The following is a 230,800-nucleotide window of genomic DNA, read 5'->3' on the forward strand; positions in this document are numbered from 1 at the left end:
ACTTCCTCTTTGATTTTCCCTACCAAGTCAGAGAAAATACGTTGCTATTTGGAAAGTGTGATTAGTGATTGGCACGTGATAAACGACATACAATTGTCAGCTCTTATTGTTGTTGTTGTTATTGTTTTTATTGAACAAGAAACCAATTACAGATCCTTTGGAATTAGTACTCAATTGATTTGACCCACGGATTAACTAATGGAATTCTCTCTTCTGAAATCTTGAGAGCAAAAGGAAGATGAAACCTTACAAGGGGTGGAGATGGAGTATGGTTAGCATTAAGCTAGACCACGGCATTATTATCATAGGGGTTTATTTCTTGCTCACAAATGGATCCTAATTGAATGACCCTGTTCCATAGACAAACTAGCACCCAGAGGACACAACCTGTCCACTCCCTATTTTTGTAAATAAAGTTTTATTGAAGCACAACCTTAATCACCCATTCACTTATAGTTTATAGGGTTTTTGCATTACAGTTACAGGGTTGAGTCATTGCAAAAAAAGACTTATGACATACAATGCCTGAAATATTTACTTTCTTGCTGTTTATGGAGAAAGCTTCTTGAGCCCCAGGCTAAGAAGAAAGAAACTGGCCTAAAACAGCATCTGGCACACAGTAGTTCATCAGTAAGTATTTGTTTAAAAAAAAATTGAACAAATTGAATAAATGACTAGGCAGGAAACAGCTGATTTATCATTGGTCCTGACCTATCAAGGTCTTCATGAAGTCACGACCACTTCATATTGATGTGTCAGCTCTATTATTGTCCTAGGGAATTGTTTGAGTCATTGTTGGGAATGAATAGGGCATAAATATCACTTGTAAATCAGACACAATGGTACTGAGTTCCTGATAGTCCGCTGGAAGTGTTGCATGCTCTGCCCTATTCAAGCAGGAGAGGGAGAGAGGAAGCTAGTAATTGCAGAAAACACATTGAAGAGTAGAGAGCAAAGGAGACAGAGCATAGTCAAAGACTCTAAAATAGTACATTTGTCTCTAGTGGTAGCAAAGGAAACAGATACATCTGATCCCAAGCCTGCTTAACTCTCCAGAGTATAACAAAAAAAAAGTGGACCTCTATATTCAGAGAGGTCAATCAATGAACATAATCATTTTAAGAACAAAAACAAGATAAAAGCTGGGGTTCAAATTTGGTTAGGGTTTGGGTTGGACTACATTAATAAAAAAATTTCTGCCAAAGTTCCTAGTCCAAATGTGAATTCCTGGTCATCCCCCTTTGAAAGTGGGCTCTGAGCAGGCCCAGACTTATTTTTGATCTCTGTATCCACCCACAGAGCTTAGCACATTGCCAGTACACAGGCGGCCTTGAGCAAGACCAGATGAATGATCAACTGGAATAAGTCCTCAAAGATCTCAAAGAAGTGGTAGACCAGCTGTCCCAGATGACTACTGGGCAGTAAAGTTAACACTTGATGATGTCTTTGCTTAAGTCTTGAGTTAGACTCCTGGCTTCATGACTTGCCCTAATAATTTGTCATTGACTTGCTAGCAACTCTCTCACCATCTTGTATTAGTCACTTAAATTTTGCCTAAGAATCTGTCCATTTGTCATTCTCAGCTGTGTGGTTTGGCTAATGACTCCTTTCTAGACCCAGCGATGGATCCCAATTGGTTTTCATATATCCCGTCCCTCTAGTCACATTGGTAATCTATTTTATATGAAAAACACCAAAATCTTCATGGCTTTATTATCATAGGGGTTTATTTCTTGCTCATATGAATGGATCCTAATTGAATGACCCTGTCCCATGCAGTGATTCTGAGACCCAGGCTTTCTATTAGGTTGATCCACCCATCTTAAACATGTGGTTGTGGTTCCAAGGTTGCCCTGGGGGGTCATCTCCACTCCAGTCAGCCAGAAAGGAAAGAAAGCATCAGGATCATGTCACTTCTGCCCACATTTATTAACCAGAATTCTGTCACATGGCCAAACCTAACTGGAAGGGAGGTTGGGAAATGCCGTCTCACTTCTGCAGAAGGAAGAATAACTTGATTTAGTAAACAGTGAGTTAGTCTGTGCCACAGATGTGCATTAAACTTAATCAGAGCCAATGATGCATGAAGATAGGTTTGCTGGGGATTCTGGGGAAAAGAATCGCCACATGAAGATACGTTTACTAGGAATCATTTTCCCCAGAATTGCAAACTGTTTTTTCCCATTGATTTGGTGGAGGGAAGAAGTGTGCCTGGAATCCTGAGGGCTGTTGAGGAGCCTGAGCATGGAGCCAGCCTGGAAGAAGCAGAGCTGAGACACGATACTGAAGACATCATTCTAAGCCTGAGTCAAGCCACACCTGAAGCGAGATCTATCTCTGAATTTTTCATTTGTGTGAATCAATAGATTCCCTTTTGGTTTATGCCAGTGAGTTGGGTACAGGTATTGATCGACTTACCACCTATGCAACTTACGACCATTCGACTTTACGACCACAATCGCTAGCCACGACTGCTCCGCGTCTGGCAGCGCAAACCTTGCCCAGCTGGGCGTACTACAGTGCGGACCAGCTTCCGGCAGCACTACCATCTCTGCGTGCACCATTTCAACTTACTCAACTTATAGCCTACTCAACTTATGACCAAATTGTGTTATGACAGATCCGCGGTCCCGACCGTGGTCGTAAGTCGAGCGCTAGCTGTATTCTCTATCTTGCTGCTAAAATTGTCTGAGTTATATCATTATTGTCAGCCATCAGTGAACTCTACCTTCCTCTTTTCCCAATTCTGTTGATGGCAAAGAGGCCCTAAAAGGAAAGATGAAGCGTTCAGAATCTGCAGCCAAACAACCTAGATCTGAACCCCAGACTCCAGCTCTTGTCCTTAGGCATGTCATATCTTTGTGCCTCCATTTATCCAGAGATAAATGAGGAATAATAATAGTACCTATGTCATAGGATTGTTGAAGGTTGACGAAGCAGTTTATGTACGTGCTGAGACTATGCATGACACTTAATACAACTGTAGAAAGACTTACAGTTATTACTATGGTGATGAACCAGAGCCTCGTTGCTTCCTTTGCCATCACTTCAGCTGAAGAAGGCATCTCGCTTTTCAGCTCCCCCCACCTTCTCTTGCCTCCCAAACCCTCTTTTCCTCCACATTCGCTATTCCTCCTATCTTATTGGCATGGGCTTGTGGGGGCAAAATTATCATTTCACTGCCCAAAACAAATTGGCTGGCTCACCCTGCATGAAATAAACTTTCTGGACCCTAGAGATGCCATATATGAGCAACCAGAGAGGCACACAGCATAATCAAAGACCCAAAGTCACATTTCCCATGTGTGACCACGAAAACTCCCTCTTGGAAGGTGACAGGAGCGGAACCACGCGTAAAGACCAGAATGCCCCTTTTAAAATGTAACTGCACAAACCACTCCACAAACCAGAGGCAATTGTTTATGGTCTTAAATCACCTCTCCAGGCCCCATGAACCTTATTTGACAAGAAATTCAGTACCTCTTTCTCGATAAGTCCACCACACCCCACCTTTGGAGAGCTCACATACCCCAGGGGATTCTACAGTCTGAAAGGGGGTTCAATACAGCTCCCCAACTCAGGCTGGGAAAAAAACGGAGGGAAGTGCTGTCATTGCCCCTTGCCACCACACGGGGTCACTGTTAAGGACGGATGCAGCCACGGTGCCTGCAGGTCCCCGCTCCGGCCCTGGCGGTTTCCTGGTTCTCTGAGGGAAACCGGCCCTTGTGCCAAGGGTAACTTAGGGCGCCTGCTTTTCCAATGGGTTCTTTCAGTTCACACACAGCGTGGCCTTCCAGAACCTCAGCCAACCCCAGGCTCACCAAATCATGCTTTCATCTAAGTCCGCGAGAACAGAATCACCCTCCACGTTCTCCCTGAGAACTTTACCATTTTAAAAAGCGATCGCATTCTGGCCCCCTTCCCTCCTGAGGGAGACCTTCCTCAGCAGCCCCCAGGTGAAGCGCCCTTCGAAGGGACATTGCCCTCTGTGGTTCCAGGAGGCCCCTCTCCCGCTCCAGAGAAGGGAAAACATTTAAAATCAGGCAGCTGGTCCCACCACGCGGTAGTCAGCCTCCTGCTAACGCCCCCTGGGCAGGAAGGGAGGTGAGAGGACAGGGAATGGGGTATCTGCAGCTCGCCTTCTGCTCCCGCCTCGCACCTCAAGAGATCCCTGTGTCTGCTGATAGAATCCCTTGGCTTAATTTTACTAAAACTACAAGACAGGGAAGAAATTATAACTTTCGTGTTTATTTTTCCTGAAGTCTACTGACCCTCCTTTTCGGACTGCACAATCTCCTGGGGTGTGTGGACTATTAGGGGTGGCTCATGCACCTTCAAGAGCAAAATCAGCCATTACTCAAAGACACTTAATCTTTTTTTAACTTTTGTTTTCTGCCGAATCTGCTTCCCAAAGCACCAAGTGCTTTTTCCTATTATATTTGTTCAATAACCTCTATGCATACAAAATTTAAGTAATCATTAAAATATGCAATGTATTATAGTAAATGCTTGAAATTGGTGGGTTTTTTTGTTTGCTTGGTTGGTGGGTTTTTTTTTTGGTTTTTGTTTTTTGTTTTTTATCTCGGCTCACTGCAGCCTCCACCTCCCCATTCAAGCAATTCTCCTGCCTCAGCCTCCCAAGTAGCTGGGCTTCAGGCACATACCACCACACCCAACTAATTTTTGCATGTTTAGTAGAGATGAGATTTCACCATTTTGGCCAGGCTGGTCTCAAACTCCTGACCTCAGGGGATCCACCCACTTCGGCCTCCCAAAGTGCTGGGATTACAGGCATCAGCCACTGCGCCTGGCCCTTTAAGTAGGTGTATTCTTTAAGAGAAGGATTAATTAATCAGATTTTTGCTTTTTCAACTACCAAAGAGGGTTTTTTTTTCCCATTTTTCCTTTCCACAGTTTCTACTGTTCTGTCTTCCTCCCTCATTTTCTTACTCTTTTTACTTTCTTGATTCTTCCATTTTTTTGCTACTGTGATTACTAGCCATATTAAACTGAAATGTTTTAATCAATGTGTTTATTGAATAATGTGTAATATTCTCTATTCTTTAAGAAATCACTTTAGTGGAACTTTTTTCTACACTAAAGATGCAAAAAATACCAAAGTCATAAAATGTCTTAGCTAAAACTATAAAACTTAGAAAAAACATAGGAGAAAAGTCTTGTGACATTAGATTTGACAATGATTTCTTGACTACAATGCCAAAACCAGAGGCAACAAAAGTGAAAATAAATTGTACTTCATCAAAATTAAATACTTTCGTGCATCAAGGAACACTGTAACAGAGTGAAAAAGCAACTCACAAAATGGGAGAAAATATTTGTAAACCATATGCCTGATGAGGGATTAATTCACAGAATATGTGAAGAACTCCCACAACAAAAAACAAACAGATTAAAAGATGGGCAAAGGATTGTATTTGACACTTTGTTAAAGAAGATATACAATAAGCACATAAAAAGATGCTCAGTGTCATTGATTATTAGGGAAATGCAAATCAAAACCACAGTGAAATACCACTTCGGTTACTTTCAAAATAAGTAAACATCCAAATGGTTGTCAAGAATGTAGAGAAACTGGAACCTTGGTCACTGTTGGTGAGAATGTAAAATTGTGCAGCCACTCTGGAAAACAGCACAGTTGTTCCCCAAAAATAGAAACATAGCATTACCATGTGATGCAGCAATTCCATTTCTGGGAATTATACTCAAAATAATTGAAAACAGGAATGCAATGAGATATCTGTACACCAGTGTTCCTAGCATTATTCACAAAACTAAAAGGTAGAAATGACACAAGTGTTCATCAAGAAATGAATGGGTAAACAACGTGTAGGGCATCCATACAATGAAATATTATTCAGTCTTAAAAAGGAAGGAAATTCTGACACATACCACAACATAAATCAACCGTAAAGACATTCTACTAAGTGAAATAAAAGAACACAAAATAAAAAATATCATATGATTCCACTTATATGCGGTACTTTGAATAGTCAAATTCATAGACACAGAAAGTGGAATGGTGGTTACCAGCATCTGGAGGAAGGGGGAAGAAGGGCTTACTGTTTAATGAGTATAGAATTTCGGTTTGGAAAGGTGAAAAAAATCTGGAGATGGATGGTGGTGATGACTGCACAACAATGTGAATGTTTTTAATGCCACTCAACTGTACACTTACAAATAGTTAAAATGATAAAAATTTGTGTTGTATATATTTTACCATGATAGAAATAGAAAATGAATTGCCTTTTGACTTACATATCCTTAAATTATATTTTTCATAGGTTAATCATCCTCGAAGAGAGAAAGAAACAAAAAGAAAAATGAAAAAGGAAAGAAATTTTCTTCACTAAGGCTCCGAAAAGCTACAATCTTAAGAAGTCAAAGCTGTAACGAGCTGGAGTTGAACTCCAAGGATCTTAACAGTTATGTGACCTGTCCAAGGTTACACAGCTCACTAATGGGAGAGCCAAAACTAAAACTCGGGAGAATGTGTGATTTATTTGTGATTTTTTCACACCTCAGAGTAGAAAGTTGGGAAAGATCTCTCCAAATGATTTTTAGCTCTTGTCTGCCAGTCTATGACAGCTCCACAAATCCTCTGTCTCTAGCAAAGGTATTTGCTCCAACAAAAATCCCTGGGCAGGAAGTCCTGAAAAACTAAACGCCACCCAAACCACTGAAGGCTCCAACTCTCGAGGACTGACCCTAGCACTGGTACTCTCCAGTAGGGATCATGGGGAATGAAAATGTTACAGTGAGAAGTTGGGTAAAGTTGGGGTAGAAGTCACTGGTTTGCGGGATCACAATGTTTGTGATATACTCAAAATTACTACAATAGCCACTATGGCATCTATTTATGTATGTATGTATGTGTGTATAAGTTTTTATCTTTATCATAGAGGCCTGGTTAAAATTTCTCTCTCTTCCATCTGGAATACACACACTAGAAACAGTTAACATTTGAAAACTTCCAAACAGAAGCTCACAGGCCAGAAGTAACCACCACTTCAGGTCAACACCAGGTGGTGAATTACTTAGTGTTATGTAGATAGGGATGCTTTTTTAATATCAAAATTAATGGTAACTATCATCTACTTTTCCTTCTGTATTGGACCATTTCCATGAGCATATAAAAATGCTGTTATTTTTCTTTAAAACAATCTTCCTTTGACTCCTTTCTAATCCCCACCCTCCCCAATTATTACCTTACTTCTTTGCACCTACTTTGCTGCAGAACTCAGTGCAAAAGAGTTCTCTGTCTCCAATTTTTCTTCTCTAATTCTTCCTTAAATCTACTCCATTCAGGAGGGGTAGTCTTTCCCTGCCTCTCCACTGAAATTTCCCTTGTCAAGTTCATAAAAAGCCTCTAAAGGCAGAGCCTCAGCCCTCATCTTCCTCCACCTCTCATCAGTTGACACAGGTGAGCACAGCGTTATTCCCATCTCCTGACCCAGTTTTCCTACTTTCTCACGTCAGTGTCCCTGGAACTCAGTCCACTCCCTACCTACTCTCATTTCTTTGGCTCCAAGGCTTTACATATGACCTAAAGTTCTGATGTTTCTCAAATGTGTATATCCAGCCCAGGCCTCTCTCTAGAATCCCAGGCCCATTTATTCAACTCTTGCTTGCCTTCTCTTTTTAAATATCTAACAGACAGGTCAAACTAATTCTATTCAAGCCTGAATTCCTAAATCTCTGTGCAGAACCCTGCTTCACTCATACCTTCCTGTCTCAGTGGATGGCAACTGCATTCTTTGAGATACTCAGGAGGCCAAAAACCTTGGAGTCATTCCTGACTCCTCCCTTTCTTACACACCGAACATCCAAACTATCAACACATTTTTTGGCCCTCCGTGTGAAATATATCAAGAATCTGACCCCTTCTCGCCATCTCCCCTGCTCCCACCATCATCTTGCACCTGGTTCATTGCAGTAACCTGTTGAGAAGCTCTTCCACTTTCTCCTCCATGGTCTATTCTCAATACAGCAGTTGGAATGATAGCTTCCTAGTCAAAGCCAGATCATGACTTCCCTGTACTCAAAACCATACAATGTTTCCCAGAATCCTCACCAAGGCCCCTTACCCTCCATTTCCCATTACCACACTTCCACCTAAGGGCTTTCCTCTTTCTGTTCCCTCTACCCAGGATGTTCTTTTCCAGGAGATCCACATAGCAAACTTCCTCACCTCCTTTAATTCTCCCTCGCATTTCACCTTTCCATGAAGATTGCCCTGACCGCCCTGTCTAATACACATTTTCTAGCTCTCCAAAACTTCCTTACCCAGCCATTCTGTCTCTGTCTTGAAATTCTTAATACTTTTTCTTCCAAGGGGCCCTGCCTTTTCGTTTTGCACTGGGCCCAAGTTTCATAGCCAGGCTACTTAGAGATCTCTACTGCCCTCAGTTTTCTGATTTGTAAAACAAATATAATAACAGTATTGTTAAGTGGAGCCTAAAGCTTCCTCCTTACATATTTTTAATTTGGCCTAAAGGTTTCTTCGTACAGAGTGAACTATAACCTGACTAGACGTGTTATCTACTCTTGTGCCAACCACCAAGTTTTAACCAATCAAAGGCAGCCGGCTGTTTAAGCCATGTTTATATAAGGCAAATGCCCAGCTGTAACCACTTCGGCTGTTTCTGTGCCTCACTTCCATTTTCTGTACATCACTTTCCTTTTTCTATCCATAAACGTTATTTGATCATGCAGCAGCATGAAGCTATCTGAATCTACTTTGGGTTGGGAGACTGCCCAATTCATGAATCAATTACACAGTTATATTTAATTTGACTAAGGTTTGTTTTGTTTTGGTTTGGTTTTTGGGTTTTTTTAGCAGTAGGTTCCCCATAGGAGATCTGAGAAGATTAAATAATACAATAGGTGGAAGGCGAAGAGCACATGACAAATACTTGTAAATTCACCCAACAACAAGTTGTTGATTGCCTGCTACGGAGGAGCAGGCACCGTTCTGGGCACTAGAGAAATGCCGTGGAAAGTTGCTCTCATGGACCTTACACTTCCATGGGGGATATCAACAGTAAGAAGATACCATTACGTTCCATCACATGGAATAGATACTATGAGGAGAAGTAAAATGGAGGGGTGCAATGCAGCAGCTGAATGACCACATCAGCTTGAGTAATCAGGAGTCACCTGTCCATGAGGTGACACTTAAATGAGAACTGATGGCAAGGAAGGAAGACTCAACCATGCAACAATTAGAAGGAAGAGCATTCCAGGCACAGGCAAGAGCTAGTGAAGACACCCAAGATGAGGACTAACTCCACATGTTAGAGACACAGAATAAACGCAGGGTGGGTTTAGCAGAGTAGCTTATAAACTATTTCAGGATGAAGCCAGAGAGAAGATTCAGATTAGATAAGACACAAAACCACAGACAAGGGTTGGTGCTTGATTCCAAACCGTAGAAGAGTTTTAAGCTGGGAACACTTGGTCTCACATACATCTTCAAAGATAATTCTGATGACTGTTTGTAAAACGAATTTTAGGAGGCAAAGTAGAAGCAGGCATATTAAGTAGGATGTTACCACAATAACGTAAGCAACAGTTGATGGCTTAAACCAAGGAGGGAGTGGCGGAGAAGTAGAGAAGTGGTTGGATTTGTGATCAGATTCTACCTATTAAAGGTAAAATCCGTAGGAATTTCTGATATCAGTGGTGAGAAAAAGAGATCACTCACTCCTGGGCAATTGGGTGGATAAATGTTCATTCTGATTATGTAAATATCAATCATTAATCTCTGTCTGCCATGAAATAGCATCCTAATCAGAAAAGCGTCCTGGGTTTGGTGAGCTCCCAGTACATGTTGATTGATTGAACAACTGAATGAATGGGGGAGGAAGTTGCTTAAAGGGAAGTCAAGTGGGGAGCTGAGGAGAAACTTTGCCTACTTTACAATTTTGCTTACAGTGGGACTTGCTGACTGGTCTCCACAAAAAGGAAAAACAAAAAGCACTAGAAAAGAAAGTTTGCTGTGTGGAAAGATTTCAACTAACAAAGGAAAAGGAAAGGGCCATGAGGGCAGGGAGACACGTGTTTGGACACATCCCCTGCTTGGAAGGCTGACTCCTGAAAAGACCAGGATCTGATGAGTGTGCAGGAAACCCTATTGCCCTGTCAGTTCCTACTAACAACTGGGTGCATTTATTTATCCTCTCAAAGCATGAAGCAGAGGAACCAGAAAGGGTGCCAGGGCCAGGCGAAGGCATGGACATATATTCATTGGCTCATCTGGCCCTCTCTACAGGATGGGAAGCATTAAAGAGAGGCATCACCTTGGCCCCATCGACATCCTACCTAGAGACAGAAACATTTCAACTGAAACTGACAGTCTCTTGAGCCCCGGTGTCTGATTCTTACAATAATAACCCTCTTAAAAAAACTCAGTCCCTGAGAAATGGCAGTGGACTGAAAGAGTTCCTCTCTATGAAGATGAAAACTTTAGAATATTTTCTAAAAATGTTCTAAAACTTTAGAATAATTTTCTAATCATGAACAGTGCTAAACAGGTATATGTTAGGGTAAACCATATGAAGTTGCCAGGATTAGTCCACATTTTATCTAAGAGAGTAACTATTTCATGTGGTTCAAGCTGATATGTGTCTCTACAGGCTGATGAAATGCTTTGGGCAAAATACCACCATAACAATAAATCTTATCTTTGTTTCTGTCTCAGAATCCTAGAATGTTTCTATGTGTTCTTTGAGAAAATAATTCGGGGGAGGGAGGTTGAAGCAATTTCTGATTTCCTGGGGGAGAAAATAACAACTATATTCCTCAACAATGTACCCAGAATTCAAACCAACCATCAAATGCTCAAAGCTTACAGAAATTCGGAGACGTAGAAATCCCCTTAGCGTGGGAAGGATGAAAAGAGTATTTTACAATCCTGCAAATGTGAAAGGGCAGAGCGAAGTTTATGTTATCCAACTCACTTGTTTTATCACATAAGCTAAGGGGCTTGCTCAAGGTCAGGGTCAATAGTTTAAGGCAGAACTGGAGCCAGATCCATTGCGTGTATTAGACTAACTTTTCTGAACCAATACACGCTATGTATGGAAAGGTAAGAGGGACTTTATGGGTAAAAATAATTTCATTTCTAAGATGTAAAATAATGCTGAACAAGTTAAAAGAATTTGAGTTCCTAGATATCAAAATAATAACCCAATAGAATAAGACATTAAAAAAAAAACTTCACTAAGAAACAAGATTTTAGAATGGTGCATTTAGAAGAAAATGCTATGGAGGACTGAATGGCAGAAGCAGAAAGCACTGACTTTATAAGTGGCTTGGTGAATTGAAAGAAAAAAGCAGCATATGTTTTGATAAATGCTTTTTTGAGGTTGGTGGTATTTTACCAGAATTATATAATCTGCTTATTTATACAGCTGGGACATTTTCACTTCCATGAGTTATTCTTTGAATCATTTGTAGTGAGTGCCTACTGTATCTCTAGCAGTCTTCCAGGTATCTGGATATATCAGTTAATTTAACAGACAAAAATCCCTGCCCTTAATGAGCATATATTCTAATTGGGGAGACAGACAACAAACAATAAACATAAAGCACAAATGAATTGTATGGTCACTTAGAGAGTGAAATGTGCCAAGGGGGAAAAAAAAGATCAGGATACTGGGAAGCTGGAGCCGTGAGCAGGGAGGGGTGCATGCTGGGGCTTTCAGCAGCATAGTCTGGACAGGTGTCTTTGAGAGGGTGGGTTTGAATAAGGGCTGGAAGAAAATGAAGGCTGTTTAGGGGAACAGAGTTCCAGATGTTGGCAAGTCACTAAGGCAGAGACATGGCTGGCAGGTGTGAGCGTCAGCATCTGCTCTGTAGACCTGGTGTCATCCCAGTTTCTGGAGCATGGCCAAGTCTTTTACATAGAACAAGAAGCCTTGAGTGATCCAATGTGTCCATGTTATGGTACGCCAGAAATGACAAATCCATATAATGAAACTTTGAGAATTTGTTTGTGGTCCAAGTATCCCTGTGGTTGTGTGCATCTCAGCTGTGGCCTTTATATTCACTCTTCAAAGCTTCTGTGGCCATGGCCATGTCTCAGTGTGACAACAAAAGGCACCCAGCTCAGGTAAGTGTTTTAACACCCAAGCAAAATGAACCACAGATAATCCATTCCTTAGCTTAGGTATCAAGTATCAAAATGGTGCTGCCATAGCAGACAGAGAATATGACCAGAGTAAGAATACTCGCCATCTATCACTAGTTGGACCACATACTCACTTACTGATGCAGAATAAACTGCTCAATTTCTCTATGCCTCAATTTTTACATCTGCCAAATTAAGATAATACCTCTTTCTCAGTCTATTTCACAAAGGTGTAATAATATTTAGGTTCAATGATATAATAAGTATGAAAGTATGCTGGAAGCTATAATGTGCAAGGCTTAGCTATCTCTATGCCCTCAGAATATAACATAATGAATGGCATTCTATAAATGTTTTTGAGTAAATAAGCAGACAAGTAAAACTTACAGTGTGATGACAACCAAGAAAAAAGTCATCCCATTAGATATGACCTATATCTATATAATCAAAGTAAAGATGGTATTTAGCATAACTACCTTTATAAATCAAGCCAAATAATATATTATTCTACATCTTCACTTGAAACTTCTTTTAAACAAGGGTTATTTCAAAACATGAGAGAAAGCTATAGGCTACTTTCAGTTTAGCTTGTTAAGCCCTTTGATCTAGAAAAATATCTATATTCCTACCCAAACCAGGAAGGAGAAAGGACAAAGAAAAAATAATTGCAATATTGCTCAGATGATCAGTATAAAAAAGACATCAAAGAAGGAAGAGGAGGAGGAAGAGAATTCCTTTTTAAAAATTTCAATATTTGAAATATAAATAGCCATTGGATTGGTTGAATGTTACAATAAGATATAAAAGAGAGGTAAAAAGTGTTTTGACCTCTTTTCAGGTGCCAAGAATTCTGCCCAATGAGTAGACAAAAGGAATGCTTAGCTGAATCTAACACCAAGCTATTTGTAGAATAAAACTGGACTTCATTAGAAGTGCCTACTGAGTGAGAAATCCGCAGGCTGCAGCAGAACATCTCTTTTCCCATTGGGAGACTATTTTTTAAACTACTTGAAATCATAAACTGATAATTTGGAAGGTTGTTTTGTTAATTCTGTTTGCTCCACCTTGGCCATAATCAGTTTTATCGAGGGCCACATTAGTCATGGAGGGGTCCATGGAGGCATTTCCAAATCATTCTAATTTCTCCTACTGAAAGTTTTTAGGGACTTACTATTGCTATTTCTTTTCTACAACTATCACTTCCCAAAGCACCACTTTCTGCTGAAAAAAAAAAAACAAAACAAAAACCTAGGAGTTGTTGGATCTGTTGAAACTATGTGAAGCAACTTTTTCAATTATCTAGATAGATATTCAAGAAAGATCATCGGTCTCACAGAAAGCATAGGTCTCCGTGGCCACTGGCAGGCTAACCTCTACTTCTAGCAATTGAAAAATGAAATAGCCTACCTGCTAAAGTTTAATGTGGTATTTCCTTTAGAGACACTGATAGAACACAGAATCTGGAGGTTGCCAATACGAATTTGCAAAAAGAGAAGGCATTCCTTAGTGTCAAAAGTTTGGGAAATGCTGCCTTAAGCAAAGTTGTACCTAGTTGCTGTTCTGAGATCTTTTTCTTCTTCTGTTTGGCAAAAGCTGCCAAAACAATTTTTTTTTTAATTTTTAACCAGAAAATTGACCTCAGATTCCCAATTTCTAGTCTTTTTTCTCCTGCAAGTAAAAGATAAGATGTAAACAGTGAAGCTTGTTCTACTTCATAAGAATAAACTCTAACCTGTTGGCCATTGCACAGGGTTCAGGAAGAGCTTGTTCAAGGTTCATGAAAGACCAAAGCAAGTCAAGTGGATGCCTCAGCATCAGCCTCTGGATCCACATTGCCTGGATTCAAGTCCGTACCTACTATTTTGTAGTTTTTTGACCTTGGACGATTACTCATGGTCTTTCTGTCTCAGTCTTCTCATCTGAAAAATGGGAATAATAGTAATTAGCAATTATGTAACTAATTACTTATGTAATTAGTTATTCTTTTTTTCTCTGCCTCAGTCTTCTCATCTGCAAAATATAAATAATAGGCATACTTGTGCATTAGGCTTATGGTGAATATTTAATGTCTTAAAATTTAAATTTATTAAATCAACATGAAGATTCAGTGAAATTTATGTAAAAGGTTAAATAAGTTACGAGTTAAAGATCAGAAGAGTGCTGGGCACATGACGAAAGCTATGTGTTAGTCTGCCATGATGCGATGGTGATGATGGTGATGATGAAGGTGATGACTCCCCTTTCTTCAATCGTCTCAAAGTACGCATGAACCATGTTATTACCCAAAGTGATCAAGGACTAAAAACTCAGTGACAAGCATGACAAAGAGAAAGGATCAGGGAAACACTAACAACTAACAGAATCCCATAACCAAGAGGATATTCCACATTGTTACCCAGGAATTTTCCAACCTTTCCCCATTTTTTCCTTTTCCAATATGGGCAAAGTTTCTTCAGATTCCAATCAGAAAATTCCTACTCTCACCCAAGAGGAAACTATATTCTCTCACATTGTCGCCACTGAGGACAGATCACAGGGGCAAAGGAGGTGAGTGCTGATCAAGGAAGGGGCAAAGAACAGGCAGTGAGAGAGAAAACAGCAGTCCTGGGGAGAGGACAGCCGCACCCAGTCTTACGTGACTGTCCGCAGCACAGGGAGGAAACCAGAGGGAGCACACTGCCCATGGAATATTGTTGATTAAAAACCACTTGAAATGAGACAGAAATTAAACAATCTGCAAAAAGAATATAGACCATAGTAAAGAAAGTGACATTTCACCCAACACGGGACATATGAATCAGCAAAACTGAGACAACTCAGGACAGGGGAAATCCGACCTACTTCAGAGCTATGGTGGGCTCAGGGTAGAGCTCTGTGTAGCTACTGTCTGTTACATTTGCATATTTTAACTGTATAGTAAGTCAAGGGTGACGGAATACTCACTGTGTGCTAGGTACCATTCGAAGCACTTTGTTAATTGCAGGCACATTTTAGGGAGCAGGAATAAGGATTTGAAATAACTTGAAGAATTCCTATTTATAGCAATCAAAAGAGCCTAACAGAAACAAAATTAATTAACACACCTATTCAAACAATTTCTAAAGAATGACATGTGCATTATTGGCATTTTTTAATGCAACTATTTCATAAACTCTATGCATAGGTCTCTGTGGCCACTGGCAGGCTAACCTCTACTTCTAGCAATTGAAAAATAAAATAATTTACCTGCTAAAGCCTAACGTAGTATTTCCATTAGAGACACGGATAAAACACAGAATCTGGAGGTTGCTAATATGAATTTGCAAAAAGAGAAAGCATTCCTTAGTCTCAACAGTTTCGGAAATGCTGCTTTGAGCAAAATTAAACTGTTTTTTGTTTCATTTGGTTATATTGTTTTAAAAGACTTCTCAGAACTTTCAATGGAATAACAAGCATGGCCAATCCATGAGAAAAGGCTATCAGAGACAGGGTTTCCCAAAGTATCTGGTGAGAGAACTCTTCCCCACTACCCCTACAGCATTTCCCCTAACTAAATTGTATTCAGTAAAACACTGTTTAGGTAATGCTAGTATGGGCTCATTTTATTATTTCACCTGGAATCTGGCCCGTTCCAAGCCCCAGATTTTTATCTACATCCTTCAGAAAGAAAAGAATCAGAAAGAAGCATCCAATTTAAGTCCTGGGTGTATTTTTTAGGGTAACACAGCCACTGTAATGGATAAACATCAAAATCTTACTGGTTTCACACAGTTGTAATCCATTTCTCCCCAAGCAATGATCCAATGCAAGTGAAATCACCCAGGAAGCTTTGGAAAATTCTCCTGTGCCCCACTCCCAGGCATTCTGATTGAGTTATTCTCTAGTTGAGCTAAACGTGAGGCATTCTTTTTAAGCTCCTCACCCAGGTTTCTGGGCTGGCCTCTGAGGGGCCTATGTTGGAAAAGTTTCCTAGATTATTGGTCATTATAAATTGCTGTTTCAAAAGTTGAAAGCAGTTGGGGAGAGAGATAGAGAAACTTTGTAGAGGAAAAAAAATGATCAGTTAACCAAAATTAGTATCTGTAAGTGCATGAATCTCCCATTTAATTTAGTGTCATGAGATGTGCCCAGTGTGTTGATAAGCCCAGACTTTACCCTTCCTGGTGCTGGGTCTGACACTTTTCCCATCATGGTTTCCAGTAGGACTGGGAACACCATCTACTATTTATTTATTAAATATTGACTGTTTCAGCAGCAGAGAGCAGTGGATGACAGTACTGGCTCTTGAACCACACAATTTGAATACTAGATTTACCCCCATTGGCTGTGTGGCCTTGAATAAATTCCTTAACCTCTCTGCCTCAGTTTCCTCCTCTGTAAAATGAGGAGAATAACCCTGTTTCACCAAGTACCATGAGAATTAAACAATGAAATCCATAGAGGGGTCTAGAATAGTGACTAGCCTGCAGTAAGTTTTCAAAAAGTGATGGCTATCATTATTATTAACCATTTTTATTATTTTCAAGTGCAGGTCTCTGCTCTAGGCATCAAGGGGCACAGAGAAGATGAAGGCTATATTATTCTGTCCTCAAGGCAACCACAGTTGGGCAAGGGAGACAGACACACAGTTGTGACTAGGCTTTCATGGAATTATGTGCAAAATTCTGGGAGCATCTTCATGGTCCTGTGGAGGGGTAGGATAGGAAGGCTTCCTGGAAGGGGTGCCTTTAGATCTGGAACTTAAAGGGTAAGATTAAACCTATAGGCTCAGTCACTTGTTGCTGAAGTAACATGGAAAAGAAGAAAGAATGAGTCAAACCACCTGTCAGCATCTGCAAGGAGACTTTTTTTTTTTTTTTTTTTTTTTGCAGTAGAGTTTACCCAGGGCGAAGCCACCACCTCTTGCAAGGTCTCTGCAACATTCATTCCACACCTGGGACTGTGCCCACTTATGGGCACTCCCGCAACCCTGTTCAACAGCAAGCTTGAACCTTTGCATTGGGACTGAAACGCCTGCAGTGTTCCATGGTGTGGTTGTGGAAACGCTGGCAGGCCCGCAGGGCAGTAGTAGGCAGGACTAGAGGTGGGGGCAGAGTAGAGGAGAGGCAGGACTGTTCTGGGAGCTTGACAGGCACAAATCCCGGCCCAAGCCTCTGCCTCAGCCCCTGCAGGATATCCTGTCAGTCAGCCAGGATATATAGACCATTTACTGTGGCCAGTTTCACCAAGACTCCTGGATTTGCCATTTTTCCTTTCTAGAGGCGGGTCTCACCTATCTCTTGGTTCGATCTCGCAAAAAGGAAAGGAAAGGATTTAAAAGTAAACACTGAAATGAGAAAGAATTCACTGGGAGTTTATAAAACTAAGTTAAAATAACTAAGTCAGGCTGACAGGTGCTTGGCACGGAAAAGGAGCAAATATTTCCTCATCATGCTACAATATTTTGTAATTTTTTGTCTTGGATTTGTTGTACAAAATTTCTGCTTCTCAGCTGAAACCGCAGGGCAGGTAAGAAGAGACTTTCATATTCTTTTCATTTGTTAATTGCTATGATGTGTTCAAAAGCTTGTTGTTTTCCTCTATTGTCATGGGTAAAGGGTATAATCTGGACTTTATAAAATACAGAGAACACTTGTAGAGACTAAGGTTCTAATTGTGAGGCACCATCCTTCTGAAGGTGTTCCAACCCACTTGCTGCTCTTCCTGCGCTAAACCACCATTGTTGGGATCTCTAATTTTAGTGCTACTGTTCTTTTTTCCAGTGCAGATATTGGCATCCTGTTTTTTATTTGTTCTAATAGTCTCATTATCGTGACTATCTACCATCCCATCTTTCTGACTGTAGAAAATAACTATGGTTGTGGAGAGATGGTCTGGGGAATTCCAGGGTGGATATCTCACTAAGGAACACAAGGATCAGAAATATTTTACAAAATCATCAGGCCTTCATTCTTTCATCTCTTCTGCCTTCCATAGCGTTGTAGTAAAAGTCCCCAGGGAGGTCTTACCAGTAGCCTCCATGAAGTACATCAGCACTCTGAATCCTCAAGCAAGCTTACCAAGGTGTTGTCTCAGAGTGAGGCCAGCTGTCAATGAGACAGCATTGATTTCTGATCCATCAAGAATGAATCTGAAACGTGATTCTGCACCTGTCCCAGGAAAATTTTTTCAACACCAATTTTTATTCCAGTTGGCTACATGCTCTGATAATGTTTTCATGAAAATATGAGAAGACGGCCTAATAGCTCAGTGCTCCAGCTTTGAAATTAGGTAGGGGTGAGTTTGAACTGTGGATCTCATTTTTCTGTTTAACAAATAGGTCTAAGAAGCGGTCATGATCCTCCACAGCTGTTTGACCCTGAGCAAGTTATTTAACTCTTCAGGCTTCAGTCTCGCCCCTGACAGTGCACCACAAATGGTAGTAATTACCATCACCATCATCATCTTCTTAATCACCATCATCATCACCAAGTGTTTGCATTCGTGCAGAAATCAGACCTTAACTGATTTAAACAAGCTGAATTTACTTTTCAGAGAAGACAAGTTTGTGAATACTGTATGAGAAATAGAATGAGTCTTTTCATTTGAAAAGGGCAACTTGAAGGTCAAGAGGTTTCTTAAGGAGAGGGTTTTAAATCTAGCCCACTAAGAAAGAAAAGACAAAGTAATGTAACCCCACATATTTATCCAAATGTGAAACCCTCATGTAAAGAAAAGCCTGCTTAAAAAAGATGCAGAGGTGTCATGACAAAGAAGGTTAATTCAAACTATAGCTAAGTGTAGCTTTTATTATTACTCAATAAAGAAACTTCTAGTGCTATTTTGGTTCATGATGATCACCAAATGAAAGCTCCTGGTAAAAATAGAGATTTCAGTTTTCTATACTCCACTCAGGTGCAGGAAAGAGAAAGGGCTAATCAAGGAATCACAAGACCAGAAACTCACAGGGTGACCTTGGGCAAATCACTGCAACACCCCTCACCTCAGTTTTCTTCCCGCTAAAATGAGTATGATGATACCAGTCCTTCTTCAGAGCAGTGAAGATCAAATAAGATGATGCCTTTGAAAGGATGCATAACCAATAATTATTCTGAAGATGTAAAGTTTCTTTTTCTTTTCTTTTTTCTTTTTTTTTTTTTTTAAGGCAGAGTTTCGCTCTTGTTGCCCAGGCTGGAGTGCAATGGAACGATCTCGGCTCACCACAACCTCCACCTCACGGCCTCAAGCGATTCTCTTGCTTCAGCCTCCTGAGTAGCTGGGATTACAGGCATGCGCCACCACGGCCGGCTAATTTTGTATTTTTAGCAGAGACGGGGTTTCCCCATGTTGGTAAGACTAGTCTTGAATTCCCGACCTCAGGTGATCCTTCCGCCTCGGCCTCCCAAAGTGCTGGGATTATAGGTGTGAGCCACCGCGCATGGCGTAAACTTTCTTTTTATGCAGACGTTATATATTTCAATGAACTTGGAAGCAGTCGTAACATTTCCACCACGCCTCACCTAGTGCCAGGCCTGTGGATGAGCTGACGATAATATGAAACCATGAGACATGATCCTGCCCAAGAAGGGGTTTTTTTAACAGAGAGCAAAGACCAACAAAATGTGCTCCACTGGGCCAGCCCCAGGAAGAGCAGAAGTTGAGAAAGGGAAGAAAAATGAATGTGGTTTTGTGAAAGAGGTGGTGTTAAACCACCTTTCACTTGAAGGATTTGGTTTAGGGAGCCCAGTGAACGGGAGAGAACATACCAGTCAGGAGAGAAGACAGGGACAAAGGTGGGTGAAGAGTTACAGGAGTCAGCATTCACCACCTGTGATACTTCAGGCGTTCACCAGGAAATCCGCACCTGTTTAAATGACCGTCATCATTTAAAGGTCTCAGTAACCTCAAGAGTGGTTTTTAGTATCTTCCCTTTATAGGTGATGGCAAAGGGTAAAGAATTCATTTAAGATTGTACACTTAGGAAGATATAGAACTTGACTCAAACTTAGGTCTTTTGGTCCCCAAGTTTAGTCTCTCTTTGTTGCACAAAGCTGCTTCATCTTAAGCTTAATGGGGAAATGAAGAAAAGTTGAGGAAAGGGAGGTATCTCTCTGGGATGATCAGCCTCAGCATTATCAGCAACAGGGGATCCTAAAGACAGTGCCAAACTGAGTGTGGATCATTCAGTTTAGCAGTTACATCTCCACCGCCTTATGTTGCTAAACATTCTGCTTTCCCTAATTCATTCATTAAATCAACAAGTATTCACTGCACACTGGTATGTGTCAGACACTATTTTAGGGCTTAGGGTACAACCGTGGGCAAAACAGAGAAAGATCCCTGCTCTCCTGGAGCCTACTTTTCAGTTGGATTGTCATCTAAAGATTGCAAATATCTTTGAAACAGTAACTGTCTTCCAAGGCGCTGGCACTTCTTTCACCCACAGCCATGGCAGACATTGCTTATTGATCCCAATACTCTTTCCAGATACGATTTAAAGGAGCAAACCCGTCATTACCAATCAATCTTATCACCATCCCTGGCATTCCACTGAGATGATTGGAGACATTATTGGCCTTGCTAGATGTTTTACAAGACTCTGAAAATAGGAATTAATGTTCTTTTCTTATATTTACACAGACAAGAAGATGTGATCAAAAGTCTCTTCTTACAATTAGGACTCTGTGCCAACCCTGCTCTTTCAACTTTGCAGTTAATTGCCCGGATGGTTACACCAAGGCTACCAGTGGCACTGAAGGAATCCGAGATTGCAGGTACTCATGGAAAAATAAATGTGCTCAAACTGTGAATCCAACTTGAAACCACCTATCTCAAAAACTGCAAAGAGAAAACTATGGCTTTTCTCTTGCTTTAGGACAATAAGCCCAAACTTAGGTAACTCACAATTTATGCACTTAAGTCTAAAATACATATTGTTGGTGGGGCGCGGTAGCTCATACCTGTAATCCCAGCACTTTGGGAGGCTAAGGCAGGAGCATCACTTGAGATCAGGAGTTTGAGACCAGCCTGTCCAACATGGTGAAACCCCATCTCTACTAAAAATACAAAAATTAGCTAGGCATGGTGGCACCTGCCTGTAATCTCAGCTATTTGGGAGGTTGAGGCAAAAGAATCACTTAAACCCAGGAGGAGGAAGTTTCAGTGAGCTGAGATGGAGCCACTACACTCCGGCCTGGGAAACAAAGTGAAACTATGTCTCAAAAAAATTTAAAAACATAAAATGTATATTGTTATTCATTCACATTTTAATACAAAATTGACTTATTTGTATTGCACATAAACATTCTCTTTTCATCTTACCTGTATTTTGAAAATCTGGGTTTTATTTAATTTGGAAAGAATTCTAGTCTCAAACGTGATAAAAGCCTTGAGTCTGATAGTCATCTTTTTAACTAGCTACGGACCTTGATACTAATTAGAACTCGAAGAAGGGGGGGAAATGAATTACAGTATGGTTGTATTTTATGTGAACTTTGCATTTTTGAAGACCTCTTGGGATTCAAAACTCTAAATTCAAGGCTAATACTGCCAAAGAATGGCAAGTGGTTATGCTTGCTAGCTAATGGGTGTAGCCATGGGGTTCAACTGCAAATACAATTTTGTGTTTACTCAGCCTGTTTATTTAGTAATTAGATAGTACTCAATGAGTTTGCTTTTAATTCTGGGTTGAAGGATTATTTTTTATTTTGCTTGAAATGACACCTTAACACTATAGCACACTATTTTAAATTCACATTTGCTTAATGTGACCACACTGTATTTCTAAAATCAAAATCATCATTTTAAATAAAAGTTTCCCAGTATTAACTAACCTAGAATTAGCAAGCAGTGGGTATTATCAGGTGGGATAATCTTTACCTGTTCCTCCTTTTGGAGGGTAGATTCGAATATGATGATTGGAGTTGGTATTGTACGTGATTAATGTCTCTGCATAATCAGGACTTGCAACACCTTGATTCCTCCTATCTGATTCTTTCTGAAAACAAGAAAAAATAATTAGCAAGCATATGCAGCAGCTAACTCTCAATTACCAAAGTAGGCACACATTGGCAACCCATTTCAATTTCTATTAGAATTTTATTCAAGATAATTAGAGTTGAAGTTTAAAATTAAATGGCTACTTTACTGAAAACATTTTGGTACTGGCTACTGTTCTGTTCATTGCCAAAGTGGACAGTTGGTTATATCCCAACACACAAGCACACACACACATACACACGCACATAGGATAAAATTTTTGCATTCAGAAATGTTTTAGATATAAAAACTTTGATGTGTCATTCATCTATGCTGGAACAAACTCAAGATTGGTTCTTTTGTTTTACGTTATTTGGATTTTTTAAAAAACAACTTTATTGATATATTACTGACATACAAAAAAACTGGACATTCTTGATGTACCCAACCTGATGGATTTGAAGATAAGTATAATTCATGAAACCAACACCACAAGCAGTGTCATAAACACATCCATCATTTTCAAAAGTTTTCTCCCCGCTCTTTTTTGTGATAAGAACGCTTAACATAAGATCTTCTCTGTTTGCAACGTTTAAGCATATATTACATTGTTGTTTACTATATGAACTAAATCTATAGAATGGTTTCATCTTTTGTAATCAAAGTTTTATACCCTTTGAACAATACCTTCCCATTTTCTCATCCTTTCAACCCTTAACAACCACCATTCCATTCTATTTATATTCCTCCTCTCAGTGGGATCATATGGTATTTGTTCTTCTGTGTCTAGCTTATTTCACTTAGCATGATATCCTCTAGGTTAATCTATGTTGTTGCAAGTTACCAGATTTTCTTCTTGTTAAAGGCTGAATAATATTTCAGTGTATGTATATACCACATTTTCTGTATCCATTCATCCATAGATTGATGTTTATGTTGCTTCCACGTCTTGGCTCTTGTTACTTCCATGTCTTGGCTGCAGTGAACATGAGAGTGAAGAAATCTCTTTAAGATCCTAATTTCAATTTTTTTGGATATATAACCAGAGTAGAATTAATAAATCATATGGTAGCTTTATTTTTAATTTTTGAAGAACCTCCATATTTTTTTCTGTAGCAGTTATACCAATTTACAGTCTCACCAACTGTGTACAAGTGTTCCCATTTCTCCACACCCTTGCCAACCCTTGTTGCATTTTGTTTGTTTGCTTTTTACAATAGCCATCCTAATAACTGTGAGGATGTATCTCACTGTGGTTTTGCTTTGTGTTTCCTTGGTATTGAGTGATGTTGAGCACCTTTTTATGTACCTATTGGCCACTTGGATTCTTTCAAAATTAGTTCCTGAAGGGATATTTGGTTCTGCCCTTGAACTCTCCTGCCCACCTTTGTAAAGAGGTGTCCCTGCCAGTAATCTCAACCATTCAAAAAAAGTCAACTCCTTCCCCAATTTGACTGTCCATAAAGTATATGACTGTGCTGTTAATCAGCTACATATCAAGGACTGGTTTGGGAGGACAACCTTGAACTCACCATCACATTACTCTTAACAGCAGCCCAGCTGAAAGAAATGGAAAGAAACAATTATGAAGGATTGTCTCTAGATACTAAAGTCTAATCCTAAAATAAGCCATGCCTGCAGAGATCCCTTTAAATAGACAATGGTGTTTAACCTCCATAGAATTGTTATTCCAGAACTATGTCTCAGCCAGCACTAGAAACTCTTCTAAGGAAGTCATCATTTTATCTCCTGCTAGGATATTGTGGCAAATGTTCCTTGCTGCATTATACTGTCTCTGCCACAGGCATTTCTCCATCTACAGTATCTGTAGTCAATATGCTGAGCCTGAGCAGTGGATTTGCTTTAAATCCACACATCCTGTGCATTGTGTAACTCGTGCTCTCTCCCTTCCTGCAGTGACTGCTGGGACACTCAGTGATAAGTTTTAGGCACATCTCTTGTATGTGCCTAGGCCTTAATATTTATTTTATCTACTAACTTTACTTCTGATATCATTTAGATATTTCTCCACCATGTTCACCATTCTCTGATTTTTTTCATCCATTTCTCACAATTAAAAATAATCATAATTAAGTTTTATGCTACTTAGAAAGCCAAATATGTTCCATCTAGATTTTTTTAACCATAGATAAGTATTAAGACCTACGTTGAAAGCTAAGGCAGTTCTACCACCTAGAGTAGCTGCATTGCTCTAATCATGGGTTAATGTCCTCTCTTTACCTTCCAAGTTACACCGTTGAGGCCTACATACACACTGTGCATCTGTCCGGATGCCACCATATTTGTAGGAAGGACTATCTCCAACCTCGGTGTTGTCCCGGCCACTGGGGCCCAGACTGTACAGGTAGGTGGCACAATGCTTGAACTTTGAGACATGCTTCTGGGTGTATCATTTGATAGAAAATTGAGATGAAGGAAGTCAAATAAAAAGGACAATGTTAACATCCTTTTGTAGAAATTCCCATGTCTGTCTATATGTAGAAAAACTTTCTTGCCCTGTCAGCTTTCATAAATCAATTCTGCTTTACTGCTGATAGAGATCTCTCTTTAAGAGAATTCCTTTGTAAGTCAGAAAAAGGGACAATTGAAAGGATATCCATTTTTATTTTAAAAGATATTTGCCAAAGAAAGGAAGTTAAAAGCTGGGATATTATGACCCCCAAATACAATTTTCTTAAAGAAGAAATTTTGTTACAATTTCTCAAAGACTGTACTTATTGTTTGACAAACAAAATAATCATTAAATATTCTAAAAATTTGTCTTAGGATGGAATATCAAACTTTAAAATGGTGAACTTAAGACACATCAAGGTAAAAGAACTGTGTGAAGTTAACTATGTAGATATGCAAATACACATGTACATAAAAACTAATTCTGACCAGATTTTACTGTAAGCAAAACTACTAACAAAGTCTGAATCAACGGTATAGTTAGACTTTTGCAATCAAGCATAGCATTTGATAGCTGAAACTGAACTGTTACCCTTAGTATAGATACTAACACTCAAAGAGTGACTGAGCCCTTGCTACCTATGGAAATTATGTAATGTCCTATTTTTGGTAGGAACAAATCAGGTATTTTAATTTATGAATTTGCAATTCATTTCCCATCTTCCTAGATATAATGAAAACATCTCCTTAGGATCCACATAAAAGGAGAGATTAGTTCTCTTTTGCTTTGCTTTTTTTTCTGATAAAAGCAACACGAGCAAATTACATACAGCTCGTAAAGTTCAGAAAGACACAAAGAAAGAAAATATATCAACCTGTATTTTGTCACATATAGGAAACCTTAAATATTTTGGCATATTTCAGTGTTGGGGTTTTATTTTTTCCATATAACTTGTAAATAGTTGAACCCATACTGTATGTATAATGTCTTTTGGGTTTTTTGCTTGTTTGTATTTTTAACTAATGATTAAATTAATAAGCGCTCCTGTTTACTCAACGTTGCTGACATTAGGTACCAGAGAGGTACTAAGCGTATATTATCTGATGTCATTTTTAAAACAAATCTTTGAGTTAGACATCTTTATCCTCATTTTGCCTATGAGGAATCAGATTTTAAAATTATCTTTTGCCAATTTCCTTTGGACTGGTAAGTGACAATGCAAGTTCAAGTTTAAAGCTGCCTGGCACCAAAGCCTGCCTCTTTCTGCTCTGTCCTGCTGCCTAGAGCAAACCTGTTCAAAATGGAGAGCCTCGAAATGTGTTTGTAATGTCTTTTTTGACTGACAGGTCCTTTCAGCCTTCCCAGGAAATGCCTGGATTAGACTCCTTGCCCTGGAAAGGTCAAAGTTTGGGGTTCAAGAGATCCTGCCCCTTCTCTCTATTAACTGCCGTATGCTCAGTTTTACCCCAACATGTTGATACAGCATATTTCTAAGAGTTTAGCAAACAAAAATCAGGTACTCAAATGCAGTTTCTTTTAAAGCAATTAACTCAGACTTCCAGATTTTAAGAACATCTTTTGTGCCAAATGTGGTTATGATCATGCCTAGTTTTTATAGACATTTTGATATAATAGAAAGAACTTTTAGATGTGCTTTCCTCTTTCTAACCCATAAAAACAAATCTGATGCTACGTAATTAACCAGACACTTTGAAGACAAGGAACAGCTTTGTCCAAGATGCAGTACAAAAGTCAGCATGTCCAACATAATGAATGACAGAAAACAGCCAGGAAGGCAAAAGAACACTGGGCCAGCATTCTTTTAGTTTCACTACCTACTGGTTGGGGCAAGTGACATTCTGCCTACTCCTCATTCTCCTCATCTGTCAAATGGGGGCTAAAAGTCCTACTTTACAAAACTGTAGTTGAGATTTTAAAACATTAAGCGAAAAGACTTGGCAAGATCTATGACAAAAAGAAGGAACATTATAAATGTTTAATGAATAAATGAATGACTCACAGTCAAAATAGGCATCTGATAATGAAACGTAAATAAAATGACACTCCTTCTCTAAACTGTTTTTTAGCAGTGGGTAACTCTTAAAGCATGAGTAGGCAAAGAGGATTCCAGGTCTTTTAGGAGGTTTATCCCACCACAGTGTGCTATGTGCAGGCAAATGTGGCAAGGTTCAGACATCTACGATCAAAAGACTCCAAAAGAGTAGCTGGGCACGGTGGCATGCACCTGTAATTTCAGCTACTCGGAAGGCTGAGGCTGGAGAATCGCTTGAACCAAGGAGGCAGAGGTTGCAGTGAGCCAAGATCATGCCACTGCACTCCAGCCTGGGTGACAGAGAGAGACTCCATCTCAAAAAAAAAAAAAAAAAACGAGGAGATTCAAAAGGGTTCTTTGAATGTTCAAACATTTCCTTCAGACAGGTCTCAGAGCCAGGATAGCAAAACATGGGAACTGAGGCCTGGACATGATTTCTACTGTCCTTTCATTGGGGCAAAATTGTACTCTCCTTTATCTTCATCTTCCAAACACACTAGATGTCTCAAAAAGCTTCCTTCCTTTGGCCCGGGAAAAAGATAAATCCTCTACTTGGCAGCATATTTTACCTCTCACATTTTGTGGTATGAAAAGCAAGACCTTGACTATCACTTTACATTTCCGTAAGGATAAGCCCATTTCAGAGCTGCTGACATGGTCTGTCCTTCTTTCAGAGGAAGCACATCCCCAGGCTCCAGAATGGCCTTGTTTCCAAAGCAAATGGAACATCCACTTCCTTTTGAATGCTTTGACAAATACATTCAGACTCAACACTTCTGGGTTATTTCAAAAATTACTTTAATATATCTTACTCAAATTGGAAAATCACCCTATGGTCAATGCTGAAAAGTTGGAGAATGTAAAGAAGCACAATGAAAAAAAAAATCACTATCACCTTCTAAAATTAAGAACAAAGCATGAATTCTCACTTGGGGAAAAAATAATATTATCCTGACATAAGGAAGGTGTTTCTACCTGGATGTAACCTGCTTCTCCCTAATTAAACTTTACGTTACTTTATCAAGTATGCACATGGAGATATTTCCTCATTAGCACAAAAACATATTTTTACCTTGAAACTTAATCATGTCTGAACAGCTGATATTCTATTTGGGATGAAATCAATTTTTAATTTGAATGTCCTAGTTTTTTTAAGTTCTGCCATGAATGTTAATGGATTTGTGTAAAAAAGTTATGGAAAACAAATGTGTACAAAGGGTTATACCCAAATTCAATTGTGGACAAAACAATCTGATTATTTCAAAAAGAAATAGTCTTGATTTTTCTTTTTTAGGTCAATGTCATTGAATTATCCAAATTCATTTTTTTGGGCATTTCCAGACCTCTTTTGCTTTCTCACTGCGTATTCCTTGCCATTCACTGCTCAGGGTACATATAACAGACCACAGGGATTTGAAACCGTCCTTTTAGGCATGTCCTTTTTTGCTTTGAGTGACAAATAATGCTGAGTTCACTTAAAGAACATATTTCACTTCAGTTTCCCAGGCAGGCAAATCCGACAAGAGCAGTAAATGGAATTCTGGGACATATTTTCTGCCTAGCACTTGCACCAAGCTTTTAAACAAAGGTAGTGACATGGAATAGGCACCTCTAAAGTTTTTTAGGAGATAAAGTTACAGAGAAGTTCCTGGCCTCTTGTGGGGCAGGAAGTATATTATCTTCCTTTAAAGAAACAGACCAGCTGATGATTTGCTGACGACTTATAATGGGAAAGCCTCCTGCATTAGGAAAGTCAGGATACAAGAGACCACCAGAGTAGTGGTGACCCAAGGGAAGTGTGATAATGACCTAGAATAGTCTTATCAGCTGCTTGAGCCTCACAATGCATCGGAAACGTGCCCTTTTAGCAAATTCTATAATATCTCTTTCAAGCATCAGTGCCAAGAATGTCAATTTTACCGTAGTTTTCTCTAATGGGGGCCTGAGATGATAGAAAATAATTTGAAAAGCAAGAAATAAATTTATACTTTTATCTTAACAATTTTATTTAAAAACCAAACGGGCTGTTTTCATAAATTGTTAAAACAGTCTACTTAGTTCAGAAAATGAGGATTCCTCATACCCCCATATTCCTGCTACCTTTTCCCCCAAGTTCCTTCCAGAGTCGGCCAGCTCAAAAAATCAAGCATTTATTGAGCACTTATTATATGCTGCATATAATTGGATATATGGTAGGCCCTACCCCCAATCACATGTATGATATGTCCCTATCCCCAAGGAGCTCACAGGCTAATGAGGGGAATTGACACAAGAGCAGAGAGGTACAATTGTACCTGTGAGCCCAGGTGAGGACACTGGGACTTTGAGGAGTTTTGCAGTTTGCCCAAAGAGAACCAGCTAGTAAGTGTGGAGCCACACCAGGAAACAAGAACTGTCTCTCTGCGGACCCCAGCTCTAACTCATTACCCTCTCCTGCTTCCCAAAATACCTGGCTGTGTTGCAGGCTCAACTTCTGGGAAGGTAGCCTGCCCCTAACTAGCCCACCCCTGGAATTCTTGCTTCCACTGTTAGCTAGGTACCTGCTCTGCCTGGGGTTGATGCCATGACACCTGAACTCCTTTCTGAGAGGCAGCGTGGTTTTACAGTAAGATGGCAGACTCCAAAGTCAGATTGCCTGACTCCCATTACCAGCTTTATTTTCTTTCAGTTCTGAGACTTCCTCCCTCTGCAGGGTAGCCAGATTTAGCAAATAATAATACAGGGCACCCAGTTCTATTTGAACTTCAGGTTAACAATGAATCTGCAATATTTGGGACATACTTATGCTAAAACAATATTCATTGCCTATCTGAAATTTAAATCTAACTAGATATCCTTTTTTTTTAATTTTTTTGAGACGGAATCTCCCTCTGTGGCCCAGGCTAGAGTACAGTGGCGCGATCTCGACTCACTGCAACCTCTGCCTCCCAAGTTTAAGCAATTCTCCTGCCTCAGCTTCCTGAGTAGCTGGGATTACAGACACACACCACCATGCCTAGCTAATTTTTGTGTTTTTAGTAGAGACGGGGTTTCACCATGTTGCTCAGGCTGGTCTGGAACTCCTGACCTTGTGATCCACCCCACTCAGCCTCCCAAAGTGCTGAAATTACAGGCATGAGCCACCGCGCCTAGCAGGTATCCTGTATTTTACCTGGTAGCCTTATACTTTGGTACCATCTTCCTCATCTATAAAATAGAAATGATGATGGTAACACACCTTCCTTCCAAAGACTGCACTGAGGATTAGGTGAGCTAATGTCAAAAGTACTTAGGATGTGCCTGATAGATGGTAAGCCTCCAGAATATATTGCTTAGCATTTCTGTCTTTTGTGTTTCTCAGATCACCAGTGGGCCTCTTTATTTCAGGGATTGTTTAGTTGATTTTATATTCTAAAGTGCTGACCTGTCATACTCTGCCTTCAGGCTTAAGGACTCACATTCTTGAGTTAGGCCTGATCGCAATGTGCAATGCCAGTTCCAACTCTTAACAGCCATGTAATCATGGGCAAATTACCTCACTTAGCTTCAGTATTCTTACCTATAATCTGAATGATAATGGATGATGATACCCTCCTCATTTAGTTGTGAGAATGAGAACATACATGAAAAGTGGTTGGCAATAGCAAATGCTCAATAAATTCTCTAATTAAGCTGATAACTAACTCCCTACATAGTGTCAGCACTTCGGTAAGGACATTTCTGTATATCTGATTTCTTTGTGTAGCTTATGGTCCCATATATATATTTTTTTCTCATGATTGTCTGCCTTGCTATGGATGGACCCAATGGGTCATGCTGAGGTCTCAGGCCACAGCAAAGGCCAGTCCTGGAGGAATGTAAGGAAGGTGGTCTCTTCCTCAGCTACAGTTTGCTACAACAAAATACTATAGACTGAGTGGCTGAAACAACAGATGTTTATGGAGTGAGAGAGAGAAAAAGAGAGAGAGAGAGAGAGCACTCTAGTGCTCCAATTTTCCTTCTTTTTATGAGGACATGGATCCCATCACAGAGACTCCACCCTGATGGTTTCATCTGAACCTAAATACCTCCCAAAGTTCCCACCTGCAAATACTATCTGATTGAAGGTAGGGGCTTCAACATATGAATTTAGGGAGACACAAACATTCAGGCCATAACAATGAGTATTCACCTAAAAGGCCATTCACCCAATGGCCTTTTATCCATTGGGTTACAAACCACTATGCAAAAGGTCTGGGCCAGGGTGAAGCACCTCCTGTAGAGAAAACCTCACATCCCTTGCAGAATATTTGATGTTGTGGCTCAAGAAAGTCCCCAGGGGATAGCAATTTCCAGCCAGCATCTGTCTTGACCCTTTGCACAGCTACAGGCAGACACCTGATGAACTGTGGGTGGATGAGAGAACACTTATTTCAAAGAGGAGGATGCATTGGGGCACTTTTTCAGAAATAAGCACTAAAGTCCACCCCACCTCTTCCTGACCATAGCAAGAGACAGGCATACTCCTTCCTGTCCTGGCTAAATTTTATTTCACTTTCTTGTGAAAACACAAAGAGAAATTATTGCCAGCTTTAGAGATAACAGTAGGCATTCAACAAATGTGGAATGAATCAATTAAATGAATGTAAAAGTTATGCAAAATATTATAAGTAGTCCATACAGAGAAGCACAATTACAGGCCAAAACTGAGTAGAAACCATTATCTCTGATCCTAGTGGCTGTGACCTTGCTATCAAACCTTGCTAAGCTTCAGTTTCCTCTTAGATAAAATGGTGATAATAACAACTTCATAGGGCTGTTGTGAGGATTAAATACTGAGATAGTGCATGTAATGTGCTTGGCATGTTACTCGGGGTCTAGATTGCTAAAACAACAGCAACAACAATAAAACAAGGGCAGCACAAAAAGGAAAAAAAAAAGGAGTTGAGAAACCTTTAAAGGGACCAGGCCTCCCACCAGTAATCCCATTACTTTGGGAGGCTGAGGAGGATGGATCTCTTGAGGTTAGGAGTTGGCAATCAGCTTGGCCAATATGGTGAAATTCCATATCTACTAAAAATACAAAAATTAGCAGGGCATGGTGGTGGGTGCCTGTAATCCAAGCTACTCAGGAGGCTGAGGCACGAGAATTGCTTAAACTCCGGAGACTGAAGTTGCAGTGAGCCAATATCACGTCACTGCACTCCAGTCTGGGTGACAGAGCAAGACTCCATCTCAAAAAAAAAAAAAAGGAAGCTTTTAAAGACCAAGGTCTGGATTCTGGAAGGTGCTCAGAAGTGCTTTGCTAGATAGTTATTTGAACCTGAAGAAATACTTCCTGAACATTTATTTTCTTGCAACTACATTAAAACATTCTAATTAAAAGGTTTCTAGATTGAAGATAGGAAATTATATGACTTACCATGTGTTTAAAAATAGACTTTTATGAATCTGGTGTCTGAATTTGTTTTCCTTTCCAGTGAGAATAATCTATACAAAAGGATACTTCGAAGGTCTAAATAGAAGTGGAATTTAATCCTTTGTTTGGGCATTAATAGCCTTTTCCACACCGGTCTTTGAGGCACATGATCAGTGCTAATGGATTTTTTTAAATTTATTATCATAATTGACATAAAGTAAAACTCAATCTTTTAAGTATACAGATACTCAAGCTTTGACAAACCTGAAGAGTTGTGTGGCAACCACCACAATTAAGATAGGGAACAGTTTCATATCCCCCCAAATTCTCTGTTGTCAAGCTCTCCCTCAACTTCCAATCCGTGGCAAAAACTAACCTGCTTTCTGTGGCTAGAATTTTGTCTTTATGTCATCTAATTGGAATCATACAGTATGTACCCAGTACGTACCTTTTTAAGTGTTGTTTCTTTCACCTGGCGTAATGAATCTGAGATTCATCCATGTCATTACCTGTATCATAGTTTCATTCCTTTATAAGCCTTTACAGTACTCCATTTTGTGGCTGGACCCAGTTTGTTTAGCTATTCACTAACTGAAAGACATCTGGGTTTGTTTCCAGTTTGGGGCAATTAAGAATAAAGCCACTATGGACATTCACATACAGGTTTTGGAGTAAACATAAGTTTTCATTTCACTTCGGTAAATACCTGGGAGTTGGTGTCCTGAATTGTGTAGTAAAAATATGCTCAACTTTATAAGAAACTGCCAAACTATTTTCCTAAGTATCTGCATTGTTTTTAGTTTCTATCAACTTTGTATGAGGATTCCAGTTGTTTGGCATCCTTGCTAGCAATTGCCATAATCAGATTTTTTTAAGCCATTCTAATGGATGTGTAGTGGACTTTCATTGTAACCCATTTTAATTTGCATTTTTTCATGTGCTTATTTGCTATTCATATATTTTTCAAGTTGTTTGTTTTCTTATATTGAGTTTTGAGAGTTCTTTAAATATTTAAGATATGAGATATATGCTTTGTAAATACGTCTTCCCAATGTGTGTCTCGTCTTTTCAGTATTTTAACTTTGCCTTTGAAGAGAAAACATTCTTACTTTTGATGATATTCAAATGTATTATGCTTTTATAGATACTGCTTCTTGTATCATATCTAGAAATCTTTGATCAACCTTACATCACAAAGATTTTTTTCTATATTTTCTTCTCAAAGCTTTTATAGTTTTAGGCTTCACATTTAGGTCTATCATTCATTCCAGGTTAATTCTTATATATTGTTTGAAGTACAGATCAAGATTCATTTCTTTGCATGTAGATAGTTTCAAAACTCCAGCAACATTTCCTGAAAAGATGATCCTTTCCTCATCAAATTGCCTTTGTTCCTTCATAGAAAATTAATTGATCATCTATGTATGGGTCTATTTCTGGACTCTCTATTTTGTGCCACTGATCTATGTGTCTATCCTTTCGGGAATACCCCACTATCTTGATTGTTATTGTGTTACAGTAAGCCTTAAAATCAAGTAGTGTAAGTCCTCCAACTCTATCTTTTTCAAAATTATTTTGCTTATCCTAGTACCTTTACTTTTCCATTCAAGTTTAAGACCACTTAGTCCATTTCTGACAACAACAACAACAACAAATCCTCCTTAATTGGAATGCCATTAACTCTATAGATGCATTTAGGGAGAACTGACATCTAAAAACATTGATTCCTCTAATTCGTAATAACAGTGTAGCTCTCCATTACTTAGGACTTCTTTTATTTTGTTTATCACTGTTCTATAAATTTCAGCCTACAAATTTTGCAGAATTCTTATCAGATTCACACCTAAGTTCTTCATGGCTTTTGGTACTACTTCTAACAGCTTTTTGAAATTTCAATCCCTAATTGTTCATTGCTAGTCGATGGAACTTTGTTCCATGTCCACTTTGAGGAGTACCCTGTGTTAGAACATTGTTGCCATTGACAAAGGGCCTGAAGGCATAGAGTGGAGCTCTCGGAGAGTTTCAAGTAGAAATAATATGAATTTTAGTGCCTGGTAGATAAGTTTACAGAATTTTCTTTCATTGCAACATACCTGATGGTACAATTTAGGAGATAAGTTTCCTGTTGACCTCCAACCACCAGAGGCTATGCTTTTTTACTAAAATAGCCTAATTGCTGATTAGTCAAAGTGGCTTTAAGTCAGTGCACAAAATCTCCCTATGATCATGAACTCCCAAAAACACAGCACTAGCCTTCTACCAGCTGCCCAGTGTTAAAGGTTTCTCTGAAGCAAGCCTTGTTCCAGTTAAGTGTTCAGGGACTTTCTTCTTGCCAAGTTCATCCACATCAGAATCTTTCTGAAGCACCAGAAACATTGTCTACTGTCCAGCCGATGCACCACACAACCATCCCCCACAAAGGCCCATCAGGTCATAGGCCTTGCTTCCTAGCAACCTGGTAGACATAAAAATTGTCACCTCCTCTCTGTTTAGGACAATCTACAGAAATTTATCCAGCACATCCAGTGGTTCTCAAATATTAATGTGTAGTAGAATTACCTGCCATGTCTGTTAAAATGTGCTTTCCTGAGCCTTACACCAGAGAATCTCTATTTGGTAGGTGTTAAGTGTCAGATTTTGCATAAAATTGTAGCAGGTTCTTATTGCCCAAGGGGATAAAATTGGACTGAAATTCAGCTCATTCTCAGTTTGCCAAACCATACACTAGTGTGGGCCTGGCTTACCAAAAGGAAGGGACACCTTCAATTTATTTTAGTTTCACCTGCTTTCCAAGCATAGTGTCTGTGGGTATATATCCACAAGAGCAGTGAGGGTAGGGGAGAGTTTTTCTAATTTGCACAAAGGCTCTCTATGCCTTAGCATATTAGCCTAGGGCTTCCAAAAGGGAGATGACATACAGGGCTAGAGATACAGGAGATTACTTAGAGGAAACATGTGTGATGAAAAATATGAAGGAAGCCAAGAGAAGCAGAGGGAGACAGCAGTGTAGGTCTGACCCCTGTGAACAAGAGAGGAAGTCAAGGAAGGTTGGATGGAAATGCCTTAGACTATGTGTAGGTATAAGAAAATTTGGTAAAGCTGATAGGGAATCCTCTAGCCAAAGGCCTCCAGTAGAGGAGGCCTGCGTCTTACAGGACTGGGCCTGCCCTGACATCTCTACCATGCTCAGTCATGAGCTGGAAGGAGTTATGAGAAGTGTAGTCTCATGAAAAAATAGTAGATTTCAAGGTAATTATGCCTCTGAAGTTGGAAATCTACGAGATGCTTGTTCATGGCTTGCATACTGTAGTAGTGTCACACTGCTATGAAGAAATACCCAAGACTGGGTAATTTATAAAGGAAAAATGTTCACTTGTCTCACCGTTCTGCATTGCTGGGGAGGCCACAGGAATCTTACAATCATGGTAGAAGGCAAAGGAGAAGCAGGCCTTTGTAACAGTTCCCCACTTCCAAGGGATTCCAAACACCTGGTCCAGTAAATCACCCTTAGAGGAACACCTGCCTAAATTTTTTAAAAGAAAGATTTATTAACTATCCCTAAGGAAAAAGAAGGTCCAGACTCCTAAACACAAGGTCACACTCTTAGGAGCTGGTATTGGGGAATCTCCCCAATTCCTCGGTGATCAGCCTGTAGCCTAGAGCATGGTTATATTCTCAACAAATGACTCTGCCCTGTATTCTGCCACACGTGTTATAACAGGAATGAGCTGAGTAGAACAGGCACCCAGAGGATGGAAGTCAAATCTGCCTCAGGGACAGGGTCAAGGAAAGGGTCTCTGAAGGTGGGAAAAGCTTAGGTAAGGTATGGAGAGAAAGGTATGTCTAGGGGAATGGGGGGTAGTCTGCATGGCTGCATGGAAAGAATGTAAGATGGGGAGATAAGTTGGCTCCGTGCTTGGAGAAAACAGATTCAGTGGAATGTGAGTTTGGGAGACTGGAATTTAGGCATTATTGCCTGAAAATGTAAAAGTACCTGGGAGGACATTTCTGTAAGGTGGCACTGATTGCTGAGCCTCAGGCTGCAGGAGGCCGTGTGTTGTTCTGAGCAAGCCAGGTCAGAACAAAAAACGCAACCTTGGTGTCACCCAGAGAGCACCTTGTACACCCATTCCTGGGGAGAGGCACAGGGACCAAGAGAGGGAGGTAGTTGGAGAGCTGTCATTACCTTCCTAGCCCTGCCCAGGCTGGCCCTGGCTCCCAAAACACCATCTCAGCTCAAGAAGGGTCTCCTATAAAAAGCAAACAGGAGAACTATTTGATGGTGAACGATTTATGAAGATGCTCTCTTAGCACGCTTTGCTCAACAATGTCAATGAACCCGAATGGCTCAGTTGGTTTTCACATTGGCTCCCACGTGTTTACCTGGTCCCTGCTCAATTCAGCTCTCTCCCTTCCCCTACACCTCACCTCTTGCTGCTCATCCTTAGACAAAGACCAAAGTCTTTAACAAGACCCTTTCTTAACAGTCTAGCTTTTGCCATCTGTTGAGAGCAGATCTAAATAACTGGGTCATCCAGAATTAGGTTACATCCAGTATGTGAAGTGATGAGATCTCTAGGTCTCTTCCCCTGACAATCTTTATCCCTGTCCATGAATCAGTATTATCTGAGTTTCTGTTTAATCCATGACTCTCTCCTCACTAGACTGGTAGGACCATGGAAACAGGAACCAAGTCTGTATGCTCATTTGTAAATACCCAGGATCTTAGATGGTCTTATTCAAACAAGTGCCGGTAATTTGTTTCCTGAGTGTTTTAACTGTTACAGTACCAATCTGAAAAAAAAAAAAAAAACTAAAATGGATCTACTCTGAATAATAGCAACTATCATTCATTGAGCATCTAATATTCCCGATCCCTACAACAACCTGCCTAGAAGATAGTAGTATTGTCCCCACATATACCTCAACTGAATCTCAGAGCCAGGCACGGACGTTGCCAAAAGCAAAAGGTTATAAGCAAAGAGTTTAGCTGGGATTTGAACCCAGGCCATTCTGATTGCAATGTCCCAACACCTTCCATGATATCATCACATTTCATGCCACTTCTAGCCTAGTTGATGAGAGCAACCCAAACCAATGTCTTGCTTTTCAAAGACTTATAATTAGCTACCCATCAGTATGTCTTCCCCTTCCCTTGCCCCACAAACATGTATGTTCCCTCAGCTGTTGTCCTGGGCTGCATACCTGCCTGATAATGGTGGATGGTAGTGATAAACAGTGCAGTAGATTCTGGATCACCTCTCCAGGTTTTGAACCTGGATCTGCCACTGCTGTGGAAATACCACAAACTCAAAATGGGCAATTTAGACTATGTAGTTTACTAATATTCTGTATACAGGAAGGAAACAGAAGGAGCCAGAGAGAAAACCATCTATGGACGGATATGACTTCCACCTCCATAGTACCTGCACATTATGAATGTTGCTCTTAAGAACTAGCCTAGTAACTTCAGGGAGACCCCAGGGTCTTTTTCAGAGAGCTGCCTCTCTTAGTGCTTAGAAGTCTCTTTCTTCAAGAACTGTTTCTGTGGTCTGAATGTTTGTCTCCCTCCAAAATTCATATGTTCATACCTAATCCCCAGTGTGATAGTCTTTGGGAGGTGATTAGGTCATAAGACAGAGCTCTTATCAATGGGATTAGTTCCCTTATAAAGGAGACCCCAGAGAGCTCCCTCGCCCCTTTCACCATGTGAAGACACAGTGAGAAGCCACCATCTATGAACCAGGAAACAGGCCCTCACCAGACACAGAACCTGCCAGCACCTTGATAGTAGACTTCCCAGCCTCTGGAACTGTGAGAAATAAACTTCTGTTGTTTATAAGCCACCCAGTCTAAGCCATTTTGTTATAGAAGCCTGAATCGATGAAGACCACTGCTTTTTTATTTTCCATGGATGCTGATTTCACATGCCACAGGGAAGACATGTGGCAGAATAAGCTGTGGCCCAGGAGAGCTTATGGAAAAGGTCTTATGTGACAGGGGTGGGAGGGAAGGAAGGACGGGAAGGTGTAGGGGAAGGGTAAGTGTGTCTGTCATTACCTCTTGCCAGCTGGGTGACTTTGGGCAAGTCACTTAACCACTCTGTGCCTGTTTCCTCATCTAGAAAGCAGGGCTAAAACTAAAGATTTAACTTCAGGGGATTGCTATGTGTTGTAAACAAATGCATCCTTTATTATTATTGATATGGCTTGGCTCTGTGTCCCCACCCAAATCTCACCTTGAATTGTAACAATTCTCATCTGTTGAGGGAGGGACCCGATGGGAGGTAATTGAATTGTGGGGGTGGGTCTTTCCCATGCTGTTCTCATGATAGTGAATAAGTCCCATGAGATCTGATAGTTTTACAAAGGGGAGTTCCCCTGCACATGCCCTCTTGCCTGCTGCCATGTAAGACATGACTTTGCTCATCCTTCGCGTTCTGCTATAATCGTGAGGCCTCCCCAGAGATGTGGAGCTGTGAGTCCATTAAATCTTTTTCCTTTATAAATTACCCAGTTTCCGGCATGTCTTTATTAGCAGCATGAGAATGAACTAATACAATTATCTATAACGTTCTATCTTGTGGAAGTCACTTACCTTGCTAACTTAAATGTGGGATAATATTTTATCTTGCCTCATTCACACAGACACGTTTCATGGTCATCTGCATGGTTTCTGCAGGTCCAGCTTTCTTATTTAAACAGTCAGATCTCATCCAAATTGGCATTAAACCCATTTCAACTCAGCACTCAGAGTGTAGAACAACAGCAGTTCTAAAAAGAAACAGAATTTATTTTCATCCTCATCACAATAGTACCTCACACTTCTGTCACTTACCGTAATTTTTAATTCTCTATTTGATTCTGAGCTTTGGAATATCTGGCTTTCTAGCTAATTGTCCCCCTGCCCCAACATGAAATATAATGCTTGGCACATATTAGGGTATTCCCTGAATGTTTTGTGAATGTGAAATCCTCTAATAAATGTCCATAAAAGCTCCAATTCTTGTCTAGAATATCACACAAGTACAAAATTCTATGCATGTTAGGAATCAGCTTCTGAATAAAATCTGAATTCCTTTGCTTACCCTACTAGGCACTTCATTAATTGTCCCCAACTGTCCTATTTTACCTCATCAGCACCCTGACTCTCACACCCCAGCTCCCAAGTCCCAGCCCTGCCAAACTCTATCATTCCCAGAACAGGTCATGCCCTTTTACAATTCTAAGACGTTGTAGTTGCTATTGCCTCTTCCTGAAAACATCTTTTCAAGCATAACCAACTCCTACCGCACCTTCAAAAACCCCATTTAGACAACTCAGTCTCAGGGATGTCTCTCCACTCCCGAAGGCAGCATCAATAGCACCCTCCTCTGGACTCCCTCAATACCCTGTCTAGCACACCCATCAAGAGGCCCGGCTGCAGTCATGCCAAGGGCCGATTACAACTTATAAACTTATATTTGCAACTTGTAAACTGTGAGACCTTGGGTGAGTATATGCGACCTCTCTGAAATTGTCTTTCGTCTGCTAACCAGCACTAATAGCAACCACCTCTGAGGGTTGCCATTGGAATTGTAAAGCGAATAGCAAATGCTCAAGAAATGGTAGACAATGTGATGCTTTCTAATACAGCACATGACCACATTGCAATTCACCTGTGTATACTCCTGCCTCTTCTGTAAAACCCTAGATGACACCAACAGGTTCTGCAATTTCTTATCCCTGGCAACTAGTACACTAACTGGCTCATAGCAGGTGCTTAAGTGCATCCTTGCAGAGTGCTTCTGTTCAGTCATGAATGAATACATCTGAGCTGTTTGATTCCCTAGAGTGCCCAGGCGGAGCGGGGTCCCCCTGCAATGGCAGGGGCAGTTGTGCTGAAGGCATGGAAGGAAATGGAACCTGTTCCTGCCAAGTAAGTTCAAAAATGTGTTCTTCCTCTCCTGGATTCTGTTCCCCATCTTCTTGCCTGTTGATCCTCCTGAAACACACACATGCGCACACACACGCACATATGTACACACACACATGTGCACACACACACAGCAAAGTTCTTAAAAGGTAGAGCTATTCATTTCTTTAAACTGTGCAATTTGCAACAAAATGGCCATTTAGAGCCTGGGGACCTTTAGGATAGTCAATTAACTGCTCAGTTGTAAGCATACCCACTTGTAAAAATGGGTTTGAAACAATATCTATGTAATCACATTTGTTGAAAAAGTGAAATACTATATGTGAAAATACTTTATGACACTATACAAGACTGTAGAAATTGCTGTCATTGTTAATATTAATAATCACTGTTAGCAGACGACCCTTAGGTGCTATCCTCTGCATCCTCTGTGAACTGCTAGTTTTAGCAGTTCAAGATTTTCTTTTAGCAGTTGAAGATTTTCTTCCTTATCTCATGAAAGTGACTTTTTGCAAGTTTCAAGCCCAATGGGGTTTAAAATGCAAAAAAAAAAAAAACCCTTTGGAAAAGGATTGAGCTCAACTGTCTTCAGAAATGCAAAACTGAGACGAGGCAGGTGGCTCATGCCTATAATCCCAGCACTTTGGGAGGCTGAGACGGGCAGTTCACTTGAGGTCAGGAGTTCGAGGCCAGGCTAGCCAACATGGTAAAACCCTGTCTCTACTAAAAATACAAAAATTAGCTGGATGCAGTGGTGTGTGCCTGTAATCCCAGCTACTTGGGAGGCTAAGGCAGGAGAACCCAGGAGGCAGAGGTTGCAGTGAGCTGAGATCATGCCACTGCACTTCAGCCTGGTCAATAGAGACTCAGTCTCCAAATAAAAAAAATTTAAAAAAAAGCAAAACTGAAAGGATTTTCCTTTCACTCTTGGTTGAAGTCAGGATATGGCTGCTAGCACTTGCTATTATCTAATTATATCTTTGGACTGACAAAGCAGCTTTCTCCTACAGAGCTTTAGACCCTTAGTAAAAAATGACACAGGGATTAATGTATGCATGATAACACAAATAAACAGAAAGAAGGAAAGGCACAGAGGGAAGAGATATTTGAGAAACAAATGCTGAGTTGGAAATTCAAAGCCCTCCTGGGTCCCATGTGTCACCTTGGGTCTAATGTCAGCCACCTGGGGTGTTTTGCAGAAAGGGTTTGGTGGAACAGCCTGTGAAACCTGTGCTGATGACAACTTATTTGGACCCAACTGTTCAGCAGGTATGTCTGATTTTTGTTTAATACCACATTTGTAAGGGCTGACAGTCCTTGGGAAAGATTGCTCCTTGATGAATAGTTACGTGTGACAAAAGAAAAACTTCAGCAGAAGTAAATTTAAAAGAGTTTAATTGAGCAATAAACGATTTGTGAATCAGGCAGTTCCCAGGATCACAGCAGATTCACAGAGACTCCAGTGAAGCCATGTGGTGGAAGAAGATTTATAGACAAAAAAAAGGGAAATGACATAGAGAAATCGGAAGTGAGGTACAGAACGGCTAGGTTGGTTACAGCTTGGCATTTTCCTTAATTGAACACAGTGTGAACATTCAGCAGTATATGAATGATTGAAGTATGGCTGCTGGGACTGGCCAAGACTCAGCTATTGTTACAGGTGCATACTACTAAGTTAGGTTTTCAATCTTGTCTACCTATTAAGCTAGGTTGCAGTTCGTCCTCAAGGACTCAAATATGCAAGTACAGAGTCCTTATCAAGCTATGATTAGTTCACTTTAACATGTGTAACCAATTCTACACAGGGAAAACGAAAAGTTAAAAACAAAGCTGTTAAATGCGGTCATTGGAAACAGAGATGGTGTTTCCTGCGGTTCTCAGCCCTAGCATGTGCAGTCAGCTATTCCCCAGAAATACTTCCAGGGATCCTCATGATTCCCTCTCCCAGGCTCTAGGATTCCACCACTGCCTGTTCCTTGCCTGCCCAGCTTTTCTCTGGGATCTTTCTGGATCCTGGTCTCAGTATAGCTCTTCAGGCTTCCAATTCTACCATGAGCCCCACCGAATTCTAATGGCTCCCTTCCTTTTGTGAGTTCACAAATAATTCCCTAAAGGGGTCAGAGATTGTTGCTCCACATTAAAGAAACAAGCTTGAGACTGGCTTGTTCACCCTCTTATTTTTGGCTGCCCCTAGAAATAGACTCTGAGATAGGGATTTGCATAACGAGTAGTTACTTTGTGTGAATGGTGATCCCAGGAAACACTAGGATGTGAGGAAATAATATAGGTAATAAAGGGGAAATAAACAGCATCTTATTAAGCCAGGTGCCACTGTGGACTGCTGGAGCCTGATGCCCTGGGGAGCTCAGGGGGTCTGTGCAGAACACACAGCTCAGTCATCTTACCCAAGGGGAGAGGGAGCCACAGCGTGGTAGGCAGAATAATGGCTCCCTGAAGATGTCCATATTCATATCCTAGCACCTGGGAATACGTTACCTTACATGGCAAAGATAAATTAAGGTAGCAAATAGAATTAAGGTTGCTAATCAGCTGACATTAAGATAAGAGGTTACCCTGGGTTATCTGGGAAGGCCCAGTGTTCATCACAAGAGTCCTTAAGGACGGAGAAGGGAGGCAGAAGAGGAGTGTCAGAGTTACGCGATATGAGAAAAACTCGATCAGCTCATTTCTGGCTTTGAAGAAGGAAAAGCCACCAGCCAAGGAATATGGGTGGCCTCTCACGGCTGAAAAAAGCAAGGAAACATGTTCTCCCCAGTCTCCAAAAAAGAGCACAAGGCTGCCAACACCTTGATTTTAGCACAGTGATTTTGGATTTCTGATCTTCAGAAATGTAAGACAATAACTTTGTGTTGTTTTAAGACACTATGTTTGCAGCAATGTGTTACAGCAGTGACTGGGAGTTAATACACATAGCCAAGTGGGGAGAGTTTTTCACTCCCTGCCACTTAGAGTGCGTAGGGAGCACCCAGGCTGAGCGCCCATCCTAAGGTTCACGCAAAACCCTCAGGCAAAGAGCTGTGGATACTGGAAGTTAGCTGGAAGGCTCACATTCGCAGTCAGTAAGGTCTAAAGAACGTGAGTGTGGTAGAAACGGTGGCTGCTAGATCCACATCTCCCAAAAGGGGATATATTGGGTAGCTTTTTGCCAACACCACTTGGGCTCTGACTTTCTTGGAAAAATTAAACTCAGTAGACGCTGCTTCACTTCAAATATTTTTTGCAAGTAAACCTATGCACACACAACACATCCCACCCCCACAAGTTTGCATGCTCTGTAATAAATTTGATCTGCAATTGCAGAGGTATTGCCTTGTTCTAATCCATAAGGTCTTCTTAGGCAGGTGCTGTGCTATCTTTATCTCTAGTACCTCTACCTGCTGCCTGCCTGGTAGACACTCACTACGCTGTTGTTGGATGAATAAATGAGTGAATGAGTATATGAATAGACGAATCAATGAATGAATTATCTAGTTTGCTCCAGTGATGTTCTCCTGATCCAGAAGCATGGTTTTAGAACCCAGGCTTTGGACTCAGACAAGGTTTCTAGGACTGCTAATCATGGAAATATAGATAAGTTTATGAAGTATGCTATCTGTGCCTTCATCTGTAAAGATAGAAATAATATTGAGCCACTGCACTCCAGCCTGGTGACAGAGTAAGACTCCATCTCAAAAAAGAAAGAAAGAAATAATATTGCCTGCTTTAGAGAGGATTTCATGAGATAACAAGAGCATAATAAATGTTACTATTATTATTACCTATGACTCCCTAGCATCTCCTAATCATAAATGTCTCTTCACCCACCATTCCATAAGAGATTATTTCATAAGGCTGTTAGCAAAAGCAAATTTAAAACAGATACTGTGGCTGGGCTCAGTGGCTCACGCCTGTGATCCCAGCACTTTGGGAGGCTAAGGCTGGATCCGTTGAGGTCAGGAGTTTGAGACCTGCCTGGCCAACATGGTGAAACCTCATCTCTACTAAAAATACAAAAATTTGCTGTGTGCGGTGGCACACACCTGTAATCCCAACTACTCGGGAGGCTGAGGCATGAGAATTACTTGAACCTGGGAGGCGGAGGTTGCAGTGAGCTGAGATCATGCCACTGCATTCCAGCCTGGGCAACAGAACAAGACTCCATCTCAAAAAAAAAAAAAAAAAAAAAAAACAGATATTGGTATCATGTGTTTTTAAAGTTAAACATTACATTAAAGGACAGCAACTAAAATGTAATTAGTCAACTGCATAGAAACAGCATGTCTCCTCCCAAATTTACCCTTCCCTGCCATTTAAGAATTTAAATCACATATGTTAAACAAATATTGAAATGGGAAGGAGTGAAGAAAGCATCTAGCATTGCTTAGTTCCTGAGAAAGCCGAGTAATTGCCTGGAGATGGCAAATTAGGAAGAAAATGACCCATGTTATCTCCAAGATGCTGGTGTTGGTTACTCGTGAGCACAGATGCACAGGGAAATTCCCAACTTTTTCAAATAAAGGAAGTAGCCCCCCCTCACACTTAGTGTCATGAAAAAAGGGTAAGTGAAGGGAGAAAGATGATTTCAACACCTAAATTTTTAAAAAGGAAAACTGGAAACTTAAACAGAGACCCAAAAGAAAAACCTCCAAGCTCTGGATTCCAATAGAACTTTCTGTGATGATGGAAATATTGTCGATTTGCGCTGTTCCACACAGTAGCCGCTAGACACACGTGCCCAATGAGCACCTGAAATGGGGCTAGAGCAACTGAGGAGCTAAATTTAAATTTTAGTTGCTATCACTTAATTCAAATTTAAATAGCCACATGTGGCCTGTGACTACCAAATTACATATCATATTTCTAGGACATTACAATTGAGAGAACAGGCTTTAAACTCAGCCTGGCAGCAGTTTGAAACAGTCCCTAATTGCTGTGTGACCCAGGGCAAGCTATTTAAATCCCCTAAGCCTTTCTCATCTATAAAACAGGAATCATAACATCGATTTCATGGGATTGACAACATAGCAAAGCTCTTTAGTAGTATGTCACAGCATTCAATCAATGGAAGTAAGTATTGAGGACAAAATAATTCAACAGCAAGCAAATCACTGATGAATGAATGGATGAACGAATGACTCAGTGACGCCTGGTCATTTCCCGCTGACAAGAACTGTGGAGACTGCAAACCTTTTCAGCCAGGCGTCCACTGGGTGCCAGTGTTGTATCATCCAGTGAGCTGTTGGTCCGGGGAGGTGGCCATTCTGCCTGTAAGTAGGACAGCTCTATTAGGTGCAGTTTATTTTTAACACTGGCTATAGTCTACTGCGGGAGCACTCTCCTACCAGATTGCTTGTTGGTTTGGAGATGATTTCGAGCTGCACCAGCCAAAGGTTTTCATCTCTGCTGCCAGTGCCCCAGCCTGCTCAGTGCCTCCTTCCCAGTTAGGCAGATTGCAAAGCCCACTTTCTCTAACATGATCCCCAGATCAATCCCACAACCATGTACTGTTAAGAAGAGTCACTAGCATTTGTTCAGCACCTGCTGCATGTCAGACCATGTGCAGAGGGGTTTCTTTGGATCCTCAGTGCAATGCTCCATAGGAGGTGAGGATTCTCCTTTTATGGAGGAAGAAGCAGAGAGGTTGCTCAAGGCCATGCAGCTATTATGGGGTCAGAGGCAGGATTCGATCCCACATGTGTGACTCCAGAGCCTGGGCCCCCAAGCACTGCCCCAGTCTGCCTCTGGTGAGTGTCCATCATGCATGACACCCAGACAGGTGATGCAGGTCCTAAGAGTGATGAGATTAGGTCCCCAGCCCCTAGAATTTGGAAATGTGGGTGACAACTGTGATGATGCAGTGTGCAAAGCCCAGACAAGATCCTATGAGAGCACAGGAGAGGGAGCCACTCCCTACTCTGCTGTGGGACACATCACGGAGGCTGTGCATACTATCCCTCTGACCAGCACGGCCATGGCTTTGACCACTTTAAAGTCACACCACCCAAGTTTTGTGCATCTCTAGAGATTTGCTGCGGCTGGTTAACAAGTACCAAGCAAGGGCTCTTTCAGTGATCATCTGGGAAGCCCTCTACCACTCACTTCTCCTTTCCAAGGACATGTCCCTGGCAGCAGCTGGCAGCCCGCAATGCAGTGTCAGAGGCTTCCAAAAGCTGCCAGTGACAGGCAGTTAATCCAGTATAGAGGCTGTAGTGGAAAAGAGCATGCAACGAGAGGCTCATGCCAGGGCCTTGGGCCAATACCACACAGACGGTAGGGCAATCTTAGTGACAAGGACAACACTTGCAATTTGCATCTGAGTTGGGAGCAGGAGGCCTCTGTGGCCCTCACCTTCCTCCACTAACTGAATGACAGCACTTAGGAAAGGAATCGTCATTGTATCTCTTAGAGCCTGGCTTCCCACTGCACTGTGAGCTTCTGGAATTTAGATGTTATTAATTACTCATATGTTGTATACTTAGTGCCTAATACAGTACCGGCTACTAGGTAGGAGCTGGGTAAATATTTCTGAATTGAATTGAATCTTCTCCACTAAGCTCATAGTACCCTCCCTCCTCACCCCACTTATCTCCATCGCCACCTTGACTTCTCTCCAGAACTTGCTCATTCCAAAAATCCATAGTCATAGGTAGATAGCAAAGTGCTTTGCTAAAATAGAAACCATGTCAATTGAGTTTTGAAGGGAGGATGATACTGCAAACTCAATTTTATTCTTCAGTTATTTGAGGTACTACTTGAGCTAGTTATCTCCCATTTTTTTTCTGTGTGATCCACAGATAGTAGTGATACCTACCTCAGAAAATGTGGTAAACATTAGCTAAGGCAGGCAAAGCACTTGGCAAAATGCCTGATGGATAGTAAGTGCTCTATAAGGAGAAGTGTAGGGCCTCGGGTGCAAAATTTAAGGAGGCATCAAAAAACTCAGGAATCAAGACCAATAACTGCACTGATTTCCTAGGGCAGCTGCAACAAAGCACTGCACACTGGGTGGCTTCAAACAACTGCAACTTAGTGTCCCAGTTCTGGAAGCAACAAGTCAAATATCAAGGTGTTGGCTGGGCCTTGCTCCTTTTGAAGCTTCTAGAAGAAGATCCTTCCTTGCTTCTTTCAGCCTGTGGTAGCCTCAGCTGCTTTTGGCTGTGGCAGTATCACTCCAATCTCTGCCTCCCTCTTCACATGGCCTCTTCCCCTCATATCTGTGGCTTCTCCCCTTCTTATAAGGACACCAGTCATACTGGATTATGGGCTCACCTTACTCCAGTGTGACCTCATCTCAACTCATTTCATCTGCAACGACCTATTTCCAAATAGGGTCATTCTGAAGTACTGGGGATGAGGGCTCCACCATATTCTTTTGGGAGACAAAACTCAGCCCATGACAATAATACTTTAAAATTTATTGGCCAGGTGCAGTGGCTCATGCCTGTAAGCCCAGAACTTTGGGAGGCAAGGCAGGAGGATCATGAGGTCAGGAGTTCAAGACCAGACTGGCCAACATGGTGAAACCCCGTCTCTACTAAAAAAATACAAAAATTAGGGGCATGGTGGCTCATGCCTGAAATCTCAGCTACTTGGGAGGCTTGGGTAGGAAAATTGCTTGAACTAGGACCAGGGAGGTGGAGGTTGCAGTGAGCCGAGATCGCACCACTGCACTCCAGCCTGAGCTACAGAGCGATACTCCATCTCAAAAAAAAAAAAAAAAATTATTGAGTGAAACATCAAAATGCTAAATAAGGGTGGGATTCAGCTCTGCACTTGCACAACCCTGCCTCACTCTCAGCCTAACCCTGGCTCTGCCGGGCACTGTCTTTATCTAAAATTTAGTTGCATTGATGTTGGCATTGTTACAGGGCACCGTAAAAGACATTGTGGGGAAATACAGAGGTGGGGAGGTCATTCCAAGCAGTTCCAATCTAATAGGGGAGAAATATATACAGATTGAGAAAGAAAACACCAGCCCTGACAGTTGTCCACTGGCTACTGGCCTAGTTGCTACCAGAGAGGCTGTGCTGTTCCCCTGCTGGGGGTAAAGAATTTCACAGAACATCGCCATCAGACAAAAGACTCACTGTATCCATGGAGGAAAAGACAAAAACTGGGTCAGGGAATAATCATGTCTGAACAGAGACTCCACAACAATGGACAACCACGAGAAGAACCCAGCGGCTGCCTCTCCTGGCTGACATGAGAGCCCACTACTTCTCCCGGAATGGCTCACCCTTGCTGCCATTGGTTTGCCCCTTGGTGTGCTCCTGGTGGTCTTCAGCTGTCAGGCATTAACAAAACTGTAGTTGTAGGGTGCAATAGTGAACACAGAATGAAGAAAATGCTGCTGGAGCCAGAGAAGCACAGATCGTTTGGGGACCACTGAGATGGCAACACAGAAGTGGGGGCTTTGGCTGGTCTTGAAGGATGAGGAGGATTCCAGTTGGCACACAAAAAGGAGTGCAGCAGAGGAAAAGCCTGGAGGTGTCCACGTGCAAGATGCATCTCCTGCCGCTTTCACCTGGCACAGTCTTCCCTGGGCCAACCCCACTTTATCTTTTCCTGGCCAACTCCCATTGGTTGGTCATGTCATAGCATTTATCCCAGCACATTGTGATTGACTGTTTTCTTCTGCCATCAGATTGTGCTCTCTCTGATGGCAGAGACTTTGTCCTGTTTATTTTTGAGCATTAATCTCTAGCATGATACTCTCAACATGGCACTTATTCCATAAGTGTTTTGAAGGAAGGAAGATGAATAGTGAATGAGTCATCCCACGTGCTAAGAATCTAAGATGTATGAAATAAAGTGGTGAAAGATGAAAATGAAAAGTTATCAAAGTTAGAGTCAGATTGGAAAGGCCGTTGTTTGCCAAACTGAGAAATCTAAATTTTATTTGGTTGACAATTGAGAGTCATTGAGGTATTTTTGGGGAGGCCACCCTGATGCCATTGCTAATCAAATGAATGAAATGAAGAGGCAAGAAACTAGAAGTAGCAAGACCAGGTATCATGCTACCGCAATAGTCCAGGCAAAACATGATAAAGGCCTGAACAAGAATGACACCAGTGGTGATGAAGATCAAGGTAGGAAATAGACACAGAGAAAACTAAGGACCTGACGACTCGTTAAATGTTTGGAATACTTTAAACTTTATTGATCTTTGCTTTGCTGGTATTTCTGATTAAGTTTTTAAGCAGGTGCATCTTCTTAATTATGTTTCATTTGAGCTAATATTAAGTTGGCTTACATGTACTGAAGACACGTGTAGAAAAATGAGCCCCAAAATGTCCTAATCCCTGGAACCTATGAATATGTTAGGTTATATGGCAAAGGGGCATTAAGGTTGCAAATCAGCTGATTTAAGATAGGGAGAGTATCCTGGATTACCCAGGTGAGTCCAGTGTAATCACAAGGACTGTTATAAGTGGATGAAAAAGGCAGAAGAAAGAATAATAGAAATGGTAGCATGAGAAGGACTTGGCCTGCCATTGTTTGCTCTGAAGATGGAGAAAGGGTTTCATGAGCCCAGGAGTAAAAATGGGTCCTAGAAGCTAGAAAAGGCAAGATTCTCTACTAAAGTCTCCAGAGGAATAGCAGCCCAACTGAAATATTGATTTTAGCTTGACAAGTACATTCTGGACTTCTGACCTCCAGAATTATAAGACAAATTTGTATTGTTTTAAGCCACTAAATTTGTGGAACTTGTTATGGCAGCAATAGTAAATTAATACAACATACTGCACAGAGGGCTGGCTGTAGGATGCTAATGGCTTAGCCTGATAGTAAATCTTGCTACAAATCAACCGCAACTAAAGAGTTGATCATTCATTTCAAATGCCCTTCATTTATCATCTCTGAAATGGTCTGTCACTGGGCTAAAACATCAAGCTAGAATATATGACATGGTTATTCTAGCCGCTTTTGAATATTTTCCTTTTTTTATCTTTGCATTGCCCCATCAATACGTAGAACTTATTTGTATACATATCTGCTACCAACAGTGATTGGGTTAGTAGTGGCTTTTTTTTTTTAACATAATAGGTATATGTAAGACACTAAGTTGATTCTCTTTTGAGGTATCCAAAGATGAAGTAAATAGTTTGAGAGCAGGGAAAAGAACTACAATGCACATGATATACTCCATGCTTTATATACATTATCTTACTTGACTCTATAGAAATCCCAGGAAGTAGGCATCATTACCCATATGTTAAATTTAAAAACGTCATTTGGTTGGCAATTAAGAATCACTGAGATGTTTCTGGGAATGTCACCCTGATGCCATTGCTAATCAAATGAAATGGAGAGGCAAGAAACTAGAAATAGCAAGACCAGGTATCATGCTACTGCAATAGTCCAGGCAAAACATGATAAAGGCCTGCACAAGAATGACACCAGTGGAGATAAAGAGCGGAAGACCAAGGTGGGAGGTAGACACAGAGAAAACAAAGGACTTGATGGCTTATTAGATGTTTGGAATACTTTAAACTTTATTGATCCTTGCTTTGCTGGTGCAAATAAAAGAGAGAGATGCCAATGTTCAAATAAGGGTCTCTAGGGCTTCAAATCCAGCATCTTCTCTGCCTTACTATGCAGAGACTCAACAAAGATGATCTGAAAATACTAGCTTTCCAGAATGTTTAGCAGCAGTCTATATCAGGTAATAAAAACCCCCACTTTCTGTCTCCAGTGTGCAACTGTGTGCATGGGGTGTGCAACAGTGGACTAGATGGTGACGGAACCTGTGAGTGCCACTCTGCATACACCGGCCCCACCTGTGACAAGTGTAAGTACTACTACTTTCCTTAATGCCGAGCCAGATGAAATAGGCACAAATGTACGCATTTCAATTTTGTGTCTGTTACTGGTTCTCGACAGGGGCAACTCTAGGGAGGATGGAGCATAACAAAGGAAGGACAAATCTGGAAGGGGTGACCATCCCCAAGGCTGGATTTAAACCTTGTTGGAGGGAGTATGGTGGGTGGCCATCAAATATTTTCTGGAAAGAAACCAGAAATTAAAAAGAGAATGTAGAAGAGAAAAGGAAAGAAGAGGATGGGAAGGGAGGAGGAGGAAGAGAGAGAACAGTAGCAGTGTGGTGTCAAGGCTATAGCTGTGTTTTAGGAAGGCTGAGCTAGGGGCCATGCAAAGGACAGAGTAGAGAGAGGGACACTGGGGCTGGGAAGCCAACACAAGCTACTGCAACCAGTTAGTCACCTGGTAAAGGAGATACAGCATCTTCTCCATTATGAGCCTCAAAGGCAGAACACAGTAACAGCCCTAAGGAAGAGGAAAGGGTGCTTCACCAAGGCTAAGTCACTCACCAAATGTCACACAACTAGTAGATAGGGGATGTGGGACTCAAGTCATTTGAATTCATGGGAAATTCTGAAAGCAATCTATTATACTGGGTCCAATCAAGAGGTAGAAACCTAGAGGAGATTAAACAAGGGAAGTTTATGACACAAGAGCAGAAAATCAGTCACCGCATGTTCTCACTCACAGGCGGTTGTTGAGCAATGAGGACACATGGACACAGGGAAGGGAGCACTACACACTGGGGTCTGTTGGGGGGAAATAGGGGAGGGACAGCGGGGGATGGGGAGTTGGGGAGAGATAGCATGGGAGAAATGCCAGATATAGGTGAAGGGGAGGAAGGCAGCAGATCATACTGCCACATGTGTACCTATGCAACAATCTTGCATGTTCTTCACATGTACACCAAAACCCAAAATGCAATAAAAAAAAATGAAAAAGGTAAAAAAAAAAAAAAACAAGGGAAGTTCAATGGGAATAATTAGTAAACCATGATAGGAAAGAAGCTGTGAAATGCAAAGAGAACTCTAGGGAGGATGGAGCATAACAAAGGAAGGACACATTTGGAAGAGGGTGGCCATCCCCAAAGCAGGATTTAAATCTTGTTGGAGAGGGTGTGGTGGGTGGCAGACAAGTTTGCTGTTTTATCCAGGTCAGCACTTGACCGTAGTCACCCAGCAGGCACGGGGCAACCCTCCACGGCCTTGGGGAGCTGAGGCTGCTGGGTGAGGCCCAGGAAATCGGGACCTGGAATACACAATGTCTATGTGGGGAGGGCTGTCGGAAGGTGGTCACTAGGTCCAGGCAAAGGATTCAAGGTCAGTCACCGAGGGACTCTGGGTGCACACTGGGGCGGGGTATCCCTGAACAGACCCCCGCCCTCCCACCGTGTCCCCCCAGCGCCCTCTACGGCAAAGCTTAGCATCGCTATGTGAAGGAGAAACTCACATGATGGCAGAGCAGGCTCTGAGGGGTGAATTGGGAGCTGAGATGTTAAGAAATCAGCCATTCTGCCTGTGACATTAGCCTCACTTAACTTATCCTCGGGACTTTAGTCTCCTGTAAAATGAAGGGATTGAGTGAGATTGAAAGTCAGCAAATGCAAACTCATTTTATTGGAAGCTGTTGAGTTACCCGGAGCCGTGGTAGTGGCAGGATGAATAAACTCAGCCTCTGCCTTCTTCCTGTAGCAGGGACAGCCATGCAAGCCTCCAGCCCAAATGCAAAGGCAAGTGGGTGGGATGAGCCCTCTGTGGTCCTCAGTCAGCCCCCTTCCTTGGCAACTCCTGCCATTGTTCCATGGACTCCTGGGCAGAGGCCTTCTCAGTAAGGCAGGAGACCCAGTCCAGAAGCCAGCCTAATGGAAAACCCTGAAAGATCTGCTTCCAAATGAAAAAACAGTAACAATTTAGTCAAGCCAAAAGATAAACAAAAATATTTAAAATTCACATAGAAGATACATTTTTATAATTAAAAATTTGGATTCATATAAAGTCCATAAATTCAATTCTTAAAATGGGCCCAGGAGCAGCCAAATTTCAGAATAAGAAATGAAAACAGGCTGGGCACAGTGGCTCACACCTGTAATCCCAGCACTTTGGGAGGCTGAGGTGGGCAGATGACCTGAGGTCAGGATTTCAAGACCAGCCTGACCAACATGATGAAATCCTGTCTGTACAAAAATACAAAATTAGCTGGCATGATGGCTGGTACCTGTAATCCCAGCTAGTCAGGAGGCTGAGGCAGGAGAATCGCTTGAACCCAGGAGATGGAGGTTGCAGTGAGCCAAGATCACACCATTGCATTCCAGCCTGAGTAACAGGGCGAGATGCCATCTCAAAAAAAAAAAAAAAAATGAAAACCAGCAATAAACATGAAAAAGGTGCTAAGTCCACTGATCGTCACATACATGCTTATTAAAATGCAATCACATTTGGAGTCCTGGAGGTTTATTTTTGGTTTTTTGCCCACTATGTTACAAAGATTGAAAAGATAGATAATATCCATCTGTGGATATGAAAAAAAAATGACAGTGAGAACGTGGATTCCTACAGCCTATGTGGAAAATTTAATTACTAAAGCTTAGAGCATGCTTCTGTGGCCCCAATTCTAAGAACTTACCCTGGGAGAAGAGAGAAATTAGGCAAAGGTAAGCATATATAATCAAAGAAATTCATGGAAATACTCTTTGTGGTAAGCACTTGAACTCCCACCAGTAGGAAATTGGTTGAATAAGTTGTGGTACATCCTATACTAGATAGGATAGAGCTAGTTGCTATAAGAAATACACATAAAACTTCAATGGCTTAACACTGTGGTTTTAAAATTGTACACCAAGGTGCCCCAAGGTACTACATCAAATTCCCTGGCTACTATTAGATATTTTCAATTTTTGAGGAAACACGGAGATACATCTGTCAGATACCATAGGAACTGCTAGCTTGAGTTAGTTCACAATTTCAACATGAGGTCGCCCTACATTGCTTTCAGTGACATCATATCTTTGCAAAGGTACATATTCAGTGATTACTATGATAAAAGGCAAATACCATGTAAAAATCAATGTGACCAAAATGAGGGTGTCAGTCTCCAATCTGTATCAAACTCTAAAGTCTGAGAAGTTGTGCAGTGTCTAACACACTCACATGTCTCATACGTAGGTCAATGTAGTTACTTCAGAATAAACATTTTTTGATTAAGCATGTCACTTTTTTAAATGGCTGCTAAGTGAGTCTAACAACTAACTAAATTGACCTTTTCGGTATTTCTTTTGATGTCGGGGTACCATGAAAAAATTATTGAAACACGAAAGGCACTGTGACCTGAGATATTTGGGAACCTCTGGCTTAACATTGAAGAAGCATAGTTCTCATTCATGTAACAGTGCAATGTAGGTGTTCCTGGCTGGTGCCAGCTTCCCCTTACATGGTGATTAGGGATGCAGATCTTTCCATCTTGTGACTCTGTCATTCTCTAGTACCTCAGAGTGCTCTGCTTCTAGTCATCACAGTTGGGAAAAAGAAGATGGAGTAGCACCTACTTATGAAAGTTTAGGAAAAATATATAAAACCTCTACTCAATATTCCATCAGTGTGAGCTAGTCATGTGACCTTTCCTGGATATAAAGTCGGGTGGAAAACGTAATCCTGAAGCAGCAGCCACTTTCTGCTAAAACTTCTGGTTTATGGGAGGGGTGGGGGAATAGTCACTGTGAATTTTTTGACTCAAGTAGCCACTGTTGGGAGACAGTTCTCCATGCATCTCTCACTTGTGTGCACATCTTGAGAGCAAGACACTGACTGCTCTTTGTTCCAGATCATCTTGTTCAAGGATGTTTGTATATGGAACAGACTTGGAAAACATATTATTTCCCTCAGGAGCAAAGGGCAGGCATGCTCACTACCAGTGCCTCTCAGCTCCAAAGTCACCCTTTTTGCCAGCTCTGTGATAATGGAGCTGGACTTATAAATGATTCTCCTTTGCTAGCTAGCAAAACATAAAGCATTATCAATGAATAGTGCCAGAAAGACTGCAGAGGAGGAAGTGGCTTCTCTCCCTGTTTCTGGTTTGACTCACTCACCAGGCTCCTGAAGAACAGCTTGTCTCTGTTTCTTAGCCCTACACAGTTTCTCCAGTGCTGGGTTCCTGCAGAGCTCAGCTCCCTTCAGCATTTGGCCACTGCCCTCTGTCCAGTGCCTGACTCAAGAAGTGGCAGCACAGCCAGGAGCCCCAGACAGCACAGGCCCCTGTCCCAGCCCAGGAAAAAGCTGTTCTGTACTCCTCTCCTCAGCCCCATGCACACCAAGGCCCCTGAAGAGCTGGCCATCTGGGGAGCTGGACATACACCCCTGCATCTCACACAGCTGGTCTGTAGCTGCCCAGGCCTGAACCACACACAGAGGTGCACTGCATGGCAGAGAGGTGGCTTCTTAACTCCTGCTGCCAGCAGTGCCCACTGGCCAGCAGATCCCTTTGGCACCTAGTGAGTTCCAAGGCTTGTGACCTCCCCATGCATGCCCTTCCCAGCTACCCCAGAGAACAGATTTCAAGCAAATATCAAGGCATCTCTGCAAGTTTGCTATCTTGTGACTAACACCATGCTTTTTCCAGTGACATTCAGATCTCAACCTGGAGGGAGAAGGTTCTACCTTGGGTACTTGTCTCAGCCCTAGTATAGTGGTTGCTCTTTATAGATTATTATTATTTCTTTATTCTTTAGAATTTTTTTATTTTAAGCTCTCACTAGCTAATTTTTCATGATTTTAATTGTTCATAATCCTTTATATTACAACCTTCCCTGTTCAAATAATTAGGTGGTTTCTGTATCCTGCCTGTTCCTAAATAATACATTGACCATTATAAAAAAATTAGGTGCTGGCCCAGGTGCAGTGACTCATGCCTGTAATCCCTACGTTTTGGGAGGCCAAGGTGGGTGGATCACCTGAGGTCAGGAGTTCAAGACCAGCCTGGAGCCTGGTCAACATGGTGAAACCACGTCTATACTAAAAAATATATTGAAAAAATAGCCAGGCTTGGTGGTGCATGCCTGTAATCCCAGCTACTTGGGAGACTGAGACAGGAGAATTGCTCCGGAAGGCAGAGGTTGCAGTGAGCCAAGATCTCACCATTGCACTCCAGCCTGGGCAACAAGAGTGAGAAAAAAAACATGAAGTACCCCAAGATCAGGGCTCACCTCCTGTAAGGAAACTCACTGCATGTGCACATTTCAGTCTAGTCCTCTTTGAATTGCCCTGTGGGAATTGGGGCTTGGAAAAACTGGTGCTAAAATGCTGATACCCTGCTGTGAGTATTAAGTTGTCCTTCAACTCTGCCCAGGAGTTTTGTATCTTCTATCAGCATCTATGAAACTATATCAGCCCAACTTGTTCACTTTGCAAGTTGGAGTTTGCTGATATGTCAGACTCTTCATAGTTTTTGATAGTCATCTATATCACATCAATCTTTTGAAATACTATGCAGCTGTTAGAGATCAATATATTGTTAAATTAAAAATTAGATTGCTAAATTATACAAATAAATGTTATAAGTTAATATATTTTATTGATTGATGATGTTGATAACTTTGGGAGTAGGGTTGGAGACTAAGAAGAAGACAATTCTAACTTTATGTGTTCCGTATTTTTTTTAATTATTACAATGAGCTTGTATTGCTTTTTAATAAAAGGGAATACAGCATTTTGGGGTTTTTAAGAACTATTATTCTACTAATGCAAGTACTTCAACAATTTGCCTATGCAGTCATCCCTGAATGCTCAGCCTTGCTCTGCCCAGAAAATTCCAGATGTTCGCCTTCCAGTGAAGATGAAACCAAAGTAGAATGCAAATGCCTTCCCAATTACCAAGGCAAATCCTGCGAGCGTGAGTAGAATCTAGATTCTACTAGTTTATTCGCTGAGATGTTTAAGTTATTTAAGAGGAAAAAAAAAACTCACAACCTCCTTAACACAATGACCATTTCTATTTCTCTCTGTGTAGTTGAGGGAAATGTATATAAAAATTGCCAAGCAAAATGCTCAATTAATGGCAGCTTCTTCTCTTATGAAAGCACTTATATAGATTTTTACGTGTTTTTATATCACCTGAATCAATGTTAGAACAAAACTTAATGCTTGTTATTTTATCTTTCTAATTTTATTCACTTTATAAAAAGCAATATTATATATCAGTTAAAAACATGGACTCTCAAGCCAGATTGCCTGGGGTCAGTCCCAGATCTGCCTTCTACCAACTACATGACCTTTAACCTGCCTGTGTCTCAGTTTTTTGATCTATGAAATGGAGATAATAATGGTACCTACCTTCATGGATTACTGAAAAGATCAAATGAGTTAATAGATAGCAAGTTCTTAGAGCAGGGCTTAGTACATATTATAAATTCTGTAAGCATTAGTGTTTTCTTTCATGCTATTTTATATTTAACTACACACAAAATGGCCTACTAGTATATCAATACAATATCTGTACAATTTCTGATGGCCATACGTAAATCTGTCAGGGAGAGTAAGAGGAAATGTTTCTCTGAAAACCGTGAGTTGCCTTTGCTGCTTTAATGAGCTGTGATCCACTGTTGCTCACAGTTCGGTTCTCCTTCTCCATCCCTGTGCACTAATTGCCTCTCATTTTGCTCTTGCCCCTCAAGCCATCAATCCATGTTTACAAAAAATCTGCCACCCTCACGCTCATTGCACGTACTTGGGACCAAATCGGCACAGTTGTGCATGCCAAGACGGCTACCATGGGGATGGCCAAGTGTGTTTGCCAGTGGACCCCTGCCAAAGGAACTTTGGAAACTGCCCTACAAACTCCACAGTGTGCAAATATGATGGGCCTGGACAGGTGAGCAAATGATGCAGGGAGCTGATGCATCTAGAAGTTTGACAACCCACTGTGTATCATAGGTGTCATTTGTATTCTGTGCTGTCCCAATTCTCCTGTTCAGTGTTCCGCTTGGTCTTCCCCTCCAGACAATCCTCCATGTGCTCAGGGCCTGAAATCAGTGCCTGTTCACTCAGTCTATCCTTTAAACTCACACTTTCCCAGCTCCCCCATCCAAACTTAATTGTCTTACATTCTCTCCTGTCACAGCCCTATAAGGTGTTTGGCAAAATATATACTGAGTTCAAAATTAGAGTAACAGATTAACTGTTAACCAAGTCTTGGTTGAATGTATGATTGACTTTGACCAGCAGTCCTCCATTCTGTAATAGCTTTCTCATTTAAAAGATGCTCTTAGAACAGAAAATACCCTATCCCAAAGGGATGAAACAGATAAAACATCAGGCAGTACTGACAGATTATAGGGAGCAGTGAGAATATTCTGGGCAGAGATAGTGTCTGAATCACATCATGACGTGACTGATAAAAATCTGGTCAGGACACCATCACTGAGGAATCCAGTGGAAAGAGCCCTGGCCCTAACAGCACATTCATCCATCGAGTATTTAGCAAATAGCTTCTGTGTCCATAACTGCACATCAAGGCTTCAGCGAAGGAAATGTGTCCACATAGAAGGATATTGTTGCACAGGTAGAAGGAAGGGCTCAGTGCCCAACACAAACACAGCCATGCAGTCTCATTGCCTGGATCCTAGTTGATAGGAATGTTTCTAGAATTCCCTGCAGATAATCCACCCAATCCTTGCCTCCAAAGAGAATAGATATGTTAGGCAACATTTTTCTGCTATTGATTTCTGGGGCAGGATTCCAGAAAAATTCAAAGGGCTAAATTCCCATCTGTAAAATGAAGGTCTTTATGGGAAAATTGATGTTGTGCCATGAATGTCAAGACCTTGTATGTGACATTAAAAATATGCTTTGTCTCTGAAAATGGGTTCCAAGACAGATTTTCAAGTCTTAGAAATTTTCATTGTTCACACATTCTGCATGCATTATCCCAAAGCATGTGCATTATTCCAAAGCTGGGTTTATCTACGTCAGCATTTTTAACATTTTGGGCCGCATAATTCTTTTTCATGGGAGGGGGCTTTCTTGTGCATTGTGAGATGCTTAACAGCATTCTTGACCCCTAGTAGCACCACCTCCTCCCATTGTGGCAATCAAAAATGTTTCCAGACTGGGCATGGCGGCTCATTCCTGTAATCTAAACATTCTGGGAGGCTGTGGCAGGTGGGTTACTTAAGTTCAGGAGTTCAAGACCAGCCTGGGCAACATGACAAAACTCCATCTCTACTAAAAATACAAAAAAAAATTTATCCAGGCATGGTGGTGCATACCTGTAATCCCAGCTACTCAGGAGACTGAGGTGGGAGAATCACCGGAGCCTGGGGGGGTCAAGGCTGCAATGAGCCAAGATTGCACCACTGCACTCTAGCCTGGGCAACCAGAATGAGACCTTGTCTCAAAAAATATATATATGTTTCCAGATATTGTCTAGTGTGTCCTAAGTTGAGACTCCTCTTTGAAAACCATTATTCTAGAGCAATAATGCCACCCACTTGGACATCAATTTCTGTTCACCTATTGATAATCTAAAACCAAAATTATGGAGCTAGGGAGGTCAAGGGTTAGGAAACAAGAAAATTGAAGCTAAACTTTATAAGCAAGGAGTATAAGCTTTCCAGCAGGTGAGACGCGTAAACATGATTTCCACTTTTAGATACTTTGACAATTTTTTAGTTTAAGTCCATACTTCAGACATACTCTGAGTGAGTTTTTATGGAAGAGGAAAAATACAAATTAAAGAAGAATGTCAGCTGAAGTAACTAAGTAGGATTTTATTTGTTTTTCTCTCCCTGACTACTGAAGTCTCACTGCGAGTGTAAAGAATATTACCACAATTTCGTACCTGGAGTGGGGTGCAGTATGACCAATATCTGTGAATCAAATAACCCGTGTCATAAGAATGCAAACTGTATCACCATCGCACCAGGCCAAATCAAGTAAGTCTTTTTAGTTCCTCCACCAACCTTTCCAAGTGGTGAAAATGGGGTCCAGTCAATGCCATAAGTTTCTTGAAGGGGAGGAAATGTGTTTTATTCAGTCTTGTATCCACCTCCACCCTACATAGTTGGAGCAAGGATCATAGTAGGTACTCAATAAATCTTTAATTAAACACTCAACAATTATTTTCTTTATAATGACCAGTAGAATACTCTAGAATATTGATGTGGCCTGATAACTTGATATGAAGTGGTCAGAATGTGGGAGAAGGAAGCCACTGTGACTGGGGAAACAAATGGTTGTTGAGATTACAGGGGCATGACCTCTAATGTACATGCCTGTTTCCTCACTCATGAAATATTGCTGGTTGGTGCTGCAACGCAAGACTAGGGAAAGTGAATAAGCACTAGTGGTGTTTCCTGGACTCTAGGTTTCAAAAGAAAGGGTTTGCTGTGCATAAAAACATTTGTGTGTGAAAGTTTCTGCGGCAAAGGCAGCTCATATGATAGGAAGAAGATGGTATTTGAACTAAAGACTTAGGTTTAAATCTCAGCACTGGTGCCTACCAGATGCATCACCTGGGAAAGTGGCACCATCTCTCTGGTCTTGGTTACGCCATGTATAAAATGAGCACAGTGATTTTTACTCCATAAGGTTGTTGTGATGATTACATGAGAGAATGTTTCTGGAAGCTACACCGTTGTGATGTGTTTCCATTAGTGACTGAACTGAAGCTAGAAACCAAGCCTTTGACTCGCAGACTGAGGTTTCTATCTCTGTTCAATTTTCCATTCTCACGATCATCAGCATCTGCGAATGACTCAGTGCCATTGTGAGCTCAAATCCACAATCAGCATCGAACCACAGCATGATAAAGCAGTTTCTGTGATTTCAGAGCCCCCTTCCTCTCTTTGGAAGCTCTTTATTCAGTTGGGTGGTCAGTGTGTATTTTTGCCCCAACAGGTTGTGTAATCATCGTCTTCTATCTGGACAAGCAAATAGATCTGTACTTATTGTACACCAAGTGGAAAGAGCTGGGGTATCAGAACACTTAGGTTCCAATCCCAAGCCTGCAATTTACCTTAACCTCTCTGAACTGATGATTCTTCAACCATAAAAGGGAGAGAACTGTACCTCCCACCATGGCTGTGCTGAAGGTTAAACAAGATTATATTCATCAATCTCTGAGCAGAACCTGGCACCTAGAAATCCCTCAATACATGCGAATGCACACAAAAACACACCACAGCCATGCATATAAGCACATAGACACCCAACACACATATGCACCAGGCACACCCTCCCCTCAAACATATATTCTGGCAATACTGAGAAAAAAAACAAGCTGGTATAGGCATTGTTTTGTTTTGTTTGTTTGTTTTGAGACAGTCTTGTTCTGTCACCCAGGCTGGAGTGCAGTGGCACAATCTCAGCTCACTGCAACTTCCACCTTCTGGGTTCAAGCCATTCTCCTGCATCAACCTCACCAGTACCTGGGATTACAGGTATGCACCACCACACCCAGTTAGTTTTTGTATTTTTAGTAGAGATGTGGTTTTAGCTTGTTGGCCAGGCTGGCCTCGAATTCTGACCTCGATCTGCCCACCTCTGCCTCCCAAAGTGCTGGGATTACAGGCACGAGCCACTGCACCTGGCCTGTATACACTTTTTACCATACTCTGAGAAAGTCTGAGTAGAACACCTTAAGCAATTTCTTTCCTTTGTGTATGAGAAGATACAATATAAAATGAAACTGAAATATCAGACTAACATAAGCTGCATCCAAATTTGTGTTTAGAATGTCAGATAAACTAACATTGTGATGTTAGGAGTACATGCATCACCCACAAACCTTCCCACACCTCAAATTGACTATCTTCATCTGAAAAAGGGTCTAAGTAAAAAGGCTAGCTAAGTTATACTGATAAAATATGAAGCCATCAGTCCTCAGGTAATTTAGTTCATCTGGAATAAAAATTTATTTCATTTATGCCTTCTCAATAGGGCAAGTAGTTTATGCAGAATCTTCAAAATCATACTGCATTTATCACAGAAGACCACCTGATCAAGAAGAGTGAGTTCAAACATGGACTCTACCATTCCCCCTGGGGTGACCTTGGACAAGACTAAACTTTTCTAAACCACAGTTCCCTCACCTGCCAAGTAGGTCTAGAGACCAGGAATCTCTGCCTGTGGAGAACTAACAAGTTCATGTATCTAACATTTTTTTTAAACTCTAAGCTCCATTTTGATGATTACTGAGAACAAATAACTTTATGCTTTGCCTCTTTATTTTTACTTATTAATAGATGTAGGAAGTAAGGGACAATAGAAGAGAAGAGCATCTCTCTCTTATTTATCTAAACTCAGCTACAAAGTAGCCAGGACACAACTGAGAGGGCCTATTGGAAAAAGCACAGTTTACATTCCAGTTGCACAAAAGTACAAACAACAGTGAAATGTAGGGACTTTTGGAATGTTAGTGGCATTGATGATATTCAGTGTTTATATAAGATCTGTACAAGTTGGGATATACTCAATGTAAACAGTCTTCCCAAGAATCCTATCCAAGGCAACATGGTGCAGTGGCAAGAGATGTTCTTAGATGGATATAGGTTTAAATCCCAGCTCAGCCACTGCCAGATGTGTTTCCAGCAGTTTGACCTTTAGACCTGGGCAACAGGAGCCCCTCCTCTGGGCACTACATGTTAGAGGCTCCCATTCTGGCCGTCTGCTGGCTACACCAAGGCAAGGAATCTGAAAGTCCAAAGGCACATACTCCCTTAGAGTCTGGGCCCCCCACTAGACCACACTCAGGGTATTCAGAAACCTGTAATTTCCTGCCCAAACAGCTCCAGATCAGCTTCCAGGGCCTGGGACCATATCCAGGGTGTGAAGGGTATGGCCAAAAGAGGCTGTTCATAGCAGATGCAGACGAACCACCATTATCTCCACCACTCTCGTGAATATACCTTTGCCTCAGAGTCTGCTGACCTACTATTTTTCTTCAGCTGTTTGGGTTGCTATAATAAAGTGCCATACACTGAGTGGCTTATAAACAACAGGAATTTATTTCTCGCAGTTCTGGAGGCTGGGAAGTCCAAAATCAAGGCACCAGCCATTTCAGGGTCTGGTGAGGCCTGGTTCATGGGTGGTGACTTTTTACTGTGTCCTCCCAAGGTGGATGGGGGAGGGAGCTCTCTGGAATGTCTTTTATAAGGGCACTCATTCCATTGGCGAGGCCTTTACTTTCTTGATTTAATTATTATACCTCCCAAAGGCTGTACCTCCTAATACCATTCCCCCATGGATTAGGATTTCAACATATGAATTTTAAGGTGGATACAAACATTCAGCCCATTTTACTGTTCTTCAAACACTCCACAGTGCTCCCCACTCCTGGCCCTTGCATGTGCTCTTCCTTCCACTTGGGATGCCATCCCCACCCTCTACCCACCTCCTCCGAGTCAGACTAACACCCTGCTCCTTCAATGTCCAGCCTAAGTATCTCCACCTCTAGGATGCCTCCCCCATCCTCCCATTCCTCCCTGATGCCCCTCCCTCTGGACTCCCAGAACACCCTGGAATGCATCTACGAGAGAACTAGGCTGAGGATGTAGCACAGTGGTGGTGAGCACAGGCACTGCCAGTTACAGGCTGTGTGATCTTGAGTGAGATACTTAACTTCTCTGTGCTTCAGTTTCCTTATCTAAAGCTAATAATGTGGCTAATAACGGTACCTACCTTATAGGGTTGCTGTATTAGAAAAGATACCACACTGAAGCCTTCATAAGAATATGTAACATAAGAGCTATTAATAAATGCTGGCTATTATCATTACTTATCTCAATCCCCAACTAGAATATAAGGTCCATGTCTTATTCATCTTTGCTGCAACAACTCCTGTCAGTTTGACCCTTAGACCTGGGCAACAGGAGGGGTACAATTAACACAGTGAAATGATGGGTACAAAAAATACTATCAGATAGAATGAATAAGAACTAGTGTTTGATAACAGGGTGACTACAGTCAACAACAATTTATTGTACATTTTTAAATAACCGAAAGAGTATAATTGGATTGTGTGTAGCATAAAGGATAAATGCTTGAAGTGATAGCTATCCCATTTACCCTGATGTGATTGTTATGCATTGCATGTCTGTATCAAAATAGCTTATGTTTCCCATAAGTATATCCACATATTATATACCCACAAAAGTTAAAAATAAAAATAAGAAAAATAAGAAATAAAAAAAAAACAGTGAAATAAATGAGACTTAGAAGGAACATATGAAACAATGAAGGAATGAAATGAGCCGATGAAGAAATGAAGGAAGCAACTGTACTAAGACTTTGAGGAGACCCTATATACTAACTAAATCTCATCCAGCACTAAATGTGATTAATCACAACCCATAACTATAAAATGCAAATGGCTTCTGTGTGTTTTTAAAGCCTTAAGACACCAAGAGACATTTACTCCTAATAAAAAGAAAACAATTTCCTAAAGAGGTGATGTTGTGACTGTTCCATGGCTCAACTGAGAACACTTAAGTTAGAAACTGGTCTCATAAAATCTTGGACTTTGGACTGAGATTTGAAATAACAATTAAAAATAGTGCTGCATTCATGCATTCCATTCAGCGCTAAGGCCATTAAAGTATGATTCTCCTGCAATCCTTAGGAAAGAAAGGCCAGGTCACTTGACACAAAACAGACCATTGGCCACCTAACAACTTAAGAAACTTTTAGAGAGAAACATACTCAGTAGTTTGTAAAGGTTACATGTCTTGCTATTGACAGTTGTCTTCAAATGAAGGAATTTAACTTATAGCAGGATTAATTTTTAACTGTTTAAAACTTTAAAATCAATTAAAAACTGATTAATTTTTAAATGACTGTTGTATTATATCCCTTCCCAGAGTTACCAGTCTCCTCTTTTCCATCCTTAAATTAGCATATCACAGGGCTTGCAGAGGAGGTTGGCATTTAAGTAGGAAACTGTTATTTGATTGTATTGAATTGTTTCATGGTTAGATCAGCTTTAGTGATTCCTTATGAAGAGGGTTCCCAACCTCGGCTCTATTGATGTTTTTGGCCAGACAATTCTTTGTTGTGAAGGGCTGGCCTGTGTAAGTAGATCCCCATCTCAGTTGTGGCAACTAAAGGTGTCTCTAGACATTGCCAAATGGCTTCTGGAGGGGCAAAATTGCCCCTGGTTGAGAGCCACTCCTTCATAAAAACCCTGAAGTCTTCATCAGTAAATGATTCCCCAAGTGTTTGTCCAGCTAGAAAGCTCATATACAGCTGGGTGCGGTGGCTCATGCCTGTAATCCCAGCACTGTGGGAGGCCAAAGTAGGTAGATCACCTGAGGTCAGGAGTTTGAGACTAGCCTGGCCAACATGGTGAAACCTCATCTCTTACAAAAAAACATAAAAAATTAGCCAGAGGTTGTGGCACATGCCTGTAACCACAGCTACTCAGGAGGCTGAGGGAGGAGAATCGCTTGAACCTGGGAGGCAGAGGTTGCAGCAGTGAGCTGAGATCACGCCATTGCACTCCAGCCTGGGCAACAAGAGCGAAAACTCCATCTCAAAAAAAAAAAAAAAAAAGAAAGAAAGAAAGAAAGAAAAGAAAACTCACATGCATCCTTCTAGAATTAAATATTACTTTCTCCTAGAAGCTGTCCCCTATTTCTCCAGGTAAAATCAGTCACTTCCTCCTCTATGTCCCATAGCATCCTATTCAATCATCTAACATGGTGCTTACAATGGAACTTCAGTTATCTGTCTACGGTCTGTCCTCCTATGTCCCAGCACCTCTAGGTCACTGTTGTCATTATAGTCACCTTCTTCATCATGTCAGCCTTGCCCTTGCCATTATCACCTGCCAAGCATTGAGCTTTGTCTATATGTCTGTCATGGGGCTATGTCTTTCCTTATCTCTCAACCACCCTAAACATATTATTAAACCCACTTTATAAAAGAGGAAACTGGGACTCAAGGAGGTAAAGTGGCCTTCCCATGTTACTGTAATTATTTTGTGTTCTGGTCCATCCTCCGCATGTAAGACTCAAGAGGGGCAAAGAGTCTCTTATTATCATCTTTGTAGTTCTCTTACTTAGAAGGTTCCTAGAATTAAGAAGGTACTTAAATAATCAGTAAATAATCACTTAAACAATCAGGCACTGCCCTAAGTGCTAGGATATAATGAAGAATTATTATAGTTGGGATCCATCTTCTAGAAGAGTGTACCATCTAGCAGAAGAGACAGTGTCTCCAGAGGTAATTCTGGTGGATAGAGTTGTGATGGAGGTATGGATGGGATGTGCTGGAAGTTCTCAACACAGCTGGGGAGACGTCACACCGGAGTGATAAGATGAGGGTGAGAGAGCATTCCTGGCAGGACAAATAGCCTGAGAAAGGCATAACAGCCTTAAAAATGAAGCAGTTTGGTGCTGCTGGAATTTTCAGTGGACAGCAAAAAGAAGACCCAACAGGATCCTCTTGTGTACACTTTCTCATGTGGACACAAGGACTCAGTGAGGGTTTTAAGCACAAAGGTGCAAGAATTTTTAAGCACACTCAGGAGATTGTATGAAGGACAGATGTCAGGGCAGAACATAAGGGCAGAAAGACCAGGTAGCGGCTGTGCATCAATCCAGGCAGAGGGTGGTGGGACTCTGAAGGTCTGCAGCAAACTTGTTGAACACATAATCTATTTGCCATGGAAATATATTTAGAGACACAGGAGAATTAACAAGTGCACAGTCTTTCTTTAGAATGCTCTCCTCAGCATGAGTCGCAGCTGTGGTATGGTGTGAGCACTGCAAAACCGTGATGTAGTCAAAGCACGTCTTTGATTCCCTGCATCTCTCCTCTCTGGAATGTTCTTCCCTTACCTCGCTTTGGTTCCTGGCTCATCTCCAAGATCCTGGTGAAAGTCATCTTCCTCATCACCTTGTCAATTTCAGCCACTGTCAACTCCTCTGTGCCTCATAGTTGTGGCCTGCCAGAGCTTACAGACTCACAAGAGCTGAGTGTTAAATTTTCAGGAATTTCACAAGAGGGTTAGCATCATCTTATTAGTTTGAAATTGGCCAAGATGGGCATATGAGCCTTAGAAATTAGCAAATGATACAAATTAGGGCTTCCCCCTCCCCCAGAGAGTTGGTTGTTAAACATTTATCAGCATACCACTCCTAGTACATTTTTAACTCTACTTCTTTCTTATGAAACTATTGTACAAAATCTCTGTGACTTTCATTGTTTATATATTTATTTCATAGTTTCTATATTTATTTTCATTGTTTATATACCTCATTGTTTGCTATTTATTTAATTCAATTACTACTTTTTGTATAATATTCATTAAGCACCTATTATGGACCTACGCTGTGCTGGATTCTGGAGTTCACAAATACACATATAGCTCTTTTCTCTAATTTTATAAGGAAGCAGATATTAATCAAACAACCACCCAGATGAGGGTGAAATTACACTATGATTGCTGCTATGGAGAAGAGCTACGTGGTCCCATGAGAGTATATATAATGGAGACACAGTAAGGGAGTGGAGAAAAAGACAGGCAATCAAGGAAGCCTTCCTGAAGAAAGTGGCAATTGAGCAGAGATCTCAGCTAGGAAGGAGCAGGGGGTGGGAAAAGCATTCTAAGCAGATCAACAATGCTGAATCTTTACTGTCCTTCAAACTGAATTCAGTTGTTTATTCTGATTCAGTCATTCTGCAGTGGAGTCCTAGAGTCCACATTTATACATAGTAAGCCCTCCAAGTGATTCTGATGTGCATGGTTTCTTGATGCATGGTTAGTTAGGATCCATCTTCTAGGAGAGTGTACCATCTAGCAGAAGAGACAGTGTCTCCAGAGGTAATTCTGGTGGACAGGGTTGTGACAGAGGTATTGATGGAATGTGCTGCAAATGCTCAACACAGCTAGGGAGAGTTCACATCAGAGTGTAGTCACACTTTGAGAAATACTGAGACAAAGAGCATACAAAAATATTTAGTGTTGACAGTTACATTTATTAGGCATCCATTTCTTGAGGAGCTACTAGATGTCAGGTACCACACTAGGAATGCTCTCTTGTGTTTGTGCCTCACCTCTTTTGTCCCTATTCTACCTTGGGCATCCTTTGCTCCATCTGTTCGATGAGGGCATTGGACTGTATGATCAAAATACTCAGCGACTTTAAGACCCTGAGAATGTCTTTTCCCCCTCTCTACAGATGTACTTGCCAGAAAGGCTACGTGAGTGATGGCTTCAGATGTTACGGAAACATTATGGAACGACTCAGAGAATTAAATACTGAACCCAGGGGAAAATGGCAAGGAAAGCTGATCTCTTTCATCTCAATCCTAGGTACGCAGCTACAGATACAGATTTCCACATAAAAGGCAGTCTTCTTTCAGGAAAGGGCATCTGCAAGACACAATCATTCAGGAAAGGGACAGGCAAACCTTGTCTATTAGAACCAGCCTTTCTAGGGAGGGGCCATGCAGGTAAGAGGGAAAGGGCAGGCAGCTTGTTTCCAAGTAGACAAGCAAAGAGATAGTACCAAGAGGACTAGCAATGCAAGAATTGGTAGGCAGAAAGCTGAGGACAGGGTCTGGGGTCACCAGAGACCAACAGAGCTGCAGTAACAGGAAGACCAGGACAGTACTGACGTCAGGATACAAACTGTCCCCCTCACCCTTGACCTTTTAGATCCTTCAGGTATGAACAAAGCTTGGCAGGTAATACTAGGAATGGAGAGGCTGACTGAGACCCCAGGACAGCATCCATGTTCCTCAGTGGTGGGGCCATCTGAATTTCGGAATAGTCTTGGTTATATGCAACCATCTCAGCACCCTTGGTCCCCTAGTCACTAATTGCCTACAGTGACACATTCACCTCCAGCCCCTCAGGCTAGGTGAGAGCCTAAAACACCCTCATATATTTGCAAATGCCTTCTACGGGCCATTACTCCACACTCTTGAGAATGAAATATTATAACTGATCACAGCATTGGATACAACTTCCAATGAAACACAAATCTGGCCATTCTGCAAAACGTAAAACACAAGACATGGCCAATCAACGGAAACCTTAAAATATCAGCTTTTATACTGGAATTTACCAGTTGCCAAAAATGATTTCCTGGCAAGAACATAGATAAATGTCATCGATGGATCAATGCTGTGTTCTCTGCATAAATCTTAAGGTTAAATATCCCATTTAATGTCTCCTGCATAAACATCCCATTTTTTCCAAGGCATCCCATAGGGAGCCAACTATTACTGGCATCCCTTGGGCTCAGGGGCAATCTGCCAGGTTCCTCATAGCCTTATTCTAAGAACTCTTAGAATACCAAATGAGAGCAGACAGGGGTGAGGTATTGTTTTTTGCAGACCAGGCCCTCCAGCATTTCCCTAGACAGAGTCCTGTTGACCTTTCACCTTCCCTATGGCAAGTCCTTACACACTGCCTCCGGTGTGAGAACACAGAGCCCATCCTGGCATCCCAACTTCCCCAGGTGATGAAAACAGGACTACCACATACTTTGCTGGGACCACCGGAAAATAAAAATGCAGGATTCTTTGTTCAAAAATTATTAAGCATCTCAACGTGGCAACAGCAGAGCATTAAACCAACCATCGGGGCTCTTCCGAGCTGGCCCTGGTTAAAAACAAGGGCGGCATCTTTGCTCACTGAGATGGTGACGAGTCAGAAGGTCAAGCGCAGGATCAGGGACCCTGGGATTGTGGTTGGATACTGTCATGCCTGAACTGCTCAGCCTGGGTATCTTTGCAGCTAAGGCTGCGTCTACAGGAAAACTTCCATGGCATGATGTAGAATGTATTGAGGCCACGGCTTTAGGGCACCTTACATGCTTGGAGAGATTCCCAGTTGACACAGGGCCTGTACATACCCATTAGAATAGTGAAGGGCATAAATGGACCAGTTGTGACCCAAGACTTATGGCCTGATTTTACTCCTCATGTGCCACTGACTCATTTGGTGTTTTCTCTCTTTGTGTTATTTCGACTCCTAAGAAAAAGCTTATGCCTGGCCACTGAGCAACCTGGGACCCTTCACAGTGCTGTTACCCACAGACAACGGCCTGAAAGAATTCAGTGTGAGTATTTAAAATGACCGTACACCAAGGGGCTAATATGAAAAGCCTTATGGGCAGTATCTTCTTTTATTTAAAGTGGGAAACTCCCATTAAAATTAGCCTACTGATGATAAGGTTGGTGATTTTTTTGATAAACTTCTTTTAGTGATATATAACATCCTTACAGAAAGTATACAAATTGTAAGTGTACAACTCAATGAATTTTCCCAGTGTGAATGTACTTGTATAAACAGTAGATCCATTACCAGCACCCTAGAAGGCTGCCTGGTCCCCCTTTTTAATCATTACCCTCTACAGGTAACCACTGAGTGTTCTTAACATACAGCCAGGTGATAAAGAAGATTTGCATAATGCAAAACTGCTCACTTCCCACAGGAAGAATTAAACCAATGTATTAGCTAGGTATGTGGGTTTTTAAAATCATTGTAAATGGTACAAGTGATAGGAAAAATAAGAAGAAAATTTTAGTCTTCAATGCGAGCAGCTGTTGTTTGAGATAATGTCATCCAGTGGGAATGAAACTTGTAGTGCCTGGCGGAGGCATCCTGTCGAGATGGAATCACTAAAATATCAATATTTAGTTTAATGTAAATAATGGGTATATGGATTTGTATACAATTTTATTATCTTCACTGGCCTCCACTTTAATCATTGGATAGGAACTTGTATCCTATATATCATTCTAACTTCCCCCTCCCACCTTTACCATCTAACATGTGTTTTTATTTTTCCTGATCTTGATTTTTGTTTTTTCTTGAGACGGAGTCTTGCTCTGTCACCAGGCTGGAGTGCAGTGGCACAATCTTGGCTCATTGCAACCTCCACCTCCTGGATTCAAGCAATTCTCCTGCCCCAACCTCCTGAGTAGCTGGGACTACAGGTGCTTGCTACCATACCCAGCTAATTTTTGTATTTTTAGTAGAGATGGGGTTTCACTATGTTGACCAGGATGATCTCGATCTCCTGACCTCCTGATCCTCCCACCTCGACCTCCCAAAGTGCTGGGATTACAGGCATGAGCCACCATGCCTGACCCTGATCTTGATTCTTGTTGTGCATTCTTGTCATCTGTTTTAAAAGTTCTATGAAACAGATTAGGTAGGAATAAATAAACATATAAGTAAATGGATTAACAAATACACATAAAATAATGGAAGCCAATAAAAGATTGAAATCTAGGAAGTGGAAATAATAAAAATGAAAAAATAAAATTGAGTTATCTTAATCAAAGATATTTTGTGGTAATAATTTTTGTTGCCATGAATCAAAACCCAGTAAGTTCTGGGCTCTCTTACCCTCATATACTACCACCATTAACCTGTCTGATATTCATCTTTCTATTGTTAACCTTCAGAGGTATCCTCACACCACCCCTGTTGGAAAGAACCAGCAAACATTGTATGCCTCTAGGCTAGGCACTTTGCACAGAGTCTCTCATTTAACACATAGTTTACACAGAGTTAATATAAGTAATCCATTTATTGTTGACTACGTAATAATAACAAAATGTAGATTTGGTCCCATGGATTTCAAAACTCAACTTTTCAGTTTACTCACTTTACCTACTCTTTCCATGAAACTTCATAGTTCATTCCCATCTGCTTTCTGTGTTCAAGATAGATTTCTCGTTCCTTGCTCCTCCTGGGGCCACTGTGATGCTGGGCTTTCCCCATCTCAGTTTCAGTGCTAGAGCAAACTCCTCTGGTTTGAGAGTAGACTGTGCATTGCCTCCAACTCTCCAGATTTCTACTCCCTGGAAGAACCGGCCCAGGTTGATTGCACTGATGGAAATGTATAGCATGTACAGTTGTCAATGCTTTCATACATTTGTATTTGCAAAAGCCTAAACCCATTAGGGTGCCCTGACTTTGATGTCTTTGATACTAAGTAAAGCAAAGCATGTGTTGCAAAACTCTTCTTCTTCAAATAATAGTCAAACTGGCCCTTTTGTCGTAGGCAAATGAGCTACTGGTGGATAATAAAGCTGCCCGATACTTTGTGAAACTCCACATAATTGCTGGTCAGATGAGCACCAAATATATGAATAACACAGACACATTCTACACCTTGACTGGAAGGTCAGGGGAAATCTTCAACAGTGATAAGGTAACAGTTCCTCTGATTTTCACTCCCAGAACTAAACTGTCCACCGAGCCAATGCCCATAGCTTTTGGTCTCTTTATGTTTGGGGCTTGTGAAAGGTAACAAGGAAATTCTTTCCTTATGTATTGTTTGTCAAACACCTTCTTATACAGGAAGAAACAGATAGCAACACCGGGAAAGGTCATGGAGGAAGAGTGGAGTATTATGCAAAGGAGATTACAAAGTGTTTGACTTTGGTCTGGTCTGATTTAGTTTTCAAGGCAACTGTCATTTAACTGCCAGCAGGAAGGAGAAACTTTGCTATAAATCTGTTTCCTGAAAGCATCAGCACAAAGCCAGATCAGCATTCCTCTTACAAAGGAAATAGATTGTGTTTGTTTTAGATTGCTGGAGTTGATCCATCTTCCCCAACCTAACATTCATCTCTCCTAATGCCATTAGTTCTGTTTGTTTTTTATATAAACCCATCCTCCCCTACCCCACCCCCATTTCTTAACTCTTTCTGTGATCTTATTGAGCTGGGGAACAGGTGATTAGGCAACAAAAATGTGCATGTGTATAGGCACAGGACCTATACTGTTACATTTCACTGAACATCAATAGTTAATTGATTTTTGAGTGCTTGTTCTAAGCAAAGTATGGGCATAAATCTTTAGTTGTGTTATATAAGGCTCACAATAACCCTGTTAAAGGAGGGACTATCATAATCCCTGTTGCTCCAGTGGGAAAGTAGAGAGGCCACACAGTAAGTAACAGAGCCAGGATTCAAATGTGGCTCCAAAGTCCACATTCTTAACCAATCTGCTGTAGTACGTGTGTGAGGATGGACTATGCATGGATGGGTGGGTGGATGGATGGATGGATGGATATATGGATAGGTCACTGAATGGATGGATGGGTAGATACATGGACAGGTCACTGGATGGGTAGGTGGGTGGGTGGGTGGATGGATGGATGGATAGATAGATGGATGGCTGGAGAGATGGCTGGAGGATGCATGAATGCATGTATGTATGGATGAATGACAGATGAAGATGTGGCTTTCTTTCTTACAAGGATATACATTTATTTACTTGTTCATCCATTAAGCCAATATTACTAAGTCTGTAACGTATTGGGATTCCTATGGGAGGAAGAAGGAATTAGCTTCAGTTATTTATTCCACAAATATTTTTATTGTGTGCCTTCTCTGCGAAAACACTAAAGTGAGTGATGAATTTATAGTAAATTAAATAGTTTTGTCCTTATGAAGCTTGCAGTCTGCTGGAGGAGAGCTTCATAATACCTTTCCCAGATTTAGCATGTATAGTTGTCAGTAGGACTTTCATACATTATGTCTTTTGAGCTTAATGAAAACTCTGTGAGGTTAACCAAGTGGATACCTTTATCCCCACTTTAGATTAAGTGACTTACCCAAAATCACATTGCCAATAAATATCAAAGCCCAAGGACTCAAGGCTTCTAACTCTAGTCCGATGCTTGCTCCTTCCAGGACAACATAAGAATCTTATTTTGTTTTTCATTGGTGTTTTAGGACAATCAAATAAATCTTAAACTCTATGGAGGCAAAAAGAAGGTAAAAATTATACAGGGGGACTTAATTGCTTCCAATGGCCTTCTGCACATCCTTGACAGAGCCATGGACAACTTAGAACCCACATTTGAGAGCAACAATGAGGTGAGTATCCAGATAAAAGTCACATCAGCCCGGGTCCATCTTCCTTTGTTCCCTGGAGAGTCATATTCAGAGCCTTCCAGCACTCTGTGCTGTGCTTCATCTGTGCTAGAATCTCGAGCATAGAGGAGAAGGGATAGTTTGTCTGTTTCCAGTAGAATCCTGGGCATCTCTACAGAAAGAAAGCAATACATACAACACATATGTGGGAAAGGTCTGGATTTTTTTTTTTACCTTTTTTATGGCTGGATCAGACAACTCAGTCCAGTGACCAATTGTCATGAAAATGTGTCCCTCTTGATTTATGGAGGAGGGCATTTGTTGCTGCAATAAAACTTATTCCTTCTGACCTAGATGATGAGGGCCAAAGGATACTTCAGAACATGCAGATCTAAGCTACTGTTTCAACTACAGCAAACATTCATATGATGCATTGCAGTTGACCAGGTTCATTTCCATAAATCCATACTGACATGTAAACTCTGTCATCAGTCTTTTAATATTAATGTTAGGGTTTGTGTTTCCTAAACAACATTATTTTATTTCCTGATCTTTATGCAAAATGTCTCTTTTTAGCAAACCATAATGACAATGCTACAAACAAGATACAGCAAGTTCAGATCTTTGTTAGAGGTATGCACTTTTCATAATTTTCTGAAAAATATTTATGCCAAGACTTTTGTAAAATTAGCAGGGTTGTCAATTATAAATACTTTCTGGGGAATTACGTTAAATATTTGTCCAAGGTAGGCTGTAGATACAACATTTCATTTCTCAAATGCAGGAAACCAATGTGGGACATGCCTTAGATGAGGAAGGAGGTGGTGGACCCTACACCATTTTTGTTCCAAGTAATGAAGCATTGAATAACATGAAGGACGGCACTCTCGATTACCTCCGTTCTCCAGAGGTACTGTATTCTGCACGCTCTGATGGCATCGTGTCAGCAGCACTGCCTCAGTCTGTGTCTATACAGGTTTTTTCTAAACTAGGGATAGTAAATAAGTTGCACATTTATCACCACCTACCCTCCAACGACCAAGGCAGACATCATTAATCAATCACAACATTCTGGAACTAAGCCTGGATATCGCTTCAGTCTCTTCAATAGAATTTCAAGTAGCTGTGATCAATTAGATTTGACACAGGAAATAAAACATATTTGCAATCCCAGGCCTAAATCGTTGGTTTGATTTGCCCTGGCTCTTCTAATATTTCTTACTAGTAAAAGCAACACTTTAAGTTCCCTACAACTCTAAAACCACCTGGAGAATGAAGCCTACACTAGGTCATCCAGGGCCAGGACTAGGCCAAACTTTAAAAAGAATAAATGTTATTTTTAGATGTTCCAGCCTTTCCTTTCTATTGCTTTCATCTTTCTCCACTATGGGCTTTCCATTCTCTCACACTCCCCTCTAAAAGGGAGATTCTTGACTCCTTCATATCAGATGTCAAGACTGAAACCATTTAGTGTTTATTTTCCCAGAAATAATAGCTTTAACTTGAGGAGAATAGCCTCTTGTGGAATTTTGTTCATTATAACATCAAGTAGTCAAATTACATGAAAGGTCACATGCTTTCTTCCAGTGCCCAGAAACTATGCCACCATCTTGGCAATGGGGAGAGATGACCTATGACTTCATAAAGATCAGTGTTGATTGTATAGAATGTGGAGGGAAGGAAAAAAGGGTGTCCAATTATTTTAGGGTAGTGATTCCCAAAGTGTAGTGTAGTCAGAAATCATCCATGGAGCTTGGTAAGTAGGAAGATTCCAAAGCCCTACCTCCAGCATTCTAGTTTAGTGGTGCTGGGATGAGGCCCAGAAATAGACATGCTGGTAACCACCAACTTTCTAACTCAGATAGCTCCAGCCCATGCTGTTTTGGGAACGCTGAAAATTGTTGCCTATTAGGTTTAGGAATTCACATGGATATATCCCTTTTTAGAATGCTTTCAGGTTCTATAAGGATATCTTGCTGTCAAAAAACTTACGATTTTTTTTTAACTTAACAAGGAGATAAATCAAAATGTAATTTCTTATGTTGCAAACAGATGATCAACATATGAAAAGATTAGTTACAGGTTTCCATAGAAAAGGCCAGATTTCCCAAGGTCTTCCAAAATAGGATGATATTTCAAAATATGATTCACACTCAAATTTTATGAAACGTAGCTATTGCAGAAAAACTGCTAGACCTCTCTTTAGAACTCACATTCATACTTAAAGTAAACTTAAAAAAAAAGGTCATGCTGCTTCCGTGGGAAATTATTAAAATCCTGAGATTATATGGCCTCGCTGAGTACATAGCTTCTAATTTGATACACACTTTAAAAATAATAATAAAGGCATTCTCAGACCCACTTAAAATTAAAATAAAACCTTTTAACTAGAACCAGAAAAAATCAATCTCATTGCTTTCTGTCAGGCACCTTTGTTCAGAAAACTCTTCTCTTTCTCCTCCCTTGTCACTCCTTTCGGTGGTATCTGGAAATGGTTCATTCAGACTCTCAAGAGTAAATTGTGTACATCTCTTCCAAGCTCTGTTCAATGAGATGACATTCATAGCTTGAAATAAGCCTTTGGTAAGAAACTTGTACCACAAAAATGGCTAAGGCATGCCACTACTCCTGGCTTTCAATCTTCTTTCTCTCAAAGGCATATCTTTCTGCCTGCAAAGAATATGAAACTTCAGGTCTCTTTGTTCTGAGTTAAAAACTGCTTTTCTATTTCAATTTCTAGGTGAGAAGTATAATCATTTCTGCCTCTTTCCCAGGTACAGAGAGGTTAATTTTTCTCAACCTATAGGAAGCTCCTTCTGTCTTCATCCTTCTTCATAGCTTTAACTTCAGGGAAGAGTGCAGGAAATTCCCCCATCAGCTATACCAATGAAATGGAAGATAAACTGGCTTCCTTAGAAGAAGGACATCTAACGCTGTCTTTGGAATGCCATGTTTCCTTCCTAGAGTGTCTTTCTACTTCTCTCGAAGAAAATTTTAGTGTGCAAACCTTCCCATCCCTGCAGAGACCACAGCTTCTGATTACAAGCACCAGTATATGGCTTCATCACTGAACCAGACAGAAATAAAAGCAAAGAGAGCAAGACACCTGCCCTTGCCAATTCACAGACACCCTGCAAGTAAAGTGGGGAAAGGGAGGTGAATTTACAGAGTTCAAGGTCAAATTCTCTCTTTCTGCCTCTGGCACCAAAGAACTTGGGTTTGGTTTGGTTTGGTTTTTACCTAAAACAGCAGGGAGAAAGTGAGTATATTCACAAAAGAAAAAAAAAAGACTATATTGCACCAAAAGAGTTTTCAACATCAGCAGCACCTGCAAACTTACCCTGTCAATTCGAGCCATGCTAGAGTGAATTCTAACTGAACAATGGCTCCGAGAGACCCCAGCCGGATAAGACACAGGCACACATAGTAACGGCAGTGATGCGGATCAATTCCTTTGTCCCTGTCATTCTCCCCTTTCTTGTCAAAAGCATTCTACAATTAATTCCTGAGGCTTTAAAAGGGGGTTATCTCACTGATAAATGCCTTCCTATAGAAGCATCAGAGAGCTGGAAGGAATTCATACAAGTCCCTTTACTTTGCGGGTAAAACTGAGATGCAGGGATTAAGCGACTTGATCAAGCAGAACCAGAACTAGATCTCATGTTCCTGAGGGCCAGCTCAGTGCTCCTCCCAGGACTCCTAACCCATGCCCTTTAATTTACTGGCACAAATGTTTATGGAAAACTTACTGTATGCCCCACACTGCACTGGCTGGGGAAATGGTGATGGGTGGTAAACAAGCCAGACAGACCCAGCCCTGCCTTCCAGGAGTTTCCAGTCCAGTTAGGGGGCTGTTTCCCAAGAATCCCCACTTTGTCTCACTCTTCTACCACTGAGCATCAAAGCATATAATAACATGCTTCTCCCTGTAAGTCTCACTTCTGAATACCATGCAGCAATTGAGATGTAAGTTGAAGACTTAAGTTGAGAAGTAGAGACTAGGTGACTTACTCAAGGTCACATAGTAACAGAACCAGGGCTGCAGAAAGCGTCACTTCCAGGGCTGCTAACCAGTGGTCAACTTCAACATTCCTATTGATAACCCTGCCCTGCACATAATGCTATTGTCTTAAAGATATGGTGGCCATATAACTTATCACTTATGCCTGGTCACTTCTGAAAATGAATGGAATTGCCAGGACAATAGGCATACACCAGGGTTGTACCAGACAAGCCAGGATAGGTGGTCTCCCTACTGACAGGTAACTCCCTTGGCACAGTGACCAAGGCCAAATGCAGACATGAGGCTGGGTAAGGAACTCAGGTTCAGCAGGGTTTTCTTTCAGCCTGGGACTTCACCCCTTCATCCCATTGCAACCTGTTCTTAGAACATTCAACCTCTTGGCAGTTATTAGGATCTTGAGTTGTGATCCTTCACTTTTGCAAGCCAGAGTGACTGTGGCTATGCCACTTAAGTAGCAGAGCTCCGGGGCTGTAAAGCTTGTAACTCCCATCTCTGACTTAGCTGGGAGATTGCAGATAAACCACAGCAGACCACTGTGGCTGCTGCCTTCTTCCCGCAAAGAGCGTGGTCCCCGTGTTTCTCAACTCTGCAACCTCTCTCCAGGGCACCCTCTAGGGGCTGCTCATCCTATCTACAGTCTCCTTTGCTGGGTTAGGACCCTCTTTTCTCCCCTCCTGCTTCAGTTTTATGAAGCATGAGAAACCTTGGAAAGGACTTTGAAGGAGAGGGATGCGCTTCTCATGGAAGCAAAAGGTGATCACTCTCCTTATGACTGTATAATCCTAAATGGCCAGTATGTGGTCTGACAGACATTTATTGATGGAACAAGTGAAACAGAATCATAAATCAAGGTTGTCTTAGAAAATCTGGAATATGGCCTTAGACACTCAGAGAAGTGTTGGAGCAGAGTAACTGAGAGCGTGGGCTAATTCTTAGGCTCATATCCTGAGTTAGCTTTGTGACCTTGGACATGTCTTTGAATCTCAGTATTATCACACATAAAATGGGTCAACAGGAGTCCCCACCTCACACGGCTGTTGGGAGGATCAAATGAGATGTGCATATTATGCCTTCAGAACAGCCTCTTCCACAGAGTGGGAATTTGGCGAATGTTAGCTATTTGGAGGTGGGATTTCTGTCACCCTGGATTTCCCAGTAGATTATTTTTCTTAGTTGTTCAAAGTCATTTGAAGAGGCTTCCACAAGAGTGGGAGTGTTGCATTTTTTTCTTTGACTAAAAAAGTGTTTGGTTCCTTTGCAGGGATCTCGGAAGCTTCTGGAACTCATCAGATACCACATTGTCCCATTTACCCAGGTTGGCCCCACTTTTCCTGCTGCTACTTTCTCTCTGCTTCCAAGATATCTAACTTAGTCTTGAATTTCAATATTTTGGTGCTTGAAAATGTATGACATTTGTCCTTTATCTGTAGCTCTGAACAAACCCTCAAGCATGAATAATGGGTCCATTCTCAGATCTTCAAAGCCACGAAAACTCTTGAGATCAAAACTCCCTTTATTTATTGCACTTTGAAGCCTATTTTTTCCTGTGAGGATGTTAAGAACTCAGAGCCCTGTATGTGGCCCCAAACATCGCTGCCTTTCGTTCTCTTCTTATTGCAGCTTGAAGTGGCCACTCTCATCTCCACCCCACATGTCAGGAGCATGGCCAACCAGCTCATACAGTTCAACACCACTGACAACGTAAGTGCACACTCGCCCACCGCTAGCATCACTTGCACCCATCTTTATTCTGATAATGACTGTTCATCAGGTTATCCTGCCTCTCTGCTAACCCACAGGCTTAAAATCTTTATGATTATTTCATTCATTACTTCTCTCAGCAAATAGGTGCTGAGCAACTACATGTGTGAAAGTCTACACTAGATGCTGAGAATAAAGGAGTCAAAAAGACAGACTTCTATCCCAGCAGGGCAAACAGACTTTAAATAACTCACTAGGCAATCAGTTAATTATTTCATTACAATTCTAATGAGTGCTCCCAAGAGGAAGTTCAGAGGTCTGTGAGAGCACAGAACCAGAGGGGTCTGAGAGAGTCTTCAGGCCAGGAAGTCTTCAGTGAGGTGGCGATACTTTGGCCATGCTATGAATAAAGTGAATTAGACAGAAATCAGTAGAAGAGAGTTCTAGACAAAGGAGAGAGAGGGAGAGAGAGAGAGAGAGAATGCAAGAGAGAGCACGCATGTGCAAAGACCCTGAGATGGAAGGGAACACAACTTGTTTTTAAAATTCCAAAGAAGACTGCATTATATATCTAATTCCCTGGGGTTGCAATATGAACAAACATCCAGAGCACAGGGTTGATGTCTTCCATGGAGTCACTGTAGATGGTGATTATTATCTCATTCTTTCAACAAACAGCTACTGAGCTCCTACTGTGTGTCAGGCACTGTTCTAGGTCCTGCAGACAGACCAGTGAACAAACAGACGAAAGTCCCTGGTTGTATGGAAAATCATTCTAGTAAATAAATGATAGAAAATAAGTTAAATGCGTAAAATATGTCATCTATTAGACAGCAGCAAGTGCTAAGGAGAAAAACAGCAAAGCAAGGAAGGGGGTCAGAAGATGGGAATGGGGCCAACATCTTAGATAAATACCCAAGAAGCCCTCTTGGAGAAGAAATATCGGAACAAAACCTGAAGGAAATAGAGGAACAAACAGTGTCAATATCTGGAGGACATTCCAGAGGGAACAGCAAGGGCGAAAGCACAGAGCAGCAAGGAGCATGCTGGGCTGTGTGAGGAACAGCAAGGCCAGTGTGGCTAGAGCAGAGGGAGCCAAAGGGAGAAGGGCCGGAAAGGAGGCCGGGCAGGAGAGAGAGGAGGAGAACAGGGTCAGGTCATGCATGGCCTAGGAAGTCAGGGTGAGGATCCAGGCTCTTACTTGGAATGAGAGGAGAAGCAATTGGAGAATTTTGAACAGAGGAATGACATGATCAAGCATACATTTTGAGAGGCTACTTAGATTCTATTGCAATCATCTGGAGAAGACTGACGGTGACTCAGACCAGGGTGGTAGCAGGGACATGGTGAGAAGCGGTTGAATTCTGAATGTATTTGGTGGGTGCAAAAAATAATCGCAGTTTTTGCAATTTTTTTTTTAAATTGCAAGACTGCAGTTACTTTTGCACCAATCTAATATTTTGAAAGTAGATCCAGCAGAATTTGCTGATAGGTTAAATGGGGGGTGAAGACCGAGGAAGCCAGGATAACTCATGGGGTTTGACTTGAGCAACCAGAAGAATGAAGTAGCCATTAATACTGCAGGGGGAGCTGGTTTATGAGGAAAGTGGAGATCAGAAATCTTTGCTAATTGGTTCATTTTCTACTCCCTCCACTAAAACATAAGCAGGAACTCATCTATTTGTTCACAGATGTATCCCCAGCTCCAAAGGCAGAGCAGAAGTGAGGTCAATAAATGTATTCAAATGAATGGATCCCTATTTCAGCACAGAGAGGTCAAAGGATTTGCCCAAGGTCTTGTAATATTGGGATTCAGGGTGCCCTAAGCTCCCCTGAGAGGACGTTTCTCCAGGTTCTTGGTCTCCTGCCCTCTCAAGAATGAGAGACGGGACCACGGTGCAGTGCGCAGTAAATGCCAGACTCGAAAGTGTTTGTAGAAAGTGATTTATTTAAAGAGAGAAACAGGAGAAGGAGAGAGAAACAGGAGAAGGAGAGAGAAACAGCTAACTCTCACACTGAGTGAGAGAATCCAGACAGATGGAATCCAGGAGAGGAAAGCAGTTTCCACGAGAGTGTTAGGGAATAGAGAGAGATGGAGTTTAGGAGGAGAAGACAGGCTTCCACGAGAGAGTGTGGAAGGCGACTCCAGAGGGGAAATCCTGGAGACAGAAAGACAGCTTCCACGAAGGGAGTGTTCGTGGAAGGGGATCCAAACATGGAGTCTGAAGGGGTGTGGAAGAAGGGGACTTTTAACCTGGGAGGAACCCCCACCTTCTCTAAGACCCCTGACCAATGCAAGGAGTTCCTTAGAACTTCCGCTGGAGTGATTGACTCTTAGTTTCTTCCCATGCCCACGAAATTCAATCATAAACCGTTAAATCTCCCGGATGGAGAGAGATGGGAGGGGGCATGGCACTGGAAAATTCTTGCCCTTAAAACTACACCCCCTTGTGGACCCGAAAAGAGAACACATTCTCTCAGTCTCACAGCAAGTAAATTGCAGAGCTTGAATAATTCTAATTCTTACTTAGCCCTGCACCTACAAGAAACATCTCTACAAGGGCATCCTTGCCTGGTCATAGTCAAGAATTCACTGAACGATTCAATCTTTCCCTGTCAGCCAAACCCTTGTAATAGCAACTTACTCTCCAATGAAAAGTGATGTTGAGGATTTTTTAGCAAAGTTGCCACAGTCTGTCTGGGGATCACTGGTGTTTCTGCACTACAGAATTAGAGATGTCATTGCTTCTTTCCAGGGACAGATTCTGGCAAATAATGTGGCAATGGAAGAAATTGAGATCACTGCCAAAAATGGCCGAATTTACACACTAAATGGAGTTCTCATTCCTCCCTCCATCGTCCCGATTCTGCCCCATCGATGTGACGAAACAAAGACAGAGATAAAAGAGGTAAGAAAACTAGAAAAATAAGTAAGGGCCCCCAAACAGCGCCTCAGGGCAGACAATGTCCCACTCCTCACAATTCTGAGAGAGGTGTCAAAGAAAGTTTGACTTCAGGAAGCTCGTCTCCAAAGGGTTTCGGTCTTCATGAAGATGGAGGCGGTTCTGAAGTTCCACATCATAAACCATGAACCATCGTTCCTTGGAATTTCCACAACGATAGATGCTGCCCAGGAATATTGGCTCCTCAGAGCTGCCATAATGAATTACCACAAACTGGGAGGCTTACCACAACAGTAATTTATTCTATCACAATTCTGGAAGCCACAAGTCTGAACCAAGATGGGGGTTGGGGGGGATTTTTCTGCCCTTCTTCTGGATTCTGGGGGATCCCAACAATCCTTGGCGTTCTGTGGCATGTAGCTGCACGGGTCTCACTGTGTTGCCCAGTCTGGAAATGACAGATGCACACCACCACACCTGGCTAGTTTTTTTCTTTTTTCTTTTTTATTGTAGAGATGGGGTTTCACCATCTTGCACAAGCTGGTCTCAAACTCCTGGGCTTAAGGGCTCCTCTCACCTCGGCCTTCCAAAATGCTGGGATTACAGGCCTGAACCACTGCACCCACCCACTTCTTCTCTTTTTATAAGGACATCAATAATTATATTTAGGGCCCACCCTAATTCAGCAGGACCTCATGTTAGCTTAATTAATTACATCTGAAAAGACCTTATTTCCCAACAAGAATATTCTGAGGTTCCAGGGGACACAAGTTTGTAGAGAGATATTATTTACCCCACTACACGAGAGCTCTGGGATCCGACCAGGGTCTTCTAACTCCTGGGATTCAGGATCAGTCTCCTGCCTCTTCCTTCCCTGCCCCTGTCACCTGGGTCTATCTTGCTCCAGGCTTATAGCTTTACTCTAAGAGGGACTTAAAATAGATTTCTTCTCAGGTAGCAGCTCTGGCCGAGCCGATCAACCATCTCTCTGCAGTCCTTTTCAAAAAAACCAAACTTTCTGTTTCCCTATAAGCTTCTGTACCCTCTAGCCTTTCCTATTTCCATAGCAACTTTTTGGCTCACCCAGTTTTAATCAAAGCACCTGAAAGTCCAGTACTGCTGTACCTGCACTATTTCAGTTGCCATGGAAAACATAACCGCAAGTTTTAACAATAGTAGGTCTGGGCCTTTCTTTTGAGGATGCTTCAGTAATACAGCAGTGATTGCTCTCACAATATCCTTGGAACGTGAGCATTAAACTAGGAAAAATGGTCTTATTTCACTTATTTTTTGTTTTATTGTTTCCTCTTCTTGTTATGAAGGCTGGAAGTAGCTGGCCAAGCTTCTGGCATAGGATTGTGGCTGATTCTTTTAATCCTAGTTGTTTTAATTGATGCAATGACTCTAATATGATTTAGGCCGTAGAGGACAGAGCTGATCCTCTGTGCCAGTCAGATGCCATCTGGAGAGTTTGATTCCATCATCAGACCCCCTTTTTAAGAGAACAGAAACATGGTCACTTTCCTAGTCAGTTCCCCAGTATCGATATATGTTTGGTTCATTCTTTGGAAACAAGGATTGAGCAGGTGCATCACCTGTTCTAGTTCAAATTGTTCAAAAGCCTATTCGCCATCTCCCTAAAGACCAGAATCTAGATATGGGTTTGAGCTACAACCCAAAGAATTTTGGTTACATAAGGAAAAGAACTTTCAATAGCTGCCTTAGAGTGAACTCTTCCTTTACTATTTTCTCTATCTTTGAAGTTGAATCTATTTGCTCTACATAGTTTAGAATGGTTTGGAGAGGGTCCATCAAAAATCCACATGCATTCTCTGGAACGTATTTAGTAGACTAGCAAAGAGCAGAAGCAGCTGGTACCTTCTGGAAGTCTCAGTGTTTACCAGGCTGAATCCGTAGCTGCCTTTGGTCATGTATGTTTGGATTTTAGAGTTTTAATAAAAACACTGTACTAGTTAGGGTCCCTGCAAGAAAGAGAATCTATCTGAGATGGTCCAAATGAGAGACTCTAATGATGGAACTACTGCAGAGGTGTGGACAGGGATAAGGAAAGAAACAAGTTTTGCCGGAGCTTCGAGAGAGAAGCAGGAAGCCATTGCCACTAGGGACCAAAGAGCCCAGGGGCAGGGCATGGAGTTACCTGAACCCAGTGAAAGCGAGAAGCATGGAAGAGGTGACCTTCATCAGGAGCTGTAGGGATGGTGCCAAAGCAGGGAGGGAGCAGGGATTAAATCCTTGACCTTGTTGTCCACCTACCCACCAAAATCCTACTAGTGACTTACATTGGCCAACGCCAATCAGAAGCTGGCAAGGGAGCTTGAGAGACCATCCTTCACAGTCTACCTTCTGGGGCACAGAACCAGGTGGAGAAGGTCAGAGAGAATCTGGAGAGAGATTGGAGGCACACACCCAATTCCATCACCCTTGAACCTGTGGAGGAGAATCCAGGAGACTAAAAAAAAAGGCAGAGATTCAGTGTTTGGCCATATTGCTGCTAAGCTAATTGGAGGACATATCCTTAAGTCTGTAATCAAAGCTAATGCCTCATCCTTAGAACGGGTGAATAACTGCAATGCCTCCTCAGAGGCAGGTGCCTTCCTGCATGCAGAGAATTTATCAGAAATCTGGAGCCTGTGGACAGGCTGGCTCTGAAAGAAGTAAAGAAAGGAGCTGCTCTGTGCAGGCTCAGCTTTCTCTCCCAAACTCCCCCAAAGTCCCCAGCAAGGACTTAACTCCTTTTCTCCATGGTAGTCATCGGTGTGGGGGGTGGGGGAGTGGGGGGCATAGGATCATGGTTGAGGGGGTAGGGGAGAAAGAGGGCAGAATCATGGCTCAGTGGGGTTTCCTTCACAGGGAGGGAAGCATGAAACCAGAGACAGGACTGTCGCCACTGTTCCCTCTCACAGGGATACCTGCACTGACCTCCTGTCTTTCCCTCCAGGGCACTTGTGTAAGCTGTGCTCTGATGGACTGGAGCAGATGTCCTGCTAACTCTGAGCCCACGGTGAGTGTGACAGCTTCATAAAAGCACAGATCCAAGCAACTCTACTGGTGTGGTTTCTCAACCTATCTACCTTCCTTCTTTGGAAGATATTAATTGCAGCTGGGGTAATATAAGATGGGCTCTTAGCCTACTATATGGGGGATGGTGGGAAGAGATCCCACAAACCTGTGTTTGAATCCTTGTTTATTGACCCTAGAGATATTGTTTAACCTTTTTATTCTAATTTTCTCCATCTGTAAATTATAACAACGAAAAGATTCACATAGATAAAAACGCAAGCACAATACCTAAATCAAGTAGTCACTCAGTTCCTCTCCCTTTTTCCCTTTTGGGGCTGTGATACTACAGACGTCCACTTGTGAGTGGTACTGGCATATTGTGCAGAACCGTCTGTAAACAAGTCCTAATATTTGTTCTTCCCAAGCACTCTTCTGCAGAGACATGCAAAAATATCAAGAAAATAATAGTGGGACTATCAATAATGTCCAGGTTTAATTGAATTCTGTACACATTTATTGAGGATTGATCGTATATCAGACATAGTGCTTGGTTCCAGGGGCATGAGGATGAATAAGAAATAGTTTTGTTTTACTTTTACCTTGAGAAACTCCATCTAAAAAGGAAAACAGATAGTTGTGCAATAATCTATCATTCATATGCCAAGCACTCTATTGGTGGTAAAAAGCAAAGTATTCTAAGGCAAAAACGATGTTAGAAATTTTTGCCTATAAGTTTATCATAAGAAAGAACTTACCGACCAGAAGTGGCATTAAATGCTAGAATAGATCACTAAGGAAGGTTATGAGCTCTTTATTGTGATTCTAGTGTGAAGTGTTTAGTAAAGCAAAGCATTAAGATTAAATAGGTGCAGGTGTTCAGATATTTATTTTGTCTAACGAAGCCATTACCCCTGAGTCCTTCAGGATGCTGTCAGTCAGGGAATGTGAGAGGGGAGAGAAGAGGAAATTGTGTTGGCAGGTGTCACAGTGATTGCTGTGTGCCAGATATTGTTCTAAACGCTTTATGCAGCAGCCCACAAGGTAGGTATGTTATTACTATAACCAATGGATGATCGGGGCACGAAGGCAAGGAAATATAAACCACCTCGTACAAGGTCACACAGCTGACATGGCGGAACCATGATTTGTTCTGTGTGTTTAATCACCATTCTAGACTTGCCTGGGGGAGGGGGGGGGAATGAGACACATGGGTAGAAGCCAAAAGTAGCCCTCAAATTACCCCTCCTGGGATCCCACGACCCACACCTGGTTAATTATCCTGAGACACCCCCAAAAAAAGGACTGTAGTGCTCCTTTCTAGTGACCTCAGAGTTCCTTCATATACCTAATATTTTAGGATTTTATAGCCCAGGAAGATCTCATTGCTCTCTTCTTGACCAAGAGCCTAAGATGAAGGGGTAAGCTTGACATCAACAATTATCTAAAACAAAATTTGAGCCAGAGACTAAATTCGTGACAAAACTTGCAATCAGCATTATCATCAATATTTTCTTGATATTTCTTGATATTTTACAGATTAGGCAGCTGAGGCCCACAGAGACTACATGACTGTGATCCTAAAGTCAGTACGTGATAAGACCCATTCCCTAGACCTTAAGCTTACTAGCAGCGTTTCATGGAAAAAAATGATTTAACCTGTCTGGACCTCAGTTTCTTTATCTATAAAAAATGGCATGAAAAACATCCATATAGAACTGAAGATTGATGAACTCCTCTGTGCAATGTGTCTGGCCCATAAACGGTTCTCAGTAAATGTCAGTTCTAGATAATTATGAGTGGGCATCGTTGTTTAGAGAATGGAAGGATGCATATAAGCCTGCCCCACTCCTAAGAGGAAAACTCAGACTATCGCTATTTTGTTTGGAAAATCTTTCAACGAAATGTAGATAGACTCTTTGCTGGCTCCACCATATCTCTATGGGAGGATCTTAGGGATGGCTGAAGATTGAAAGGGGAGACTAGACCACATCCAGAATGAACAGAAAATATTTTCTGCTTAGAGACATCTGCCGTGGCATGGAAGAGGGAGCAAAGATCCATGGCCATGGATGGTGCAAACCCTGGCCTGTATTCCACCAACAAGGGAACAGGCCTAAAAGAGGGTGCCCACGCTTTGATGTAGACCCAGTTCTGCTGGTGTGGTCCAGCACTCTCTCCTGATATCAGTGGTGAAATAGAAGTAGAACGGGAAGTGTCTGCAGAGGGTGTGTGGTGCCTAAAACATGCTGACCGCCATGCTTTCCCTCCTTGTCTTTCTCCCAGAGATTCCTCACACACAGATGTGTCTACAGTGGGAAGTTTGGGAACCTGAAGTATGGCTGTGCCCGGTACTGCAATGGCACCGTGAAGGTGAGGAGAGCATGGCCAAGGCCCCATCTAGACCAGTAGGGCCAGGCAGCTCCAGGGCCACATTCTTGGGTCCTAGGATCTGTGTGGTCGCAGGTGGCTGGTGCTTGGTGTTGTCTTCCTGCAGAGGAAGCAAAGGTAGATTCTTCAGATGGTGACCTGACCATCCCCTTCCCTGCATCACAGAACAGCCTCCCATGGTTCCCTACCCTCTTAACAGTGACACTTGAGGCTTCCCCACATGGCCCACCCTCTGCCTGTGGCTCTGACCTGCCTCTCACCCCCATTCCTACCTCAGAGCATGCACACTTGCCATTCCCTCCCTCTGAATGCTCTTCCAGATTTCCCTGAGGCTAACTCATCTTCTGAGTCTCCATCAACCAGCCCTGTCACCACCAATCCACAGTGGCCTCCCTAGTGCCCACCTGACTTCTGGCCCTACCTGCCACCGCTGGATGATATTTTGTTTTCTCAGCACTCACCGTTCTCTGAAATGGTTTTGTTTTGTTTTGAGATGGAGTTTTGCTCTTGTTGCCCAGGCTGGAGTGCAATGGTGTGATCTTGGCTCAATGCAACCTCCGCCTCCTGGTGTCAAACGATTCTCCTGCCTCAGCCTCCTGAGTAGCTGAGATTACAGGCATGCGGCACCTCACCCGGCTAATTTTGTGTTTTTAGTAAAGATGGGGTTTCTCCATTTTGGTCAGGCTGGCCTCAAACTCCTGGCCTCAGGTGATCCATGCAGCAGCCTCCCAAAGTCCTGGGATTACAGACATGAGCCACCACACCCAGCCACGTCTTGTTTTACTATTTTTTAAAATTCATGCATTGACTCTTCCCTGACTTAGAACATTGGCTCCATAAGCGTGAACCTCCCTCTGTCCGTTCGCACAGTGTTAGAGCCAGGCCAGCACCCAGGGAGGGGCTCAGTAGAGTCGTGGTGACCAGATGACTGAGTACTAGCCATGCCATCAACCACCAAAGAAAAGGGCGAGCTCCTAAGGAGAGGCGAATATAGTATAATCATGGGAACTAAAACGCATCCCCTTTGAGGAAGTGGTGCTCGGCCTGGGGTTTCAAAGGGCAACACTCATTTTGTTTCTCAGATTCCAAAGTGCTGCAAAGGCTTCTATGGTCCTGACTGCAACCAGTGTCCAGGAGGCTTCTCAAATCCATGCTCAGGAAATGGACAGGTGAATACCGAAGACCGGCCTTCCTTAAGTCAAAGCAAACAATGATTTTTAAAACTTCTAAACCAAAATATGACACAGTGCTGGCTACTCTTCCCAGGAAGCAAAAGAAATGATCCCTTACTAAAAGAATAGCAGGGGTTTGTAGAAGAAGGAATCCGGGTCTGGGATGAGGGGGATGGGAGAGAGAGATTCCTGTGATGTTATTGCGGGCTGCAGGACCTTGAGCAACTCATCAAAGATCTCTGGGCCTCACTTTCCTCCTGTGGGAGATATCAGGGTTGACCTGCATTGATCTTCAAGACTCCTTCCAGAACTAAGGTTTTATGACAGCTAAAAAATAGCTCTGTCTAGTGATTGCTTTTTTGAACTTAGAAGCAAAACCTAGTGAAATGTGACAGCCAAAACTTAACTCATCTAGCTTGGAGGCAAAAGTAGCTATGGTTTATACAGGGAAATTTTAGATCTGTGCATTTAATAAACCCACATTTAAAACATGGCTTTTTCAAGGGGAGAGTCCAGCCATGAGTGGGGACACCATGCGGACAGGAGAATAGGGAGAGGCCAGTACTAATGACTGTGGCCAGGGGTTAGAAAGGCCCCACGCCCAACGCTGCCCATGCTGTCAGTCAGCATGGACATGACCTTGCCAGGGTTAGGGAGGTGGGAGGCAGATGTGCTTACTACTGAAGAGAGAACACACTGCAGTTTGGAGTCACAGAGATGAGCAAGTGAGAATGTAAAGAGAGAAAGGCCAGTTACTCATTCTGGAGGCGCCTGTCTTATCACTTATCCCTTAAGCGTTGTTGAAAGGTTCCCAGTTCCGAATTGTGACACCCCCTTGAGTGACTTCCCTTAAAGTTCTAAATCCTGGCTCGGGATTCCCAAGCTGGGCACTGCTTTAGCATCCTCCCTGGTATCACATGACTTCACTTTCCATGAGGAGTCCCAAAGGGTCATGTCAAGTGAGATTTAATCTGAATTCAAAGAATTCAGGCCGTGAAATGAAAACACCCGAGAAGTATGTGTCCTAACGGCCCACGGGGCCTGCCTTTGCTCCCAGTGCTCAGATGGCCTCGGCGGCAGTGGGATGTGCATTTGCCAGGAGGGCTTCCAGGGCTCCCAGTGTCAGTTCTGCTCTGATCCCAATAAATACGGACCTCGGTGTAGCAAAAGTAAGTGGCCCTTCCAGAGCTTCCTTCCACTCCTAAGCAAGGCTCCCCCTGGCACTGCAGCAAGCTACCGGTGCAGGGCTGGTGTCTCGGGACCCCTTTTCCAGGGGTACGCCATCATCACAGAGCGTTCCTTAAGCTTTGGTTCTCAAACTGGAGCATGTGTCAGAGGGCTGAGCCCTGAGCCCCGCCTGCCGAGTTTCTGATTCAGTAGGGCCCCAGTGGGTCTTCAGAATTTGCATTTCTAGCAAGTTCCCAGGGGGCGCCAACACTGCTGGGCTGGGAGCACACTTTGAAGACCACTGTCCAAAGGGTTCTCTACATTCTTGGAGTGATGGTGCGCTCTGCATCAAGAAACAGATTCAGGCCAGACACAGCGGCTCATGCCTATAATCCCAGCACTTTGGGAGGCTGAGGCAGGTGGATCACTTGAGGTCAGGAGTTTGAGACCAGCCTGGGCAACATAGCAAAACCACATCTCTACTAAAAACACAAAAATTAGCCAGATGTGGTGGCGGGTACCTGTAATTCCAGCTATTTCAGAGGCTGAGGCAGGAGAATCACTTGAACCCAGGAGGCGGAGGTTGCAGTGAGCCAAGATCAAGCCACTGCACTCCAGCCTGGGTAACAGTGAGACTTCATCTCAGAAAAAAAAAAAAAAAAAGAATCAGATTCACTCTCTACCGTTTAGGCAAACCACCTCCATCAGCTCCTTTATTTGCCAGGTATGTGACCTTGGGCAAGTTACTATACTTCCCTAGGCCTCAGTTTCTTCATCTGTAAAATGGGATGGTAATAATATCAAGTGCCTTCTAAGGTTAGTACAAACTATAAATAAAAATCACTTGCCTTAGAACCATACCTAGTACAAAACATGTGCCACAAATATTATCTCCCTATTGTTGTTGCTGTTAGTCTAAGCACAGTAACATAAATATCAAGAAGCTTGTAAAACATGTAGAAAGTTCCACCACAATAGGCAGTGAAAAACATGAAGTTATATAATCTCAGGAAATGCATTCTGTTCTTTAAAATGACATCCTGTGTATATTTAAATAAATATATGTATATTTTTGACATATATTTCTAAGCTAACAGCTCGTTGTGGAGTCAGACCAACCTGAAGTCCCCACACTCCAGCCTACCAACCGTGTGATCTTAGAAAACAGCTCTCAATTTCTTGACCTATAAAATGATAATAGTGGTACCTACATTATAGGTTTCTGGCAGGATTAAGTTAGACCGTAATTTGGGGCTTTTAGCACAGAGCTTGTACCAAGCAAGTCATCAATAAGCAAAACTGCGTCTGTTACTATCGCTACTAACTCATTTGTTATGAAACACACAACCCTTCTGCTCTCCTACCTTATTTGAGCTTCACAAATAACTCTCAGGACGGATGGGAAAGCAGAGCATGAGGCTGCTGAATCCACTCCAACGTTCTTTTTGCCAAATTAGATTTCCATATTAGAGGAAGAAAAAAATCAGGGTTCATCCCAATGCCTGAAGGTATCGGCATTTGTCTGAGGCTAGCCCGGCAGGACACCAAGGCTGGGATGGGGCAGTGGGCTTCTAGCTGTCACACCTCTCATTCCAGGGCTGCAGCTGCACACAGTCTCACACAGGGTTCTCGTTCCTTGCACATAAGGCACTGACTTAACTAAAATTGTGTAAAAACTATTGTTTGCTTTAAATCCGGCCGTGGTTTTCCAGCCCTGCTCACTAGTGTCTGTCTTCTCTTTCCTGGATGTTGGCTCCAAGCACCCACACTAATTCCTCTCCCATGGGTCCTTTCTGGGGCTAAACTCCAGATTTCTTTATTTCTGATCCTTTTCCAAGCCCCCTCAATCCTTGTCATGTGCCTTTGAAAGTCTCCATGTCCTTCTTTTCACTCCCACACGTATAGGAACCTGAGTCGGATGAGGTGGCTTGTGTTGTCATTTTTAAAAATACCTGTAATTGAAAGCAAATGCAGCAACTAAGGTTGAAGGGGATAACAGTGACATAGAAAAGTGGTTCACAGAACGGTCTACGGTGTTTACACAGCCACAAACAGAAATGGACTTTGAACTCCGATTCAAGTTTCTCCCTGGGAATTTAGCAGCAAGTTGGGCAGTTGGCTTCCTCTCTTCGAGCCTCAGCTTCCTGATCTGAAAAATGGGGGTTATAAAAGTACCTACCTGCTGGGACTGGTGACTATTAATGAGATGGTGTGTGTGGAAGGCTGACCCAGTGCCTTGAATCAAGTCAGTGCCCAGATATCAACCATTGATTATCATTGGTTTCCTGTGATAGAGTGAAAAACAAACGCATTAGCTATACATCAGGAGCACTGCCAGCATGGGAGACCACTTTTAATTATTCCAGAATATCTTCATGAAAGGTGAGAAATTTCCAGGCTAAACTCACCAACCAGGAAGTAGTTGAAAATGGAGTTCTTTGGCCTCTTTCAAAGTGTAACACCCTCTTCTTCCCCACACCCCCCACACAGTAGATAAAAAGGAGTTATTTTTTCTTTCCTTCTTTTTTTTTTTCGGAAACAGGGTCTCACACTGTTGACCAGGCCGGAGTACAGTGGTGCAGTCATAGCTCACTGCAGCCTTGACCTCACAGGCTCAAGTGATCTTCCCACCTCTCAGCCTCTCCAGTAACTGGGACCACAAGCGCACACCATCATGCCCAGCTAATTTTTATATTTTTTGTAGAGACAGGGTTTCATCATTTTACCCAAGCTGGTCTCAAACTCCCAAGCTCAAGTAAACCTCCCGCATCAGCCTCCTTGAGTACTGGGATTACAGGCATGAGCCACCATGCTCAGCCCTAAAGGAGTTCTGAGACCGAGTTCTTCCCCTCCTGGATGGGACAAGTAAGCTCTCCAGGGGCTGTCCCAGGTACTCTGAGAACACTTGAAACTCCAAGAAATAGCAGCCCGAGTCTTCCTCCAGCTCAGCTCCCAGACTCTGCTTTGACAAGAGTGAGTGGGGGGTGAGAGGAGGTGGTCCCTGTCCTCCACCAGGGTGCTCTGCCTCAGTGCTCAGCTTGTCCCCAAGTCCTGGACGGATGTCCCTCCTCCTCCTCTTTCAGAATGCCTGTGCGTTCATGGAACATGCGATAACAGGATAGACAGCGACGGGGCCTGCCTCACTGGCACATGCAGAGACGGCTCTGCTGGGAGACTCTGCGATAAGCAGTCCTCGGCCTGTGGGCCCTACGTCCAGTTCTGTCACCTCCATGCCACCTGTGAATACAGCAATGGGACAGCCAGGTAAGTCTGTGAGGGGATGGCCCTTAATGATGCAAAGCCACTGTGTTACCTGTAGACGGAGCCAGCCCATATCTAAACTCTGAACTGAGGCCTGTTATCTCCAGCTGATAGTGTGGCATTTGTGAAAACAACCTCAGTCTGAGTTGGGTTTCAATTGCAGCACTCCCTGCTTTAAAACTTACCAGCTGTGTGACTGTGGGCAGGTTACTTAACCTCTCTGAACCTCACTTTCCTCAAGAGTACAGTGAGGATGATGATACCTACCAAGCAAGGCAGTTGTGGAGATTAGCAGAACTGAATGCAAAATCACCTAGCACCAAGGCTAGCACATCAAAGATATTCTGTCATAGAAATGACCATTATTATCACTACATATGTGAAAGAAATGAAGATTTGCCTACCAACTTTCCAACCTTTGAAAACACCTTTGCTTTTTAAGGCTGTTAACAATTGCTCCCTGTTAAAGGCATCTTGCAGGAAACTGGGTCTTTAATCAATAGATGGCCATTTGTTTCCTTAATACTGTCTAGCATTCTGCGGTGCGTTTGGGGAGAAAATGCCAGAGGAAATTGACCTCTCTGGAAACATCTAGCTCCAAGGCAGTAACCACCTAAAATATCCTGAGAAATGAAGAGGATGTCTGGAATTCTTGGCCCTATTCTAACATCGCTTTTCTTAATTTTTATTTACATAGTTATTTATTTTGGTCTGCCCCTCCCACTATAGGGTATAGGAGACGAGAGATTATCTCTTTTCCACAGTTGTACAATAAAAATGCCTTTTCCTAAGGAGTTAGAATCTATATCAGTGCATAAGGCAAAACCACATGTAATAAAAATTACCCTGGTAACCTATGAAATCATCCACAGAGGACTGTCAGCATGGGTCTCTATGAACTATATTGCCTTAGGTAAATCAAACATTATTGGAACAGATGACCCTATTTCTTCATCTGGTCACTAGATAATGTATTTTGTTCCTCTAGGAAACTTGATACATGAAAAAGATATTTTTTACATTTTTGTAAGGCACATATGACTGGGTTTGCAGGACACGGGGGTGCAGTGTCCCCAACATCTGTCATAGAGCACTCAATAAATATTGAACAGATGAATGAATGAATGAATGAATGAGCCACTAGTGAAAGTATCATCACGATACATTTTGAGAGAAGCATCTGGAAAGGTAATGGATCAAGAAACCAAGTAAGCTCACAGAAGAGGCACTTGGGAATGTGGTGTTGGGGGTAAATGAAACCTCTGAGGGGCCAGAGAAGGGGAGAGGAGAAGTCTCACCGATTGTCATTTTCAAATATTTTAAGAGTTGTTGCATAGAAGATAAAGCAGAGCTCTTCTTTGCTGAACCAAAGATAATAACTAGTATTGAGCAGGGAGAGTTCTAAAGAGGCAGGTTCTGGTAAAATAAGAGCAGAGAAGCTGCCAGGTGTTGAGCCTTATGATCTGCAGGCGCCCTGCCAAACACTCCGTGTGCATTTGCTCATTTAACCTTCAACCTCATGTGGGAGGTGTTAGGCCCATCTTCCTGAAGAGAAATAAGGTCTCAGTTGTTAAGAGACTCGTGCAGGGTCACACAACTGCTAAAAAGTGGGTGGGCTTTATTTCCACCCAGGCATATCTGATTGCAGACCCCGGGAGTACCCCGGCCACATTTGAGCACTGACTTCCTCCACAAGAGCAAACCATGGAGCCATTTGGCCAGGAACTGTCTTATCTCTAGTGGCTGGCTCTCTTCTGGGTCACTGGCGCTTATTCTGGGGCTGATTTTGCACATTCTCCTTTGCAGCTGCATTTGCAAAGCAGGATATGAAGGAGATGGAACTGTGTGTTCTGAAACGGACCCTTGCACAGGACCGACTCCAGGAGGCTGTAGCCGCAATGTGAGTACTGGTCTTTATTTCCAACTTGCCTGGTTTCTTGTTGGCTTTTTTCAGTTGGTTGGTTGGTTTTTTTAGGAAATCCTGACGAAAGATGTTCCACAGGTCAGTGTCTGATCACTTTCCATATGCATGAAGCATTTGTGTTTAAACCTTGAATTTTTATTTTATTTTGAGACAGGGTCTCACTCTGTCACCCAAGATGGAGTGCAGTGGTGCAGTCATAGCTCACCGCAGCCTCAAACTCCTGGGCTCAAGTGATCATTTTACTGATTAGGAAACTGGGGTCTGGGGGAGTTCAGTGACTAAGTTCTGTTGTTGGTAGGGGTATAGCCAGAACCTACCATTGTTTTCAAGTATCACCACCCCTACCTGACCCTAGTCACCTTCATTCCTTACCTATCGTTTAGTAACTGGTTTCTTTGCTTCCTCTCTTCCCTACCCACAGTGTATTCCCTGCCCACAGCCAGAGTGGCTTGAAGTGAATCAGATCATGTTTCTCCCAGGTTTAAACCCCTTCAGTAATTTCCTCTGGCTCTGAGGATAAAATCTAGATAAAACCACCTGACCCCAGTCTACCAGATTCCCTTTGAATGAGCCTCATCTCAACATCGTATCTTGTACCTCTCTCCTTCTAATTTTATCCTCCAGCCTCCTGGCAAAGCTCCTCCTGAGAGTCCTGGGAGCTGGTATCGTGGAGTTGGGTTCTCACATTATACAGAGTGGGCTCAAGCCTTTTTATAGCTATATGACCTTGGGCAACACCTGTTTCCTTTGCTGTAAAATATAATAATGCTTTTCTCAAGATGATGATTTACACCTGCAAAACAATATAAATAGTCCCTGGCTTAATAACTGTCACAGCGATGTTTAGTGGCCATGAACTGGCCAGCTCCCAGCAATTTTATTCTTTAAATGATCTAATATTTTCATGAATCTCAATTCAAATCAAGCATTTCCACCTTTCTCAATGCAAATATGTGTTTCTGGAACGTATGTCTGGAAATCCTCTCTTTCGGAATCATACGACTGGACTGAGGCTTCAGAGGTTTTGTTTTTTCTCTTCCTCCTGCAGGCAGAATGCATCAGAACTGGCACAGGCACCCACACCTGTGTGTGTCAGCCGGGCTGGACAGGGAATGGGAAAGACTGCATGGAGATCAACAACTGCCTGCTGCCCAGTGCAGGCGGCTGCCACCACAACGCAACATGTTTGTACGTGGGTCCCGGGCAGGTAGGTTGGACATGGCAGCAGCAAACAGAAAGCAGGAATCCTGCAGTGACTTTCTTTCCCCTCAGGACACAGAGACACTTTGGCCGGAACTTACTGCAGCTTTTTTCAATCATTTGTGGCAGTGAAAATGGGTTCATTACCATAATGAACCTATGACGGGGTATTATCCCTTCTTATAGAAAAGGAAATTGAGGCAACATGAAGCTAAGCTATTTGCATAAATCACATTGAAAATAGATAGTGCAAGATTTGCACCCAGACAGTCTGACTCCAGGGCTGCCCTCTTAGTCACCACCCTAGACCAACCTTATATTTCTATAGCTTTGTAGCATATTGATCACTTTCACTCACTGTCATTTAATGGAGAACAAGACAGAGAAGGCTACTACTTGGAAATTAATCAGCTCCAGGAGAGGGGCTACCAACTACACTAGGATTGTGGCCATGGGGAAAAAAAAAAAAAAGGGCAACTGATAAAGCTCCCTCCCCCCATCTAGCCCCACCTGCTTCCACCTCTTCCCACAGGTAGGACCAACAGGTGTGTTTATAATATAAGGCTAAGAAGGTCAGAACACATGGAAGATGGGAACCAGGATTTGAAATTGACTCCCTTATCTTTTGAATCTTGATACAGTTTCTCACTTTTATGTTTTAGGCTGAACTGTATTTTTTTTTTTTTTTTTTTTTTTGAGACAGAGTTTTGCTCTTGTTACCCAGGCTGGAGTGCAATGGCGTGATCTCGGCTCACCGCAACCTCCGCCTCCTGGGTTCAGGCAATTCTCCTGCCTCAGCCTCTTGAGTAGCTGGGATTACAGGCACACGCCACCATGCCCAGCTGAATTTTTGTATTTTTAGTAGAGATGGGGTTTCACCATGTTGACCAGGATGGTCTCGATCTCTTGACCTCGTGATCCACCCGCCTCGGCCTCCCAAAGTGCTGGGATTACAGGCGTGAGCCACCGCACCCGGCCTAGGCTGAACTTTTTTAAGGACCTATAAATTATTTTCAGCTCTTTGAGAAATGTATTTCTTCCCATGATGAGGGCACTGTTTGAAGAAAGCCTAACCTTGCTCACCATGATATCTCTCACTTGACCCTGAACATTTTGGTTCTCACACCTCTCATTTCTGCGCACAAGTTAATGATCAGAGAAACACAGAGCTTGAGGGGAACTTGATGAGATATTAAAGTCCACCTCCTACCTTCCCTTTTCTTCAGGGAGGAATTTACCCAGACAAATGGAGGTCTGCCCTATTTAAAGATATCCAAGAAGGAAGTTTCTAGGGCCTCCCTCTGTGGCTGTAGGCATCATTCCCACTCCCTTCTCCTCCATCCTGCTGGGAATGAGAGATGGAACATCTGTCCCGTGGGCCAGTGCAGGGCTGGACACTTATGCAGAGACAGTCAGAAATGTCGGAGCTCCTCTGGGAGCTCATAACTACCAAAGATAGTGATCTATACAGAACTCTTTTCGAAGAGACCCCCACAGTGGGTTAAAAGGTGGTTAACATGATTAGGAGCAAGGGTTAAAAAAATGGAACTGCTTGGCTAAGAGCATAGCATGATCCCACCCTAGCCCACCTCCCACTCTTGAAAACTGATGGGAGGTGGAAGCACTAGAGCCAGGCAAAGCCCCAACATTGACATATGTCTGTATACAGCTAGGGTGAACTATTTCATTAGACCACAGAAGGTGCTTCTCAGGGAGTGGCAGTTGGCAGTGGGACAGGGGTAGAAGGGGGACCTGTATCAGGGAGAAGTCTTTTGGTTATAATGGAAAACTCAATTACTTGTGCACTATTTGTGGAAATGTAAAATGGTACAGCTACTAGGGAAAACAGTACTGTAAGTCCCCCAAAAAATTAAAAATAGAATGACCATATGTACCAGCAATTCCACTTCTGGGTCTACCCCCAAAAGAATCAAAAGCAGAGACTAAGCAGATATTTAAACACCCGTATTCAGAGAAGCATTATTCACAGTAGTCAAAAGATGAGCATAACCAGTGGCCACTGGCATATTAATGGGTAATCAAAACATGGGATATGTGTACAACGGAATAGCAATCAGCCTTAGAAATGAAGAAAATGCTGACGCATGCTGCAACATGGGTCAACCTTGAAGATGTGTTGCTAAGTGAAATAAGCCAGAGACAGAAGGGCAGATACTATGTGATTCCACTGACCTGAGGTTCCTAGAGTAGTCAGATTCATAGGGACAGAAAGTAGAATGGTGGCTGCCAGGAGCTAGAGTTGGGAGAGGAATGGGGAGTTATTGTTTAACACGTATGGAGTTTCAGTTGGGGAAGATGAAAAGAAGTTTGGAGACAGATGATGATGATGGTTGTACAAGAATGTGAATGTGTTTAATGCCACTTAACTATATATTTTTAAATGGTTAAAATGATACATTTTCTCATATATGTATATTTACTTCAATTCTTAAGAAAAACAAAGCTGGTTTAAAAACAAAAGGGAATGTTTTGGCCCATGTGTTATAAAGTCCATATACGGATCTAGCTGCAGGTACAACATGATTCAGGGCTCAGAAGGCAGCATAAAGGGTCTGTTTCTTGGCTCAGCTTCTTCCCAGGTGCCTGGGGTGAGGGATGACCTCACCCTCACCATTGCAATACTTAGTTAACCGGAATGGAGTATGTTTTCTGGTAACTTCCTCCAAAAACCCAGGATTCCTTCTTTCATTGACTCAGATTGAGTGCATCCACACCCATCCTCATTTCCTGCCACTCCCATCAGCCCTTTGCACAATTACAGAAATCAGGCCACAGGAGGCCCAGGGTGTAAGATACAGCGATAAACACAGGCCAAGGCTCTGCACCCCACCCTGGGGTGGAGGAATCGGCCACATTTTATCATATGGACTAGGAGAGGGGGAATGAATGATGGTGTCCCCAGAGCCACATGGTGTGCAGTTTCCAGGAGGAGAGATAACAGATGCTAGGCAGACAAAATGAAACAGATGTTCACATATCTATTCATTTGCACATTCATCTAACACCTCTCAAGTGCCTACGCCCACTCAGCCACTAAGCTCTGTGGTAAGGATAAGAGATTACCATGGTCAGGGCCCTCCGCCAGACGTGAAGAAATGCGATCTTGTGCAAGGCGACAGACATATATATATATATATATATATATATATATATATATATATATATATAAAATGCTAAAGTGATAAATGTTGTAAAAGCCACATAGGGTCTGGTTATTCCGCAGTGTCTGAGGGCTGCTTTCCTATTTATCCACCTGATTTCTCTGACAGCAGAGTCTGCTCATGGATCTGAAGGAAATTAGTTTTCAAATGTGGCCCTAGGAGTCCTAATTATGAAAAAGATCGCTGCAGTCTTATGTCTTGCCAAGCACTCAGGAAATGATTGCATTTATTTTTGACGCACTTGAGTTGGCAGGTTGCACTTGAGAAAAGGAAAAAAGTGTCTTGGTGTCTCCATTAGCTTTCTGGGGCTGCCATGCAAAGTGCCACAAACTGGGTGGCATAGAACAACAAAAATGTATTGTTTCACAGCTGTAGAGGCTGGAGGTCTGAGATCGAGGTGTCATCAGGGCTGGTCCCGTCTGAGAGCTGTGAAGGAGAAGCTGTTCCATGGCGCTCTCTTAGTTTCGGGTGCTTTGCTGAAACTCCTTTATATTGTTTGGCTTGTGGACACATCACCCTGATCTCTGCCTTCGTGTTCGATGCCTTTCTCCCTGTGTGTGTATCTGTCTCCAGATTCCCCGCCCCCCTTTTTTTTTTTTTTTTTTTGAGACGGAGTTTCGCTCTTGTTGCCCAGGCAGGAGTGCAATGGCACGATCTCGGCTCACCGCAACCTCCGCCTCCTGGGTTCAGGCAATTCTTCTGCCTCAGCCTCCTGAGTAGCTGGGACTACAGACACGCGTCACCATGCCCAGCTAATTTTTTGTAGTTTTAGTAGAGACAGGGTTTCACCATGTTGACCAGGATGGTCTCGATCTCTTGACCTTGTGATCCACCCGCCTCGGCCTCCCAAAGTGCTGGGATTACAGGCTTGAGCCACCGCGCCCGGCCCGAGATTCCCCCTTTTTATTAATATAAGGATATGGGTCTTATTGGATTCAGCCCACCCTACTCCAGCATGACCTCATCTTAACTAATTACATCATAACCCTATTTCCAAATAAGTCGCATTCTGAGGACTGCAACCAATGAATTTGGGAGTGAGGAGACGCAGTTGAACCTATAACAATATCTGCCTCCTCTCTGCTCTGTCCTCCTTTCTGCAGACAAACTTGAAAAACATCCTGATGGGGAGATGGGAAAAGAGGGGGTCTCTCTGTGGTGTTCTATCCGAAACAGAATGGACCAAAAACCCAGGATTCATTCTCTCTCATTGACTCAGATTGAGTGTGTCCACATCCATCCTCATTTCCTGATGCCCCCATCAGCCCTTGTGCACAATTACAGAAATCAGGCCAGGGGGAGATCGGGACTGCCCTCGTATCTAGGATTGCCCTCAGCTGGGATTAGTTGGCTTGGAAACTTTTAGACTTTCCAAATAGGCACACACCTTAATTACCAGGAATGCTGCTTTAAAAAGACAAGCTGTGCTGGAGCCAAATGTTTCTAAATTGAACACAGTGCCTTACAGGCTAGCAATGGCCTCATGCATGCATCTCCACCAAGTAGACACCCCGTACGTAGCTTGCTTAACCTTTCTCATTTAGGTAGGAGAGCCACCCAATGTGATGCTTTTTAGGGCCCAAATCCTCTCTGAGACTCTCTGCATAGGTCTCTCTGGAGTAAAGAATTCAGGAAGAGAGTACCAATAAACTGTCAGATGGGAAAATGTAATGTAGAATCTGGAGACTAATAACTCTAGAATCTGAAGTGTATCAAGCAAAAGACATTAATGCTGTTCTCTGGGAAAACCAGACAGCTTCAGTTTCCATAGTATATTTCTCAGTGCCTTGTATGGGCAAGACATGGAAGGTGCTTGCTTTCAGTAATTCCCTTGACTGTTCTTAAAATTATAGAATGAGTGTGAGTGCAAGAAAGGATTTCGAGGAAATGGGATTGACTGTGAACCAATAGCTTCATGCTTGGAACAAACCGGGACATGTCATCCATTGGTGAGTTATTTAACTTTGGTTTTCATTACTTTTAAAAAAAAATGCTTGAGAAAAAAAGATTATTTCCTGTCTGGTCTAGTAATGAACAAAATCTCTTACCCCTAAAAGGGAATCTCTAAGCAGAATGTGAGTAGTTATTGCAACTCCCACTTCATTCCAAAGCTTGGAAGAACCAACATATGACTGCCAGGTAAAATACAGAAGTCCTGGTTAAATTTACATGTAAGAAACAAATCATCTTTAAGCACAAATAAGTCCCAAATATGGCATGGGACAAACTTATACTAAAAATTATTCATTTTTCACCTAAAATTGAAATTTCACTAGTCATTCAATATTTTTATTTGCTAAATCTGGCACCTGTAAACCAACAGTTTAAAGGATCGTTTAAGAGGTAACTGGGCTTCCACCCTGAATGTCACAACAGAGTTTTAAGCTCTTGGCGAAAATGCCCATTCAGAGGTACATGGTGCCTTGTTTCTCAACTTCGAAAAATCAGGCAAAGGTATCAGGGCTGGGGGTGGTCATGCTTTCAAAAGAACATCGCTAAGCACCAAACATCGGAACCAGTGAAATCTGATGCCTTAGTCACATTGCGTGGAGTTAAGTAACAGAATCCATGCGGAAATTTGTTGGGAGTATCCCCCAGGTAGCTCTGGGAATCTAGAGGCAGGAAGTTCGACTAGACTTCCCAAGGATTGAAGACAGCAGGATTACCAGAATCTAGGCAGCTTCTTTCCCCAGGCCTCTGAGATGATGGAAACTCTCATTTCACTTCCCTCTGTGCATTTCTTTCTCTCTGCCTCTGTCTCTCTCCCCCAGCTTGTAGTGCTTCTGTGTTCATCTTGAGGTAAATGGTTCCCCCACCGTTAGTGATGCCCTCTAATTTATCAGCTCCCCATATCCCAATTCAAAATCATAGAGGAAAGGATCTAAGTGGCGCAACTGGGCCCAGGTATGCACATAAGAGTCAGTCAATTATGGCCAAGAAGTAGGGTTGTTATGAACACAGCTGCCATAGCCCACCCCTAGTACATGCGCAGGGCGGGGCCTGGGGGACTAATTCTCATAGAAGAAAAATGAGGAGGGAGATGCCCCCAAGGTGTCTGTTACCCAAGAATCTCAAGAGCATTTTACAAAGCTGAAGGAGCTCTAACACTCCTGCTTGATTTAAGTGCAACCAAGCCCTGGCGTTCTAAATGTGTAGCTGTTGCAAGTTTCACTCCATTCCAAAGCTTGGAAGAACCAACGTAGGGTTGCCAGATACAGGGTACCCAATGGAATGTGAATTTCAGATACACAAGTATGTGTCAAAAAATCTTTCAGTACAAGTATGCCCTAAATATTGCATGGGACAAATGTATACTCAAACTTACTCATCATTTATCTGAAACTGTCATTTGACTGTACATCCTGTATTTTTTTTAACTTGCTAAATCTGGCAGGGATGAGAATAATTTCATTGTGATTAAATAATAGCTGTATCAAACATGCAGACAGGAGACTTTCACTGCATCACTAAAGGGTCTGTGGGTTACTTATACCATCTCTCAGCCCCAAATTTGCAGTTCTTACCCTAGATGGAGCCAGTTGTCTCATGGATGGAACTTGGGTCTAACGTATTTGCTAGGGTAACAAACCATTTCTTTTATCCTGGTTTTCTCAGGCAAACTGCCAGGTTACTACTTCTGGTGTCTGGAGCTGTGTTTGTCAAGAGGGCTATGAAGGAGATGGCTTTCTGTGCTATGGAGATGCAGCAGTGGTAAGCCATCTATAATGAACTCAGGTATACAATAATAAAGACAAAACCCTTTTTAAAAAACCTCTTGGCTAAGATGCCTTTAAAGTGATCTATTGACATACCTTTTGCTGCAGGAGATTTTACATGAAACAAGCTGCTTCTCGCAGATGACGTACAAGCTCTGGGTCACACGTTTTCCACAGGCTGAAGGCAGCTGGCTTTTATTTGGCAGCTTCTGTGCACCAAGCAGTCCTTACTTCTCTTTCTTGATACTCTACCTCTTTCCATTCTCAGACTTCCCAAAGGAGCAACCAACTGGCCTTTGCTAGATTCACCAGGCTCTCCTGTCTGAGCTTACCCCTGCTGTGTGTGTGCACGCCTGCACATATGCCAGGCATCTTGCTAAACTTTTACCGTACAGCAACACCCCATTTAAATTTCACAACAACCTTCTGGCGTTATGCTACTATTATGCCCATTTTACAGATGGGTAAACTGAGAGGCTTAGCAAACATGCCCATCACCCTTTAGCTCCAGAGTGAGGAATCCAGCTGATAGCTCTGACAGCTGTCAAGTGCAGAGCACAAATACTTAACCACCAGTGCAGAACATTCTACCTGTACAGCATGGGCCACACTAACTCAGCATTGCTCCTACATTTTTCTATTTTGACCATAAACTTTTTAATTTATTGAGGTAAAATATACATCCACACATCTTTACCATTTTTATATGTATAGTTCAGTGGTAATAAATACATACATATTCTTTTCCTTTCATCCTCTCCCCCTCCTTCCCTTCCTGCTCTCTGGTAGCCACCAATCCCCTCTCTGTCTTCATGAGATCTACATTTTTAGCTCTTGTGTATGAGTGAGAACTTGTGATGTTTGTCTGTCAACAACCATAAACTCTTAAGAGATTATCTCTGTCTTGTTTCCTACATTGGTCCCATTGGTTATAAATATTTGTCAAAATGAGAAACAAAGTCAATTGACAAATTTCCTCATCACTTTTTATTCAACTTCCTGGCTGTTGGGTTTCTGCCTCTCCTCTCTGCTGAAATCACAAACCTAACAATCCCCAGGACCCACAGCCTGCACTAAGAGCGTTACCTAAGAGCCTCACCCTTGGGAGGCCCCTTCCTCCCTTCCCCTCTCACTGTCCACCGTGTTTTCAACTCACCGAGCCAGGAACTGTCTCCTGACACCTGAACCATGACATGTAAATCACATTTTCTCTGCGCTGGCCACGAATCCTGTTTCCTAAAACCCTAAAATCCTGCTTTCACAATTTCCCTCTCCTCCCACGAAAAGCAAAATTAAGTCCTCAGCTTGGCTCTCCAGACATCTTCATACAGACTCCACTCATGTTTTTATTTCTGTTTTTTTTTCTTGAAACAGGATCTCACTCTGTTGCCCAGGCTGGAGTACAGTGGCATGATCATGGCTCACTGCAGCCTTGACCTCCCAAGGTTCAGGTGATCCTCCCTGGGACTATAAGAATGTGCCACCACACTCAGCTAATTTTTTATTTTTTGTGGAGACAAGGTCTCACCATGTTGCCCAGGCTTGGTCTCAAACTCCAAGTGATTCACATACCTCAGTCTCTGAAAGTGCTGGGATTTCAGGCCTGAGCCGCCATGCCCAGCCCACTCGTTTTTCTTCTAAACAGCCATCCCCTCCAGTTTAGCTGCTGCCTCCCCAGCTCCAGGCCTGCCACATTCATCTCTCTCCTCCCCAGCTCCAGGCCTGCCACATTCATCTCTCTCCTCCCCAGCTCTGGCCTTCCCACCAGCACCTCAGCCCTCCTCTCCCTTAAAGTGTCCCCTCTAAGGGATTACTCAGGCATCTCTGCCCTTGTATTTATTCACTTTCTTACTAACTTACTTTTTAATGTGTTTATTAATAACCTCAACTACCAGATGGAATTGAGACGGCACTAAGACTTTTTGTCTTTATGTAAATTCACATAGGATCATTGATATTGCCATTTTTGTGGTATTTAGTAGTTTTAAAAATATTTTCACATACATTAATGTACTTAATTTTCATAATTCCTGGAGGAAGTCTTCATCATATTCATTTTTCAGATAAGGCCCTTGAGTTCTCAGAGTCTAAGTGACTTGCACAAGAGCACATAGCCAGTAAATGACAGATCCAAGAAGTGAACCCAGTCTTTTTTAGTAACTCCGTGTTTAGAAACTTAAAAAAAAAAAACACAATGAGAACACGTGGACTCAGGGAGCATCACACACTGAGGTCAGTTGAGAGGGGCTAGGTGAGGGACAGCAGGGGATGGGAAGGGTGAGTAGGGATAACATGGGGAGAAATGCTGGGTATAGATGAAGGGGGAATGGAGGCAGCAAACCACCTGGTTATGTATGCGCCTATGCAACAACCCTGCATGATCTGCACATGTACCCCAGAACCTACAGTACAATTAAAAAAAAAAAACAAAAACTCTATAACACCTTTAAATGTCACTGCTCTGCCAGCAATGTTGGTTGTCTTTTCAAGGCTGAACTTCCCCCAAACAAGTGTAAATCATAGAGGAGCAGGGAGGGCCATCTTTTCCCTTGTATCTTACATCCCCTTTTATATCTTAGAGCTTCCCTTCACTCCACCCCAGTATTCCAGAGTGGATAAATTAAAGATAATAGGGGCCAAAACTTACTGAAATTACTGCATACCAGCCTCTACTCTAATCACTTTAAAAACAACTGTTTCTCATATCAAACTGTGAATTGGAGCTTTTACTATTCCCATTTCACAGATGAGAAAATTGAGGTCCTTTAGGTAACTGGCCTAGGAACTAGAAAATGGCAGAGCCAACATGAAAACCCACATGGTTTGCTTTCATTGTTCTGAGCCACTACTCAACAATGTCTCTGAAAGGGGACTATTTGCTGAGCTCTGTGACCCCCCACTTAGGGTCTAGGTAGCCATGTTCTTACAGCCTAATTCTGATTTGGAAGAACCTTGAGTTGTTGCTTCATTCGAAGTTTCTGGAATTACTTCTCTAGAGAATAATCAAGCCACTCTCAGTGTGGAAGAAATGTGCAGTTCTGGCAACATGTAAATACAGCTAGCTGGAGCACCCATTCATGTTAGCATCAGGGAGGCAGGCCAGGAAAACGAGCCCAGCCCCAGGAAGGCTGAGCACAAGTGACCCAGAAATGCACTGTGATTACACTTCTCATTGCTTTTTCTCTGTGCTCTCTCCCATCTCTCCCTCCCTCCCTTGCACGGTATGAATAAGGAATTGTCATTCCTCTCCGAAGCAGCTATATTTAACCAGTGGATAAATGTGAGTACCTTCGTTGGGACTTAGGATTGGGAATGTATATAATAGAAAACTGATAATGCAGCTGGCAAGGAGGGTAGGTGATTGTGCTGAGCAGCGTTTCTCAACCCTGGCTGCACTGTGGAACCACATGAACACATTTTTTAAAAAATATACCTGCATAGGCCGCACCTCTAAAGACTCTGATATGATTGATCAGAAGTTTGCTCTGAGCATCAGTGTGTGGGGGGCAGAAGGGAGCTTCAGTCATCACAGGGATCTTTTTTGTAAGTTAACATGATTCATCATTGTAATTCACCAAGTTCGATTTGGGGAATTATAGCTGTAATCTGACATAACTCGTATGTGCTTAGCTCTCAGCTCAATATGCCAAGAAAAGCTTTTCCCTCACCCCTGAAAAGTATAATAATAAAGAATCCAATCCCTACCCTACACCCTTAACTCAATCTCTGTCCTCTGTGGCTGAATGGACCAAGGTGGCCAGACCAGCCAGCCTTTGCAACAAGTGGTTTATCCCCTTAAAATAGACACATGCTAAAATAATAGTCTTTGCCTAGTCTGCACCCACTCCAGGACGGCTTCCTGTTGCTTCTGTATGGAGCCTCTCTGAACCCCTGATCCCAGCACAGGGGAGAGAAGAGACCGAGCATGCTCTTGAATATGCTGACTTCCACATAGACTTGTCATTCTTGGTCTCACCCCACAGGCATAAGCTGGCCTAGTGGACCCCGTACATTCACTCATGGGAGCTGATGGTGCACATTCTTCCTGCCTCCACTTTCAGTGCAGTCATTTTGGTACCTGGAAATCAGCCCTGGTGGAAGTATTTACGCCATAAAAATCAGTAAATACTGCAAACCAGAGCTTTGGGTTGTTTTTTGTTTGTTTGTTTGTTTGTTTGTTTGTTAAGCATGCCACTGCTTCTACCAAGAACTGGCTCTCTAGGCAAGAATGAAATTTACTTCAGGTTTTATTTCAGCCCTCTAGTTCCTTCCATGCCGAAACTACTCCTGCAGTCTCCCCACCATCCTTACTCCAAAGACGTCCAAGAATGCTTAAGGTTTCCTGCATGTACACATACCCACAAGAGCCTAACAAGGCTATTTCTTGGCTCTTCATTTAGACTAAAGTGTAAAGGACTTAAAATGACTGAATGTGTGATCTGATTGGACAGATTTGCTTTAATAAGACTCATAGATTGAATTAAAAGAAATGAGTCCCACAAGGGAAAATGAGGCATCAGACAGTGGGTTGGGTAGGTTTGGGAAAGGAGACCCTAGGACCTTTCCAGTATCATATGGGAAATTGTCATCTCTTCCAAGCATTTGAGTCAGCCCTGTTTGTCCCCTAACATGAGCAGGTCACTTTATTTTCTTTCTGTGGTTCAGAATGCTTCTCTACAACCCACACTGTCAGCCACTTCAAACCTCACTGTCCTTGTGCCTTCCCAACAAGCTACTGAGGACATGGACCAGGATGAGAAAAGCTTCTGGTTGTCACAGAGCAATATTCCATCCCTAATAAAGTAGGTGTTACTTATTTTATTTTACACCGTATCTGAATGGCATCTGTGTGAACATGTCTTTGAAGTTCAATGTAGGGAAACCACATGGTCCTTCAAATTCATGGAGCTGAACATGTTCTAGGATTCCCCTTTCCTCTCGCCCCCAGGATAGTAATAGTCAACGATTTCTGACAGCCAATTCTGCCAAGCACTGTTTTGCTGCTTTACATATAACCCAGTTAATTCTCTCAACAACCCTATGATAGATATTGTAATGATTCCCATTTTACAGATGTGGAGACCAAGGCACAACATGGTTAAGTAATTAACTCAAGCCAAGGCTGATAACTGAATCAGGAGCTTGAATTTTGAATATGGCAATCTGGCTTCAGAGCCTGTTCTCTCAACTACTCAATGATACTACAGCCCCATGCATTGATACTGAACTATAGCCCTTGTGGACTGTTGTTTCAGATACCATATACTACTAGGCACATACAGAGTGGCAGATTTGCAGACCCTGTCTTCTTCTGACATGTTGGCAACATCTTTGCCGGGCAACTTCCTTCACCTGGCGAAGATGGATGGGGTAAGAGAGCTCTGGAATTTGTCTGTTTACTTGAAACATAACATCTTGGTTTATATTGTACTTCTTAAATTTCCATAGTATGGGAACTTCTAAACATGTGCAAAACTACAGAGAGCAGAATCCCTCACGTGGACATCACCCAGCTGCAATAATTATCACATGTCGATACGCACACACACACACACACACACACACACACTCATACACACACATGTACACACACACACACGTTACCCTGTAGCAGTGATCCTCTAAAATGTGGCCTTCCGCCCACTGATTGGCCACAAATCTCACATCAGACCACAGACTGATCCAGAAAGGGTAAAAGATGTGCAGTTCCACAACTTTTCTTTTGATGTACAGTTGATTAAGACCTGGTTATTAGTCACTGAATCTTTATACAGAAATTAAATTGAATCTTTATAGAGTTGAATCTATACATATTCAGTCTTTACAGAATTGAATCTTTATAGAGAAATGAAATTTTAGATGAAGTTAGAGTCAGTCAGTCAGCCGCTATTAAGCACCTGCTGCTGTGTACCAGCACAGATCTAGGTGCTGGAGATAGGGCAATGCCCAAGGAAGAGCCCAGCTCCAGGGACGCTTATCATCTGGCACTTCCTGCGGTGTGTCAAAGACTCTGATTCAGAATTCTGTGAGGGAGTCTGGCTGCCTGGCTGCACGGGCAGTGGTTCAGAGCTCTTTCTGTGAATTGCACAAGGTGAGAATGAAGATTCCACTGCAAAGTGAGAACTGCTACATTCATGAACCATGGGCCACGGTCAAAAATGTTTGAGAATTACTGCTCTAGAACATTTCTACCCTCCCACTCATTGGTATGAGCACTATGAAAAAGATCTACGCCTAGGAATACCTAAATATATGTGGCTCATCAGATATTTTCTTTTAGAAAGCAGAAAACAGTGGTCTTACGGCTTTTTAATACTTATTCTGATAATTCTAGTGACATTGGAGTTATTTTCCATCAGGTTTTTAATTAAAATTGTATATTTTAAAGTGTATAGTATGATGTTTTGATGTACATTGTAAGGTGATTCCTACAATCATGCTAATTTATTGATGTTTTAAATCATTGATTCTCTTAGCAAGCATTAACTAAATACCCATCTGGTCAGGCATATCCCAGGCCCTACAGATTCAGAGTTAAATCAGTCAAGGCCCCTGACCTAGAGGAGCTAACCATTAATGATATATTTTTAGTGAGTTCATTCCTATGTCCTATATCACTATCTCCTACCAGGAGGGTTTTCTTCAGGGCCTCTGCAGATGTGACTTGGGAGTTGCTCAGGGTGAGACAAGACCAGGGTTCCTAGCAGGGATTTCAACTGGGGAGAAGAGGAGAGGAAACCAGAAAGAGTAGAGCCCAGTTAGTGTTGATTGGTGGCTGGGTGGGCGAGTGGGTTGGGTTTTACTTACCCCCATTCCTTATGCAATTCATAGTCTTAAAAAGTAGTTGTATTCTGATCAGGAAAGTCAATTGCCATCTGTATTAGTTTGCCAGCACTACCATAACAAAGTACCACAGACTGGGAGGCTTAAACAACAGGCATTTATTTTCTCACAGTTCTGGAGGCTGGAAGTCCAAGATCAAGGTGTGAGCAGAGTTGCTTCCTTCTAAGGCTGTGAGGAAAGGGGCTGTCTTGGGCCCCTCTCCTTGGGTTGAAGATGGTATCTTCATGTTCACATGGCAGTATCTGAGTGTAGCTGTCTCTGTGCAAATTCCTGCTGCTTGTGAGGACACCAGTCAAATTGGATTAGGGTCCACCCTAAGGACTTCACTTTAACTTGATCACCTCTGTAAAGATCCTGTCTGTAAATAAGGTCACCACCTGAGGTACTAGAGGTTAGGACTTCAGCATACAAATTGTGGGGGTGGGGGGGACACAGCTCAACCCACAATGCTGTCTCCAGGGTCAAACCACAGGGCCACTTTAATAAGCCTCAAACAGCACTTTTATAAATGAAATTGCATAGAATACAATAGAATAGATGATCAGAGTGCCTCCCACATAGGGGAAAGTACTATTTCCTCTGTGTGTGTGTGTGTGAGAGTGTGTGTGTGTGTGTGTGTGTGTGTGAGAGAGAGAGAGAGAGAGAGAGAGGGAGGTGTCTGGGGGACAAGAAGTTAAAGGTATTTCTTACTGTGGCTCATGGCCTGAAAGTATGAAGATCACTGTTGCTCAAAAAGCAGAAATTCCAGAGATCATCTCAACCCCAAGGTGTGTTCTATAGACTCACCTTCCCACTGTGGTTTGCATTTACAGAATATCACAATTGAAGGGGCCTCCATTGTCAATGGGGACAATGCAGCCACAAATGGAGTGATACACATCATCAACAAGGTACAAGATTCTACCCTCCTGTGCATGTGGCATCTCTTTTCCCTTTGTTATTTATCCTCCTGTACAGCAATTTTTTTAGCCTTATGTGGAAGGTAACTGGTACTGTACCTTATGACTTTTATTTTAAAACCATCTACAGACTCTATTGATTCAGTGAGACTCAGTTCCCATTTACCCAGCCCATATTCAGCAGTAGGCCCTTTATCAAGTGTGGTCACACCTATTATCTTTCTTGTTTATGGAAACATCTCAAAAGACACTTCAGGCCAAGTGCTGTGGCTCACGCCTATAATTCTAGCACTTTGGGAGACTGAAGCAGGAGGATTGCTTGAGCCAAGGAATTCAAGACCAGTCTGGCTAACATAGTGAGATCCTGTCTCTAACAAAAAAAAAAAAAAAAATTCATGCACCTGTGTGCTCTCAGCTATTCAGGAGGCTAAGGCAGGAGGATCAGTTGAGCCCAGGAGGTCGAGACTACAATGAGCTGTGTTCCAGCCACTGCACTCTAGCCTGGGCAACAGAGTGAGACCCTGTCTCAAAAAATAAAAAGTCATGTGAGCTTAAGCACCCTGGCACTGGGAAGTCCATACAACCAAAGGGGATATAATCAAGAGCTGGAGGAGAGGCACGTGATTCTGTGTCACCTTTCCACTCTCCTATCTGCATTGTTGCACCCTGAAAAATGAGGTAGGAAAGGCCCTTCGGAAAAAAGTGGAAAAGAATATAAAAAGCACTGTGACATTTTTATTTTCTTCTGATACCCAGTTTAACAACGGTATGACATAGGAAAAAAAAGAACAATGAGAAATGGCGTTATAAGCTACCCTGCAATTTTCAGTTACCATGTTAGGATCTTTATTTAAAATGAAAGTTACAAGTTGGAATTTCGGGTACATTGGGAATTCTTGTAAGGTGGAAGATCAGAAAAAAAAATTGTATTTTAATTAAAATTGTTCTCACTTGGCCCTTATATAGCCACTTACTGATTTTAAGTTACAGAAAAGGTTTCTATTTGGAAAGGAGCCTGCTTGTAAGATTTCTGGTCTCATTGTTGCAAAGATTTTGCGGTTCTCCCATATCATTAAGGGGCACTTAGAAACAAGAATTTTGTGCAAGTGATTTGTCACTTACAGGGAATATAGCTTCATCTAATGCAAAGTAATGTTATTTATCGAGGATCTTTTTATTTTCCAATCCTGGCTTTCCAAAGTACTAAAAAACATTTTAAGAACATAAAGTTGGCCGAATGGTGGCTCACACCTGTAATCCCAGCACTTGGGAGGCCAAAGATGATGGATCACCTTAGGTCAGGAGTTCAAAACCAGCCTGACCAACATGGTGAAACCCCATCTTTACTAAGTACAAAAAAATTAGTTGGGTGTTGTGGTGCATGCCTGTAATTCCAACTGCTCAAGAGGCTGAGGCAAGAGAATTGCTTTAACCTGGGAGGCAGAGGTTGCAGTGAGCCAAGATTGTGCCATTGCACTCTAGCCTGGGCAACAGAGTGAGACTCCATCTCAAAAAAAAAAAAAAAAATACTGGGTGCGGTGGTTTATGCCCGTAATCCCAGAACTTTAGGAGGCTGAGACAGGAGGATCATGAGGTCAGGAGATGGAGACTATCCTGGCTAACATGGTAAAACACTGTCTCTACTAAAAATACAAAAACTTAGCTGGGCATGGTGGCACGTATCTGTAGTCCCAACTACTTGGGAGGCTGAGGCAGGAGAATTGCTTGAACCCAGGAGGTGGAGTGAGCTGAGATCACACTACTGCACTTCAGCCCAAGCGACAGTGCAAGACTCCATCAAATAAATAAATAAGTTACCTCCACTCTGCTTTTTTTGATGCACACAACCTCATTAGTAGAGTGGCATCTCAACCCATCTCCTAAGTGCTGTATTATTCTTACGTACAAACGAGACAACAGAGACTCCTCATGGTTAAGTAACTGGATTGATGAAGCAGTTCTGGGTATGACAGTTAATTGATTCGGTTATCTATATAGCCTCTGGGCTGCAGGCACTCCCTAAGGAGCTCCTTCTATGTCTGTCCAGTGGCATCAAGGGCATCGCAGTCAGGGCCGCCGTTGTGCCCTGCATAAAGGTGCCTGGCCAGAGTGGCTGGTAGCCTAATCTCAGCCCACTTCACTCCCCATGCTGTTGCACCCCTATTTGGGATTGCAAACTCCTAGAGAAAGGAGGGCCTTTTTCTTGATTTTCAGTGGCCCTCCTCATTGCCTACTGTTATGTGACATGGACACAGAACCATCAGGCTCTATCAGGCCTTCTCCTCATAGCTCTCGAATCTGCCAAATCTCATCTCATTATCTATCACCTTAAGCCCCTCCTCCCCCTTCAGTTCCAGCAACTCAGAAATGTATCTGTCTTCCTCTAACACAATGTTTTCATACAGTGTTTCTGGGAAAAGCCAGATGGCAATTATTAGGCTTTGCAGGTCACATGGTCCCATCACAGCTCTTCAGCTCTGCCATTGTAGTGCAAAGATGTGTAAACAAATCTACATGGCTGTATTCCAATAAAATTTTATTTTTAAGTACAGGCAGCAGACTGGATTAGGCTTTCTACTGTAATATGCTGTGAGCTCATTGAGGGCAGAACCCAGGCCTCAGTCACACTTATATACCCACCGCCCGGCCTATAGAAGGCATGCAATAAATGTTGGAAAAAGGCCGATCGGATTAGAAAAACACTCCGGTGTTTAATTCTTCAGTCTGACAAGGTTCTAGGTAGAATGCAAAGGTGAAAATAGTGATTTTGGCCAGAAGGTTAATTATGCAGGACTTGCAAACCCAAATGTCCAGATGGATAGCAGAATGAGTAAGGGGAATGTCCCAGGTAGAAGACATTAGGGAGTGGTGGAGACGATAATGGAAGTGGCCGCTGCTAGTCTCCGCTGCTGTGTGTCTGCAGAAATCCAGACCGATGTTTTTAAACAGAAGTCAGCAATCTGAATTTTTATGTAAAAATGCCCTATTATTACACAGCATGAGCTAAACAGTTTTACAAGCCAGTTTCGGGCTACTCAGTTGCAGTAGGTTTGAAACTTCAGGGAAAAGAAATGAAGAACCTAAAAAATAAACAAAAGAACAACAACCAAAGAAGAATGAATTAGATATTAGCGGCAACCTGCCGCATTTCAGTTAGACTTGGTCTAAGGTCGTCTCTGACAAGGTAGAGTAATGCAAGTTGAAATTGATTACTTAGGGAAAGCTGAAAGTCTTTTGTGCAAGATGAAATTTTCTCTAATCAAGGAGGTTTAAGGGTAAGGCATGAAATTGAATAACATCTCCAAGTCTCCTCCAGCCTTGTCACACTGTATCCTGGAATATTTTTATTCTGTGAGTAATCTTCAAAAGGTTGTTAATGTCAATCCATTTAACTGCCTGAAGAAGTTAATGGCATTAGACTCTCATATGTATACACAAGCAGTAGGTCCTACCAAAACATGCTAACAGGGGGCTGGGGTTTCTTTTTTCAGGTGCTGGTCCCGAAAAGAGCTCTGTCGGGCTCCTTACCAAACCTGCTCACCCGACTGGAACAGATGCCTGACTATTCCATCTTCCGGGGCTACATCATTGCAAGTACCACATTCTCTGCCTGACCGCCATGCTCAGGTTACCCAAGAACAGGAATCCCTCACGTGCTCTTGTCTCTTTCCATCACAGCACTATAACCTGACGAATGCAATTGAGGCTGCCAATGCCTACACAGTGTTTGCTCCGAACAACAATGCCATTGAGAATTACATCAGGGAGAAGAAGGCCCTGTCTCTAGTAGGTATCAAGGACTAGAACTAGGGAAGTTATTTTGTGAAAATTCAAACACTCAATGTTTACAATTCATTAGTTGTGTGCCATTTCACTCCTCCTTCCTTGCCCATAGCCATATACTTGATATGGACTCGTGCAGAGATTCTCCCATACACAGACTTCCCCCAGGTCAGAGGCGCTGGATGTTACACATATGCCCCTGGAACTGCACATTTGAGCCTGTATACACAAGGATGCAGGCATGGTGCATTGAGGGTGTAGTGTTGGTGTGTGTATGTAAATACGAGCAAAGGCAGCCCAAGCCCACAGGTGCTGGCCTGTGTAGGATCTATCTATACAACCATCACTCTGGTTCTAGCCAGAGTCATGAAACCACATAAAGAAATTACATGGTTTCTCCAGAGCAGTGGTGGGAAACAAGAGTGGGCTCAGGGGTGGCTTCTCAGGGTGTTTCAGTACCACCCCCATCTTTTTTAACATCATCATCTCAGCCACTCAATATAAAGATGAAAATGAAAACAGTGTGCTTGCCATGCATACCCAGCTATAAACATGTCCCATCGTGTGGGGCTGGGGGTGGAGTGGTCCTGGGCCCCTCCTATATAAAACTTCTGGAGCCACCGCTGAATATCAGATAAATTGCAGCCAGCCTATGGAAGTCTTAGATACCTGGAGGGGTAATTTGGACTTAGTTCTGTAAGAAACAGGACCCACCGAAGAGTTTTAAGTCAGATACTGGCACAATTGAAGCTTTTGAATTAATTCACAAAATCCTTTGACAAACTTTGACTGTTTGCCCCTGGATGTTAGGAATCAGGGAAGATAGAGAAGGGGATAAGAGGAAAAAGAAAGAGATAATCCACCCTCTAGGTCCCTGAAGCTGACATCTCAGCTATTGGGACCAGGGACAGGTCAGGGAGTGGGGGAGGAGGGGTGGTCATGAGGATTCTTCCAGTTTCCTGGGACACCTGCATGCTTGTACCTATGAGCTCAAGTGCCTAATTCCAGGGATATGCACAAAACACACAATGGCTCTGCTATAGGGGAGGATTATATGTGGGAGAGTCTCCACCTGAGGCTGTGTTAAGTATGTGGCTATGGACGGGACAGTTTTAATGGAAAAGTGAAATGACACATTATTGGACTAAAAAGAATGTTTGAATTTTGAGAAAATGGGGATTTTTCTTATTTAATGAGGAAATAAGAAAGGCTGCTTTTCTTCCTCACCACCTCCCAAATTCTCCCTACCCACTCATCGTGTACAGTCCCACCTCCTCAGGGAAGATGGCTCTGGCCACCCGAGGCGTAGGTGCTCTCTCCTGCCTCTGAAGTCACACCATGTGTACGCCCTTGCAGCGTTTATCATGTATCCCCAGTAGGATGGACTGTCCTCTCAAGGAAGCAGGTCTTAGCTCTCCAACTAGATTATAAACTCTGAAGGAAGGCAGAATGCCGTAAATTCCTGTAACCGGCACTTTGAACTCCTGGGATGGAACTGGAAATCATCTGCCTTGTCTTTCCCCTGCCCTCTAGCACACCCTATTTCCTTATAACTCTTCAGCGAGAAATATTCTTTTTGAGCCCCAGAATGAAACTTCAGGCAGTCCTGTAGCCTCTCTGCCTTCCCAAAAAGTCCTGTAATCACTCTGGTGGCAAATACACTTTAAGTCACAAAGTCACTCTCAGCTAAGTAAAAATAAAGAATCCAACTCCTTACAATAATTAACACTTTGAATTGAATTTAAAATTAGTTCTTCCCTCCCTGCTCCACAACAGAGCTTTGTGCAGAAATGGTCTTGGTCCTTGAATCGGTCAGAGTCCACAGGAGATGAAAAACATACCAGTTACATAAACAGAATTTGATAGAATGAATTGTTTATTGGCTATAAAGCTGTATAAATATAATTGAAAGGTTAAAAAAGCAAGAGAGCAATATCACAATGATAGCAATTGCAGGATTCACTTATGACCCCTAAGGCTAGGAGTACAGTGGGAATAGGTTGGAATTACTAAAACGTATAAACCTAGAGACCGCTGAGAAGGGGTCACTTTTCAGCTGGTGCTGGTGTCTTTGAGCCTGAATGAGTGGCGAAGGTCTCTGTGGGTCCAAGACCCAGACCTCCAGGAGCAGGCATTGTTTGGCTGGTGTCTTATGAGTGGAGAGGGCGGGATTAAGCTGGCTTTGTGACAGGAAACTGCCATGCAGATTCAGGTGCCACTGCAGGGAAGAGAAGTGAGGCTGGGTGACGCCAATAGGAACAGGGAGAGAACAGGAAGGAGCGAGGCCTCCAGCCCTCCAACTGTCTCTAGTACTGCTCATTGGCAGACCCTAATAGGGAGCCCCTTGCAAAGGAGAAATGTGGGGGACAGCCTCAGCCCCAGCATCATCAAACAGAATATAGGAGGTGGGTCTGGAGCTGAGAGGCAATCACCTAGGAGCCTTCTCCTCACCTTCCCCACAGAATGCTTCCCTTTCTGATCTCATTAAATTCCATTTTGGTTTCACTAGCTTTGAAGTAGAGGGGAAATAAGGGTTGGTGTTTGGGAAGACACGTCAAGAAGGTTAAGAAGGATGGAGGAGGGTAGGAAGGACCCTAAAACCACAGAGTCCACCCCTAGCTTTGCCCCTGGGGAGCCTGCCCATCCAGGCTGCCATCAGCTCTCTCAGATACTCCTCATGTCTGAGCCACAGCAAACACCCACATTCTTGTCCCAAGCCAACTATGCAAGTGCAGATCTGTCCCACACAGCAACAGCCCTCCTCAGTGCACCACAGGGCAGCTCATCAGCAGTCCCTGCCTGGGTCAGACCCCATCCAACATGCCACCCTATCTCCAGGAGACACAGATTGAGGTCCTTGAAGCATCCTAATGAAGCTCCTCTCGTGCCCCAGAGGTGAAAGGTGGACTGGGGTGTGGGGACTGTGTCTTCTCAGCAGTTCTGTCCAAAGAATTATCACCTTTAAAATCTACCCCCAGCTGTCGTATCTTTAGTCTGGGTTTTAGAATCCTCTAATGAGTTATTAACTGTTCCATCTGGAAAATTTGCAAGTTCTCTGAAGCCATCTGTTTCACAACTCACTTTCATATTGAATCCCTATTGTGTCTTGATGCTTCTGTCAAAACTTCCTCTCGGACAAGCTCTTGTTCCTCTTTGTAATCTCCACAGTGACAGTACATGGAAGAATCTGGGTAACTGTCAGGCTGATCTCTTGACTGACTTTCAATTCTGTGTGTGATCCAGGAGAAGGACGTCCTCCGGTATCACGTGGTCCTGGAGGAGAAACTCCTGAAGAATGACCTGCACAATGGCATGCATCGCGAGACCATGCTGGGTGTCTCCTACCTCCTCGGCTTCTTTCTCCGCAATGACCAGGTGTGATTCTTTTATGTAAAACCCAGGAATGAGTGTCTTGGCTCCTATCATCCTTCATCACTTCTATATTAGCCTGTTTTCTCACTTTTAATAAGGACATACCCAAGTCTGGAAAGAAAAAGAGGTTTAACGGACTCACAGTTCCCACGTGGCTGGGGAGGCCTCATAATCATGGTGGAAGGTAGGGAGGTGCAAGTGATATTTTACATGGATGGCAGCAGGCAAAAAGAGAGCTTGTGCAGGAAACTCCCCCCGTGGAAAACCATCAGATCTCCGGAGAGTTATCACTATCAAACGAGCAGCATGAGAAAGACCTCCCCCCATGACTAAATTACCTCCCACCAGGTCCTTCCCACAACATGTGGGAATTCAAGATGAGATTTGGGTGTGGACACAGCCAAACCATATCAACGTCCATACTGGAATAATCTCACCAGTGCTTCCGAAGCCTTACAAACACAAGACAGTTGTCTGTGTTTCACTGTAAAGTAAAGCCTAAACCAGGCTGTCTAGCTCCCACTCTCCTGCCCAGCTGCCAGCCTTCAGGTGATCAGGGTAGCCAAACAAATTGTGGCATTGAATCTCTCCAGTCATAGGCATCCTTCAGTGCTGGTACAACAAACACAACAGATGGCTCCCAAGCGGTACCCAGGATGGAAGGGAACCTAGGAGATCAACCTATCCAGGCCCAACCAGGAAGTGATGTGGCCTCCAGGGTATAAGGAGCCCCATGACATACATAGGAGCCAGCAGCCAAGCGTATTAACATTATTATCATTGTATAACCACAGAGACTGCAGTCTAGGACTAACCAGCCACCACAGTGGTATTCCAGCGTTGATCTCACATGATCTCACCCAAATATTTAAATGTCTTTACAATTTATAGGAAAGAATACATGAGGCTATTTAACATATTTCAATTATAAAATTATAAAAATACGTATTTCAAATATCAAGTAAAAAGATCAGTTTGAAAATTCCATAAGAAAAACTCATAATTCTAATGTAAATTCTCACAAGAAAAATTAAAACAATTTAAGAGACACTAAACACTATATTGAAATGAAGGCTTAATGACAGAACTTTATAAGCAATAATATTTGAACCTTTCTAAAAAGTGTAATCTTAAAAAATTTATTCAGTGGTGTCATTACTGAATAACAAGTAAATTTTTATGTAAAATGTTTTTTATCTGCTTAGGGGGAAAAGTCTTTCTCACTTTTCATTGATTCGAGAATAACCTCAAATATTTTTCTCAGACTCCCACAGATAAGTCTACCTATTGTGTAATAATTTGAAGGAGACCCTTTTAAATATACTGTATTGTTTTACCAGGATTGGCAACTATTTTATTGTCAGATAACTTTTTTGCTTCTGTATCTGTCATCTTTTATTTCATCATGTAAGGATTACTGTCCAATGCAGTTAGCCGAGTCAATTTTAGAGCTGCAATGTTCATTTTTCCATGTGTGCAGAAATTCTTTTATCTGGAGAAAGAATTATTAATACAATAGAGGCTTTTATTGATACTAATTTACTTTCTCTTGTGACAATGGAAGTGTAGAGAAATGCTTTCTAAATGAGTAGACACATTCAAGTCAAAATTTTAATGTGATCCATAATTCTCTGGATAGATCTCAGAATGGAAATAATTTAGGCTTTTTAAAATGCCAAATCAACAGTATTACTACGTCAAATGTTCTTCTGTTTTTGGTATTTAAAAATGGCTCTGCATCTTAGAATTCTGGAAATTTATTACAATCACCATTTGAGACTAAGTCAGGTTTTCCATTAATTTTCCAAATGTACACAGACCTTGGAACTCCTCTGTTCAGTCGGATTTATCCCAGCATCCACATAGAAACTCATTTCACTGCAAGTAAATCGTAAGGGACTTTAATATTCAGTGGAAGTTCAAATTAAGCACTTAGTAGGGTCATTCTAATATTGCTGCAGAGATGATTTCTGGGATAATAATATATGACTCATTTTATGAATTTTAAACCATTATTGGATCTTAACTTGAGTTTTCCCCTCTCCCAAAATCAGCCCTGCTAAACACACACACACACGCCACCCCAATTTTTCAAAGAACAATTTTGCTTCCAGTTATAGGTGTTATATTAATGAATGAATCCATGGCTTCAATTATTTTTCATTGATTACTCATTAAAGTATTCTCCCCTAAAAATCAAAACAAATTACAACTCCAAGTCGAATTTGACTTGGCAGCATTTAGATACAGACTTTATTCCCATGCCTTGGATGCTTATGGACTCACTAAACAAGGACAGATATAAACATACCATTTTTTTTAAAAAATTATTTAGTTCTTTTTATTCTTGTTATCATTAGTCTTTCTGAGGGTTGTTTACACATTAACCATGAAGTGGAGGCATACCGAAAGAACAGTTGCATTCTTCAGTTTTTGGTTATGGGAAGCATTACCACCTCCAGAACCACTAGTCTGCAGCACAACTGAGCATGCCCATGGAGCCATCTTGCCAGTGAGCACTAACATAATGATCATGGGTGGTATTTTTCAAACAAACACAAGGCAGTTAATTTGTATGATGGAGGATACCTTAGACATTATCTAGAATAGCTTTTTCCTTATACAAAAGACAAAAAGTTCAGAGAGGGAAAGCAATTGGCCTAAGGTCACACAACTAGACAGTGCCAGGACTACTATTCAGACTTCCCCTCCTAGGTCAGAGGTCTTTCCAGTGCAGGTGAATATTGTAATATCTCCAGGTGAATATTGTAATACATCCTAGGCAATTGTCTTACTGATAGCCTCCAGTTCCCATCTTCCTCATATCTCTTTAAATATCATAAAAAGTGACATTTAATCCTGTTGTTCACAGATCTATGTAAATGAGGCTCCAATAAACTACACCAATGTAGCCACTGATAAGGGAGTGATCCATGGCTTGGGAAAAGTTCTGGAAATTCAGAAGAACAGATGTGATAATAATGACACTACTATTGTACGAGTAAGTTCTATGGGCCAGGGCCAATGATGAGACTAAAAAATATTGGTTTATTTTTTATAAATTTTTAGGCATAAGGCTTTTCTATTAAGGTATCTTAATAGAAAATCCATGAACCAGAGTGAGCATCTTTGATCCAAGGAAGAACTACCAGGTTGTGGTTCTACAAAGATACATAAGACATGACCCCTGCCCTCAATGGGCTTGTGATCTAGTGTGAGAGGTGGTACCTTGCATGTCTGGGAAAGGCTACGAGGTATGGGGGGAGGGGGGATGGTGGGGAGGTGGAGTGCTGTATCGGGCAGGATTCTGGACCATGGCTTTCTTCAAAGGGAAAATGTGCCGTACCTCGCACAGACAAAGGATAGGAACTATGGTGCACCTGTGGCAGTTATGGGCCACGCCTGCTCTACTAGAAGAGAAAATAAGGAATTATTTCAGTGCATTATGGAATGTGATAATAGAGGCTTTTCACGCCAGTCTATGGGGCCATGTAGGACCTTTCTACAATAATTGCAACCACTGGCATTAATTAGGCATTCGTTATATGCCAGGCACTGCTCTTAACATTGTACACGTGTTACACCTGTCTAATGCTCTCAATACCCTACCAAGTAGTACTATTGCTATCCCCATTTTGGAAAAATGAGCCAAAGAGGTTAACTAATACACGCAGGTTCATGCACTAGCAAGTGGCAGAAAAGGGGTTTACATGTAGGCAGCCTGGCCCAGAGCTGGAACTCTGAACAACCACACTAGCCTGTCTGGTAGGCATCAGGTTCAGAACTAGACATGTGGGCCACCTCCTGTTTTAGGAATAGGTCGAGGTTCAGGGTTTCTGTCTTTTGCTCTTTGTTTTGAAATAACATATATTATTACAATAAAAAGTTTGGAATAGGTTGTGAACTTTTGCTGTTTGTTTTATAATAGCACGTATTATTGCTGTGGAGCACCTCCACGCTGAGCCTCTCAGCTGAGCAGTGTGCGCCGAAGCTGGGCACTGGGTATGGTAACTTGTTAGTTTCTGAATCTGGCCCAATTCACTTAATAGTTGGGTTTTAATTTAAAAAGTTTAAAAGAATTGGGATGTAAATGAGATGAGGTCACACTTTAAAGAGTTAGCGGAGTAGGAAGAGTATTGTGGAGAAATGTGATACAAATGTGCAAGACCTGAAGGAGTCGACATGTTTGTCTCAAAGAACGTGAAAGAGGCTGATCAGATGATCTTGCTTGATTTTAAATTCCGTATTCAAAAACCTTCAGTTCCAAGTTCTGGAAAATGCTAGCAGCTTCATTTTGCACTAAAGTTAATTGCATTGATTGTTTCTGTGTTTTACCAAGGGAAAGTGTACAACATGCTCCGCGAAGCAGCTCTGCCCATTCGGAGCTAAACATCTAGTAAGTATTTTGTCTGTTTTGATAAAATAGTTTCCAGATCCGAGGAGTCCCAGTTAAAATGAACCTCATGATTACCTGTTTTGCACTCCCCTCATTCCTTCACTTAGTTTGAATTAAATTTTACCTCATTATGTCATATGCATCTTTGTAAAATCTCACATCTATTTTTTTTTTGGACCAAGGCAAAATTTAATAAACAGAAATGGGTTCATATGAATCAAAAGACAGGACAGAATGTCTTTTTTTTGAGACGGAGTCTTGCTCCGTCGCCAGGCTGGAGTGCAGAGGCACGATCTCGGCTCACTGCAACCTCCGCCTCCCAGGTTCAAGCAATTCTCCTTCCTCAGCCTCCCAAGTAGCTGGGACTACATGCGCACGCCACCATGCCCAGCTAATTTTTGTATTTTTTAGTAGAGATGGTGTTTCACCATGTTGGCCAGGATGGGCTCGATCTCTTGACCTCGTGAGCTGCCCGCCTCGACCTCCCAAAGTGCTGGGATTACAGGCGTGAGCCACCGTGCCCGGCCCAGAATGTCATTTTTTATGTTCCACAGCTTTCATATCCCAGTAGCCAGTTGCAAACAGCAGTGAGAAACCTGATCAGAGAAGACAGATTCCGTATCCAAAATCATATCCAGCCTTGGATATATTCCACCTGCCTGATTTCCTTTTATAGTTGAAGTTGCAACTAACTTTCTCAAAGAAACAGATGGCAGATATGGGGAAGACAGATGATCCATATTTCTTGTAGCTATTTATTGTAAAAGCTATTTCTGATTACATTAAAAAGAATAAATATTCATGCACCTTCAACAGCATGATAATGGTTTTTAATAAATGTATGATAATAAATTTTAAATATATTTATGATAAATTTTAATCTCTAACAACCATACAGATGTTCTCATTTGAGGTTTAATTTAATCTTGTATAAGATGATCTTTGTACACCACCTTAATCCTTTCTTGAACCAAGGCAGAATATAGATCAATAAATCAACAGAAACCAAAGTTCAGTTTAATCGATGTACGGTGCTGGAAGGACATTTTTGTCTGGTTTACTCTACAATTCTTGCAAACTTGAGTTTATATTCTAAAGAAAAGTTCTTTCCATGGAGTACTACTTTAAAGTATAGTTATTGGATTTTGCCACCTGGCATTCCAGCAGCCAACATTGTGCTTTTGTGTTTTCTTGCTTATGAAGCATTGCCAACAAGTCACCACCTTCCCTTCCCACAACATTCTAGTCAGAGAGACAGCAACGCATCACCCACCTACTTGCTTTCAGAGATTGGAAAACTTCTTCCTTAGGAGTTGATGTAATCATTAATATTTCACAGGCTAATGAGATAAAGAGATGTATCTATACCATCTATTTCATGAGAAAACGAGCCCTGTTTATTGGGTGCCAGCCAGTATGTGTGAAAACCGTCATTGTGAGTACAGTAATTGAATCACCCTAACTACTGTGGCACCCCTGGGAAAATCCATCCTATGATATCCTTTTCGCAATGCCTGTGCATGTCTGCTTTCTGCCATCTCCTCTTCCTTGTCACCTGCATTATCATTGTTATCCAGTGTAGTAGTGGTAGCAGTAAAACTCAGAACAGCCCTGTAATCTAGAAAATGGGTAAAAGCTGCCACATTCAATTGCATGATGAAAAAACCTGAGAGTCTGAGAGGCTACCCTGTTGTCACAAGAGGGTAGCTCTGTCAGTGTGCCTGTAAGCAAAAGAGACAAAGTGGCCACTCACAAAATAAACATAAGGTGTACCTGGTCATTTGGAAAACAGGACCCCAAAGCTAAGTAACTCTAGGGGTTCCTGTAGAATTTGCAGGAAAAGTCATAACTTCCTGTCCTGCTCCTTTCCCAGAGGACTAGACATCACCTCTGCCTATCTGGGCAGAGGTGGGGTGATCCGGCCCTTAGGCTGCAGAGCATAGAGGTGGGTGAGATTTTGTGTTTTAATGCATTCAAGAATAAAGGCAAGGCAAACCCAAACGGATATTCTACAGGGCTTCCCTGAACAGCAACAGATTTGTTTGTAAAATGCCAAAAGCCTCAGCTGCAGAGTCCTCCTCATCGTCAGTAGTAGACGAAATAACATCAGTGTGAAGGGGCGGGGCCCAGGTCTGGATGGAGAAGCCCCTTGATCCTCCACCCTCCAGCATCACGGATATTATTCTTTAGTTTCTTCTGCTGCCCCACCTCCTTTCTCGTTTTTTTTCCCACCTCTTCTCTGACATTCCATTTTCCTTTCCCTTTTTCCTACTTCCTCAGTGGAGCCCTTGGTCCTGTTCCTAGAACCCCTGGAAATTGCCAAGCCTCACCCAGTCCCCAGAGGGTCCTGCCCCCATCCCTCTCACCCACTCCATGTAAGGTCAAGGTACACATGAAGTCCCCCACAGCAAGATTTCTACACCGAGGCTGGACAATAGCAGAGAGTGGAAGTGCACTGTCAAGTGTTGTCCTTCTGTTTCAGACGAGAGAATGCTGTGCTGGCTTCTTTGGCCCCCAGTGCCAGGCCTGTCCAGGGAACACCCAGAATGTCTGCTCTGGTAATGGCATCTGTTTGGATGGCGTGAACGGCACAGGTGTGTGTGAGTGTGGGGACGGCTTCAAAGGCACGGCCTGCGAGACCTGCACCGAGGGCAAGTATGGCATCCGCTGTGACCAAGGTGAGCACCCTCCTCTCCACGCAGGCCCCTGGGCTGCTGAAGCCAACCAGGAATGTGTGGGGAAAGAGTGATCCCGCACATGCTCCCTAACTGGCCTGTCTCCCCAGGTGGGCTGGAATCCCACGTGCTGCTATCACTGTGAATTGTAAGAACATCTGCATTGTCATTTGCATTTGCAGTGTTCCCAAACATTTTCAGTCATTAACCTGCACCTACCAACTCACTTCCAATTTGTTCAGTGACATTCCCGGCCCAAATGCATTTTTATGTTTGCCTGTGCACACTAATCGTCATGGCTAAACTTTCCATTGCAGACATTGCTCGATAGTTTGAAAAACAGATTTGCACAAGTTATTCATTGAATCCACACAAGAACCTTAGGTACTTGTGTATTGCTATGCCCATTTTACAGATGAGGGTATTAAGAGGTTGAATGATTTCCCCCAAGGCTACAACTGATGAGTTGCAGAACTGAGGATTGAACGTACACTTTTCTTGACTCCAAAGCCTTGCTTTTAGATCATGCTCTTCCTTACCTGAGAATCACTCCCTCATTTCACCAGCAGCAAGACACACGCTTTAAGTCATTTTTGCAAAAACAGTGATCCGTTTGAGCCAAGTCATCTGTATTCTCACATCCGGATTTCCTTGTGTCCAGGAACACACAGCTGTGAGAGGATTGACTTGGGAGAATGGGTTTCCTAACAAAGCATTATTCTAGCTGGTACTAAAAACCATACATTTAACTTGGCTATCACTGTTTTCTCTTCAACTGGTCTAAGCCAGACACAATTAATGTACGGTATAACTGAATCATTATAATTGAGCCATGTAATATTTACTAGGAAATAAAATGTCGATTTTTTTCCAGTGTTATTTGGAAGAATTATCTGCCTGCATTTGTGCATGAGTTCCTAAACTGGGATCTGTGAACGGCCCTCATGGGGTCCAGCAAACTGCTAAAGCTGAATACATTTTTGGGGGAAAGATATCTGTAGCTTTCATCGAGTTCTCAAAGAGGCTCTTCTGTGTAACTGAAGAACGCAGTGCCACACCAGACTTAAACCCAATGTCAAATGGGCTTCTTTCTAAAGTCCTCTCTTAGAGGGCAAACATGGCTCCATAAAAAGGGGCCCCACACCTGGATCCTCAGGTAACCTTGACTGAGGACACTCTCACACTGCTTGGGTCACAGATCTTCAATGCTGCATTGTCCCAAAACTGCAGTCTGAGCCACTTCGTTGAAGCTAGAGCTACTTCACCTGCTAACTTGCTAGATTCTGCCTCCTGCACTCCTGTCCTTTTTGTGATTCAAGACTCCCATTAAATAATATGATTCCTTAGAAGTAGTTGAAGAATTAAGTGCAATAAAGCAAAGCTAGTAAATGACAAATGAGTCATTGAACATGGGTTAGAATCTGATGATTTTCAGGTGTTTTTCCACTTAGCATGTTCTTGCGTCCATGGGAGGTGCAACCAAGGACCCTTGGGAGATGGCTCCTGTGACTGTGATGTGGGCTGGCGAGGAGTGCACTGTGATGAAGGTAAGAGTGAGCCCTTCAGCATTTATAATCTGTTCTAAGCTTTGCTTCCCAGCAGCTACATTTTTCTTTCTAAAATAGAAATGGCACCTTGATTACTTCTTCTGGCAATAAACACCATTCTTTCTTGCAGCAAAAAGTTTATAAAATAAAGAAAAACAGAAAGAAGAAAATAAAATTACTCATACTCCCAAGACAGGAAAGAATTATTTCTGATATTTTATATTAAGCTCCCAACCTTTCCCTAGGTATATAAACATATATGTAGGGAATCACACTCTACATACTGTCTAGTAACCTACTTTTCCACTTCACAATATATATAGATATCGTTCCATGTGAATAAAATAGAAAAATCTCATTAATTTTTAATCTCCACAAAATGCTATACTTTTTTGACCCAGTTTTCTGCTCTCTCAAACACTGCTACAATAACCATATTCATTTAGTCAAATTCCTAGAGATGAGATTTGTGAGTCAGGGGTTGGTACTCTGGGGAAAGATCTTGCTACTTATTACCAGGTTGTCCGCCAGAGGAAACAGCAATTTATTTTCCTGCCAACAGTGTCTGAAAGGCCCATATCCTCCTACCCCCGCCACATCGCATTGATGGAGTAGATTGTGTTGAATGTGCTTCAGGTGAGGGTGATCAAAGGGAAGAGAATTTCAGGCAGAAAGAAGCACCTGGAATACCACAAAGACATGAGGAAAGCTCAACACATTTAGGGAATCAAAGAATTGCAGAATTAGAGGACTGTAAGAGGGGGCGTTGGTGAGAAAAGGCTGGAGCAGTGGGCAGGAGCCAGGCGGTGAAAGGCTAAGGAGGTTGGACTTTCCACTAAAGCCAACAGAAGCCATTAAAGAGCTTTCAACAAGGGAGCAATAGGATCACATTTTGCACTTAAGAAACATCATTCTGACTTTGGATTGAAGAGAATACCCCTGGAAGCAGGTATCAGAGACTTCTCCTCTTCTGGGATGGGAGCTGGGGAGGAGATCACAAGTGCCTGCCAGCCTAAAGGGGGCTCCATGGATGTGGCCTTGACAGAGGGGGCATCTTTGCCCAGAGCTCCAGGCAATGCAAAAATCAAGGAAATGCAGCCGCCTTTTAATGGTGAGCAACAAGGCGTTGGGAAGGAAGGTTAGTTGAAAAGCTGAACTGGGAAGTCTGAACGGTCCCAAGCCAAAGAAATATCCTAGAGCAGGTGTCAAATGTCAGCATACAGAGTCAGACTTCCTAAAGCCTGAGAGAGGGAAGCAGAAAGCAATGGGGTCACATAAACAGTAGGACATTTTAGGTGAATCCCCAGAATAAATACAATAGGCTCTCTCCTCTTCCTGCTTTCTCTACTCTGAAGAAGGATCCCACTACCCATGTAGCTGGTCACCCAATCTAGGAACCTCCCTACTCAGCCTCCATGCCTCCCTGTGCCTCACTAACATACCTAACTTACTCATGTCTCCACATCTCTCAATCCATCTCTTCCTCCTCCTCCCCGCTCACCAGTAGCCTCAGAGTCTTTGTTTCCTGTCCTGTCTTCCTCCATTCCATACTCCACGTTACTGCCAGATAGAACTTTCCAAAACATAGATCAGATCGTGTTTCTCACCCCAACCCCTCCCCAAGACTTGGCAACTTGCTGTGGTTCTTCATTGCCTGCAGAAGAAATTCCTAACTCCTTAGCAGGATGGAGCACAAAGGCTATTCACCAATAAACACTCACCCAGTTTTCCAGACTTACCTCCCATCCCTGTCGCCAGTGCACACTCTACACAGGAAGTTTCCAGTCTAGAAAAGGAAACAAATGTTTAGTAAAAGACGGCAAAAATTGTAGCATAGAGCACAAAGCAAAGAGCCTGTAGACTATAACAAGAAAGAAAACTTCTTTGTGTGCAAACTCACTGCTCCCAAGCCCACAGCAGACATCAATAATCAATCATGGCACTCCCAGCCAGGCACAGTGGCTCACACCTGTAATCCCAGCACTTTGGGAGGCTGAGGCAGGCAGATCATGAGGTCAGGAGATTGAGACCATCCTGGCCGACACCGTGAAACCGTATCTCTATTAAAAATACAAAAATTAGCAGGGTGTGGTGGCGCACATCTGTAATTCCAGCTACTTGGGAAGCTGAGTTAGGAGAATCACTTGAACTCAGGAGGCAGAGGTTGCCGTTAGCCGAGATTACACCACTGCACTATAGCCTGGGTGACAAGAGTGAGACTGTCTCAAAAAAAAAAAAAAAAAGTATATATATATATGTATATATATATATATATGGCACTGTCCCCCTCTGAGACCAGCCAGGGGCACCCAACCCTTCTTATAGTAGCACACCATAAACCTGCTATCAATTAATTGAAGTTGGCTCAAAAGTTTGGACCAGGTTCCAGAGAAGACATAAAACATGATCGAAATTCCAATAGGAAGAGAATAGAAACGGATTGTTTAGGCTCAAGGAATTAGACACAGGCACAAAATTGCCTCCGTTCCAGCCCATTTGAGTCTGAAAATGTTCCCTCTGACACAAAACAGGCCACTTTTGCAGGCCTCAGTTTCAGGACCTCCTGTATGACGCAGCCAGGTAAGATTTCTATCCCAAAAGCTCTTAGCATGAGCATCCTGCCTAAGAGTACTCTTTTCCTCATCTCTAGTGACTTCTTTCTGGATCTTATCCTATCAGGAAATATGTTAGGTAGGCATCCAAGAGCAGCAAACTATGCTGTGTCCAGGAAACTTACATGTTAATTCACAAATTATATTTTGTACCTGCTGGGTACAAAGCCCTGATTTTCTACACATGCAAAAACATCTTTTATTTATAATTATAGTTTTGCTTGTTTATAGCTCTCCATAACAAAATGATGAAAAATAGGAAAGAATAAAATTAGGAATAAACTAGAAAGAATAGCATAGGAAACACAAATAAAATGGAAAATCAAAACCCAGGAGAGGGATACACATCAACACCCAGGCCATAAGAGCGCATGCTCACATTCCAGTGAGAATTCCATGTTTTATTCACCCTTGCATCCTCACTGCCTAGCACAGGGCCTGGCAAACAGAAGACACCATCAATGTATTTCAGATTTGGCTTTGAGCTTCATGGCAGCCAGTATAAAAAAGGATTGACATGGTCTCATAGTTTTACGTGCCTATCACTTCCAAAGAAGTAGCTTTTCCCAGCACAAAGTACTAAAAGAAAATCCTCAGGTGACATTTAGTAAGAGGGCTGAGACAGCAATTGGTTCTCTTTTTCAGTGATCAAAAAAGATGACTGCAATGGGACGTGCCACACCAGCGCCAAGTAGGTAGCCCCAGCCGCCTTTGGGGACAATGCAAAGGGGATTTTCCCCCCCAGTAAGGTCTACCCTCATCTATCTTCAGGGGATTTGTTTCCTGACACCATTTCTGAGCGTTTAGGATATATTCAAGCATGAAACTAAAAATATCTCTGAAGAGGCCACCATCAACTAGCCAGATCCAGGCTTTCCAGCAAGCTGCCATCTGACTTACCTGGCACATATACAAAAAGGCCCACTGTTACCCCAGTCCAAGCCACCAGGATTCTTAAGGAGGCTCAGGAAACCCAGTGGGCCTCGGTCTCCATAAACATTGTTCCTGACTCACAGAAAGGCATAGCCTGGCTTCATAATCTTGACTTCCAGAGAGGCTTAATTAATTTAGTACCTAGTAGTGGAGTTAGACATGAATTCAAAGTCAGCCTCTGTCATTTGCACTACCGCACAACCTGGAGTCCCTTGTTTAATTCCTCCAAAGCCTCATATTCTTCATTTGTAAGTGGGAATAGTAGTAATGCCCACTTGCTAGAGGCTATTGGACAGTGAGTAGATGACACAAAATAATACGTGAAGCATGGCTTCTAGCACATCTGTGGCTCTCTAAAGCTTGGTAGCTACCTTTCTTATTTCTGAACTGATGCCTATATATATATATGCTGTAGTTTACCTGATAAATGGGTACAGTTTTAGCTGCCTGTGGCGGACAGGCAGCTAAAATTGGACTCCTCTCCCAAGCCTTAGGCGGGACCTCTGAGTGTCTCAGGGGGGCAGGGGCATTGTGAGCCATGTGGTGGGAGGTGGTGTACTTTTCTGCAAACCCTATTTGCCCTTCCTCGTTGCAGCTGCATTCTCACAGATGGTATACCTTCATGCAAGTGTGCAGCAGGATTCCAAGGGAACGGGACCATCTGCAAAGGCAAGCGAAGGAGGGAATTTGCTGGGGGCTGGCCAGGCTTGCATGGGCTATTGAGAGATTCCTGTTCCTGCAGTCTGAATGGGCCTCAGCAGCTGGTGCCAACCACTGATGGTGAATCACATGTAATAGGGCAGTGGTTTGTGCCTGGGGACAGGAAACCAACTGTTCACAGCCTTGACCACAATTGGGATCACCTGGACAGCTTTGAAAACCACCGATTTGTGTTGAAAAACCCACATAAAGAAACGATCAATATTTCAGATGATGGCTATGCTAATGACACTGATTTATACATTATATGCATCACAGCATTACTATATACCCCAGAAATATGTCCAATTATATGTGTCCGTTAAAAAAAAAGTTAACTCGCTAATTTGATTGGCCTAGGGTATGGCTGAGGCATTAAGGCTCTGGAGTAGACTGGAAAAGAATTTGAGCTCTGGTTCTTCCAACTACCCAAGTGGCGTTGGATCAGTCATTTAACTGCACTGAGATGTTGGCTCATTTGTAAAGTAAACTTAAAACTACCTCCCTTGCAGAGTGGTTTTGAGGTTAAGAGAGCTCTCTCTATCCAATGGCAGAATAATGCAGCCGTTGAAAACTCAGTTTATCTTAGACTCCTCAGGTTTGAACCTAAGAGCTTATTGCTTTCGTTATGTTGGGAAAGTTTCTTGACTGCTCTTTGCATTATTATTTTTATCTGCAACTTGGGGATAATGAAACCTCCCTCACTGTGTTGTTGGACAGTAACCTGAATTAATACCTGTGAAGTGCTTAGAACAGACCCAGCACATAGCATGCAATAAATGTAAGCTAATATTCTTATGGCACCTGGTGCTAGAAAAAAATGGAAAATCTTAAGGTCGTTTTTCTCTCGAGCACTATGTCCCGTCAGGCTTTGGTCCAGATTGTGGCAGTGCTGGACAATGATCATGCATCTGCTTTCCAAACCATCTTACTCCGGGGATTCTCACAGAGGTCCAAGGAGCTTCACCTTGGTCCCCAGGTGTGTCCTGCAGTAGGAGGTGTAGAGAATGCTAGGAAAAAAAAAAAAAAAAAAAAAAAAAGCAGCTAGAAAGGGCAAATAACGAATGTTTTTCTTGCTCTCTGTTTTTGGGAAGTGGCCATATTTCATACAGTGCCTGCCCAAGTTGTTTTGCAGTATCTTCCATTTCTCAATGACTTAAGGAAAAATGCATCAATGGCTTTTTCCCTTCTCCCATCCCTTCTGCTCTGTGTCATCTTCCGTAGCAATCAACGCCTGTGAGATCATCAATGGAGGTTGCTCTGCCAAGGCTGACTGTCAGAGAACCACCCCAGGAAGGCGGGTGTGCGTGTGCAAAGCAGGCTACACGGGCGACGGCATTGTGTGCCTGGGTAGGTGTGCTTCCATCTTCCACTGGTGAAATGGTGTAAGACTCAGATCCCTATTAAGCGATTCCAACATGTGCGTCCTGATTATTAGGACACAAAACTGAGGTCATTATTCCACTTGCCAGGGCAGGAAAGTATAAGGGCATGGAAAAGTGAGCACATGGTATGAAGGCATGTAATGTCTAAAAATTGCTTTGGAAGGATAAAAGGAGATACATTTTCCAGTTAAGCGTCATGGCGATGATGGAATGTTTAAACTTTAATTGGTTCCTTTTTATACAAGTAGCACATGTTCACTGTAGAAAAAGTGAAAATATTTTTCACTTTTTACACCAGGGAAAATATTCTGAAGATAGTGCTCTTACCATTGTCATATTACCCCATTTTGCTATGCCTACATGCATTTTTTTTTTTTTTTTTTTTTTTGAGCCGGGGTTTCCCTCATGTTACCCAGGCTGGAGCGCAATGGCGCGATCTCGGCTCACCGCAACCTCCGCCTCCTGGGTTCAGGCAATTCTCCTGCCTCAGCCTCCTGAGTAGCTGGGATTACAGGCACGCACCACCATGCCCAGCTAATTTTTTGTATTTTTAGTAGAGACGGGGTTTCACCATGTTGACCAGGATGGTCTCGATCTCTTGACCTCGTGATCCACCCGCCTCGGCCTCCCAAAGTGCTGGGATTACAGGCTTGAGCCACCGCGCCCGGCCCATTTTTTTTAACAAAAAAAAATGTATCTCAGAATATACAGTATTTACTATCCTTAGCAATATATTAAAGTAACTCTCCCTATAAACAAATATACCTCTAACATTATTGACATGTCCACACACTGTTGTTCTATAAAGGTATACCATAGTAAATTGTCTGAATGTAACAGTTTAGTTGGAAAATGTTGTCATAAAAGAGTTAGAAGAACCCACTTGTTCTTTCCCCACATTCACTCATTAACATTTAGCCTGTTTATCATATGCCCTCTTTGTACACACACATTTTTGTAAGCCATCTGAGAGTAATCTGTGTATATTATTTGTCCCAAAATGCTGGAGTGTATGTTTCCTAAGAATAAGGACAACCTCTTACATAACCACAGCACAGTGATCCACTTCAGTACATTTATTATTGATGTAAAACTTTTATCTAATTAGCATTCATATTCTAACTTTGTTCATTGTTCTAATAATAATGTCCTTTCTGACATTTTTTCCTCCCGTGCGTGTCAGGTCTAGGGCTGGGTATTGCACTCCATTGTCATGTCCCTGAGTTCCCTCTAATCTGGGAGAGCTCCTCAACCTTGCTGTGTCTCTTATGACATTAACACTTGGGAATAATATCCTCTACCACCCCAACTTTTTTTCTTTAGTAACATGTCCTTTATTTAGGGTTTGTCTGTTGTTTTTTGTTATTAGATTCAGGTTATGCATTCAAGGCCCAAATGTCACAGAGTGATATTGCATCTGTCTCAGGAAGGCATGAGCTTGCCTTCTGCCCTTTGTGTGTGATGTTAATTTTGACCACTCAGCCAAGGTGCTGTCTCCACTGTATAGTCATTTTTTTCTCCTTTGATACTAATAAGGAGTCAGAGGGGAGACACTTTAACACCAAGCAGATATGTTGTTCCCCATCAAAATATACTACTAAGTTTAGCATTTTTTCCTTTTTATTTTTGAGGTGGAGTCTCACTCTGTCACCAAGCTGGAGTGCAATGGTGCAATCTCGGCTCACTGCAACCTCCACCTTCCTGGTTCAAGCAATTCTCCTGCCTCAGCCTCCTGAGTAACTGGGACTACAGGCATGTGCCACCACGCACAGCTAATTTTTGTATGTTTAGTAAAAAACTAAACATACAAAAATTTCACCACGTTGGCCAGAATGGTCTCGATCTCTTGACCTTGTGATCCACTCGCTTTGGCCTCCCAAAGTGCTGGGATTACAGGCATGAGCCACTGCACCCAGCTGAGTTTAGCATCTTTTGATGATTCTTCCCCAAACCAATCTATATAATGACAGTTGCAAATGATTGTTTTTTAATTCCTAATTCTCTTCATTCATAGCACTGTTAGATTAGACTCCACGATTCTGTGGTTACGAGTACTTTGCTACAAATGCTCAGATTTATTCCACAGACCAATTTAAGCCGATAGACAATGCCTCTGCTGGAATTGGCCTATCCGGGAATAGTCAATCTTGAGAAACCAAATCCATTACCCTCCCAGTTCAGTTATTTCTGTCTCACAATTTCCAGAACACTGAATCATGCTTTGACACCCGCTCCCCTCAGTTACCATCTTAGCTCATCCCTCAAGCTGGCTTCACTTGGAAACCAGACTTTATAGGCCAGATGTTGACTTTTTGTTTTAAAGAAATCAACCCGTGTTTGGAAAACAACGGTGGCTGTGACAAGAACGCAGAGTGCACACAGACAGGACCCAACCAGGTGAGCGCCACCTCTCCCAGGCCCTTAGGTTTCCTAGAAGGAAACTCCTAGGTCCTTAGACACAGGCCTGAGAGAAAGAGACAGAATGGACCTTGGAGGAGCTGCAGCCGAAAATAAATAGGGGAATTCTGAAAGAATCAAGAGGCCCTTCTTTGGGAATGAGCTGAAATGGGGAAAACAAAGGGTACTAGGACAAGGGGCTTCCCCAGGGTAGGGAGAAGTAGGTGTCTGCAAATACCATGTGATTCCAGAAGCATCTAGACAGTCCCCCAAAATACTCCCCTTTCTTTGTTGTTGTTGTTGTTGTTTTGAGATGGAGTCTCGCTCTGCCACCCAGGCTAGAGTGTAATGGTGCAGTCTTGGCTCACTGCAATCTCCACATGCCGGGTTCAAGTGATTCTCCTGCCTCAGCCTCACAAGTAGCTGGGATTACAGGCACCTGCCACCACACTCAGCTAATGTTTTTATTTTTAGTAGAGACAGGGTTTCACCATGTTGGCCAGGCTGATCTCGAACTCCTGACTTAGTAATCCACCTGCCTCGGCCTCCCAAAGTGCTGGGATTACAGGCGTGAGCCACCACACCCAGCTGGTAATTTTTATTTCAAACTACATATGAGATAGGAGACAATCTGTAAACTTTTTGGTGCTTGGGACCTCTAAGAGTGCTCATCCAGATCTAGGAGGCAGTAAAGGAGGATGAATTGAACTCTTGAGAACATGACCTTAGCTGAAGAGGGATTCGATGGTGATGTCTTGGGAGAGTTTTGAGCTGATATTGGGGCCCCTTGTGCAGAAAGAGTAAGAGGAACAGGGAGAACCTGCCCGTGTAGCCCTGCTTGGCACCGCTGATAAGTTAAAGTTCTAAGAAGCAGATATCATCCCAGGGCCCTTGCTGCTACATAGGAGCCTCTTGTGTTAATTAGAAAAGCTGCCCCTTGGGAGGGCACAGGTGTCCCTTCCTTTGGGGACATCAGTGAATACAGCATGGGCTGGGCTTCAGCCTAGTGTCTGGGTGATCCTGCGCAAACATGGGACATGGGGCCCTGTCCTCAGCTTCTTCAGGTGGTGTCCCCTCCCTCAATTTGAAGCTTCCACCCAACTTCCTGGGCCGACCAATGGGTTTGATTGATTGTTTCTACGTGCACACCTTGGTGGGGTGCAAAGGCCTCCCCATAATCCTTGGATGATCCTTGGATGAGGCTCATTTTCCTTGGATGAGGCTTCTAGCACTGGTGCCTTTCAGCTCAGCATGTGCAGATGAGCAAGATATGAGTATAAAGGAGAGTGGGGTATAGTTTGGCTTCCCTTCAACTGACCTTCAATCAAAGAGAGAAAAGGGGCGAGTACCTGAAAGCAAGGGATCAAATAGGGTGAGAACATTAAAGAGAAAAAGATATCTTGGCAACAAAGATAGGATGTGCACCAGATCCCAGTGCTCAAGTGAAACGTGCCAAGCACTCAAATATTAAATATAAGGTGACAATTATCATAAAATAGATATTACCAACATCAGATATAGAATCTCCTAATGTTACCATGACAGAATTCCGGCCTAAGAGCCGGCACATGCGGTCAGTACAGAATCCATCTGTGAAATGACCCCATGTCCTTCTGCTCCTGGACAGGCTGCCTGTAACTGTTTGCCAGCCTACACTGGAGACGGAAAGGTCTGCACACTCATCAATGTCTGCTTAACTGTGAGTATGGCTCTAGGGCTGATGCCCTTCAAGCCTCAGAGCCTGGGGAGCCTCCCACTGAACTTCTAGGGGATGCAGAGTTGAGGAAATATTCCTCTGGAGGCCTCAGAGCTGTGTGTTGGCTGTGAGGCTCATTTCTCTGGCACGCTGCATTGCAGGAGAAAGCACGGTCTGCTGCCCCCAGCCTGCCCCTTTGGCTGCAGCATATGGAGCTAAGTCCATCCACTTGCTTATCCCCCATCCACATTGCCAACTCTTATAAAAAGATCCCTCTCCCCCTTTCCACCAAGCACATCTCTCACCTCTGAGGTGATGCTTAAAGCTTACCTCCTCCAGGGAGCCACCTTAGGTAAACCCCACAGCAACTTTCCACTCCTTATTCTCCTAGACTTACACGTAGGAATTCATGGTGAGTACACTACAAGTCAGCAATATAGTGTAGCATTCCAAAAGCTAGTTATGTTATCACAGAGGCCTAGAGCTCAGGCTAAGGAAGATGATTCTACTCCCACACCACAACCACCCTCCATGTCCCCTACCACCCCCATTCTACATGTTAACTCTACCTTAGGACAGAGGATCGGGTTCTAGATGCCCTGCATGGAGCAGGAGTTCATATGGGGGTAGAGGCACTGTGTCTCCCATGTCCAGGCACACATCATTAATTCTCACAGTTCTCTTTCTCTCTAAAGAGGAGTTGGGATGGGGGGTGGAGGCTGCCATCAACATTTCAAGAATTGCCACGTAACAGAAGGGTTGTTCTTGTTCTGTGTAAGTCCAAGCAGTAGGACTAGGACTACCTGATAGATGTTAGAAGAAAACAGATTTCTTTCAATTCAACTCAATTCTTTCATTAGAACTGTCCAGAGATAAGAGTTTTGAGAGGTAATGAGCTTATTATAACTCAAGGTATTTAACCACAGGAATAAAGCAACAGGTAGGTTATCAACCCAGACAGCCATTTAGATTCCTCCCAGCCCTGTTCCACAGGACTCTAGGGTTTTCGGCTGGTTTGCTTTTTGGGCTCTCAGTTTCTTTGGATGGTTGTAAATGTCCCTGGGGTTCCTTTTACCACTAACAGTCTGGGTTTTGCCTTTCTTCATCCAGTCTGTAGGATATTGTTGATACACTTCCTGTCTCCATTGGCAGGGACAGGATCTTCTGATTCTCTTATAACTCTTGACTGCAGACTGGACCCATGTTATGCAAACCCAGTGGGAATTTACTCAGCCATTAATCACTGAGTCTCGAACTGGGCTAATCACCTACTGCTGCTCAGAGCCTAACTGTCCCAGGCCTGGCACCTCCAAAGGGGTGAGACAAGCCTGCTGACCCAGGCTGTCACATCTGGAGCACTTAGTGTGGTCAGCTAGGACTCTGAAACGCTGATTCGACATCACATTCATATCCACTGCTTACCAGGGGTCAGCCACCGTGCTTAGGGGTCATCCTTTAGTTTAATTTCTCTAGCAGCAATATATGGTAAGAACTGTTATTAAGCCCATTTTACAGACAAAGAGACTCCAGCTGTGCCTCTTTCCTAGGACTACTATAACAAACGGCCACAAACTGGGTGGGTGGAAACAAGAAAGAGGTATTTTCTCACAGTTTTAGAGGACCAAACCCAGAATGAAGGTGCCTGCAAGGACGTGCTCCTCTGAACTCCATGGGAGAATCCTTCCTTGCTTCTTCCAACTTCCGGTGGCTCCAGGCACTCCTGGCCAGTGGCCGCACCACTCTAATCTCTGCCTCCGTCTTCACGTGACCTTCACGTCCACATCTCTGTCTTCTCTTACAAGGACACTTGTAGTGTTAAGGCCCACCTGGTTAATCTAGGATGATCTTGTCTTAAGATCCTTAATTACATCTGTAAAGACTGTTTTTCTAAATAAGTTGCAACCACAGTTGCATCCAGTCCTTAGGACAGTTCAACATACCAGGCTGGGAGGAGTGACGGTCCTTGCCCAAGGTCATAGGGCTAGTATGTGCCATGGCTAGAACTTGAGCCTATCTCTGTCTAACTCGAGACCTGCATCCTTGACCACTTCTTGGGGTGCTCGTTCTTCCTATAAGGCTCAGTCCCAACACCTTGCTTTGCTGTTTGTATTACTGCCCACCTGAGAGCCTCCAGCTGTTGACGTGAGAACAGCGCAGACGCCCTGTAATTAAAGCCCTTCTTCTCCAATTGAGGCTCCCATTATCTCCTTGTGTTGATCTGGCAAGCTCCCCAAGAGAACAGTGTCCTCTACATGAAAGAGTTATGTAAGGATAATAAAGCAGCAGCTACGGAAATGATGGGGTCTGAGCTGTGAAGCTTCATTTTCACAGCAGTTTTTCCATGGGCCATTCACGTTTTGTAAAAAATGGCCACCTTGTCTTGGATGAATGACTCCTGATACAGCTGACCTGGGAGATTCTGAAGGTCCTTTGCTTCTCTCTCAGCAGCATATTCCCTTAGGAATTAACTCTATTGGGTTGGGCATGGTGGCTCACACCTATAATTCCAGGACTTTGGGAAGCTGAGGCAGGCGGATCACAAGGTCAGGAGTTCGAGACCAGCCTGGCCAACATAGCAAAACCCCATCTCTACTAAAAAACACAAAAATTAGCCAGGCATGGTGGTGCATGCCTGTAGTCCCAGCTACTCAGGAGGCTGAGGCAGGAGAATTGGTTGACCCTGGGAGGCAGAGGTTGTGGTGAGCCAAGATCACACCACTGCACTCCAGCCTGGACAAAAGGGCAAGACACTGTCTCAAATATATATATATATATATATACACACACACACACACACACACACACACACACACACACATACACACACATACATACATACATATATACAGGAATTAACTCTATTGCAAGTTTATAAAATTATAGGCCATCAGGGGCCAGGCGGGGAATATCAATAGGAAGACCCAAATCGTATTGCTGCTGTAATGGGAAAACACGTACTCCAGCTGACTAGTGCTCTAGGCAATGTCAGCCCAGTGTTGGCAGTACTTCTGATATTTTAAAAGAAATGAAAATTTGATGAATTTGTATGTAAATTTTACCAATTTTAAATGATGGTAATTAATTACGAAAAACTCTTTTAAATATTGGGTTAAACAAACAAAATAGTCCTGGTGCTAAATCTGGCCCAAGAACAATTCTTTCTGCTCCAGTCCCACCAACAAGGACTGTGAAACTTTGGCTTTCCTGAGTTAGCCCCCGGTTCAAACTGTTTTAGTCCATTTGTGCTGCTTTAACAGCATGGAGGATACCTGAGACTGGGTGGCTTATAAGCAACAGAAATTTATTTCTCACATTCTGGTGGCTGGGCAGTCCAAGATCAACGCACTGGCTGGTTCTGTGTCTGCTACAGGTTTGCTTCGGGTTCATAGATAGTACCTCTTGCTCACTGGTAGAAGGGACAACTGAGTTCCCTTGGGTTTCTCTTTTCTTCTCCTTCCACATCAGAAGGGTAGTGTGCCAATGTTGTAACAAGTTTTGAGGGAGGCATATCTCATAGAATAGTAATGAAAACCCAATATCATGCTAATGAATTGCAAAAGGTTCTCTCTTTTATAAGGGCACTAATCCCATTTATAAAGGCTTTGCCCTCGTGACCTAATGACCTTCTAAAGGCCCCACCTCCTAATACCATCACATTGAGAGTTGGGTGGGGAACACAAACATTTAGACTACAGCAGGAGGCAAGCATGTTGATGGAACAGAGGCTGGGTGAGACGCAAGGGGTCGTAGTGATCAGACAAGGCCTCTCTGCAGAAGTGGTTCATTCCTGAATGTTGAGAAGGGGGAAGCCACATGAAGATCTTGGGGAAAATATATAAGCAAAAGGAAGAGCAAACCAGGGGTCCTGGGATGAGGAAGAGCTTGGCAAGTTCTGGGGACTGAAGAGTAGCCAGTGTGACTGTAGTACAGGGAATAAAAGGCAGGCGGTGAGAGGGGCCAGATCACCTTCCACATGTAGGCTATGCTGTGGAGCTTATATTTTATTCCAGTTATGACCAGAAAGCCACTGGATGATCATGTAGGTCAATGTCAGTGTCTGGCTTGCCTCTCAAATCTCACACTAGCTGCTGTGATGACTGTGCATCATAAGGGTTCAGAAGCAGACACAAGAAGACCAGGTAAAAGACGAATGCAGCAGACCAGGAAAGACCAGTGTGGTTTGGCTAGAGCTGTAGTCATGAGTATAATGAGAAGTCACTGGGGCTGGGTGGGCACGGTGGCTCATGCCTCTAATACCAGCACTTTGGGACACCGAGGCAGGGAGCTTGCTTGAGCTCGGGAGTTTGAGACCAACTTGGAGAGAGAGATGGGGAGAGAAATCACTGGACAGGGAATGTATTTTGGAGTTTGAATTGCTTGGTAGCCATTCAGATGGAGATTGCCAGTGATATGGAAGCCTGAAGGTAAGGAGAGGTCATAACACAGGTACAAATGTAGGGGTCATTGGCACAGAGATGCTGTTTAAACACAGGGGACTGGCTGAAGCACAAGACGAGAGAGGCAGAAACAGAGGGCAGGCAGCAGGGATATTAAGCCATTAAGCAACGGAAGAAATACCTAAAAAGAAGGCTCAGTATAAAAGTCCACGATATGGAAGGAAAACCACTTATCAAGAATAGCGTCAACAGAGGACAAGAGGAGAAAATGTTTCAAGAGGAGTGATCGTACAGGCAAAGCATGTTGGGATGTCACCTATGTGGAGAGAAGAGAAATGACCACTGCCTTCTCAAGGTCTCAATTCTTGAAGACCTGGATCAGGGTGGAGGCTTGTGCAGAGGTGGGACCAAGAGCCTAGAAAGAAGTGGAGCAGAAAATTGGAAGTAAGGAAAATAGAAACATAGACAACAATTGCACAGATCTCCCTGTGCAGATAAATGGGGTAGGTAATGGAGAAAGATGCGGACTAAAGGAAGCATTGTTTATAACATTTTATTCTGGAAAATTATAAACCTACATGAAACTAGAACAACTGATACATGAACCCATCTGTACCTAACACTCAGGTACAGGAGTTAATTCATAACCAGTCTTTGTCCATCTATATACCTGATGGGTTCTCTTAAAGTAAGAGAGAGAGTTTGGCTCTTTTCAAGATGAGTAATTTGAAGGCATGTTTTTGTTCTGGTGAGTATGTTCTGATAGAGGAGAGGAAGCCAATCCCGAAGGAGAGGAGGTAGATGGTTACAGGAGGAAAACACAGGAGGTGGTGAGAGGGATCTCTCTTTTCTTCTCCTTTCATATCAGAAGGGTAATGTGCCAATGTTGTAACAAGTTTTGAGGGAGGCACATCTCATAGAATAGGGTGAAAACATGAGCCCAGATTAAGGCATCAGCCTCAGATAGAAGCAGACGTAGAGTCAGTCTATTAGTCAGTCAGTGATGAACTAGTGAGTCCATTAATGAGTCAGTCCAGTCCGTTAGTTAGTTAGCTAATTGTTAGGACACTTGTTAAACAAGGAAAGCAGAATCCGTGACTTCAGACCCAAGCAAGTGGTGAAGCTCAGGGTGAGGAGATGAGGTGGTTCCTGTTACCTGTGTCTGTTTCTCCATGAGGTACAAGTGGAGCTCATCAACTGAGAGGAGAAGACAGTTATTGAGAGTTGAGAGTGGTGAGGAGTGGAATGTCATCTGTATTAGTCCATTTTCACGCTGCTGATAAAAACATACTCCAGACTGGGCAACTTATAAAAGAATTTATTGGACTTACAGTACCATGTGGCTGGGAAGGTCTCACAATCATGGTGGAAGGTGAAAGGCATTTCTCACATGGTGGCAGACAAGAGAAGAGAGCTTGTGCAGGGAAACTCTCGTTTTTAAAATCATCAGATCTCCTGACACTCATTCACTATCACAAGAACAGCACAGGAAAGACCCACCCCCGTAATTCAATCACTTCCTACCAGGTTCCTCCCATGACACATGGGAGTTATAATTCAAGATGAGATTTGGGTGGGAACACTGTATCATCATCTCTAGAGAGATGTAGCCAAACTGTATCATCATCTCTAGGGAGAGGAAAATTAAATGAACTGGAAAAGTGCAGGCATCTGTGTGTATGCCTTTGAAGGAAGTCCAGGTAGCATGTATCCGTGACTTTCTCAGGCACCTCACCACCAGCCTGGCAGACCTAGAGGAGGAAGAGTGGGGCCCAGGAGGCCTAGGGATTTGCCAAACCATAGTGATGGAGGGAGAGAAGAGCCAGGGAGGCTCACAGTGCTCCACCTTGCCAGCTGGCTGGGGGAAAAGGGGGCTGGGTGGATGGGCAGGAATGCTGGTGAGAAAGAAGTAAGCTCAAAGCAGGGGAGGTACCTGTGGACCAAAGGAGGTTGGATACTGCAGTATTAGAAGGGATAAGTTGAAATGGTAAAAGTCAGTGGCCAGAGAGAGAAGGATGCTTGAAATGGAGCTCTCAGGAGCAGTCAGCGCACTTTAATGTTGACTGCAAATCCAGGGGGTGGGGACAGGGATGTAGAGGCCATTGACAAGGATATTGACACTGCCAAGAATGGCGACATCAGGAATGAAGGGAAAGGCAATGATCCAAGCATCACCATTAGGACCAAAGAGTAAAAATTGGTGAAGATACTATGTGTTTAAAGGATGAGGGTGTGGAAATGTTTTGGAAGTGACAACGTACAGTAAGTAAGATGCTCTCCCAGCACCGCCAGGACATTGCCACTTCAATCCCTCACCAGTGTGGAGGTAATGGAGAAAAACAGCTTCACTTGAGGGGCACAGAAAGGGCAATGTTTGCAGGAGACAGAGACCTCTGCAGGAAGAGGTGAAGAGTGAAGACCTCTTATGAAGAGGTGAGAATCTCAGAAAGCTGCTAATGGCAATGAGTTTCAGAAAGCGTGAGGAAGGGGGCTATGGGGTCAGATGATGCGTGTATAGAGGAACATGGGGCTGAGTGTCCCTGCAATGAGTGTTCCCATGGATGTTAGCTTTGAACCATACTTTGTATTTTAGGTCTTCGCCCATTTTCCACAACTTATTATCAGCTCTTTGAGGGCTGGGACAATGTATTCTATTTGATACCACCTGCATTCTGTCTGATAATGGTTACCTTTTCCTATCATCAGCATCTAGCTTAAAGCTAGGAAGTATCCAACAGGTGGAGTCTTTCTAGTTAATGCCTGGATGCTGAGAAATTTCCAATTTGGCAACTCTGGGCTCATCTGTACAGGGCTGGAGATCTGCTCAAAGGTACCTGCCATCTTGGGATACAAGGCCGGGTGACTAAGATGTCCCTATGAACATAGGGAATTGGAAGGCAAGCTCAGGAAAAGGATAAACAGTAGAAATTAATCAAAGTTAGAGAATGAGACAAAAAATGAATTCCAACACAGAATTGCTTTGTAAATATCGGCAGAGCTGGCAAACTAACTGGACTAATCCCTGTCCCTTGCCCCTTGGTAATTTTACCAGAAAAATGGCGGCTGTAGTGAATTTGCCATCTGCACCCACACTGAGCAAGAAGGAAGGAATTGTACTTGCAAGCCAAACTACCTCGGAGACGGATTTACCTGCCGCGGCAGCATTTATCAGGTAACACCAGAAGTGTTTCCGTAAAGTAAACTCTACTTCCCCAAAAATGCCAAGAATCCAGCTAGCTAAGGAATATTCAGGAGCTTAGGGAAATGTAAAGCTCTATAAAAAGATGAAAGGCCATTTTATGTAAATCAGCAACGAAAAGAAATTTTGTCTACCTCTGGGAATTCATTTGACCTGTGAAAGGGTGTAATGTAGGGATGAGATGGACTGACAGCTCTGGAGTCAGAAACACCTGGGTTTGAATCCAGTTCTCCTGGTTAGTAATGTGACTTTGAGCATATTATGTCACCTCTCTGTATATCAATTTTCCCATCTGTAAAAGAAAATCATACTGGTACCAACTCCATCAGGTTGTTAAGATTATTAAGTAAGGTAACATGTGTAACGGGCAGAGTGCTCAGTAGCTCAACCACATTACCATGGCATGGATTGCTATGTGTGCATATGTGCATGTGTGCACACACATGTTAATGTGTATGCACATGTGTGCCTGTCTGTGTGCCTGTAGTGAGCACAGCGGTTGAGGCAACGTGATACTTGCAGGTTTCTGCCTATTACATAGTAAATGTTCGATTATTTCATTTAAAAAGGGATGAAAAAGTTCTGGCTGATCAAATATTCTTGGTAATGGAGTAACCAAAGCTGTCATAAACCTATAACTACTTTTTTTTTAATATTCAAATGTCAGAAAATGCTCTTAAAGTCTGGATACTTCCAGAAATGGCTGTACCTTTCTTTCATAAATCAGATGGCGATTCCAGAAATGTTATAGAATTAGTGTGTCCGTATAGTCATTCTGAATATCAATTGTCAGCCTACAGATGAAGCTCCAAAAAGGCCCAGTGTTACAGATTTCCAGCTGAAAGGATGGCAGATACGACCTTAGAGAAATCACCCATGACAGCCCTGTACTGTTCTTGTATACATTTCATAGGTATTAAGTGAAACTACCCTTTGTTTGCAGGAGCTTCCGAAGAACCCGAAAACTTCCCAGTTTTTCTTCCAGTTGCAGGTAAGAAATATACATGTCTGTCTAGCCATAGAGTTCAGCCTACGCCAGGCGCAGTGACTGAGGCCTGTAATCCCAACACTTTGGGAGGCCACAGTGGGTGGATTGCCTGAGTTCAGAAGTTCAAGACCAGTCGGAGCAACATGGCAAAACCCTGTCTCTTTTAAAAATACCAAAAAAAAAAAAAAAAAATTTAGCTGGCATGGTGGCACAGGCATGTAGTCCCAGCTACTTGTAAGCCAAGGCACGAGAATTGCTTGAACATGGGAGGCAGAGGTTGCAGTGAGCTGAGATCACACCACTGCACTCCAGCCTGGGAGACAGAGAGTTCAGCTTCAAGCCAGATAAAGCATAAACTGGTAGCCTGTAGAGTTGGTGAGGACAGAAGGAAGCCTGGGACCTTGGATTTCTAGAATTTTCTACATAAGAATGTAGTAAATGAAAAGACTCCAATGATACCGCTGGAGAAAATGGTGTGACTGGGACAGCTGGTTAACACTTGGAGTTAAAATATTACGTTTGATCTTTCTGCACATCATACATCTGAATCTCATTCAGATGTAAGAATAAAATATAAACTAGAAGAATAAAATCATAAAACTATAAGAAATACAATTTTAATAAAATCATTAAAAACTAGAAGAAAATATGCCCATGGTAACCATATGATCTTAGGAAGCTCAAAAAGACAATTCTAACAGTTAAGTACATCAACTTGTGTTTCATGTTTGTATTATTATCCTAGTGATATCAAATACCGACATGTGCAAGAGACATTGGAAAAGAATGCCTGAAAATAATAGGAGCTGCTTCTAGGTGGTTGGATTAGGGGGTCAGTTATTATTTTCTTCTTTATGCTGTATTTTAAAAATCTTTAATACAATAAGCATGTGTTCATTTTATAATGAGAAAAACACATGATTTCAATGATAGAGAACCTGGGTTTCATTTTTATCCAAGACTGAAACACAGGGCTCCTCCTCCAGTTTTTGCTTCACCCAGGTGCCATCAACTCTGGTATTCATTTGAGCCCCTGCATGCATTGATGTTAAGTGAGTGATGTGTGAGCCCCACCGTTCTTCCCACAGGAGCATTCCGTGAAAGATCTGGTCAACCCAGGCCCCTTCACTGTTTTTGCACCTTTGTCTGCAGCTTTTGATGAGGAAGCTCGGGTGAGCACGAGACTGTGGGCAGAAGGGGGAGGTCTGCGGTTGGAACATAGTCTTTGGGCCTTGCCCTGGAACCAAAACTGGAAATGTTTCTAAGCAGGAGATCTAAGATCAGGTGGAGCTCACCAGCAATAGAAGGGGCTGCCTCTTGGCACAGGGACCCCTGTCAGGGTAAACATTCAGGTGGATTTGGGGTAACCACTGGCCAGAGACTTTCTGAAGGACATTACTGAAGAAGACATGAGGTTGGAGAAGATGAATAATTCTTAAGTGATTTAGACCTCCCATAGACAAAAAAAAAAAAAGGGAGGGGGTGTGGAGGGAGAGATGCTGGGTTAAAGAGATTTAAATAGATTATTTTCTTGCAGGATTTATCAGAGCCTTTACTGTTCTAGTATTCATGGGGGCTTGTCATACTGGATTGCCCATTCATAATAATGATAGGTGACATATATTATGAGTGTCAAATAATGTTGTGAGTGCCTGGCTTAGATGGATTCATTTGGTCCTCACAACAACCCTGTGAGCTGAGTGCTGTTGTGATCCCCATTTTACAGCTGTGAATATTGAAGAAAGTAGCTTTCCCAAGATCACATGGCTAGCAGTGGGTGGAGCAAAGACCCAAACCTGGGCCTGTGTACATAACCACTGCACACCCGGCCTCTGTATGCCTATATTTTGGACACCAGCAAAGCAGAGGCACAAAAATAATTTTTGAAAGAACTTGACACTTTGTAATTCAAAATAAAAAGCCATTGAAGGAGTTATCATGAAACAGTGAGAATTTTGTGGGCTTTTGATTACACTTTATATTAATTAATATTGTTTGATTGATTGTTTGTTTTTGAGACAGGGTCTTGCTCTGTCACCCAGGCTGGAGCACAGTGGCACGATCTTAGCTCACTGCAGCCTCTACCTCCTGGGTTCAAGAGATTCTCATGCCTCAGGCTCTGGAGTAGTATTTTTAGTAGAGATGGGGTTTTTACCATGTTGGCCAGGCTGTTCTCAAACTCCTGGCCTCAAATGGTCCACCCGCCTCTGCCTTCCAAAGTGCTGGGATTACAGATGTAAGCCACTGCACCCAGCCTTGTTTGCATTTTGAATTCCAGATGGAGATACGTCATGATCTTTTCCAATACTAAAGGTTTAAATCTGGTACTGATACCTCTCCAATGGGAGGAGTATACTATGCAGTGTTTCCCAGGATGTTTCGCAAGATTTTTTTTTTTTTTTTGAGGGTCATCTCACAGAACTTGGGATCTTTGCAGCATGCATTGTAAAATCCCAGACCAGAGGAACACCACGTTCCTTCCATGCTGAGAATCCACAATAGAGGCAGGAAAGGAGCTAGAGTGGCTTCCTCCCTTTTGCCTGAACAGCCTTCCCTCCGTAATCCTGACCACAAAGCCTGCTTCCCAGAGTCTGGGTGGGCCAAGAGGTGTGGAAGAGAGAATGGAGGAGAGAAGAGCCAAATGGCATGTTGCAGCAAAAGGCTCCTGCCTCTGGCTGGAACTCTCTGATCTTCTGTTACAGGTTATAGACTGGGACAAACAGGGTTTAATGCCCCAGGTTCTTCGGTATCATGTGATTGCCTGCCACCAGCTGCTTCTGGAAAACCTGAAATTGATCTCAAATGCTACTTCCCTCCAAGGAGAGCCAGTGGTCATCTCCGTCTCTCAGGTAGGAGAGGCCACCTTGGGAAGATACCAGTTATCCTTAGGTCCTCTTTCCTCTAGATCATGTTCTTTGCAGGAACCTGGATGGAGCTGAGGCCATCATCCTCAGGAAACTGATGCAGGAACAGAAATCCCAGTGCTGCATGTTCTCACTTACAAGTGGGAATTAAATAATGAGAATTCATGCACATAGAGGGGAACAACATGCACTGGGGCCTACTGGAGGGTGGAGGGTGGGAGGAGGGAAAGGATCAGGAAAAATAACTAGGTACTAGGCTTAATACCTGGGTGATGAAATAATCCCTACAACAACCCCCATGACACAAGTTTACCTGTGTAACAAACCTGCATATGTTCCCCTGAACTTAAAAGTTAAGGTTTTTTTTTTTTTTTTTAAAGTTCCTTATCCTTAGGTCCTCTTTCTCTTTTTTTTCTTTAAAGTAATCAAAGAAATAATAATAACAACCATTAACATATGTTAAGTGATTTCTGCATGCAGGCACGTAGTATTTGATGTGTACTAACTCGTTTAATCTGCAGAATACCCCCTTGATACAGACAGTGTTATCTTTAATATCCAAATAAGAAAACTGAACTCAGAAAGGTTAAGTAGCTTGTCTAAGGTCACATAAAGAACAAATATTAGAACCAGGAATAAAACTCAGAGGCAGGGCATCTCCAGGTAATAAATAGAACTGCTTTTTGGTAGCATTAGTCAGAATCTGGAAAGGTTGAAAGCTTTTGACCAAAGCCACTTGACCATGCTGGTCCGGTCCCTCCCTATACAGAGAAACAAATGGTGACTGTAGAATTCCTTGCAGAGGGAAAAAAGCCAGGGGAGGAGATATAAAACAAATATATAAGAAGCCAATTTTGAGCTGCTTGCTTATTTCATATTGGAGAATCATATTGAAATGACTGTTTGGGATGATTATTATTAACTTCTCCAGGTGAAAATTACATTTTTATTTCTGTTTTCACTTTATAATCATAATAAAAATACACTGAAGTGTTGTTAACTTGGATCTTCAGTTTTCACATTGGTAAAGCATTCTCTGAGAAGCAATTTTGTGTCTATTTCACTTTGTGCTCATTTCTTTTTTGTTTTTGATTGATTTCAGGGCGCAGTGTATTTAAATAATAAGGCTAAGATCATATCCAGTGATATCATCAGTACTAATGGGATTATTCATATCATAGACAAATTGCTATCTCCCCAAAATTTGCTTATCACTCCCAAAGACACCTCTGGAAGAATTCTGGTAGGTAAACTCTCTGTCATACTCTCAGCCTGGAGTGACTCAATATGTCATCTCTATTATGATTCAAAGTCATTATTTTGAAACATTTTATTTTTCTGCTCAATCTCAAGCTATTATTAAAAGCCTAGTAAACATTATTCTTAGTAAAAAGTAAATAAGTAAAAGTCTATTTTGAATTGATAAGTGGGTTTTATATGTTTTTCTTTAGCATTCACAAGGACAGATGGTCTTACATAGGTTTGGAAGATGGAGTAGGTAGGCAGGTAGGTAGGTAGAATTAAATCTTAAGTAAAACTCCTTCTAATTTGACAGAAAATGTAATTTTAACTTTTATTTTTATTTATTAATATAGGTCAGGGTTTTTGACTGAAGAACACAGAATTCACTATACTTAGCTTAGACAAAAAGGAGTTTCTCAAGATAGTAGATACATCATCAAATCTCTGGAAGGGCAGAGGCAGATGCTACACAACTGGGAACAAAGCAGCCCAGGGAGACCTACAAAGGGTAGACACTTGGCTGGGTGCAGTGGCTCGCATCTGTAATCCCAGCAATCTGGGAGGCCAAGGTGGGCAGATTGCTTGGGTGCAGGAGTTCAAGACCAGCCTGAGTAACATGGCAAAACCCTGTTTCTACTAAATGTGCAAAAAGCTAGCCAGGTGTGGTGGTGCATGCCTGTAATCCCAGCTACTTGGGAGGCTGAGGTGGGAGAATCACCTGATCCCAGGAGGTTGATGCTTGCAGTGAGCTCAAGGCATTGAGCTGAGATCGTGCCACTGCACTTCAGTCTGGGAAACCAGAGTGAGATCCTGTCTAAAAAAACATGTTTTTAATTCACACACACACACACACACACACACACACACACACGGTGTACAGCTAACCTGATAACCTCACCACCACCACCAGGCTGTTATGGCTGTCCTGGCTGTCACAGCTCTGTGACTGTCTCCAGCCTCACCACCATGGACACCAGACACTGGGATATAGATATCCCCATTGTGCTTGCCAGAGTGTTGGATCTCCCCTCTAGCAGCTGCTGCCACTTTATATTATTTCTTTCCACCAACAAACTTTGCACAAGTGCTTCTGCTTGGAGGATCGTATATAACATAAGGGGCTCTAGCTGCAAGGGAGTCTGGGAAAAGATAGTGTGTAGCCTACTGATCTCTAGAATGCAGAAACGCATGGGCAGAAGAGAGCTGGAGCAGCTACTGAGGAGCCTATCTACATACCTGCCAGGTTATGATACCTTTATTGTTTTCACTTGAGCTCTTGTTAAGTTCCTTGTAAACTGTATAAGGAAAAGTTTCATGCTCACTCTTATTATCTTTGCAGCAAAATCTTACGACATTGGCAACAAACAATGGCTACATCAAATTTAGCAAATTAATACAGGTAAAAATCAAGGGGAAGTTGATTCAGAGGATAACCTGCCTAAAAAAGTTTTGTTTTGTTTGTTTTGTTGTTGTTTCTGCTTTGTTTTTGACATCAGCCAGCTGTTGTGGGATCTGTGTGGGGAAGTTCCAATTTTCTGGTGAGAAATGTCATTCTCTGCCACTCACTTCTCAGAATGTTATATGGCTTGTTGAGCTATATAATGTACACTGGCTGACTTAGAAATTGAGGATTTGAGGCTGGAGAGAGGGAAATAAATTGGGATGTGGCAGCAGTGTACTATGTGCTTCATATCTGGAATTATCAGCTCCATTATAAAGATGGGGAAGTTGCATGGAAGAGTCGGGAACTTTATACCTGTGAGGCAGGTAGAAATTAAAACCATATCTTTCTGGTGGGCACAGTGGCTCACACCTGTAATCCCAGCACTTTGGGAGGCCAAGGCAGATGATCACTTGAGGTCAGGAGTTCGAGACCAGCCTAGCCAACAGGGTGAAACTCCATCTCTACTAAAAATATAAAAATTAGCCAGGCACAATGGCATTCACCTGTAGCCCAGCTACTTGGGAGACTTAGGCAGGAGAATCACTTGAACCCAGGAAGCAGAGGTTGCAGTGAGCCAAGATTGTACCCCACTGCACTCCAGCCTGGGTGACAAGTGAGACTCCATCTCAAAAAAAAAAAAAAAAGTATCTTACTGCTCTTACTGACTTCAGAGATTATTCCCATGAATTGAGTGTAAACTTCCAGTATGAACAAAAGATTGTAGAAGAGAATAGGGAGGAGTAGGCCAGGCACTTTCTGAGGTTCTCTCTTTCCCACTCTTCCACCCTGAGCAGTCCCTGGGGGCTCCAGAATTTGACTTTCTGATTTGCTCTCCAAGAAAACATAGATCAGGACAGGCATGGTTGGCTCTTGCCTGTAATCCTGGTACTTTGGGAGGCCAAGATAGGAGGATTTCTTGAGCCCAGGAGTTCGAGACCAGCCTGGGCAACATGGCAAAACCCCGTCTCTTCAAAAAAATACAAAAATTAGCGGAGTGTGGTGGTGCATGCCAGTAGTCCCAGCTACTCAGGAGGCTGAGGTGGGAGGATCACTTGAACCCGCAAGGTTGAAGATGCACTGAGCTATGATTGTGCTACTGCACTCCAGCCGGGGCAACAGAGGGAGACCCTGCCTCAAAAGAAAGAAAAAAAATGTAGCTCAGAATGGTTGGAGTGAGATGGGCTTCTAGTTTCTAGCTACATCACCCATGAACCATCCAGAGTCCCAGTAAGCCATAGGCTGGAGCATGGAGGAGAATCCTCAGAGACAGACCCACTGCCTGCATGTCTGGGCCTTGCTCGTGCCAGCAAGGGGCGGACTCCCTGTGTTTCAGGACTCAGGTTTGCTGAGTGTCATCACAGATCCCATCCACACCCCAGTCACTCTATTCTGGCCCACGAACCAAGCCCTCCAAGCCCTCCCTGCTGAACAACAGGACTTCCTGTTCAACCAAGACAACAAGGACCAGCTGAGGCAGTATTTGAAGTTCCATGTGATACGAGATGCCAAGGTATGTAGTTTACATGCAGATATAAGTGCAAGAATGTCCCAGGGTGGTGATAAAATTCAGCACCGAGGCATTGTGGCCTAGGAACTGTCAGTGCATCCCTGTGTCCACGGTGTGCAGGAAGCTGCAGCATCCCCTGCCCCACCGTGTCCTCCTCTGACTGGCCGTGGTTCATTGGCTCCTGCAGTACACCACATGTGGTTCTGTTCCTTGGACCTGCCATTTTTATTTTTTAACTTTAACCAATACCCAAGAGCATCATTCCTCTCCCTACTGCGGATCAGCCTTTCCTCCTTCCTGGTTCTCCTGCCAAAATGGCTAATGACAACATTTCTCAAGTTTTTCCAGATGGACTCTTTCTCTTCCAATTCCAAAGTTTCTAGGCAAATGACTGATTGATCGGGCTTCAATCAGTGTGGCCCCTGAACTGATTAACTGTATCAGAGAAGCATGATCATGTAGAAACAAACACAATTATATAGGAACATGCATGATTGTATAGGAACATATATGATATAGGAATAAGTACAATATAGGAACAAGCGTGATCATATAGGAACATGCACAACCATACAGGAACAAGCATGGTCATATAGGAACTTCCACGATCATATAGGAACATATATGATCATGTAGGAGCAGCACAATCATATAGGAACAAGCATCATATAGGAAAAAGCACAATCATAGGAACAAACACGATCATATAGGAATAAACACGATCATATAGAAACAAGCGTGATGATATAGGAACATGCACAATCATATAGGAACAAGCGTGGCCATATAGGAACTTCCACGATCATATAGGAACATATATGATCATATAGGAGGAGCACAATCACATAGGAACAAGCCTGATCATATAGGAAAAAGCACAATCATATGGGAGCAAGCATGATCATATAGGAACAAGCACGATCATATAGGAACAAGCGGATCATATAGGAGCATGCACTATCATACAGGAGCATGCACAATCACATAGAAGCAAGCACAATCATATAGGAAAATGAATGGTCATATAGGCACAAGCACGATCATATAGGAACAAGCACAATCATAGGAACACGGACAATCACGAGCAGCACAATCACATAGGAGCAAGCACGATCATATGAGAACATGGATGATCACATAGGAGCAAGCACAATCATGTAGGAACATGGACAATCATATAGGAACATGGACCATCATATAGGAGCAAACACCATCATACAGGAGCTGTCATGATCATACAGAAGCAGCATGATCATATAGGAGCAAACATGATCATATTGGAGCAAGCATGATCATATAGGAGCAGCACGATCATATGGGAGCATGCACAGTCTTATAGGACAAGCATGATCATATAGGAGCAAGCATCATCATATAGGAACATGACAGCAATCCTGAGTTCTCATCTAGGACTCTTGTTTCTTTCCAGGACCGAATCTGTCCAGTTCAAGAATGCCAAATGCCCCAACTTCAGTTCATCCACAGCATCTACATTAGTTTCCCAAGGCTGCCATAACAAATTAACACAAACTGGGCAGCTTAAACAACAGAAATGTGTTCTCTGTAGTAAACAGTTCTGGAAGCTGGATGTTGGAGATCAAGGAGCTGGCAAAGTTGTTCCTTCTGGAGGGTCTGAGGCAGAATTTGCTCCCCGATGCTCTTCCCACTTCTGGTGGCTTCTGGAAATTCTTGGTGCTCCAGGCCTGTAGTGCATCCCTCTAATCTCTGTCTCCGCCATCAAGGGCTGTCTCTCCCTGTGTGTTTCTGTGCCTTTATGTAGCATTTGCCTGTTCTTTCTTCTTGTAAGAACACCATTCATATTAGATTGAGAGCCTACTCTACTCCAGGATTACCTCATCCTAACTAATCACATCCCCAATGACCTCATTCCAAATAAGATCATGTTCATGGAACTGGGGTTCAGGACTTCAATATAATTCTTTGAGAGGCACAGTGCCGCTCACAACTACATCCTAGGTCATTCCCCAGCCTTACTCTCTTATTCTTTCATTGGCTTCATATATTAAGACTGCATCTTCAGAGACTCCCAAGCACAGAAGGGGGATGGAAGGGTGATTGAAACCAGTCCAGCTGGTCCACTCTTTTCCTCCAGAAGGAATTTCCAACCTACCAGAGAGCACCCAATTATTCTTCCCATTCGTTATACCTGTGGTCATTGGAAAGCTAAAGTTATTATAACTCATGAAAAAACTTGCAACTGAATTTGGTTTTTCGGTAAAGCTCTTTCAGGCCATCCCTTTTTCAGCCCAAATAGGGGGTAGTCACATGGCACCATCTGTCCTACAGGTTTTAGCTGTGGATCTTCCCAGATCCCCTGGCTGGAGGACCCTGCAAGGTTCAGAGCTGAGTGTGAAGTGTGGAACTGGCAATGACATTGTGAGTATCATCATGAAGGGTGGGCAGGAAGGGGTTAACACATTCACAGCAAGCCATTCCCCAACCACTGCCCCTTCAAGGAGATGTTTGCTTTTTTCCCTCCATTCATAGCAGGCTCACTTTTTTCTCACTGCCTTCAAAGGTATTTTTCCTGAAAGTGCATTAGTAGCTATGAAAAACCTGATAAATCCTGTCCAACCCAATCCCTCCTAGCAGGTGGCAGGAAGCCTCTTACACTGTGGAGAGCAGCTTCCAGTTAATTTTATTTTTTGTGTAGAGCATTTATTTTCCAATGTGAGGTACTTTCCTAAAACAGGAAAGCATACCGTCACTCCTTTCTCTTCCTTCCAAGCCCCACCACTGTGGCCTCACCGCCAACCCTCTCTTGGCAGTCAGAGCCAGCTCTGGGCTTTACCTACTTCGATCAGCCAACTGAGAGGTTTGCAATTTTAACCTTCCCTGGCTCGTTCCTGAACAATTCTGTCTTCCTGTAATTCCATATGATGAAGGGGTCTAATAGGATTATTTCAACTGCATATCATGGAGAAGCCAAAATGTAGTGACTTAAATGTATAAGGATTTATCCTCTTTCATAGAAGAAATCTGGAGGTAGCCAATCAGAGTTCATATGATGGCTCAGTGGAGAGGCTCCTTCTGTCTTTATGCTCTGCAGCACATGGTTCCAGCCCCTAAGGTCCAACATGGTTGCTGGAGTTCAGCCACCATGTCCACTTTCCAGGCAGCAGGAAGGATGAAGGGCAAAAGAGATGCAGCTCCCAATTGAGTTGATTCCCTTCAAGGAAAATTCCAACAAGTTCCATACAACATTCTGCATACATCTTATGACCAGTATCCCTTTGGTGTTTGAATTAGAATTGCATTGAACTTATAACTGAATTTGAAGAGTATTCACAACTTTTCGTTCCAGCTTCTGTAACATCCCAGTGTACACTCTTGAGATTGTCCTGTCTCCCTAGACCAAAATAGATAATATCAGAGAAGGATAGTAAGAATGCCTTCTGCTTGTTCTGTGTGTTAATATAGCTTTCAGAGCACTTTGCAATGTATTATTTAGTCTGATCTGTATTAACAATCCAATATTAGAAATCATTTACTTATTTCCATGGTAGAAAAAAAGAAATGAACCTCAGAGAGGTTCCGTGACTTGCCCGTGGTCACAGTCCATAAGTGAACATGCAAGGCTTTAAGCACAGTTTTCTGGTGTTCCTCCACTGAGTCGTATTATCTCCATCCCATCCATACATGCTGGGAGTTATCTTTTTTTCTTCTCAAAAGTTTTCTAAAAGCATTTTATATCTTGGAAGGATAATGTATCCATCAACTTACTAGCTGGTGACCTCAGGAAAGGAAGCCCTGAGATTGTCACAAACATTAAATGAAATAATGTACATGTGAAAAAAGAAATTGTCATTACAAAGTTAAAGCCTGTCACTTGGACATCGTGGAAAGAAAGCTGAACCAGGCACCATACTAGGTGCTGGCACTATATAAGGAGACTTTGGTAACTACACTCAAAGAGGGCACATCAGCGAAGTTCTTCCCTGACCACAGCAAGGACATCCCTGCTGCATGCTATCACTCACTGCTGACGTTTCCCCTTTGGTAGAGGAAGTGAGGTAGAGGGGTCAAGGAGGCAGGCTCTGGGACTGACTGCCTGGGTGCAGATGCCCACACCACCATTCACGGGCAAGTCATTTAACCTCTTACTGCCCTAGTACCCCCATCTGTAAATGGATACTAACAATGGTAGCTACATCCAACACAACAACCTTGGATAGTTGTAAGAATTAAAACAATTTGCACAGGTAAAGCACTTAGAATAGTATCTGACACATAATACATGCTGGGTATTTGATAAGCATATAAATACATGGGGTTTTATTCAGTTATTCCTGAGTCTTGCCGTTACTGGCCATGTTATATGACTGGGAGAGAAGAGATGTATGAGAGATTGACTATTTTTTTTCTCTCTTTTTTTTCTCTCTCTCAGGGTGACCTCTTTCTGAATGGCCAAATGTGCAGAATTGTGCAACGGGAGCTCTTGTTTGACCTGGGCGTGGCCTATGGCATTGACTGTCTGCTGATGGATCCCACCCTGAGGGGCCGCTGTGACACCTTGACTACCTTCAATATTTCGGTCAGTCCTGAAAACAACAGTGTAGTAAGAGAACCTTAAGCCAAAGAATGGCCCTTGAGGTCCGGTGTGGACTCTCCTCAGCAAGACCAGGACCCAGAAGACCTTAGGGCCAAATGATGTGGTTCTTCAGACTCAGAATCAGCAGGCATCTACTTAGCCCCAAACAGCCTGGAATATTCTTTATCCACCCACCCACTCACACACCCATTAATTCCCTTAGCATTGAGAAAACAGTTCCTGGATATCAACCGTGTGCCAACTGCCATTCGTTTTCAAACGCATCCATCTATTCAGTCACTCATTCATTCAAAAAACATTTGTTGAACATCTGCCAGATTAAAGCGTATGAAATTGCCATGTCTGACACTCTGGAGCCTACGAAAAGGGCAATTTCGTAGAGTCAGCCTAATATGATATGCCATTCATACTTCCATTGACTTACCCAATGATTCATTCATTTGACAACATTGAACTTCTGTCCTAGGCCCTGCACTGTGCGGGGCATTTTTACATTCACTCATTCATCCATCCAGCACCTTTACCGAGTACTGCCCTGGAGCCAGCCATTGTGCTCAATGCTTAGCTTACCCCTGCAATAATCCAATAATAGGAATGGTTATCCACTCTATCATGTAGATTTAAAAACTGAGTCTCAAAGAGGTAAAGTGACTTTACATGGCAAATTTTGTCACCAGTTGATATCAGTACCTGGCATCCCCTAGGAATCTCAATAACTATCCCAAATTTTTTGGATTCCAGTCAGCCAAAGCAGGAGATGAAACCAGTTGTCCTTTCTACCATAGGGGTCTTCTTAATTTCTAAATTACACTCCACACATAATTTTCAGTTAATCCTTTCCCCTCATCAATCCCCTGAAGATCAAATAGCAGCAATAATTATTACCCCTATTTATTATGAAACTAAGGCTCAAATAGTGATTGGCCAAAAGTATCCCATCTAACTTAAAATGGAACTAACATTTGCAGCCATATGTCCCACTGCTACTGCCATATGCCTATAAGACTGCCCTGGTCCAGCTCTGTGTAACAGATTTTCCCTTCAGAGAACAAAACCACAGAGCCAATGTCCAAGACAGACTTTCTGAATTATCTGTGGCAAAGTTACAGTGTGTTTGTTTTGATATGCTTTGTTGTTGTCGTTGTTTTGAGATAGGGTCTTGCTCTGTCATCCAGGCTAGAGTTTAGTGGTGCGATCATAACTCACTGCAGGCTTGAACTTCTGGGTGCAAGCAGTCCCCTTGCTTCGGCCTCTGAAGTTGCTGGGACTACAGGCTCATGCGCCACCATGCCTGGCTATTTTTTTACAGATGGAGTCTTGCTGTGTTGCCCAGGCTGGTCTCAAACTCCTAGCCTCAAGCGATCCTCCTGCCTTGGCCTCCCAAAGTGCCAGGATTACAGGTGTCAACCACCATGCCTGGCCTGTTTCATATTCTGGATCATAGCCACTGTCTTAAGATTAATTAAGCCCTTAATCTATCCAGGTATTAAGAACATTTCCTTGTGTTTTCTGATGTTCTTGATTTTCAAGTGTTTCTTTTCTTGCATACTAGGGGGACTGTGGGAGCTGTTTCAATACCCCCAGCTGTCCAAAATGGAGTAAATCAAAGGTAATTAAGAATGCAGTGATAATGTTTGGAGAGCCACAGGTCTGATTCATTGTCAGACCTGTGTGTGTGTGTGTGTGTGTGTGTGTGTGTGCGCGCACGCCAGTGCGTGTATCTGCATATGTTGTGTAAATGTAATTTCTGTCATTCTTTCAACAAAAAAGCCAATGGAGTAAGATAGATATTCTCGGCCCAGGCCACCTGTCAACCCATGTTCTAGAAACTGTCTAGAAAAGTCATGGGATGGTAGACCTAGAAGGACTTGGAAGATAATTAATAGCTGTATTTTGTTGGCTGCTGTTCATGTCCCAGTTTCTGTGCTGTGCCCTTATGTACTCATTACCCTATTCCTCTTTAAAATACTCAAAGGTAATAATAAGCTATTATTACCTACACTTATGAGAAAAATGAGTCTCAGAGAGGGTAAGCAATCACTCAAGGCTACACAGCTAGTAAGAAGAATGCTAGAATGCAAGTCCAGAGTGCAATGGAGAGTAACGGTTAAGTCAATGAAATTTGGAGCCCACAGGTATGGGGTCAAATTCCATAATCTTTGGCAATCCTATGACCTATCAGGTTTGCCTCTGTAAAATGGAGGTAATGATGGATTCTGTGTGCAGCTATTAGGAAAAGTAATTTTTATTTTTTTGAGACAGAGTCTCGTTCTGTCACCAGACTGGAGTGCAGTGGCGTGATCTCACTCGCTGCAACCTCTGCCTCCCAGGTTCGAGGGATTTTCCTGCCTCAGCCTCCTGAGTAGCTGGGACTACAGGAACACACAACCATGCCCAGCTAATTTTTGTATTTTTAGTAGAGACGGTTTTACCACATTGACCAGGATGGTCTTGATTTTTTGACCTCGTGATCCTCCCACCTCGGCCTTCCAAAGTGCTGGGATTATAGGTGTAAGCCACCATGCCTGGCCAGAAAAAGTAAATTTTAAAATGTGGGTATACTTAAGTGCTTGGCACATAGTAAGTGTTCATTAAATACCGGTGATTTTTGTTTGTTTGTTTTTACTTATTCCGAAGTCAAGTTCTTTCTAGTCTGCTGGTCAAACCTATAGCAAAAATATCTCTACAAAACAAAATCTAACTCATACCGTCTCTGCCTACAATTTGGGAGCCTTGCCCCACATCCCTTCCGTGACAAGAAGCTACCTCTTTCCCACTCCCTCCCAAAGCAACCATGCCATTTGCAGAGCACTCTAAGGGTCAAAAAGTTCTTCCTCTTGAAACTGGGGAGAAATCTTCCCACAGATGCTAAATCTACCCCCTGCCCCATCCTCATGTTTCTGCCACTGGCCCGTTGACTCTCATAGGAAAAATACTGCCTTAGAAAAAAATTTGGCTACCGTTGGAAGTCCCAGTTTTTATTTGGGCAGTACCGGGATCCTCCACAAGGGTGCACACTAGGGCCCCAGGGCCCCAGTCCCTCAGTCCCTGTGGTGGAAGGTGAAGGGATGGTCTGCTCTCTTCTTTTAGGGCGTGAAGCAGAAGTGTCTCTACAACCTGAGCTTCAGGAGGAACCTGGAAGGCTGCCAGGAGCAGTGCGGCCTGTTCGTACAGATCTCCAAGTGCTGCAAGGGCTACTTCGGGCGAGACTGTCAGGGTGAGGGCGCCTCTTCCCCCCTTCCGACTCTAAAAGTGGTAATATGCTCATGTTCATGGTCCAGCCTTGGAATGTACCAAAATTATAGAGAGATGGGGGTAACACTGCTACTAATGATTCCCAGACCCCAAAACAGTCACTCTGAAGAGTTATGTATCATTCCTTCTACTTTATTTGGCTTTTTTTTTTTTTTAATGGAATTTCGCTCTGTCACCAGGCTGGAGTGCAATGGTGTCATCATGGCTGACTGCAACCTCTGCCTCCTGGGTTCAAGTGATTCTTCTGCCTCAGCCTCCTGAGTAGCTGAGGCTACAAGGCACATGCCACCATGCCCAGCTAATTTTTGTATTTTTAGTAAAGACGGGGTTTCAGCATGTTGGCCAGGATGGTCTCGATCTCTTGACCTTGTGATCCACCCGCCTCAGCCTCCCAAAGTGCTGGGATTACAGGCGTGAGCCACCGCGCCCGGCCTATTTGGTATATTTTTTTTAATCAAGTTGAGATCCTACTGTGCATATGTTGTAATTGTGTGTCTGCTTTTTTCCTTGCCATTAGAACTCAGGCATTTCTGATGGTGCTAAGGACACCATATTTCATTTTTGATGCTGTGCAACATGATATCTATGATATTGATAAACATGTTTAAATGCATTTAATATGATTCTCCCTTGGCAGGTGATGTACTGACACAGTATGTATGGGCCATGATTTCCTGAGCCCACCCCTGTCCCAGCTAGAGGACTTATAGTACTGGCTTCCTCTGTTACCAGGAATGGGCTCCTTGCCAGAGCACATTTGGGCCCATCCTGAAACCCCTACGTTAACTTCTAGCCAACAATACATCAACAGCAGCAGCATAACAAATGCCTAAAAAGCACTTCTGATCTGCCATATGTTGTTCCACATAGGCACATTTATTGAGTTTTATTGAGTACTTTTTCCCATACATATCAAAATATTTAATCTGGGCAACAACCCCTAGGGAGTAGGTTCCATTTTTGTCCCCGCCCCTCCCCCCCACCTCTGACTTTTTTGGAGAAAGAGTCTTGCTCTGTTACCCAGGCTGGAGTACAGTGGCAGGACCACAGGTCACTACAGTCTCAACCTGCTGGGCTCAAGTGATACTCCCACCTCAGCCTCCCAAGCAGTTGGGACTACAGGCACATGCCACCACACTCAGCTCATAGTTTTGTATTTTTTGTAGAGCTGGGGTTTCGCCATGTTGCTCAGGCTGGTCTCAAACTCCTGAGCTCAGACAATCCATCCACCTTGGCCTCCCAAAGTGTTGGGATTACAGGTATGCATCACCGAGGCTGGCCTGTGGTCCCCATTTTTAAATGAGAAAACAGAGGCACAGAGAGGATAAGAAGTAAATACCCAAGATCCTGCTGGTCTGTCTCCGGAAGCCATGATTTCTACTAGCATCATGACCTCATTGAGAATACTCTGGGTTGAGAGCTCCCGTGATCACCCAGCTCCACCCTTCATCACTAAAGTGTGGACCATTCATGAAAATCAGTATCATTCTTACATTTGTTCAGTGCTCTATATTTGCAGAATGTTCTTGGTTATAATGCCTCATTTGATCTTCACAATAACACTGTGGTATAGGTCAAGCAGACACGTTATCATTGTTATTATCATCATCATTTAGAGCTAAGAAAACAAAAGCTCAGAGCTGGTTCATTGCTCAGCCCAGATATCCTCAAATCCTGTGCCTACAAACCCCCAAATACAGTGCACAGTTCAGTGTATCATCCTGCCAAGACAGAATCATACCAGATACCATAAAGTTCATGTCCCACAGGCCAGTGGCTTGCCCTAAATGTTCACTGACACCTAGAGCCACATGGTCCCTCTGGGCTAACAGATGTCAGATGCCACAGCTCGTTTATGCAAGTGCTGAGCTGCTCTGGCTTTGGCTCTCAAGTCACCGCTGTTTCATCTCTTCCAGCCTGCCCTGGAGGAGCAGAGGCCCCGTGTAATAACCGGGGTGTCTGCCAGGATCAGTACTGGGGCACCGGAGAGTGTAAATGCAACACCGGCTTCAACGGGACAGCGTGTGAGATGTGCTTGCCGGGGAGATTCGGGCCTGATTGTCTGCGTATGTGGCACTGCTCTCCCGTCTCTAGCTTGTTTTTTGACTGTGTGCTCCCTGTCCTCCTCCATGCCATCTGCCTGACCTGGAGGCATCCTTCTTGTCCTTTCTCCAGCCACACACCTCTCATCTGCCTGGCCTGTGTGCCTATTTCCTCCTTGGATGTTTTCCCAGTTTCCCCTGAAAAAGCTTCGCCTCTAGAAGTGAAACTTGTCCCCAGCAGCCACCAAGGCAAGATGTGGCTGAACAATGTTCATTCAGTCATTCAACTAATGTGGATTTGCTGAGTCCTTACTAATGCTAAATGCTGACATTGATTGAGTACCTATTATGTGCCAGGCACATGTGTTTTGCAGTTTAGTCCTCTTACCCACCCTTTGAGATAGGTACTGTTTTTATCCGCAATTAGCAGATGAAGAAACCAAGGTACAAAGAGCTTAAGTGATTTGCTCAACAGCCAGGAATTTTTCTTTTTCTTTTTTTTTTTTTTTTTTTTTTAGACAAAGTTTCGCTCTTGTTGCCCAGGCTGGAGGGCGATGGTACAATCTCAGCTCACTTCAACCTCCACCTTCTGGGTTCAAGCGGTTCTCCTGCCTCAGCCTCCCGAGTCGCTGGGATTACAGGCATGCACTCCCACACCCAGTTAATTTTGCATTTTTAGTAGAGATGGGGTTTCTCCATGTTGGTCAGGCTAGTCTCGAACTCCTGACCTCAGGTGATCTACCCACCTCAGCCTCCCAAATTGCTGAAATTACGGGCATAAGCCACCGTACCCAGCTGAATTTTTCTAATGTCTAGGGGTTTGTGGTTTGGGGACCGACAGGGACAAAATCCCAGCTCTCAAAAGGCCTCAGCCTTTGTTACAGAAACAAATTTTTCTAAAAAATAGTTATAAAGGATATAAAAGCAAAGAACCAGGTAGAAGGTTCAAGAATGAAAGGAGACATTGTTTTAGAAGACCCCTCACATAGGGAATATTTGAGTGGAGACCTGGTGGACACGAGTGGGCCAGGCATGAGGTATGAAGACCAGGCCAACCAAACTTTTGGCAGTGCGGGAAACACTCCATGACTCCACTGGCCAGTGTGGTAGCCACAGCCACATGTGGCCATCGGGCACCCAAAATGTGTGGCTGAGGAACCAAATGTTTAATTAAATAGCCATGTATAGCTAGTAGACTGTGCAGACCAGAGGAACTGCTCTCCTGGAGGCAGGAGGGGCAAGTGCAAAGGCTCCAGGACAGGAGCCGGCTTGGTGTGCCAGGAACAGCAAGACCACCAGAGTGGCTGAGCAGAGTGGGCAAAGAGGAGGCAGAGAGGAAGAGGAAGAGAATGCAATCTGAAGGTCACCAGGGGCCAGATCGTCTTGGCCAATGAAAGGCTGTACGTGTGACAGGAGGCCAGCAAAGCGTTGTGAACAGAGGGGTGTTGGGAAGAGGTTAGAAAGGATGGCTCTGGTGAGGGTATCTGTAGGGGAACAGGCACAGAAGCAGGGCCCCTTGGGGAAGATGATGTAACAATTTAGGCCGTAGCTAATGGTGACAGCGCAGTAGTGCTGGAGATGGTGACAAGTGGTGAAATTAGTACATTTTTTTTGAGACAGAGTTTCGCTCTTGTTGCCCAGGCAAGAGTGCAGTGGCACAATCTCAGCTCATTGCAACCTCTGCCTTCAGCATTCAAGCGATTCTCCTGCCTCAGCCTCCTGAGTAGCTGGCATTATAAGCACCCACCACCACACCCAGCTAACTTTTGTATTTTTGGTAGAGACAGGGCTTCACCATGTTGGCCAGGCTGGTCTCGACCTCCTGACCTCAGGTCATCCACCCACCTTGGCCTCCCAAAGTGCTGGGCTTATAGTGTGAGCCACCACACCTGGCGTGGTATGTATTTTTTAATGTTACCTTTTTTATTTTTTTTTTGGACAAAATCTCTGTTACCCAGACTGAAATACAGTGGCTCAATCATGACTCACTGCAGCCTCAAACTCCTGGGCTCAGGCAATCCTCCCACCTCAGCCTCCTGAGTAGCTAGGACCACAGGCACATGCCTCCATACCTAATTAATTTTTTATTTTTTAAATTTTTGGTAGAGATTGGGTCTCCCTGTGTTCCCCAGGCCGGTCTCAAACTCCTGGCCTCAAGCGATCTTCCTGCTTCAGCCTCCCAAAGCACTGGAATTACATGATCCACTGCACCTGGCCACAATTTTCCTTTTTTTTTTTTCTTTTTAAGACAGGGTCTCATCCTGTCACCCAGGCTGGGGTGTGATCACAGCTGACTGCAGCCTCAACGTCTTGGGCTCAAGCAGTCCTCCCATCTCAGCCTCCTGAGTAGGTGGGACTAAAGGCATGTACCACAACAGCCAGCTAATTTTTGTTTGGCCTTTTTGTTGTTGTTTTATAGATACGGGGTTGCACCATGTTACCCAGGCTGATCTTGAATTTCTGGCCTCAAGCAATCCTCCCACCTCAGCCTCCCAAAGTGCTGGGATTATAGGCATGAGCCACCACACGCAGCCAAAATTTTAAATAGATTTCTCCATTAGGAAGCCCTAGATGAGATTATCTCCCCAAAATGCACACCCCATGACCCTCTCTACTGTGATTATAACGTTCATCACATTTATAATTACATGTTCAGTAGCTGGGCACTCTGAGGCTGTAAGCCCCGTGAGAACAGGAGCTTTCTCTATTATGTTTTTCCCTGTAACCTCATTGCTTAGCAGGGCCTGGCCTGTGATAGTCCCTGAATAAGTTATTTTTTGGATGTTTCAATGAATGAATGAGTGACTGTGACATAAGCATGGGTACCTCCCACAACTGAAAATGCACAGCCAACAAGGGGTCGGGGAGCTGGTGGACTGAGTCTCGACCTCTGATTACTGATTGCATCCTAATTTGTTTACAGCCTGCCGCTGCTCGGACCATGGACAGTGCGATGATGGCATCACGGGCTCTGGGCAATGCTTCTGCGAAACGGGGTGGACAGGCCCCTTGTGTGACACTCAGGCAGGTCTGTCATGGGAGTGGCCAGCTGCTGGAAGCCCAGGGCTGCAGTGGACACTGCCGAGAGCATACAAGTGAGGCTGGGGGTCTGAGGGACATCTGAAAAAAGTGACAAAGCAGGTGTTCCGGTTTCCACGTGGTAAAGATGATTTGGATCTGTAGCCCTGGACCTTAGGAGGATGGAGACTTACAGTAAAACTAGAAGAAAAGATTTAACTCAAAACCTATGAAACTAGCATGCCATCCTGTGTGATTATAGGACCCACCTCAAGCACAGAATCCCAGGCTCAGGCAAGGACTGCCTCGTCTTGGTGGTTTTGGGGCCCAGTTGGGTACTGACGCAGAGGCTGAGTAGTTTCATGTAAAATGCAGTCTTTGGAGGCCGAAGACCAGGGTCTGACCCCTGGTTCTGCTGCTTACTAGATGAATGGCCTTAGATATTCCATGCTTTCTGAGCCTTGACTTGCTCATCCTTAAAAAGAACTACATGCTACACATTCTGCAAGGAAAGATTGCTGGGAGGGTCAGAGCGCATGGTTTTGAAGTTCCCAGTGTATGCAGATGCCCAAAACAAGCAGCTGCCATTATCACTGTCACCATTATCATCATTGTCATAGCTCAATCCTTACTAAACTGCTACTTTTCTGAAGTCTCCTTTATACCCAAAGCCCTGTGTTCTGGTAGGTCTGAAATGCACTGGTTGAATTATCCTACGTGAATGACTGTCATTTCATCCTCCCTGGGGTCAGAGGGCATGGCGAGGCCCTTCCTGTGGGCTTTAGCAACCTGAAGTTTCACAGCTTACAACAGTATGGCTAACTTGAGTTCCTCCTGCTCCTTGCTGCTCCTGCCTCCTCCCTCCTCCCTCCTTTCTCCTCCCTCCTCCCATCTCCCTCCTCCTGCTGCCTCCCCTAAACACCAGTGCTTCCTGCTGCCTGCATGCACTGCAGCCCCAGTCAACATCAAAGCTCCAGATGTCTCCCTAGCTCAGTGGTGCTTTCAGAAGGCCGTGGAATTTCTCCTCCAGTTTAACCATCTCCAGCTGGAACCCCTGTCCTTAGAGCCAGAGAGGCCAAGTTCATTCCTGCTAATAAGTTTTGTGATATAAAGTTTCAATTGATATCCCCTAAAAAACATTTTTCTCATATGAATCTCAATGCCATTGCAGAGATCATGTGTTACTATAAAAGAGTAATTCTAGAATCCCAGAATCTGCAAGGCTGGAGAAGATCTTAGCAAATCACCCCATCTTCCTGCTGCAGAGGGCTCTTGTGAACACAGCAGGGGTCCAGAGTCTTGGGAAGTCTCCTTAGCTGGGTTTTAACTCTTCACACCATGGGTGCAGGATGAAAGTGGCCCCTTTCTTTGCAGCTTTGCCTGTAGTGTGTACGCCTCCTTGTTCTGTTCATGCCACCTGTAAAGAGAACAACACGTGTGAATGTAACCTGGATTATGAAGGTGACGGAATCACATGCACAGGTGAGCCACCTTTGTGCACAGGTGAAACAGCAGCGTGGTGTGGGACAGGAGCAGGACTTGCTCATGGTGCCTGGGCTTCATCCTGGCCCTCCTTCCTGTCTGGGCCACTTTAGCAGCACCTACCCTCTCTGTGACTCAGTTTCCTTAATGGGTGTGCTCCTGCTTGATCTGCTCACTTTCCAGGTCAGGATTTCAAAATTGTTTTGCAAACTGGGATGCACTTTAGAGTGTTTTTCTTTCTCTCTTTCTTTTTTTTTTTTTTTGAGATGGAGTTTCACTCTTGTCACCCAGGATGAAGTGCAATGGCACGATCTTGGCTCACTACAACCTTCACCTCCCAGATTCAAGAAGTTCTCCTGCCTCAGCCTCCCAAGTAGCTGGTTTTATAGGCATGCACCACCATGCCCAGCTACTTTTAGAGCGTTTTTCTAACTCTACAAGTAACCCAGCCTTCAAAAAATCAGAAAATACACAACACTATTTTTTTTAAGTTAAACCTAAACATACTCTCACCACCAGGTGAGAACCACTGTGAACGTGGCAACATCTATCTGCGGTAGTTAGGATATAGGCTCAGCCATGCAGAGACCCAAATGAACAGCAGCATAAATAAGGCAGATGCTTCCTATTGTCTACATAGCAGGTTGGCGGCATCCAGGGCTAATACAGTTTCACTCTGAAAGGTCATTTGGGGGCCTGAACTCCTTTCATCTTGTGACTCTGCCATCATTCACTCACCTTGCCTGAGGTGGCCAGTACCATAAACCCGACTGGGACAGCAGGATGGAAGGAAGGATGCGTTTAAGAACGCAAACTAGGAATTTGCTAAAATCACTTCTGCTCCCATCCTATTGGCTGGAATCTCTTCTGTCATGCCTAGCTGCAAGGGAGCCTGGGAAATGTAGTCTTTTATTGGGCAACCCATGAGCCCACCTGAAAATCAATTATTATAGAAAAAAAAAAAGATAAGCTGGGCACGGTAGCTCATGGCTGTAATCCTACCACTTTGGAAGGGCAAGGTAGGCAGATCACCTGAGGTCAGGAGTTTGAAACCAGCCTGGCCAACATGGCGAAACCCCATCTCTACTAAAAATACAAAATTAGCCAGGCATAGTGGCAGGCACCTGTAATCCCAGCTACTCAGGAGGCTAAGGCTGGAGAATCACTTGAACCCGGGAGGCAGAGGTTGCAGTGAGCTGAGATCAGGCCACTGTACCCCAGTCTGAGCAACAGAACGAGACTCTGAATAAGAAAAAAAAAAAAAAAAAAAAGAGGAGGTATTGAAGGAAAATTAGCAATCTCAGCCACACATACTTTCTAACATTTTTTATGGATATTCACATAGAGAGATATACTTTACAAAAATTAGATCTTGCTATACCTGTTCTTTTAGCAGCTACAAGGCATTCCAGGAGTGAGTCAGCATTCAACAATGGTAACAGAGACCTAGATTCTCTCTTCCTACCCTCCCATCCTTAGAATGAGGCTTCTCATCCTTGTGTTTATTCTTCCAGGGTCTCAAATGGCTGCATAAATGCAGACCTTTTCAGCTACTCCTGAGGCTGGAGCTAATCTATTGTTGGGTCCATATTTGGGGGATCTTAAAAAACAAAGGTTCTAAAAGGCAGCACAGTGGGGAAAGCATGGACTTTGGAGCCAAACCAACCTGGGTGTATATCTCAGCCCTGCCACATTCTAGCTGTTTTACCTTTGTCAGGTCAGTTAAGCTGCGTCTCAGTTTGTTCTTCTACAGAATGGGAATAACAATGTCTGTCTCACAGGGTGCTCAATATTGCACTAACTCTACATACACACACACACACACACACATACACACATACAAACAAACACAGTCCTAATATTAAAATTCAAACTTATTCTGTTAATACCAAAGTCAAGCCTAGAGGTATATGACGAAGGGGGCAAAAGTGGACAGATGTCATCAGGCTTCGTCTATGAGGGTGTCACAAAAATGTTCATGTTGCAAAGGCCAGTACAGAGGCCATAGGGCATGGGGCGAGAAGGCATGAACACATAGGGGCCATTAACTCACCCAGCACCAATGGTGCTGGGGTGACCCATACCATGTCCTGAAGTCCTAGTTCCACAGAAGGTGGTAAATTGAGCCCTCTCTCCTCTGCTCTTGCAGTTGTGGATTTCTGCAAACAGGACAACGGGGGCTGTGCAGAGGTGGCCAAATGCTCCCAGAAGGGCACGAAGGTCTCATGCAGCTGCCAGAAGGGATACAAAGGGGATGGGCACAGCTGCATAGAGATAGACCCCTGCGCAGACGGCCTTAATGGAGGGTGTCACGAGCATGCCACCTGCAAGATGACAGGCCCGGTGAGTAGCTCTTCCCCAGGGGAATTTGGGAGCAGCCCCTTGGGCTTCACGCCTCCTTGCCTCTGCACTTCCCAGACTTGCTTACCTCCTGGGCTCTCCCTAAGAATTTCTTCTAGCACAGCCTGTTTCTTGTTAAAAATCACTGCACTAAATGCAATGTGGTCCCCTAGGCAGGAAAAGGATGTCTGCAGAAGAGCTGGTGAAATTCTTAAGTGTGTTGCTTAGTTAACAGTAATATACCAGCATTAATTTCTCAGCTCTGATAAATGTGCTATAGTTATGTTGAACATCAGGGGAAAGTGGGTGGAGAATATAGGAGAGTTCTCTCTTTGCTACCCTTCTATCCATCTAAAATTATCCCAAATAAAAGGCTTATTAAAACAAAAAGCTGGTAAGACACGGCATGAAAAGTGCAGGTTTGGGCCCTTACGCAGGTATTTCTAGAATGACATCAGTGCCCCTTTATCTGGTGGGAAGGGAAGATGATGCAAGATAATGTCCATTCCTGGTTACAAATGTGGTTCTAAAGTCTGACTACCTTTGCACCTTACCTCCTGGACAGACAAGCTGTGTGATGTGGAGCTGGCTATTACTCTCTCTGGGCCCCAGTTTTCTCATTTGTAAAGTGGGCCTCATAATTACACAGACGTCATAGAGTTGTTATGGGAATTAAAGGAGATCATTCACTGATTCAACCAGTGGTTATTGAGTACCTACTATGTGCTCTTGCAGGTCCCAGGGACACAGCAACAGAAAGACAGAGTCCCTGCTGTCCCAGAGCCTGTGTACAAGTAGAGGGTGGGGGCATTACATGGTACAGAAATGAATGTGCAGAATTTTTTCAGAGAGCATGCGGAGCCCTGTGAAGAACATAAATCAAACCAGTGTGATAGAAGGGAATGGAAAAGCTACTTATGTAGGGTGGTCAGGGAAGCTGTCTCTGAGGAAGCCGCATTTGACCTGAGATGTAAAGGATGAGGTTTCGTCGTAAGCCTGGATGAAAGCAGGACATAGCAGTTATTCCCACTGGACAGAAGAGGCACAGTCTCTTGGTCCATCTGAACACCTCCTAGGCTGGAAGTTGGTTCTGTGGGCACTTGGGCATGCTGGCGTCCTAGAGAAGGACCTTTCTCATCTCTTCCCACCCTCCCTCCACAGGGCAAGCACAAGTGTCAGTGTAAAAGTCACTATGTGGGAGATGGGCTGAACTGTGAGCTGGAGCAGCTGCCCATTGACCGCTGCCTACAGGACAACGGGCAGTGCCATGCGGACGCCAACTGTGTCGACCTCCACTTCCAAGGTCAGTGTGACCAGGGCCTATGGCCCAAACCACCCTTCTCCTCAGGCATGGGGAAGGGACCCTTAAGGGAAAGAAGAAAACAAAAACAGCCCAGGCGCGGTGGCTCATCACTGTAATCCCAACACTTTGGGAGGCCGAGGCAGGTGGATCACTTGAGGTCAGGAGTTTGAGACCAGCCTGGCCAATATGGCAAAACCCCAACTCTACTAAAAATACAAAAAATTAGCCTGGTGTGGTGGTCATGCACCTATAATCCCAGCTACTTGGGAGGCTGAGGAAAGTGAAAAGCCACATAGAAGTGCAGAGGTATGGGCAATAGGACAACTTGAAACCCAATGGAGGAGGCCAGAATGGACCCACATAGTCCCCAGCCAAGGCAGAGAGACTTCAGTGGTTCAGAAAGTGACTCAGGGCGCTGCACATCATGGCTGATCAGTAGGTATTCGGTATCTCCAGGATTGGGTTTGTTTGACAGATGTGGTCTCTGGTGGAGACTTCCTTGAGGCTTGAATTAGGCTAAACATAGAGGAGCTAGCAAGGCATTTCTGCCGACAGGGATAGCCTGGCCAGGAAAGAATGATCAAGGGTCAGCTGAGAAAGACGAAGCCATGAGGAAGAGACATGAAGGCTGTGACCCCCTCGTGGCAGGGTCTGTACTGAGGAGTGAGATGAGGTTGAAAGAACTAACAACGGACACAGAATAGAGAAATAAAAAGGCTCAGCCAAGACATGAAGTTTCCATCCTGAGACCAAATGCAGTGGTGGTGTTGGGTTAAAGCACTTGGGAAGGGAAGATGACAAGAGGTTTGAAAGCTTGGTTGGGGACATTCTATGATCTACGTATAGGGGTCACTTCCAAGCAGATTTTATGGTCAGTTGCCACTTAGGATGGGGACAAAAATTCACAGCTGGGAACAGCTGATTTGGAAGTTATTTGCCCCTGGGAGTATGAAGTCAAGAAGAGCTTGGTTTTTTCTTTAGGATACAATTCATTCAGCCAGTCCCGCCTGCTCCCAAAGCCCACTTACAGGTGGAAATCTACCCAGCTCATAAAGCGTGGTCCGGCTTCTCCTACAGGCTTTTCTCTTCTGTTTTCTTATGAATGCCAAGAAAATGTTGGCAGTGATACCAAGTGACTGAGCATCATGTTGGACCTGCCTTCTGTTGTAGCTGTGTGGTTACCATTAGCTTGGGAGAATGCCCCAGCTTTCCCTGCAGGCACGGTTACAGAACCATCCCACATTCAGGAGCAAGCGCCTCCTCTTACACGGTTCATAGGAGGGCAGACTGCCTTCACGGCAACCGATTTGGTAATGCATGCAGCAGAGAGCCTTAAAATAACTCATACTGAGACTTGATGGTTCCATTTCTAGGACCCCATCCTACAGAAATAATCTGAGAATTGAATAAAGATAAGCATACCCATTCCAGTGTTATTTAACATCATAGAAAATTGGAAATAACATATCTATCTAATAGTAAATGATGAGAAAATCTATTGATATGCATCTACTCAAATTCATTATCAAGTATTTTGTTGTCTCAATAAAGAGACAAGGAACACTTTTTGGTACTTCTCCAAGCGGTTAAATTGCTGTTTGCATTTCAGATATGGCCAAGATCATTTGACTTATGCATTGTACTATTGAAATATGTTCAAACAAGAAAAACTTTATCTTCTTTGGTGTAGAAAGTATCCTTTTTGTGGCATTATACAATGAACTTAACAATATAAAAATGTGACTTGGTTCCTGAACTTTTTGCTGGTCTCTGCACTGAATTGTTTGGTTGGCAAAGATATCAGCCATGAACAAAGGATTAAAGTCTTTCAGAATCTTAGGGGGAAATGAATTTTTAAGACTTTTTTTTAAAGGCACAGCAGGGGTCAGAAAACACACAGGGCCCTAGGCAGAAACTCACTTTAATGTATTTTTTATAGCTGTAAAGTTCACAAAAATTTTTCAATTATAAATATGGGGAGGAGAAGAAAATCATCTTACCAGAGAAAATTTATAATATTGGGATGTAATTATGATTTAATGTTCAGTTTTGAAAAGATTTCTGAAAACTATATCAGTAGTATGCTACCACATTTATTATATAACATGAATGAATAGAAAAGAAGATGGAAAAGAATGTCAAATTATATCAAAATAAAAATTTACCAAAAAATAAAGTAAAATTCTAGAAGGAAATACACCAAAATGTTAGCCATAGAGTAATGATTATTTCTGGAGAATAGAATTATAAGTGGTTTTTGTTAATTTTTTTTACTTTTCTGTATCGCCCTAATTTCTACAATGAACATATGCTAATATTAGAAAAGAAAGAAATATTTTAAATGATGTACTTCAACATAACTTGAAGAAATGGCTTCTGAAGACACCCTGGGATATAGCTGGCCTTCGTTTTTCAAGTCTTCCCAGTCCTTTGTTGGAAACACTGCCAATCATGTGGGCTGACCTGGCGATTCCTCTCCTTCTTCATCCAGATACCACTGTTGGGGTGTTCCATCTACGCTCCCCACTGGGCCAGTATAAGCTGACCTTTGACAAAGCCAGAGAGGCCTGTGCCAACGAATCTGCAACCATGGCAACCTACAGCCAGCTCTCCTATGCCCAGAAGGTGGGTCCTCCGTTAGCGGATCCTGTGCAGGCAGAGTCTGCAGAGGCGGAAGTGCAGCCCCTTCTTAAGATGCGGGAGACTTGAGATGTTGCTTTCATGCAGAGGAGTGTAGATAGCTCCCAGAACAATGATAAAGTCACCACGTCCATTTATTGGATGTCTATTATGTGTCAGGGACTGTGCAGGGCGCTTCGTTGATATTATTGTCCCTCCTCACAACATCTCTGAAGGCCGGGCAGATGGTACTCTTTCCATTTTACAAATAGGAAAACTGAGGCTTAGAAAGTTTAAGTACTGTGCCTGATGTCACCCAGCCAAGAGGTGGCAGATCAATTATTTAAGTGTAGACCTGACTCTTAAAAGTCTATTTCAACCATGACATTCAACTGCCAAGGCAGAGGCAGAGACTGGAAGTGCCTACCTCGCAGCTGCAAACCAGAAAGACAACAATAACCACAAGTCTAGGGTGGATGTCCCTGAACCCACAAAGCAGTGGTGTTTCCCTGGAATAGCTGGGGTTCTCTGTGGCTGGAAGGACTGTGAAAAGAATCAATAGAGATTGCACAAGCTTTCAGACCCGGCAGGAAGGAAATGGAGCTCTTTGTCAGTTGCTGCTCTCTTAGCTTCTAAAACTAGAAGTCCTACCCATTTGGAAAAGTTAGCAGGTTGGAGTTCCAGGCTGGTGGTTTATCACTGGGAGCAGAGGAGATGAATGCCTAGCAGGCATGATTTTAAAGCCCCTTCTCCAACTTCCATCACTAACAAATCTTTTTCAGACCTGGTATTTCTTTGCCAAGGAACAGTCTTTGATGCCAGGAATCAGACTCATGGAGAGTCTGAATCTCTGCTCTCCTGCTTGCTGGTTGTATGGCCTTGATCAAGCCACTAAAACCTCTGTTTTACCTGGAATGTTTGTGGAAGGACTAAATGTAATATGGCACACAGTAGGAACTCAGTTTTTAAGATGATTAATAGATCTGAAATAGTAGACCACTTGGGTTTAATGACAGCTCTGCCATTTGCCAGTTGTGTAACTTTGAGCAAGTTACCTCTCTTTGCCTCAATTTTCTCAATTGTATAAGGATTTTAAAAGTTCCCAACTCATAGGGTTGATTGAGGGTTAAAGGTACACATGAAAAGCTCTTGCAAGAGAACCTGACCCAGATAAGCTCTCAGTAAGTATTACGATGATGATGGTGGTGGTGATGATGGTGAGGATGACAGTAATTATGATGATGATGATGAAGGTGATGATATTATTATGAATTAATGTTCTAGGCCAGGCAGGGTGGTTCATGTGTGTAATTCCAGCACTTTGGGAGGCCAAGGTGAGTGGATCACTTGAGGTCTGGAGTTTGAGACCAGCCTGGCCAACATGGTGAAACTTCGTCTCTACTAAAAATACAAAAATTAGCTGCATGTGGTGGTGCGTGCCTATAATCCCAAATACCCAGGAGGCTGAGATGGGAGAATTGCTTAAACCCAGGAGGTGGAGGTTGCAGTGAGCCAAGATCATGCCACTGCCCCTCAGCCTGGGTGACACAGTGAGACTCCACCTCAAAAAAAAAAAAAAATTAGAATTCTGTCGTCAATCAGAGTTCTGTCAACCCATTAGCAGAAAAACGTGCACCTAGGGTAAATGGATGACAGCAAATTCTTTCTCAACAGCAGAAAGAATAGAAATGAGTATGAAGAACCTGGGCACTACAAGAAAGAGAGGACACTTTTGTTCACCCAGGGGCTCAATCAATCAATAAACATCTAATGACCACCTACTGTGTGCCAGGCACAGAGGTACAATAGGCAAAATGAGACTTACTCTATGGGTTTTATGGTCTAATGGGGAGTCAGACATTAACTAAATGATGCCACAACACATGAAGTTGCAGCTGACCCGTGGCCATGTCTGTATCGTCTGTATCCCTGCAGGCCAAGTACCACCTGTGCTCCGCAGGCTGGCTGGAGAGTGGGCAAGTTGCCTACCCCACAGCCTTCGCCTCCCAAAACTGTGGCTCTGGTGTGGTTGGGATAGTGGACTATGGACCTAGACCCAACAAGAGTGAAATGTGGGATGTCTTCTGCTATCGGATGAAAGGTAACTGCCCCAGCTACACTTCAGGTTCCAGGCCATGCAGCTGCTAAGCAATCCTCAGCCTGGCCAGTCACTCTCCTAGTGGGAGCAGGGCAGCCCTGGCCCCTCCCCTACTTGTGTGGGACCCTGTGTGCTTCTGCCCTGCAGATGTGAACTGCACCTGCAAGGTGGGCTATGTGGGAGATGGCTTCTCGTGCAGTGGCAACCTGCTGCAGGTCCTGATGTCCCTCCCCTCACTCACAAACTTCCTGACGGTATGTACTACGTCTGCTTGGTTTGTCTCGGGCAGGGAGGGGTGGCCTCAAAGCAGGTGTTAGAGGGGTGAGGCCTTAAGCTGAAGGCCACAGTCATGGTTAAAAGCACGGGGGCTGGACCACCTTGCCTGAATCTAAAGCCTGGTTTGTCACTCACTTGCATAACCTTAAAGAAGTTACTTTCCTCTCTGGGACTCAGTTTCCTCATCTATAAAATGGAGATGATAGCAGCATCAACCATGTAGATTCATTGTGATCATGAAATGAGTTAATATTTGTGAAGCATTTAGACCTGTGGTCTGTACATGGACAATTCTATGCTGATGTGAGCTGGTATTATTATCTCTGTTTGTATCTGGAACAGTTTAAGAGAATGAGCTACACAAATGAGACACTCTTTACTCTTCTTCATGGACATAGTGAGCTAAGCCTGCCTGGTGATCACCCAGTGAGCCAAATTAACATAGAGTCAATTTGCATCTTGCACTTAGTCAACATTCTACAAGTCATGTCCAATGAAGAGGAAGCCCCATCTGGAGAAAGGTTTGGTGCTGACTGATCACAAAACTGAGCTAATAGTGATAACAACAACAACAAAAACAGCAGCTAACATTTCTTGAGTGTGTACTTTGTACTAGGCACTGTACTGAGCCTTTTACAAGGACATTTCATTCAGGCCATAGAATGTAAGTTCGATAAGGGAAAGGATTTTCTCTGCCTTGACTATTGTCTCCCCAGCCCTCAGATAGGATGACACATGACAGGTGCTCCATGAATACTTGTTAGAAGGACTAAGTCCTCATGTAACTGTATAAGGTCACTTCTATATCCACTTTTTAGATGAAGAAACTGAGGCTTACCAAGGCCAAGGACATAGCCTAACTCATCAGGGCTGGGCTCAGTCTCAGACTGCCTGCTTCCAGCCATCTCCTCATGCTTTACAATAGGAAACAAGGGCAGCCAGTGACTGGGCCAGTGTTCCCAGGAGAACCTACAATCAGTGACCACAGGAGGAGAGGGTACTGGGCATGATTCGAGGGCTCGTGGGATCCATGAAGTAAGACCAAGGACCCCAAAATGGAGAGCCATTGTCCACAGACCAAAGAGATCCATCTCACTGATATAAAAATCAGGACTACCATTAAATGCACTAAAGATGAACACTCAAACTAATCTTTCTGCTCTGTGGGAGCTTGGCTTGCAACAGCATTTCAAAGAAAAGACGGTGTCAGAACAAAACATTTTCAGCAAATTACCTACCTTCTCTGGGCCTCAGTAGCCCCAGGTGGGGGTGGGGAAATATATATAAAATATATATATTATATATATAAATATATATTTTTTTATATAAAAAATATATATATTTTTATATATATATAAAACTTTTCTTAAGAGAGTCTTGTTGTGTTGCCCAGGCTGGAATACAATGGCACGATCTTGGCTCATGGCAGCCTCGACCTTCTGGTCTCAGGGGACCTTCCCACCCCAGCCTCCCAAGCAGCTAGGACTGTAAGCGCACACCACCACGCCAGCTACTTTCTTAACTTTTTATAGAGATGGAGTCTCACTGTGCTGCCAGGCTGGTCGCAAACTCCTGTGCTCAAGCTATTCTCTCACTTCAGCCTCCCAAAGTGCTGGGATTATACGTGTGAGCCGCCAAACCCAGCCTGTTCAGGGAATATTTAGCACTTACCATGTGCTTGGGATATATCAGTGAACCGGCAAACAAACAATAAATGGAACAAGCACATCAATCGTGTTGAGTGCTAGAAGGTGATAGATCCAGATCCTATGGAGAAAGTGGAGCAGAGCTGAGGGGCGCCCCAGTGTCCCCTTTCTGTGTGAAGTGATGAGGGCAGGCTTTGGGGAGAAAGTGACACATGAGCAAAGGGTAAACAGGGGAGATGGAGTGAGCCATGCAGACTTCGGGGAGGAACATTCTAGGCAGAAGGGTGAGCAGCAGGAGCGTGCCAGGAAGTCAGGAAGAGCAAGGAGGCCTGATACGGCTAGAACAGAGTGAGCAAGAGGACAGCTAGGCCCGGGGTCAGAGAAGCAACATCAGCCACATGCTTTGGGCCTCGTGGGCCATTATGAAGACTTGGACTGTTCCTCTGAGTGATGTGGGGAGCCACGATTTTGGGGAGATTTGAGATTTGACACACCTTTCAAAGGGCTGCTCAGGCAGCCATATGGAGGATGGGCTGCCATGTGGCTGCGTCTTAAACCACAGGATTTACTGAGGAAAGGAAAAGGCCTAAAACCTTCCCAAGGCACAGGCAGAAGACGCAGCAAAGGAGCGGCAGGCTGAGTTGGCTAACACCCTGAATATTCCCAGATGGGTGACGCCCCAGGAACTTCTCCAGCCACCCTGGCCACTGCACACCAGGGCTGGCCATTCTGATGACTTCCTTCCTCTCCCCAGAAAGTGCTGACCTATTCCAACAGCTCAGCTCGAGGCCACACATTTCTACAACACCTGACTGACCTGTCCACCCGCGGCACCCTCTTCGTGCCACAGAACAGCGGGCTGGGGGAGAATGAGGTGAGTTGAATACCTGGTGCCTGCGCTTTAGACTAGCACGTTATGTATCACCACAGCAATGCTGCGTCACAAATTACCTGAAAACTTAGTGGCTCCGCATTTATTTCGCTCACACATCTGCAGATCAGCAGTCACTCCCTTGGTCTTGGCACACTCGGGTCTGAGACCAGCTGTCAGCTGCTCTAGCTGGGCCATCGATTGCTCTGTTCTGTGGGACTGTCATCGGCCAACAGGCTAGTCCAGGCGAGTTCTCAGGGTGATAGCAGGGAGCGAGACAGGCAAGAGTAGGCCCTGTCTGACAGTGCTTCTTAAGCCTCTGGTTGGTCACCTTTCTAATGTGCCCCTGGCCTGATAGGTCACATGGCTGGGCCCAAAGTCAGCATAGGGGGCAAAGGGCCAGGGATGCAGGGAGTGGGGAAGAACCAGGGCCTCTGAGGTCATCTGTGTTCCACACCAACCTTCTTCATGTCACAGCACACAGAGGATTGGCAGTGTTTAATTCACAGATGGCTGACCCGAAGCTCTGACAGCCCCACCAGCCACCTGAGGGCTGAGAGGAGCAATACCTCTGCCTACCTCAAGACCTGCTCTTCCTAGAACACCACTGGAAAGCTCTGCTTTAGACAATACAAATGACATTCAATCCCACATCTTAGCTGTAGGTGGCCTCTGGCAGAGCCCAGACAACCAGAAACCTGAGAAAACCTTGACATTTCCTGATCTCCACATGGAGGCAGGAAAGCCTAGACCATGAGAAGCAATTTTCTTCATCATCCCCATCATTAAAGACAAGATATTGCTTGTCCTTTTAAGAGCATTCTTGTGTTTCTCGTCCTTTCTCAGACCCTGTCTGGGCGGGACATTGAGTACCACCTCGCCAGTGTCAGCATGTTTTTCTACAATGACCTTGTCAATGGCACCACCCTGCAAACGAGGCTGGGAAGCAAGCTGCTCATCACCACTGGCCAGGACCCAAGCCAACAGGTACGAAAAGTCTTCTGGGCTTCTTGGGAGAACTGGAGCTCCTGACATACAGTAGGTGCTTAATAGATGGCAACCATTATCATGCAAACATAAACTCTAACCCTGCAGATAGGGGATGGGGTTAACTGCCCACCATAGCATACCACCCTGACAATTAGGCAGTCCTACCCCTTAGGAAATAGGCCAGCCTCAGAAGCTGGTAATGGGGAAGGATAATCAACTCATTTTAAAGCTGTCTGATTCTCCACCTTTGTTTCAGTCAGCTTCGCAGCCTATTCCAGGCATTAACATGAGCTCCAAAGTCAAATGACCCCGGTACAAATCCCAGTTCTGCCACTTGCCAAATATAAGGACTTAAGTTATCTCACTTTGCCGTGTGTCAGTTTCCTCATCTGAAAAATGGGGATGATGGTGATGGTACAGGTCATTATTTTAATGATTGTGATATAAGGGAGGAAAAACTTATTCTACTCTCTTAGGGTCTGTGATTGGGCCTGAGAATTAAATAGAAATAAGATAAAAAGGAAAGAAATATGCGTTTTATTTAATCTTTTGTATGCACAAGGGAATTATCATATGGAAAATGAAGACCCAAAGAACAGTTGGGATGAAGAGCTTATATACTTTTATTTGTGGCAAAGTGATCAAATAAAGGGGTTTCGGTTAAGGGCAGTAAACTGTGGCATGACTAATGTAGGTGGTGGAAACAGTGGAAGATAAGGAATATTTCCGTGGGTTTGTTTGTCCAGATCCATTTTGTCGACTCCCAGTCACCAATAGGAATGTTGTTCTCCTCTGGAACAGAAGGGGCGCCCTTCTCACTGGAGATTTTATCACCTGCTTTTAGGTAGAAAGGAGGTGGTCAGAGAACCCTTCCTACAATTGCCATTTTTCAAGTGCCTCCTGCTCAAAATAACTAATATGCAAAAATGGTGTGTGTTGGGGGGTGAGTTTTGTTGGGTTTTTTTAGACAGTCTCCCACTCTGTTTGTTGCCCAGGCTTGAGGGCAGCGGTGCAATCTCGGTTCACTGCGACCTCCTCCTCCCAAATTCAAGCAATCCTCCTGCCTCAGCCTCTCATGTAGCTGGGACTACAGGTGCCCACCACCAAGCCCAGCTAATTTTTGTATTTTTAGTAGACATGGGGTTTTCCATGTTGGCCAGGCTGATCTCAAACTCCTGGCCGCAGTCTGCGTGAGCCTTCCAAAGTACTGGGATTACAGGCGTGAGCTACCTTGCCCAGCCCAAAATGGCGCTATTTTGGGGTGACAGGTTCTGAACCCCTTCAGTGATGGTGGTAGTGATACTGATGCAGACGACCGTGGTGCTGGCGGTGACGATAACCATGTCTGAATCATAGCCTGCCATGGGGATTCAGTGACTCAAGTCTTGAGACACGCAGAGAGTAGTGTCTGACATGTAGCAACTGCCAAATAAATCTTGGTTTTAAATGTTTATCTCATAAATGATTTCTATTATTTAAGAGCAGTAATTTAGACTAGTGCCTCTCAAAATTTAATGTGCATTTGAATCTGCTGGAGATTTGTTAAAATGAAGACTGTGATTCAGCAGGGGCGAGGGGCATGGGGCCTCAGCTTCTGCCCACACAAGCCAGGAAATCACACTGGGAGATCACTTAAAAGTATCTCTTTTCTAACAGTGTGGTGTGATGTTCAGTGCATGGACCCAGAGTCCACAGGCACGGGGTTAGCCACTCCCTGGGTGATCTGGGTCAGGCCACCTTCCTTCTGATCACTTATCAGACAAGTGGGTTGGACAAATGACCCATAAGGTTCTCTGTAGCCCTTAGATCAGCTTGTTGGCACAGGACAACTAATGTGTTCAGAAGTCCTGAGCTGCCTGTCAGTGAAGACAAATCAGCAACCTGGGCTCAGGGGCCTTCCACGGAGGGCTGCCTGCTCGGAGAGCAAAAGCCATCAAACCTCTTTTCGTTTCCCTAGATGGAGGCCAGGTTTGTTGATGGAAGAGCCATTGTGCAGTGGGACATTTTTGCCTCCAATGGGATCATTCATGTCATTTCCAGGCCTTTAAAAGCACCCCCTGCCCCTGTGGTGAGTATCTAGGATCCCTGGTAACAGGCCAGGAGGAACCCTGGTGCCCACTTGCCAAGGGGCAAACCATTACCAGAAGCCCTATCCTCCACCCTCCTCCTCCAGAGACTGGAGAAGCCACCAACCTCCAAGGTAGCTGGCTTCAGGACTGCCCAGCCCTGCTTCCTGGCAGCCCCACTCCCAAGCATTAGCAACACAGCATCAGTCACAATTAATAATCTGTTGAACGAAAGCAGGAGGATGGGCCAACAGAGGAACCTCTGGAAGGGGAGTGAGAAATCCTAAGCTCTGGTTTGGCCCCTCCACTTTGTAGCATCTCTGAGTCCCAACTTTCTCACCTGCAAAATGGAGCTCATAATGCCTCCCTCCCTCCCTAGATTTTGGGGAGGACTACAAGTTAAAAATGAAAAACACTTAGTCTCTGACACATAGTACAGGCTGTATAAAAGTTGGTGATGGTGGTGGTTAGTATTTTCCCGAAAGCATGAGGGAGAGGTAAACTGCTGGAGAGTTCCATAGCATAGTGGTTAAGCACGGAAGCTCCAAAGCCAGACGGGGTTCAAAGCCCACTTCTATCACTGACTGGCTGTGTGATATTGGGCAAGTTTTTCACCTCTCTGTGCCTCAGTTATCCCACATAAAAATGAGAACAATAATTACTGTCCCTATCTCTTTGGGTTACAATCACACTTCAATGGGTTATTTCATGGAAGGGTGCTAGAACAGACCCTGGCAGTAGTAAGGGCCAGATACATGTTAACGTATCAGTATTTTTATCCCCACTGGCTCCAGGATGCCTCGGGCCACCAAGGGTTCCCCTTTTGGAGTCAGAAGTTTTAAGAATGGGCCCCTTTCCTTTCTTTCTGTGTTCAGACCTCGACTCACACTGGTTTGGGAGCAGGGATCTTCTTCGCCATCATCCTGGTCATTGGAGCTGTTGCCTTGGCTGCTTATTCTTACTTTCGGCTAAACCGGAGAACAATTGGCTTCCAGCATTTTGAGGTGAGAGAGAAAAAGGGGAGCATGATGATGGGGTCCTCTCCAAAAACCCAGTCCCTGGGCTGCTTCAGCTGACTGGCCGCACCAGAGTCCTCACCCAGGAGCAGTGTGTCACACAGTAGCAGGGGTAGCCACCCACCCCACGCTTACTGCTGCTTAGGTGGGGTCCCTGCCCTTAGGAGGAACAGCAATGGTACTCCCAAGTCCCTTTTTCTGGCTGAGACAGGGCTTGGCAAAGAGAGCACAGACCCCGAGCCTCTGTGCCAGGGGTTTGGCCTGGAGGCACATTCACCAGGAGATAGGAGTCTCGTTCACCTTGGAGGATTCGCTGCACAAGCACACCCCAAGACCTAGCTTGGGCATCAAGACTGGCTCTGAGGACTGGAGGACGGGGCTAGGGACCCTACACAGCCAGAGGCTTCATGCTGCAGCCATGGAACTCACTTCTGTTTGAACAGTTGAGTCCGCATCTCCATCAGCGGCCAGCTCCTGGCTGGCTGTGTAGGAATACGGCCTGGCAGCGGCACAGCAGGATCACCCTCTCCTATGGACTTTTCTTCTCTGGCCCGCCTCTCCCGCTGCCACCTCCTCAAAACACTCCCGGTCAAGGCTGTGGTGCAGAGCCCCCAGGCAGCCATTTGCTGCCTTCTAGCAGATAACTTGCATATTTGTAAGCTCCAGGCGCAAATCTCAAAAAACCCATTTTTAGCAAAAGTGTACAGGCTGTATCACTGAATTTACATTAAGTTGAAGGAGAGGCAACACCACTCCAGGGTGATGGGTGTCAGAACAGTGGTTACCCTGGGTGGCAGTACTGGCAGGCAAAGGGCATGTGCACACATCCCGGGGGATGGATCACATCTGGGTAGAGATGTTGCTGAGCTGAACCTAAAGGTTGGTGCATTTTATTACATGTGAATCATCTCTCAACAAAGTACTGCTAAAAAAGAACAGCTGGGCTGGGTACGGTGGCTCACGCCTGTAGTCCCAGAACTTTGGGAGGCCAAGGCGGGCAGACCACAAGGTCAAGAGATGGAGACCATCCTGGCCAACACGATGAAACCCCATCTCTACTAAAAATACAAAAAAATAGCTGGGCATGGTGGCGGGCATCTATAATCCCAGCTACTCGGGAGGCTGAGGCAGGAGAATTGCTTGAACCCGGGAGGCGGAGGTTGCAGTGAGCCGACATCTTGCCACTGCACTCCAGCCTGGCGACAGAGCGAGACTCCATCTCAAACAAAAAGGAAACGCTCCCAGAGGGAGGCAAAAGGTGGCTTACTTTACCTGCCCACTTGGATGAGACGCTCCTGCCTCTCATGCTTGCCTTTCCAGTCGGAAGAGGACATTCATGTTGCAGCTCTTGGCAAGCAGCAGCCTGAGAGTATCTCGAACCCCATGTATGAGAGCACAGCCTCAGCTCCCCCAGAACCTTCCTACGACCCCTTCACGGTGAGTTTGCATTCTTATTCTTCTAGGAATAGGTTCCATTGGAGTACAGGGGATGACAGCTTCTAGGAAATTTCAGTGGAGAGCTTTGTACCAAAGAAGTTCCACTTCTAGAATGTATGTCAGGTCACAAGCCTAAAAGCCAGTTTTGCAAGGTGACTGAAGCCAGTGTGGCTGTTTGGAGTTCCTGGGTTTTCTTGGGTAGACAGCAGAATCCTTGAACAGAGACAGGCGAGAACCAGAGGTTGTTGTCCAAGCCCAATCTCATGACCAGGTGTGAGACATCAGTCTCCACCTGCGGGGCTCTGTCCTGCAAACCCTGACTCCACGACAGATGAATAAAATACCCTCACACACCAAGTACAGTGAATGACTGGGCTAGAGAGGGTCATCAGCTGCTCTCACAGGGCGATTGCAGCTACCCGACCCCTTACTAGCTGTTCCGCCTTGCATTTATTCAGTATAGATTTAATAACAGAGGTTCTAAGTCAACATGCTTGTGGATAATTAATATGGTTAAGAGTGGTTTTATGAATGATAAAGGCTTTGGTTCCAGACCCAGAACAAACAACATTAATATGTAATCTGCCTTCGACCTCCCCTGCCACCCCCAGACAGCACAAACTAGTTAAAGACAAAAGAATGTGGGGTAAACAGACTTAACTGGGGAAGCTTCTATTATCCCTCATCTTCACGCTATGACCTAATGCTCTAAGAACCGGCTGCCTTCAGCCCGTTCCATTATTACAAGTTAATGAGAAAACCTTTCAACCTTCCAAAAGGTTTGAGTCTGTATCTCACAACTTTCTCTAATATTTCCCTTAATATTTTGCCAACCACCCTAAGTGACTCCCAACATAGGTGAGATGTTACAATGAAAAGAAGTCTTAGGCTCAATTCTGCTGCAACCATTTATGAGGTAGCAGGTGCAACACAAGACAGATATAAGGAAAAAGGATTTTTCCTTCAGATGTCCTTTAAACTTGCACTGACATTGTTCTCCAAGATTTTACTGCCTGTTGTCAGAGCTGCTGCTTTGGAGCTACTTTTCTTTGATGAGGCCTTTTATATATATGGGTGGGTGTTCTGCTCTGGTCTTCCAGAATGGGACCATTTATCTCTAGAGTTAGTGATGCCAGAGCTTAGATGGGGGCTCCAGTGACATCAATCCAGGGGGACCCCTTGGCAGGGTACCCCATTAATAACACATGTGGAAGTACATCCTGCCTGTAGTTTAATACCAGTTCTGGACTGCAAAAAGGAATAGAACTTAATTTTTCTTTTTATAAAAGGAGAGAAATGTTTTCTTCTAACATGCTGAAGTTTGTATAGTGCAATAGTTGTAAACCAAAGGTAAATATCTTGTAACAGATTTAATATATGTGCAATAGATTGAAAAATAACCAGACTGTAAATCATATTTTGTTTTTTAATCAAACCCAAGTAAAAGCTTCTGGTTCACATTTCAAGGGTAAGTTCAGGCGAAGTACAGTGGCTCACACCTGTAATCCCAGCACTTTGGGGCGCAGGTGGATCACCTGAGGGCAGGAGTTCAAGACCAGCCTCACCAACATGGTGAAATCCCGTCTCTATTAAAAAAAACAAAAATTAGCCAGGAGTAGTGCCGCCTGCCTCAGGAGGCGGAGGTTGCAGTGAGCTGAGGTCGTGCCATTGTACTCCAGCCTGGGAAACAGAGCAAGACTCCATCTCAGATAAAGAGGTAAAGTTCAGGTAAATTACATTTGTTAATAGCTTATTTCTGGAAGTATTGTTATGCTGAAATCACTTTCATTGAAAAAGCAGAGAAAAGCAATGCATCCATCCTCTTCAATGCACCCCCAACCTTCCCGCCATCTGTCCTCTTCTGAGGGCTCCATCAGCACCAGGCATGAAAGATTCACCTGAGGCAGGTGAGAAAGTAGCCTAAAAGCAGGATTCAGCTAAACCTACTATTCAGACTACGTGGCAAAAACATTCTGGAATCCTAAGCATGAGGTACCAGCCTGCAAAGTGACGTGCTACATTCTCACGCCTCTTACACTATTTTTAGTGACTCCAGACACATTTACCACCACTAGTTCCACGACGAAAAGCCATTTCTAGCATCTATTATGCTAATTAACAAAGGCTGGGTGCCAGTCAGAGCTAAAGTTGGCAGAAGGTTTGGCATGGCCGCCTCTAGAGTGTGGCTTTTAGACAGGGTCTTGGCGTGTCACCAAGGCTGGAGTGCAGGGGCACCATCAGGGCTCACTGCAAGCCTCAACCTCCTGGGCTCAGATGATCCTCCCGCGTAGCTGGGGCTACAGGCACATGTCACCTAATTTTTGTATTTTTTGTAGACATGCGGTTTCACTGTGTTATCCAAGCCGGTCTCAAACTCCTGAGCTCAAGTGATCCATCTGCCTCAGCCTCCCAAAGAGCTGGGATTACAGGCATGTGCTGCCATGCCCGTCGAGTGGGTTTCTATTACACTTTCTCAGGCACTCAAGAGCCACCACTGGTTCAGGATGAAATTTCAACCTAAAAGTAGTTTTTATAGTATCAGCCACCTTTTGTGGGGTGCCTATACCTTGACAAATGTAGGGCCTAATTTGACTCTCCTGCCTCACTGTGAGGTATATTATAACCTTTGTAGAAGAAGAAACTGCAGCTGAATTGGGGTGATTTGTCCTGGGCCACCCAGCTTCAAGCAACAGAGACTAAATGGGCTCCCAGAACAGGTGGCCGTAACCCCAGACCATCCCACCTCCCAACAACAAGGCAGCAGCGTGAACGAACACGCCCAGCATGCACGTGTTTACAGCGCTCAAGGAGAGTCGTGCTTCAGGCCTCAGACCAGTGGCCACCAGAACAGTTCAACCTAGGACTTAACATGCAGAATGCCCTGTCCGCTTACACCCCTCTTTTTTCCCAGGACTCCGATGAACGGCAGCTTGAGGGCAGTGACCCCTTGGGGGCCCTGTGAGGGCCTGGACAGGACACCAGCCATCACCCACTGCCATCTGGGCCAATGGAGGCATGTTAAAAAGGCTATCAACTGTGAATTCTCAGCACCAGTTGCCTTTGGGGAATGTAAAGTCCTTTCAGCACTCAGAAGCCATACCTCATCTCTCTGGCTGATCTGGGGGTTGTTTCTGTGGGCAAGGGACCAGTTACTGTGCCCATCCAGGGACCTTCTCCCTCTTCTGACCCTTTGGCTCTTCCTCCTTTGTACTCTTCAGCTGGCACTGCTCCACTCTGCCCCACGTGATGGGTAACTGTATCTTACTTCCTTCCATAGGCAGGGACCTACTGCCTGCTTCTTTGTATACCACCCCCAGCCCCATGCCTGACACGTGACCTGTGCACAATAAAGGTTTATGGAATAGAAAGTCAACGGAACAAATCTAGTGTTTGCGACTATGCCACAGGAGGAGTTGAACTTTGAAGGCAAAATCCACTTACTGGGGCCTTTTCAACCAGACATCATCAGCCTTATCAATTCTTCTGAATTTGGTTGTGTTTTCAGAAGACATAGTCACCATGAGATGCCACTTCACGCTCATGAGGATGGCTAGAATCAAAAAGACAGTAACATGCATTGGAGAGGATGTGGAGAAAGTAAAATCCTCATGCACTGCACTGCTGGTGGGAATGCAAAATAGTGCAGCCACTGTAGAAAACGGTTTGGCAAAATACACACACACACACACACACACACACACACACACACACACACACACTTTGTAAGTTAAACCAAGTTACCATATGACCCCAAAATCCCACCCCTAGGTATATCCAAGAGAAATGAAAATGTTTGCCCAAAAATCCGTATATGCATCTTCAGAGTGGCACTATTTCCAAAAAATGGAAACAACCCAAATGTCCCTTAGCCGATAAATGAACAAGCTGGTATTTCATGCAAAGAAATATTATTTAGCCCTAAAAAATGAAGTCCTGATACCTGCAATAGTACAGGTGAACCTTGAAAACATTAAGAAGCCAGTCACAAAGGACCATGTATTGTATGATTCCATTTATATGAAATGTCTAAAACAGGCAAATTGATAGAGACAGAGAGCAGGCCGATTGCTGGAGAAATGAGGAGTCACGCTAATGGGTATGGGGTTTCTTTTTTGGGCGATGAGGAATTTGATAGTCGCAATGGTCGTACCACCTTATGAATATACTAAAACATAAAACTGTATACTTTAAACAGGTGAATTTTATGGTATGTTGTTCGTTGTATCTCAAATTTAAAGATGACATGATTATGAAATAATATATCATCTTTCCAAGTATTATAGCTGGGCTGGCTTTGGAGCCTTTTAAATACAATTAACCTGCCAAAGAAGGTGGAAGATGCCCCTCCCATTTAGACACACTGCAAGAGTGATTTGCACCAAGACCCCTTCCTTCAGAAGGCAAAGGGAAACCTCGGCCCCAGTATTAGCCAGGTGTCAGGTACGGTTAAAATGAACACTTGGGATGCTACAGCCCATTAAAAAGTTTGAAAATGACCAGGCACAGTGACTCATGCCTGTAATCCTAGCACTTTGGGAGGCCCAGGCAGCCAGATCGCCTGAGGTCAGGAGTTCAAGACCAGCCTGGCCAACATGGTGAAACCCCGTCTCTACTAAAAATACAAAAATTAGCCAGGCATGGTGTTGTGCACCTGTAGTTCCAGCTACTCGGGAGGCTGAGGCAGGAGAATCGCTTGAACCTAAAAGGTGGGGGTTGCAGTGAGCCAAGATCCTGCCACTGCACTCCAGTCTGGGTGACAGAGTAAGACTCCCATCTCAAAAAAAACAAAAAGGTTGAAAAGATTGTGATATCACAAGCAGGGTTTCCCATAAACTTGGCCAGTGTGGGGAGAGAGGTGGAAGCAGAGGGAGAGGGTGGGAGGGAGGGAGGGAAGGGGAGAGGGAGAGGGAGGGAGGGAAGGGGAGAGGGTGGGAGGGAAGGAAGGGGAGAGGGTGGGAGGGAAGGAAGGGGGAGCGAGGAAGAGAAGGAAAGGGAGAGGGAGGGAAGGAAAGGGGGAGGGAAGGAAAGAAGGAAGGAGGGAGAGTGGGAGGGAAGAAAGGAGGGAGAGTGGGAGGGAAGAAAGGAGGGAGAGTGGGAGGGAGGGAAGGGGAAGGGGGGAGAGGGAGGGAAGGGGGAGAGGGAGAGGGAGGGGGAGAGGGAGGGAAGGGGAGAGCAAGGGAGGGAAGGGGAGAGAGAGGAAGGGAAGGAATGGGGGAAGAAGGGAGGGAAGCAAGGGGGAGGGAGGAAGAGAAGGAAGTGGGGAGGGAAGGAGGAGGAGAGGGAAGGAAGGAGGGAAGGAGGGGGACAGGGAAGGAGGGAGGGAAGGAGGGGGAGAGGGAAGGAGGGGGAGAGGGAAGGAGGGGGAGAGGGAGGGAGGGGGAGAGGGAAGGAGGGGAACAGGGAAGGAGGGGGAGAGGGAAGAAGGGACAGAGGGAAGCAGGGGGAGAGGGAAAGAGAAGGAGGGGGAGAGGGAGGGAGGGAAAGAGGCAGAGGGAAGAAGGAAGGGAAAGAGGAAAGAGAGAGGGGGAGATGGAGGAGAGGGGGAAGAAGGGTGAGAGGGAGGGAGGGACAGAGGGAGGGAGGAAAGTGAGAATTGTGTGTGTGTGTGTGTGTGTGTGTGTGTGTGTGTGTGTGTGTACACACATGCACCTTTTTTTTTTTGTAATCAGAAGAAAATAGATTCAACTGTAGTCTCCCTTAATATTAACAGTTGAGGGAAAAACTTCACCTGCCATCACAAGTTTGTTGAGGATCAAGTATCAACTGTATGCAGTCCTCACTGCAGCAAAGGCTGAGGACCCGAAAACCCCACGCTCCATTAGCTTAGATGACACAGGAGGTTACTGTCTGCTGCTGGAAGCCCCAGATGAGGGGAGCCTTAGGGTTGATTCCATTGAGGGGCTCACAGACATCATCAAAGACCCCAGCGTCTTCCCACTCTGCCCCGAGGGCACCTGCAGCAGATTTCCTCAAGAGGATAAAGTGGCCTTGTCCGTTCCAGCCTCCAAACCAACAGAGTGCACCACTCAGGAAAGCGCCTCTCACAGGGGTGGGCTCACAACAGTGAGGAACTTTCTTTCCTAGAAATGCCCTCCCCCAACACACAAACTTGCCCCAGAGTCTGAAAATGCCACATTCAAGTGGCACAGGCAAAGGAGATGGGGCCACCCAGACGGGCTTAGCCTACTCAGACCCACCCAGCCAACTTCTCCCAGTAACTCCCTTATTCATGTTCCTGAAGCTCATGGGACTCACATTAGTTTGCACTGTGGCCTGGCACATGAGGCAATATGGGGCGATCCCCAGCAGGCTCTCAGCAATGGGCGCAGTGCACTGGTGCTCAATTATTTCCCCTTCCCACCTCTTGACAACTGGCCTCCCACTCCCGAGCCCTGAGGCAAACATCAGTGGAAAATTCCACCCCCAACACACGTGCCCTCCATGGAGCAGGGTCTTTGTCTGCTGTGTCCAGTTCTAGAACAGCGTGAGGCACACAGCAGGCCCTCGGCAAACAGAGCTTGGTGGAACACTGGGTCAGCAGGGCCCATGCAGACACCTGCTGCTCTCACGGTCCAGGCTCCTTATTACTGCCCAGCTGGTGGCCCCCAGATGCAGGGTGGGGGGACATGACAAGGCTACAGCTGTTGCCCACCCCGGCTGATGGCCACTAATGGCAGAGGCACAATGATTAAGGAAAGGGATATGGGCTGAGCCTCGACCCAACATCTCATCTTGTCGTACCAGCAGGGAGGAAAATATCACCTCCCCAACAACTTACAAAAAATTCTGAAATATTTTTAACAACAAATGTGTTCACTTATTAATTGCTATAATTACCTTAGAAGATAAGGCGTGTGAGAGGAGGGACCAGGGATGGCAATTTGCCTGGACTTCCCATACCCGGTATTTTTGCAGTGGAGGAACGTCATGCGAAGGACTGGCTGCAGGCAGGCTCAGCCGCTCAGCAGCACTTCAAGGAGCGGCCCACATGGATGTGTGGCCATGAGTCAGTTTCTCTCAATCTGCAGTTCTTGGTCCGGAGCACCTGCTCTTTGACGACATGAAATGTAATTCATAGAAAACATGATCTATCCTCACACATGACTTTTTTAAATCGATGTAACACTCTACACTTCCATTCACTGAAAGAAAACAGTTTATAATGCATCTTTAAGGAAGTATGCTTAGATTTGCCTTTTAAAGCTATATATGTAAACCTGTCATTAAAAAAATAAACGAATGAGTGAAGAATTAGCAATTCTATCATAGAAAGACAAAGTAACTTACAATAATAAATGTACTTACTTCGTAAAATCTCAGCTTCAATTCCAATAGAAGACACAATGAAGACAATTAGAATTGCTTAAAACAAGTTTGGATTTTAGAAAAGATAATATTTGACTAACGATTTTTTTAGATAATTTTTTTTTTTTTTTTTGAGACAGGGTCTCACTCTGTCACCCACACTGAATTACAGTAGCTCAATCATAGCTCACCAAAGCCTCAACCTTCTGGCCTCAAGTGATCCGCCCGCCTCAGCCTCCCAAGTAGGTAAGACTACAGGCACCCACCACCAAGCCTAACTAATGTAGTTTATTTTTTATAGAGATGGGGTTTTACTATGTTGCCCAGGCTGGTCTCAAACTCCTGAGCTCAAGTAATTCTCCCACTTTGGCCTCCCTAAGTGCTAGGATTACAGGCATGAGCCACCGTGCCTGGCTGACATTTTAAAATAAAGGTGAAAGAAGGCCGGGCGCGGTGGCTCACGCCTGTAATCCCAGTACTTTGGGAGGCCGAGGCGGGTGGATCACGAGGTCAAGAGATCGAGACCATTCTGGTCAACATGGTGAAACCCCGTCTCTACTAAAAATACAAAAAATCAGCTGGGCATGGTGGCGCATGCCTGTAGTCCCAGCTACTCGGGAGGCTGAGGCAAGAGAATTGCCTGAACCCAGGAGGCGGAGGTTGCGGTGAGCCGAGATTGCGCCATTGCACTCCAGCCTGGGTAACAAGAGTGAAACTCCGTCTCAAAAAAAAAAACAAAAAAACAAAAAAAAAAAAAAAAAAAAAAAAAAAAAGAAGTGCTATGGTCTGAATGTTTGTGACTCCCAAAATTCCTATGCTGAAATCATTACCTGCGAGGTAATAACACTAGGACGGTGGTAAATGAGCCTGTAAGCCTTTGGATGGTGATTAAGTCGGAGGTGGGGGAGGCTCCTGAAGGGGATTAGTGGCCTTATAATAAAGGCCTCAGAGAGCTCCCTCGCCCCATCTACCATGCAGACCGAGAAGTCACCATCTGTGAACCAGGAAACAGGCCTCACCAGACACCAAATCTGCCGGCACATTGACCTTGGACTTGCCAGCCTCTTGGGCGGTAAGAAATAAATGTCTGTTGCTTATAAGCTACTCAGCATATGGTATTGTGTTACAGCAGCATGAATGGACTGAGAGACAGTCTTACCTACATGCATCTACGTAATCTCTATGGAAATGACCAGTACACACGCAGACTGACACAGGTGTGATTTGCGACTCAAATACCAGGAGTGGACTACTAGGGAGGATGCGCTCTTCTGAAATGACGAATAATTCCTTACAAAGCTCTGAATAAAAACAAAGTCAAAATCTTCCTTTAGTTTACATACAGCTGCATTCCTGGAAAATTCAGTATGTTAAAATTGTGTCACAGAAATTTTTTGTGGTTACCTATAAAACAAATTCTAGGCTTAGAAAATTATAAACAGGTTTCCCCCTATAGGAATTGTATCATGTAGGTACATGTGTAGGCGGGGGACCATGCTCCAGTGTGCTGGGCTATCCCTCGCAATGCAGGGGGTCTAACCTGCCTGGTTCTTGTCCTCAAAATACTAGACGTCCCCTCCCCATCACTGCAAAACCCAAGCACCCTGCAACCCACCCTTCCCCACATCTCCAAATTATCCCCAGGGGGCAGTGCTGGCCAGGGTTGGGAATCACCACTGGGGACGGAGGAAAAGGCTAGGTTGAGCTGAGCTTGGCTCTCCTCTCTGCTGCCTTCAATGCCCAAATAACTGCGCTCCACATCATCGGGATTTCTGCTGAGCCAAGCCCAAAGTTCTGAAAGCCCCAAAGTGTCTTGCAAGCTTGTTCACAACTCCAGGAAAGAGAAGCAGCTGCATTTCACGAAGACGAGCAGGCTGTCACTTCCTCTTAGATGACATGCCAAGTTTCCAGAAAATCACCCCTCAAAAATCAATAAGGGGCTAGTGAGTCACTAGTGAGTGATTTGCTAGTGATCGAAGAGAGGGAGAAAAAAAAAGATATCCACAGGAGGAATGAATGAGATTGAGGTATCAGCACAAGGATTTTATGTTACACACACACACACACACACACACACACACACACACACGCACACGTTAAAAGAAAAATCCCTCGTAAATTGATTACCAACATGAACCACTGGCTTCACCAGGAACCTCTGTGGTGACACCATAGGTTACCTGCTGCCCAACTGTGCTCAAGCCCAATTTTCATCTGAGGCTTACATTCCACAGTCTTCGCACTCTGAAAACAAGTGGGTGTGCTTGCTGGGGGTTGGGGGAGATGGGGCTAGTAAGAAAAAACCCATACCCCTTGTGTGGGATTTCCCTAAAAAAGGTTATCCCTTCTCTCAGGGATAAACTTTTTGGAGTTCCTTAGAATTCTTTTTTTAATCCAAGACCTCCTTTATTTTTGTAGAAATAACCTCAAGTACTGGAAAAATGCCTTTTTAGCACAACAATACTGTGGATTCATCAACATTTAACGTGTCGGACTTAAACACACAAAATAGGTGACTGACAATAAACCAGATGATACAATTCAAACTTTTATTTGGCAATAAGTTCAGAGTCACATACACATAAAACCAACACTTAGAATAAATAGCAAATTCACATCTAGAATAAATAGCAAGTCTACCTCATTTGCATTCATTGTGCCTGATACCATACAGGCACAACCTGTCATTCCACTAGGTAACTGGAAGTCTCCGAAGTCAAAGTTCAAACCTGCAGGACCAAAACGCACAGAAGCACTGTTGCAGGTTGGATTCCCCGAAAGCAGACACCAAGGCGGAGACCAGCGTGCAGGAAGGCTCACAGGAAAGGGCTGTGGGCTGACATGGGCTGGGTACAGGCTGGGCACGGGGAGGCACTGGGCTGCAATGCAGCGACAATGAGGCCTCACTGACCCCACAAGGGGCTCTGGACCTGGGATGGCCCTACAGGGTTTCCCAAGTTGGGGTGGGGAGGCCAGCCCTTTGTACCCCATATGGAGCTGGTAAGGGTTACAGGCAGGAAGGGGATGTGATCTGGGGCAGGCAGGGCTCTTCGACAGGGGAAACTCCCATGAGGGCTGGCAGTAAATGGCCAGCCAGCAGCGCTCCCAGCAGTTAGGGGAGTAAGTCCTTCAGTCTGGAAAGGTCATCTGGGCAGTTGAGCTCAGCACCCAACACTAGCACAATTACAAACTAAAACAATGAGAAGTATATTCAACAAGGGCCGAGCCTGACAGCTCAAGTACACACACTGGCCATACATGTAACAATGCCCAGGAAGTAGCTCATAAGGGAATACAGTGCACTTATTACCTACAGAACTTTCTCCTCTCTGCATCCCAGCTACAAGGTTATCCATCTGCACCGTCTCAGCAAGGGAATCTTGCCATTGCCACCAACACAATACCTTAGAGTGGGGGCTAGCAAGCCACAGCCTGAGGGCCAAGTCCAGCCCACAGCTTGTTTTGGTAAATCAAGTTACACAGCCACGACCACGATCACTCCTAGAGTGGTAGCAACAGCGAACAGCCCAAAATGCCCAAAATACTTTCTATCTGGCCCTTTACAGGAAAAGTTCGCTGACCCTGCACTAAGGGTACTTCATTCCCTTCCCTTTCTTTAACCCACTAGTAGTGTCAAAGGTCAGCTGAACTTTGAGCTAAGCTCCCAAACACTAAGGCAAAAGAAAGAAAAAAAAAAACCTGGCACAAAAGGAAGTCGCTATTAAGAAGGCAAAATACAGGTTCTCTAGTAGTGGAATAGAGCAATCAAGGAACCCCGTGTCTGGCCAAATTTGGTCTTAGAACATTCTAGACAAGGAGCCACAAGTGGTCTTTGGCAGCAAATGGGCATGCAGAAAAGGAATTCCATTCCAATATTGAGCAGTCTCTGCTGCTTAAAAAGCCTTTTGAGAAGAGGACAGAAGAAAAAGCTACTTAGTTTGCCCAAAGCTAAACGTGTGTCCTAAATTGACTAGGATACAAGACTACTTTTCAATTCTCCTTTGTAATAATTATGAGTGCCAATGCATTCAAAGCAGCTAATAATTTTAGTCTGTAATACACCTAACTCAGTAGCAGGTGGTTTATATTACATGATATTAATGGGAATAGCAGAAAATACTGCTGAAGGGTAAAATGATTTTTTTTTTTTTTAAAAAAAAAGAGATATGTGCCATGTTAGGGGGAAAGTGAGAGCTCTAAGCCAAACAACTAAAATATTTCAAACACCAGGTTTCACCATAAAAGCAACACTGAAAAAGAAAAATTGGCTGTGCAAGTCCCTTCCAAAGGGACCTCCACGGGCCTTGCTGGACTGCCATATTTGTGACAGCTGACGTGGACTGCCCTGGACTCATTACCATTCACATAATTCTTAGAAAATCAGTCAAAGCAATGTGAAAAAGTAATATTTAAGTATTCAAACCAATTTTGTTTGCTTTACAAAACAATTTTTTAAATGGTTGAACACAGATTCATTTCCCTTGTACCAATATGCTTCCATCAATGTGCATACCGGAAAACAAAACGCCCAGTGCAGTGTGCCAGATCCCAGTTAAGAGTCATGACAGGTGGGGCAAGGTGGCTCATGCTTGTAATCCCAGCACCTTGGGAGGCTGAGGCAGGTGGATCACCTGAGGTCAGGAGTTCAAGACCAGCCTGGTCAACATGGTGAAACCCCGTCTCCACTAAAAATATAAAAAATTAGCTGGGCGTGGTAGCGGGTGCCTGTAATCCCAGCTACTCGGGAGGCTGAGGCAGGAGAATTGCTTGAACCCGGGAGGGAGAGGTTGCAGAGAGCCAAGATCGCATTGCTGCACTCCAGCCTGGGCAACACGAACAAAACTCCATCTTGAAAAAAAAAAAAAAAAAAAAGAGTCATGACAAGGCCAGGCGCAGTTCAAGACCAGCCTGGCCAACATAATGAAACCCCATCTCTACTAAAACTACAAAAATTAGCAGGGTGTCGTGCACCAGTAGTCCCAGCTACTCGGAAGCCTGAGACACAATAATTGCTTGAACCTAGGAGGCAGAAGTTGCAGTTAGCCAAGATTGCACCACTGTGCTCCAGTGTGGGCAACAGAGCGAGACTCTGTCTCAAAAAAAAAAAAAAAAAAAATGACAGTGACAAGTTAAAATCTGTCCCAACTGAGCATGGATAAGGATTAATAATAAAGGGGGATGTGCCTCCCTCCTTCACATGGGGATGGCCTGTGCTCAGCCCCGTTACCGCCACGACATGGGTCTACAGTCTCCAAGGTACACAGTCAGTGAGCCTTGGTGGCCCAGATGCCAGGCTTCTGCCACACGGGAGATCTTTTTTTTTTTTTGAGGCAGACTCTTGCTCCTTCATATAGGTTGGAGTGCAGAGGCACAATCTCGGCTCACTGCAACTGCCAACTCCCAGATTCAAGTAATTCTCTGCCTCAGCCTCCTGGGATTACAGGTGCCTGCCACCACATCCGACTAATTTTTGTATTTTTAGTAGAGATGAGGCTTCGTCATCTTGGCCAGGCTGGTCTTGAACTCCTGACCTCATGATCCACCCATCTCGGTCTCCCAAAGCGCTGGGATACAGGCTTGAGCCACCGTGCCCGGCCCACATGGGAGATCTCAACACTGCCAAGCTCAATGGCACAGAGACTAAAATTTTTCTAAATGGGAATAATTATAAAACTCATTATTCATACCCAGAAAATGTTTTTCTCCTTCAAAGCCTAGGTCACCTAACCTAAACACTCATGAAAACAGGTTTTAAAAATAGTTCTACTTCATTCTTGAGTAAACAAAACACCCTATAACTGGCACCTGGTAGGTAGGTAACCAATGATATCTGATTAGATAAAAACCAAGAATTATTTTTAAGCCGCACCTACTTCCTCAATCTGTTTCTCCAAAGCAGAAACTTGAAGCCAAGAGCACCGGTGCATTCTTTTAGAGCCCCAACACCGAGCAGTGCTGGGCACAACACACACCCATTAAATGTCAGCCTTTAATACACCCTGATGGTGAAAACACCTAGAAGCAGGCAAACCATAAACAAAATGCCTACCTGTTCCAAAAATAGAACAATACTACTGTGCCTGTGTTTATAATCAAATGTAGAAGAAAAGATGGGGGGAAACCTTATTGGATTTAAAGGGTCACCTTCACCATTACAGTTAAATACAGCAAAATATCACAAGTACATCCCAACTGTAACAAGCAGCATTACAAAGGATGCCATGTAGCTCATTAAGTTTCTGCCACCTGACAAGGAGCCCATGGAATGCCAGGCTCGCATTTCGTCAATAGATGGTTACAAACATTTATCACAATAAAAATGTTGAATAAGCAAGCATTCTCCACAAGCTCCCCTCATGTTCCTGTCATCCTTTAGATTTAAGAATATATGCACGTTGCCGCAAAAGCTTAAAATGAGTGTTAGCAATACTAGATCAGACTAATCTGAACAGGAGTATTTATACAGCCTATGCAATTAAAATAGTATTAGCAGCATCATAACTAATAACAGCAGACATTCCCATAGCACTCAGGGAGTGCAGTAAATACGCACTTTATGTTGAAGGATACTACAAATGCAGATGCAATTAAGGATTCCTCCCTCCAACAGAAGGAATATATGCCATTTTCATTGCCCTTAGAAAGAAGTAAGAGAAGCTCAGTTAGCTAGGTCATATCTATTTCCTGGCTTCAATGTCCTTCGCCCTTTCCCACCTTAGACATCTAAAAGACAAAAAAAAAAAAAAAAAAAAAAAAACCCCTGCACAAACTCCCAAATAGCCACACAAACACCGCAGGAGAGAAATCTAAGAGGAGATGGCTGGAGATGGTTAAGTTGCGATGGCCACCTTCCTTCTCCCCTGGCCAATCCAAGCACCTCTCAGTGGATAACTCAGAGAGAAGCGGGGATCTCATTTGTTTCCATCTAGACAAGGACTGTTTCTGGTAAATTCCATGTTTTAACAAGATTCCAATTCAACCGAGTGGGTGCCGTGGCACAGCGCTTCATTACAAAGATGCTTTTTCCTGGTTCATTTTCTTTCTTTCCATGAACACATGAAGCCAACCTGGTGGTGTGTCCAGGTTTTACATGCTCCTGGGAGACCTACCACAAATGTTTTGGTTCTTCAGACCCACTCATTTCTTGCAATCTTGTTCTCCAGAAGGCTGTTCCGCTAGCTAGAAGGCGATTTTGACCAGAGCTCTCATCTCCTCTCTCCTGCCCACCTCCCTACTGGGAAGGACACAGGAACCACATACTGAGGACTAGAAGGTCCAGGAGCTGCAAGTTCTCTTGTTCTTTCTCATGTAAGTCCTTCCAGGGAGGGTGTATTCTCTTTGGTGAGAGGTTACCAGAATGTCAAAGCCTTAGTATCAAATGATTTGGAAACTGGCCACCACTGGAGGTGGGGGGGCCTCTCTGCAACTCACGGCAGCATTTTGCCATTGTGGAGCCCACTAAATCAGCCTCCTGGAAGCAGCTAATCTTTGCCCGTCACTGTGCCCCTGCAGCCCCCAATACACTGCCCATACATGTTCAAGAAATGTTCCATGGAGGAGTCAAGAAGCGTTTCAAGCTTGACCTGCTGGAATGCAGAGATGGCATCCAGTGGTCTCGCCCATCCCAGAAAACCTGACGTCAGTTTCACGACCTTCGTAAACAAAAAGGTGAAATTAGAGTTCCAATGTGAAGCTTGCTTTTCAGCCCTGCATGGCGGGGAAGGCCAGAGGGGTCGGCAGCTAGCTCCCATCTTAACCATTGGGAGAATTATTCTCCATAAGGTACAAAATAAATATCAAAAGGCATATCTGTATCTTTTCCAAAAGCAACACTCAGACTCACATGGCATCAACCCCGTCATGCCTGCCAATCAGGGGCCGTCAGTTTCTGGCTTTTGCCCCAGGGAGCCCTCAGCTACTTGGCCTGGGCCTCCTGCAGGAGAGGGGCTCCGAAGGTGGGGGGCCTTTCCGACCAGGCGGGCAGTTCGTGCTGCAGTGGAGTCCTCCGAGGGTAGAAAGTGTGGCTGACGTCATAGTTCAGAAGGCAGCTCAGAGACGCCATGTAGATGTCAGCGAAGCGCGACAGGCGCCTCAGGAAGTAGGTTGGGTTCTGGTCTGTGCGGAACAGGCTTCCAAACTGGGCGTTGAAGAAGCTCTTGGTCATTTCTCTGAAGGGGCAATAAAAAAGCAAAGCAATAGAGAATGATTCAAAAAGGCTTGTTTTTAAACTACAGAAATCAAAATCATTTAAAAAAAAATAAGACTCATTTGAGAAAAAAGTTAGCCTAGAACAGCCCCAAATTCTAATTAAGGAAACTGTCTAGGACCAGGTGCGGTGGCTCGTATCTGTAATCCCAGCACTTTAGGAGGCTGAGGCGGGCAGATCACTTGAGACCAGGAGTTCGAGACCAGCCTGGCCAACATGGTGAAACCCCGTCTCCACTAAAAATACAAAAAGTAGCCAGGCCTATAATCCCAGCTACCCAGGAGGTTGAGGCACGAGAATTGCTTGAACCAGGGAGGTGAAGGGTGCAGTGAGCAGAGACTGTGCCATTGCACTCGAGCATGGGCGACAGAGCCAGACTCCATCTCAAAAACACAAAAACAAAAACAGTCCGGGCCAGGCATGGCAGGTGGACTTGAACCCTAGACCATCAGCATGGGCAACTTTGTGAGACCTTATCTCTAGAAAAATGCAAAAAAAATTGGCCAGGCATGGTGGCATGTGTCTATAGTTCTAGCTATTCAGGAGGGTGAGGTAGGAGAATCGCTTGAGCCTGGGTGGTTGAGGCTGCAGAGAGCTGTGCATTGCACTCCAGCCTGGGTGACAGAATGAGACCCTATCTCAAGAAAGAAAGAAAAAGAAAAAAAGAGGGATGGGAGGCGAGGAGGAGAGGGGAGGGGAGGGGAGGAAGTAAATCAGCCAGTCAGTCAGTCAGCGTATCTATCCATCCATGAAAATGATTCTGGTCACATTTCCCTCTTAACTGTCTCGAGGCTCCAGATTCTTGTGCACACTTCTCTACATACACACGCTCCATCTCCCAAACCTAAACATGGGATGCAGCAGCTGCTCCCGACAGTACACAGAGGAATACAGAATGTTCTCAGGAGTCTCAACTTCCCTTACAGAAAGGATCAAGATCCCCTGTTCTACAAGGTTATTGTGAGAACTAAGGTAAGCAAAATAAAAGCATGTTGTAAACTCTCAAGTGCTCAGCTGTCTGAGGAATTAAGGATTGTTTTATGTGATGTAAATGTCCCCCATCCATTACACACTTCAGGGCCTCCCGGCCTCCTTGCAGGTGAGGCTGCTCACCCTGTTCAAGAACCATAAGCCCCTGTAGTCATCCTTATGTGCATGTATGTCTTTATCAACATCCCTATCCTGTGTATACAGGATACGCACACTCTCTGATGGCTGGGACCCTACATATAGAGTATTCCAGCAAAACGAAGGAATACTATTTGACTGTTAATAAGTCATTTACCAACACAGCAAAAAATATAGTCATTTACACAACTGTGTGATAAAAGCCACTAGTTGGTAACAGTTAGAATAAGACTCAAGACAGCCAACACCCTGAGAGTTAGGAGGACGAACTAAATGCAATACAGCCCTGGCTTCTGCAGACTCTGAGGAATGGACTCATTGTCCCCTTTCCACGCCCTGTCCCCACCCACGCACACCACCACATGCAACCTCAGGTCAGGCTGCCCACTACTGAGAGGCCAGAATCCCACAGCAACCACTGTTTCCAAGACTCAGAGACAGCTGTAGCCAGCGGCTGGAAAAGGCCATGTGCAAAGTCAGAAAAGTTCATGCAAATGGTGTCAACATAGAAAGCATCCGCCTAGGGAAGCATGATTGTCAGTCGGGGTTCCCTTAAGAGATACCCACCAGACTTTTCTCACAGCAGACAGGCTTTCTTTACCAGTAAGATGGCACATTCTTGCAATAGTTGTGGTTACGAATAAGCACCAGAGTCTAGGAGCCCTAAGAATTCACTGTGGGTTCAGAGCCCAAATCCAGCACTGCCCCGACAGCCACATTGTGCTGCCAGCATTATTAACAGCTGAGCTACCAGCTGCCCAGACGGGAAGGTCAGGCGGGCAGGGAGGATGCATGAGATGAAAAGGCTCCCTTCTCCCAAGGCCTTCAACGGCAAGGGCAGAGAAATAACAGGGTAATAGCTGGCCTCAAAGAAATGTCACGTCACCAACAGCAGGTAGCTGATTCTGAATCCTGGAGACAGACACACCTGGGAGCTAAAAAAAAGGCTGTTTCAAGATTATGCCTCAGGCTGGCCTTGGGGTACATGTGTAGGCCCAGCACAGCCGAACAGGGTGGTGGACTCGCCACATTCAACACAGGCCACTCTTACCTCATCTCCTTCCTTTCCTTTTTCCACTCCTGCAAAACCAGCTGTGACTCAGCATCTCTGTGAACCTGCAAGATGCAAGCTAATTATTACAACTGTTTTGATTTCAAATAAGTTCATTAGGTAATGAGAATATTTTTTTAATTAGCAGCTTTTCTAGGAGAAATTTTATTCCTTTACATCTCAAAGGTCGGCACCTGCACGAAATAATACATTTTTCAGACTTTCCAGTTGACACCTGCCGTCTTCATTTATGAAAAATAGTTTTCAATGTCCAACATTAGAAATGTGGTAACAAATTAAGATGAAATATTATGAAGTTATTAAATTATGAGTAAAGACTACATATAAACATAATGCATGCATGTATCCACATATGCATAAAACATGTAGGTGATATATACATGTGTACAAACTGTAATGTACATATACCTAGTATATGTTACCTATTATACGTATTATATACATGTGTACAAACATTAAGTGGAAACAGCATATATACCCACTAACTGCAAGTGTCAAAGTATGTGCTTGCATTTGGAAATTAACATAAAAATTTGTTTTAATTTATGCAAGGGCAGTAGGATTATAAACGAATTAAACTTTTTAATTTAATATTATATTCTGCAAAAGGCAAGAAGGTAAAGCACCTCAATGAGAAGGAAAAGCAGAGCATTTTCTGGTGGGCCGAAATATGAGTGAAAGGCCAAAAGAAAATGCCAATTGCCCATGATCTAACACATGGAATCTCACAAGTCTCCCTCCAAGGTTTTTGTGGCTAAACAGAAACACTGAGGCCAGAATCCAAGGTGCACATGATCACAGGCAACAGGTGAGCTCCCTGCAATACATGACCACAGGGGTAACCTTAGAACCTGTAGGAAAATACCAAGCTAGCAAACTATCTGCTTTTGACATGGGGGCAAAGAACCTTCTGTTTATCACATCTGCTCAGTTCAACAGCTTGACTCTGAACCCCGAGGCTGCTGAAGGGACATGCAAGGGAAAAAGGCCCCAGGAATTGGAGACCAGGGATGCATGCCCGGAAAGGGACCCTGAATGCCTCCTTCACTCAGCCGCCCTTCAGGCCTTACCTCCCACGGAGCACCCAGCAGCTGCCTGGGGCGCCCTCCCGGCTGTCCTGCCATGAACCTCTCCCACCATTTGTCACCTCTCTCATAGGAACAACCCTCTCACCTGCATCGTTCCCATCAGCCGTCAAACATGCTCGAGTCTCTCCCATTAAAAAAAAAGATTTCTCCCTGTGCCCACCCACTTCTCCAGCTGCGTCCCCCTACAAGGTCAAACTCCATAAAACAAGAGCTTCTGGTTCTGAAATCCACTTTAAAATATTTCAAAGACAGTGTGTCTTCATTAGTTACCACTAATCTTTCAAGTGAAACCATGCACTCTAGAGTGGGTCGTTAACACTGGAAAAGACTAACCAAAGCCCCACAGAAAATGATCCTCCAGGCACTTCAGCCACCTCCACCTCCAGCGGTTATTCATGGGCGTAATCAGCTCTTCACGGCAAAACAGATTGGCTGCGTATCTCTGCCCTTGCTTGAGAAAGATATTACAATCTAGCCAGTGCAACGGCCTACCTCAGTCCCAGCCACCGGCCCATTTTTCTATCAACTATGAGCTCACAAATGGGTTTTTCTTTTTCAATGGCTGGGGGAAAAACAATCAAAAGAAGGATAATTTTATGACAGGCCAGGTGTGGTAGCTCATGTCTGTAATCCCAGCATTTGGGGAGGCTGACGCAGGTGGATCACTTCAGGCCAGGAGTTCAAAACCAGGTTGGACAACATGGTGAAACCCCATTTCTCCAAAAATACAAAAATTGGCTGGGCATGGTGGTGCACACCTGTAATTCTAGCTACTCAGCAGGCTGAGGCATGAGAATCACTTGAGCCCGGGAGGCGGAGGCTGCAGTGAGCCGAGATCACACCACTGCACTCCAGCCTGGGCAACAGAGTGAGACTCTGTCTCAAAAGAAAAAGAATGACATTCATGACATGTAAAAATTAGATGAAAGTCAGATTTCAGCACCCACCGATAAAGCTTACTGGGACACAGCTACAACCATTCATTCACATATTGTCCACGGCTGCTTTTGTGTTCCAAGTGCAGAGGTGCGTAGCTGCAACAGAACCTACAGCCTGCACAGCCTAAAATATTTACCACGTGGCCCTCTGCAGAAGCTTGCTGACCCGTGGTCTAAATGTGGCCTCTGACTGGTTGGTTACCTGAGCCTGCACAGCTTAAAATATTTACCATGTGGCCCTTTGCAGAAACTTGCTGAACCGTGGTCAAAATGTGGCATCTGACTGATTGGTCACCTGAGAAGCGTCTACCAATGCCAGCACCACCACCATGAACCACAGCCATTTTGGAATGCACCTCAAGGCTAGCTAACCAAATCACAACCAAAATTTATGGACTTTTATCTCATTCATTAGACTTGCCTCCAAATGACACTCTGTGAGGTCAGGAGTTCAAGACCAGCCTGGTCAACATGGTGAAACCCTGTCTCTACTAAAAATACAAAATTAGCTGGATGTGGTGGCACACACCTATAGTCCCAGCTACTCGGGAGGCTGAGAGAGGAGAATCGCTTGAACCTGGGAGGTAGAGGCTGCAAGGAGCCAACATCATGCCACTGCACTCCAGCCTGGGCAACAGAGCAAGACTCCGTCTCAAAAGGGAAAAAAAAACATCAAACAAATGATACTCTGCTAGCTCTGAAAAAATCAAACCCAATCTCAGAGTACCAATTTTTCTCCTCAGAAAACTGTCCAAATAATGTGCTACATGCTCTGAAAACAATCCCCAAGGGGGAGTTCTAGAAACATCTGCCACAGGCTCAGTGGAATACCTTGTATTTCTGAAGGAACACTGAGGAAGAGGGAGACAGTGAGCTAGGACATTTATGTAGATGTTTCTTTAGTTAGCAGCTACACACCTCTATAGTGAGTCCAACTTGAAAGAACTCTCTACAAAGTGCCAGAACCCAAGGCAACATAGGTGCGTGCGTGGAGCTTACAGTTCCAGAGTCGGGCTGCCACTGTGTAAACGCCAGCATCACCCCTCCCTAGACAATTTATAGCTCCTCTGTTCCCCAGGGTCTTCATCAATAAAATGGGAGTGATGTTTCAGGACCTACTTCAAAGAGTTACTGTGAAAATGAAACAAACTTAAAGGTCACGGTGTCCAGAACACAGTAAGTTCTTAGGACATTCCTACACAGCCTGATTCTGCCAGCCGAGAACCGTGACTCTAGAAAAGTTACATATCTCGCAGTCTGTTTTCTCTCCTGTGAAATCGCATTGGCTGTGTAAACATTCATTCCCTTTTCTTCCTTCCCTCACCCTATGCCTTGTATAACTAATTTTACAAATCACAGAAATACTTCCAGCACTTCCATTCTCTAAAACATTCATACCTTTATCATCAACTTTTTACACAGGTCACAAAAACAAAAGGAAACCCCCCAAAAAAACTGTTACCAAAGCTAACATGTAGTGATGCCATCTACGTGCAGCTGTGTGTGTACATATGACCAGCTGCCGGAGTTACAGAGGCTTCACTGAGGGTGTCAAGTCCTTGCCTATACCCCAGCCCTCTAACCAGGGAGGCACATTAGAGCAGTGCACCAAAGCATGGACCTGGGGCCCACACAGGCCTCAGTTCAAGCCTTGCCCTGTCATTTTACGATCTCAGGCATAAATGGTACCTGACCTCTCAAAACCTGTTTCCTTATTCTAAAATGGGAAAATGGTACCTACCAGCATGGGACAGCTAAATGAGCAATGTGTATAAAGCCAGCACTCAGCACAGTGCCTGGCACATAAAAAGTAACTATTAGTAGTGTATGACATACAAACACAGACTCTAAACTACACTAAGTCAGAACTGATGCCATATATTTTTAGAAAATCATCTCACAGACAAGCATAGCAAGGGAAACAATAAATCCTCATCGGAGAAGAGCCAAGAACTAATGGAGCCCAGTGCATTCTGGAAACAAGGCCTAGGGGGACGTGCAGGGCCCCATGCTCTGGAATGCATGCACCTGGAGCCAGAATCTGGCCTGCCACTCACAGCCCTGCCTGATCTCACTGCTCAGCCACCCCCACACGGAGTGCCAGCTGGGGCAGGCAAGGCAGTTCCCTGCCCATTTCCAAAGCCAGAGGGCAGGCATGGGCAACAGGCCACAGGTTGCAGGTGTGTTCGCCAAGAGAGCAAGCATCTGTGCCCTTATCCTAAAAATGTCAGCACCCATGCTGAGATGGCTGCAGCCCAGGCAAGCTGGGCCCAGGGAGAAAGCAAGGTACCTCAAGGAACTGGAAAGGAAAGGGGCACATGGAGAATTAAGGGGATAGAGCAGCAAAAGAGAGGCAGTTTCCATGGGCCAGGAAATGACTGATAAAACTGCCATTCCTCACTAACCCGCCAAAACTGGCTGCGTAACTTAACACAAGGAAGTAACTGCCAGGGAACTCCAGTAAGCCAGCAAACTGCAGGTATTATCCTCAAAATAAACTGAGGCTGGACCCCAGGATCTTGACTCTTGCTTTGAGACTCTCTCCAGTAAGCCATGGGGCCTAGACTGAAGTGTTCCATCCACAGGGCCCTTTATGTCACAGATGGGGAAACTGAGGCCCAGAATGGAGAAGTCCCACCGTGGCAGGTGCAGGCAAAACCAGCACAGACTCAAGCACTGGCAGGGCTTCCTGAATCCCAGTACCCCACAGAAGAGCTCCCCACAGGCTTCAGTGTGGAAGTGAGCACAGTGGATCTTCACTGACAGAGGAATGTGAGCAAACACCTGTATTTACACAGGCCCCACAAAGGCTCTCTAAGCAAAAGAACCCCAGTCATTATTCCACAGTCTACTGAAAACAACTTAAGCCTCATACTTTATAACCATTAAGCAGAAAATACCAGAAGCAACTTTGTAACCTCAGGCTGAGAGAAACAGTGAGAAGGAAAAAAAAAAAAAAAATCCCAACCTGCATCTGTTCCAATAACCCAGTCAAGGTCTGCAGCCAGGCCACGGTTTGAATGTACTGCTCCGTGTTCATGATTCTGAGCTCAGATCTCAACTCTGGGATGATTGCACCAGTCCTCCAGCCGTGCTTTAGGGTCAAATCCTGATCACAGAGATCACGAAAAGTCAACATCAGTCTCAACAGAATCTACACTATGTCATTATTTTCCCAGACATGAGAGGCATTCATTTAATGACTTTTTGATGGTAATGGTTAGTTATTAACCAAGTTGAATTCAATGAATTACATTTAATTAAAACTAATTTGGCCCCAGCCTTCGATCATTTCATTCCAAGAAAGTTTCTGTTCTGGAAATAATTGCCGTGAGTCATATCCCCTGCAAAAACACCAGGTCTGGAATCATTAACTGTGGTCTCTTTAAAAAAAAGAAAAAAAAAAAAAAAAAAAAAAGGTCGGGGCGGAAAGGGGCTTGACCTAACTGCTACCAAAGGTCTTCATTCAATTCATCCACAGACCTCTGTGTGCCAGGCCCTCTGGGTTATGGAGAACCATGGAATCTCAGACTTGGAATGATCACATACAACATCAGCATGCATGATCAAATTTTCCATTCCAAATGTTGTAACCCCCTATTTAACAGGCCAGAATATCTAGTATCAGCTATGTCCTGGAAAATCTAAGACACATCACACTAAATGGTCATCTTCCCATTTGGCAAATACTCGTCAAGCAATACTATCTGTCAGGCCCTAAATACTGAAGGATAAAACAATGAACAAAAAACTTCTCAGTTTTTTGTTCCCAGCCCTCATGAAAAATACAGACAACAAATAAGCAAGTAAAATACACAATGGCAGGTGGGGATAAGTACAAGGGACAAAAATCAAGCAGAATAACAGGAAAAGGACAGGAAGCAAGGAGGTTTGCATTTTATACAGGGTAGTTAGGAAGACCAGACTAATACAAGGACAAGGTGGGGGAGAGTATGTGAATATGTGGGAGCAGGGAGATTCTGGCTGAAGAACAGCAAGTGCAAAGGCCCCGGGGCAGGAACATGCTGGAGGGTGGCATGTTAAGAATCAACGAGTCAGGGAACCTACAGGAGACAAAAGAGAAGGCAGAGGCAGAGGGTATCTTCACAGAAGTGGGCTGAGGAAGGGGAAATCCACTGGGCAACCATAGGAATCCAGGGCGCAACCATGGGAACTCAGGCTTTTACTCTGAGGGAGAAAGAAAGGCTTTCGGGTTTTAAGGGAAGAAGTGGTATCTGATTTGCAGTTTTAAAGGCTCGGTCTGGCTACTCACCTAAAGCTAGAATCCTAAGCCCTATGTAAGGGCATAAGAGGGCTGAGGATGCCCATCTTCTTCACTGGTTCAAAATTTCTTTTCTGTTTTTTTTTTTTTGAAACAGGGTCTCAACTATATTACACGAGCTGGAGTGCAATGATGCAATCTCAGCTTACTGCAGTTTCTGCCTCTCAGGTTCAAGTGATTCTCCTGTCTCAGCCTCCCCACTAGCTGGGATTACAGGTATGTGCCACCATGCCCAGCTAATTTTTGTATTTTTAGTAGAGACAGAGTTTCACAGTGTTGCCCAGGCTGGTCTCGAACTCCTGAGCTCAAGTAATCCACCTGCCTCAACCTCCCAAACTGCTAGAATTACAGGTGTGAGCCACTGCGCCCAGCCCACTGATTCAGTTTCTTGAAGACTTTGAATATTTCTTTCTCCTGTCATACATGAAAACCTACAGCACGTTCTTTTCAATATTCCCAATGGTTGCAAGCTTTCAAAGGTGGACTTTATGTTTTTTGATGCATTGATAAAAGGAAAAAGAGCAATGGCATTTATTTCTTAATATTTAAATGGAAAGACTATTCTGATAAACTCTTTGGGTGAACTGTTTATTCCCATCATTTCCAAAAAAATATTTATCTTTTCCACAGCTATGATCCATCCTGTTCTGTAAAAAGAAATGAGACATTTAAAAAATGCAGCCTACTTCTAGGTTTTATGAAAGCATAAAGATGGCCTTAAATAAAAGATACATTCTTTAACAAGTGAGACTAACACATCTGTCCCCCAACAAAGGAAAAAAGGGCCCCTCACCGCCAAGTCACTGTATATATGGTCACCAAAATACAACACTCTGGATCCTCTCCATCCAGTAAGCTTCAAAAACTCATATAAATTACCCTGCAATCAGAGAAAACTATAGTTATTACACTACAGATAGCCTGTCTCACCCACAGTACAAAATATTTTTTAAAAACTTTTAAAAATTGTTTTTGTTTTTATAACTTATTTTAAATATCAAAATATAAAAATAAAAGCACTTCCGTGGGAAGTGCTTTTATTTTTTTATCTTTCCTCTACGTCAAACACGCTGTTCAAGAAGGATTCATATTGTATACACTTCTTCGTAACTACCTTTCTACACTTAACACGCTGTAGTCATCTTTCCATGTCAATAAATACTAACCTACCAGGTAAGGATAGCAGCTGGGAAGTACCATGATTCATTTCACCAACTCCCTGATGTTGTACAGTTTACATTAACTATTTTGTAAGAAACTTCATGATAAACATTCTCATAGCTGAGTTGTATTAGCTATATCTTAATACTTTTCTTAGGCTAACTTCCTAGAAGTAAAATGGCTCTATCAAAGCTGTTTTTCTCAAGGCCTTGAAAATATACTCATATTGCCAAATCCAGCACATTGTTATATACCCATCAAGAATGTATTAATATTTTTTAAAACGAACCTTAGTAACATAAGAATGGTCAGCAACCAAATTCATTCAAACATTTGAAAGCCTCTTATGACACCAAAATACATTAAAACTGTGCACAGGTCAGGTATGATGGCTCATGCCTGTAATCCCAGCACTTTGGGAGGCCAAGGTGGGAGGACTGCTTGAGCCCAAGAGTTCAAGACCAGCTTGGGCAACATGGCAAGAACCTGTCTCTACAAAACAATCAAAATTAAAAATTAGCTGGGCATGGTGGTGGATGCCTGTGATCCCAGCCACTTGAGAGGCTGAGGTGGGAGAACCGCTTGAGCCCAGGAGGTTGAGGCCACAGTGAGTGATGTTCATGCCACTACACTCCAGTCTGGGCGACTGGGCGAGACCTTGTCTCAATACAAACTGGAAAAAACAAAAAAGCCAGGCATGGTGGCTCACACCTATAAATCTCAACACTCTGGGAGGCTGCGGTGGGCGGATCACAAGAGCAGAAGATCAAGAGCATCCTGGGCAACATGGTGAAACCTAGTCTCTTCTAAAAATACAAAAATTAGCTGGGCATGGTGGCAGGCACCTGTAATACCAGCTACTCGGGAGGCTGAGGCAGGAGAATCACTTGAACCAGGGAGATGGAGGTTGCAGTGAGCCAAGATGGTGCCACTGCATTCCAGCCTGGTGACAGAGCAAGATTCTGTCTAAAAAAAATTCCCCACAAAACTGTGTACAAAACATGTTTTGTCAGAAAATAATAAGCTGAGTGAATAATATGCCATGAGTAAGTGTTCCTTAAAGAGAAATTTCCAATTTTTACCACTGGCAACTTAAATGTCATACACTATGAAAGTAATGCCTTAAAATTTTTGTTTTAAAAAACTGTTCAATTTTGAGTTAGTTTAGATACTAGCATATTGAAAAGATATTGACTTAAACCTAAGTTTACCACCAAGTTATAGTCAGTCAGTTCATGGGAATCACTCAGAACTGTGCCAGGCACATAGTAAGCCACAATGAACATCAGCTGTTAGCATTATTACCGACCACAAAGCAAAGCAACAAAAAGGAGAAGCTGGTCATGAGATACCTGCTTATAAATCTGGCCTTTCTGCAACTTGTGAATTTTATCCCAGAGTAAGACACCTTTCTCATTCATCTTTCGGAAAGGCCTATCAAGAAAAACGGGGAACATTATGACATGGCGTAGTACAGGCAATCCACTCTCTATGAAATACTAAAGTTACTCACGATCACAGGAAGTAGCTCCCTGCAAAAACCCAAAAAAAATCGGAAACTGAAACTCTACCACCACATTCCCTGGCCTAAATTCAATACATTCCAAACTGTGTGAAGCCCACCATCCAAAGATGTTTCATGAAAAAAAGAATTCCAGGGGGCCAGGCACAGTAGCTCACATCTGTAATCCCAGCACCCTGGGAGGCCAAGGCAGGTGGATCACCTGAGGTTAGTTCAAGACCTGCCTGGCCAACATGATGAAACCCCATCTCCACTAAAAACACAAACACTGCAAGCGTGGTGGCCGGCACCTATAATTCGAGCTACTCCAGAGGCTGAGGCAGGAGAATGGCTTGAACCCAGAAGGCAGAGGTTGCAGTGAGCAGAGACTGCGCCACTGCACTTCAGCCTGGGCAACAAGAGTAACTCCATCTCAAAAAAATAAATAAATAAAATTCCAGGGTCATATAAATTTGGAAAATACCATGCATTAAATATGTTCCTCTTAAAAAGTTATTGATGGCTCTGAAAAGCCCTGCTGTAATAAACTTTCTTTCACCCAGATTTCCCTGATCTATTTGACCACGCAGAAAACCTGTTTATAAAGAAAAGTTTATGGAAATACTGCCTTAGTATATTTATCTGGCTTTATATCTGAAATTAAGCCACTCTAGATAAAAAACAAATCAGAAGACCAGATGCACTAGTTTATGATGGAAATTGAGAAGTAAGGACAATGCCTCATTCTTCACCTTGAGGGTGCTAGCCCAAAGGACCCAGAGTTTGTTTGCCTCAAGGTAAAAATAAGTGGTACCAAAAAAAAAAAGATAATTTTTTGCCTAATCACGATGCAGAATGAGGATCACTTTGTGTATACTAATTTATATCCATTTTCTCTAATATTGTGAGCAATTTCACAAGTGATTACATATTCTTAAATGCATCATGTTTTACAGTAGTAAAACACCTTCATTTTTTTTCCCAAATATTTATTTACTTATTTATTTAGGAGAGAGGGTCTTACTCTGTTGCCCAGGCTGAAGTGAAGGGCACAGTCACAGCTCACTACAGTCTCGACCTCCCGGGCTCACGTGACACTCCCACCTGAGTCTCTTGAATAGCTGGGACTACATGCATGCACCACCATACCTGGCTAACTTTTTTTGGTTCTTTTTTTTTTTTGAGAGAGAGTCTCACTCTGTCACCCAGGCTAGAGTGCAGTGGTGCAATCTCGGCTCACTGCAACCTCCACCTTCTGGGTTCAAACGATTCTCCTGCCTTAGCCTCCTGAGTAGCTGGGATTACAGGCAGGTGCCACTACACCCAGCTAATTTTTGTATTTTTAGTAGAGATGGAATTTCACCATGTTGGCCAGGCTGGTCTTGAACTCCTGATTTCAGGTGATCTGCCGGCCTCGGCCTCCCAAACTGCAGGGATCACAGATATGACCAGCTAATTTTTAAATTATTTGTAGAGACAAGGTCTCCCTATGTTGCCCTGGGTGGTCTCAAACCCCCGGGCTCAAGGAAGCCTCTGGCCTCAGCCTCCCAAAGTGCTGGGATTATAGGTGTGAATGACAGCACCTGGCCCAAATAAATCATTTTTAATGACTGCATAACACCCCCTCATATGGCTATTCCAAATTTAACTAGGCGTCCCCTACTGTAGGGCTGTCAGGCTGTTTCTGACCTTTCATTATTATAAATAACACAAGGATGAATACAGATGGAGAATTATTCAGCTCTTATCCTAGGCTTCCAGAACAAGGACAAAATAGTTGTTGGAGGGAGGGGGCTGAGACATCCTGCTCCCCCATCCAGGGAAAAGAGTCCCGGACTATGCCCCCTCACTTTTTATAAATATGACAAAGCAGAGGAGCTCTCTGGTGAAAAGACAGGGCCCTTCTCCTGACCACACCCTAGAATCTACTAAGAAAATGGTGAGGGCATCGAATCAGTGACTGTAGGGCCCCCAACCTTCCCCACTTCTTCCCTAGAAGGAGTGCCTTTGACCACTCTGACCCAGTGAGGTGCATGTTTTCCTCTGGGTGCTTCCACACTCCCAGGCACTGATAAAGGTGTTGATGTTGCTTCCCAAGACCCTGGAAGAAACCAGCCTGGCCTGGAGCCAAATTCCTTAAACCTTCTAATAAACTCCACATCCTGACCCCCTTCTGGCGGACACACCGAGGCAGAACATCCCTTTCTCTCCTGTCTGACAGAGCAGGGGTCCCTGAACCCTGGGCCGCAGATACTAGACCCAAACCAGTCCACGGTCCATTAGGTACCGAGCCGCACAGCAGAAGGCAAGCATCCAGTGGGCAAGAGAGCATTACCACCTGAGCTCCACCTCCTGGCAAATCAGCAGCAGCATTACATTCTCATAGGAGTGGAACCCTATTGTGAACTGTGCAAGCAAGGGAGCTAAGTTGTGTGCTCCTTATCAGAATCTAATGCCTGATGATCTCAGGTGGAACAGTTACATCCCGAAACTATCACCCCACCCCCCCCAAACCTGGTGGAAAAATTGTCTTCCATAAAACTGGTCCCTGGTGCCAAAAAAGTTGGGGACCATTGTGCCAAAGGATACGCCACAGCCTACTCTGTAAGTCCGTGCCTCTAATAACCACTTTGGACTGATCGCCCTAGCACTAAGTGCTTCTTTCTTTGGAATCCCAACCAAACCCACCACAGGACGGTTTGGGGCTGTCCCATGTAGGAACACCCTTACCACTGTCTTTGGGATAACTCCAGTCGCCAGTCAGTGGGAAAAAATAGTGACAAAGCAGCAAGCCATAGTTTACAGCTGTTTTTCATCACACTCTAGTTTTTCCTTCATTTTCTTGAATCCCACCCAGCATGTTTCAGTCCCTGCACATGGCTCTTGATTTGCCTCTCCTTCCTGGAGTCACTGTGACACTTGGAAAACTGGGACAAGACGAATTTAAAGCACTAACTGAAGGGTACCACAGTCTGATGCTTTAAATACCTGCTTACCAGCTACAGAATAAACATGGGGGCAAAACTGTTTCAAAAACTGGCCATTATCATACAAATATAGTTTTTTTTTTTTTTTTTTTTTTTTTTAGAACCCTACTGCAGTGATTCTCAACACTATGGACATTTGCAGGGAACAACTCTTGGTGAACAGGCCTGTCCCACACATTAGAAGATATTTTAGCATTCCCTGATCCCTACCCACTCAATACTAACAGCACACCCTGTCCCTGTCACAATCTGAAACGTCCCTGCTTCCCCATTCCCATGGCTACAGTGGCAGGAAGATGTTAAGACATAATAGCGATACAAAATCTGTGTTGCAGAGAAGCTCTGCAAAATCCAACTGCAATTTTAAATGCACCAATGAGAGCTCTATTTAAAGAGCCACCCAACAGGCAGCTTTGTTGTTGCTGTTGTTTTCTTATGCCCCGCAATGTGTTCACATTTAAAGATCTAATTTACTATGTGATATTAAGTGTGGCTTTTTCATCACTGCCAATCATTTTCTTCAAGCCTATTCACGGGTTTGAAGCAGCCCAAGTTGAACTGAGAACCATTTCAATGTATGCAAACTGTCTGTTATATACTCATGTCACCCTCCTTGGAATTACTTGCTAGAAGAGTTAAAGCTCAAAAGCTATAATCTCCCATGCTAATGATTTTGCAACTGGATTTTACCAAGACACACCGTCTATATATTCACAGCAGGAAAGGAATAAAATCTAGTCCCCTAGAAAAGTAGACACTCACCTCCGTTTGTCATTAAAGAAGTTTGGCTTCTCAGCCTGAACAATGACCACATCGAACAGGTCCCTCCAGTCTTTCCCAACGATATACCTCATCCCTTTGTCCCTAGGGCAACAAGTCAGCCAGGTTAGTCTAACATAAAAGGAATTAACTATGTTTGTAACTTTTTCTTTCCAACTGCTAAAACAAACAGGATATAAAGAGTGTGCCAGAAGCTAGCAATGAAACAGAGAGCAACTTACACAAAGCTACTGGGGCTATTGGTGATGAGAAACATCTTCTTGCCATGATCAGCCAGTTTGGCCAACACTGCGCGGGTCTGCTCAGCATAGCAGATGTACTTTTCTAAGGGCAAGAGAAAAATTCACACACAGATTCAGCATGATGTTGGTCAACCTGCAAGTACTTTCTAAACGGGGGTATGGGCCCAGCACTCCTAGGCACAGGAGAGGGAAGAAAAGCCTTAAAGCAGCTTTGTTCAGTGGAACATGGGTATATCTGGTGCATCAGTCACAAAGACCCTGCCTCTTCAGTCTAGGTGGAAACAACTAAACAGCTATAGCGGCCAGTGCCTCTCCTTTTAAGTCAGAATTACGTCAAGTCCCAGGACAAAGAGGAGACGGCCAACATGCCGGGATGCCAGGTCCTTACAGAGCACTCATGCAGCCCCTGCTTAGCACCTGGAATGCAAAGTAAAATGCCGGCATGGTTGCACAAGAAACAGGCTGCAAATCTCTCCGTGATAATGCTGAGCACATACCAATGTCTGCTTCAATTGCTCTGTACATTATTCCTTTGATGTGGACATCTCGAATTGAATCCTGCCAAAAGATACATTTTTAATCAGTGAAAATACAACTGAGAGTTTGAGTAACAGTACGGGGTTTCACCATGCTGGCCAGGCTGGTCTCAAACTCCTGGGCTCAAGTGATCCGCCTGCCTCAGCGTCCCAAAGTGCAGGGATTGCAGGCGTGAGCCACCACACATGGCCAATTCTGGTCCATTTTCATAGGCAGCCCCTTGTGAAAAGCAAAAGCTTCCATGGTGATGGTGGCAATTTTCAAGAGTGCTTGGGAGAGGTCATTTCTGTGAATAATTCTGAATAAAGTCCCCATGATAGACAGTAATTTCTATACAGTATTGTGAGCAAATGATTCCAAGCCATCTGGACAAAGGGAGTTCTTGCTCTTTTACCTTTGTACTCTTTCCGCCCCTAGACCCCAGCAGCAAATTCTATAACACAGAATGAGAGACAGAGATAAATAGCTAACAGGTTCCCCCCCTCTCTTTGGTGCCACCAGTAGGGCAACAAACTGGCAGTGAGGTCGTAGCTCAGGCAGAGATCTGGTCCAGGGAAGAGGAAAAGGAAGTGGTTAAACCCTTTGTGGGTTCAGGAGTGTGGCGGCATGACAGCTGGCAGGTGACACTGCACAGGGCCTCTACCTGGTGACATTCCTTGAGGCCTATGGAAACTTCCTGCAGCCAGGAACAGGAGACAGGGCTGCAGCCAAAACTGTGCCTACGCCTTACTCAGACTGTTGCTGGGAGATTTCTGTTAAGGGTGACCCCTTCTGGACTGCAATTTCAACCTTTCAGCACAAGCCTGATTCAATTTCATACCAGCAGCAGAAGGCAGTAGTTAAATGCAAGTCAGATTGCCTGACTTAAAATCAAGGCTCTGCTACTTACCAGCTGTGTGACCTTGGGCAAGTAACTCAACCTCACTGTGCCTCATGTCCTTATCTGTAAAGAATAGCGCCTACCTCAAGGCATTATTAAGAAGATTTAGCAAGTTAACATGCCTAAAGCACTCATAAGAACAGTGCCTGGGACCTAGTAAACTCTACACAAGTATTTGCTCTTGGTGGTAGCAATACCTGCAGTAAAAACTGAGCTTTCAAATCAACATCTCACCTTACCAATGCACAGGGCTACTACAAGTGATTCTTCAAGATTTTTAAAGACAAAGTATCTGTGCACACAAAAAGGAGGACAGAAACTAAATATCTAAATTCAATTTAGGTAACATTACACTGATATTGAGAAACTATAATTCATCCTCTATCTTCCTAAAACCCAGGATTCAGGGCTGCCAAAACTTAAAATTACTTATAAATACATATAACAAAAATATTTTAGTGTGTAAACACGTACCTTTACAAAAATATAATTTAAAACATATATATTTACGACTATGCGAATACATATAAACTTTTTTTGTATTAAAAAGTTCATACAGCTTAAAGAACATATATAAATATATAAACATGTAAATATAACAAATTAAAGTACATAAATAAATTTATAAATATAAATTATGTGTACAGTAGGTCCTTACTTAACATCTTCAGCAGGTTCTTAGAAACTGCAACTCTATGTGAAACGACAAAAAGCAAAATCAACTTTTTTCCTTGTCAACATTAAAATGACACTGAAATTGGCATTATTCAAGGACTTGTACATAGTTTCATTAAAAGTCACAGTTGCCAAGAACCTATGGGCAACTTTAAATGAGGGCTTTGCGTATGTGCACGTAAACGTTTACATCTGTCTACATCCCCCTACCCCACCAGTCGCCCCTCAACTAGATTCCTGCATGGCTTTTGTAGGGCTTCAGAGAGCCACATGGAATCTTTGTGGGCAAAGGAAAAAGGCATCCCCTCTGGGCAACTACACTGGCACAGAGCTTGAATGTAACCTCTCTGCGTGATGAAGAGGCACCTTGGCCAGGGGTAGTGGGTCAAGCCTGTAATCCCAGCAGTTTGGGAGGCTGAGGTGGGCGGATCAATTGAGGTTAGGAGTTGGAGACTAGCCTGGCCAACAAGGTGAAATTTCGTCTCTACTAAAAACACAAAAATCAGCTGGGCATGGTGGCAGGCACCTGTAATCCCAGCCACTTGGGAGGCTGAGGAAGGAGAATCACTTGAACCTGGGAGGCAGAGGTTGCGGCAAGCCAAGATTGTGCATTGCTCTCGACCCTGGGTGACAGAGCAGGACTCTGTCTCAAAAAAAAAAAAAAAAGAAGAAGAAGAATAAGCACCCCCTTGCTCGGGAAGACTCTGGGGTGAGTGGGTATGGGCTGGACTTCCATCCCCTTCATCCCTTTGGCCAAATGCACCAGCCTTGGCCTTGGCCTTCCGATAAGAAAGGATCAAAAATGGAGATAACAGTTTCAGCACCATCTTGTTTTAACAAAAATCTTGACTGATTTCCAATTCTCCTGATGTAGCAACATCTTTCTTATATATGGTTCAAGGTTAAACCGCATATAAGAGTTGCCAGCTAAGAGACTATTTAAAACACCTAACCTAGAAAGGCAGTTCACGGCTCTGTGACTCCCACTGAACAGCTGAAACAGACTCAGTCAGCACTGTGATCTCCCTGTGGATACAACCTTGACATCTTTGTACAGATGCACAGGCTCGTAATCAATGTTGTTCTTGAGGAAGTATTCATTCACACAGGACAGAAGGGTCATCTCGGGCAGGGAGAAGATGTCCATGAACTGCTTCATCGTGTTTCCATGAGAGCTCTGCAGACAAGGAGGAAGGATGCTTCAGAAACAGGGGCCCAGGCCAGGGGCAGAGCCAGAAGGCACCAGGAACAGCAGGAAGACTTTTCACTAAGGGAGTTTCCTATCATCAACATTTAAAGCCCTCTCCACACAACAGGAAAGGTCTAATAATAAAAAAGTAAAATGGGCCAGGCATGGTGGCTCACGCCTGTAATCCCAGCACTTAGGAGGCCAAGGCAGGTGGATCACCTGAGGTCAGGAGTTTAAGACCAGCCTGGACAACATCGCAAAACCCTATCTCTACTAAAAATACAAAAATTTGCTGGGCATGGTGGCGGAGGCCTGACTCACTTGAACCCGGAAGGTATAGGTTGCAGTGAACGGAGATCGCATGACTGCACTCCAGCCTGGGCAACAAGAGTAAAACTCCATCTCAAAAAAAAAAAAAAAAAAAAAAAAAAAAAAAAAAAAGTAAAACATTCCCTTTGTTCCTTATCATTCACAGCAGAGCTGATGTCTCACTCTAAGTATAACTAGGATATCGACAGAAATATCCTGATTTCCCTCAGATTTCTGATTTCTCGTGTATCAGTCCTACTTCCGGTTCACACTCTTTCAGGAAGCACAGAGGAAAGCCAACAAATTATTGCCCATAATGACATAAAAACTCATGTAACTCTCCCGAACTGGAGCACGCCCTCATGGCCCATATTTGAGCTTAAAAAACAGCCTTTCTCTGAATGCTTGCAGTTTATACCATAGATTCTCCACACCCCGATAAACCCACTGTAAGTCAAAGATGCATTTCTACATCCAACCTACGGAACATCATGGCTCAGGCTAGCCTATCGTAAGCATTTGCAGAACATTTCCATTAGCCTCTGCAAAGCCTATTTTATAATGAAGTGTTGAGTGTCTCAAATAATTTACTGAATACTGTAATTTATGTTGAAATGGCGATGGCTTTGCACCATTGTAAAGTCAAAAAATTCTAAGAAGAATCACTGTAAGTCGGGGGCCATCTGTACTAAGTTTACCAGCTGACTGGGCATCTTCCATTTCATTTTGACAAAGCAAGTGCGTGAATGCATCTAATAAGACAAAAAGCAAAAACTCTGAGTGGAAAGAGAACCACAGAAGTTAGAAAAGCAGAGGTTACCCTGAAGCCAAAAAGGGTGGCTGCGTAGCCATCAATCTCTGGCATTCACAGCCATCCGTCAGGGGAAGCAGTAGCTGTCACTCTGACAGCCACAATCTGTCCCTGAAACTAGGGACATTCCTGGATATGGAGTGGCACATGGGGTAGGTACGTGGGAGGCGAAAAGAGCCTTCATCAGGTGGGGAGGAAGGGCTTCAGAAAGGATCATGAAAGAACCTGGGGGTGTCCCCTTCACACACTAGTCTCTCTCAACACACAATCTCGTATTTCCTGCCAATTCCATAGGAGCAGTAGGTAAGTTCGACAAGGCCACGTTTCAAGAAGGAAAAAGGCTACTTTAAATGAATAAAGCGCTCCTCATTACCTTTCCGTAAAAGTCGCTCATCTGCTCCAAGGGCACATGGGACCCCTCGTACATTTCAATGACTTCTTCATCAGGGACAACACTGAGGCCTCTGGAAAGATCAGATGGTGCAGTTAAAGAGCTCAACTAGAGAGACCAATGCTTTTCACGCCCTTGTGCAGTGCTGGGATTTTTCAACTGAGGTGCAAGACAGTGTCATCACTAGGAGACAAAATGTGCCACAAGTAAATGCTACAAATATCAGGTAAGATGCTATACTACGTTTACTACTACTACTGTTCTGTTGGTAACAAGAGCAGGAGTAACGATAATATTAATAGTTAATACTACATGGCCAGATATGAATTACATCTAGTCATTCCTGTAATTCTCAACAATCCTGGGGGGAGGCACTAGCTGAGGTAACTGAAGCACAGAAAGGTCATGTACCTTGTTCAAGATCACCACAGTAGGAAGTGGTGGGTCAGGATTAGAACCCAGGCCTTCTGGCTCTATGGCCCAGGTTCTTACACCACTAAGGTACAAGGCTTCCTAATGACTTGCTTTGGGGTGGGCTGGCTTTTGTTTTGATGTATTTAATATATTAGGGCAGAGACGGGCCATTTTTATCTCCATCAGACATCCTCCTGCCCTCCAATACTCTAGCCTGAGACAGGTGCTGATTTGGTTTGGCTGTGTCCCCACCGAAATCTCATCTTGAATTGTAGCTCCCATAATTCCCACGTGTTGTGGGAGGGAACTGGTAGGACAGCATTGAATGATGGGGGCAATTTCCCCCATACTGTTCTCGTGGTAATGAATTAAGTCTCACAACATCTGATGATTTTATTAGGAATTTCCCCTTTCACTTGGCTCTCATTCTCTCTTGCCTGCCACCACGTAAGACATGCCTTTCACCTTCTGCCATGATTGTGAGGGCTCCCCAGCTACGTGAAACTGTGAGTCCATTAAATCTCCTTTTCTTTATAAATTACCCAGTTTCCGGTGTGTCTTTATCAGCAGTGTGAGAATGGACTAATACAGGTGCTGAGAATGGCAACTGCCACACCCAAGGCTCAATGAACTAAACCTCATGACATGAGGCAGGAAGTCCAATGGCACCACCACCTTGGAGAGGAAATGATCCCAGATGCTTTGTGACACAGAAGGCCAGTTGCCTCCTCTACCATCTGTTTGCCTCTGGAATCTGCAAATGAATCCAGCTCCTCCAAATGCAGAAAAAAACAAAAAATGGATTGTGAAGGCAGTGGTCTGGGTTTCACTCCTGCCCCTGCCACCAGTGACCAGAGCAGGTGCCTTCACCTGTTCACCTGGACTTATCTACTCTCAAGTGTCAGGAAGGGAAACACCTGCTCTCCCACCCCTTCTGTGGAGGAGAAAGTGCTTGAGAAATAGACACCAATGATTAGGAAACTACAGAATGAATGGTACGGGAAACGTCACACTGTGCTCTAACAGGAGTATGAACAATTCAAGAAGAATTTTAGTCACTAACACAACAGGTTGCTTAGCATACAAAACCACATGATCCACAGTAAAACCTATGTACGACATCATTTGTGTTTTCATATGTAAAGTTAAAAGATCACTTCAACCTCTTTCCTACCGTCTCCATCTCCCACATTACTTTAAAAAGTATCTGAGTGGATTAATATTTTGCCCCTGATCTTGATCAACCTGTTACAACTACTGGCCTTTGAAAAAACAGAAACACTGGACTTCCTTTATCTTTGCTCCAGAAATCAGATAAGACACTGGCACTAAGCCAGATCATTCGCGACAGTGACCTTGGAAATCAGCCCTTGCTGAGCAGCAGCAGTCACGTGTCCACGCTGCTAAGGCTCTAACACTGGAGAGAAAATATAAAAAGCAAAGTGATTAGGCCAGGTGAGAGTTACTTCTCTACCCGTTGGAAGCCACTGCTGCCCCTAAGGCACAGGCACAGCCACCCAGGCTGCCTATACAAGAGCCAAGCAACCACATGGCAGCTCAGAAGCAGCAGTGAAATCTGCCAGCTGAATTCCCCAAGAGGCAGCTGCATCGAACAAAGAGTCAAACACAACTGCAGCAGACACAGGCAGACTGCGTGGCCACGTCTAAATGCAGCCTCGAGCAGCATTGAAATCAAAGTGGAAGCTCCTTTTGCCCCGCTGCTCCGCGTGAGAAACACGAGGTTAGGGCACAGACCTGAATGAGTCTGCCAGGGCCTCAAATTCCCCACTCCCTTAATCACTAGGGATATCACCTTGACAAGTAATTTATCCCTTTTGGGTCTCAAAGTCTTCATTCTTAAAGCAGGGAACTGCAAAAGGGCCTACTTCCTGATGTCACTGAGAAGATCACAGGAGCTACTGCGTATACAACAGCTGGCATACGGTAAGCACTGTAGGGAGGTTTCACCAGTGTGGCTGTGATGGGAGCCATCCCAGCTTTTTACAAGGTTCCTAGTAAGAACTTAAAATGTAGGTACAAAAACAGGGCTGCGGTGGGGGACCCCTCTTCACCCCCCACCCATCCGGCAGCACTCACTCCTGTGGGCCAAACATCATAAATTTCACCCTGGTGTAGGGACCGGGGACCTGCATCACGGCTTAGAAACAAACTAGGCTGAGACGGACACTTTCTTCCCACCTTCCCTCACTCAAGACCCCTTCTGGGGTTAAAGAGAAGTGACATTTCTGAATGCCCAGGCTCTTAAACCACTAAGGTACAGGGCTTCCTAATGACTTGTTAGGGGTGGGCTGGCTTTTTTAAAAATGTATTTAACACATAAGGACAGAGAAAGGCTGTTTTTGTCTCCATCAGAGATCCTCCTGCTCACCAATGCTCTTCCCTGAGACAGGTGCTCAGAGTGGAAATGGCCACACTCAAGGCTCAGAGGACCAAACCTGTGACATGAGGCAGGAAGCCCGGGACTCCGGCCTGTGTTTTGGGCCCTGCGCAGGTATGCTTCATCTTCACAAGCTGCCCCTTACACAGGCACTGGAATCATGCCTGCTTTACAGGAGGAAACCAAGGCTTTCAGAGGGTCCAGGGATTGCTCAAGACCACACACATGCGAGCCATGGAGCTGGGGTTTGCACCCAGGAAGTGTGAGTGACTCGAGTCCACCTCAACACCCCTCTCAGCACTGATGCAACGGAGAACTTCCCACAGCCTCACTCTGAACGCTCCTTCCCCTGGATGCCTCAGTGGCTCTTTCTACTGAGCCTGTCCTTGACACCATGGGAAGGGTATATACAGAAAACAAGGCAACTCTTCTCCTGTGAACTCCGGGAGAAGAGACGGGAGAAAGAGCATTTCGGACTACAAGGGTGAGGAGAAGACTCACTGCAAATTGGCCATGGAGGGTGGGTCGGATTTCAAGAAGCAGAGAGGAAGGAAAACTGTACCCTGGCAGAACACCAGCAGGAGCAAGTGCCAGGCAGCGAGAAAGATGTCAAGGAAAAGAATCCCTGTGCTGTCTTCACCTGCCCGGCATCCTGCCTCTCTTCATCATAATGGTACGGGACCAAACACATGACCTAAGTCATTCTGATGCGATTCAGTCCTGAGACTCCAGCGGAATGTAGAGACACAAAGCTCCTCTGTTCCTCTTGACCTGGAGCTGGGAGGATGTGGGCCTGGGAGTGCCAGGGGTTGCCAAGGAGGGGCTTGCCTGAGAGTGAGCCAAGCCACAGAGGAAGGCCAAGAGATGGAAAGAGTTCTGACAACAGTGATTTGGGCCTCAGGGCCAGCAACACTTGCAAACTCACTCTGCCTGTGGGCTATACAATTAGTGGCCAATATTGTGTTTCTGATGAAGCCAGTTTGAGTTTCAGTCACTTGCAACCAAGAGTCTTGACCAATCCAGTAAGTACAGGAGCTGTGTACAGAAGAAGAGGAAGCGAAGGGTTTAAAGCAGGTTGATAAAAATCTCCAACTTAAGCCTAAGCATAAGGCTTAGCCTTTATTCTGTAGAGAGCAGGGAGCCATCCAGGATTTCGGAGGAGGAGATTATTGGGGGTAATGATTTAGGGAATCGGTCTGACAAGAATGTCCAGGATGGAGTGCACTGCAGCAAACCCCAAGAACCCAGGAGAGAAGAGGTAAGTGTCTAAGGAGGGGACCGACAGCAGAACAGATGGAGAGACAGAATGAAGCGTCCTGGTGAGGATTTTCATAAACACACATAACCTTGCCTTCTTCGTTCTCTCCCCCACCCCCACCACTGCAATAATAACTTTGGGAAAACACTAGGAGCTGTGAGTAGGGGAACGAACGAATGTTCGTTTAAGAGGTTTAGAGAAAGAAACACTAAAAATTGGAATATGTTAAATGTAGCAACAACTTTAAAATATAAGTTAAAAGTAAGTCTGTTGGGAATGGTACAATCTGGAGGTCAACTGAGCCATTTCAAAAGCCTTAAAATGAATGAACAATGTTCACCCAGCAATTTCACTTGCAGAGATCTTTCCTAAGAAAATGAGACGTGCACAAATACGTATCAATTACATTTAATATACATGTTACTTACAAAATAAATGGAAAATTTTTAACTTTTAAGTTTAGGGGTACATGTGCAGGTAGACTCATGTCATGGGGGCTTGTTGTACAGATATTTCATTACCCAGGTACTAAGCCTAGCACCCTACCCATCAGTTATTTTTCCTGATCCTGTCCCTCCTCCCATCCTCCCCACCAGGTCCCAGAGTCTATTGTTCCCCTCCATGTGTCCATGAGCTCTCATCATTTAGCTTCCACTGTAAGTGAGAACATGCAGTATTTGGTTTTCTGTTCCTGTGTAAGTTTGCTAAGGATAATGGCCTCCAGCTCCATCCATGCTCCCGCAAAAGATGTGATCTTGTTGGAAAGATTATTTGTAATTGTCCATATTAAAATAGATTCACCACCCCCAAAAAAGATGTGTTGAGGGACTCCAACTATCCCTCCCACCTTCAGAAAAGCCACACAGCATAGTGGCCAAGAGCACAGACTCTGGAGCCAGGCTGCCTGGTTCAGAATTCCAGCCCAGGCAATTATTTGCTGTGTGACCTTAGGCAAGTTACTTAACACCTCTGGCACTAATAATAGTACCTACTTCACTCAGTTATTTTGAGGACTGAATGGGTTAACTCAAACAAAACCCTTATAAGAGTGCCTGTCCCATAACAAGGCTCAATATTTGCTAGTCACTATCAGTAATATTATCATCATCGCAACCACCTCCTCTCCCTCCTGAAACACCATTAAAGTGAGAGTAACAACAGTCAAAGGAAACGAGAGCAAAGACGTCAGCAGGCAAGACATTTCCACAAGACACTGGAAGACAAACAGTGGATGCAAAGAAGGAATCTGACTTAACAACACTGAGAACGGAGGCCTGCAAGGGGACCCCCACCACAAGAACTGATTCCCACCACAGAGCTGCAGAAAGGCTCAGCACTAGGACGTCCCAGGAAGCTGCTGGAGGATACACTCCAGCACAATGAGGGAGTAAAGCCAGAGAGGAAGAAAAGGAAACTAGAAACAGGGCAAGTAGCAAAGGGAAGTCCCAAGACAAGAAACCAAACCAGATCAGACCAGGAGGGGAGAGTAAATTTTTTTTTAAAAAGTGACAGATTATTGAAAACATTTGAATTACTGGAAAATATAAATACATGCCTGACACTTGTAATTGAGCATATCTGTAATGGAAAAAAATTAGAGATCTCTATGCAGAAAACTAGGCAAACAAAAAAATGAGATTATTGTTAAAATCTAAGAAAAACCAAAGAAAGAAAAATAATTGCATTGGACTACCTGGCTTAAGAGTGAACCAGCTGGGCGCAGTGGCTCAGGCCTGTAATCCCGGCACTTTGGGCAACCAAGGCAGGCAGATCACCTGAAATCAGGAGTTTGAGACCAGCCTGGCCAACATGGTAAAACCCCATCTCTACTAAAAATACAAAACTAGCCAGGCGTGGTGGTGAATGCCTATAATCCCAGCTACTTGGGAGGTTGAGACAGGAGAATCGCTTGAACCCGGGAGGCGGAGGTTACAGTGAGCCGAGATCTCGCCACTGCACTCCAGCCTGAGCAACAAGAGGGAGACTGTCTCAATAACAAAAAAAAAAAAAAAAAAAAGGTCAACGGACAAGACCTTCTGAGTCATAATGTAAACAGTGACCGGTACAACCACCAGAACCTGAGATCTGAATGCTATGAGAGGAATGAGACTGGAGAAGTGGGAGGAGGTGCCAGAAAGCTAAGTCCTCATCTGTCACAGCAGGGACAATGTCCAGAATCAATCAATTAGAAAATATAAGAACCAACACATTACTTAAAAAATCTAAAGACTTAAAAGCTTTTGGGGGCAGAGGGGAACACAGAATGATTGCTGCCGTCCCCGTGACACCTTTAATCTTGTTTGACTCTGACTCAATGCATGTTTCACTTTGATTTTAAAAACAAATAAATAAGCATTAATTTTAGCAGCTTGCGAGAGAAGAATGGAAGCTAAGATATGCATACGTTTAAGCATAAGCTGTGCACCTAAATACAAAGCACACTCCTAAATCCCCTCCCAAATTGGAGAATAAAAAAGGCAAAACCCTCCATTTTAAAAGTTACAAAGATGGCTGGTCGTGGTGGCTCACACCTGTAATCCCAGCACTTTAGGAGGCTAAGGCAGGTGGATCACCTGGAGTCAGGAATTTGAGACCAGCCTGGCCAATATGTTGAAACCATGTCTCTACTAAAAATACAAAAATAAGCTGGGCACAGTGGCTTGTGCCTGTAGTCCCAGCTAATCGGGAGGCCAGGGCAGGAGAATCTCTTGAACCCGGGAGACAAAGGCTGCAGTGAGCCTAGATCGTGTCACGGCACTCCAGCCTGGACCTCATGGTGAAACATCACCTCAAAAAACACAAAGTTACAGAGACTTCGAGCTAAGTGAAGTACTTTTACTAATTCTAATAAATAGGCAAAAAAAGAAAAAATAATCTCAATATCCAAATACCCAAATAGCATGGTGGGAAGGAGAACCCGGTTCCCTCAGCCCCATAGCCCTCCTGCTCCAAATCTCCTCACCAGGACCCTCCCTCAACTTGCCGGCCAGCACCTGTTCTCCCTACAGTCCTCCAGATTGCTTCCTAAGGCTCTGAGCACATTTCTATCATCACCTCTGTCACTGTGAACTGCAGTCAGGTTTACTTACATGACTTCTAACCCACACTCTGAGCTCCTTCAGGGCATCTGTGCAAACAAAGCCCTTAGCACCTAGCATGGTAGCAGGCCTCAACAAATGCTCTTGAAAAAGTGAGTGAATGAATGAACGTATCATATCCACACTGCAGCCCTTCTCATCACTCAACAGTCAGTGGGTCCTGAAACCCAAAGCCACCCGGTTACTTCACCTGGTAAATTAAATGTATCTCCTCTTCCTCTTACCTGTAGACAGTTCCCAGCTGGATGTAATGAAAAGCATCAATCTTCATTAATACTGCCTTTAAAAACATAAACACATGCACATGTAAATAACATATAACTATCTGCATATTAAATGAGCAATCTAGCTGTCATCATAAATCCTATCAACATTAGGCTGCCCTAACAAGGAAGCACACACTGTATGTTCCTGGAAGGAACATGTTGCTTGTTAATTAATGTGCTGTACAGCTCTTTAAGGAAATGGCCTATCCGCAAAAGACAGAGAAAAAAAACAGATATGGCAACTAGTTCCTCCTCAAAACACCAAAAATGACTACTAGAAATAAACAGTACCTCCTAAATAGCTAATTGCATTCATGCTTTTCTAATACATAGTCTCTTCCAGAAGATTCTATCCAAAGATATGCGAATAATTTGGTTCTGCAGTCCCAAATAATTTAAAACTCATTTACCCGTTCAGTGCAGAAAAGTACCAAGAGTACATTTTATTTCCAATCATTAAACCGTAGAAAAACAGAAGTAAACCTACCCGCTGAACATCATAATGAAGTCCACGGATTGCAAAATTTGGGTCGTACTCATACTTCCGGATTTCTGCTGGATACTAAGAAAGAAGAAAGGAACTGGTTTTAGTCAACAATGTACTAAGTGCAAGATCCTGTCCAAATCTGGCCCCTGTACAAAGGCTCAGGTAGTTGATACAGCAGTGGGAAGGTGGGGGTCAGAAGAGGCAGACCACAGCTTGTCCCTCCGTTTCCAGTCCAAGTGCCTCCTGGCAAGCACCCCCAGTCAGAGCCTTCCACCCTGCCCCGCGCCCGTCCATCTGTCCAAGCACAGACTGGGCCTCCTCCCCTCCCCGCCAACTTCTCTCAACTCTCCTCTCTTTCCCTCCCCTCCCTGGGTCCCTAGACTCCCAGATCCTTAAGACCCCGGTAACATACACATCAGCTTCATCCTCCTGCCATCGCTCCCCTCCTTTTATCTTCAAGGCTGCTGCAGAGAGGCTGGAATGTCCCCTCTAATACTGGAATCACAACTTTACACAAACTCCTTGTCAGCCATCCATTCAACTCACATGTGAGCACCTCAATGTGGCAGCCCCCTTAACGGCCCCACTACCAGGTTTCATCGAGAGACCCAAGGTGAAAACTTCTCAGAGGGAGGGCCTCTCCATAGAGCTTTCAATACTTTTCTCATCTGGACGGCTGGCCACTGCTCGCCTCCAGCTGGGGAACCCCACGGCTGTCAGACACAGCACTCCCCACACTAGGCCTAGGGAGGCTTACGGATACTGCCTGGCACTGTCTCAGAGCAGCTTTGAAGGCAGCGGATATGGTTTGGCTCTGTGTCCCCAGCCAAATCCCATCTTGAATTGTAGTTCCCATCATTCCCATGTGTTGTGGGAGGGACCTGGTGGGAGGTAATTAAACCATGGGGGCGGTTCCCCCCATATTCACAAGATCTGATGGTTTATAAGGGGAAATCCTTTCGCTTGGTTCTCATTCTCCCTCTTGCCTGCTGTCAATGTAAAACGTGCCTTTCCCCTTCCACCACGATTGTGAGGCCTCCTCAGCCATATGGAACTGTGGGTCCATTAAACCTGTTTTTCTTTATGAATTACCTGGTCTTGAGTATGTCTTTATCAGCGGCGTGAAAACGAACTAATACAGCAGCCCAGCTCCCCTAGTATTTCCTATTATCAAGCCATTTCTCACGCTATGCAAAATTGATGGCTCCTCCTTAGTGACTGCGGTATCTAAGTCCTTACCTCTCTCCCTAAATCTCAGAATTAGGACACCAGCTACCTGTTGATGGCACTCATCTGTGGGCACCATTTCTACTGCTACTACACAGCAGGCCCGACCATCCCCATTTTATACCGAGGGGACATCAGAGGTTCTGAACGAAACAAGCTGGGGTATGGTGAGGGGGGAGTCAGGCTGGGTCCTTCTCCCCTGCTCTCCCTACCACCCCTCTGCCCTTATAGCGCAAGCCTGCAGGACAGAAAGTCTATTCCTGAATCTAGAGAGGCGACATCACCAGGACCATCCATTGTGATTCAAGTTACTTAAGTTAAAACCCAGACAACTATTCAGATGCCCGGAAACCTCCTTCCATGGCTGAGCTGCTAACGTTTCACGGCCAAGGTTCCATTTGTAGAAGAACAACTCCTGGGACCACCAGGCTGACCCACGTGGAGCAACTTTTCAAGTCAAGCTGCACGAAGCACTAACTCAAATGTCACGTTTGGGATCAGTTATCCACTACCTGCCATGTGTGCCAAGAAATCACCAAACTGACATTTCCACTCATGGGCGTTCCCAAGAATTGAGAACACTGTGTATGGTCCTGCATTTTTGTAGACATACTTCACAAGCTGACACAGAAAGCAACACCCAGCACCCTGGATCTGCTTACTGAAGCGGGGCCAAGGGACTTCAGCAGCTCTGCAATCTCCTGTTCAATTCGTGGCTGATGGATGAATAAGACAACAGACAGGAAAGAAATATTTTAATGTGTCACTGACAGAGGTGCCTTCACTGAGCATTTGCTACATGCCACACACTAGACACTTTCTATGACTTTCTTTATTCCTCACTGCACCAGCATGAAGGAAGCAGGGCATCTCATGCCTATTTTACTGTTGAATAATCTAAAGATCAGGGGCAAGGAATTTGCCCAAGGTCCCACAGCTAGACAGTGGGCTCAACCACTATCTAGCAGCTGTGGGACCTTGCGCAAATTCTGAGGTCGCACAGCTAGGAATTGAATCCAGGTCTGTGTCACATCCAACTCCACTCCTACCCACCACATAATCAATTCTGAACCAACTCTGAGCCACCATATACTGAACATTCATTGCCACCCCGTCACAGCAGCACCTGCCACCTCAGAGGAGCTCAACAAATTTGCCGGAAGGATTTGCAGTTACGAGTGGAGTACTGATTATTTTAGTTGATTGCTGGCACATAAATAACAGTGTGCGTACTGCCAAAAAGTCTGGTGGTCCTTTCTTTAAATGAAACTTATCTGGGCTCCCCAGCAGGACACGCCCTCCACACGCTCACTCTCCCCTTGCCACTCACTCTCAATGTTATTCTTCGGGAGCCACGCCTGAGAAACACACCCTGTTTGTCTAATGGTCCAAAGACCACAGTGAGCGACTGTATTAGTCCTTCTCATGCTGCTAATAAAGACATACCTGAGACTGGGTAATTTAAAAAGGAGAAAGGTTTAATTGACTCATCAGAGCACTGGCCCCACATGAAGCACAACTCTCTCACTTACCTGCGGAACGCACAGATGCATACATCAAGTGTTTACTGAGGACCTACTTTATGCCAGGGTCTGGGAACACGGCAGTGAGAAAAACTGACAAAGGTGTCTGCCCCTACAAAGTTCCCATTCTACCTGGGGAGGCAGACCATACACAAATACACACATAGAATACAACGCCTCGGAGTGTATGTTCTACAAGAATATGCAATACAAGTGTTCACGGATCTGGGAAAAAAAAAAAAAAAAAGGACCAGGAGCAAGCCTCAGGCCATCTGGGAGAAGAAAGAGTGCCTCGGGGCACAGGAAACAGCAAGTCCCAAAGGCAGAAGTAGGAAAGGGTTTGGAGGTTCAAGGAGCAGGAAGGGAGGAGGGAAGGAGGCTAGAAGGCCCTCACTATAATGGAATGAAAACCACACTTCACCTCTGCAGTCTTCCTCCCCAAAACCATAACCCAGGCTAATCATGAGGAAGAGGCACACAGCACCTGATTGGCACTCTTCAAAACTGTCATGGTCATTTAAAAAAGCAAGGAAAGTTGGAGAAACTGTCAAAGCCAAGAGGCGCCTGAGAGACATGACAATTAACTGTAATATGGTGTCCTGGAGGGAATCCTGGAGCAGGAAATGGGCATTCGGTAAAAACTGAAAATATCCCAACAAAGTATGGACTTTAGTGAACAATAACGTAACAAGATTGGTTCTTCAGTTGTAACAAATGTACCTTAGTCAAGCGTTAACGTTGGAGGAAACTGGGCATTGGGTATATACATACAGGAGCTCAGTATTTGCAACCTTTCCATAAGCCTAAAACTATCCCAAAAGTTTATTTAAAGGAGAAACAGAGCACAGCATTTGCTGAGAGATCAGACATGGATACAGAGTGTGAGGGGTCACAGCCCATGCTTTGGATATGAAGAACCAGGTGATCAACGGTGGCAACTAATCAGAAGAAAATTCGGACTAAGGTGTGAAGCTGAAAGATGACATTGAGACCTCTCCTACCCCTCCCTTGCTATTCCTTGGTGGGCAAAATCAAAATACAAACAGTTATTACTCAATTTTTTGAAAATTTCCATTTTTGTAAAAATTTGTTCTTATTTTTAAAAAAGGGTAATTATGAAGGAGCTGGAACTTTTTATGTTTGCTTTTTGGAAAGACATTAAATCGCAAACTTACTGTTCTATGACTGTGCATCTCAAAAGCAGATGTCTTTCCATCTCTGCTGCCCTCCAAAGTGCATCAGTGTTCGCTGGAAAAATGGCACTGAACTCAGTGCATCTTGGAAGAATTATTTTGTTTAATCAGAACAAGAGAAAAATGTGTATAATTGACTCTACTAATATGCCTGATAAAATAACTGTTATAATTTCTTTTAGTTGTATCACAGCAACGAACAGACATAAAGAGAATGAAATTTCATAGCCGGGTGTGGTGGCACACGCCTGTAGTCCCAGCTACTCGGGAGGCTGAGGCGGAAAAATCGCTTGAACCCAGGAGGCGGAGGGTTGCAGTGAGCCGAGATTGCGCCACTGCACTCCAGCCTGGCGACAGAGCAAGACTCTGTCTCAAAAAAAAAAAA

At 43.7% G+C, this 230,800-nt stretch overlaps 2 protein-coding genes, 1 long non-coding RNA gene and 3 other non-coding genes across 7 annotated transcripts in view; 2 read left to right on the plus strand and 4 right to left on the minus strand.

Annotated features, from left to right (window-relative positions):
• The first annotated feature begins 17,300 nt into the window (after positions 1-17,300).
• Positions 17,301-186,741, plus strand: STAB2 (stabilin 2). Of its 2 annotated transcripts, XM_032299531.1 has the most exons (69): positions 17,308-17,638; positions 20,750-20,883; positions 24,337-24,452; positions 39,762-39,847; positions 41,044-41,113; positions 50,541-50,636; positions 56,426-56,545; positions 57,327-57,523; positions 59,452-59,585; positions 67,833-67,966; positions 69,640-69,722; positions 71,679-71,828; positions 73,360-73,503; positions 74,077-74,133; positions 74,285-74,410; positions 78,786-78,839; positions 79,145-79,225; positions 81,982-82,134; positions 85,088-85,150; positions 87,433-87,519; positions 88,620-88,706; positions 89,767-89,878; positions 92,960-93,140; positions 94,944-95,037; positions 96,110-96,268; positions 101,297-101,392; positions 103,059-103,154; positions 106,392-106,439; positions 107,825-107,961; positions 108,415-108,529; positions 110,815-110,892; positions 114,393-114,491; positions 114,580-114,687; positions 117,928-118,059; positions 120,929-121,057; positions 122,396-122,452; positions 123,792-123,887; positions 124,935-125,130; positions 126,579-126,674; positions 129,932-129,977; positions 130,815-130,888; positions 132,143-132,268; positions 134,627-134,700; positions 136,328-136,399; positions 143,846-143,965; positions 144,936-144,983; positions 146,069-146,152; positions 147,683-147,829; positions 148,947-149,087; positions 150,426-150,485; positions 151,864-152,040; positions 154,345-154,434; positions 156,446-156,592; positions 158,163-158,219; positions 159,701-159,827; positions 161,782-161,931; positions 164,831-164,935; positions 166,300-166,407; positions 168,557-168,750; positions 169,909-170,050; positions 172,542-172,675; positions 174,605-174,770; positions 174,915-175,021; positions 177,444-177,563; positions 178,407-178,547; positions 180,508-180,618; positions 181,492-181,620; positions 182,953-183,069; positions 185,981-186,741. In XM_032299531.1, exons 1-69 carry the CDS (start codon positions 17,561-17,563, stop codon positions 186,029-186,031), a joined length of 7,644 nt encoding a protein of 2,547 aa, XP_032155422.1. In that variant the 5' UTR covers positions 17,308-17,560; the 3' UTR covers positions 186,032-186,741. The 2 variants fall into 2 exon arrangements, 1 of the variants encoding a protein (XP_032155422.1); XR_004275576.1 differs by lacking the exons at positions 168,557-168,750; positions 174,605-174,770; positions 174,915-175,021; ... (4 more) ...; positions 182,953-183,069; positions 185,981-186,741 and having other exon boundaries at positions 17,301-17,638; positions 172,542-172,625.
• LOC116565755 lies at positions 20,802-40,526 on the minus strand. Its single transcript, XR_004275578.1, has 3 exons — positions 40,514-40,526; positions 39,481-39,485; positions 20,802-20,886 (listed from the first exon to the last, which is right to left on the minus strand). It is a non-coding gene; the product is annotated as an uncharacterized LOC116565755 (long non-coding RNA).
• LOC116527948 lies at positions 21,966-22,101 on the plus strand. The gene has a single exon (XR_004258797.1). It is a non-coding gene; the product is annotated as a U8 small nucleolar RNA (small nucleolar RNA).
• Positions 139,856-139,959, minus strand: LOC116528136. Its single transcript, XR_004258872.1, has one exon. It is a non-coding gene; the product is annotated as a small nucleolar RNA U13 (small nucleolar RNA).
• On the minus strand, positions 141,656-141,758 carry LOC116528168. The gene has a single exon (XR_004258904.1). It is a non-coding gene; the product is annotated as a small nucleolar RNA U13 (small nucleolar RNA).
• A 9,944-nt stretch (positions 186,742-196,685) lies between the features above and the next one.
• Positions 196,686-230,800, minus strand: part of NT5DC3 (5'-nucleotidase domain containing 3) — a 67,878-nt gene continuing 33,763 nt past the window's right edge. The window contains exons 3-14 of the mRNA XM_032299556.1: positions 226,473-226,547; positions 225,944-225,999; positions 218,534-218,624; positions 216,891-217,028; positions 214,257-214,317; positions 213,739-213,841; positions 213,500-213,601; positions 209,602-209,683; positions 207,882-207,968; positions 205,775-205,915; positions 200,760-200,824; positions 196,686-198,542 (exon numbers count right to left, since the gene is read on the minus strand). Coding sequence (XP_032155447.1) covers positions 198,290-198,542; positions 200,760-200,824; positions 205,775-205,915; positions 207,882-207,968; positions 209,602-209,683; positions 213,500-213,601; positions 213,739-213,841; positions 214,257-214,317; positions 216,891-217,028; positions 218,534-218,624; positions 225,944-225,999; positions 226,473-226,547 — 1,254 coding nt within the window. The 3' untranslated portion in view covers positions 196,686-198,289. The remainder of the gene's footprint in view (positions 198,543-200,759; positions 200,825-205,774; positions 205,916-207,881; positions 207,969-209,601; positions 209,684-213,499; positions 213,602-213,738; positions 213,842-214,256; positions 214,318-216,890; positions 217,029-218,533; positions 218,625-225,943; positions 226,000-226,472; positions 226,548-230,800) is intronic.

Source organism: Sapajus apella, unplaced genomic scaffold (genome assembly GCF_009761245.1).
Source record: "Sapajus apella isolate SASKATOON/1434 unplaced genomic scaffold, GSC_monkey_1.0 scaffold2, whole genome shotgun sequence".
Taxonomy (NCBI): Eukaryota; Metazoa; Chordata; class Mammalia; order Primates; family Cebidae; genus Sapajus; species Sapajus apella.

Excerpts from the sequence above, each read along its gene's own strand:
- STAB2 (XM_032299531.1), top strand. The coding sequence starts at position 17,561 with ATGCTACAATATTTTGTAATTTTTTGTCTTGGATTTGTTGTACAAAAT. Across the intron at positions 56,546-57,326 it reads CCAAGGCAAATCCTGCGAGC|CCATCAATCCATGTTTACAA; the intron begins GTGAGTAGAATC and ends TTGCCCCTCAAG. Across the intron at positions 85,151-87,432 it reads CTGCTAACTCTGAGCCCACG|AGATTCCTCACACACAGATG; the intron begins GTGAGTGTGACA and ends TCTTTCTCCCAG.